General features: G+C 36.4%; 3 protein-coding genes across 10 annotated transcripts in view; 2 read left to right on the top strand and 1 right to left on the bottom strand.

Moving 5' to 3' along the window:
* rimbp2a (RIMS binding protein 2a) overlaps window positions 1-30,834 on the top strand; it is a 66,662-nt gene extending 35,828 nt beyond the window's left edge. For 2 of the 6 annotated variants that reach the window (XM_051093366.1, XM_051093371.1), the window contains 20 exons: window positions 958-1,080; window positions 4,150-4,254; window positions 7,709-7,759; window positions 8,240-8,260; window positions 9,956-10,133; window positions 11,524-11,672; window positions 12,427-12,506; window positions 12,610-12,719; window positions 14,025-14,825; window positions 17,087-17,238; window positions 17,624-18,523; window positions 20,245-20,373; window positions 20,497-20,643; window positions 20,734-20,857; window positions 23,783-23,952; window positions 24,037-24,205; window positions 24,999-25,096; window positions 25,205-25,276; window positions 25,356-25,505; window positions 27,694-30,834. In XM_051093366.1, the coding sequence (XP_050949323.1) occupies window positions 958-1,080; window positions 4,150-4,254; window positions 7,709-7,759; window positions 8,240-8,260; window positions 9,956-10,133; window positions 11,524-11,672; window positions 12,427-12,506; window positions 12,610-12,719; window positions 14,025-14,825; window positions 17,087-17,238; window positions 17,624-18,523; window positions 20,245-20,373; window positions 20,497-20,643; window positions 20,734-20,857; window positions 23,783-23,952; window positions 24,037-24,205; window positions 24,999-25,096; window positions 25,205-25,276; window positions 25,356-25,505; window positions 27,694-27,882 (3,918 nt within the window). In that variant the 3' untranslated portion in view covers window positions 27,883-30,834. The remainder of the gene's footprint in view (window positions 1-957; window positions 1,081-4,149; window positions 4,255-7,708; window positions 7,760-8,239; window positions 8,261-9,955; window positions 10,134-11,523; window positions 11,673-12,426; window positions 12,507-12,609; window positions 12,720-14,024; window positions 14,826-17,086; window positions 17,239-17,623; window positions 18,524-20,244; window positions 20,374-20,496; window positions 20,644-20,733; window positions 20,858-23,782; window positions 23,953-24,036; window positions 24,206-24,998; window positions 25,097-25,204; window positions 25,277-25,355; window positions 25,506-27,693) is intronic. The other 4 variants (XM_051093367.1, XM_051093369.1, XM_051093370.1 and 1 more) reach the window with 4 other exon arrangements.
* A 6,217-nt stretch (window positions 30,835-37,051) lies between these two features.
* On the top strand, window positions 37,052-67,808 carry si:dkey-1d7.3 (transmembrane protein 132D). Its single transcript, XM_051093443.1, has 9 exons — window positions 37,052-37,395; window positions 40,801-41,674; window positions 49,986-50,132; window positions 54,960-55,134; window positions 58,218-58,361; window positions 60,054-60,259; window positions 62,043-62,313; window positions 62,507-62,698; window positions 65,751-67,808. The coding sequence occupies exons 1-9, from the start codon at window positions 37,353-37,355 to the stop codon at window positions 67,170-67,172; spliced, it is 3,474 nt and encodes a 1,157-aa protein (XP_050949400.1). The 5' UTR covers window positions 37,052-37,352; the 3' UTR covers window positions 67,173-67,808.
* A 39,406-nt stretch (window positions 67,809-107,214) lies between these two features.
* On the bottom strand, window positions 107,215-266,946 carry si:dkey-112m2.1 (transmembrane protein 132C). Of its 3 annotated transcripts, none has more exons than XM_051092553.1 (9): window positions 266,029-266,946; window positions 220,963-221,869; window positions 177,302-177,445; window positions 147,914-148,100; window positions 129,714-129,857; window positions 120,339-120,547; window positions 112,084-112,351; window positions 110,256-110,447; window positions 107,215-108,400 (listed from the first exon to the last, which is right to left on the bottom strand). In XM_051092553.1, exons 1-9 carry the CDS (start codon window positions 266,075-266,077, stop codon window positions 107,282-107,284), a joined length of 3,219 nt encoding a protein of 1,072 aa, XP_050948510.1. In that variant the 5' UTR covers window positions 266,078-266,946; the 3' UTR covers window positions 107,215-107,281. The 3 variants fall into 3 exon arrangements, with proteins under 3 accessions (XP_050948510.1, XP_050948512.1, XP_050948511.1); XM_051092555.1 differs by lacking the exon at window positions 266,029-266,946 and adding an exon at window positions 254,262-254,403; XM_051092554.1 differs by lacking the exon at window positions 266,029-266,946 and adding an exon at window positions 221,958-222,070.
* Window positions 266,947-288,358: the final 21,412 nt, after the last annotated feature.

Raw genomic sequence — 288,358 nt, 5'->3', positions numbered from 1 at the left:
GTCTCTTTCTGAATAATCCACAGGCGGCTCCTCTCCTCTAACAGCAAAAAGGGCCATCTGTCACAACCCCAGACAAGTGTCTGAGATAAAATGTCTTCTGTTTAATCAGGTAGTGCTGCCCGCTTCCATTCCCATTCCCTCAGTGATCAAAGGCTCATTTCCCAGCATTCAGCGGTGCTAACAAGGCCGAGGAGAGTAGGTAAATAACCCCAAGTGGGACGGGTCAGTTTGTCACATGCGTCGGCACCAGGCGCAATCTCATATACCGATCTTAGATCGATACAAGATGCGAATCAACCTCCCCAGCCGGAACGGATGAAATGTGTGCTAATAAATGAGAGAGAGTATGGGCGTGTGCCAGAATGATGCCGCCACAAGTGTGTGATATATTGAGTGGTAAATTTTGATTGGTGGATGGATTCCTGTTTGGCTGCATCCTGAGTTGACCCTCTTCTGCAGTCATCAGGTGATTGGTTGTGTTTCTCTGAGCTCTGCCAGTGTTGTGAGTCAGTGTAAAAGACTTTTTTGAACACTGAATCTTTATTTTTAGAGCTGTTGCCTTAGATACAAATCACCTGAATTTTTATTATATACAGTAGCTTAGAGTGTGGCGGAGTTATGTTTCAAGCCTTATAAAGAATCACTGCACCTTTTATGAGAGTGAAAAATAACTACTGAAATAATCTTTCAAAATGATTAATTCTGTTTCGTAAAAATTCTGCTTAGACTCACACTCACTGTACAATATGCTCTCACGGTCCATTGTAAGCACCACTGCAGACTCAGCCATTTTCGTCTCTTTGTTGTGGTCATAATTAAATGTCCAACATCTGAAGTCTGGCCAAGGTTCTTCTATTAACTCTGCTTTTCATTGTTTAAGTGACAGTTATATAAGTTTAGATGGATTTTTGTGACTTAAGATGGTTTATATATCCTCATTTTGTTTCCAACTCTTAGGTAAAGTCAGACTATGATCAGCTCAGAAAGGCTTTTGGTTGTGTGAGTCAAGAGAGAGACTCGGCCAGACAGGAGAAGGCTCAGCTCCAAGACAAACTGGAGAACCTTGAGCAGGTCCTAAAGGTAAGATCATTTTTGGATATTGGATAAATAGCAGTTTGATTATCAGTTCAAATCCAACTAGCGTTCAAGAACATATTGTGAATATGCATCTCAAACTTTAATCTTAAAGGAGAAGTTCACTTCCAGAACAAAAATTTACAGATAATGTACTCCCCCCCCTTGTCATCCAAGATTTTCATGTCTTTCTTTCTTCAGTCGTAAAGAAATTATGTTTTCTGAGGAAAACATTTCTGCATTTTTCTCCATATAGTGGACTTCTGTGGTGCCCGGAGTTTGAACTTCCAAAATGCAGTTTAAATGCAGCTTCAAACAATCCCAAATGCAGTTGTAAATGACCCCAGCCGAGGAAGGAGGGTCTTATCTAGCGAAACGATTGGTTATTTTCATTAAAAAAAAATACAATTTAAATACTTTTTAACCTCAAATGCTTGTCTTGTCTTGCTCTGCCTGGACTGTGTATTCTGGTTCAAGACAGTCAGGGTATGTTGAAAAACTCCCATCGTATTTTCTCCCTCAACTTCAAGAATCATTTCAGATTTGCAAAGTGAACATGCAAAGAAGATCAAACACCCTAAAACAAAAAAGGTAAAACAGTGATGTAGGATGATTTTGAAGTTGAGGGAGAACATGAGTTGGGAGTTTTTTGACATACTGTATTAAACCGGAAAAAACAGAGTACAGGCAGAGCAAGACAAGATGAGCGTTCGATATTAAAAAGTATAGAAATTGTATTTTTTAAATGAAAATAACCAATCGCTTTGCTAGATAAGACCCTTCTTCCTTTGCTGGGATCGTTTACAACCGTATTTGGGATCGTTTGAAGCCGCATTTAAACTGCATTTTGAAAGTTCAAACTCAGGGCACCACTGAAGTCCACTATATGAAGAAAAATCCTGAAATATCTTCCTCAAAAAAACATAATTTCTTTACAACTGAAGAAAGAAAGACATGAATATCTTGGATGACAAGGGGGTGAGTACATTCTCTGTCATTTTTTTCTGGAAGTGAACTTCTCCTTTAAGAAACCAGTCATTTAGAAGGAGTTTTGAGAACTGAGACAGCCTTGTGAAATATTGCAAACCGACTGTTTATTATATCGTCAACTCTTTTTTTCCCTATGGCAACTTTTCTGATATCTAATAAACTATCTATTGTTTAATATCACATTTCTTAATGATAGCATCTTGATTTTAAAGGAAAAACTGATACCTGCTGAGATAATGATGTTTCATTTATCTGACTTGTTTCTGCCAGCGTCATGATGCTGACTCATTGTTCAATGAAAAGTGTTCCTGCACTTGTCACTTTATCGACTGTTTGTGTCATGTGTCTCGGGAGGAAAAAAGCTCTTATAACAAGAAATTGACGGCTCATCTTTGAAATGAGAAATATGTATTTATCTCTCCTACCTTTCTCATTATTGACTATGTGATAAATGATTACAGAAGAGATGAGATGAGACTTAGAAGTAGAAATAGTATAGCAACGAGCAGAAAACAAGAGGTTTTCTGTCAAATTTCAGGAGTCTTTTTGATGTTGTTTGAAGATGTCTTCTGCTTCTCACAAATGCGTAATTGTTCCAGATAGCATTGCAGCAGCTGAACGGAAGTAAAAGACGTTCTTTAAAAGAAAAAGAGAGCTTTTGGAATTTCTGTCTGAAATGTTTCATTTGAACTCATCTATTTTAAATCCTAAATTCTTAAAGGGATAGTTCACCCAAAAATGAAAAATTCTGTAATTTACTGTCCCTCAGTGAAAGTTTTTTTTTTTAAATAAAATGCCCCACTGTTTTTGTGTGGGCAGAAACATTGTTCAAAATGTCTTTTACTGTATGTTTAACAGAAGAAAATAATGGTTTGAAATGACATGAATTTATATTGATGTAGCTATGTTTAGCTTATGCTTTTATATGCTATTATGTAGCTAATGAATTACAAGATTCACACAAAACCAGTCATAAATAGCACGGGTATATTTGTAGCAATAGCCAACAATACATTGTATGTATTAATTTTTCTTTAATGCAAAAAATTAATAGGATATTAAGCAAAGATAATTTTCCTTGATGATTTTTTTTTACAATTTAAATATATTAAAGCTTATTTTTTGATTAGTAATATGCAATGCTAAGAACTTCATTTGGACAACTTTGAAGGCGATTTTCTCAATATTTTATTTTTTTGCACCCTCAGATTTCAGATTTTCAAATAGTTGTATCTCAGCCAAATATTGTCCTAACAATCTATACATCAATGAAAAGCTTATTTATTCAGCTTTCAGGTGATATATAAATCTCAATTTAAAAAAAATGGACCCTTATGACTGGTTTTGTGGTCCAGGGTCACATTTGTAAAAAATAAATAAATAAATAATAAATAAAATAAAATAAAAACTGTAGTTGTTCCTGTCCTCTGAAGCTCTTCAGCTGCTTCTATTTTAATCAATATGCAAAGCATTGAGTGTATAGCCACGTGAGTGTGTGAGGTGTGTGTGCGTGTTTAAAACCCTACCGAAGTCAGCAAAGAAAAGAAAGAGGCTTTAACTCTCTTGAAGGGGATGGAGATAAGGACAGTGAGAGAAATGGGGAGAAAAAATGAATCGTAGACCTTATAAGCTTTAGCTTTTAAGCCTCACAACAAATCTGATATGCTTCAGTCCTTCTCCTGTCCAGTTTAACTGAATCTTGAATAAAGGAGACGGAAACTTGAACCCAAACAGTTTGTTAGACGTTGTTTTTTGTTTTTATTCATCAGTTTTTATAATGCTGTTCTCAGTTTTCAGTATTTCGCAGAACACATTGTATTTACCAAGTGCTTCTCCATCAATGGCTGTTAGTGTCATCACTCACTCTCACTATATCAGTTAATGTGTCTGTTAAAGCGGCTGTCTGGTTATTCATGATGCTTTTTCCCAGATCTTTGTCCACAGCCTAAAAAACAGCAGCTTAGAACAGTGATCAGTGGTTTGTTTTATAATGTATCTTTAAGAAAGCAGGTGTTTCTACAGCATGTCAAATGTGTCCTAATTTGAATTTCCTTTGTTTTCTGTTTCTTTTTTTCTTTTTTTCAGCATATGCGAGAGGCTGCAGATCGGCGGCAGCAACTGGAGGCAGAGCATGAGCAGGCCTTGGCTTTCCTTAACTCCAGACAGCAGGAGATCAACCTTCTGCAGAAGGTAAGAACCTCAGTGAATCTCAAACATGCCTGCACACATACAGTATCTCACAAAAGTGAGTACACCCCTCACATTTCAGCAATCATTTTAGTATGTCTTCTCAAGGGACAATACTATAGAAATGAAACTTGGATATATTTTAGAGTAGTCAATGTGCAGCTTGTATAGCAGTGTATAGTTACTGTACCCTGAAAATAACTCAACATACAGCCATTATTGTCAAAATAGCCGGCAACAAAAGTGAGTACACCCTAAGTGATAACAGCACTATGTCATTTAACCATTTAAATTTAAGTCCTATTCATCGTGTTTATGTTTTTGTCTGCTTGACAGGACCATACAAAGTTGTGTATCTTGTATTAGAGCAGTTAAAATTTGGTGCTGCTTTGAGTACAATTCTCTTATACTGACTGGGTGTTCAACAAGGCACCTCATGGCAAAGAACTCTCTGAAGATTTGAGAATTAGAATTGTTGCTCTCCACAAAGATGGCCTAGGCTATAAGAGGTTTAGTAACGACCTGAAACTGACTTACAGTACTGTGGCCAGAGTCATACAGAGGTTTTCCAAGATGGGTTCCAATCGGAATAGGCCTCGCAAAAGTTTAGATCAACGAAGCTGAGTGCTCGTTCTGTGCATCAGGTGCAACCCTGGCTTCAAAAAACAGATGCATGAGTGCTGCCAGCATTGCTCCGCTTGTCAGTGCTCGGACCATATGCTGCACACTGCAACAAGTCGGTTTGCATTGGCGTCATCCGAGAAGGAAGCCTCTTCTGAAGCTGGCTTACAAGAAAGCCCGCAAAAAGTTTGCTGAAGACAATCTGTCCAAGAGCATGAATTACTGGAACCATGTCCTATGGTCTGATGAGACTAAGATAAACTTGTTTGGCTCAGATGGTGTCCAGGATGTGTGGTGATGTCCTGGTGAGGAGTACCAAGAAAATTATGTCCCTCCTACAGTCAAGCATGGTGGTAGCATCATGGTCTGGGGCTGCATGAGTGCTGCTGGTACTGGGGAGCTGTGGTTCATTGAGGGAAACATGGATTTCATTATGTACTGTACATTTCTGAAGCAGAACATGATGCCTTCCCTTCAGAAACTGGGCCGAACGGCAGTTTTCCAACATGAGAATGACCCCAAACACAGCACCAAGATGACAATTGCCTTGCTGAGGAAGGTGCAGGTGAAGGTGATCTGACCTGAACCCTATTGAGCACCTATGGGGCATCCTCAAGCAGAAGGTGGAGAAGCACCATGTGTCTAACATTCAGCAGCTCCATGATGTCATTATAGAGGATTTGAAGAGGATCCCAGCAACAACATGTGCAGCTCTGGTGAATACCATGCACAGAATGATTAAGGCAGTGCTAGATAACAATGGTGCTATTGACACTTTGGACACAGTTTTGACAAGTTCACTTAGGGTGTACTCACATTTGTTGCCAGCTGTTTTGACAATAATGGCTGTATGTTGAGTTATTTTTAGGGGACAGTAAATATGCACTGCTATACAAGCTGCACATTGACTACTCTATAATATATCCAAGTTTTATTTCAGTATTGTCCCTTGAGAAGATATACTAAAATGATTGCTGGAATGTGAGGGGTGTTCTCACTTTTGAGAGATACTGTATTTAGGTGTTTCTTTAAATACAGTAGCTGTATGAATGAATGAATGAGGCATTTATATAGTGCTTTAATGTCCTACACCCAAAGCACTGTACGTTCATATGGGGGGATCTCTCCTCAACTACCTCCTCAATGATGCGACGGCAGCCACAGTACAACGGGGCCAGTGCGCTCACCACACACCAGCTACAGGTGGAGAAGAGGAGAGTGACAGAGCCAATTAAATAAATAGGGATTATTAAGAGGCCATGACTGACAAGGTTCAGAAAAAGGAATTTGGCCAGGACACCAGGGATACTCCCTCCATACTCTTTACGAGAAGTGTCATGGGATTTTTAATTACCACAGAGAGTCAGGACCTCAGTTTAACGTCTCATCCAAAGGACAGATTGTCCCAGGGGTTGATTTTTATTTATTTATATAACAGATTGTGCCTTTGAAGGTTACATTAAAACTGTCTTGGAAACTTTATAACAGACGGACTTCATTTATGTTACTTTTGTCGCTAAATAGTGGGCGTTCTCACTACTGGTTGCCTTGACAGCGAATCAGGTTTCTTGTCTCTAAATACAAACATTTTGGAGGCAAAAGACTAAATATAATATAAATATAAATTAAATCTGTACATACAAACAAAAACGAATGAGAAGCAGAGCCTACTTTTTTCCATTGTGTATGTTTATGTATGGCTGAGAGAGGAGAAGGATCACATGAGCTCTACTGTCTTCTTTCCTATTGGCTGTCGCTCCTGAAAGTCGCTCTTTATTTGCATAAATTTGAGGGATTCTGAACTTTGTCGCCTCGCTGGACACGCCCCATCTGGTCGTTGTAGCTCGATGTCGCTCTTGTCACCGAAAATCGCCAGCTCTCCATTGAAATGAATGGGATCGTGTCGCTTTGTCACTGCATGTTGTTTGTAGTGTGAACAGCGTCTTTGCATTGACTTGCATGTAAATCACTCGCGCTTAACGCTTCATTCGCGTCTGGTGTGAACGCACCTTTAGATTTTAGAATAACTAAGAAAATGTAAACATTAGTAACTTACAATATTTCTATTAAATTGTTACCATGTTAAACAGAAATGAAGTAATATTGAAAACATTAGCCTGCTTTTAGCTTTGTATTGTTATTTTTTATATCATATCTAATGATCATAATATGCCATAATTTCTTTCCAGTCCTTCCGCAGAAGTTGACGTAAGGATAAGAAAATTTTCTTCTGACGTGACCGCAATAGATATTCTGGCATAGTAGGGCTGGATAAAATCAGTGGAGTCACATAATAGGATCATGGCTGCAGAACTGTTTGCTTTTCTTTGTGTCTGTGGCCTTTCAGGAAGAAGCAGCGACAGGCAAACAAAGCAATTAGAGCCGACAGCAGACACCGCATCAGTGCAGATCCCTAGGGAGGGGTTTGACAGAGCTTTTACCTCACCAACATACACGACACAGGCATATATGCACAAATGACTTGCTGATACAACTTGCACGGCAATCATAGCCTGTCTGTATCACCTCACAATTTCCTCTTTGAGTACAAACAAAGAGTTTTCGTTGTAATTGTACTCACTTATGAGTAACTGTGAACTGTGACTCACAGTTTTGCCCTTCAGATACTGAATTTTCCCAGTGGGATCAATAAATCTGTCTGAAATTAGATGAAGTAGCTTTGCCAACCAAATCTTGGCAAATCTTTTAGAATCAATGTGGAATTATAATGTCTTACTGACGTTGCAGTTACTTTCTGAGATTTGGGTTTGTCGGGTGTGAGTGAATGGATTTGCATTAGTACAGCTAAACTAAATATGCTATCTCTTATTTTCAGGTTCAGGCTGAAGCTGAAAAAGAACGTGAAGAAGTGGTGCATCTGCTAGAGGTAAAATGTAATCTACTTGCTTTCCTTCTGTCCTATGGCATCCTACTATGAAAAGCCTAATTTACACTCCTGGCTTGGTCAGCAGAGTGTGCCTTTGGTGCAAAAAGCACCTGTCTATCCAAATTATCTGATAAACCTAGAAGGGACCGATGCAACCTGTCTGGATCCCTCATGTGTTTGATAAAAGACCTCCGTGTCTGACAGTCGGTCCACACTGAGAAGCTTCTGCTTGTCACCTACTATCAGCTTGACTTTCGAGGAGAACTTATGTCCCCTATGGGGTGTTTCTTTATTTTTATGACCTTCATAATTTTTGCCTTTTCCCATCTTTAATATTGTTTTTTGATACCTTGCAATTTTGTTTCAAGCCGTTCAGTTGATCCTTTTTTCCATAGTTGAATATTTTGTTTGTTTTGTGATATTTTTCATCTCTGACCCGTCATTCTGATTTATATTTTTTATCCTTTTGTGTTTAAACAGAACCATATGGACAAAATGCAGGTACACACACTCACTCATTCAGAGATTTTTTTTTTTTAACTTTTCATACCAGTTTTTTTCTCATGAGAGGCATATGGAAACACAGGCTATGACACTTTTAAAAGAATAATTCACCCAGAAATAAACATTTTTGTCATCATTTACTCGTTCCAAATTCATTTTGATGAGTTTATTCATATTTTCTTCCATATAGGTAAATTGAGGCTTTCTAGCTTCAAATAGGACACAGAAAAATTATAAAAGCATCAAAAGTCAGTGTGACTTTTTTGAGACACAATGGCTTTGTGTGAAAACAGACAGAAATTTAAGTTTAAATTTATTATTAACTGATTACCTTCCAATATGAACAACATAAGGGATGAGTAAATAATGAAATAATTTTTTATTTTTGGGTGAGCTGTCCCTTTAAGATCATTGCATTATTGTGTGCCCTTTGAGTATCTCTGCTGCTACACTCATTTGTGTGGCTGTGAATTGTTGCTTCTAAAGAGTTTAACAAACAAAATGAAGTTTCCCTGTGACTGTGACAGGCTGTTGCATCAGGTCCTTTGTTGTTGGGATAAAACTAGGGCCTGGTGAAATTATGTGACTGTATCAGTATTAAGGTCTGGTTAGATAATACACTTAAACACACAAACACACACGCAGAGGTTATTTAAACCTCTAATGCCTTTGCCACTAAAAACATCTCTGTTTTTTTTTCAGTGTCTCATTTATGAAACAGTGTTGTAAAAACAGGGTTCTCAAGTTAAAACTAGGCAATGACTAATTTAAATTTTGTTTAAACAGAGATTTTGTATTTTGCAAATTTTGTATGCAGTCTATTTAAAAAGCCTAATTAATCCATGAAAACTGTTGAATCCCATACTGAATGTTGCTGAAAAGTGATAGCGTAGATTTACATTGTTAGAAAATATTTATATTTTGAATGAATGCTGTTCTTTTTAACTTGTTATTCATCAAAGAATCCTGAAAAAAGAATCACAGGTTCCAAAAAATATTTGGCAGCACAACTGCTTCCAACATTAATAATTCTAATAATAAATCAGCATATTAGAATGATTTCTGAAGGATCATGTGACACTTAAGACTGGGGTAACAGCTGATGAAAATTCAGCTTTGCATCACAGGAATAAATTATATTAAAAAGAAAAAAAGAGGTTCAATTTTTAAAAACTGCGACTCTGGTACTTTTTTTTTTTTTCTTCATTTCACTGCTCTGTCTCACATAAACACAAAAATGTGTCATGTGAATGGCCCCTTAGGATATCAGAATAAATTGGCTTCTAAAAAGGGGAAAAAACAATTCCGTTAACATGTTGTTATTGTCAAAGGCTGTGCATCCAATCAAACTTTACAGCATTTTTTTGCAAATTTATGTAATGCTGGGTCAAGGGTCTAATAACAGGGATTTTGTTAATAATACAGTATTTTGTCCAGTGTTTGTTCAATATCTCAGGTTGTTAAATCACATCACTGCTGTGTATGCATTTACAAAATTGTCAGTTTTCTTTTCAGCCATATCATGCTAATAATTTTGCACATTGCTGGTTCCTAAAGCAAAACCATTTTAGAGCTATTGCTACAGTTCGGTGTATTTCCTCTTTATTTTTAATTCCTATTTATGATATAAATGATTTGGTTTCATCGTTTGTGTATTTCTTTTTTGTATATTCCTTACCCATCCTCTCAAAGGTCAAGGTTCATGACTTAGAGCAGAAATGCCGGACACAGAGTGAGCAGTGCAATATTTTGTCGAAAGAGCTGGAGAAATATCACCTGGGGTCAGACGCAGAGGATACACTCAACACTGACTCACAGGAGAAAAACTTGTGCAACAGTTACAACAGCCTGCAGCGCCAGGCTGAAAAAAGTGAGTGAAGCATTTTTCAAACAGTTGGAGGTGTATTTTCTCCCACATGAATTACAGACATTTCAGAATGTTGTAAACAGTTGTTATAACACCTTTTTAGGTTTCTGTCATTCCTTAAAATGCTTCTAACTTAAGTAAAAATATCTTTTCACGTCACAGCCTTTTGGATTTGACTTTTTTTGCTTATTAGCCTATTTCATGCAGCACATTGCATTTATCTCATACATCAATGTACCATGGTAAAATCAAAGGTGCTGCAAAGATGATTACAATGTTTGAATACTGCCGACCATTAACCTGTAGTGCTATATTTATTAAATACTAAATAAATATATAATTTTTTAATTGCAGATTATTTTTAAGACATGTGTAGATAAGTAAAACATCCATTTTTAAGGAGAAGTCCACTTCCAGAACAAAAAATTGCAGATAATGTACTAACCCCCTTAACATCCAAGATGTTCATGTCTTTCTTTCTTCAGTTGTAAAGAAATTATGTTTTTTTGAGGAAAACATTTCAGGATTTTTCTCCATATAATGGACTGCTATGGTGCCCCGAGTTTGAACTTCCAAAATGCAGTTTAAATGTGGCTTCAAACGATCCCAAATGAGGGTGTAAACGATCCCAGCCGAGAAAGAAGGGTCTTATCTAGTGAAAAAATCGGTTATTTTCATTAAACAAATACAATTTAAATGCTTTTTAATGTCAAACACTCGTCTTGTCTTGCTCTGCCTGAACTCTGTGTATTCTGGTTCAAGACAGTTAGGGTATGCTGAAAAACTCCAATCATATTTTCTCCCTCAACTTCATAAATCATTTTAAAATCATCCTACATTGCTGCAGAAGTACTGACACAGTCTTTGCAAAGTGAACATGCAAAGAAGATGAGACACCCTTAAAAAAAAGTCCTGGTAGAGTAAGAAAAGACGATCGTTTGACATTAGAAAGTATATAAATTGTATTATTTTAATGAAAAAAAAAGAGATTGCTAGATAAGACCCTTCTTCCTCGGCTGGGATCGTCTACAACCGCATTTGGGATCGTTTGAAGCCACATTTAAACTGCATTTTGGAAATTCAAACTCGGGGCACCATAGAAGTCCACTATATGGAGAAAAAAGCTGAAATGTTTTCCTCAAAAAAACATAATTTCTTTAGGACTGAAGAAAGAAAGACATGAACATCTTGGATGACAAAGGGGTGAGTACAATATCTGTAAATCTTTGTTCTGGAAGTGTATTTCTCCTTTTAACACATGACTCTAATTCCTTTAATTTTAAATAAATCGATTTCCTATTTTTTCCCCCACAGCTTTAAATCCATTTGTTCAGATCCATCCTATTGTTCAATGATCAAAGTCATTGATTTCCATTGTAACTCATGCTTGCAGGTGATGAGAGATCTGACGGATCTCCACTGGTCTCAGAACTGCCCATAGTACAGCAACACAAGAGAGAAAAGCCAGAGCAGCTCTCAGTCAAACCCACCGTCCAAACCCAGAGTCGCTCCAGCAGCCCCATGCAAGCATCCCTCTCAGAGGTTTGTCATGCGTCACAGCTACACTGTGATCATTCAGTTAACCGGTTGCCACGAGCAGATAACAGTATCTGTTTATCTGTCTGCATTTTACTCAGGAGAAAAGAAATGTGCTCATTTCATGCTTTTATAATTGGTATCTCTCTCTATAATTAGATCCATAAATGACCTCATATCAGATTGTCTGATGCTTTAGGAAAGAAAGTCAGTTGTTTATGTGAAAACTCAATCCACTATTTGACTCAGAGCTTACAAGCCCGAAGTATGGAGTCAAAAAAATTATTTAATAATTAAAGGTGAAGTGTGTAACTGGTTTGTCTGAACTGTAAACCACTTTTATGTTGCTTTTTCCACTGTGTAAACACCATGACTAGATCAAAAAAGACATTTGAGGATCTCACCCAGCTTGACACAGCAAATTTGGTTCAACCAATGACAAAGACACTATTTTTGCAATTCAGATTGGTGGTGGTATCACCACCATAGAAATTACACACTTCACACTTACATTTTCAATGGCTATGAGATTGGCATCAGTGCAAATATGTAATAATCATCTCTGCTCTATGCATTTAATCATACATGAATCAAATCATCCATAAAGACATGCATGCACTGTGCACATTGGCAGCAGGACTGGAAATAAATGGATGTTATGTAATGATCCTCACACAAACCTTGGCATAGTACATTCATGTTAGGACGTTCAATGTGGAATTTAAAGATCCAGATCAAGTGGGATTTCCATTGTCTGTAGATGGACGATGAGGTGAACCCAGCTCCGAGGTCCAAGACAAAATACACAGGCCAGGTCCGCCTCTGCACTGCCCGATACAGGTAGTGAACTCTTGTATCATATATAAGCCTATGCATATATGTGTGTGCGTTTGTATTTCACTCCTTTGTTTCGTTTCCTCTCACTCTCTGATCTTTTGGTCAGTTATAATCCCTATGATGGCCCTAATGAGCATCCCGAAGCAGAGCTCCCTCTTGTGGCAGGGAAGTATTTGTACGTATATGGGGACATGGACGATGATGGATTTTATGAAGGTAATTGAGTTATGATATGAGAAGTGTAATTATTATTGGAGATTAAATTAAGAATCTACAATAAAAAAAGAAAAGATCTCCAATTGTCCAACATCAAAAAAAAAAATCCCAACACTTTATTTGCTAATGGACATAAATAATTGACATGGGGTGTGTGATATATATTGTTTGCGATATCATGAAAATTGTTACTTAAACGACATGCAATTTGACATTATGAAGTATATCGCAAAAAAAGAGATTCAAGATAAGGGGGCAAAAACGGTCCTGTATGACTTTTATGTGTCTTTTATATTTATATCATCTGATATAGTTAATATCACTCGAAAGAGTGACATTTTTCTCCAGATATCAGCATGGTTGCAAATGTGATATTAATTTTGATAAACAGATCAGTAAACAAGAAGTTAATATGAAGTAACTTACATTTTAGACACAACAGTTCTTGTTTTTGCTACGAAAATAGTTTCAAACAAAGCCACAGCAGAAAGGTTTTGAGTCTGAGCAACACACAACGGTGTTTCATTACTGAATCATTCAGCCATTTGAACGAATCAGTTGAATGAATGACTCAATGACTCACTCATGCAGTGCTTTGCTGCCACCTACTGGCAATTTTAGGTTTATATTTAAAGTATATTAAAGTAAAGTAAAAGTAAAAAAATCAAAACATTAATTAGTCATTTGTAAATGCAGGTTAAATGCAATCATGTCCTGCATTAATGTCTGTGTGAATGCATCTAAATGCCACTTCATATGCAGATTCAGTGCCACCTTTGCATTGCAAACACGAAGTTTGTTGATACTGATTTCTTTTAATTGGTAACAGCCCTATAGTGTCTTACTATTTGAATTTATTGATTAAATTTAGGAATTTGACACAAAAGATGATGCGTACATTTAATTAGGTTAAAAAAAACTGGCTTTATAAAGGTAAAAATGCCCATAAAAGGTAAAAATCAATTTAAACTTCTTGGAAAAGATGATTTATGTAACTGCTGCAAATTAACCACCAAATATTAAAAATATCAAAAGCTTTGGGATTCATCTGTCCATGGCAGATCTAAACCTGCCAAAGTACCAACACAACAACATGCTGAGCAAAATATAATCTAATTATCATTATCAGAGATATATTTGATATATTGATATATCATTTTTTTGTCACATAAGTAACAGTGTATTTAATCAGTAGGCATCACCATTACTATTAAAATGACATGCTTACAAAATGCATCACAATTACATTTTATGTAATGAGATCTGCTGCAGCTTATGAGATCTTTCTATTTCTGTTTGTTCCAGGAGAGCTATTGGATGGCCAGCGTGGCCTGGTTCCCTCTAATTTTGTGGAGTTTGTCCAGGACAAGGAAAAGCCAGCTATCGAAGGTGGGGAGGAGCAGGGCAGACTAGAGCAGAGCTGTCTGAGTTTAGCGACCATAGATGGAGGCGCTCCTCTGGACAGCCTTAGCAGCGACGCCCTCGGCCACTGCAGCAACGGGACAGGCACTCTGGATGGAGAGGAGCTGGGTGACGACATCGTGCCTTACCCCAGGAAGATCAACCTGATCAAACAGCTGGCGAGAAGTGTTATAGTGGCCTGGGAAGCACCTCTAGTGCCCCTAGGCTGGGGCAACATCAATGGATACAATATTTTAGTGGATGGGGAAGTACGTTCCTCTGTGCCATTTGGAGGCAGGACCAAACTGCTTCTCGAAAAGCTGGACCTGGCTGTCTGCACATACCGCGTGTCGGTACAGAGCGTGACGGACAGGGGGCTCTCCGATGAGTTGCGCTGCACCCTGCTGGTGGGCCGCAATGTTGTGGTGGCACCCACCGGCCTGCGCATGGATGATATTTTACGTGACTCAGCTGAACTTTCATGGCTGCCCAGTAATAGTAACTACGCCCATGTTGTGTACTTAGATGGTGTGGAGCATGCTGTGGTAAAGCCCTGCTCTTACAAACTGCGTTTTGTGAACCTGAAAGCCGCCACAGTGTACAAAGTAAAAGTGTTGGCCAAACCTCATCAGGTGCCCTGGCACATGCCCTTGGAACAGAGAGAGAAGAGAGAGGCTGGGGTGGAGTTCTGCACCCAAGCTGCAGGTGAGATTCTGTTCTAAAATTATTAAAGGGAACCCTGGGTATTAAGACCTGTATGGATTAATATAACATAAATCCTGTCTCTTACTGAAATATGTAGTAGAAAACACCTCATGAACTGGAACATAAACAGTCCAGGCAGAGTGGTGACAAGACGAGCATTTGGGATTAAAAAGGATTTAAATTGTATTATTTTTATTAAAATAACCGATCGTTACTCTAGATAAGACCCTTCTTTCTCGGCTGGGATCATTTACAACCGTATTTGGGATCGTTTGAAGCCGCGTTTAAACTGCATTTTGGAAGTTCAAAATCGGGGCACCATATCAGTCCATTATATGGAGAAAAATCCTGAAATGTTTTCCTCAAAAAACATAATTTCTTTATGACTGAAGAAAGAAAGACATGAACATCTCGGATGAGTACATTATATGTGAATCTTTGTTTTGGAAGTGGACTTCTCCTTTAGTACTCGGGGTTCCCTTTAAGAAACTGCACCAGTATTAAAGGGTTAGTTTACCCAAAAATTAAAATTAGCCCATTATTTACTTACCCTCCAGGCATCCTAGGTGATAACTTCCTTCTTTCAGATGAATCCAATCGGAGTCATGTTAAAAATTATCCTGGCACTCCCAAGCTCTATCATGGCAATGGGTGGGTGTTTCTCTTCAACAGTCCCAAAAAAATCAAATAAACGGCATCCATCCATAATAAAAAGTGCTTCACACAACTCCGGGGGTTGAATAAAGGTTGAATATGGAAAATATCCATAATTAAAACATAATAATCATTTGAATCTAGCTTGCACCAACTGTATGTGTATGGAAGGAGCTCCGGGCAGATGATGTATGACGTTGGTGTTGCGCATGCACTGGTGAAAAGTGACGAATGCGAACACGCCGTGGAGAAACCAAACCAAAAAAACGGTCATGAATTAGATGTACAAAACAACAATATGTAAAGAAAAATGTTAGAGGATTTCGATATAAACCAAGAAGGGACTCGTTTTTCAAAAGTAAGGAAACTTTGCTTCCTTTGCTCCTGTAAACAAACAGTGGTTTTCACGAGACTTACAGGCACATGCGCAATGCAGAAGTCCGATGTCATCCACCTGGAAGGGCTTCCGTGTACATCCATTTGGTGCAAGCTAGATTAAACTGATTATTACATTTTAAATATGGATATTTTTCTTAAAAAAACGCATCGATTCTCTACAGGAGGCCTTTATGGGCCCCGGAGCCATGTGAGGCACTTTTAATAATGGATGGATGCACTTTATTGGACTTGTTTTGGACTGTTGAAGAGAAACACCCACCTATTGACATTACATGACATTGGGAGAGCCAGAATAATTTTTAATATAAATCTGATTGCATTTGTCTGAAAGAAGGAAGTCTTATGTACCTATGATGCCTGGAGGCTGAGTAAATCATAGGCTAATTTTCATTTTTGGGTGAACTGTCTTTTAAACAATTTGATTCACTTCTGATTCATTTGACTGTATTTCTTAAAAGAACAAGGTTGCATCTGATTCACTTAAAATAAAAAGGTAATTTACAAATTGTTTACAAGTAGTTTACAAATTGGACTACAGTGGTTGTGTTGAATGCTGGTTTTTGCAGCCTGTGAGGATAACTCAAAAGAGGTCCATTATTTTTCATTTCATCACATTCAATACAGACTGTGAAAACACTTTCACAGGTAAAATGAATGCAGGAGTTGCTGATAACACTGATAAAGGGAATCATCTGACTTGGTACAAAAACATTAATTGTAAAAATTAAGAAAAAGGCCTAAACTGTACAGCCGAGTTAGTTCAGCAGAATGCAGTGATGGGAAAAGCTGAACAGATTTTCCCACAGTTGCTGAAAATGTATTTTGGGATTATGTGAATCAATGTCAGAATTGTTCAAATCTTAATTAATCAGAAAACCTGTATTTTTACCCACTCATCTCCTTTGAGATGCAAAGAAGACATAAAACGCTATTTTTGTTGTTCTGATTAGCACAACACTCCACTTAAAATAGTCAAAGGCAACAGAAATGGGTTTAGTGAGGCTAATTGGATTAATTAATTAGCTGAAATGCTCAGACGCTTGAAAGTAATGTTTGCCCTTATCCCATTATTCAGCTGTGAATCTGCTGGAATGACCATATTACTGTACACAAGTGAATGAATCCAGTGAACAACCCTTTCTTAACATCATATATAGAATGTCAGGTGTGTTACTGTAACTAACTGGTGGTTATCTGTCCTTCCCCAGGACCCCCTATGCCTCCTCAAGAAGTCCAGGTCCAGTGTGGACATGCTCCAGGGGTCCTCCAAGTCCGTTGGAAGCCTCCTCCAATGACACCCATGGGAACCTCCAATGGTGCAAATGTCATTGGTTACGCAGTGTGCACTAAGGGTCAGAGGGTAAGGAAGCACATGCATCAGCAGTCATATCTGGTGATGTTTATGTGACATAACAGTTCTTGACTGCATGAAGGCTAAACAAGAGTCATCACAAACTATTTATATCAAAAACTAATACTGATGCCCTCTGTTGGTGGAGTGGGGTGATTCTAAAAACTTTAAATTCAGTTTTCTGGTGATTTTAGGTGACGAAAGATTTTCACACTAAAGGTTTGTTACATTATTTTAAATAAATAATAAGGAGAATGATGATTGTAAATGCGTGGTCACATGCAGTTGCAAAAAAAGGTCCATTATCTTTGCTATTGAAAAGACAGAATTTCACCTGTAAAAATACAATGAAAATGTAATGTCATCTTAATGCTATACACTAATGCTGTTTCAGATCGCTGAGGTGTTGTATCCAATGGCAGACTATGTGGCAGTAGAACTGAATCGTCTCCAGTGCTTGGAGGCCCGTGAGGTTATTGTCAGGACTTTATCAGCACAAGGGGAATCTCAAGACTCCCATGTCGCCGTCATTCCAAACCACCTGCTGGTGCCTCTTCCTAAAGCCCTTCCCCCTTCTCACCACATGCAGTCGCCTCTCCCGCCCCAGCAGTCTCAACCAATGCCTCCTCACCCCCAAATCCGGGCCCTTCCCCCTCACCCTGGACCCCAACCACCTAGCCATCTCCAACCCCTCCCCGTTCACCCCAACCAGCCTCCATCTCATCTCCATCCCCACCGTATGCCCCATCCCACACAGCCCTCTCCACCCCACCTTCAGCCTTTACCACCACACCCCATCCCTCAACCCCAGCCCACCATCCCAATGCCTCAGCCTCAACCCCAGTCCATGCCCATGCCCCAACCCCAACCACAGCCACCAATGCCCATGCCTCAGCCCCAACAGCCCATGGCCCTGCCACCACCCCAGCCGGCCATCCCCATGCTCCAACCCCAACCAGCTATCCCGATGCCCCAGCCTCACATTCCTCAACTGCCCCTTCCCCCATCCCAAAGACCACTAAGTGCCAGAGAGCTGGAAACCAAAGAGCCAGGGCCAGGAATGCTTCATCATGGAGGGGGCCCACCTCAGCCATGGGAGCCTGGTTGCTCCCCATCAGGCATGCCCACAGGCCTGCCACATGGACACACCCTGGATGCCCCGGCCTGCCCGAACCGCCGCTCCCCGTCACCTCAAAGGATCCTCCCTCAGCCCAGGGGTACGCTCATTCCTGACACTGTGGCTAAGGCTATTGCCCGAGAGGCAGCCCAAAGAGTGGCTGCCGAGACTGGACGGGTAAGTCAAGTCAGCAAAAAGCATGTTATATAAAGTGGATGCAAATACTGAACCCTAGAATGCATGATCCAAAAATGTATGAATAACGGGGGTCAAAACGACCCATATCAAAGTCAGTGTTTTTATATATTTATATCTGAATTAATTTCTTCTTTTTCTTCATCTTCTTGTTTTCTTTATTTAATTTTTATTTAATTTTTAACATCTTTGTATATTGATTTATTTATTTTTTGACTTTAAAAAGGTAGTTCTCCCAAAAACAAAGCAACCATATCTCTTCACAAGACTTGGATTAAAGCATATGGATTCATTTTGCAATTAATTTATTTATGACCTTTTTGGATAGTCTGAGTTTTGTTTACCTGGACTTTCAATGGAGGGAAAAATGGAGCACACACCTTAATCTTAATCTTAATTTATTATTTATTATTATTATTTTTTAGAAGATTAACTTAAATCCTATGGATTTGGAACTGCATGAGGGTGATTAAATGAGACAGAATTTTCATTTTTGGGGTGAACTATTCTTTTAAGTGTAATAAAATTATTTAAGATTTTATACTTGTAGTAATAATAATTAGATCATATGCAAGTTTAAATGTTTCAGTAATGTTCATTTGTTATTTTCTGTCTATATATACAATAAAACAGAGTAATTAAATCTAACAAAGTATAACTAAAACGTGTTTAGGTGAGAATTTGCTGACATTTTATTTATAGATTATTTTATTTATAGATTATTTGACAGATCTATAAATAAATCTATAAATATTTTATTTTTAGATAATTTTGTGAGAAACTTTGTTATACATAAGCATTATTATTATTATTAAGCATATTATTATTATTATTATCAAAGACTTGGGGTAGTTTTTTTTAATAAATTACATTTTTTAGCCATTTTTGCTGAGGCTTACATACATACATTTATGAGAAATTCATTGAATAAAAATTTATCAAATAATTTTACTGAAAAAATAAGCAAATAATAACACCCTACCGGGTCAGTTTTGACACTTTATGCATTCTAGGGTTAAAGCGATAGTTCACCCAAAAATGAAAATTTGATGTTTATCTGCTTACCCCCAGGGCATCCAAGATGTAGGTGACTTTGTTTCTTCATCAGAACACAAACGAAGATTTTTTAACTCAAACCATTGCAGTCTGTCAGTCATATAATGGCGGTCAATGGGATCCACGGCTTTGAGAGTCAAAAAAAACATGCACAGTCAAAACCAAATTAAACCCTGCGGCTCGTGATGATACATTGAGGTGTTTAGACACTAAACAGTCGGTCTGTGCAAGAAACTGAAGTGTATTTATATCATTTTTTGCCTCTGATCTACCACAATGTCCAACTGTCCTGAGCGTGTTCACAACAGCCGGTTTTATCTGTGCATGTTTTTTTGACTCTCAGAGCCGTGGATCCCATTGACTGCCATTATATGACTGACAGATTGCAACGGTTTGAGATAAAAATCTTTGTTTGTGTACTACTGAAGAAACAAAGTCACCTACATCTTGGATGCCCTGGGGGTTAGCAGATAAACATCAAATTTTCATTTTTGGGTGAACTATCCCTTTAATATGTGCAAATGAAAGCTCTTTTAAAGAGTTAACGAACATACATACAGATAATTAGCTATCTTGTCAATACTTGACCTCAGCATAACTGTCAGATTTCTTTATTAAGACTTCTGAAAGCACTGTAATATATTTAGATGGAGAGGAGAAGCCAGGGCTTCCACTCTCAAAATTCAGATGAGGAAGAGGATGAGGAAAGCTATCAGGCCCGCAGAAGAGGAGCATCTGTGGATGACTTCCTCAGGGGCTCAGAGCTGGGCAGGCAGGTATGGCAGTTGAAGTGATTGCCTTACCATACAACAACAGGCGTAAGAGGCAAATGTCAGCGTTGAATGTTTAGGTTTGTTGCATTAGCTTGTGCATCTTCTCTCACAATCTACATTTCACAGTCTCATTACAGTCACAGCGAAGAGTATCATACGGAGAGCAGTCGAGGCTCGGATCTCTCGGACATCATGGAAGAAGACGAGGAGGAGTTGTATTCTGAAATGCAGCACGAAGAAGGCCGGCGACGAAACTCCCACAATGCACCCAAGGTATTTCAAAAAGGGAAAGACGTCTCACAATATCCCAGTGACTTCTTGGTTTGCATGGCTTTAACTAGTGTGGTTTCTTCCCGATTCAAGACCGGAGCCAGCACTCCATCTTCGAGTCAGCTGGATCGGGAATCATACCGGAAGCCATCTCACCGAGGTCCTCAACCTCAGCGCCGACCCCTCACGGTCCCATCCATTGGTCAGTGCTCTCCCAGTAAGAGACAGGAGTCTGAGACTTGCGTTCAAGGCCTGTCTGTCCTCCTGCTCCACATTTTCTCTGTTTGAACTGTTCATAAGCTTGTCAATGTGTGCCAGGTCACCTCTGTGTGTTTCAGCCATAACCATATCCTGTTGCTTTCAGTCATTATAACCCTCTCTGAATCGATTAAAATAGAGTAGTTAGGCGTCTCCAGCCTGGGCAGGTTGACGCAGAACAGCCTTCGCCTGGTATAACGACTCTCTGATTGGTGTTTCCCTCAGAGATAACCACAGAGAGTAACAGTGAAGGGAACCTCTCTCCCGTCAAGGAGGATGTTTACTATGGCAGTGTAGCGCGACACAGGACATGGTCCTCCCGAAGGCACGGGGGAAGCAGGCCTCCTTATGGTACGTGCTTTTAGAGTGAGGTCCGAGGAGAAAGACCATGGCCAAACGCATGAAACTGCACTGGACTGCACCGAGATGGAAGCTTGTGTTGGAAGCGGTGCTGTAAGATAGCCAATAGCGACATGTTTGCACAGAGAATGCTCCTCCCCCTTTGCACTGCCCCACCAATGGATGCCTGCCAAACCCCTCCTCTCTTTCAACCTGACCACAATCATACTTTTACTTTGGCCATGCATGACCGAATGGTGAAAGTTAAAGGGCGGCATCTCACGCCGAACGTATGCCACCGAATATGTGCGTAGGTAACGGGTTGACCAGGAAGAGAACGCAAACGCTTCCTTGGCATCGACTGCGAAGGCAGCTGTGTGGAATGCACATTGGGCATGTTGGAGTCACAAGCGAGCACAGCTTCGTAGATGCGGCAGGGACAAAAGGAAACAGGTGTAGTTTTATCCGGGGCTAATGTGCCCCATCTGATGGGTCTTTCTCGGATCCAGATCTCTGCATGGTTACAGTAGTTCAGACTGCGTGTGCTCCCCTCTTCTTCTTCTCTCTCTCTCTCTGTCTGTCTGTGTGTGCGCCTGTCAGGAGCTTCATGTTTGGCTTGCTGCTCATCTGTAATTGGCTGCCATATGGGTGTTTCACTCCCAATCACCACACACCCACACACACTGGCAAACACAAACAGTGACACACATCATAACCATCATATTAGTGTAAGAAATGTCTGTTTTCTTCAACCCACCCAAGATGTGTTTGGCAAATAAATGGATTGTGCAAGTATGGACGGGAATTTCACTCCATTGGACTGAATTGCATGTTTATTCATATTGTTTGTTGTTATATACAGAGATGAGTACATGTATGTTGTTAATTACTTGCTTTAGAATATTCTTTGGATGTTTGTTCGCCTACCTTCAAAAGTCTTGAATGCTTATACCCTAAAGATATGCGTATTGTATATTGTTTTGTATTCCAGGACAAGTGGACAGCCATATTTGGGTAGTTCACAACATCTAAATAACATCAAATAACGTTAAATTTCATTTTGCATAAATTTGCATTGCGCTACGGGTGTCCCGAGTTCGAATCCCAGCTCGAGGACCTTTCCCAGTCCCGCCCCCTTCTCTCTCTCCTACTTCGCTTCCTGTCAGTTATGATCTGTCCTATCGTAATAAAGGCAAAAAGGCCAAAAATTTAAAAAAAAGCATATTTATACACTGCAGTTCAAAAGCTGGGGATCAGTACGATTTTTAATGTTTTTAAAGAAGGCTTTTCTGCTCGTCAAGGCAGCATTTATTTGATTTAAAATACAGAAAAAAATGTAATATTGTAAAATATTATTTTGATTTAAAATAGTGGTTTTCTATTTTAATATACTTTAAAATAGAATTTATTTCTGTGATGCAAAGCTGAATTTTCGGCATCATTACTCCAGTCTTCAGTGACACATGATCCTTCAGAAATCATTTTAATATGTTGAATTATTATCAATGTTGGAAATGGTTTTGCTGCTTAATATTTTGTTGGAACCTTTCATACTTTTTTCGGGATTCTTTGATGAATAATCCTTAAAAAGAACAGCATTTATTCAAAAATGGAAATTTTCTAACAATATAAGTCTTTACTTTTTTTTTTTTAATCAATTTAAGACATCCTTGCTGAATAAAAGTTTTTTTTTCAAACAAAGAAAGAAAAAATATACTGATCCAAACTTTTAACGATAATGTATAATGTTACAATAAATTTATATTTGAAATAAATGCTGTCTTTTTAATGTTTTATTCATCAAAGAATCCTGAAAAAATATCACAGGTTCCAAAAAAAAAAAATTAAACAGCACAACAGTTACCAACATTGATAATAAATCAGCGTATTAGAATGATTACTTAGAAAATTCAGCTTTTTTCACAGAAATAAATAAGTATAAGTATATTAAAATCGAAAAAAAACATTAAAAAAAACTTACTGATCCCAAACGTTCCCGAACAGCAATTGTATACTTTTATTCAGCAAGGATGCATTAAATTGATCAAAAGTGACAGTGCTGTTCTTTTGAACTTTATTTCCAAAGAATCCTGAAAAATTATTTTTTTCACAGAAATCACAGTTTTCACAAAAATGTTAAGTAGCAGAACTACTGACATTGAAGACTAGAGTAATGGCTGCTGAAAATTCAACTTTGCCATCAAATGAATAAATAACATTTTAAACAATAAAATAAAATAGAAAGATCCCATTGTAATAATATTAAGCAATTTTACTGTTTTGATTGAATAAATGCATGGGAGACTTCTTTCAAAAATCTTTCCAACCTCAAACTTTTATATATATTTAATATTTTGACATTTTATCATCTAGTTATTAGAAGTAGCATTTATAATAAATATACAATAATTGTTAAAGAAAAAAAAAAAGTATCATATTACACTGCAGGACTTGGCTATCCAACTATCCATGAAAGGGGGTAACATGGTGATAATTAACCCTGTCTATTAGACATCTTGGTTTTTACCCATCTCTCTCGTTTTAGATGGATACCGGGACCGAAATCGGCGTTCTCCCCCTTACTACGATGAGTCTGAGCAGGAGGATCAGTTTCGAATCTTTGTGGCGCTCTTCGACTATGACCCTCTTTCCATGTCCCCTAACCCTGACGCAGCTGACGAGGAACTCCCTTTTAAAGAAGGACAGATAATCAAGGTCAGCACTACAGCTGGAGTTAATGATCTGTTGTTAAATGGCCCGCCTATTGTTTCAGCATCAACCTCTGTTTGTGTGTCTAAGGTGTATGGGGATAAGGATAATGATGGCTTTTATCGTGGGGAGATCCGGGGCAGGTGTGGACTTATTCCCTGTAACATGGTGTCGGAAATCCGCGCTGAGGATGATGAAACTATGGAGCAGCTCATGAAACAGGGATTCCTCCCTCTCAACACTCCTGTAGACAGAATAGGTAGGTGGTTTCCATGTCACAGATATCTAAACCTGTTATAATGTTACGAAATACTAAAACCAGGGTTGCCAGATTGAATGGACGATTTACAGTCCAAAAGCTCACCAAAAGCAGCCCACTCCATAAAAAATGGCTGAAACTTTAACCATTTCAAAATCATGTGATAGAATGTAATTGCAATGTCAAACAAGGTTGATAATAGGGATGCGCCGAAATTAAAATTCTGGGCTGAAACCAAAAATTCTGGGTGCAAAACCAACATTTTTAACTCCTTAAAACAAAATAAAAGTAACAAAATGATATAAAAATAATACATTTCCCAGGAAAATGGATCAAATCAGGTCAAATACATTAAAGAGACTTACCAAATATGGCTAAAATACTGTATTCATGCAGACACTATGTCAAAGTGGCAATCAAGAAATTAACCAATACCCTTAAAAAAACACATTCAGTATTATCAATGTCAACAGTCAAAATAAGCATGATGACTGATTGGATACAGTACATGCACACTTTTGTTTCATTTGTTGACCAATTAGCTGATACTGTTTAGATGTTTGGAAACTGCCAAACCCAAATCAGCCCAAATTTCGTCAAATTCAAAACTGCCTAGTTGGGTGGAAACCTGCCCAATCTGGCAACACTGTTACTGACCCCTAACTTTTGAACAGTAGCTTTGTGACTTTGTTAGAATACATGGCTACCAGGCGTGACTTTGCTAACTAGTCAAATCTCGTTTTGAACATAGCCTGTCTCTCTGACAGAAAAACTGATTCTCTGTTCCCAACAGAACAAAATAGGAGAGGTCGCCACCCAGTGGCTACAAGAAGAATGGTTGCCCTGTATGACTACGACCCCAGAGAGAGCTCTCCAAATGTGGATGTTGAGGTGTTAAACACACTCCCAGTCCCATATATGTATTTATGCACACCCAGGTTCTTAATTTGCTGAATATGCATGTCTGTGTAGTTGCTGATCATGTGCTTTCTGTGGCAGGCTGAACTGACATTCTGTGCTGGTGATATCATTGCTGTTTTTGGGGATATAGATGAAGACGGCTTCTATTATGTAAGTATCACTGTAGTGCTGACTGCTCACACTGTTTTATTCTGAGCCTGCAGCACTATTGTATTTTTTTGTGTTTCAGGGTGAGCTGAATGGACATCGGGGCTTGGTTCCATCCAACTTTCTCGAAGAAGTGCCTGATGATGTGGAGGTCTATTTGACGGACACTCCCTCCCACCACGGTCAGGACGAACCCAATACGGTACCGGCGCCGCGCCCAGAGACCAAACGGGTACACCATCGCCGTTCTCAGCGCTAGGCCCTGTGTCCATTCATCCTCCGTTTGAGTTTCGGTCCACTCGCCGTCTCTGTGTTTTCTTGTGCTTGTTTGTTTTTTCGTTATGTGACCGTGGTGGTGATTTCCAGTCCAACCTTTCTTGCTCTAGGAAAGGGAGAAGCAAAGCCCACTGCAAACAGAGCCTTTTTTGAGAGCATAGAGAGACAGGTACGAACGTGACTCTTATTAAGAAAGCCAATGCTCGTAGAGGGTCGCCAGAGGACTGTGGAAAAGGCCAAATTCCGTTCCTGCACCGGACTATGAATAAAGCATAAAGCATTTTTGCACTGAAACACAAAACCCTACTTAAGTGAAGCTGTTTGCATTAGTCAAAGTGCTTTGTGAAGTTCATAGGGTCTGTGGCTCGTGATTTGTGACCCTGATAAAAAGACTTGATTTGGAAACTCACGTAGTTGACGCATGCCTGTTTTTTCCAGAACAGACCTGTAGCTTTTATATAAAAGTAAACTACATTACCCCAAATGTTGTATTTCTTTGAGGAGGCTTTGTTTCTTTTTGTATATTGCACATTGTCAAAAAAATCTATTTTTCAGATCATATGAACTAGCAGAACATATATTACTCATCCCATCTCTTTCAGAGAGACTAAAATAATATCATTCATGATGTAATTACAATAAATTAAATAAATGAAAAACTGAAACAAATATGTATTTTTGCTAGTGGACGTTTAGTGAATACATATGTTTGTTTTTGTGTATGTGGTGTTGTTGTTTTTTTCTCCTCATAATTGATGTTTTTTCTTTTTTTATGATGTCGCTGCATTCTAATTTCCTTTTTTCCCCACCGGCTTTGCCAAAAAAGAAAAAAAGCTGAGGAATATTGTTCATTTCCCACCCTAGCAGACTTTTGTCTCGCTAGGTAAGTTGAGCAACTGGCGATACCAGTGATTAGTCTCATGCATGGGATTTTAAACACAGCCTTTATGCGGATTTTTAATGCATTTTTATGGATAAAATATATAATTGGGATTATACTGCCTTTATATGTAGCATGTAAGCATTAGTTGATATGATTATGAGTGGTCTGTTGTCGTCTAAAGATAAAGTTTTGGATTTATCTGCTTAAAGGAACAGTTCACCCCCAAATAAAAATTTGCTAAAAATTAGTTTCTTCACTGCAACATCACTTGCTCACCAGTGGATCTTTTGAAGTGAATGGGTGCCGTCAGAATCAGAGTCCAAACAGCTGATAAAACATAATAATACACAAGTAATACAATAACAACATTCTATAAATTAACGTCTTGTGATGCAAAAAGTTTTGTAATTAACAAATCCATCAAGACATTTCTAACATCAAACCATTCCTTTTGGCTAAAATACGAGTCCTCTATCCATAACATTTCTTTATTTAGTGAAAAAGTAATCTTGTCCGAATCAGGAGATAAATATGCACCATTTACAATTTACAGAAATTACAGCTTTTTATATTAATTGATGGACTGGAGTCATGTGGATTACTTGTGGATTATTTTGATGTTTTTATCAGCTGTTTGGACTCTCGTTCTGACGGTACCCATTCACTGCAATGGATCCACTGATGAGCAAGTGATATAATGCTACACTTTCCAAATCTGTTCCGGTGAAGAAACAAACTCCTCTACATCCTGAATAGCCTGCATATAATTTTTGGGCGAGCTATTTCTTTATTAATGTTTCCAAAACCAGTTTTCTGCTTAATATGCCAGTGCATTAGACTTGTATGGTATCTGCAGTTGGCTCCCGTGCTGTGTGCAGTCCTTGTGCTGTTTCTGTACGTAGATCTGTCTACTTCAGTGCTGTTTTACAATATAAAACCCCCTCACCCTTTGAGGTTTCTAACAATTCAAACAAATTAAATTAAGGAACATTTCAGATTTCTTATCTATATTAGCAGGCAAGAAGAAATGTAATAAAACATTTTGACTTAATTCAGGAGCCAACCCTATTATCTTCCTTTTCTCTAGAGTTCCAATCTGTAAGTAGTAATATCATTTTTGCTCTTACTTGCTTGATCATTTGTTTCAAACCTCAGAACATAAGCTGGACTGTTATGTGTGAGGAAGGCAGATAATAAGGCGAAAGATAGTCTTGCTGTATAATATCCCACAATTTTCCCTTCCCCGTGGATGTTTCATTAGGTGCCTGTGGAAAGTACAGTGCCAGCTCCGGCCCCTGGAAGACCCGCCTCTCCCACTGTGCGCCCTTTGCTTCCTGTTGGCCCAGTCAGGCCGCTGAGCCCTGCCAGGGGTCCACGAGACCTGGCGTCTAAAAAGAAAAAAGGACTGCTTTCTAAGGGGAAGAAACTGCTCAAAAAGTTCTCAAAGTAAAAGTATGAGATTGATTTTGAATTCACATGGCTGCAGCATACAGATTTCTCTCTAGAAGGGGAAACCGCAAATCCCCAGTGTTTCAGAAAAGTGTTTTTTCCTCACACACACAAAAAATATCTAAATGGCTTTAACATTAACATGCCAAGTACATATTATGAAATAGAGTTACTACCCAGATGAAAAGGAATGACATATATAAATATGTCACTCATGTGTCAGTGAGCTTGCTAATTGGCTGTCAGAATGAAAGCATCTATTCATACTGTGATGTAGAGGACAAAGAGACACTATTAATATTTAAGGAGTTCCATCCATTATAATTTCTATATTTCAAATCAAAGTGCTGGATTTTGAACGAAATATTTAATCTCATAGATTTTAAAGTTTGGTATAGCACTTGATGATAAAAACTGTTAAAAAGCACTTCAAATGTGGTCTGACGTTGTCAGTCAAATAGCAGTAAATGATAAAAACCTCCAGACCATAGTAAGTGCATTATACGGTGTCTACACTGCTCCGCACTGCAACAGCTTTGAAACCGGCGTGAGGCTGTCTACACTGGACGCGACAAAGCGACAGTTTAAAATCTTATTGTCAATAATACGTCATAAATAGAACGAGGCCTCTGTCTGGAATTTGTCGCGCAGCGTCGCATCCAGTGTAGACAGCATCACTGACTATAATGCAGGGGTGCCCAGCCCTGTTCCTGGAGATCTACCTTCCTGCAGAGTTTAGTTCCAACCCTGATCAAACACACCTGTCTGTAATTATCAAGTGCTCCTTCAGATCCTAATTAGTTGGTTCAGGTGCATTTGATCAGGGTTGGAGCTGACCTCTGCAGGAAGGTAGATCTCCAGGAACAGGGTTGAGCACCCCTGCTATAATGGGTTCTACTATATTTTGTCACGTCGCAGTGTAAAAACAAAAAGGACCACAATAAAAAAAAAAAAAACATATTTCCTTAGAAAGACGGGCAAGGTGCAAAATGGCATAACTGACCAACACAGTGTACGAGCAAATCCTTTTAAACATTGCTGTGGCCTTCATCTGAACTCAGTAAGTACAGTATATTACCTGCATCTGATGTCTCCATACATCAGTCTTTGCCAAGTACTCTCCCTCTTGCTTGCTCTAAGATCTCCCTCTCCTGTGTTTATCACGAGAATGACTCTGAAGTTATAAAAATACAATGGAAAGTTTCTGTGTTTGCCTTTCAATGCACAATCGTTTTGGTGAATGGCTAGTGTGTGGATGTGTGGGTGTGTGTGTGTCTTCCCTCTGCATCCATGTTCGTGCAACCCCTTAAAACTGAAAAAGGGACAAATGTTGTTCTAAACTTTTGTGATAACGTGATGTGCTGCTAATTACAAGTTGTTTCCTGTTCCTTTCTAAAGTCAATAAGGGTGGTGTCGTCTTCATAAGAAGAAATATTTAAGCAAAGATGGTGTCTTGGTGTCTCCTCAGATTTCACTGTCTAAGAGCTGGTTTACACAGAATGCATTTTTGCGATGGGTTTTCTATTTAAACATGCAAAAGACTGACATTTGACATCTATTCTAAAAGTAGTTTAGAACTGCGTTCTCTGACATTCCATTTTACACGTAAGAATGCGTTCTGTGTGAACAGATTTTCACCCAAAAATGAAATTCTGTCATTATTTAGGCTACCCAACATCACGTCATTTTAAAACTGTATGATTTTCCTTCTTCTGTTGAACGTAAGAAGTTATTTTAAGAAATCTCTCTCTCACCCGCTCTCTGTTTTGTCCATACAATGGAAAACTGTTCAAAACTGCTCAAAATAGGCTTATTTTCTTTTATGTTTTCGCGGAAGAAAGAAGTCATAGGACATGAGGGTGAAACTTTCATTTTTGGGTGAACAATCCTTTTAACACTGGTTTACACAAATGGGTCATGGCTGGTTATGAGAAACATCATCTATAGGCCTAAATGACATATCCATGCTGCCGTTATCATTGGCTGTTTTTCCCGAGGTCTTTGCTTGTTATGGTAGACTCAAACTCCTTGTGGTAGTCTCTTTGCTGAGGACCTTATAATACAGCTACCAAAATACAGGTTAAGTAAAAGCCTCAGGCAAAACTACCGTTGATAGCTCAGTTGTATTAAGCTATAATCTAGTAGTTTACACTAAGGGCAGAATCTCTTGCATTTACACAAAACATCTTGCCCCTGCAACTGGAAATGCGAGGTTGAGCCAGATTCTGGTGGCATCTTACAATAACGTGGCCAGTTGGATCTAGATTGCACTCTTGAATGGTTTGATCCAGGGTAAATACTGTGTGTGTTTGATTTTTTTTTTTTTTTTTTATTAATCTTTAAAAAAGATTATCCTAAAGGTATTCTATATTTAAGTATTTTAATTAAAAAATACAACATTCATTTTGGGGTGAATGGTGTTTATTTCTTGTAGAAGAAAACGTGGAAGGTTCTAATAATATATATATAAAAAAGGTTGGATAGCCAAAAAAGGAATGTATGAAATGTTCAGCTGCCTGTATAGCTTGCAACATCATTTTGCCAAAAGAAAAATAAATAAAAGAGATTACATATATTTTCATTTAACAGAAATTTCTCTATTATTATCATGAATCCCGAGTGTTCGTTTGTGACTGGATGTTACGTGTTCATTTCTCGGTTACTCTTTTGTACTCCATTTGTAGATAATTTATAAATGTTTATACTTAATTTACAGATTTTCAGAATTTTTTAGTGCTTTAAGATTTAATATTCAACAGTGTAAGTGTTCTCCATGGTGTCTTTAAGAAAAGAAGCTCAAGTCTGCAATTATGTGCTCGCTCTGTGAATTAAAGAGAAAAAAGTTGAACTTGTTGGTCTATATTTACTGATATGGACTATTGTGTGACTGTGCATGTGTAGAATTGTGTAAAATATACATTTTCTATGAAAATAAATGTGATATTTTTCAAGATCAGACGTGAAGTTTTCATGACAAATCGCACAGTGTCTCCCAACAGCAATTAGTATAGCAACAACCCAGTAGATGGCAGCAGTGACTTCAGTATCTCGTGCTTCTCAGGCATCACGGGGAAGGTGAGTGAATTAATATTTCTGTGTTGTGGATGAAGGGTGCACTTTTCTCAACTCTGTCAGCATGTTCCAAGAGCCGCATTTATCACATTTAATGATGGGTTCCAACGGGGCAGTAGAATTGGTGATTATTTGTAGATATTGTGACTGCTGTGTCTTATAATGATGCACTTAAAAAAGAATAGAACGGCACATTCTAAGATTCTAAGATCTAGTTTTTCAACTTCTGAGGTGTCGTCTTGCCATTTTGCATCAGGCAGGCGTTACTCACACTGTAGCGTTTAAATATTAAAAGGGTTTAATAAACAATATGGCGGGTTAAAGGAATAGTTCACCCAGAAATCTATCAGTCAAATGGAACACAAGTAGATAGTTAAAAAACAAACCAAAAAAAAAAAAAAAAAAAAACAAATACAACAGATCATAGTGACTTTGTGTTACCAAAACTGAAGTAAAACGTAAAATTGGATCTAAATGATATAAATACAGATAAAATAACATAGTACACTATATTTAGTCTATGTCTGTATTAGAAAAATGTAGTGTTGCATTGAATTTCACATGTGAAGTAACCAAATGTGACCCTGGACCACAAAACCAGTCATAAGGGTCAGTTTTAGAAATCCATGCATCTGAAAGCTGAATAAATAAGCTTTCAATTGATGTATTTGTTAGGATAGGACAATATTTGGCCGAGATACAACTATTTAAAAATCTAGAATGTGAAGGTGCAAAAAAATCGCCTTCAAAGTTGTCCAAATGAAGTTCTTAGGAATGCATATTACTAATTAAAATAATTACTAATAAATAATTAATATATTTAAGGTAGGACATTTACAAAATATCTTCTTGGAACATGATCTTTATTAAAACATGAAGTCGCAGTAATAACAAGAATGTCATGACAAATGTGATGAATTGGCAAGAGCTGTTTAATGCCAGCCAGGTTCCATTCTGGCATTTTACCTCATAGTGTGTTAAATGGCCTGTCACTGCAAACGCGTTAACTGTATTTTTTTCCTCACGGAAAAACAATGGAAATGTCATGAATTAAGGTATTAGTATACATAAATTGACTTTCACTGGAGCAAAGTATGAACTAATATTAATATATTAATTAATATATTTAAGGTAGGACATTTACAAAATATCTTCTTGGAACATGATCTTTATTTAATATCCTAATGAAAAAAATAAAATCCCATACAATATATTTCTTGGCTATTGCTAATATAAAAAACTAGTTTTGTGGTCCAGGGTTACAAATAAGAAGTTTTTCTGAACACAGATTTTATACTTAACTTTCAATTATTTTATTTTTGGTGAATTGAACTGTTGTTATATGGTAAGAGCTGGATAGCAATTCTTCAAAAATTTCTGCCTTTGTGTTTCATGGAAACATTACCACTTTGAGGTTTGGAAACAACATGAGGGTAAGAAAATAATGACAGAATTCTTATTTCCATTGAACTGAATTGTTATTATACGGGAAGAGCTGCATAACAATTCTTTGAAATGTTCTAATTTTGTGTTCCATGGGAAAAAATAACCACTTTGAGGTTTGGAAACACAAAGGTGAAAAAATAATGCCGGAACTCTCATTTTGGGTGAAGTTTTCCTTTAAAAAGGCCGCTGAGAGGAAAGGAAAGTGCTTGAGACTGCTGCAGAGGTTTCAGCGGAATAGGCTGTACCGAAATGCGAGAGGATGAAGTGCGGGCCAGCCCTGCCTGGAGAAAAAAAAGGAGGTGAGCGAGAAATGATTATGCTCGTATATCACCGCGCTAGGCTTCTCTTGCTCTTGGCTCGACTCTCCTTCCATTCAGGAGTGAGCTGTAATGATCCCGGGGGGCCCTGGGCCAATGGATGTTTAAAATTCTCTCTGGCTTTGACCTCTCGATCAACGCCTTCTTTTAACAAGGGCCCTGAGCGGGGACACGGACGCCCATTCATCTTCCTGCTGCTTTTCGTGAATATTTCAGAGGCTGTAAAGCAGCTCCTTTTCAGAGAGCAGTGTCTTACTGACCCCTGAATGACAGAGGTGTCTTCAATAGCAGGTAACTCAACGGATGGGTCAGGGTTGGACACAATGGCGCACATTTGTCATCGTCTTCATGAATATGTTTTGACTGAGACAGGAGAGTCTCCTTATATGAACCACAGTGTCCATGCTGGGACTCCCTATTAATACTAAATACTGCTACGCTGAAGCTTCGCTTGAGGCTTTGTCTGCAGTTAATGTCCACCACTTACTGCTATCACAGGCCCACTTTGAAGCAAGACGTCTGCCTCGTGCCACCTATGATCTGAGCGGGAATTTGCAAGGCTGACCTTTTACAAAACTAAAATAACTTTAAGCAAATTTATAGTAATTGAAGCGAATTGAGCGCACGACCCCTTTGCTTCCTGAGGGAAGGTGTAGAACGACATTGCAGGTTAGCAGTAACTTATCTCTCCATCCTGTAGGGAGCAGAGTGATATACATCCACGACACGCACCGCAGAGCGCATTCATTCATCACCTGCATAGAAATTCAGCTCACACTGAGCGAGAGCGCCTCTGTTCAACTTTATCCATAGATCAACGTCACAAAGACTTTGACTGAGGCTCCCAAACTCTCCCTTACTACTTTTCCAAAGGATTCCCACTGCTCCGATTGACGGACGCCTATGCCTTTGTTTGCTAAAAGTGACGCATTTGTTGTTTTATGACTTCAGCTTTGACTTTGCCCTCCAACTTGGATGATTTCTTTTAACAGTTATGAGTTTGTTAGCGTTGCATTGACACTGTAAGCATGTGCCATATTCTATAAAATTTTTATAAAAAGAGTTTTTTATCATACAGCATATTGGCGGTGACATTTCAGAATCTGATTTATGTGTGAAGGGTGATCTAATCATTTAGTGGCATGGTGAGATTGAGATACATGTGGTCATTGTGGTATATTTCATTCTCTAAGTAGGTTTACTGTCATTCTGTGTTACGGTAGCAACCTATCATCACATGTTCCTCTTCAAGAAAAAAAGCTCAAGTAAATTGTAATACAGCTGATGGCCTGTGTTCACATGAAACTAAATTCTTAATGGAATAGGTTATCAAAATAGGTCAGATGCACTGGCGGGACAGTTTACTGACCACCATTTCGTATTATTGCTACTAAGCTGTTGTTCACCTTTGAGTATTACAGTTCACCACTGTGGTCTGTCACACTGCTAACATCTGGACATCCGAGCAGATGGGACTGAAATGATAATGGTATGTAAACTGGGCCATGGGGGAAAATTCATTTTCAAAAGCACTTGTGTTTCTTTCCAGCAAAGGCATTGCAACTGCAGGGATCTGGCTGATTTGATTAAGATGAAATGCATTGCTGCATCTCGAGATTCATAAGCTAAACGCATAGTATCTATTGCATAAGTTTATCTATTGCACGAGGGCACTAAGTTTTACACCCAGCTTGCTCTTACAGTGTTTGGCATGAGCGGCCCTTTGATTTATTCTCTGCATTAAAGGTAGGTACTGTGTGTGTCCTTGCAGAGGAATTTGTGGCACTTATCAAAGAGCAGGACATAAAATCCTACTTCGTACTGGCGAAAGATGCCATCAAGCACTACGGAGCAGCAAAGGTACAGGTCATACTGTGTGTTCTGACTGACAGGAGATTGATGACTCTCCCCTTAGTGAGATCTTCTTTAGTCAGAAATCACAGAGAGTTTAGTAATTCACCCCGACTCTGAATATAAAGTGAAAAGCTAAAGTATATCTCTTGGGGAATATATAACCTAACATGTCATAATGATGCATTGACTTCTACTGAAGATATTTCAATATGTGACTAAAGCTATGTGAGAAATAGTTGTCACACTGCTAAGTTGTCTCAAGGCCTATATATCAGTGACTGTAAGTGTTTGAGACAAACATCCAATTTCTCACAGCAGTGGTTTTGTATGGTGAATTCAGAAAGCTAATACTCTTATAAGAGATAAACAAAGGACTTAAAGGGATAGTTCATCCAAAAATGAAAAATCTGTCATTATTTACTCACCCTCATGTCGTTTCTTTGTTCATGAACTTTGTTCATCTTCCGAACACAAATTAAGATAATTTTGATGAAGGCCTTTCTGACCCTGCAAAGACAGCAACAGAACTATCACGTTCAAGGCCCAGAAATGTAGTAAGGACATCATTAAAATAGTCCATATGACATCAGTGGTTTAACTGTCATATTACGAAGCTACGAGAATACTTTCTGTGCGCAAAGAAAACAAAAATAACAATTTTATTTAACAATTTCATCTATTCTGTGTCAGTCGACGTGCATTCACAAGAGTACCACAGAGCATTTTTTTTCTCATAAGGGCTTCGGTTCAATCTATAAAATGCTGTTCATGCTTTTCTTTGTCGTGTTATTGAAGTGGCCTGCCCTCCAAGTCCTTTTACACCCAGCAGGCAGCGGACATCAATATAATGTCAGGTTTATGTTGAATATGACATTGGACAGGATGAGAATAAAAATCAGGTTGACGTCAGTCTGATGTTTACATAACGCTGGATTTTGGTTACACATCCTAAAACATTAAAATATTAGTGTTATTGGACATCAAATTAACATTGACATTACATGTTGAATTGACATTTAAGTTTTTGTCGCAACCAAAATTTAACCAAATAGTGTGCCTGTTGGGTAGGTTGTATGACCTGATTGAGCAAACATTACAAAATGACAGGGCACGGCCAACCAATAGGCATTGTCCAACTTGCCTGCGCTAAATAATTAATCGGCAAAATTGTCAAGTGTATCCACTTTTTTCTTCAACGCGGAATTGTAAGCCTATGTGTGAGATTTCAGGTCCATTATCTGCCATAGGGAAATGAGGAGAACAATAACAGTGTGCAGTAAACGGTAAAACTGTTTGCACTACAAAGCAATGTGTTCATAATTAGGATAACACATTAAAATAACACAGCCAAAAAAAAAAAAGTCCTGAAATCGGGATTCGAACTCGGGACGCCCGTAGCGCAATGGCGCTATATGTTGGCGTCGGCATCCACACCAATCTACATCATCAAGCAAAATTAATTGTTTTGTTTAGCTAAAAAACAGCTAGATGCTGATGAGACCGGAAGCCAGACATATGAAATTTACAATTGGCTGCGCCCACTCTTACGGGAAGAAAAAGGTGTTTATTTAAAACGACCAAAATATACTTGTAAAACATGAAGTCGCAGTAATAACGAGAATGTCATGACAAACGTGATGAATTGGCGAGGGCTGTTTAATGCCAGCCAGGTTCCATTCTGGCAATTTACCTCATAGTGTGTTAAATGGCCTGTCACTGCAAACGCTGTATTTTTTCCTCACGGAAAACAATGGAAATGTCATGAATTAAGGTATTAGTATACATAAATTGACTTTCACTGGAGCAAAGTATGAACTAGCCACCCAAATTTTGCAAAAGAACAACACATCCTTTATTTAGACGGACAACTCAAAGCAAACTTTAAGTTTTTATGTCACGCCTGTCTTTTTTGTAAATGTACAGTTTTTTCTGTGTGTAGCTGAAGTGTGCTTACAGGCAAATTTGTTTTTGTTACGACAGTTTGTCCGTCAACAGGGGACGCTTGCGCGCTACACCGAGGCAGTACTCATCAGAAGCCACTGAGGTGTTTGTAAGTAATACAACTTAAGATGTAGTTTAACAACCCCGGACACAGTCACAAAGTTCAAGTCATAAAATACTATTTAAATATTTTTGTTTTACACCCCCCGGATTTTACACTTGGGTCATTTACAATTACGCAGCCTTATTACTATGCACCAATTGACTTTTTTTTAATTATTTACAGCCTGTAGGCTATTCCTGCATGTGTTTCCTACACATTGCAAAGACTATTTGGTTTAAATCGTCTGTCGCTTGTTTAAGGGTCATCTTTTAAGTTAATATCACTGATATTCTGGTTGTCTGTCCACATGACAGTGCAGAGCAGTGACAGGCGAAACTGAGGGGCTTCAGGACGACATAAAGCGCACATGTATTTCATTTGCTGAGGATTATGCTTGTGACATCTAATCGTTAAGACTCAGATGAACGTGAGGTCCAGAAACAGCAGCACGTGAATCAGGACAGCGATTAGTTTTAGCTTTCTTATGTATTTTTTGCTTATTTTGTGTATTTTGTTACTCGTAAGTGCTCAAGTTTGAGCCTGCTGTCTGCTATGACAACTGTTTTTACTTTTTATGTCATGTAAGGTCACCACGTTCACTTTCTTTGATTTGCAAATTTATTTTAAAGCTCACATTTTTTATTTTTTTCTTCATTTTGCTGTTTTTTTTTAAGGAATGCATTAGAGGAATAAATGAATTAAGGCTCCAGTTTGGACTTGTTTGTACAAACGAGCACAATGTTGCTGATGCTTATGGCGTTGTGTCTATCCTATGCAGAAGGTAAGAAATTCCTCTCATATCCGTCATTTCCTGCTGTTGGACATCTATGTAATTTCATATAAATTCTGTATAATGCAATATCTTAAGACAAATACCACAAAGTTATTTGCATATTTAAATTGAAACCTGAGTTGTGAACTTCATTGGAAATAATTTTTTGTAAGTGCACTTAAGCGAGATTCATTAATATAAATGTTTTTTTGGATTCATATGGCTATTAATATTGCTTTGCATAAAAAGTAAAGATAGATTTAATTGCAGTTTGCTTATATAATTACCTGCAGAATGCAAATAGCTGCTTAGTTAATATTCTAAGTTGCTTATTTAATTGTGGAATTAAAACTTCATCACAGTTGTTTTAAAGTCTATGCTACGGTTGTTAATAGTGAAACTGAGAAGAGGGGATTTTTCTCAGATTGTCTCAATTCTCACTGAACAAAACCCTACTTGGAAAGCTCCTAATTTGAAAATGATATGCTTTGGAGTTTTTAGTAATGCCAAAAGCAGCAATTTAAAAATTAGAGAGTCTGACAAATAGGCTTGTCATCAGTGCAGAGGCTCAGTCCTAGTTTGAGCTGTGCAAACTCAGTCACGTTTGGCCTAATGTTCTTAGACACTGCACAGACAGTAGTCCATTTTTCCCCTCAGGCTCAGCCATTAACCTACTTTGAAACATCACTTTCACACATGAGATTCCTAGTCTGAGATTCAAATATATTGTTTATCTGACTCCTATTGTATGTCTTTCTACGCAAGTCAGTAGGATGCCAGTAGGACAGATTATCATATTGATTAGCGTCCTGTTGATAGGCAAAGATAACCTGTGTAACAGACTGGAAATTAAACAAAAAACAAAATAGGTGTTTAAATGAACAGAAGTGAGGGATTTTCTATAATCCATACAGTGTTCTGTATAATAGAATTTCATTTCCTCCCAGTGATGTTCTCTAAAAATTATACGGGCTTATAATGCTTTAAAAAGCCTGTTGTGGACTCACTGCCTTAACCTTATTTACACATGGTCTTTTTTTAATTGGAAGTTGATCACCTTCAAGTGTTGTCTTGGGATTTGTGTGTACTCCACTTACAGTGGATGCATAAGGCTAAGAAACTATTCCAGGTACACATGTCAGGTGTGTAAGATCAAATGCAAGCAGATAAAACTGCCTTGCAAGCCCTTATTTTACATTTTATTTTATTTTGCACTTTGGCTTGTATATAAAATATTTTATAGTCTATTATGTTACATATTTTATTAATATAGTGTGTCGGATTTTCTTTCTTTTAAAGCATGAAACAACAATGGCTCTACTGCAAAATCGGGTCTCTTTGATTATGATCTGTGACAAATCAGATCAATTAAATAAAAAAAATAACCCTCTATAATGCAGACACAATATGTGCGTTATTTCAGTAAAATGTATTTTTAAAAATAAACATATATAATCAAGTTTTTCTTAAGCTGTAGTTGCCTCACTTGAAGGATTTTCGTTTAGGAATAGCAATCACATTCACGTATCAGTATGACACATAGACCAGCATTTGACAAACTCCTCCAAAAACGCACAGCATGTCAAGATCAACCTTCATCTTTTCAATGCTGCACTTTAGCAATCAGAACGCAATGTAGCCCTTGCAGCCTGTCAGAAGGTAAAGGTTAAAGCATCTCTCCCAGATGAGTGATTTGACAAGCTGCTTGTCTGGACACACGGTACACCTGATCAGAGTGATGTTGACTATTTTTGCCTCCCCCTGTGTTGCTTTATTCCAAATCATCCAGCACCAAGAGGGGAAATGTTGTGTTTTGTGCTACTGAAGTAGCAGAAAGATTTTGTGGGCTTGACATCTATGGAAATGTTTTCTGAAAAGATTATAGACTAGCACATTGGGGAGAGGTTCAAATGGCAACAGAATGATGGGTTTTTGCTGACAGGTTTAGACCAATCATTATTTGTATTTTTTTTTTACTCTGACTTTGAATGTAGAAAGAACGCCATCTAGCAAATGACTTCTCTGAAATACAACTCGGCAACAGCAAGAGCGCTGAGGTATAGCTGTCTAGAACATACAAAACATTTCTGATAGCATATTTACCAAGCATAATGTTCTGTGAAAGTAACCTCGCCTTTACAGTGTTTTGGAATGAAAGGTTGTATTAGTACCGATTCCTATAGAACAATCATTTACACCTGGTGGCTTGTGATTCAAAAATGCATTGGAGTTGGAGACAGGACTAAAATGCAAAAAATAAAATGTAACTAACCAGTTAATCATGCAGAATTTGGATAGCAAAACAGATGTGCTTTTAAGTGAGTAGAGACAACATCCGTTCTGTATTTTTTGCCTAAAAGATGTATCCAGTTAAACTGTATCCATTGTTTTGATTCAAGTTTATCTAAAACACATTCATGTGTGTAAGATAGCAAGTTATAAGAACATATAATCCAGACTACATTATATATGGCCTTAAATGCAGCAAAGAAAAATTCAGTGTTTTTATGCAATGCATTATTGGCTGTCAAGAGCATAAAATCAGTGAAAAAAGTTTTATATGATAAACAGTTGTGGTATTGGTGTTGGATTGCTACTTTATGTCCAATCAGGTTCCTGTGGAAGCCCGAATTAAAAAAAAAAAAAAGGTAATTGTGACTTTTTATCTCACAATTCTGACTTTTACTCTCATAATTGTTAGAAACTCACAATTAAGAGTTTCTTTTTTTTTTCAGAATTGAGTTTATATCTCACAATTCTGACTTTATAACACGCAAAGTCATTAAGTAAGAATTGTGACTTATTAACTTGCAATTCTGAGAAAATATCAGTCCTTTTTTCCCCTTATAAATGGATATTATAACTCGCAATTGCGAGTTTGTATCTCACAATTCTGAGAAAAAATTCAGATTTGCGCAAGCTATAGATATAAACTCTTAATTCTGACTTTTTTCTCAGAATTGAGTTTATATCTCACAATTCTGACTTTATAACTCAAAATTGCAAGTTTGTATCTCACAATTCTGAAAAAAAGGGTCAGAATTGAGAGACTTGAACTCACAATTCTGAGAATTCATTGCAAGTTTATCTCACAATTTTGACTTTACTGTATAACTCAAAATTAGTTTATATCTTAATTCTATATTCTTAATTTTATCTCAGTTTATATCTTAATTCTAAGAAAAAAGTCAGAATTGAGAGATGTGAACTTGCAATTGCAAGAAAAAAAAAGCCAAATAGGAGATACAAATTTGCAATTACTTTTTTTTATTCTTTATTTAGTGGCGGAAATGGGCTTCCAGAGGTCCCTGGAAAAAAAAAGCTAAAGAACCCTGTTTTTTTTTTTTTATGCACTAATGCACTCATACCTATACTCTGTTATGCTAATCTAATTTGATTTGTTGTGTCCTCAAGGAATGAAGGTTGTGGAGTTGTCGGATGACCCAAGATCCCTGTCCCCTCTTGCTGTTCTTCCAAGTGTAAACTATCAAATCATCAATGCAGACTACCTCCTCCTCAGAGACACCAGTCAGGACGTAATGGACAACTCCAGCCTGCGGGCACAAAGGCAGCCTTTCATCCTCACTGGACTCGGTGGCCAGCCAACCATCAATGTCAGCTATGGTCCCATGTCTTTGGAGCAGTCTATACCACTGCATATGATTCACACTGGCCCCAGGATCCGACCGTTTATACTGGCCCGTCAAGTACGATCATCAACACCCGCCCTGTATGTGTTGTTTTACGCAACAGGTAATAGGGACGATATGAGTGAAAGCCCAATGCAAAACATCCCAGGGCAGAACGAAGGAGGGTACCTTTGTGTTACAGCGTACGCCTTCTGGGAATCTAGGGAGGTCAGGGACAGCTGCTCCATCTCAGCAGATGGTGGCTTCTGCTTGGTGCACCTAAAGCCGGAGCCAGCGTGGTTCAACCCTGGAGGTGGCAAGTCGAGCTGGGAGCAGAGAGGTGATCAAAGAGGAAATGTTGCTGAACTCTACTACCAGATCAAGACGAGTCCCAGCGGTCAGTGTGTCCCGCAAGAGAGCAAGATAAGAAGGGGACCACAGCATGGTGACCTGGGACGGCAGATCTATGGAACCTCTATGAAGAGGATTGGGACTGTAAACCTCCTGCGATCACCTCCTGGAAACCCCACATTTATGCGATTACGCCTCGGAGGAGCCGTCATCATCCAGACGTCCTCGAAACCACTGAAGACCACAGACACCGCCACTTTCTACGTGTTCCTGTCAAGCACATCACCAGTTGAACATTTCATACTCAGGTAGGTTGATTTCACGGTTTCTTATGTGCCAGTTTTGCTTAAAGGAATAGTTACTCAAAAATCACTTACTCACCTTCATGTCGTTCCAAAGCTGTATGAGTTTCTTTCTTCAGAACACAAAAAGATGTTTTGAAAAACTGTTTTTACCTGTACAGTAGAAGTCAGCGGGGTCCAAAAGTATATTTTCATTTATCCCTTTTAAAAGATTAGTTCACTTCCAGAATAAAAGTTTCCTGATAATTTACTTACCCCCCCATGTCATCCAAGATATTCATGTGTTTCTTTCTTCAGTTTAAAAGAAATTAAGTTTTCTGAAGAAAACATTCCAGGATTTTTCTCTATATAGTGGACTTCAATGGGAGCCAATGAGTTGAAGGTTCAAATTTCAGTTTCAGTGCAACTCCAAAAGGCTCTACACGTCTCTGCCGATAGCTTAGTGGGCAAGTGTGCCGACATACAGTGCCATTGCACTATGGGCGTCCCGCGTTTGAATCCCGGCTCGAGGACCTTTCCCTATCCCGCCCTTCTCTCTCTCCCTCTTCACTTCCTGTCTGCTCTCCAGTGTCAAATCATAATAAAAGGGAAAAACACCAAAAAAAAAAAAAAAATAAAAATCGAACCAAAAAAAAAAAGGTTTGATTCTAGCCTAAGTGTCTTATCTAGTGAAATGAAAATTTATATACTTTTTAACCACAAATGCTTGTCTTGCACTAGCTCTGTGACTTCACGCATTACATAATCACGTTGGAAAGGTCCTGCATGGTTAGTTTTTCATCTGTGTACTTTTAAAAAAATTGAACATCATTGTTTTACCTTTTTTTTTTTTTTGTAAAGGGCATTTGACGTTCTTTGCATGTTCGCTTTGTAAACACTGGATCGTTAACTTCTGCCTACATCATGTGTGACCTTTCCAACTTGACAACGTAATGCATGAAGTCAAACTAATGCAAGATGAGCATCTGTGGTTAAAAAGTACATCAGTTTTTATTTTTTTTAGAAAATGACCGATCGTTTAGTCGATAAGACTCTAATTGCTATGGCTGGGGTTGTGTAGAGCCATTTGAAGCTGCATTGAATCTGCAGTTTGGACCTTCAACTCATTGATCCCACTATATGGAGAAAAATCCTGGAATGTTTTCCTCAAAAACCTTAATTTCTTATCGACTGAAGAGCTAAAGACATGAAGATCTTTGATGACATCGGGGTGAGTAAATTATCAGGAAATATTTATTCAGGAAGTGAACTAATCCTTTAATGAGAGTGGATGCATTTTAGAGTAAATAAGATTGAAATATGGCATAAACAAGTGTCTGGTAGATCTAACCTGGCTGTCGGGCTATAATCATTTCACATGCTGCTATCTGGAAGTCTGCAAAAAATCTGTGCACATAATGCAGTGCTGAGAAATTGGATTTACTCTGTTCAGGATTATATGGTTTTCTCAGAAGGCACAACAAATGTCAACTGTTTTCCTGGAAGAGACTTTTGGTCAGGCCAAAATAAGATGAAGAGGAGGTGCGTTGGGGATTGAGATAACAGTGTCCCATTTGGAATAGAAGTGTGGCATGGAGCCAACAGATGTGTCAAACGCCCAAGAAGCTTAGTGCGAATTTAACAAGTATGCAACATTACAGTCATACCACTTCATAGCCGAGAGAACGTAACGGTCCCACTCAGTATACAGATTACCAAAATGTAATAACCTTGTGCCGGCTCAATTCACTTTTCCAACTGGAGGAGTTTCAAAGGCACTCTTCCATAAATGGCAAAATAATGGGGAAATTATTTGGCAGCATTCATTTCTTAACATTGCATTGTTTGTGCGGCTTCTCTCCCCATAAATAATGCATCAACTTAATGGAGCAAGAAAACAAATACCTAATAACTACTTGAGTCCTTTGGGCAGAAGTGAACGTATTACGGCGAAAGCTCTATCGTACAAAAACACACAGTGCAATCTGTTTTTTCTAAGTCTCAACCCACAACAATGGAGAAGAAACACATAAATGAGTAAAATTGGATTTATAGGCATGTTTTGGACCAAAGGTATTGTTCTTTTCTACATTGGCGAAGCTGTTCTTTTTCTTAGAAGTTTGTTTACGGTTGTTTTGAAGGCAAATGAAATTGTGGGACGAAAAAAAAAATGTCCATAAGAAATGATGAGGTATATTGTATTCTGACCCATATTATAAGCCAATAGCCAACAGCCAAAATCCCAGTGTAGTTTAATTTGATTTTTTTTTTGTCCATTCCCAAGAGTGTTTTGATTCTGGACAATATGGTTGCACTGATTTGAGACTTTGATTTGTGCCGATTATTTTGGAAAGTTGAGGAACTCCGCTTGTGATTTGAGATGTACATTTGACCAGCAGCTGAGCCGCAAATGCCACCTGAGCCCCCAATATCCACGCGGCCCTTCACACAGCTCTGATAGGGTTTACTTTGCCCCTGGCCCCAGCTCAAATGGACATTCGCTTTCAGTGTTAGCAGTAAAGTGAGGTGAAGGCTGGTATCCCAAAGAGATTGATTTTATCCAGGGAAAAATCTCTGCCCCACTTCACTACTCTCTCCAAGATTGAGTCCAGACCCCTGAGGTTATGATAGATAATCCACACACTGATTGAAAATTAGTGAAGTCTTTAACCCTTCAGAGATCTGATCTCTTTTGCCCAGAAAGTTATTTCAACTGAAGGCTGCCTGGACTACATAGACTAGCTCAGACACTCACTAGACATGACAAATTATGAACAACAAGCATGTTTTACTAAAAAGGTATAGTAATGATAATAATTTAAACAAAAATAACTTGTTTACATTTATTATACAATGCACAGAATATATATACATTTCAGAAGATCTGGCCAAGGTAAGGCTGCTCTCGGCAGGTTCATGAGCGCTGAATGCCTGCTGATGCTCGGAGCTCAAATCTCCAAAAACACTGAAGAAAATTTTAAATAGAAATCATTTTAATTGACAAACAACATATTTGAAGTCTAATGAAGTCTAATTTGAAGTCAAGTACATTCTCGCCTAAAAACTCTTAAAACGACATTCCGTGACTGTATTATTTTTTAAATTATAGTGGATTTGGGCTGATATTCGCTGTGAGAAATACCACAAGCATCCGATATCACTAGAATATCTCACACTTATCAGCCAATCAGATTCAAGAAACAGAAAGAACTGTTGTGTATATATATACACAGTTTGTACATACATACATATATATATATATATATATATATATATATATATGACCATGGACCACAAATCCAGTCTTAAGTAGCACGGGTATATTTGTAGCAATAGCCCAAAATACATTGTATGGGTCAAAATGATTGTTTTTTCTTTTATGCCAAAAATCATTAGGATATGTTCCATGAAGATATTTAGTAAATTTCCTACTGTAAATATATAAAAACTTGATTTTTGATTAGTAATATGCATCGATAAGAACTTAATTTGGACAACTTTAAAGGAGATTTTCTCAATATTTTGATTTTTTGATTTTCCTATCCTAAGAAATTATACATAATGAAAATCTTATTTATTCAGCTTTCAGATGATGTATAAATCTCAATTTAAATCTCAACCCTTATGACTGGTTTTGTGTGTGTGTGTGTATATATATATATATATATATATAGCAAACTATTGATCCAAGCATTAGTTAATAATTTATTATTGAACATTATTTCAAAATGAAAATTACTGTGAAATGGTTCTTTTGTTCTCTGCCTATTATTGTTCATTTAGCATGTTTTATTTTATATTTAATAATATATTAGATTATGTTTATTATATAATAGATACAGTATATTAAAGGTAAGACGTCGTACTATTTTGCTGCTTTACAGATTATTAATGTACATTTAATCAAAATATTAGGATAAAAATATTTAGTTTTATTGCATTGGCATGTTTGGACAAATTATGATCTGTTGAAGCATTATATATTATTTGTATTATGTATTTTATTTATTAATGAATAATATTAAGTGATTCTAATGGTTAACAGATCATGTATGTAGACATAAATGTTTTGTTTTATTCATGTATTTGAATACACACAAATAATTAATTTGTTAATTTTAAAGTTATGAATTCTGTTCTATTCTATTCTATTCTATTCTATTCTATTCTATTCTATTCTATTCTACTTCATCCTGCAGGCAGCACCATGCAGCCACATCAATATTCGTCCGTCTTTGATTTTGTGCCAGAGATTTATTCCATCAAGATCCTCATTATAGATTTGACTGAATTCTTTTGCCACTCATGCATACAGTGTTTCTTCCCCTGGCAGACCAAAACAGAACACACTCACAGATTCTCTCTCTCTCTTTCTCTGTATTGCAATTTCTTTTTTTCCTGTCTCTTATTTTCCTCTCACACTTTCATTGTTTCTCTTCATTTCCCTGGAATTAAAAATGTTTGGATTATCCAACTGAGGGCGTCATCTGTCTCTAAAAATTGCACGTCTGCTCTGAAGATGATGACGATACAAAATGGGTCAAGACAGACTCTGATCCCTCTCCCTTGAGTCCCAGGGGTTGACAGACAGACGCTATCCCAGAGATCTACATGCGACGTGAACTGATATCAGCCGTGATATCATGTCCTTCTTCTCAATTTCAGATAAAAGCCTATCACGTGTGTGTTTATCGCATCATGCCTCCTGGGAAATAATCATTAAAATGCACATCTGCAAGTGTCATTTAATGCACAGGCTCATTGTGTACATAGCTAATGATTCATTTGAAATCCGCTGCATGAAAATCTGTTGTTTTTGAGGCAGAATTGCAGTGTGTGGTGTGAAACGAAGAAAAAAAAAAGATGGATGAGGGGGTCGAGGAAAGATAATGCAGTGTGTCACAATGCTGTCAGCCGCGCTCATTCTACTTCTCCCACTGTGACCTGTTTCCTCTCTGGCCGCGCTTCCCAAGACGCTTGACTCCAGCACATGTCTGGGAGATTCTCACGTGGCAAGATTCCACGGTCTCTAAGTCCCATCAGTGGAGAGGAGGGACAGACGAACTATCTGGCTGGTGGATAAAGTCGAGAGATACGGAAGAAAAAAAAAGAAGAGAAAAGAAGCATTTGGCTCTGTCTTTAAACTGAATGGTGGACATGTGGTTGTGTTGGCCCAAGCCAAAGGAGACAGAGAGATTAAATTCTCCATACTCGCTCTACACCCTTGATAAATACAACATCGTTAAATGCCCAATCGCTCTTTCTCCGACAGAGATTGAGCCAAGATTTCAAACTGGCAAGTGAAACAGGGAATTGAGAGCCATGTTGACTGACCTCAACCCATGGTTAGCAGGTCCTACAAAACAGGACTTAAAAGCTGTCAATTATATCTCCATCTACTGCCATTAACGAGTTTGTACATGTTGTTTGTTTGTTTTTTATTTATTTATTTTTTATAAATGTGCCCCATGAGTCAGACTGAATGGAAAGAGCTGTCAGTACAGATGGGCTTGAGATGTGTTTGTTGATTTTCTGTCCATCAGATGACAGGTGAACACTTTCCACCTCAACCTTTCGAAGCACAGGTCGGCGTCTTTAACACACATGCCCTCTAGCAAACATTCAGTTAGTACTGGACATTGTATCATACATGGATGTTTACTGTGTGAGCGTGTGTGTGTTTTCCTTTCTGTAATGCCCAGAGGCAGACATAAGTACTGAGCTTGTGCTTACAATCTTAAATGTCTGTTAGCCTGTAATTAGTCTGTTTTCCATCCAGTTAGTGCTCTATCATGTTGGGAATAACGTTATACACCAAACCCAAAGTTTCACAGAGTTCTTACTGGAGCTCTTCATCACTGTATCGTGTGAGCCACTGAGCAAACCTTATGAATTAGAAAACTCTAATGCATATGAATCTGTATATGTAGATTATTCTATAATTGTGGGTACATCTCATGTCCATGAAGTATATTGTTAATGTATTTTCATCAATATAAAGCCCTGATGCTTAATTTTCTAGTACACGATTATATTTTCCCCAGTCACACTACTATATGTTGAAAAAGCCATATCTTTTGTTTAATAATGAAGTTCATATCACATACAACCCTGGTATTCAGCTGTCCGATTTCTTAAAGTTGCTCATTCTAATCTGCATTTAAGCATGAAAATGAAGAAACCTCAGACATAAATTAATTTCATAGTTTTGCCTTCAGTTAGATTAGGTTATCAAGACATTCGGGTGTGCGCTTCAAAAATAATAAGTGTTTATTGTGATATAACTTGGTTTATTGTGTCCGAAAAACCATTGTCGACTAAGTTACCACTAGAAAACCCCCTCTCGAAAAGGAATGTTTTGTCCCATTCTCACATAATTTGCACAGTATGATGGTAGTTCCTCTAGAACAGAGGTTTTCAAAGCGAGCACCCCCAACACTGCACATTTTGTAGGTCTCTCATATTTAACCCATTTCAGGTCTTGCTGTCTCTACTAATAGCTGATGAGTTGAATCAGGTATGATAGATGAAGGAGACACAGAAAACATGCAGTGTTGGGGGTGCTCGTAGGACTGGTTTGAAAATCACTGCTCTAGAAGCACATGGATGAAACACTAGAAGTTATGTTCTCTGTCTTTCCCCTAATATTGATAGCAAACCTGTGTCAGGAGTGGATTAATTGACTGTCAGCAGTGTTACACAAGTATTATTGCTGCAAATTTTGACAAGACAATTTAACTAAAATGTTTTGTTTATGAAAATATATTTCTAAACATACCATATGCTCAGTAGTTCTAGGCTTCCATGTTCAGTATAGGCCCAAAACACAAAAAATGTTACCTGTCAGAAGTTACCTGTCAATTGTGGACAGTAGCAAACATAGATGGTATTTTATGCACGTTCCTGCAGATCACCTTTATTTATATAGTACTTTATACAATATAGATTGTTTAAAAGCAGCTATGTACGGTCATGTTTGGATTTTTGGGAAACAGGAAAACTGTTTTCTTTACATTTCTTTACAATTCTAAATGTAACTTACCCCTAATTATAGAATGACCCATGTGACGACAGTGGTTAAAAGTATCATTTTTCAAATCGCGCAGGATGTGAAAACATAATATTCTGCAAGTAATTGTGTGAAAATTAGGCTTTAATTAATCAAAACTCTGTACTTGTAAATCATACTTTGTGTGAAAAGGAATGAAAGTTGTACTGCCTCTAGTAGGGCGGGGCGATAAATCGATAACGATAATTATCACGCGCTATCAATTTCCTTGATACACGATAACAAGAGTTCGATAGATCCGCATCCTAATTCATGCTATATCAAATGTGCATTTCTAAGAGACACATTTTTTATATTATTATTATTATTATTAATATTATCCAGTAACACAAACCTGTTTCTTGATTTGAAACAGTATTACTCATTAAAACATGCAAAACTAAGAAATATTTTTATTAAGATATTTATTTTAAGGAAAAATTACTGGAAAAAGTGTGTAAAATGGAAAAAAAAAAAAAAAAAAAGTAATGTTCTGACCATAAAGAATATTTTAAAGCCACATTTAACCATCTGGTTTTTACAACTTTCACATTGTAGCGAAAATCTGCCTTTAAACTTGAAAGAAATAAAAATTTGACATTTATTGTGATAATTATCTATATCAGCTGATATGAAAAAAGATTATTGTGATTTTGGCCATATCACCCAGCCCTAGCCTCTCAGTTTTGCAGAAATGTATATAGAGGCACATTTTTCCAATGAGCCTAGGTAGAATGACACCCTTTTTACCTTGTCAAAAACAGCTTTGTTCACAACGACCCGTTTCGGTGCTTGTCTCTTTAAATGATAATGAGCTACTGCTGACCCCACCCCTTTTTCTTTTAATCCGCTGTGTCCTCAGTGGCTGTGATGTCAGGAGAAAATGAAGACTCTTATGTTCACGTTTACATCCAACTACAAAACACCCACATCGTGTACAAGTCGTGCTTGAGCAGTTGTGGGCGGAGCCTGACGTCATGCTGCTTAGAAAATCTAAACGGCTTAATAACTGAGACTGTTTAGGTTTTTTGGGGATTAAAAAAAAAGAGTGAATGGATTTTTATCATTGTAGGATTATGCCAAGACAGAATTTTTGTCCATTGTTAATTGTACTCAATGTAAATCCTACTAGCACCAGCCAATGAGATTCCAACTGACCATTTCAGCCAGGTGTTGTCATTTTTGTGTGTAACATGCTTCAGGCGGTCAGTCAGCAGGCTGTAGGCGTATACCTGAGGCTAACACCTTTCCACTGATGTCATCTGTGTGTTTGTGTGTTCTGTCTCACAGAGCCACATCAAGAAAAGGCATGTCATTCAGCACAGCCAGACCCAGTGACGCCAACCTGTGGGACATCACTTTGGAACCTGGGAGAGGAAGTGACGCCCAAACCATTTCTGTGACCTGCCAAAAGAAAAGCACATTTACTAGCAAAAGGCAAGCCCTCGCTGCATCACTCTCATTGTTCATAGAAACCACTGAACCGCAGACTCTCCCTAGTTCACATTTCGAAGGCATTTCATTGCTAAAAAGCTTTTTCTGCCCTTGCACATCGCCAGATGTGGTCTGTTTCCTCTGAAACTGTGAGAATTCAGTGACAGATTGCAAAATTATTTTTTGACAGAGAAAAACAACCTTCTAATTTTTTCCCCCCCTCATTGTTCAGGTACTAACAGATGTTCAGACAACCTGTTCGCCTTTTTGCAGGATGGTATTTTGAATGAAAATTGAAGACCATCTTTTTCTGGTTAAAAAGGTGCAGGTTAACCGCATTTACCCTGTACAGACACTTATTAAGCACAGAGAAAAACTCGCCACTTTGCGACTTCATGATTAATGGCACAAATCAATTCCGTAATGTATTCAGGTATTCATGTGGAAAATGACTGAAAATAACTTCATAAAAGTGTGATATCTTTCCATCACCTTAGCTGCTAGTAAACACAGAAAACGTACAACTCCTCCGCTGTTATTAAGAAGAATGAGCTCTGAGTTCATATTACCTATGTGCATCTAAGCCGGGAAGCGACTGGCTTGGTTTTCATATAAAGAGTTTTGAGTGTTTCTGGATCCAATTCAAATGCGTCTCGAAAACTGTGAGCATCTTGTTAATAAGAGCCTCCATCTGGGTGTCATATTTCTCTTGGTCTCATTGGCTCTTGTTCAGTGTCCATGGCAATGGGTTGTCATTATTATTGCAGAGTATAGCATGTATCGTGTTCTGTACTATAATATAGTAGCATGTATACTGTATATACTATTATAGTTCTAGCAGCTTGTAAGAAACTGTACACTAATAATAATGTTTTTTTTTTCAATATAGATGTAGGGAGTAGATGATTCTAGATTTACAGGAAGCATAAGTAATATTGATTAATTCTTTCATTTGATTATTACATTTAAATTTTGGTCCATGTATTTAACACTTAGAGCTTAGAGTCGTGTGATTTCTGCAATGTGGAAAACACGGACGGAATTGTGGAATCCAGTCACAAAAATGGAATTTACTATATAACGCATAATGTCATGGAATTTGCACATTTTTCGATGAATAAATCAGAAGTAGGTCAGTACACTTAAATCAAAACTTGATACGGACTAGGGTCTGTGAATATTAAGTCACAAAAATACTATTTAAATATGAATCCTGCATGTTTTGCATGTCTCTAAATGAACTTTTGCTTACTACAGACATACTGAAGCACATGTGACACTTGTGGTTTTTTCAGCTTCTGCCACCTCAAAAATATATTACAGAAATATATTATATTATTATAAATAAAAAGTAAAACACAGAGTTTCTGAAGAAGAATAAAAAACTAATAAATAAAATAATAGCAAATTAATCTGTTATAAAATGAATTAATTAGAGATGCTGTTAATAATTAATAAAACCATAAAAATGGAATCCAGAAAATTAATGAAAAAACACAGAATTTGGTAAAAAAATAAAACTGAATTTGAGGAAAAAAATAAAATTATTTCATAGGGCCTTAAAAATTTTATTTTCATGGTGAAGTTTCATGATTTCATTGATTCATATTTCTTTTAATTTAACTATTAAAACAGAGTGTAGAAAAATTAAAACAGGAAAAAATGTTCAAAAATATTCAAAACGGAATTTTGGAAAAAGAACAAAACGGAATTTGGGAAAAAATCAAATGGATTTCATAGGGCCCTAGAAGCTGTAATTATTTGGTCAAAATACAGTGATAACAGTAATATTGTGAAATAGGATTATAATTTAAAATAACTGTAATTAAATTAAATTTCATACATATTTACAAATTTCATATTAATTTTCACACATTTCTTCATTATTCTATTCTTATATTATCAAGAAACATTTCTTATAATTATCAGTGTTAAAAAGTTATGCTGCATAGTGGGTTTTTTTTTTTTTTTTGCATGATACTTTTTTAGGATTCTTTGATGAAAAGATATCTCAGAAGAATTAAAAATGTCTTTACTGTCTCTTTTGATCAATTTAATGTATCGTTGCTGAATAAAACTTCTTTAAAAAAAAATCTTACTGAGCCCAAACTTTTAAATAGTAATGAAGCACAATTATTGATGACTCATCTTGCTCTTGAATATGTATCAGTTTTGTACAATCCAATGCCCTTTAAAAAAGGAAAAAAAAACATAATACCACTTGTCTGTGACTTAGCAACTAGCAAATCATGGTTTGTGGCTGAGATGCAAACTAAAGGGTATCGGCTATTTTTTAAAGGGACAAGCCTTTCGATATATCCTGCTTGAGCTTCTTGTCTCAATAGGAAATCATAACAGTTATTTCACTTGTTCACTGAATCTTGTTAAGACAGTGATTATATTGTCTTATATTGTGTGAATTGAATTTTTCAAACTAATAGCTCAACAATGGGAGCTGTCACCAGCTGCCATTAAGCAAGCGGTATCTGCTGACTACTTCTCTCTGCGCACTTCTTTCCATGTTTTACAGCGACGACCCACTTATCTTTAATCATCCTCAGTGCATCAGTGTGTTAGACCAGCTTAAAGACCAGCACGTTCCACAAGATTAGACCAGAGATCTTCACATTAACCAGTGAAAAGCCAAACTGAGAGGTTAATGCTGTGCTGGGAAACTTTATTCAGCATAGAGATGATGGGTCATGACTCATTTGACCTTTCACCCTTTATCCCATAACAATGACACTGAAAGCAAAAACAATTTAAGACAATATAGTATAAAGATTTGCAGAGTTTTGAATCAGATCCCTAAGGATCTGTCCACTCTGGGAAAACTTTTTGGATAGCACAGGCTCTTACTTTTCTGATGCTTTCAAAGCTTCCTTTTTACGTGAGAGCTTCAGCATGCCATACACAAATGCGTGAACCCTAAGAAGTTTGATTTTGCCTTTCTGTTAGCTATATAAAAGCACTTTATCAATGCAAAGCACGGTGTGAGCTGAATCATGTTCCTGCAGTGAACCTACTGATACACTCATTAGAATGCTGAGTGTTTTAATGCTGCTGAAGTGGATGAGAATCTCTGTCTCTCTTGCTTTCATTATTAAAGGAAAAGTCCACTTCCAAAACCAAGATTCACATATAATGTACTCACCCCCTTGTCAAGATGTTCATGTCTTTCTTTCTTCAGTCGTAAAGAAATTATGTTTTTTGAGGAAAACATTTTAGCATTTTTCTCTATATAATGGACTGATATGGTGCCCCGAATTTGAACTTCCAAAATGCAGTTTAAAGGAGAAGTTCACTTCCAGAACAACAATTTACAGATAATGTACTCACCCCCTTGTCATCCAAGATGTTCTGACTTTCTTTCTTCAGTCGTAAAGAATTGTGTTTTTTTTTTTTGAGGAAAACATGTCAGGATTTTTCTCCATATAATGGACTGCTATGGTGCCCCGAGTTTGAACTTCCAAAATGCAATTTAAATGTGGCTTCAAACGATCCCAAATGTGGTTGCAAACCATCCCAGCCGAGGAAGAAGGGTCTTATCTAGCGAAACAATGTTATTTTCATTAAAAATATATAGTTTAAATGCTTTTTAATCTCAAATGCTCGTCTTGTCTTGCTCTGCCTGAACTCTGTGTATTCTGACTCAAGACAGTTAGGGTATGTCGAAAAACTGACCGTATTTTCTCCCTCAACTTCAAAAATCTTTTCAAAGTCATCCTACATCGCTGCAGAAGTACCAACCCATGCTTTGCAAAGTGAACATGCAAAGAAGATCGAACACCCTCAACAAAAAAGGTAAAACAGTGTTATAGGACGATTTTGAAGTTAAGGGAGAAAATACGGTCTGAGTTTTTCGACATACCCTAACTGTCATGAGCTAAAATACACAGAGTTCAGGGAGAGTAAGACAAGACGAACGTTTGACATTAAAAAGTATATAAATTGTATTGTTTTCATGAAAATAACCGATCGTTTCGCTAGATAAGACCCTTCTTCCTCGGCTGGGATCGTTTACAACCACATTTGGGATCATTTGAAGCCGCATTTAAACTGCATTTTGGAAGTTCAAAATCGGGGCACCATATCAGTCCATAATATGGAGAAAAATCCATGTAATCCATTATGTTTTCCTCAAAAAACCTAATTTCTTTAAGACTGAAGAAAGAAAGACATGAACATCTTGGATGACAAGGGGGTGAGTACATTATTTGTAAATTGTTGTTCTGGAAGTGGAGTTTTCCTTTGACTGCGGCTTCAAACGATCCCAAATGCGGTTGTAAACGAAGAAGGATCTTATCTAGCATAACGATCGGTTATTTTAATAAAAATAATACAAATTATATGCTTTTTAATGGCATACGCGCGCCTTGTCTTACTCTGCCTGGACTGTTTTTGTTCCGGTTCATGTCAGTTAGGGCATGTCGAAAAACTCCCATCTCATGTTCTCCCTTAACTTCGAAATCGTCCTATATCGCTGTTTTACCCTTTTTGTTAAGGGTGTTTGAGCTTCTCTGAAGCCGCATTTAAACTGCATTTTGGAAGTTCAAAATCGAGGCACCGTATCAGTCCATTATATGGAGAAAAATGCTGAAATGTTTTCCTCAAAAAACACAATTTCTTTACAACTGAAGAAAGAAAGACATGAACATCTTGGTGAAGGGGGTGAGTACATTATATGTGAATCTGTTTTGGAAGTGGACCTCTCCTTTAAGATTCCACACTGTCCTCTTTGAGTCACTATTTCTCTTTTGACCCAAAAATGAATTTAAGTCACTTGTTGGAGAGATTGGGGTATGATTGTGTCTTGATGTTTTTTTACAGAGGTCTGCTGGAGGTCTTGCAGCTGGACTTTGAGACAGAGGAGCAGAGCGATCAGTTAGAGAGCCAGATGATCACATGGCGACTGGAGCTGCCTGGAAACATGATCCGGGATGAAGGAACGATGAGGATTTACACCATTCAGAGAGACTATGTGGGGATAGCACCACTGATCACGGTTGGCAATATTTCTTTGTGTTATGATCACATAGAACTATTATTTTTAAATGAAAGTCAGAAAAAATCTGTCATTACTTGCTTTCCTTTAGGAAAAGTTGGAATTTTGTCCCATGATATTCCCGAAAGAAACTAAATTAAAATTTCAAATTAATTAAATAATTTAAACTAGAATTTGTGGTGACATGAGGATAAATAAACGACAGATTTTTCATTCTTTTTTTTTGTTGAATGAACTATGCCTTTAACTTTTGTAAGGTTTTGTGAGGTCACGTTTTGTAAGGGCGTCTGTGAAGCGTGGACATTTCAAAATGAAATCACATTGGTGTGACAAGTATTTGTCATGCTTTGTGTAAAATCCTTTGACTATAAAGCTACAATGACAGCTTCTATACATGATTTATGTGTCTTTGTTCTGTCTGTGTGTTTTTGTGAGTGTGTATATGTGTGTTAATTGTCCAGAGGCGCAGTGCCACTTCTTTTGCCCCCTTTGATCTTTTCCTACCGTCCCCTACCATTGGTCAAACTACTTCAGAATTTACCCTGACATTCACTTTATGAGGACGCACACATAATTCCCAAAGCTATCCACATGCATCACTTTATTACAAGTTCAAGTTCACCATTAAAATATAATAATATAGCTTTTTATCATGTAGATGTTCGAGACAAATCAAACAAAAAGAGATTGTGACAATTCATTGATATCAAGTGTCTATTATAAAACTAGTTGCCAGATTTATTTACTGGAACGGTCTGTTTCACAGCGTGACCCTGACTCTGAAATAACATTGGTATAGGAGTGTGGGATTTTTTCCGGTAACTTTTCAAATCACAGTCAGCATCTGTTGTGTTGCATTTGGAGGATGCTCGTGGACATCTGTTGGGTCTAGAAGTTAAATCTACGCTCAAACCTAATCATCCTAGTGTGTTCGTCATCACAGCGGCACACTGTAAGATAATCATTAGGGTATTAAACTCAGACAGAGTGAGTCTGATCCACAATTGTTGCTATGACATTTTTGACCTGTTTAAGCTTTTACTCAACACCAAACTGAGATATCTCATAGGAGTTTATTAGATGATGCGAGTGCTTGTTCTTGGTATTAGCCTGTTTTGTTTACAGTGCGTCATATTTCATCCATATGTACATACATCTGTGCTAATTAGGGATGGGACACTGTGAGCTGTATTAGTGAAATAGACTAGTTTATTTGAGTTTTTAATTTTTTTTTAGTTTTGATATTTTTAGTCTGGAGACTTTAATTAGTGTGCTGTTTGTTTGCCCAGGCAGGTCTCAGAAAATTACAGCCATATAACTCCATAAATTAGTAAACACATTTTTTTAGGGAAACACTTGTATGTGATGTTAAACATTACTGATTGGTATGTAGTAGGGTTGTGTGATAATGACAAAAAATTATATCTTGATATTTTCTGGAATTTTGTTGATTTATTCATATTCTGTGCAGTGGTTAGTTTGCAGGAGTAACAGAAATTTACTTCTCCAGTAAGTTTAAATTGATTTCTGTATTTTATGGGCATTTTTACATTTGTAAGGCCAATTTTCTTCTAACCTAATGAAATGTCCACTACCAGTCAAAAGTTTTTGAACAGTAAGATTTGTTAAGTTTTTTTTAAAGAATTTTGTTCTGCTCACCAAGCCTGTATTTATTTGATCAAAATACAGCAAAAGCGGTAATATTTTTCCTCAGAAAAAAATATTTTTACAATTTAAAACAACTAACTTTTATTTGAATATATTTTAAAATGTAATTTTAATTAAAATTTTATTCCTGTGGTCAGTGCTATATTTTCAGCATCGTTAGTCCAGTCTCCAACATTTATAATGCTACAAAAATTTTCTATTTCACATGCTGTGCTTCTAAACTTCCTATTCAAAGAAACCTGAAACAAATCTACTCATCTGTTTTTAACATAATAATAATAATAAATATTTTTTGAGCAGCAAATCAGAATATTAGAATGATTTCTGAAGGATCATGTGACTGGAGTAATGATGCTAAAAATTCAACTTTGAAATCACAGGAATAAATTACATTTTAAAATATAAGTATGTTATAAGTAGCTGAAATAAGCACAAATGTCAGGGCATGTAAAAACAGCTAAAGGGCCCCAAAATTACCTCAGACCCCAGAGGGTTAAAATAGAAAACAATTATTTTAAATATTTTTAAATGTTACTGTTTTTGCTGTACTTTGGATCAAATAAATTCAGGCTTGGTGAGCAGAAGCGACGTCTTTAAAAACATTAAAAATCTCACTGTTCAAAAACTTTTGACTGGTAATATATGCATCATCTTTTGTGTCAAATTCTTAAATTTAATCAATGAATTCAAATAGTAAGACACTATAAGGCTGTTAACAATCAAATTAAATCAGTATCAACAAAATGTGTGTTTGCAGTGCAGAGGTGGCACAGAATCTGTATCTGAAGTGGCATTTAGATGCATTTACAAAGATAGTTAAATGCAGGACATGAATGCAGTTAACCTGTAATGCATAAATAATATTTTGATGTTCAATGGTGATATTTGAAATGATTTAGGGGGGAAAAAGGAGAAAATATACTTTAGATATAAACCGAAAATCACCAGTCAATGGCGTCAAATCACTACATGAGTGAGTCATTGAGTCATTCATTCAAACGGCTGATTGATTCACTAACGAAACACTGTTGTGACTAAAATGTAAGCCAAGCAAGTTTTTGTTTATTAAGCTGTTCATCAAATCAATATCATTGTTTCAGTATTTGCAATTGTGTTGATATTTAGATAAAAATGTCACTGTATCAGATGATATAAATATAAAAGACATATAAAAGTCATACGGGGGAATTGTTGCCTCTTATCTTGAATTTTGGGTGAATTCTGAATGTATTTTATTAGACTTAATCACACAGTGAAAGCGTGAAAACCTCATATATATAAGCCAGGTAGATCACAAATTCTTAGAAAAATTTAGCAGAATATGTCAAATACATTTAGAAGTGAGATTTTGTTTCCTTTTGTCTGGACATGTTAATTTTAGTGCTAAACGAATGTTGTATATTGTGCTTTTCCAGGATACGGAGCTCCTCAACACGGCCGTTCTGACTGGTAAGAGGGTTTCTGTGCCTGTGAAAGTTTTGGGAGTTGAGGCTGATGGCTCCATCACAGACATCACCAACTCATCTCGCTGCAGGTCTTCGGACCAGGATGTCCTGAAGGTAATGCATGTCAAGGTCAGGCCACTTTTGACAGCTTTGGCAATCTCACACTCTGTGTGCCTCCTATTAGCAGTCTTACTCTGCTTCTGAATGACTTGTCTATCAGAACTAGAAGAGAGAAGGGTCAGGGAATTCAGCTCAGATGACCACCACTTTTTTAGCTCTTCACTTGAGAAGAGAAAAACAGAGGAGGGAGACAGACGTTGACCCGCAAGGCCTCATTGAACTAGTGTTTTTTACCCAAAGCACACCTGTCTTTTCTTCCCCTGTGTATTATGAAGAGCTTGAGCCCTTTGTTATTGCTGGATTGGTCTCTGGGTCAAGTGAATTGCCTCAGGACCAAAATCTTATATGAGACACAGTACCAAAAGTAATCAAAAAATGTTTTCATATTATCATAAGGCCCAAGAATATGCAAAATGATAAGCATGACATTAGCTGAATAGGATAGTTTAACTAAATATCCCTTTTTGTGGTTTAATTTTCGCAGCAGCGAATAATTCACAGCACAAACCTATGTTTATCTTTTTTGCGTTGCGAACCAATATTTAATGTATTCTCTTTGACCTTGTGTGACTGAGTTTGAATGGACCTTTGATGTCAGTAACGAAAGATATAGAAATTATTTTCCCTTTCTTTTTACAAGTTGATAAGCCTACTTATTTTGCTATCTTAAATATGCACAGTTATATAATTTGATTATTTGAATTTTGCATCAACCCTGTCAGAACAGATCTCTCCACTGCACTAGCCCTCAATGAACTTGTTTGAACCCTCGATAACATTTTCTTTTTTTGCATGCTTATTATGAAGAATTCAGGCTCTTTTTATTCTTGCTGTATCATTCTCTGGAGTTTTTCCACCTAAAATACTGACACTTTCACTGCGAGTATCTGAAGATATAAAGATCTCCATTGCCCTCATGAGCTTGTTTTTTCCAGGCTAAGCCTTAAAACATAAATGGAGGGACTCGCTAACTTATTCAGTGGTAAATAACAAAGAAGGAATGACTGAACTACTGCACTCAAACATATGTGCTGTCATGTGTCCTTCTTACACATGCACCTTAACCCACCACATGAATAAAAAACATTACTTTGATTAAAAAAAAAGAAGGAAGTCCACTAGTGCAAGTCTCTATTTTTTTTGTCTCAAAAAGATTTTTATGGAACATAGTTCAGATCATGTGCTCTGTGGTTTATAAATTAGTCCTCAAAGTACTGGGGGTGAGTGAAACAGTGATGCAACAGTGGCCATAGATTTTTCTAATGAGACAGAACAATGTACAGTACACAGGGTTCATTACCTTACACCACAGTGACACTCATGTCACTGAATGTCAAAGAGAAAACATCTTTATCTTTTTAAATAAATAATCCAGTAATATAAGACTGTGCTAGTTCTGCAATAAAAAACTTCCAAAATGAGAGATTTATCACGAGACATCAGAGAAACTGTAGAGGATTTTTGATTAAAATTTTGATTCCACTGTTGAGAAACAGTGAATGCGGAAGATCTAGGGAGTTTTGTTACTTTGCTGTGGAACCGCAATGCTCAAAAACTGCATTGCACCGAGGAGTAAGATACCGCTTTCCTTCTAAATATCATGAATGATCTGTTGCAGTGTCTTTAAACCCATGCTACCTGTTAAACTACACTAAACTTGACTTAATATGCCCTTTTCATGCACAGGTGTCTGAGAGGTGTGATTCTGTGTATGTTAATGGCAAGGAGACACGTGGAAGAGTGAGGATGATGGTGAACTTCACCTATAGCTACCTGAGCACACAGCTGGAGGTGAGCGTATGGATGCCTCGAGTCCCCTTGCATATGGAGATTTCTGATCCAGAGCTCAGTCAGATTAAAGCCTGGAGAGTTCCTGTTACTGGGAACAAAAGGTAAGTGACAAGCATATTTCCAATGACACACTGCCCCAGGAAGCTTCATATGGTTGGATATGTTGGTGCTTTGATATCCATATAGCAGTTGTGGGTATAATTCAAATGTATAACAATATTATTTTGCTCTTTTAAAAAAATATATTGTAAATGGGGACACATTTTAGTAAGTAAACAGTATTTAAATCTACTGTATTAGATTTATGAGTGAGTGTACATTTTTTAAAATTAGTTTTTAGTTTTAGATGATATTTACTAGATATTATTTATTTGTATTGCAACAGTCAGTAGATTTGCTTTCATTTTGAATTCCTCAATTCAATTTGAGTACTCAGTTTTAATTTTGCCCGTTGAAATATTAGAAATCCATCGGCATTCCATGGACGAGAATCTATCAAATGCATTATTAGACCATTTTCCAAGGCTAAGGCATGGTATATTAAACCCATTTAAAATCATAATAAAATATAATGCTATTGTGAATTCAACATACGATTTAATGTAAAAAATATATGCAATCCAGGTGTAACATTTAGGTATCATTTACTTGTGTAGAGCATCTCAAACTCAATCTCTGCATATTGTTGTAAGTTTGGGTTTATTATAACATTCATCTGGGAATGCAACGTGTGCCATTTCATCAGATTTGTATGGTAAATCATAAAATCTATAAACCTACGCAAACAGGAGAATACGTCAATATCTTTCTCAATATGCTAACTGTTCATCCTGATTTAAAAAAAAAACGTTTACACGTTTTGATGTCCACATATTCAAGAAATTACAGTGGCTGTAGCATTTCTGTTGTATAGAAATATTATAGATTAAGTGGACATTTAAATGTTTAGTCAATGTTAAACAAGAATTAGATTAAATTACACATAATAAATATAGACAGTACCCACATATATTATGTAAACAAAAATGTTAATTTTGGATGCGATTAATCGTTTGACAGCACTAAAATAAACGTGGTTTATTTTCTTCAATTTGAAAATTTTGATGTTTTTAATTATTAACATTTATTTAATTGCCTATCTTTGGTTGTTAATAATGATTTTTAAGTACACAGTTTATGTTGTGATTAATTCTTGATTTTTTTCAAATTTTTTCTTTTCTTTTTATTTTAGTCCCTCAAACTAGCTCAGAGCTTCTATATTTGATGTTCCACCTCATATAAACTTTTTCCACTGTAAAACCGCTCCAAATCATTCTTGATAAAAGAGATTTCCCGACAGTCTTTTATGTCTTTGCAGAAACTTTATATTTAAGGTGGAGATGAGAGATTATTATAAATAAACAATGACTCTTATTATAAATATACAAGTGTGATTTATTTTCTTAAATTTGACAAATATTAAAATGTGTTTGAATTATTAACACCATTGGAATGGTTTTAATAATGTTATAATGCATAATTAAAATAGTTCTGAAATTTCGAAATTTGTATTCCACTGTGATTTTTTTTTTTATTATTTATTTATTTTTTCTCATTTTATTTTTATTTTTGGTTCCTCCTTGCTCAGAACTTTATTATTTGATGTTCCACCTCATACAGACTTTTTCCACTTTAAAACCACTCCAAAGCATTCTTGTTAGAATAGAGAATGTGTTCCACAGAGATATCCCGGCAGTTTTTTATGACATTGCAGAGACTTTCATTATAAAGTAGAGATGAGAGATTGCTGAGCCTAGTCAAATAGCAGATAGCAGGAAAAAAAATATATTGAGAACAGGGGAGTAAGGAAAAGAGTTGTTCATCTTCTCTCCGCATGTTTCTCAGAGTGAGCTGGGACACAGAGGAAGAGGATGAGAGGAAGGGCCGAGGCTGCATGCTGCAGTATCAGCACAGTTTGATTCGAGTGCACACGGTCTTCACTGCAGAATCGTCAGATCCAAGCAGCCCATCTCCTGCGTACTTCCTTGGCTCTGATTGGCAGGTAGATGTGACACGGCTGGTGCGTTACTTTCTGAGAGTTGGGGATACAAGCGTCGCTCGCCTGCAGGCAGGCACCGTGCTGACAGGCAAGGCTGTGGGAGTCACCACCGTGCAGGTAATGGTGATAATGACAGAGCCACCTGCAGCTGTCAGCTTTGTCACGATTCTCATTATTCATTAAGACAACAAAGTTTAGTGCGGGTTTAGTTAATATACAGACAGCGCATAGATGGATTGCTTGTTTTTTTTTAATTGCAAGACAAATAAATTAGAAATGATGCCATGCTGGGTTTGTTTCTGTTGTTCAGGTGATGTCTCCGTTGTCGAACTCGATTCTGGCTGAGAGGATGGTCCGGGTTCTGGATGATAAAGTCAGTATTACAGAGCTGGGCGTGCAGCTGGTCTCTGGCCTTTCCCTGAACCTGCAGCTCAGCCCAGGAAGCAACAGGGCCATCGTTGCCAAGACAACCGCACAGGAGATCATACACTACCCCAAGCAGGTAATTCATGTAACTACATGGGCTGTCAGTCTAATTAATCGAATTATAAGCTAATTAATCATTTATATAAGCTAATTAGGAGATAAGGGAAAATCCCCCCAAAAGATAATTCAAAGACATGACATTAATTGTGGTTGACATGTAAAAATTAAATAGAACAAGTGGATTTAAATGTCAACGTGTTGTTTTTTTTTCCATATCATTGAACATCATTGAACTAGCATACAGGAGCAAAGCTTAGATTCATGCATTATTGCCTGTGCATTGTATTTTTCGCTATGAGCAGTGTTTTTGAAACACTGTCTGAAATTTGAAACATTTCAACAACACAAAACTGTGGTAAAAAATGTAACTTTTTTGTGTTTTTTAAACATTTCTAATGATGAAACGAAATAAAAATTAATGTTGCATTAAAAATCTTACTATATTTAGTATCTTTAATTTAATATATTTTTTAAATCTAATATTTAATGCTTATAAAATTATATTAATGCTTTTAATCATTAATAAATAATTGTTTTTGTTTTTTTTTTTGCTTTTTTAAAGTTTTGAATATGTAAAAAAAATAAAAATGTTAAATGATAAAAGGTACTACATTAACATTGCATTAACATTACATTAAGGCCCATATTACCTGCCAAAGAAATACGTCTTCAGATAAGTTGATAAAATTTAATGTTTATAAAGTGAATTTAATGCTTTTAATCAGTAATGAATACATTTTTTATTTGTTTTATATTGTGTGTATATATTATTGCCTGTGCATTGCATTTTTTGCTATGAGCAGTGTTTTTGAAACACTGTCTGAAATTTGAAACATTCAACAACACAAAACTGTGGTAAAAAATGCAACTTTTTTGCATTTTTTAAACATTTCTAATGATGGAAGGAAATAAAAATTAATGTTGCATTAACATTGAATTGAGACCCATATAACCTGCTAAAGAAATACGTCATCCATTTCATTTAATACTTGTAAATCTAATATTTATTTTAATGCTTATAAAATGAATTTAATGCTTTTAATTATTAATAAATGAAAATTCTGTTTTTGAGTACACCAAAAAAAGTAAACATTAAATATTTAATTGAATGCTTATAAAATGTTTTTATTGCTTTTAATCTACAAAATAAAAAAATATTCTTTTAAATTTGTTTACATTTTTGAATCACTCAAAAAGTAATTTTTTTTTAATGAAGGGTACTAAATTAACGTTGCATTAACATTAAATTAAGATGCATTTTACCTACTAAAGAAATACATTGTTGATTTAGTATCTTTAATGTAATACTTTTAAATCTAATGTTTAATTTATTTTAAACATTAATAGATAAATTCTTTTTTGCTCTTTTTTTTTTTATAATTTTTGAATATGCCAAAAAGTAAACATTTTATAATGATGAAAGGTAAATTAATGTTGTATTAGCATTAAATTGAGACCCATATTACTAAAAAAAATAAAAATACAGTACATTATCCAGTAAGTTGATTTAGTATCTTTAATTTAATATACTTTTTAAATCTAATATTTAATGCTTATAAAATGATATTAATGCTTGTAATCATTAATAAATAATTTTTTTGCTTTTTTTAATTTTTGAATATGTAAAAAAAAAAAACATTTTAAATAATAAAATGTACTAAATTAACATTGCATTAACATTACCTGCCAAAGAAATACGTCTTCAAGTAAGTTGATTAAATTTAATGTTTATAAACTGAATTTAATGCTTTTAATCAGTAATGAATACATTTTTTATTTGTTTTATTTTTGAATATATATATATATATATATATATATATAACATTAAGTTGCGACCCATATTCTCTGAAGAAATACGTCATCCATTAAGTTGATTTAGTATCTTTAATTTAATACTTTAAAATCCAGTATTTAATTTAAAGCTTATAAAATAAATTTAATGTGTTTAATAATTAATAAATAAAAACTTTTTTGCTCTTTTTTTTTTTTTTTTTTTTTTTTGAACATATCAAAACAAAAATATTTTTTTAATGATGAAAGGTACTAACATTAAAGTGAGACCCATATTACCTACTAAAGAAATACATCATCCATTAAGTTGATTTAGTATCTTTAATTTAATACTTCTACATCTACTTCTACAATAATGCTTTAAGTCATTAATAAATAAAATTTTTTGATGAAAAGTACTTAATTAACATTGCAGTAACATTGAATTGAGGCTCATATTACCTACTAAAGAAACACGTCATCCATTAAGTTAATGTAGTATTTTTAATTTAATACTTTTTAAGTATAATGTTTAATTTAATACTTATAAAATGAATTTAATGCTTTTTCATTAATAAATAAGAAAATATATATTTTTGAAATTTTTTAATGATTAAAAATACTAAATTAATGTTGCATTTACATTGAATTGGCATTCATATTAGCTACTAAAGAAATGCATCATCCATCCAAGTTGTTTAAAAGTATCTTTAGCGGTTGGTACCATTAATCACTATCTACGAGAAGCACTGACCATAACGCATAAGGAACAAGAGTGCAATTAGTACAACTATGCTCTAAATTTCTTCATATAGCTGCTTGTTCCAGTGCCAGGTCTGAGTGGCATAACATGATCCAATCAATATCAAGCTATTAGTACTCAGCGAGAGGCCTCATTCGTCTCTTGATGGGCTTTGCAAGCAGAACTCCTAAGGCAATGCATAATGTATTTCACCCCAGAATATAGGACAGCCTGTGGTGCCGTTTGCTTGTACTGTATTCACAAGCAGCTCTGGGTTATTGTGCCACAGCTTGTTATGGTACAAACTCTACACTGTGCCCTCTGGTGGTTAAGCAAATGGATTTTGAACACAAACACATAAATATTGATCCATTCGGATAAATGGAGCTCCATGGGTTTTTAAGCCCATCACTTGAGAGCTACTTAATATGAAATTAACATGGCCAAGATGCAGTTCTGGCTGTTATGCTAAAAGGATTTTTATGCTTTAAACTTGGATGAGCCTGATATAGTTGCATATAATGTTTAAGTAAATATTTATAACTCTATACAACAGGAGGCGGTGGTTGGCTGCTGGCTGAAGTTCAGCGATGGCTCCCAGACTCCTCTTGACCTGTACGATCCTAGTGGTTACTCCCTCACCATTTCATCACTGGATCCAAAGGTAGCATCTGTGCAGAAGATCCTGGGGTCAGTCTTTGTTGTGGTCGCTGAAGCCGAGGGACAGGGCTTACTGCTCAGAGCGGAGTTAGCTATCTGTGAGGCCTGTCAGAAATCCAAACGCAAGAGCAAGTTGGCTGTGGGTGGAGGCATGGTGAAGGTGAAATTCCCACCGGATGAACAGCTTGCAGGGACTAGCAAAAAAGAAAGTGAAAGAGCCAACGATGGTGAGGATGGAGACCGAGTGTCCAAATATATACTTACATCCCCTTTAAACACCCTTCTACAAGAGAGCACCACAAATGCAATTAAAACGGCAACCAGATCTTCAAGTCTTCAAGAAGCAATAGGAGGTGGCGTATCTACAATCAAGTCAGTAAACACTATGGATAAAACTCTTATTACTAAACCTGTCGCAGACAGAGCACTTGTTACCTTAGGCCCTAGAATTCCAATAAAGAATGGATATGGAAACTTGCTTGAGAGCTCCAACTTCCCATTTCCACCGGAAGAGCCCAAGCGAGAACCACCGCTAGTGGAGAGCGATCTGATACAGATGTTCAGCGTCTTCACAGACATTGAGATCTGCATCTATGCGTTGGTAGGACTCTCTTGCTTGGCCATCATCGCCGTCTTGCTTCACTGTGCCACAAACAGTGCAAGATCTCGCAGCAAGAAGTCTCCGGTTCAGTGCCAGGGTCAAACCGAGCACAGGCATCACTGGGTACGTCTAGGCACAGCTGCAGAGCAAAACAGAGCTGTGCCAATTGCGACTACCTCCAAGCAGGAGATGCAAGCAGCTGTGGAGATGCCAAGAGCCGTTCAGATGCAAAACAGCAGAGGCCCGGAGACGATCCAGCCGAGGGAGATCCCAACCATTCCAGTTGAGGAGAGAACTGCCACTCTGGGACGAAGAACCAACACGCTTCCTCCAAGGCGGGATCCGATGCCTCCGTTGCCTCCAATGGCGTTCAGATCAGCCACCCTGCTGGCAAGGCCCGTTCGTAGCGAACCTCTACATTCTCCTACAAGCAAAAGGAATCAAGTGCAGTTTACAACCTTCACTACTTTGGATATCAAACATCTGGCTGCTCTCAAGAAGAGCGGACAGAGCTTTAGCTGGGCCGGCCAACCAGTTGGAGGTTGTCAAGCTGGCAGTATGAGCCAGGGAGGGTTAAATGGTAAAGCCGAAAGAGTCAATCACGTACATTTTTGTAGTCCACTGGAAGTGTTTGGTCAGACGCCGGACTCCACAGAGTCCAAAGGGTTTCTTCCAGAAGGTCCATGGCCTGTGGCTACACCAGTGTCAAAAGTGTAATGCAGGCAAGAATTTCTGTGTGAATTGTCCACAGATCCATTCCTATGTAAACTGTTGCACTAAACTGAATTTGAGAGTTTAAAAAGACATGTTTTTATGGACATTTTAACACAAAAATGTCTGTTTGTGCATTCCTGAAATTCACTTCCAGAATGAAAATTTCCTGACTATTTTCTCACCCCCATGTCATGCAAGATGTTCATGTCTTTCTTTCTTCAGTTGAAAAGAAGTTAAGGTTTTTGAGGAAAACATTCCAGGATTTTTCTCTATATTGTGGACTTCAATGGAAGGGTCTTATCTCACAAAATGATTGGTTATTTTCTTAGAAAAATACAAATTTATATACTTTTTAACTCTAAATGCTTATCTTGCACTAGCTCGACTTTACACATTACGTGATCATTCTTTTCTCCTGAAGGAAGAAAGACATGAACATCTTGGATGACATGGGGGTGAGTAAATTATCAGGACATTTTCATTCTGGAAGTGAACTTCTCTAAATTAGCTGTAAATTTTTCTGCAACCTTTTTCAAAGTTTTTACTTTTCCTGCTTTTGTATATTTGTATTATTATTATTATTATTATTATTATTATTAAAATCAGTAGAAACAGATCACAAGTATTTAAAAAATATATTTAAAGCCACTAATAATTTATTAAGAAACTTGTATAATGTGTTTTATAATGAATCCCTTATTGTGATTTTAAACAAGCAAATACATGTAATTTAATTAAAGATTTAAATAAATGTATAAAAATGAAAAGGTATAAAATATATTCACTAATACAAATAGAAATTATTTAATTGTTTGTTAATATTAAAGTTAACATTAAATAATAAATCACATTTCTTTTTATGAACTATAACTACACTGCAAATCATAACCCCAGTTTTCAATGTTAACCATTTTTATGAATTTATCAAATAAATCATCTGATTGTGTACATTTCTATTGTTGTAGTAGTCCTTAATGACACATCGTTTTGTGCCGATTGTATCTCATCCTCTATTTATGTTACCCAAAAATAAAAATTTGCCAGTGATTTACTCACCCTCAAGGCATCCTAGGTGTATATGACTTCCTTCTATCAGATGAATGCAATCAGAGTTAATATTATAAATTGTTTTGGCCCTTCCAAGCTTTATAAAGGCACTGGGTGGGTGTTTCTTTTCAACAGTCCAAAACAAGTCCAATAAAATGCATCCATCAATAATAAAAAGTGCCTCACACGGCTCCGGATGGTGAATAAAGGCCTCCTGTAGTTAATCAATGCGTTTCTGTAAGAAAAATATCCATATTTAAAACATAACATAACCACTTTTCTCTAGCTTGCGTTAACTGTTGTACATGGGAGCAGTTCTGGGCAGATGACGTAAGACGTCAGCATTGTACACGCAATGCTAAGAAGTGACGAACGCAGACGTGCAGTAGAGAGAGCAAAAAAAAAAAAAACAACAGTCACAAATTAGAAGTACAAACCGAAGACTTGTAAATAAAAATATCAGAGGATTTTGATATAAGCCAAGAGGAGACTGATTTTCCTTCTCTAAAGTAAGGAAACTTTGCTTCCTTTGCTCCTGTAAACAAACGTAAGGCATTTTTTATTATGGATGGATGCACTTTATTGGACTTGTTTTGGACTGATGAAGAGAAACACCCGTTCAGTGCCGTTATAAAGCTTTGAAGGCCCAGAATAATTTTTAATATAATAAGGAAGTCATATACACCTAGGATGCCTTGAGGGTGAGTAAATCATGGACTAATTTTCATTTTTGGGTGAACTATATCTTTAACACTGATGCATAGTTGCTCTAGTTTCTCTTATTATTAATAAGTGTATTCATCCATTTTATCACTGCAGCAGTACAGCTACTTATTATGCTCCACATGCCTCCTGATTGTTTCCTGGTTCGAAGGCCTTTATCTAGTCTTTGACCTGTGATATGGTTCAGCTCATCAGTGACAGCTCGGAGTGAAAAGAGAAATCTCTCCTGCAAACAAACCTCTCTGTTTTATTGTGATACCACCAGCCCTAGCTTTGCAATGACTGCCATCACCCTCCACCTCCAAAAAAACAGCTATCTCTCTGAGTGAGCACTGCCTTAAATCTTGAAATTGCGTTCCCCTCGTTGCATGTGGAGAAATAGGTTGGACCAGGCAAGATAATCTGATGTGTCGCACCTCAGGACTGTTGCAGATTTGCAGGGAGGGATTCATCTCCAAAAAAAAGTCACAAGTTTCTTCCATAGTAGTGAAAAGTGATGTTGGCATTTCTGGAGTATTTTTTTTTTTTTTTTTGAATTTCATTTCACAACATTATTTGCATTTAACATTTATTCTAGTATAAAGCAAGCCAAAATAAATAGATTTACTATAGGAGTGGTTTTACCACAAAAAATGGGTAGCAGTTTTCCTACTTAGTATATGTTGGGTCTTTTCATCTCATGAAAATATACTTTTATGTTTGGTTTTAAATCAAACATGAAATGCATTAGACTTTCTTTCCAAAAAAGGGGGAAAAATGTCATGCACCAGTTCTGCTGACCATCTAGTTCCTAACTACTTATGAATCTTAGAATATTCTGTGAAATTCTGAGGAACAAGCATAGCACAGAGAAATACATATTCGCGTGTAGGATGTTTTAAATAACAGCTACGTCTGTGCTATCATTACAACAGTCACCTAATCCAGAGCGTCGGATATTCTATTGACAGATTTACAGGATTGAGGTCATTGTGTTTCTGGATTAACATGCATTAGTTGATCTCCCCCTTCTCTGCCCACATTTAACTATATGGGCCAAACACAGTGAATCTGCTTTTAACTCCTCTGACTTCATGCTTGTATTTAATTCTGGTCAAACGCAGTGTGTTTAGCCAGCGTGTCTTCACTTTTTCAAGTACATGAAGTTTATTTATTTGAGAGAATCTGTTAGAACCACATTTTTTTTATTTACCTAGCTGAATTTAATTGTAGATATAATGTATTACAAAACCAAAGATAGAAATGCCTTTTCAGTGTTAGCGGAAGGCTTCACCACTGCACGAAAAGACCATGACCACGAAAGAATAAACATTCCAGCCTCGCTTCACACTTCTTCAGTGTGCTGGAACCATCACTGACGATCTGATGAACAAGTGCAAAAGCACTGAGAGTGGAGGACTTGGCATTCTCTTAGGAGCTGTAACTGATGAAAGCAGGCGCAATGGCAAGCTTCCACAAGTTGATGAGGGAGGATAGCAATAGTGAGGCAGCACTGAATGACAGTTATCAGTTGTTGAAAAGAAAATGGGATGTAGAAAAGAAAGGTTAATACTGTGCAACAAAGACATTTTCAGTCTTTTCATTTGCTCATTAACAAAGTCTGTAGTAGAGGTATTATAATGAAAAACAACTTACTAATATTTCATCAAGTTTTGAGATTAAATGGTAAATTTAGTTGAAGCAATCAGTCCAAATTTCAACTTTTTTTCAATAATCATTTTTAAAGGAGAAGTCCACTTCCAGAATAAAAATTTACAGATAATGTACTCACCCCTTGTCATCCAAGATGTTCGTGTGTCTCTTTCTTCAGTCGTAAAGAAATTATGTTTTTTGAGGAAAACATTTCAGGATTTTCCTCCATATAATGGACTGATATGGTGCCTCAATTTTGAACTTCCAAAATGCAGTTTAAATGCAGCCTCAAATGATCCCAAATGTGCTTGTAATCAGTCCCAGCCGAGGAAGAAGGGTCTTATCCAGCGAAACGATTGGTTATTTTCATTTTCAAAAAATACATTCTAAATACTTTTTAATCTCAAACGCTCGTCTTGCCTTTCTCTCCTTGAACTCTGTGTATTCTGGTTTAAGACAATCGTATTTTCTCCCTCAACTTCAAAAATCATTTCAAAATCATCCTACATCGCTGCAGAAGTTCCAACCCAGTCTTTGCAAAGTGAACATGCAAAGAAGATCAAACACTATTAACAAAAAAGGTAAAACAGTGAACATGAGATACCCTAACTGTCATGAACCGGAAAAAAGACAGAGTTCAGGCAGAGTAAGACAAGACAAGCATTTGACATTTAAAAGTATATAAATTGTATTATTTTTATGAAAGTAACCGATCATTTCACTAGATAAGACCCTTCTTCCTCGGCTGGGATCGTTTACAACCGCATTTGGGTTCGTTTGAAGCCATATTTAAACTGCATTTTGGAAGTTCAAATCTGGGGCACTATAGAAGTCCACTATGTGGAGAAAAATGCTGAAATGTAAGGAAAAGGAAAGACATGAACATCTTGGATGACAAGGGGAGAGTACATTATCTGTAAATTCTTGTTCTGGAAGTGGACTTCTCTTTTAAAAGTGCATTTCCCAGTGAATAATTACACTACCCAAGATACTGCATAGAAATCACCATCAATCAGAGATTGATGCAACACTGTAAAAAGAAATAGTTGTTTCAACTTAAAATAATTTGTCACCCTGATGCCTTAAAAGTTTTAGTGTAATCAACTGAAATATTCCAGTTGTCACTTAAATAAACATTAAATTTTTAAAATTTCAAGTTGACTAACCTAACATTTTTAAGGCTGCGGGGTAACAGATTATATTAAGTTGAAACAACTTTTTTTAAAGTTTTTTTTACAGTGAAGCAAATAACGCCTTTAAATCAATGGTTTTATATTTAGCCACTTTTAAATAAAGTCATTTGCAGTGTATCACAGGATTCTAGTTCTCGATATCAGCCACGATGCTGCCGGGCTCCTGCTCTAGCAGGAACTGTTTGACCTTGGGCCAGTCTTGTACCTTTGACTATTTGTCTGATTTTCAAATGCTGTTCTGCTTTGAATCAAAGTTTACACTTGTGTGATTCACCTCGTGGCTGGTTGGTTTGGTTTATGACTCATCAACAATTAAACAAAGACTTCTTTAGATCCCTATAGAGGGTTATCGTATCCCTATAGAGGGTTTGCACTTAGTCACGGTTTGGTCAGTTACCCGGATACGCAGCCATACTGGAGATACTCGGATGTAAACAACAGCATGGATTGCACTGTTAATATACTGAATACGTTGTTCTGCTAATTTATGCTGTCTAAACCATGGATAAACGTGTGAAAGCTGCTAAATTATATAGAGAAGCACTTAGTAAGCAGGAAAGGCTGTGATATTTTGACAAATCAAAGTTAATAGGTAGTAACGATACATACGAGCAGTATTAATTCAGATATTAGCCTAATATTTCACCTACTGGAAATAATAAGAACAAACACGAATGTTGTCAAGATTCTTGTCCTGGAAATCTTGGTTCAGTTTGGCCAACCACAAACACTTTTTGTTCCTCAGACAGTTTTTTGCACTCTTTTCCTTGATTTGTTATAACTTTTGTCAGTCTATAGTACTCCAAATGTTTTCCCGGTTGGACCAATTAGTACAGCCCAAAACATGACAATAATTAACCATTTTTAGCAGCAATAATCAGCAAAATTTGACTTTAGAATTCTTAAGTATTAATATTACTGTAACGTTTCAGCATTCATTGTTTTTATACATTGTATTTATTTGTAAAGTGGGATAGAATCATTGTCTAAAATAATTGATGCCTAGTGTCAAAAGCATGGTGGTTTTTCAGAAGATATAGCCTGGGAAAAAGATCTGTAAGTGATCATATCTATACTGGTTGTATGATTTATCAGATTTGTCTTAAGTATTAGAATATTTAAAGAGAAGTCTGCTCTCTGTCCCGGTTTAAGCTATTTAGAGGCTGTTGAACTGGTTTGGCTTGAAAGATTTTTACAGTGTATGAAATGTATTCCCCAGAGCTACTGACAAACTCTGCGAAGAGCATTTAAAGTTCAACAAATCTCACTTGAAAGTACAGATGAAGCATTTCTGTGCTTTTTGAAAAGAATATGAAGTCAGCCTGTATTCACTTAGCCCCACACGTATTTAATCTAATTCTGTTTGCTGAGTCATCGGGTTGTGGTTTTTTAAGATTGTGCTTAGTGTTTTTGGGAGGCTGTTAGAAAGCTCTCAAATTTAAGCAGCAGCAATTTCAAAACAGAATTTGCAAATCTTTAAAAGATTAAAAGCAAAGGGCTGGTTATCTACAGTAAAGCTTTTACAGTAACGCCACAGGAGGGCTGATGGCACCCAATTCTCTGTAATTGCCAGAATGCGCTTTCAGCTCTTTGAGCAGCGCCGCAAAATTGTATCTAATTTGTCGAGGAACACATTACTGTTTTGCTCTAGTAGTCAAACATAATGCTGAAGTGAATCAATAAAAGGTAGAACTGTAGTAACATGTCAAATTCAGTATGAAAAGCCACACTTTTAGATGGAACTGCAAAATAAGGGCTGTCTGAAGTGTCATTCATGCATACATTAAAGCACTTCCTTAGTATTCTGACTCGGTTGAACTCATTTCTGCAATTGTCTGATTCGAGGCAATGTGGGAAATGTGGAATTAGCTTGTGTCTTGGGCTGTTTTAATTTGATTTGACATAAGAGAGAGGTGGGTGGGGGTCTGAGGGATTAAGGCAGAGTAGCTCAGGGGGCTGTGAAAAGACGCAGACCTTAAAAAAAATGAATGAGCAAGGTGAAAGACTATCAAAAAGCTGGAAATTGTTGCTTTTGGTTCAGGAGGGAATATATTTGGACATATTTTCTGTAGCAGCTTGTGCAATTTGTTTGGAGCTCGTCTCTTGTTTTGCGTCTGGCAAGTGCTGCTGTTTATCGCTTTGATCTGTGACAGCCAGTTATTTCTCTTCTGTTTCTGAGCGCTGTCACCCGGAGTCAGGCTGCGGACCTACACATTCCTGTCTCAAACAAACATTAGGCCAGTTGTAAACACACAGCTCCCTCTCCTTCCCGCTGACACATAACTTCACACTTTTTGCATTACCCTTTTTTTTTCACACTGACTTCCGTGTGTCCTGTAAGTGAGAGCAGGGATAATTGAAACATTTTGATTTTTGCTCATTTATTAAGAAAACAATTAGACTAAAGCTTTGAAATTGTGCCTCAAACTGTCAGCAATCATTACTCAGTGTCAATTGAATTAACTGCCATTTTTGTATTATATTGTACTGTTCTCTAAGGTACAGCATTAAAAGTTTACTTTTGGCCAGTGGTGTATATTGATAATAAATCTATACTGAATGCCAGAAAAAGATTGCAAATTGATCAAATACAATGTCTGAATAGCACCTCGCTGCCATTTTTTACTAGCCTGCATGGCCTAAGTGACATTGTTGGAAATTGGAAATCAGTTCAGAGAAAGAGCACAGTACATTTTGATTAAAGATTATAAAGTCAACAGTTTATTTTTCCAAATAACATGCCCAGATGAACTGTTCACAGAAAGCCCAGGAACATGTATTAATAAAGTAAACAGGTCATGTTGACTGTAAAGGTGCTTAGCAACAATACATTCAGAATGAATTTCAGACATTCATGATGATAAAATTTATAATCTCAAATTATAAATCGCAGAAAAATATGTACTTCGCTGTACTAATACAGTGTTGTTAATATGTACTGTTGTTAATGTTTATTAAATATACTGCGTGTGTGTATATATAATTCATTTGGCTTCAGAAGTGAGTATTTTGGAGCGTGCGGGGGGAAGAAATAATGATATGACTACACAGATCAAACCAGGTATTAAAGAGCTGTCACATGAAACGGGAGCACCTGCTGCGAGAGGATGTTTGTGACAACAGGAGGCCCGCAGAAAAGGGACAGGAGGGGGTTTAGGTGTTGACAGGATCCAGTGTTGACACAAACACTTATAAAGAATTCAACTCTTTCAACTCGTGTTGTGCAATCGTTCTGTGCTGGTTGCAAAACATCTCCTGTATCACGCTAAATGTGCCGTGGCGGCAAATCTATCACAACCGGCAATGATTTAGCTTTCTATGGTGAACGGTACTGAACCTCAGTGTTACAAATGAGGGGGATTCTTTCGGGAGCCCCTTCTGTCATATTGTTGGAAACTTTTCACAACAGCATTTAAAAAATGTCTAAGATTTTAAGAATAAAGACATAGCTTTTAATGCTCATAATCGACTTTCATTCTATGAGAATAAAATCAGTTGTAACATTGCAACATCAGTTGTAATATGAATGAACATATATATATATATATATATATATACATACATAATACACACATATATATATATAGCTGTATAGTTCATTAAATATAAAGACAAATCTAATAGCAATTTTGTTATTATTATTATTCTTATTATTTTATCAAATATCAGTAGCATAAGAATTTATAAATGTAAAGTATTTCACAATAAACATTTAATTTTTTAACATCATTATTATTATATAACATCAATATTTTTAATATTATTGTTACTTAATCAAATTATAAAAATGAATAAAATAATAATAATAATAATAATAATAATATAAACAGTATTATTACTAACTATTATTACTAATTATTGTTATTGTAATTGTACTATATAATAATAATAATAATAATAAATATTACAAATTATTATTATATAAAAGTACTATTACAATACTAAAGTTATAGTGGGTTTTTTTTTTTCTTTTTTGTTGTATAGCTCAGCAGGCATAACAAATTGGGGAGACACATCTAATGGCGGCAATATTATTATTATTATTGATAGTAGTAGTAGTAGTAGTAGTAGTATTTATTATTATTAAATTATAACAAATAAGAAACATCAATAAAGAAATCACTATAATACTGAAATGTAAAGATTTAAAAAATAATAATTTTAATTTCAATAATAATAATAATAATAATTATTATTATTATTCTAAAAATAAAAAAAACAATGAAATATAGAGATATAAAGAATATACTGAAATGCAAAGTATTTAATAATAATAATAATAAAACTATTACAATTTATTCTTATTGTAATTGTACTGTTATTATATAATAATAATAATTATATAATAAATTATTTATTTATTATTATTATTTATTAAATTATTATTATTATTATTATTATTATTACACTACTATTTTTTTGCGGTATAGTTCATTGAAACAGGGAGACACATCTAATGACAGTGTTGTTTATTATTATTTTTATTATTGTTGTTGTTGTTATTTAATCAAATTATAAAAATTAATAAACATCAGTAAAGAAATCATTATAATACTGAAAGGTAAAGAATTTCATAAAAATAATTTTAATATTATTATTACTTAATCAAATTATAAAAATGAATAAAAATCTGTATATAATATTACTGAAATGTAAAATATTTACTACTACTACTACTACTAATAATAATAATGATAAATATAATTATAACATTATTAATATAAATTATTATGATGATTATATTTGTTTTTTGTTGTTTTTTTCTCTCTCTTTTTTTGCTGTACATTCAATGTACATTCAAGTACATTCAAATGTTAAACCATAAGGCTTTTACTCTGGTAGAAAACTGCAGGGAATGCTTTTTTAAATGCTTCTATTTTGTCGACAGTTACAAACTTGGGAAGATGTTTGCTGCATGTTGCATTTTCAAATGCACATTACAAGTGACTCAAACGCGCCTGCAGAGATGGAGTTCATGTGGAGCAGCATTTACTGTGAGTCACTGCAAGACACTGAAAACACTGTTATTATGAGCAACTCATCACAGTGCTTCACCCTGAAACAGTAGTTAATCAAATCAGTGAAATCACCAAACTGAGGCTTCTGCTCTACTTCAACTTTCATAAGAATTGTACCTCTGGCCCACCTAAGCTATTGATTTTTCCTTATAGTACACAACAGATTTTAGGAAGAGTGAACTATTGTTTTAGGGTGAGCGAGTGATGATGACGGTGCAGTTGTCTATAGACGTATACCTTTAGTTCAGACCCAGCATGGATGACCTCTTGTCTCCCGCATTAAAATGCTAGATAGCATGACACAAGCGTTCTCTGTCAATGCTGCTGCTGCCCTGTACGGCCGAGGCCACTCTCTGTCTGTGAAGCTGAGCAGATGATTTATGCCCCGTCTATTGCAATGCAATCGTTCACCGATTTTCCCATTAAGAGCTGTTTCCAGCACCACATGAAAAACGCATCCTCTCTCAGGTCTGTTTTTAGTGCTTAATGCTTAAGATTCCCTCATTTTCACAACATCAGAAACATCCCAATCCCATAATGGCTAAATCAATGGCTGTCACTTGCTTTATCTTTGAAATCCCATCGTCATCTCTGCCCTATGTCAAAGGTTTGGTGGGTTTGGCCTCGAGCGCGGCGCTCGATCACCAACTGTCTTTCAGTTATCATTCCTCCCGGCTACTCTACCGAGAGCACATTGGTTCTGCTGCACTGCAGGTCTGGTGTCAGCCGCTGATCAATGAGCTGCCAGTTAAATGCTGGTGACACAGTTGGCACGACCCTGGTCTTTCCAAAGACATTCATCATCTGTGTTTTACTGCATCGTTATATAAAGAGAGTATTCACCATGTGACTTACACATTCTGAATATGTAACTTATATGTGTCATTTTGTGCAGATGCAAGTTGTAATATGCGTACATATTTAAATCATATGTACAGAATATTATGCATTTACAGTTGAGGTCAAAATGTTACATACATCTTTTCACACTGAGGACAACAAAAGGTTTAAATGCTCACTGATGATCCAGAAGGAAAAACGATGCATTTAGAGCCGGGGGTGAAAACTTTTGAACATTTTTTATATTTTGCCTAAATATCATATATTTTCATTTAGTACTGCCCTTTAGATGCTACAGAAGATCCTTAAATGTTTCCCAGAAGACAAAATAAGTTAAATTTACCCTGATCTTCAAATTTCAAAAGTTTTCACCCCCCGGCTCTTAATGCATCGTGTTTCCTTCTGAAGCATCAGTGAGCATTTGAGCCTTGTGTAATAGGTGCAGATGAGTCCCTCAGATGTCCTCAGTGTGAAAAGACGGATCTCAAAATCATACAGTCATTGTTAGAAAGGGTTCAAATACACAGAAATGCTGAAAAAACAAAGAATTTGTGGGACCTGAAGGATTTTTCAGAAGAACAGCTGGCAGTTTAACTGTTCAGGACAAACAAGAACAACTATCACTAAACAAACAAACAAAAAAAGTATGTAAACTTTTGAAAAGGGTAATTCTTATAAATGTAACTGTTATTTGTGAGCTATATGGAAATGTCTTTTATGTGAACTAGAGGTCAGTACTAAATAAAAAACAACATGCATTTTGTATGATCCCTCTTATTTTGGTAAAATAATTAACATTTTGCAGATTCTGCAAGGTGTATGTAAACTTTTGACCTCAGCTGTAGGTGAGTTAATTAACCTGCTAGTATCGACTGTTCAGCTCACTCAGTGGGTCATTCCTCTAAATTATTCACTGTGATTACATTATTTGAAGCGTATTTTATTCAAATCATATTTTATTCTAGATTTGTCTTATTCAAAAAACATTGTTAGTGCACTGGTAATAGCTTGTGGTGTTATTTTTTTTGTCATCATTTCTCGTCTCCTCTTTGTGACGTCTGACCTAGAAACACATTTTGAATTCGCACTTAATGAAAAATAATATTATTATTGTTTCTACTCCAAAAAGTTGTCAAGATAATGACTAAATAGTGGCTGGGGAAAATGTTTTTTGAGGCATTGATTGGATTATTTTTTTGGATCATCAGTCATCAAAGCTTGGTAAATATTAGTCACAGACACAGAGATTTAGTTTTTACTCACCAAGCTGATAACTCACTAAAAACTCCCACAGATCATGTTTTCATACCATTTTAAGTATTTATTTTATATATATGTATATATATATATTCATTCATATAACAACTGATGTTGCAATGTTACAATAATTGATGTTACAGCTCCCTTGCCTCCTTCGAGGAAACACCCCTTGTCTGGTAATGTTGTTCACAAGCTGTTTAACTGACGTTTTTACAGGTGAAACTGATTATATGAGAGATATGATATGAGATCAGTATAATGTGTTTTCATGCCAGTAACAAAGAAGTTGCGGTTTCAACAGGCAGCTACAATTAAAAGAGAAGTCCACTTCCAGAACAACAATTCACAAATAATTTACTCACCCCCTTGTCATCCAAGATGTTCATGTTTTTCTGTCTTCAGTCGTGAAGAAATTATTGTATTTGAGGCAGGTGTTTCAGGATTTTTTCCCATATAATGGACTTCACTGGTGCCCTGATTTTGAACTTCCAAAATGTAGTTTAAACGCAGCTTCAAAGGGCTCTAAACGATCCCAGCCGAGGAAGAAGGGTCTTATCTAGCGAAACGATCAGTAATTTTTTTCGGAAAATATATATTTTTTTATACTTTTTAAGCACAAAAGCTGGTGTAGCACAGGCTCTGGGATGCGCGTTCACGACGCTACATACTATTGAATCAAGGCAGAACTACAGACCCAGTGTTTACAAAGTGAACATGCAAAGACTAAGAAAGTGCAAGTAAGTTTGTAAACGCAGTTTACAAACAAAAAGGTACAACGATGTCCTTCTCTCAAGTTGTAGGAGAAAATAAGATGGAGTTTTTCACCATACTTAGTACACAGACGATGAACACATGATTTGTAGTAGTGATGGGAAGTTCAGATCATTTTACCGAGTCGGACCTTTGAGTCTCGTTCAGCAAAATGAACTTTTTTCAAGTAATTTCGTTCATTTTAGCAAAATATAATTAAAATGTTATGTGTTACTTCTCTAACATATCTACTGCTTACACAAACGTTAATCACACTACAAACAAGACAAAACTATAATGCTATAAGAAACAGAAAAGATTAATTCATTGTTTACCTGGGTCTTTAGTCTATGATTAACTCACCTCACTTCTTATCTGACAAGTTTTTGGGTTTGAGTCGTTCGTTCATCACGTGACAGCCCCATAAAATGATCGCACAACTTGAAACAGGTGAACTAATTCCAGTACAGAACCTAATAGGATGTTGCGCATGTGCGACTGAACGAATCACTCCCTGAGACGACTTGTTCTTCCCGAGTCACATTAACGATTCGTTCAAAATGAAAAAATTGTTCAAGAACGACCCATTACTAATTCGTAGCATCGTGGACGTGCATCCCAGAGCCTGTGCTACACAAGCTTTTGTGCTTAAAAAATATAAAATTTTTATTTTTCAAAAAAAAATGATGATCGTTTCGGTATTCAAAAGACTCTTCTTCCTCGGCTGGGATCATTTAGAGCCCTTTGAAGCTGCATTTAAACTGCATTTTGGACGTTTAAAATCGGGGCACCAATGAAGTCCATTATACAGAGAAAAATCCTGAAATGGTTTCCTCAAAAACCATAATTTCTTTACGACTGAAAACAGAAAGACATGAACATCTTGGATGACAAGAGGGTGAGTAAATTATTTGTAAATTGTTGTTCTGGAAGTGGAGTTCCCCTTTAAGAGCATCAAAAGACCATATATTGTATGGCTTTTTAAAAAAAAAAAGTTGCCTAAATTTGACTTCATTATATAAAAAATAACAAAACATTTACAATTATTGTTTATAAATGTACTTCTACACAAAAAGCTTATTTGCAAATGAAAAAAGTGCTGTCAGATATTTTGTTAATCATTGTCATAATGTGCAAATAAAAACCCATTAGTATATAATTTTTTTTTTTTTTCAGTAATTTCATTGAGGAGATTGACTATTGTTGGTACATTACCATCTAATTGAGGACTCTTCACTACCACAAGACACAATTGTTTGACCTTGATGCACTTTTCTCCCTCATGAGATAATGATTGGGACGGTATTCAAAACGTGCACTCAAAAATCCGCCTAAAAAGTAAGAATTGCCTGTTGTGCAGTTTTTGATCGATGCATCAAGATACAACTACCTCATTAGCATGCCATTATAAGAACGGTGTCCCTTTTTCAGGAAGCTATACATCAAGTGTGTATGCCATATGTTTGCTGTATATCCGTTTTTGTACAGTGCCTTGAAAATCCATTTCATTCCCAGTTATTCTCTTGATAGCACTCCAAGTAAAGAAGTTCGGTGGTCTTCTTTGGCAGGCATATGTGAAATGTGAAAATGAGACAGCTTGATGGCAATCAGTCTGAAGTGTTTGGTAGAAAATAAGCTGGACAGCGTGGCTGACGAGATGGATGTGGCATGTATAGGCATTGGTGGAAAGGCGATGAGAATCAATGAGGCACCAGGGCTGGAAGCTCACACACTTGGTTCTCATTACAGGCTGCAGTGCGACAGAGCCAGGAGCCGTCAGGAATCATACAGGATTGTGCTGGCTGATCAAGGGGGCCGTGCGCTGTGTTGGCCGCAGCGGGGGGTCTGCCGACTTGAGGCGTCTGAAGTTATGACACCCACTGGGGACACACAGACAGGTGTCTAACTGTCGCAGGAAGTTTGTGCGACAGCACTGGAAGATGGGGATGTCTTTGCACTTGAGGAGCCAGCGACGGAGTGTGAATAATGAAAGCGTTACAATGCCGTGGGTGAAATCTGTTTGTCTTCAAGACACTTCTAGGGCTTTTGAAGAAGTTTGAATGTCATTATGTAATGAGCATAATTTAAATGGCAAAATTTCAAGGTGACTGACTGCATCAGGCTGAACGAAGGCCTTCGCATCTTTATTAGTCCTCATGCAGCCACTTAAGATTCCTACACGGTTATGCAGAAACCATTTAAATGCATTGAATACGATAGCTGCAAGATGAAATGACTCAGCTCTGAATGCGTCACATGACGGTCAATCAAATGTCACAGCAATCCTCGCCATCTGAGAACCAGCATATGTTTTTACTAATGACACAGGATGTACTTTTCACCTACATTTGGCCCTGGCTTCTTCATGCAAATAGGCCAATTTCTGAATTTCAAAAGCATGCTAGTGGCCTCACGCTGTCTTTTTCCATTTCTCTCATCTTTTTTATCTTTTCAAGTCCCTTTCACCATCTTGTGCGTCTCTGTGCCTCCTCTCTCTCTCTTTATGGACGCCCAATCGTGATTTGTTCAGAAGTAGTTCAGACCATTAACTCATTTGAAATTCATCCTCTTTCCTTTTCACACTAACAAATTACCATGAATGGAAAATTATACACCCAAATGCAACAGGCAAAATAGCGTGGCTACAACAATCAGCCTGCTGCTCAGTTATTTTGGTGGAGTCTGGGGAGTTTGTCTGGAGAGTGTCATGAAATATTGTGAATATGGATGCAGAAACAGAGTGGATGGAACAGTTGGAGTATTTCAAATATCAGTGATGCTCAGTGATGGTGATGGTCATATTTACAAGACAAAACCTGTTTTTGAAATAATTATAGTTTTATGCCAGTAATAACATAGAGGAGCTGAATTATTTTTAGCCTAAACAAACATGCACAACTGACAGCTTTAGCCATTATGGCGCGTCTTGGAGTTATGTAAGTTTTAAGATGCCATGTCAAGTAAACATGTCTCAACTTTTTGACAGCACAGCAGATCAGTCAGGTTTAAAGCATTAGACTAGTCAGTACAGTCTGGTGGCAGGATAAACATATTTATATATACTACCAGTCAAAAGTTTTTTAATAGTAAGATTTTTTAATGTTTTTTTAAAAAGTCTCTTCTGCTCAGCCTGCTTTCATTTGATCAAACATATAGCAAAAACAGTAAACTTCTGAAATTTTGAAACTTTTCTATTTGAATATATTTTAAAATGTAATTTATTCCTGGAATTTCAAAGCTGAATTTTTAGCATCATTACTCCTTTCACACGGTCCTTCATAAATCTTATTAATCCTCTAATTCTCAAAACACATTTATTATGTAGAAAACAGCTGAGTAGAATTTTTTCAGGTTTCTCTGATGAATAGAAAGTTCAGAATAGCAGCATTTATTTGGCTTTTGAATGGTATAGTGTAAAATCTTACAAAATGTTACAAAATCTTTTTATTTCAGACAAACACTGATCTTTGAATCTTTCTATTCACTGAAGAATCTGGAAAAAATGTAAACTGTTTTAAATATTGATAATAATAATAATAAATGGTTCTTGAACAGCAAATCAGCATATTAGAATGATTTCTGAAGGTCTCATGTGACAGAAGATTGGAGTAATGATGCTAAAAATGTAATGACATTTTAAAGTATATTCAAATAGAAAGCAGTTATTTTAAATAGTAAAAATATTTCACAATATTACTGCTTATGGTGTATTTTGGTTCAAAAAAGTGCAGGCTTGGTGAGCAGAAGAGAATTCTTTAAAAGCATTAAAAATCGTACTGTTAAAAAAAGATTTGACTGGTAGTGTATGGACAACCATAAATTGTAAATATTATCAACAAGTAAGATTTTTTTTGTAATGAGTACTTTTATTAAAAAAGACATGAGGATGAAAATTCAGCTTTTCCATCACAGGAATAAATTATATTGTAATAGATATTTAAAAATAATTAAATAATTATTTAATAAAATGTGTATTTTAATATTTATTAAATAATGATTTAATAATGTCTTTAATAAAAAACATAATATTTAGTTAATATTTTTAATATTTCATATATATATGAAGCATGCATACTGTTGGTGCAATGGTGGTAAATATCCCAGAGGTTTAACAATTTGCTGACAACCAATCCCATTGCTGCTTTTGAGCGCAGCATATAAAGGTCAGTTGCTTAAATTATCCCTGATGGTGTTGCTGAGCTGCTTTTATGCTCTGGCATTCATAATGTTTATAGTCAGAAAGTTATTATGATGTAATCTTTAATAAATTCATTACATGCAATTTTTATATCATTCATTTGTAAGTTGCTTTGAACAAAACAGCTAAATGAATAAATGTAAATCTAAACACCACAGGCATTCCTTACACACTGCCAGGCAATAACACAATAACACCTTCAGTTCTCTCATGAGCAATATGGCATTTGCTCCATTAAATGTTACAGCATATATTCCACAGTCAAAGTTTATGGGGTGTAAGCTAGCCTATATCCTAAAGCAAGCGCAGACAGAAACTGCTCTGTATGTCGCTGTTGTCGTCCCGCTCTGAGACCTTCCCTATTCGGTGGACCAGTGTCTCCAAAGGCCTAAAGGTCTTACCTGCAGGTAGGGCTTGCTGATGATTAGCATTAGAACCCAAACCCTCCTCCCTCGGCGTGCATCTGCCCTGGCTTCATTACCACCCACCTTTGTAGTAGGAACTTCCACCAGCTCATGCATGCAGGCATCCCGCTGGGGAGCAGCAGCTTAAATGATCTGGATGCATGGTAATTAGGTTATTTTCTCCACTGTCAAACATGAGAGTGGCTGACAGGGAGCATAAAGGCAAGAAAACAAACAAGCACACACACACGCACACATAGGCTGTCAAACCTCAAAGGTATGCTTACAAATTAGTTGCATTTCAGAGGTAAATACTTTGGAGAACCTCACTGAGTGCACAGGAGAATTGAGTTGTGTCTAAGGAGTCTTTTTTGCATAAGAGGAAGTTAGGCTTGCAAATTGAACTGGCTCCAAGACAAAAAAAAAGTTGTTTTGAATATTTCCATATATTTTTGGCCTCAACTGAGTAAATAACTTAGAGTACTCTCCTACGTTATGTTTCTATATTCTGACATTGATGTACAACACTGAAACAGAACATTAAGTTTGTGGATTAAAGTATTTGGATAAAAGTAGTTTCTGCTTATGTTTGATAGAATTTTGAGTAAATATTGTGTTCATTTAATTTCAGCAATTATATATTATAATATTCAGCATGGTCCAAATATTGAAAATGTAGGGTTTTTCTTTTCATTTTAACCAGACAACATAGTGCAAATACACTTTCTCACAGAGAAAAAACAGGTGAGTTAAAATGAGCAATTACAATCACATTGTAAGATACTAAAACACAATTATGAGAAATATAAATAAAAAAGAACCATTAAAATTGAGCACCAACATTAACTGATAATAACTGAGCACCAAATTAGCAAGCTAGAAAGATTTCTATAGACTGACACTGAAGAATGGCTGCTGGCCATCACATTTACCATCACGGGAACAAGTTAAAAATGAGCAATTAAAATCACATTGTAAAATATTAAAACCCAATTATAAAAGATTTTAAGTCAAAAAATTTTTTACTCGGAGGCAGAAACTGGATTCTTTAATAAAATTGTAAAGTAAAAAAAAAAGATTTATATCACTGTTCTAATAATCAAACTTTGGTTTTATATAAATTCATGGAGTTCACATAGATCGAGTTCTGCTGTCATTAAAGGCACAGTATGTAATTTTCGCCACCAGAGGGCACAAATTTAAAACAAACAATGAGAGACTGCTAATGAGAGACAAGCGTGTCACAAAGCTCAAAAGCAGCTGTGCTTTTATTATGCCTCAGCTGACCACTTCTGCTCTTTCCGGTCATGTGTATGTGGGGTAAAGCAGCGCTGTTTTATCGTACTAGATATATTTGTGTGTTTAAAGTTCTGTTATAATGCTACTCTGTAGGTCTTCTTATTTGATGAATTAGATCTGACTGCAGCTGCATCACAAACGGTAAGTAAATGGTTTCATAATACTTTGTCTGGAAATTACCGTTTTATTTTGATTATGTTGTCAAAACACTCCCATGCAGTAGCGAGGGGGTTTTGATACCGTTTCCTGCTTAGTGACATTAGTCACTCATAACAGCGGCCGATTACTGATAAGCCTTAAAGGACCCGCCCCTTAAAAACAGGTTGTTTTAGACCAGGGGTCACCAAACTTGTTCCTGGAGGGCCGGTGTCCTGCAGAGTTTGCCTCCAACTTTCCACAACACACCTGCCTGGAAGTTTTAAGTATACCTAGTAAGACCTTGATTAGCTGGTTTAGGTGTGTTTGATTAGGGTTGGAGCTAAACTCTGCAGGGACCCTAAAGTTTACAGTCTCTCAAAGAATGGCTCTTCACCCCATGGAAGAGAGAGGCGGGGTGAGCAAAGCTCATTAGCATTTAAAGGGACATACACCGAAACAGATCACTGTGAACAGAGCTGTTTTTGACAAGGTAAAACGAGTGTTGTTTTAAACTACCATTGAGAAATTTAAACCAAAGTATGATATTGACCAGGGATAGGCAACGTCTGTCCTGGAGTGCTGATGTCCTGCAAAGTTAAGTTCCAACCCTGAAAAAAAAACCTCACCTCAACCTAATTTTGACATGGTACAATGGGTGTTTTTTACACTACCACTGAGAAATTTTAACCAAAGTATGTTATAGACATCTCATCAAGACCCTAAAGAATCATACCAACTTGAAAATGGGCATCCAATGACCCCTTTAGGTATTGTACCTTTAAATGTGTTCATACCAAATCTGGCAACTGGTAATGTTTTTTTTTTTTTTTTTTAATTAATTAAAAACATAATTAAAAATAATTAACAACTAAACTTTCATTAACATTTCTATGCTACAGTAGTAATTGGAAAAAATCATACTGAATTATACAAAATGCATTATAGAACCATTTCAGATGGCGCAGCCACTATGCGCTCTTAATATTCTCATCTTCTTCAGTTACAATAACCCATATCAGTGGACACTAATTCAGATGCATTCTGTGCAATTGGATACAACCGAGCTCTTGTTAGAGATTTTGTTTTGTCTCTCTCCCATTTGTGCAGTGCCTGGAACAGCAGCATCAAGCTTTCCAAAGGGGTCATTCAGACTCCGAGGGTCTCCTACCGCAAAAGCCGGATTAGCTCTGACCTAATGAGTTGCGCAGGGCAGAGAGCTCCCGTCTGCTCCTCTAATCCACAGCCAAGGGAGTGCCACTGCAACCGGCCCAGTAAGCACCACCCGACGGCAGCTCTCAAACACAGCTTGAATACCTGTATACCTCATTATATGCCCAGCCTAACGTCTTTGTTTATTTCTGCGAGGCTATTATGGAAAATGCCACTGAAAATGTGTGACATTTACTAAATTTGTTTTCTTCCGCAGTGATACTGTTAGAGCACAAAAGGCTAAAGACAAAGTTTTAAAATAATCCCTCGGAGGAATGTAGCATTAGAGGAGTAATACTTCTGATATCAGCATTTGCATCTTATATGATATGAATACCAAAGAACTCGTAGCGGAGTCGCGTTTGATGTGTGATCTGAGCTCTTTCCGCTAACCGGCGTTTCAAAATGCGAGTGCATTTGATGCCACCGAGAGCAAAGAGCGGCGTTTAGTCCTCGGCAGAGTTGACCTTCTGTACCCTCCGCACGCAACAATGCCCTGCCGGGGCAGCAAAATACATTAATATTCTTTGTAGGGAAACAAAGCCAATCTACAGTGAATCCATCACACTGTTTTTAAAGACCAGCGCTACTCTTTGTTTCGAATGCCGCGGCAGGGTGCGGGCTAAGGCCGGGTCACCCCCTGCCTCGCCCTCTGTCCGATACAGTCTGGAGCGTACTAGCCATCAACTCTGTGCTTCACCGCACACACAAACATCCTCAAAAAATACCCATCTCCCTTCCTCCCTCATCCCACACATTTCAGTGCAGCATTTGCTTGGGACACGGAGACGTGACTGGGTTGTGAATGACGGAGGCGTCCGATGTCCTGAAACTGCCTGAGAAACAAATGAGTGACTTGTTCGCCGTTATATTGATCACGAGCGTCTGCTCATCCCTCATTGTAATAAAGCGAAGGGTCAAATGGTTTATTTGTTAATTCGAGGCGACAAGACGAATCATCTTCTGTTGATTCATGAGATGATAATCATTTTTAAAATCACCCGGCGAGCTCATCATTTCTGATCATTTTTTCCTCACGCGGTACTCGCGGCCTGCTCATTTTATTCTGCTTGAAGCCTGCAAATTGCATATCTAATTGAGTCTTACTCGGCTTTCCAGACAACAGAGGCTTTTTGCAGACAGTCGAGGAGCGAGGCTGCAATCGCAAAGAGTCAAAATGGTGCGAAAATAAGAACAACTAATTTCACTCATCCAGCTTTAGTTAAAAATCCACTCACGCAACAGCGCTTGGTCTCAGTTAAGGGACCATCTGCCATTTTTTACCTTGTCTGAGTCGATTGGTAATTGCATGCTGCTTACGTCTGTCCCTGCACTGCTGGTGACCCCAGCCCCCCCACCCTAAGCACAGCCTGGACGGTCCTGCGCCACACTGATGATGATGGTGATGATGATGGCCCACTCCCCCATGATTAAACGGCGTGAACATCTGCACATGCTTGCAATGTTAACAGCTGTGCCCTTCTCTCCTCTCGTACCCGGTTCTCCTTCTCCACCCTACAAGGCTGCTCGCATCCAACCAGTCTTACTGTTAACAAAAGAGAAAAACTAAAAATGGTTTTCAGTAACTAAAATAAAGCTGTATTTATAGACATTTTAAATATTTATAATTTAAAAAGCACATGACTAAAAATTAAACTAAATTAATATATAAATCTATACTATTTATATGTTAATTATATTTTAATGTGTATATATTAAAAATACTGTAATAACAATAACAGTGTTTAGTATCTGTGATATTATATTTTTAATTTATATTTTTAATCAGTTTTTATTTTTATATTTTCTGTTTTCATAAATGATTTTAGTTTTTGCATTTTTTGTGTTTTTGTCATTTTCAGTAGTTAAACAACAGACTAAAACTGAAATAGAAATTAATAAAAAATACACATAACTAAAAAACTGAAATAATTGAAATAAAGCTTAAACAAACTAAAATAAATAAAAGATTATAATAAAAATAAAATAAACATAAACTAACTGAAAAATGTTTAAGTACTAAAATTAACATAAATTAAAACTATATTTATTAAATTATTTAAAATCATAAACACAAAATGAGTAAAAAAATGAAATAAAATATAAATCTATACTATTTATATATTAATTATATTTTAATTTGTATATATTAAAATACTATAATAACAAATATTAATAATAATGATTTATTATTTAATACATTTTAATTAATTAAAATTATATATATATATATATATATATATATGTGTGTGTGTGTGTGTGTGTGTGTGTGTGTGTGTGTGTGTGTATGTTTTTGTAATTTTCAGTAGTTAACAAACAACTAACAACAAACTAAAACTTAAATAGAAATGAATTAAAACTACATATAACAAACAAACAAACAAACAAAACGGAAATAAAGCTGAAATAAAATAAAAATAAACAATAGATTATAAAATAATAATAATAATATAACTGGAAAAAAGTTTAAGTACTAAGATTAAAATAAATTAAAGCAATAGAAATTATTAAAAAAAAAAAAAAATCTATACTATTTATATAGTACTTATTTTTTAGTTTGTATATATTAAAAATGCTATAATAACAACAACTCAGCAGCAGACCAGTGTTATTTTAGTACCAGTGATGTACTATTATAATATTTTAAATTACCATTTATAATTAATTTAAATTCATTATATATATATATATATATATATATATATAGATAGATAGATAGATAGATAGATAGATAGATAGATATATGGAGATAAAAATATGAAAAATATATATATTTTCATAAATTAATTTTCAGTAATTTTTTCAGTAAAATGTTTCAGTAATTTTAAATTACTTCAATCAGTTTTTATTTTTATATTTTCTGTTTCTGCTTTTGCAATTTTTGGGTTTTTGTCATTTTCAGTAGTTAACAAACAACAAGCTAAAATTGGAAAATGCTTAAAAAAATAACTATATATAGAAGAAAAATATTAGAAAATATTAAAAGAAAAATATTAAACATTAAAGAAATATTTAAGAAAAAAAATATTAAAATAAAATGAATTGGAAAGTAGCAGAAATATATATTTTTTCATAAATTAATTTTAGTTTTTGAATACCTGTATACCTCATTATATACCCGGCCTAATGTCTTTCTTTATTTCTAGGAGGCTATTATGAAAAAAAAAATGATTACAAATATTAATAATAAAATAAAACTACAAAACATTACAACAACAACAAAAAACAGCTAAAACAGCTGAAAGTTATATATTTTTCAGCTAGTTGCCAAAGCAACATTTTATTTTCATATTTTTATCTCCATTCTAATTTTAATTTTTTTGTATTGTAATTTTTTGTAGTTCAACTAGCTACAATTATTTTCTTACAAAAAAATATTTAAGTTTTAGTTTTAGTAAAACCCTGCCACAAAGGATGATAGTCTATGCACTCCTTCAAATGCACACAAAGCTTTAGTTAACCTGACTGATTTTCCTCCTGTACACCACTGTGTACATACAGTGTATATATATATATAAGGAGAGAGTAGAAAAATCCCAGGATAGAGGGATTGACACACAAATCCTCTGCGAGATTTAAAAAGATAAAACTTTGTCGGGGGTTAAGCCGGGACTTCCTCGCTCTCGTGCAGATGCTGGATTCCCACTGTAGAGGATTAGGGGCAGAATGCACACCAATACGGCGAGAGACCTGCAGAAATGATAGAGGGACTTGTAGCAAGGCTGCTGTAGCTCAGAGTTAATGGTGGGAAGAGAGGAGGAGGAGGAGGAATAAGGCGCACGCAGCTGTCACTGTGGCCGCTTTCGTCTCCGGGGCTGGATGGACTTTTCATATGCTGCTGGGATCTCGATCTCTTTATGGGTGTCATATTGCTCCTCACTGTGTATATGTGTTTGTAAGAGGGAGAGGGGGATGGAGAAATCTGTGAGGGTGATGAATGTCAGAGAGTTTGTTGTAGGAGTTAACACTGCTGGTATTAGCAGAAAAGTTTGTGTATGTGTGTGAGTGACAGAATGACATAGTGTTTCACCGCTGTGCGAGCTTGTGAATATGTGCATGACAATTAAAGTGTAGCAGGGACGGTGAGAGATATGGATCTAAATGCATATAACAACACAAGAATATGAAAATGGGGCAAATAAATACTGAAACTCAGCAACAAACAGCCTATATATCTAGGTGCTATTAAAGGGACAGAAACAAGAAAAATTCTGCATCCTAAATTGCTTGCTTGTTCACTGTTCCCTATAATGAATGCTAAAAGGTGAATGTAATGACTGAAAATAGCTGCATCTAAATTGCTGTACTATATTGTAATATGGACTGAATTCTATGAAGAACTATCTATATACTAACTATCTATATATATATAGATGCAAAAGTGCCATCTGAAATTTTCTTCTAAAATGACCATTATTATCAGGCTCCGATATTTATGTTCAGTTATTTCACTTTAATGGCATAGAAAAGGACCAATACATTGCAATTCGAGTAAAATTACTGAACCTAAATATAGGGGCAAAATTACTGAACCTAAATATAGGAAACTGATAACAATGCTCATTTTAGAAGAAAATTTCAGATGGCACTTACACTGTAAAAAACAATTTTTTGAGTCAACTTAAAATAATTTGTAACCTGGCTGCCTTAAAATTTTAAGTTCAGTTAACTCAAAAAAAGTTTATTCAACTTGAAATGTTAAATTATACTAAGTGACAACTTAGTTGAATCAACTTAAAATTTTAAGGCAGCTGGGTTACTTACCCATCTGTTAAGCTTAGCAAACACAAATATCTAATTTGTTACTTAGTACAACTTAACATTTCAAGTTGACTAAACTTATTTCAGTTGACTGAACTTAAAAATTTAAGGCAGCAGGGTAACAAATTATTTTAAGCGGACTCAACAAATTGTAATAATATTTTTAATAATTTTGATTATATATAATTTAATATTATTCATTTAATTACATAATTTATCATAATATGCAGCACCATTACATTTTTTTTATATATATATATATATATATATATATATATATATATATATACAGTGGGTACAGAAAGTATTCAGTCCCCCTTAAATTTTTCACTCTTTGTTATATTGCAGCCATTTGCTAAAGTCATTTAAGTTCATTTTTTTCTCTTTAGGCAGTTCCTTTGACCTCTGACATGCACCGTGAGCTGTAAGGTCTTATATAGACAGGTGTGTGGCTTTCCTAATCAAGTCCAATCAGTATAATCAAACACAGCTGGACTCAAATTAATGTGTAGAACCATCTCAAGGATGATCAGAAGAAATGGACAACACCATTTTTTCCCCCATTAGTGTACACACAGCACCCCATATTGACAGAAAAACACAGAATTGTTGACATTTTTGCAGATTTATTAAAAAAGAAAAACTGAAATATCACATGGTCCTAAGTATTCAGACCCTTTGCTCAGTATTTAGTAGAAGCACCTTTTTGATCTAATACAGCCATGAGTCTTTTTAGGAAAGATGCAACAAGTTTTTCACACCTGGATTTGGGGATCCTCTGCCATTCCTCCTTGCAGATCCTCTCCAGTTCTGTCAGGTTGGATGGTAAACATTGTTGGACAGCCATTTTTAGGTCTCTCCAGAGATGTTCAATTGGGTTTAAGTCAGGGCTCTGGCTGGGCCATTCAAGAACAGTCACGGAGTTGTTGTGAAGCCACTCCTTTGTTATTTTAGCTGTGTGCTTAGGGTCATTGTCTTGTTGGAAGGTAAACCTTCGGCCCAGTCTGAGGTCCTGAGCACTCTGGAGAAGGTTTTCGTCCAGGATATCCCTGTACTTGGCCGCATTCATCTTTCCCTTGATTGCAACCAGTCGTCCTGTCCCTGCAGCTGAAAAACACCCCCACAGCATGATGCTGCCACCACCATGCTTCACTGTTGGGACTGTATTGGACAGGTGATGAGCAGTGCCTGGTTTTCTCCACACATACCGCTTAGAATTGAGGCCAAAAAGTTCTATCTTGGTCTCATCAGACCAGAGAATCTTATTTCTCACCATCTTGGAGTCCTTCAGGTGTTTTTTAGCAAACTCCATGCGGGCTTTCATGTGTCTTGCACTGAGGAGAGGCTTCCGTCGGGCCACTCTGCCATAAAGCCCCGACTGGTGGCGGGCTGCAGTGATGGTTGACTTTCTACAACTTTCTCCCATCTCCCGACTGCATCTCTGGAGCTCAGCCACAGTGATCTTTGGGTTCTTCTTTACCTCTCTCACCAAGGCTCTTCTCCCCCGATAGCTCAGTTTGGCCAGACGGCCAGCTCTAGGAAGGGTTCTGGTCGTCCCAAACGTCTTCCATTTAAGGATTATGGAGGCCACTGTGCTCTTAGGAACCTTAAGTGCAGAAGAAATTTTTTTGTAACCTTGGCCAGATCTGTGCCTTGCCACAATTCTGTCTCTGAGCTCTTCAGGCAGTTCCTTTGACCTCATGATTCTCATTTGCTCTGACATGCACTGTGAGCTGTAAGGTCTTATATAGACAGGTGTGTGGCTTTCCTAATCAAGTCCAGTCAGTATAATCAAACACAGCTGGACTCAAATGAAGGTGTAGAACCATCTCAAGGATGATCAGAAGAAATGGACAGCACCTGAGTTAAATATCTGAGTGTCACAGCAAAGGGTCTGAATACTTAGGACCATGTGATATTTCAGTTTTTCTTTTTTAATAAATCTGCAAAAATGTCAACAATTCTGAGTTCTTCTGTCAATATGGGGTGCTGTGTGTACATTAATGAGGAAAAAAAATGAACTTAAATGATTTTAGCAAATGGCTGCAATATAACAAAGAGTGAAAAATTTAAGGGGATCTGAATACTTTCCGTACTCACTGTATATATACACACACAGTGCCCTCCATAAGTATTGGAACAGTAAAGACAAAATTGCTCTGTTTGCTGTGGAGTCAAGAAATCTGTAAATATGATTAAAAGATGAATATGAGACAAAACTACAAAATGTCACATTTTATTATTGTGTTTCAACACATAAATGTGTTACCTGCTAAGAACATCAGCACTTTTAGAGTTCATCCCACTATCTGATGTGAGCATAAGTATTGGAACAGTTGCCTCACAGGTCTTTCTGAGTTATCAGCTGTGTCCTGTTGCATAATTTGTTCAGATATTAAAAACAGGGACTGTGTCGTATCAGTTATATCCATTGTTTCTGCATTCTGAGACTTGCATTCGATGATGACATGCACAAACCAGGATAAAGACAAGCGAGCTGATTCTGAGAGAAAAGCAAGCAATTTGGATGTTAAGAGAAAAGGGGAAGTCAATTAGAGCTATAGAAATAAAACTAAGGGCATGGAGAAATCAAGAGGTTGGAGACCACCGGAGACATCAGCAGCCAACTATGACCTGATCAGCTGAGAAAAACAACAGGAGCTGATGACAGGCAAATCATAAAAGCTGTGAAAATGAACCCTAAAATACATGTCTGTAAAATCACCAGCAAACTCCAGAAAGCTGGGGATGCTGGACTACTGTCCACAGGAGACGTTGACATAGAATTACTGAAGCTACACAGCAAGATTCAAATCTCTGAACAGCACCAAAATAGAAAGGCAAGATGAGAGTTTGCAAAAGCCAGTAGAGTTTTGGAACAGAGTTTTATGGACAGATGAGACAAAGATCATGGCTCTCTCAATTTTCATGATGACTTAATGTATGATGGCAGCAGCAGAATGAATTTGGAAGGGTACAAAACCATCTTGGCTACCAATTTTCAGGAGAATGCCACTAGACTCATCAGAAAGCGCTTTACATTGCATCATTGAACCCTGCCGGTTCAGTAGGAGTTTATCAGGTCAAAAAATGTAAAGTCAGAATACCCAAATCAATCTCCAGATTTAAATCTGACTGAACATGAATTTCACCAGCTGAAGAGGAGACTAAAGGCAGAAACACCCCAAAACAAGCAACAGTTGGAATTGGCTGCATTAAAGGTTGGGAAAAGCTTTTTAGAGGATGAAACCAAGAATCTGGTGATCTCTATGGGTCGCAGTCTCACTGCTCTGATTGCACACAAAGGATCTGCAACAAAAAATAGCTTTTAGTCTTTTACAAGTTAAACTAAAAGTGCTGTGCTTTTTATTTGGTAAAACATGTATGCGTTGAAACAGCTAAGAAACTCTGACATTCTGGAGTTTTTTTCATCAAAGTTGTATTGTTTTGGTTTAAGGACAACTTTGATGAAATGTTTTGATCCACTTCAAATGTTGACTTCTGTATATATACAGTGGGTACGGAAAGTATTCAGACCCCCTTAAATTTTTCACTCTTTGTTATATTGCAGCCATTTGCTAAAATCATTTAAGTTCATTTTTTTTCCTCATTAATGTACACACAGCACCCCATATTGACAGAAAAACACAGAATTGTTGACATTTTTGCAGATTTATTAAAAAAGAAAAACTGAAATATCACATGGTCCTAAGTATTCAGACCCTTTGCTCAGTATTTAGTAGAAGCACCCTTTTGATCTAATACAGCCATGAGTCTTTTTGGGAAAGATGCAACAAGTTTTTCACACCTGGATTTGGGGATCCTCTGCCATTCCTCCTTGCAGATCCTCTCCAGTTCTGTCAGGTTGGATGGTAAACGTTGGTGGACAGCCATTTTTAGGTCTCTCCAGAGATGTTCAATTGGGTTTAAGTCAGGGCTCTGGCTGGGCCATTCAAGAAGCCACTCCTTCGTTATTTTAGCTGTGTGCTTAGGGGGTCTTAAAAATTTAAGGGGGTCTGAATACTTTCCGTACCCACTGTATATATATATATATATATTTATATAATTACAAAATTTATAATAAAATGCAGTACATACTATTTTTAAAATAATTTATATATATATAATTTGATAAAAATCATGTATATACAAATTATGCTCATATATATTTAATATTATTAATATTAATATTAGTATTAATATAAATATTAATATAATATAATATGCAGAACCATTACATTTTTCAATTTTATATATATAAATATATATATATTAACTCTTTAACTGTCACTCCCACTTTTGAACACAGACATAAAAATGCACTATCCAGACTTTTTATAATTCAAAAACATGTTGTAATATGATTTTGATGTACATTTTCCATGGTAATGTCTGATTTTAAAAAGCCATTCAAAGGATGGATTTTGAGATTTTAATATACATTTAATTTCTAAAGCGAGATGGGGAAAAAGGCAATGAAGAAAGTCTTTTGTGACAAAGGTCAGAACTCATGTTATGATGCAGATTTTTTTAAGTGGCACTCTCGACATATATTAATCTATTACTTTTCCTACATAATTTCTAACACAAAAATATGGTAAAATATCTATTTAGGAGTTTTAGACCTTTCCAGTGTTGTAGAGTTTGTAATGATTAGATTAGGATTTATTTGTAATATGGTGAAGTAAACTTAGGCATCCCACAGGGGGGACGGTGACAGTTAAAGGGTTAAATATTTCTATAATTGGATAAAAAACAAATATATATAATTTTACAAAATGTATCCTGGTTTCCACAAAAATTAATTAATTAACATAAATAATAATTATTAAATAAAGCATGTTTGAATGGTTTCTGAAAGATCATGCGATACTGAATATTGGAGCAATGGATGCTGGAAATTTAGCTTTGACATCACAGGAATAAATACATTTTAAAATATATTGTTACAGAAAACGTTTTACGTTGTAGTAATGTTTCACAATATTACCATTTTTACTGTAATAATAAAAATGTTGTATTATATATTATTTCTAAAACATACATTTATACAGTTTAATTACATTCCTAAGAAGATTATATCCTCCCAAAAACCAACAAATAAATACATAAAATATGATGTCAAATATGCATATATGATAATGTATTTTAAATTATCATAAATACATTGTCAGCTATAAATACTCAAATTAAACAACTGTTTTTTTTTTTTTTGTTGTTGTTGTTGTTGTTTTCCTAGCCTGCAACTAGTAGCTTTTCCCCCTCAAATTAATGGCAATAATTGGGAAGGCTAATGGATAACTTTCTCTGAAAGCCTGCTCACTGCAGAACCAATGGTTGGAGCTTGACATCAAGCTCTGCCTCTCTGCACATAATGGGTGGAGCTTGAAAGTCCAGCCACACACTTACACTTACCCTAACCATAACCCTATCCGTATACATAATTAGCTTCTGCTCCACACATCTGGCTCTGCTGTGAGCACCACTGGACAATTTGGACAAAACTACAAAAGGTCCTCATATAGTGTAGTATGTGTGTGCGTGTGCACGAGAGAGAGAGAGACTACTGAACATATTTTTATCTGTGAGCACATGCCACTTTATGTGTGATTTCGCTTAAAAACTGTCTTAAGAAGGGCTTTTTTTTCCTGAATAACAGCAATTATCTCATGCACAGCTTGACATGACAGCCATCGCTGACAACAAAACCTTGGCTAATGTTCTGATATTCTTGGAGGATGTGAAGACTTTTCAACATCTCTCTTTTCTCTGGGATCAAAACACTTTTGAACTCAGACTTCTTCAAGATCTGCAAAAGCAGCGACAACAAACTAGACTCTTACATTTTCTGAAAGAAATGTGAGCGATGCTTGTCCATGCACAACTCGCAGCTAAAATGGTAAGGGGTTCTTGGTTGCAGCCAGAGTGTTGCTATGTGTTTGCTAAACGGCTCATTTGATCAGGCCAGAAGTTTTACATCAGTTCAGCTGCAGCATATACGCCTCTTCTATTAATCTAACAGCATGCTGTGGACTTGACATGCTAAACTGAAATGCAATACAACAGAAGAACTGTAGAGATGGTTTGCATGCAAGGTTTGACCCTCAGATTTGCCCTCAAGAGAACCTGAAAGTTTGGTGGTTCGGGGAGCATTAATATCGAATTAAGATTCTCTTTATTCTCCAGTCCTGGAGTTTCAGACAGTCTGAATCAGACTTGCTTGGCTCTACAACAAAAAAGAAAAGAAAAAAAAAAAAACGACTTCTGTCTGATTTAGAGTAAGACTGAAGGGTTGTGGAAGAAAAAAAAAATCTTTTGACTGAGGTATCTTGAAAACTGATTAATTCAGAGCTGCCAGTGCATATCTGAGTCACGGTCTCTCTCATTATTCGTATTCATAAAACAGTGTTACGCAGCATATTTTAAGGCGAGACATGGTGCACAGAATCATGCAGGTTTGATTGAGTGCATATGAAAAAAAAATCCTTCATCTGTAGACTTTGAATCACAAGTCACGCTCATCTGTGAAAACAATGAGACTGTCATTCTCAAAGGCCTTGATGTTAATTCACTTCTATATGGGAAACTACTGGGGCATGTTGTCACAAAAGGTCAACATGTGTTCAACGAACGGTACGCCGGAAATTTTCAATAGCTTTTTTGTAACTGAGACTTCAAGGTATCTGTCTATACATAAACTGACTTGAAAAATAAACCCACTGTGAGAACAATTCACTGCAGTGAAAGCGAGACTCCCCTATATTTATACAAGCTTTGATGTACATACATCCAAGCATTATTCTTGGTTACAGCTGCTTGCTTGTCATCTACACTTGTACAAAGCAGCAGGAAGAGACAGCAGGGAAGTTGACCCTCGCTATTTACCGCGGTATCTGCTCCCAAGCTGACAACCGGCGGCACTTTGAGGAGCACTGACACGGAAACAAATAAATGTTTTTATTTGAGAGCGCCTATCATGAGCGCTGCTTCTAACAGCGGGACAGGTTGACTTTGGCAGAGTAATGGACCTGCCAGCCTTTTCCCTCGTGTTCCTGATGGCAACCTCTTTTAACCCTTACCTACAAACTCCATTTCCCGAAAAGCCGCTTTCATTTAGACCCCAGCACTGACACGAGAGGCAGACAGCAAGAAATAAGAGTGCGTTTTGAGTCGAGTGCTAATGGTTTCAGTTTTTACGGCTCCTCAAAGTGAGCTCCTTTGTGTTGCCAGAAGACGGTGATGTGATTTATTGGCCAGCCCTGAGGTACGGTTATGGAGCAGAGTAACAGTGACACAGATAATCGGATTTGTTAGTGTGGTCCATTAAATACCGAGCCACCTTCTTCTGCCACAGGCCTCTGCGTATAGGTGCGCTAACAATTTATGTTGCTTCAAAATAATTGCTCTGCAGACAGTGTGTACTGGAGACTTATTTCTTGCTCTGATAATTCGATTGCGGATGCACAGTGTGTTCAAACAGTCCTCCCACACTCAATATAAATATGTATGGTCTCTAGGCATTGAATTGAGAAATCATTGATTTAACAGTCTGCCAGGGGCCATACCACCCTGGCAGGAGGGCTTTCCTCGTATTCCCTATGTGATCCGCCGTGCATGTAAACTTTTCATTAAGTTTGCTTGCATTTGCTATTTGTCAATGCATAGTAGGATGTTTTCTTTTCATGTCTGTTGTGTTCTGTTGCATTTCAGAGCAGCAAATTCAGCCCAACAGCATGATGACGAGTGAGATATAAAACTGAGAGCAAAACCAAAACAGTAGAAAAACAGCAGTGGAGTTTCATTCCTAAAAGAATCAGTGTTTTGAATGAATCAGTCAGGGTCAGAAATGAACTTGTCCATTAAGTGGGAACTGATTTCTAGGGGCAATTTTTATGTTTTTTTTTTTTTTTTTTTTTTTTTTGTCTTTAATGTCAAAATTTGTCTTAAATTTACCCAATTTTTTAATCAATATTTTAATGGTTGTCAATAACAATAGACCGTTTAAAATTGTATCTAAATTAGACATGTAAAAAACAAGCTCATAGGGCCGCAATATTATGACAAAAATTATTATTGTAGATTATTGCTCTTTATATTGTAATAATGATTATTAAAATCAGTATAGAAAACAATATAAAACATTTTTGTTTCATTTCATCACATTCTGGCTTCATAGACACACATGTTGCTCCCTGACGTTAGACAATTCTAGCACAAGGTATGCAAAAACTCGTTATAATCACTTAAGATACGAAATTATTCTTTTATTTACATCATATCTGCACTGTGTTATTTATGATGAGGGAATGTGTGAGAGTGTGCAATCAACAACAGCTCTGGTGTTTTCAGCGCTGACTAATCTAAGCGCCTCTGAGTGGCCAATGCGTTCCTAAGTTCAACAGAAACACGTTTGATTGGCTATAAGTCTCAACTCTACACGAAACAGCATGTAAAAGCAATCTGATGCAGTGTGAGCAAATCTAAATGTAATTCCGCAAACTGACATTTTTTTAATTCATTTTCACATTTCATTTTAACTGCGACAGCCATAAGCTATAGTATGTTTAATTGTGCAGGGGAATTTTTTGCCCTTTTGTCTTGAATTCATGGGGCGTACTGGTTCATTTTGGTGGCATTTTGCCACAAGCCCTCGTTAATTTCAGACCTTGGAATCAGTTCAATGATTGAATGGTTCGATGACTCACTCATAAAGATATTAAACTTAGGGTGCTTCTCAAATGCATATCTAGACTGTCACGTAAGAACGTCTCAACTTAAAGGATCCTTGGTAGCCAGGCTTTGTTTCGTGGCCTTCTTTTGACCTGTATTGAGGGATGCACATTAGATGTATTATTTGCATCCTTCAATCACCTAGCCTTTTGACTTTACCAAAAATTAATTGTCACTGAGGTTGTTCAATTTTATTACGTCATACAAGACAACACTAGGATGCAGCCTTCCATTTAAGAAGCACCCTTATTTAGTTCCTGAACGAATCAGTGTTTTGAATGAATCGTTGAACGAATTATTCAAATGACTCACTCATATAGAGAATCACTTTTTGCCACCTGCTGATTCAACAATGTAATGTGCATAAAAATGTTTCTAAGAATAGACTAATGTCTGGAATGCCCCTCGGCCAATCAAATTCAAAGACTAGAACTCGAAATATGAAACCAATATTATTTTAAAGAAAGACAAGCACATTTTTCGAGCAAAATATTTCATAGCAAGACATTTGTTGGATGGGATTAAATGATAAAACTTACAGACCAAAATGAAGAGAATATTTGGACTGGTCTTAATGCGCTTATGCAAAAAACAACAAAAAAAATGAACTGACATTAAGATTGTTCAATTTTATCATGTCATGCGAGTCCACATTAGAACGCAGCCTTCCTTTTGAGAAGCACTCTTATTTCGTTTCTAAGTGAAACAGCGATTTGAATGAATCGGTTGAACGAATGATTCAAATGACTCACTCACAGTCACTGTTCGCCACCTACTCCTTTAATGATTTAACCTGCAGAACCGTTATGGACTACTAATACACTCACATCTGGAATACCCCTCAGCCAATTAAATTCAAGGACTAGAACTCAGAATATGAAACCAAAAAAAAAAAAAAAAAAAAAAAAAGACAAGGACATTTTTCAAGCAAAATATTTCATAGTAAAGCATCTGTTGGATGGGGTTAAATGATAAAACAGTATATTTGCAGTTTAAAATGAAAAGAATATTTGGATTAGCCTTAATGACACTGAGGTTGTTCAATTTAACAACACTAGGATGCAGCTTTCCATTTGAGATGCACCATTATTTCGTTCGGAATTGAATCAGCGTTTTGAATGAATCGGTTGAATGAATGATTCATAAAGACAGTCACTTTCACCACCTGCTGGTCTTAGCGATGTAACCTGCAGAGAAGTTATAGACCACTAATACACTAATGTCTGGAATAGCCCTCAGCCAATGAAATTCAAGGACTAAAAAAGACAAGCACACTTTTCAAAGAATATATCTTATAGCAAGACATTTCTTGGCTTGGATTGAATTATAAAACAGTACATTTACAGACCAAAAAGAAGAGAATATTTGGACTTGTCGTAATGCACATATGCAATAAAATGAGCTGAGTTTGTTTAACTGAGGTTGTTCAATTTGATTATGTCATGTAAGCCAACAGTACGAAGCAGCCTTCCATTTAAAAAAATGCATAAATCAGCATTTCGAATGAATCTGTTGAATGAATGATTCAAATGACTCACTCATAAAGACAGCCACTTATCCCCACCTGCTGATTTAACAATGTACAGAAAAAAAAGTTATGGAACACTAACACACTAACGTCTGGAAGGCCTCTCACCTAATCAAATTCAAAGACAAGCACTCAAAATATGAAACCAATACGATTTTAAAGAAAGACAAGCACATTTTCTAAGCAAAATATTTCAAGACATTTGTTGGTTGAGATTGAATTATAAAACAGTATATTTACAGACCAAAATAAAGAGAATATTTGTCCTCGTCTTAAAGCACTTATGAAAATCATATTTAAGAGTGGCTTAAGTGTACAAACACTTCTCTGGGCCTCTGCTTGTTGGTGTCTAAGCAGATAATGCAGCTTAATGACAGAAATTGTACTACTGCATGGCTGTGATTATCACATAATCCTTTTTCAGCATTCACACAATATCAAGCAAACGTCTTCGCGACATCCATATGAAGGAAATGCATTGTTAAAGCAACGCACTGGAACAACCATCCGGAAAAAAAACAACCATGATAAAAGCCATGTTCAATCTTCTCTGTAAGATCTCGCTGACAGAGATGGCTGCAGCTTTGGTTCAGCTTTAATAGTCAAATGGAGCAACATTCGGTGTGTAGACTCTCTCGTCTCCTGTATGCTTTACTTCTATCAGCTCCTTTACTATGGTCTGTCACGCTGTTACTAGAAGTCGAACAGTGAGAAGCTCCTCTTTGAACAGCAGATAAAAGCAGGCCAGAGACAGTTTGTTGTTATACACGTTAGACACGGAAAAACATCCAAAATATATAGAGCATGCGCTGCTGCGGCAGTTCTCGTAAAAGCCGACGTTGATGTCACAGTCCCAACGTAAGTGATAGCTCATAAATCGGCATTGACGGACATTTATGATGAGTCTCGAAAGGTTTATTGTATAGAACTGAGCAAGTGGGAAATGAAGGCTATACCATGTATTTTACATTGCTGTGTTCATATTTAGACAGCCTATAAATTTGTTTGCATGTCGGAAGCTTTGGCCGTCCGTCTTCATCTGCTGTGAGAGCAGTGCTGGCATTATACTGACAACTCTGTTGACATTTACAGCAACGCCAACGTTGTTAACTAGCAGAAGGCAAGATTACAGCAAGATGCTCTTCGCAAAAACTCAGCTAATGGGAGGTTGAGAGGTCTTGTTATTTTCCCTTTGTTTTATAAATCTAGAGAGCTCGAGAACGAAAAGAAAGAAACTTTTCATGCAGATAATAACCAGCCTATGACATTAGCCGTATTAATATAAACTCCTGACAGACACCAGCTAATGTCATGATTTAATTTAGAGTGTTCTCGCGTAATTCCTCCGAGACGCCGAGAACAGAGACCCAAATACCAAAATATCAGCTGAGATAAAAGGAAAAAACAGACCCAATTCCAGAAGCATCCCTCTGAGGGTTAAGTGTGCAGCCTCTCAATTTGGATCTCAAAAAGACTTGTCCCGCCGGGAACGATATTACGCGCGCGTGTGTGATTTCCACTAATGAACTTGTATTGTTTCAGTCGCCACCTTGGATAAAGTTGTGCGCCTTTGGAAAATCATTCACGGCTCTTTGTTGTGTTGACATGGTCGTCCTTTAATTTGTTTACGTTCTAGTTATCATAATGAAAGATAAATTAACAGGACTTGTCGGGAAATACCAATAAGCTATGAAGCATTCTCTGGAAATACACGTGTCAAAAATGTCTCCAAGTGGCAGGAGATGGATGGGGGCGGAGCCATGCTTCTTTATCACATGTGATTTAGAAGGTGTTAATTGTCAGATCACTGTCAGTTAAATGAATACACTCATTTAGCACGAAGGGTTGCATGGTAATGTCACATTAACATGGAGTAAAGCCTCACCGCGCTGATCATTAATTAGTCTGGCCTGTCTCAGAGGGGAGGGAGCAGCACCATCCAGCATTGGGATCCTGCCTGTATAGTTTACCACTAATGAGCCTTTAATGTGCAGGACCGAAGAAATGGACTATATCTCACAACCAGAGCTATTGTGTCTGCAATAACCTTTGAATTACATGGTGCTCAGATGCCGCAACAACACACTTCTCGTTAAAGCCTGTTGTTTACTGCAGTGCAATGGGGTAAAATTACAGTCTGCTCTGAGAACATTTATTATATGCAGCGAGGTTGAGTACTTGCACACTTATAGTATAGTTCAGCAGTTTCAAACACATAACCTTTATTTGGAGACTTGGGTCATGCGCCTGTCAAGGAGAATGACCATCAAAATCCATTCCCTGTTCCCTTTGAGGCAACTGGGGTTAGAATTCAGCGCCATCAACTGGTAAAAAGTGGAAAAGCAGGATGTGATGCTTTATTTATTATGCAAATAGAAAACCCAGTGATGTAATGCATAAATTAAAAAATGGTATTCATGTCATTTACGGCAATAGGCAGTGCTTTTTAGCTCACAAAAACAGACTGCAGTTAAATAAAATGAAACTAAATTCTTAGACGCTTTGCACTGAAAAAATAGTTTAAAATGCTACATAAACGGGAATGTACAAGTATGTATTCCAAGTCAACACCACACAGTCTTGAACATTGGATGAACCTCCTCATGAACAATTATTCTTCTGTGATCTTCAACATGTTTCTATTTCATAAAATACAAGACAAGCAGGGAACATCGGAGAGAATTAATTAGTGCAATTTATATTATACTTAGACTTAATACAGTCCTACAGTGCTTTGCAAAAGTATTCATACCCCTTAATTTTTTTCCCATTTTATGTTGCTGCCTTATGTTAAACTGTGTTAAATGACTTTTTCCCCCACATCAATCTACACTCCATGCACCATAATGACAAAGCAAAGACTACCATCTATTAAAAATAAAAAAACTGAAATAAGTACATTGCATAAGTATTCATACCCTTAACTCAGTACTTAGCTGAAGCATCTTTACAGCCTCAAGTCTTTTTGAGCATGATGCAACAAGATCTGCACATCAACATTTGACAATTATCTGCCTCACCTCTCAAGCTCTGTCAGCTTGGATGGGGTCTGGCAGACATTTTCAGGTCTGTATAGAAATGCTTGATTGGGTTTAAGCCCAGGCTCTGGCTGGGCCACTCAAAAACATTCACAGAGTTGTCTGCATGTCACTCTCGCTGCGTGCTTATTGTCATTATGTTGCCTGGTTTCCTTCAAACATGATACTTGGAATTGAGGTTCATCAGACCACAGAATCTTGTTCATCACAGTCTGAGGGTCATTTAGATGTTTTTGCAAATTCCAAGCGTGTTTTCATGTCTTTACTGAGGAGAGAACTCAGTAAATCTTGCCATACCACCATAAAGCCCAGATCAGTGGAGTGTTGCAGTGATGTTTGTCCTTCTGTAAGTTTCTCCCATCTGCATATATGATCATGGAGTTCAACTAGAGTGACCATCAGCTTCTTGGGCACCAGTCTAACCAAGGTGCTTCTGCATCAATTGCTCAGTTTGGCCAGGAGGCCAGCTCTAGTTAGAGTTGTGGTTGTTTCAAACTTCTTTAAGGGTAACAGAGACTACATGCTTCTGTGAACCTTCAATGCAGCAGAATTTTTCTGAACTCTTCCCCAGATGTGTGGCTTGATGCAATCCTGCCTCTGAGCTCTACAGGCTGTTTTTTTAACCTCAGGGCTTGGTTTTTGCTCTGATATGCCATTTCAGCTGTTAGACCTTTTATTAAGACATGCGTGCCCTTCCAAACCATACTCGTTCAATTGAATTTGCCACAGGTTTACTTCACTCAAAGTGTGGTGACATCTACAAGCAATATGAATGCAATATGAAATTTCAACTGTCCCAGATAAGGTTATGAATACTTATGCAATGGAATAATTTATGTTGTTTATTTTTCATAAATTTGCACAGATGTTAAAACCCTGTTTTTTGCTTTGTCATTATGGTGTATCCAGAGTGGATTGATCTGGGAAAGAATTAATTTAAAGCACTTTAACATAAGGCAGCAATATAAAATGTGAAATAAAAATGAAGGGGTAGGAATACTTTTGCAAGGCACTGTAAATAAGACATTTGGATAACCCAGCTGTTTTTTTTTTTTAAGTGGACATTAGATCTCATGCCAACGAACTTGGATGAGGAATTAGTCAGCACACACACTATCTTAGAGAGAATGCTTTAAGAAATAAATTGTGTTAAGGCTAATTGAGTATTGATTAAGTTCTTTAAAATGATTAGGAACGGTCAACTAATATAGATAGAGTGTTTGACTAATCAATTTATTCACATATAAACTGTTCTGTGATATTCTTACCAAAGTATGCACTCATCACATTACCTGAGGACTGCACCCGATCCTGTTAACTATAACCTAATCATTAGGCTAATCAGAAGAACAGTCATTTGGATAGGTTGGATATCTCTCGTCTATACTGCAATCACTGTAAGGGGAAAAAATAAGGAGAATGAAAAAAAAGCAAAGCAAAACAAAGAAATGAAAAAGAAAACAAAACGCTATAGCACACATACATAAGCAATTGGAGTGCATACCATCTATCATTCTAATACTGTAAACAACATATTATACAATATTGATAACACTACCTACAACAATACAATTTGCTCAACAGCTCTCAAAAAGACGTGGAGGGTCATTTTTCTGCCTGTTTTCCCAGAAGTCTTCCGTGGTATATACATGTTCATTCAAACCATTGGTGGAAAAAAGTTCCAAAATAGACATTTTTCGTCCTTGCTTTGAATTCACATGCTTTTACATATGGGAGTGAGTCTTTGGAGAAATACAGTAGACGCACGAACACGGACAGGAACAGAGATGTATAAAAATATGTAAAACCTTACAAAATGTGTTCTCACTCATGGTCAGAGCCAGTCAGTGTTCACTGTGTGGAAACGCTTCGGTTTCCAGCACGCAACTGATATGTTTAAATGTCAGCTCTTTGAGATATTCACCCACAAAAAGGTACCGACCAGGCTTCAGTGTGACAAAAAAGAAAAAAAAAAAAAGAAAACACAAATATATATTTTTAATATAGAAATGGAATATCCTCTTCTTTGAAAAAAGAAAATATAGACATCTCAATTGAAACATTTCTCATAATCCAATGTTCTCACATCCTCAGCGGTTTCACAACCATCTCTGTTTTCCTTCGTTCCTGATGATGAACCCTCATGACAGTTGCCATGGAAACAAGACCAGATGAATGGCTTGTCTTTTCATGGTGAGACGTGAGTTTGTCTGTGTGCAGAAGAGTCAGGACAACACCTCCCCCCCGTCCCCACCCCACCACCACCACCTCCTCCACCTTACCTAGAAGGCATATGGGTGAGCTACGCTTTTGTCTGAAAAATACATAAATAACTACAAGCCCACTATGCGATGTTCTTAGTAGCATTTTCGTTTAACCTTTCCATGTAATTCCGGAGCTCCTTGGAGTCCCCGAGCTCGATGTCTGGGCATACCCATTTGATGTCGTTCTGACCAATGAGAAGCGGGCTTATGGATGGGCAGCCATTGCTAGGCTTGCTATGACTAAAAGTGGTGAACTTGACCCGTTTCCTTTTGGTTGTGGGTGAGTTTATGGACTCGCTCTTGTGATCTCTCCCAGAGCACCCTGAGTCAGAGGCCGACCTGTGGACCTGGCCTTGAACGCTCTTCTGAGAGGAAAGGCCGTTGAGGAGCTGGCTACCTTCCTCCAGGCCCAGCCCGGAGTCCATGGTGCCGCCCAGCTCCTCTTGATCCAGACACAAACCAGCCTGGCTTTCCAAAAGCTCGGCGTCATGGCCTAACCAAACCCAGTCGTGGGCGTGAGCCATGGTTTCCTGGCCCTCAAGTGGGAGCTGCTTGTTGCGATACTTGAGGGCGTAGGAGACGCAATTGATTAGGAAAACCAGGATGGCCAAGCAGAAGACACCTAGCAGGGCGTACATGCCTATTTCCAGATCTGTAAGCCCTCGGCGAGATTGCAGGAGGTCATCCTCCGCATTACGTCCAGGTGGAAGATCTGCTTGAGCTGGGAATTCGGAGAAATCCACCGGAATATCGCCAGCTGAGAGTCTGTCGCCGCTTGCTTTTCCTGGAATGGAGGTTTTGATGGTGGTAGCTCCTCGGTTCATGATTCCAGCCTCCATGTCTGAGATCGAACCGCCGTAGTATGGGGCATTGGGCCTGTATCTCCTATCACTCGCGCTGTTTCCTGTTTCTTCATCACGGCCAAATTTCACATGGACGTTTGCGTTGCCTGCGGCCAGAATTGTGCGACGCTTGGTTTTCTGGCACGATTCGGGTCCGTACATTTCTAAACGGACCAACATGCCTTGACCTTCACCTTTAGCCACCACCACTGGCCACCTCCAGTTGGTGCTTTTCTTCACCGACACCACCTGGTCATCCAGCGATGTGGCCGTAAGGACAAAATGTGCAGGGTTGTAGAGGTCTAGAGGGGTCATGGAGCCATCGCTGAACTGAAGCCACGCGCTGACAAGGGACTCCTGAAAGGGAAACACGACATGAACAGATGCTCTCGGGTAATGCTAATTTCCTTGCATCGAGTATGCGTGATTCTTAACCCCATAGCAGGAGATTTCAAAAGCTTTAAAAGTCCCCAAAACCACATTTCAAAGAGAACAGACGCACTGATCGGTGGGAGATTCAACCAATCTGGCCGTTTTATGTCTATCAACATGGAGAAGAGAGGAAACCCCTGCCGATGCAAAGGATTTGTGAAATCAGACTAATCAGAAAGGGTTTTAAATGTGAGATGACTCAGAATAAGTGGGCAGCCCTGAGCAGCATGATCCACTAACAAACCGCAGCTCCTCATCAACATGCGGCCCATGTCAAATGACTTTGTCCATAATGACAGTGATTATAGTGATTGCACCTGCTCGTGGATAAAACAACCCTACTTTTCTGAGAAACGGACACGGAGGTATGCAAAACTGTGACCTGAGAGCAGAATACAATTTGCAATGTAAGTGCATGGGGATGAAATTTTCAATGAGATTTCACAGTGGATGAGGCTACCCTATACTATGGAAACCTGTTTCTGCCACTGAATAAAAATAAAAAATAAAAAAAGGTAATTGCGACTTGTTCTCACAGTTGTGTTTACATCTCGCAGCTCTGACTTTATTAAGTCAGAATTGTTAGATATAAACTCACAATTCTGAAAACATATCAGTCTTTTTTCCCTTGAAAATTGGACTTCATAACTCGCAATTTCAAGTTTATATCTCGCAATTCTGGGAATAAAGTCAGAACTGCAAGAAACAAATTCGCAAACTCGCAAAAAAAGTCAGAATTGCTTTTCTCGCAATTGTGAGTTTGTATCACAGTTATGAGGAAAAAAAGTCAGAATTGTGATGTAACTTGCAATTGCAAATTTATATCACAATTCTGAGGAAAAATGGCAGAATTGTGAGAAAAAATGTCAGGATTGCTTTTATCTTGCAATTCTATTTCTGGAAATGGTGAGCTTGTATCACTCAATTCTGACTTTATAACTAGCAATCATGAGTTTATATCTTACAATTCTGAGAAAAAAAGTCAGAACTGGGAGTTTATATCACAAAATTCGGACTTTATAACTTGCTATTGCGAGTTTATATCTCAATTCTGAGGAAAAAAGTCAGAATTGGGAGCTTATATAAAAAAATTTTGACAACTTGCAACTGTGAGTTTATATCTCACTATTCTAAAGAAAAAAGTCAAAATTGGGAGTTTATATCACAAAATTTTTACTTTATAACTCGCTATTACAAGTTTATATCTCAATTCTGAGGAAAAAAGTCAGAATTGGGAGTTTATATTACAAAATTTTGACTTTATAAGTCGCTATTGTGAGTTTATATCTCAATTCTGAGGAAAAAAGTCAGAATCGGAAGTTTATATCACAAAATTTTGACAATGGGCAATTGCGAGTGTATATCTCACTATTCTAAAGAAAAAAGTCAGAATTGGGAGTTTATATCTCACAGTTTGGAGGAAAACAGAATTGCAAGATAAAAAGCATTTTTTTTTATTCGGTGGAAGAAACAGGCTTCCATACTGTACACTACAAAAAATAAAAACTGACTGATGAGATAAAATATATATATATATATATATGATTGATAGTATCAATTAAACATTAATAAATTAATCACTGATAATAATAATAATAATAATAATCGTTTTATATTATATTACATTATTATAATAGAAGCAATTAACAATGCTGAAAAATATGTATTATTATAATTACTATTATTGTTATTATTATTAATAATAATCATAAATATTATTACTGAAACATATATATTTTTTCGTATATATCATTGATTGTAAACAGTTTAATTAGACTACCTGATTAGCACTGTGCATGGTCTCCTGGGTGGTAGCCGTGGCCACAATGGCCCTGTTGCTTCCTGGGCTGAGTTGAAGGTTCAAGGAAAGGCCAGAAACCAGCTGCACGCCCAGCTCTGTAATACTGACTTTATCATCCAGAACCCGGATCATCCTCTCAGCCAGAACAGAGTCTGACAACGGGGACATCACCTGGATAAAAACGCAGACAGATATACTTCTGTTACATAACACTGCAAAACAACTGCAAATTCTCTCCTAGCTTCTCATACAAACTTGGTGACATAAAAAAATGAGTAAGCTACATGCAATTTCAAAAATCTAAATGACAGCTGTCCGCCCTCAGCCATATGGCGATATATGACACACAGGGAAGGAAATGACTTCGATATAAAACGTGATGAGAAGACTTCCTATCTGGATCAATTAATGGCAAAGCAGCCACCTCCATATTTCCACATTCATTATGTTATAATGAAGTGTCAGAAGCCATTTACTTCCTATCTGTAAGTGGAACTTCTACTGTCAAGCCCGCACTTGCTTCTAACCATCATTTACACACAGTCTGGAAGTCCACAGGCAACAGTTTTTCACTCCAAAATGCAGCCATGTTAAGGTAAAGAAACAATTCGTATTCTGTTTTTATATTCCGCTCTTATTCTGAGCGCATCCTAATTTGCCATTTGAATTGAGAGATTTATTAATTAGACATAAAATAAGAATAAGCAACGGGAGCCTCGGGCATTACTCAATATTGCGTAAGATGCTGCCCCAGTGCTCCACTTTTTATAAATAGATCTATAAAACAGAAGTTAGTGCTTGCTATGCTACTTCAACAAATCTTTCTTCCAAATAGTCTACTTTGAAACCAATTCTTTCTCTGATTTTGAAACCACATGCATTTTACCTCTTCTAATTGCGAGTAATTAGTCATTCAATTTAGCTTTAATGAACTGCAAAAACAGGTGGGCCTCTTTTGAAATTTAATAGCAAGTTTGGTCTAATAGCAAGGTGGACGATTGGTAATTTGGCCGTGGTTAAGTGGTGGGTTTTTGATTTCAGAGATGTCGATCTATAAAGCAGCACTGGTTTTCAGACTCCACGTATTCCATCCCACCATTACTGGGCTTTTTATCTGATTTTAATTTTCAGCAAATGGATCAAATCGAAGCGCTCTCCACCTGTGGCTCCGGCGTAGACTTTTGCTGTCAGATAGCACTCTAATGGCACTTTCAGCTTGTCGAGAAGGTGTATTTATGTGCGAACATATAATGTGACATCTATAAGAAAAAAGTGTGATTTTCACTGACGACCCTTAATTAGTGAGTCTTAATAAAGAAGATTATCGTTTGTCATAGGAGCTGTGAGATGTGCAGACAGACAGCACACAAGCTGTGACAGAGCGGAGTGAGAGATGGTGTGCTGTCTAGCTTTCGTCTGACAGCGTACACGTGTCACATCACAACTCGGACTGATTCACCTCTCATCCGCACTGAGAAATAGACAAATGACAGCCCGGATTTTCCAAGAAAACAAGGACGTCCTCACATTTTATTCATGCAGTATAAACACAAGGGAACTGCGGCTTAGTCAGCTGTAACTGTCAGTTTTGTTCCTGACAAAATGGGCAGCTCTGCTTGTGGTGTGTTGAGAAAATTGCATAATATGCTCTAACAGATGAGTCATGGATAAAGTTTTAATAATGCTAAAAAAATCCATAGATTTAGTAGACTGTTTTAGTATTTATTTTCTGTGAATACATTTACACACGTTTTTTTTTTTTTATAGTACATCACGTCACTTTTAGACAATTTTTCATGTGTCTCACCTGAACTTTGGTGACACCAGTGTTCAGGCCGATCAGGACTTGTTCTTCTGACAGCTTGGCCACGCGGTTATCCGTCACCCTTAAAGAGTCTCTCACCAACTCTGTCACGTCCACCTGCCAATCACTGCCCAAGAGGAAGTCTGGCTGGCCTTGCCATTCCTCTGGCTCTGCTTCAAAGTGTGTGAGCACACGGACGGTGGTGCTCTGGTACTGTGGACCACAGCTACGATCCTTCTTGGCTCCGTCATCCCCGTCATCCTCTCCAGACCTGCAGTAAAAAGAGCAATCAATACCATGTGTTACATCCCATCCTGCTGTACCTGGTAAAATTTCATCTACACTGTAAAAAATAAAAAACACAATTTGTTGAGTCAGCTTAAAATAATTTGTTACCCTGCTGCCTTAAAATTTTAAATTCAGTTAACTAAAATAAGTTTAGTCACCTTGAAATGTTAAGTTGTACTAAGTAACAACTTAGATATTTGTGTTTGCTAAACTGGGTAAGTAACCCGGCTGCCTTAAAATTTTAAGTTGATTCAACTCAAATAAGTTGTCACTCAGTATAATTTAACATTTCAAGTTGAATAAACTTTTTCTGAGTTGACTGAACTTAAAATTTTAAGGCAGCCAGGTTACAAATTATTTTAAGTTAACTCAACAAATTGTTTTTTACAGTTTATTCTATTCTATTCTATTCTATTCTATTCTATTCTATTCTACAACAATCACACCATTTAAATTTAAAAAAGTTTATACATAAAACATATATAACAAAATAAACAGAACAAAATTAGTGTGAAAAATAATATTTTTAGGTAATATCAAATTAATTTTAACATTTTATTTTCAAAGATTCAAATTAATTTTTTGAAGCTTTATCTTTTGGATATATATGTGCATATACAAACTCAAATCAATGTGAAATTAGATGGTCAACAACAACGAAAAGTTTCAAACATCAAAAACAAGTTTCAAACAAGTTTCAAACTAATATTCTACTCTATTTTATTTAAAACTTTCAACCACATTGATATTATTATCTGACAAATATTCTGGTTGACACTCAGTTAACCAGTCAAATCAAGTAAAACACAAAAAAGGAACTGAAAAATTAAATGGTTTTCTATTCTATTCTATTCTATTCTATTCTAGAACAATCAAACATTCAAATTAATTTTTTGAACCTTTATTTTTTGTGTATATTCTTATTTACATACTCAACAAAATCAAAGTAAAAATTAGATGGTTGACCAAAAAAAAAAAAAAAAAAAAAAAAATCAAACAAAACATCAACCACATTGATATTATTATTTGACAAATAATCTGGTTGACACTCATATCAAAAAAAAAAAATGAACTGAAAAATTAAATAGTTGAAAAACATTTTTATTTTCCATTGTATTGTACTGTATTGTATTGTATTGTATTGTATTCTAGAACAATCAAACTTTTAATGTTAAATGTAATGTAACATTTAATGTCATATTTAATGAAATTAGATGTTGACAACAAAGAAAAGTTTCAAACATAAAATATTCTATTATATTCTATATATATATATATATATATATATATATATAAACAAAAATCAACCCACTAAAATTAAATAAGTTAATCTTGGACATTAATATTATCATCTGATGAATATTCTGGTTGACAATCAAATAAAGCAGAAAAGACTAAAAAAATCTTTATTTCTTGTGTGTATATATATGTAAGTTAACCTTTGACTTTAAACCACATTGATATTAATATTATTATATGATGAATATTCTGTTTGGCACTCAAAGCAGAAAAGACAAAAAAGAACTGTGAAAAATTAAATGGTTGAAAAACATTTTCTATTCTATTCAAGAACAATGAAACATTTAAAGTTAAACATGTTAATATATAAAACATAATAAAAAATAAATTGAACAAAATTTGTGTATCAATGTGAAATTAGATGGTTGACAACAAAGAAAATTTTCAAGCATAAAATATTCTATAGTTCATCTTAAACTTACACTTATACTTTTAACAGCTCCAAAATTATTTTCTAAGGAAGAATTTAGTTGAAAATTCAAGTAGAAATGACATAAGAACTGTAAAAAATATGCTGAAAACAAACAAAAAATTATATTCTGTTTTCAACCTACTGTACTATAAAATTGCTGCCCTAAAGATTTAAGTGAAAGCGTAAAAACAAAAACTTGCATGTACTTTGAATACTTTCTAAGAAAAAACAAAAACAAATGATAAATACAGAGCAGCAGCCTTGTATAACGGTGAGTCAGTTCAACAAGCAGTAAACGCAAACCCTATTCACATTACAGTGATGCATTTCCTCTCCTCACACAAACAGCCAAGCACCAGGTGAATGTGGTGGGGGTGGGGGGGAGCTCTGACTGTTCCATTATTTTTAATGAGTCGAAGTCATCCAAAATAAAAAACAACAGCAGTGGCAGGTTAACATGGTGGCTTTGACCAGAGGGGAGGCCACGCTCCTCTAGACTTTTACGCAACGACGCCTGACCGACAGTAGAAACAGCATGACATTTACAGAACACAGGTGTATAAACAGGGCAGGCGGCACTCAGCTGAGGAATGTCAGGTCACAGGAGGTCTCAGGAATAATGAGACTCAGTCTTACAACACAAATGCATGTTTTCCCCGCTCTCAAAACGCTACCCGAGACAGACGCAACCTCGGACCAAGGGCACATACGATACAGCAAGGGTGCAAATTTAAGACTCGTCAAGTGCCAAATGCGAGTAAACATGAGCTTTTGATAAATGCAACTTACCAGCTGGCCACTATCTTAAAGGAACAGCTCACCTATAAATAACAGTTCAGTCAAAATGTATTCCCTTGTGTAGTTCCAAACCGGCATGATGCACTTTCTCTTGTGGAACGCTGAAGATATTTTGATGAAGTCTAAAACTACACTGGACCCCACTGACTTTCACTGTATCGATTTTTTTTTAATATCTTTTTGTTCCACAGAAAAAAGTAAGTCATACAAGGTTTGGAGTGATGTGAGGGTGAGCATTTTTAGGTGAACTTCCAGAAAAAAAAATGTCCTGATAATTTACTCACCCCCCGTCTTTTTGAGGAAAACATTCCAGGATTTTTCTCTATATAGTGGACTTCAATGGTGGTCAACAGGTTGAAGGTTGAAACTGCAGTTTCAATGTAGCTTCAAAGGGCTCTACACAATCCCAGCCAAGGAATAAGAGTCTTATCTAGTGAAACGATCAGTCATTTTCTAAAAAACAAAAAAAGTATATGCTTTTTAAACACAAATGCTCATCTTGCACTAGCTCTGCAAATCGCATCTATGACTTCACACATTACATAATCATGTTGCGACAGTGTTAATTTTGACAGCAAATTTTGATTTAGTGTTAGTCATAAAATGCCTTTTAGTTTTAGTCATATTTTAGTCATTTGAATTGTTTTAGTTTTAGTCAACTAAATATAATATTTTAGTTGACCAAATCTACAGTAAATATAGTTGGCTAAAATATAATGGGTTTAGTTAGTTGAATGCATTTATTAAGCATTTCTCTAAAATTACCAAACTCATTGTATATGTTTGATATTAAGGTTTTATCATTATAGATACAGATTTAACTGTGACACGCAACGTGCCATTATATTAAAATGAAATAAAAACACTTCTCATAAGGAAATGAGAACATGGTATTCTTTTTAAACGCAAAACCAACGGTTATATAGGCTAATTATGCTACTAAAGAGATTCAGTCGAGAGCAGTGAGTGATTTTATGTCTTTCTTTTGTTGCTTGATTGACATCAATGCCACAGACAATAGCAGCTAAATTAGGCTGCTGTCCCATTAAAACCGAACGCACAGATGCAATGTACTGATACACGTCCCATATTCTCCCAACTGTTTACGTTCACCTAAGACATAACCGAGTGTGTTTATGTGAATACTCATCAAAACAGACAATTCAGCATCATTCTGTGTGTATTTCTCCATTCATGAGATGTGAAAGAGTACTCGTGTGCTGTGTGAGAGGTGCTGCTTTTGTGTCTGCGCTCAGAAAACCAGACTGAATTGAGTTCTCTTTTGCTTCGTCAAAATTCATCCACATGTCTGCTCTTCTCTTACTCACAGATATTGACATTTTTAACGTTTTATGAGACGTGCAGCAAATGTATGTTAGCTTATATCCTGCCGGATAGATCAATAGGCTGTGTTACAGTTCCAATCACGCATCTAATCTTCTAACCACGCAGCAGATTGCATTCTGAATGGGTCTCTTTCCAAATCGTCCCTCCCTAAAATCTGTGTCTCGTTTTTATTCGTTGCTGAAAATGTCAACAGATTTTCGTCATAGTTTTTGTCATTCAAAACGAGTTTTTGCTGGTGAAAAAATGTTGTTGACAAAAATTATTTGCATGTGGTTAGTTCTTCGTCTGTGTACTCTGGCTCAAGAAAAGGTAAGATAGGGCGAAAAAGTACATCTCATTTTCTCCTCCAGCTACAAAATTGTCCTACATCGTCGTTTCACCTTTTTTTGTAAAGGGCATTTGACCGCTCGCGTTGACATCACACGTGGCCCTTCCAACGTGACTATGTAATGCGTGAAGTCAAACTAGTGCAACACAAGCATTTGTGGTTTTAAAAGTACATACAGTTTTTTTTCTTTTTAGAAAATGACCGATTGTTTTACTAGACAAGACCCTTATTCGTCATTTGAAGCTGTATTGAAATTGCAATTTGGACCTTTAGCTCTCATTGTAGTCCACTATATGGAGAAAAATCTTGTTTTCCTCGAAAACCTTAATTTCTATTCGACTGAAAAAAGAAAGAAATTAACATCTTGGATAACGTGGGTGACTAAATTATCAGGAAATTTTTATGAACTGCAATACACACTATTAAAACTGACATACAAACCACCTACTAACAAAAACAATTGTGCATCTTTTAGGATCTTCAGCTTAACCCTCTGGGGTTGAAAAACACACCAGCGTGGTTTGTGGCAGTTAGAAAATATATTTCATATAATATATTTCATCTAGGATATCCAGGTACCAGTAAGAACCATAAATGGATCTTTCATTTTCACCGTGATACCATTAAAGAACCATGATGTCCCAAAGAACCTTTCAGTGAAAGGTTCTTCAAAGAAATGTGAAGACCTTTTGACCTTTTAACATTCAAAATAACTTTTTTCCACTACAAAAACCTTTTGTGAAATCCAGAACTGCAGAACTCAATGGGCCAGTTTTACTGAACAGGGCAAATTAGTGTTAAAGTGCAATTCCAAAACAGCGTCAAAGAGAGGGGAAAATTCTGTGTCTGATTTAAAAACAAAGCGCACATTAAACAACACAGATGCAGCCAGATCACTTCCATAATAACCAGTGCAATCTACCAAGAGCAGTGCAAATTACCACCTGCTTTAAGACATGCTTTTTTGGGCATTAAATAATGGTGCAAATACCAGTAATTTTACGAGCGCAAATGTTAGTAAAACGTGTTGCATGATTTATTTTATTACTTTCTTCACATACATTTTGCTTCTAAAAGGGAAACTCCTACAAATGCATTAAGGTCAGGCGCAATGATAACTGTGTCTACGCCTTATCAGCACTTATTCTTCATTACGTGTCTTTAGTAAATCCTGACATTACCATTTTAACGCCAAAAGACAGTTTAGTTAGTAAAACTGGCCCCATGTGGCAACATAATATGGAACATTCATCACTAAAGCCATCAAATGATTATATTAGGAACAAAATAATGACATAACAGATAATAGAGATTCAAACAAGACGCTGTGAGGCACATAATGGCTCATTTGTTACTAGTATCATTACAAAATAAGGAGATGGACCATAATGAGAATCAGTCTTTTCAAGTTGCCTTTCCAGCCCTTATTCAAGTAGATAGTTGTACTTGCATGTCTATTGCATGTAAACTTTCTGCAAAGGAAAGAGCTGCCCGGGGGTTGTAAAGATGGCCGCCACATGAACCTGCCTTAAAGGATTTTGCTAATATGCAAGAAAAAATGTTTGAATAATTCAATTGTCACAAAGACAAAAATATGTATTTTTAATTTAAAGAAAAATGTATAATACAGTTTCACTGCAAGTAACCCTGTTGAAAAAAAAACAGCATATGCTGGTTAAGTATGTTTGGAAGTATGGCTGCCGGTTTGAGCTAGTTTAAGATGGTCCTTAGCTGATCATGTGCTGCTCATGAGCTGGTCCTGAGTAGGAGCTAGTTGCTTAGGACCAGCACATGACCAGCTAAGGACCAGCTTAAACCAGCTCAAACAAGCAGATATTCTTTAAAACATTCCTAATCAGCATATGCTGTTTTTTCAACAGAGAAGAAATATTTATGACTTCTAAACTTACTCAATTCACACAATTCCAGGTGGACTGGTGCAAGAGGAGGTCCAGTCAGAGAATCTTCATGTTGAGTTAATGGAGAAGCGATTATTATGCAATCCACACATCTGCTTGCTGACAACTACACATTACTGATGACAACCAAACAACTTAAAGTATAACCACACTTATTCCTGAGACTCATCAGTGCCTCACAATTCCTCCACTGCTCATTCCATCTGTCACGCGTCATCCTGTTCTCACTTATCATGCATGAGTCAATCCGGCAGGATTGTTTCTGGTGGAAGAGTAATTAAAAATTATCTTGTGGATATCCGTAGCGTACGGCAGCATTAACCTGCGTGTTGTCTGCTGCTGGTGCGTCAGAGGCAGGTGTGCCTGAAAACGACCCTGCGGTAATTAAAAAGTCAGCGTCCGCATCCTCCCCTCACCTCCATCATGCGTTCCGGAGGGAGCTCCGCAACACGTCTGCCGTCACCCAAGAACGACAGAGCATGAAAATGGTAGAGGAAAGGGTTGATAAAGACAGGGCAGCCTAACACCGGAGAGCCAGAGCATCACCAGTGCTGTGCAGTACTGAAAGACTTACTACAGTAATGTATGAAATCTTTGCTTTTTTTTTAATCACCAGGAGAACCATATTGCATAACATGTGTGGGTTGTGCAAGATATTTTCTGCTCAGCTAAAGATTATAAAACTTGACAGAACATAGTTTCCAGGCTCTTTTCATCTCAATTATAATTTATAGAAGATTTTCATTTGCAGCTCCATAATTTGATTCTTTTTTTTGTTTTTTAAAAATGTAAATGGGTATTTTAATATACTACACAACTTCCATTTCTAAATGGACCACAAAATCAGTCATATTTTTTGAAATTGAGATTTATATATCATTTTTTGTATGGTTTGTTAGTATAGGACAACATTAGGCCAAAATACAACTATTTAAAAATCTGGAATCTGAGTGTGCAAAAAGAGTGTCCAAATGAAGTTCTTAGCAATGCATATTACTAATTAAAAATTAAGTATATATATATATATTTATGGAAGGAAATTTACATACAATTTTTGGCATAAAAGAAAAATGGATAGTTTTGACCTATGCAATGTATTGTTACTATTGGCTATTGCTACAAATATATCTGTGCAACATACAACTGGTTTTGTGGTCCAGGGTCACATATTTAGTCATAATTTACCCTCTAAAAAAGCTGTCACTTAGAATCAGGGGATTCAGGGATGCCAATACCCTAACTTTCTTGAACCAGAATGCACAGAGTTTAAGGAGAGCAAGGCAAGACGAGCGTATGAGATTAAAAAGTATTTAAATAGTTTTTTTTTTTTTTTTTTAATGAAAATAACCGATCGTTATGCTAGATAAGACCCTTCTTCCTCAGCTGGGATAATTTACAACTGCATTTGGGATCGTTTGAAGCCGCATTTAAACTGCATTTTGGAAGTTTAAAATCGGGGCACCATATCAGTCCATTATATGGAGAAAAATCCTGAAATGTTTTCCTCAAAAAGGATAATTTCTTTATGACTGAAGAAAGAAAGACATGAACATCTCAGATGACAAGGTGGTGAGTACATTATATGTGAATCTTTGTTTTGGAAGTGGACTTCTCCTTTAAAGTATCCCAATTCCGCGGGAAAACCGCAGACTTGGCAACACTGGCTATAGTATAGTATAATGAATAACAGCATCTTTTGTCACTAGTGTATAAATGTAGGTAGCTATGCATTCGTGTGTTAAACTATTTAACATCGGAAAGTTCTGGGGAAGGTTTTTCAAGTTACAGTATGCTTTGATAGTACAACAAACCCATATCTCGAAAATCAAGGTCAAATGTGGTTCTTTGAAACAAAACCATTGCTAACCTCTGGCTGGCAGCATCTACAGGAACCCTCCAGCTCCTTATCTGGCTTAGCTCCGGATCGGACATCTCGATCTGCAGGGGGAGTCGAGGCATCCACACGCTCACCTCCAGTTGAGCGCTGAGGTAACTGTAGGTGAAGTTCACCATCATCCTCACCCTCCCACGCGTCTCCTTGCCATTGACGTACACATAATCGCACCTTTCGGACACCTGAGAAGCAGGGATACAAATCAGACAGCAGACAAACAAAGCATTCAAGCAACACTGTATTCAAAGCAGCACTAAATTAAAGAAAATTGCAGCCCTGGCTGAGGTATCTGCCTACTTTTCGCTCCAATTTCCTGGCGACAATTTTAAATTTTGAAAGCGCAAAAAAACTAGGGCTTTTTTGTGCTAATCAGCGCAATATGTGAAAAACAGTCTGGCCTTTGTGTTTTTTTGGGCCGCTGTTATTCGCTTTCATTCTGTTCTTTAATGAGGAAGATGAGAGATTGGATGGGCTTTGACTGGCCTGTCCAAGTATTTATTTCTGACTACAGTCGATGGGGGAGTAGTTGCCGTTGATAATGAGAGTGTTTGGATGTCTATATTTCTCCGGCTTTAAAGAAGCTAAGCAGATGGAGGGATAGAAGAAAACAGAAAAAAGCTAAGTGGTCAAGCCCTCCTATTGCAGCAAGGTAATTCATTTGCAGAGCATCTATGCTGCCATTAGCCAACGCTTATAATACCTGGCGGAGAAAAACGCATCTCATCCAATCAACTTGAGGGCTTCTTTAAAAACAACAGATGTGGATATGGACCAATGGCATGGCTTGATTTCAGAGCAGCTGCCCATCAGCTCAACATCCAAGGGGGCTAGTTGTTTGTGAGATTTCCCTAATGCTGTGCCATTTACCTGAGCATCATACTTGTTACATCTCAATACCAGACTGGTATTTAGTAACTGCAATCAGTAGCCAAGTTCTCATTTGCTGAGTGCTTTTTTTTTTTTACATTAACCGTTTTAAAAACAGAAAACATATTTTGTAGTGAAGTTTTACACTGCTTCAGAGCTCTATGCTTCCTTTTCTTTTTAGGAGCAAGTTAAAGTTTTAGACCCACCTGCTAATCAATAATCCAAAAATCTGAACAAAAAAAAAAAATAAAAAATAGCCTTCCCATTACAAGGTGATATTTGACTCCTTAAAAGCGATTAACAGGGGAATTTTCTTTTTACCTTTGTAGTGGCATTTTTCTAACTTTATTAAAAGTTTTATTATTATTTTTTAAATGATTTTTACAAGCTTTTTCTAATTAAAACAACAGAATAAGAACAAGCAGAATAATAATAAGTTATTAATCAAATAAAATCAGTACTAATAAAATTAATTTGTACTACATACATGTATTTTCATATTTTAATGAGGCTCAGAGGTGGCATGAGTGCAATCAAATTCATAAATCCATGTTGAGATTAATGTTTTAAATATAAAATTTTGAATATAGAAATATTAAATGATTTAAATAACTGAAAAGACACTTTAAAATGAAATAAAACTGCCAGTAGGTGGCAGCAAGTCACTGATTTAATTACTGAATCATTCATTCATTTGATTCGTTCGAACGGCTGAATTATTCAGGAATAAAGCAAGTGATTGTCTTTATGAATGGGAAATTGAATCACTGACTCACTAAATTTGTTTAAAAATGCATGTTCTTTCATAAACAAAACACTGTTGTGCTTGAATGGAGGTGCGCAGTGGCTCAGATGTGACTCATTTCAAACTATTTTTGATGACAAAATAGAGCAAAATCAGGCAATAGTGTTATAGTCAGACAATGTAAGTCACTTAATAATAACTTCTTGTTGTATTAAATCAATATCTCACTTACAAACTCCCTTAAAAATTATTAAAAGCTGTCACTTATCTTAGTTCATCGCAATCTCTACACTGCACAATGAATCTCTTATTTACACTCTCTCTACACTTTTATGAAAGGATTTGTGAGATATGTCTGTGATACCTTACTCAATGTTGCAAAAACACACAGAAACCTTTGAAACTCCCCTCAGCGCAAACACAAATATGCTGATCTGGTCAGTCGCACTGCTGCTCCTAAATATTTTTTCATAGTCGCATGCAGTGGTTTTCATTTGCAAATGTGATTGAAATGGTCGCACTGTAGAGCCCTGTACTTTTCTATTTGTGACACTGAGGAAGTCAAAGTTGCATTCATATGAGCTGTGATTAACTTCAGTTTTCAGTATCATTATACAGTGTGCACTGAACCTTGTGAAATGAATAATAAGTTGTGATATGATAATGGCTACAACACAATTATACGTGTGAACTCAAAATCACATTGACTTGACTTTCATGACAGTATTGTAGAAAGGTGGATTTTAATAAGAAACGCAAAACATAAATTACTTAAATGACAAGTTCATTTAGGAAGGTCAGCATAGTAATCTGCATAGCAGAATGATTTCTGAAGGATCGTGTGAGACTGAAGACTGGAGTAGCGGCTATTGAAAACTTTTAAAGGTTATTAGAATATTTGATAATGCTACTGTTTTTACAGAATTGTTATAAAATAATTGCTGTCTTTGTGAGAGCATAAGATATTTCTTTCAAAAACAAAATCTTGAAAACTTTTGAGCGGTAGTATATATCACAGATAATTAGGTTGTTTACAAATTATTTAAAATGATCTTACACTGTTTTAAAAGAATAAAGTCTGTGTAATTGAGTCTGCAGTAATACGTAATGTTTAAAGAAAAATAAATAAATAATACAAAATCATTAGCACACTGAAAACTATAGCGATTTGAAGGGGAAACTAACTTGCCGACCAATTTAAGTGCTCAAATGCACTTACATTTTAATTGTAAACTTAATTCTTACATCTGCCACATGTGGGTTTTGGAGGCTACACTCTTAAAAATAAAGGTGCTTCACGATGCCATAGAAGAACCTTTTTTGTCTAAAGAACCTTAACCATATGAAGAACCTTTCTGTTTCACAAAAGAATGGTTCTTTGTGGAAACCAAGGGGCAACCTCCCGGTCTCCCTCTTGAAGCCAACACGGAAGTGACTAAAACTACAATTCATCGACTGGCCGCTAGAGACTGGCTGCAAAAGGGAGTCAATCCCATAGACTCCCTATGTTAAAATGCCCAACTTTACAGCAGAAAAAAATATGTTTACAGCCTGGTACAAAAAGTGGTTTTGGTCTATATAGCTAATTTTGCCCTTCATGTCAGCTGTGAGGGGGGTGAATTTTTTTTTATAACTCATCCGTTTAAATTATATTAAGCCTTAAAGTTCTGCATAATTTAGGGCGTGGTCACTTGAGTGACAGGTGGATTGCCACTGCTGTCACCACCGTCGTGCTAAGTGGGTGTGGTTTCAGCAACCAGCTCCTCCCCCGTCCCGCCTCTTTGCTCATTTTCGATTATCCAGGAGTGGCGTGCAGTGACGCGATTCCAAGATGGTGCCGTCCGACTCCCGCCCACTAAGAGCTTCAGAAATGCTCTTCAGAAACCTACGGGTGACATCACGGACACTACGTCCACGTTTTTTACAGTCTATGGTGGAAACAAAAATTGGTTCTTCTATGGCATCGCTTTAAGAACCTTTTAAAGCACCTTTATTTTTAAGAGTGTAGTGGATAAATTAATGGAGTAGCAATTAAAAAAAAACAATATTTGACTCATTGGTCCTTTCATTGTTAAAGGAGAAGTTCACTTCCAGAACAAAATTTATAGATAATTTACACACCCCTTTCGTCATCCAAGATGTTCATCTTCCTACATCGCTGTTTTATTCCTACATGCTGTATTCTTTGCATGTTCACTTTGTAAACACTGGGTCGGTACTTCTGCAGTGATGTATGATGATTTTGAAATTGGAGGAGAAAATGAGATGGGAGTTTTTTTGGAAGTTTAAACTCACGGGCATCACAGAAGTCCACTATACGGAGAGAAGCCCTGAAATGTTCTCCTCAAAAAACATAAATTCTTTACAACTGAAGAAAGAAAGACATGAACATCTTGGATGACAAAGGGGTGAGTGAATTATCTGTAAATTTTTGTTCTGGAAGGGAACTTCTCCTTTAAAACAGTGGGGACAAAATCAGTGACTAAAAGTAAATGACGCCTAGGCTTAATAAAGAACAACTGCGGTGAACTTAAATAGTACTATAATTCCCCACAGCAATTATATCTGTTAAACACCTGTTAAATCTGTTAAACTGTCTGGATCTGCCCATATAAATGACATAATAGACCAATTTGCAGTTTCACGTAGACAGTTGTATTCTTTACTTCCTCATTTACAGATTGTAAATCTTCCACAACAATCTAAGAGCCAGAGATCCTCAAGGTGCTCTGTTGACCCATGAAGGGTACTGGTTTGAGCTGGAGAACATTGGTTAATCTAACTTTACTGCAACATGCCCTTCCCATGAGCATCTATACACACCATAACCAGCCTGGCAGAGCATTAATCAGGAACATTAAGATCGCTGAAGAGAGGGACACTTACAGAGGACGTCAAGACCCCTGCGGGGAACTGGGGTGGGTACTTAATGTCCCATTCAACAGTCACACGGAGAGACTGGACTGTTCTGCATGACGCAAACGCTGTCCCTATCTGCCCGTCCGTCTCTGACGGAGGTAATTAGCAGAGCGCATCTTGAGCATCTCTAGACGCTCACCGCAAGGTGAACCCAATGTTTGGAGTAACTAGCAAAAAGCAGAGATGCTACAAACTATAAATGGCAGTTTAATGGCATGAAACAAAGCAGTGGGAAGAAAATTCTACATGGCTGTATTCACAGTATTGCTTTTCACAGTAACTTTAAACTGAGATAATAATCAAATGCATTAAAATGAAACAAACTGGGTAAAAAAATGAATAGAAATAAATTCTAAATATACACACTACCAGTCAAAAGTTTTTGAACAGTAAGATTTTTTTTTTAAAAAAAAAAAGCCTCTTCCGCTCACCAAGCCTGCATTTATTTAATCCAAAATACAGTAATATTGTGAAATATTTTTGCTATTTAAAATAAATGCTTTCTATTTGAATTTATTTTACAATATAATATATTCCTGTGATCAAAGCTAAATTTTCAGCATCATTACTCCAGTCTTCAGTCTCACATGATCCTTCAGAAATCATTTGAATATGCTAATTTACTGTTTAAGGAACGTTTATTATTATTATTATCAATATTTAAAACTACATTTTTTTCAGGATGTACAGAAAGATCCAAAAATTAGCATTTATCTGAAATAAAAAGCTTTTGTAACATTATACACTATACCATTCAAAAGCTTGGAATCAGTATAATTTTTATTGTAGAAACTTGTATTTAGCAAGGATGCTTTAAATTGATCAAAAGTGATGATAAAAGACATTAATAATGTTACAAAGGATTTCTATTTCAGATAAATGCTGAAAAACATTTACTCAGCTGTTTTCAACATACTAATAATCAGCAAATCAGAATATTAGAATGATTTCTGTAGCATCATGTGACTGGAGAAATGATACTAAAAATTCAGCTTTGAATTCACAGTAATAATTTACATTTTAAAATATATTCAAACAGAAAACAGTTATTTCAAATAGAGAAATATTTCAAACTTTTACTGTTTGGCTGTACTTTGGATTAAACAAATGCAGGCTTGGTGAGCAGAAGAGATTCTTCAGAAAAATATTAAAAATCTTAAAATATTAAAAACTTTAGACTAGTGATTTGTATCACTATTTTTAGTTTTAAAGGCGAGTGCGTTCAAATGAATCTGTGCATTGTTTTGATGGAACAGGTTAAAAAATTAATGCAATGATTCACTTAGGAAAATAATATCAAAATGGTTTACATTTTAGAACTACACAAAATTACAACTATTTTAAAATATAAATTTATAAAACATTAAAATGCCTTTGTGTGTCACAGTCCAACAAACAGTCAGACAGCTTCAGTGTTGTTTGCTCATTTTTCAAAAGTATTGTACTCCTGACAGTACTTCCGTACAATGACAAAACACATTAACTTGAACAGCTTAAATAACAGGTTGAATTTTAATCAAGTTTTTATGAATTTCAGTTATTATGAACATAACTGAGCCAAACCCATTTCTCACTGGACAGAGATTCAGTTTCAGTTTTGACTAAATGTGTAGCAGACTAAATGTGTGCCTTCGTAGTGCAGTCAAACTGCCTTTAATATAAATAACTTGTAACTTAACAAGCTTCAGTTTCAAAGTAGCTGAGTGTCCTCCCTGGACAGACACATTTGTGTGTATGAACACACACAAACAATCCTCCTGCAGTGTGGTAAAACAGTGTCATCTAAAAGAATCTGCTCCAGCTCTCCAACTTATGTATTATTTTCATACCTCTCCTGAATTCTGTCTCTATCCTTTTCTCTCTTTCCCGCTCTCATTACTCTCTCAGTCTGTCCATCTCCACTATCTGTCTGTGCAGAAGAACTTCTCATTTGCTGGATTGTCTAGACAGCATGAAATCAAAACATACCACAAAGAAATACTACACATCAAACACACTAACAGCTACATGCCTTTCCACTGGGTTTCATAATCTCTTCTGACACACATAATATTAACAGCTGCTAATTGAAAAGCCATTACGAAAAAAAAATTACACATTAAATTGGGCTGGGAACTGTAGCAGATAAAGGCTTTTCACACTTGAAACTGTTAACCTAGTTAACCTAATTGTAAACGATGGGTAAACATAGCTTTGGGATATCTTGTTTCTCATTTTACATTATTCATATACTGTATACACCTATAGTTTGTAATCAATTGTATGGAAAAGAGCAGCTTGAACATTCATCTAAATATTTTCATTTGTGTTCTACTTTAAAAATAAAGTCATACAGGTTTGGAACAACAGGGTGGTGAGTAAACATGAAATCTTGTTGATTTTTGGTTAATCTATCCCTTTAAAGTTGCTGTATGTAAATTTTTAACTGTAATAAAGCATAATAAAACCATAGTATGTTCGCAGATATTTAGAAAACATGCTCACACTTGTCTAACTGAAAAACAATGCTTTGAAATGTGCGTTCTGTGTCGGAATGTTTTTGTTTTGGTCTCCATGACTCCGCCCACTGCCAGTTTACCCAATAGGATTTTGACACCCCAGGTTGCCAGTTGGTGGAAAACACATGAAAGCCAGCCAACGAACTGAGTCACTGATTGCAGATTCTACCAAACCTAAAAAGCCTTGGCATCCATCTAAAAAGCTCCAGAGGAATATTAAAACACAGCCATATCATCTCATCAGCGTACAGAGTTATATTACCGACCTCATAGGGTCTCAAAAACCAGCTAGGTGACTTAGATCAGTAAATCGGTCATTGTTGAATGTGCCTTGGTCAAAAGAGAAGTCAAAAGGGGACCGTGCCTTTTCAGGTAATAGGTCCTTAACTATGTCAAAACATTTTTTTTTTTAGTCTGGCCTTTGAGGTAGGGAAAGTTTGATTTGGGAAAGCTTTACAAATGTTTGTTTTACTTGTGTGTAAGTTGTGTGTGGATTTTATTTTATTCATCATTTTGTGAAGCACTTTGGGCAACAACATTGCATTTAAATAATTAAATTAAGTTTAAGTTAAAGTTGAAGAGTAAGACTCAGCTGTGTGTTTCTGTTCAATCTGGAACAACGCTCTCCAACATTTTGAATTTGGACTGCAGTACCCATTTCAATGGCTAGCTGCCAATATTAAATATTGCACCTTTAACAAACTTATTTGCCTGTACAGTGGCATGTGAAAGTTTAGGAACCTCTTGCAGAATCTGTGAAAGTGTGAAAAATTTTAACAAAATAATAGAGATCATACAAAATGCATGTTATTTTTTATTTACTACTGTCCTGAGTAAGATATTTGGACATAAAATATGTCAACATATATTCCACAAGACAAAAAATTGCTGAAATTAAGAATAAAATTAATTAAATTAAAATTACCTCATACAAAATTTTGTGAACCCTTGGTTCTTAATACTGTGTGTGGTTGCCTGGATGATCTACAACTGCAAGCATGCATATGTCCAAATTTATATTATGATGTCAAAATATATATTTTTTTCCATTTTAGTACTCCCCTTTGGAAGCAACAGAAGATACTTGTTTCCCAGAAGACAAATTAAGTACAATTTACCTTGATCTTCAAATTCCAAAAGTTTTCACCCCCCAGCTCTTAATGCATTGTGTTTCTTTCTGGAGCATCAGTGAATGTTTGAACCTTTTTTAAATGTGTTTGAGTACTTCAGTGGTCCTCAGTGTGAAAAGATGGATTTAAAAAATAACATGCATTTTATGTGATCTCTCTTATTTTGTTAAAATTATTCATATTTTTACAGATTCTGCAAGGGGTTCCCAAACTTTCGCATGCCACTTTATATGAGTTAAATAACACTGACTGGATGAATACAGTTCACAATGGCAAATGAAACATTCAAAATTAATACAAATATGTGACTACCATTTGCCATATTCAACAATTTAATTTTCTGACACAGAAACGCTTGTACAAAGCTCATGCTTAATTAAAAAGGTAAACACTCTTTAGTTCACGATTAGCTGTTGCTAAATACCTCACCATAATATACTGGCAGCGCATTGTTTCACACTGTATCCTAACCTTGCTCTGATGCATGTTTTTAAAAGCTAAAGCTCTTTTGAAATCAACACTTTACCCAAGGTTAAATAATAACCAAGGTTAAACTGCAGTGTGTAGAGCATTATATTGATATATATGACAGATTATTAATATAGATGATACAAATGAATGCTATGCAATGTAGACAAAAATAATAGTGCATAGTGTCTTCAGATGCTGTGAATCGAGGGCACCAGTGCTTGTGTGAGTCTGTGTGTGTGTATGTGTGAGCTTTTGTGGGGAGGAAGGAGGGATTCCTCTCCAGAGGTCAGTGTTTCAGTGTGGGGTGTTCATCAGATAATTAAACCCGAAGGGAGTAAACACACACACATACACACACATTGTCATTTTCTCCCTCATAAAATGCTCTCATATTTTGTTCCCAAATGGCATATGGAAGTGGAAGGCACAAGCTTGTTCTGGAAAGACTGCATTTAACATCCCTTTGATTTTTCGCCTCTGGCTTGACAACTGAAAATACACATTACTTCAGAGTGGCTGAATGTATTGTGCTTTAAATCAAATCTAATATAGCCACCTTAATACACTATGTGTTCCCTCCAACAGTTCTTTTGTTGGTTGTTTTTTTCCTGCTTAGAAAATTACTTTAGGTTCTTTTAGCTTATGTTTCCTTTTGATGAAAACCATCTAAACTATAGAAGTGCTTTACAGTAAATCACACCACAGTGTTTTTGCCCACCTTAACCACGTCCTCGTCCGTCGTGCGACATTCCACCGACTCGGTTACATCGGTCACGGTCCCTTCGGTTCCAACGGTGACCACCTTCACCGGCATAGCAACAGTTTTCCCGGTGAGCACTGCGGTGTTAAGGATCTCGGTCTCCTGCACACAGAGGGCAGATCAATCAGACTGCGTTAACTCAGGATAATTCACTCGCAATTATTCACGATAATTCGTCATTCTGTCAGCTCCAGCTCTTCAGCGCCAACACTGAGTCGCGCTATTAACCCAGTGAGTCATATCATTCAATTAGAGTCATCAGCTCTGGAGAGTCTCAGAGTGAGATGGAGAGGTCTGTTTAGAGCCAAACAACACATCCTGTTTTTATGAAACTGATCCGCTCTCGGATAATATATATTAACATGAAAAACACACAAGGTTTACTATCAAGTCACTGCAAAACTAAAAAAAAAAAGGAGTAAAAAAAAAAGATTTTCACACATATTTGAAAGAAAATATAAATGCTTGCCCATGCAAATCTCTTCAGTGTGACACTAGGGAATTGTGCAATTTAAGACATTCAGGGTGGTTGCTTTCTGCCCCAAATCAAAAAATTAGTTATCAGATATGGACTCCTCAGGATTTGTTTTATTGTCAAACAAGCAAAAACAGCCCTTCTGATGAATTACTTTATAAAAATTCAAAAACAAAAATTCTGAATAACTACATTAAATTAAAATATAAAAACATAAACCCCCCAAAAATCTATATCTATCTATCTATCTATCTATCTATCTATCTATCTATCTATCTATCTATCTATCTATCTATCTATCTATCTCTCTATCTATCTATCTATCTATCTATCCATTTAAAAGATTTATAAAAAAAAAAAATATATATATATATTTTAATGAAAATGTAATGTAAGACAAAAAGCTAAAAACACAAAAAAACAGAAAAATTAACAGAAAAGTAAACAAAGAAAACTGAAAAATTAAACTAACAGATAAAAACAAATGTGTATGTGTGTGTGTATGTACATATATTTATATATACAGTATATACATATTTAATAAAGATGTAAAAATACATATCTTAAATAAAAAAATTAATTTTTACTTCAGTTTTAAAACCAACAGATAAAAACAAAAAACCCTGTGCGTGTTTTTTTTATATAAAATATTATATAAATATAAATTTTATTAAACTAACATGTCATTTTTATATCATTTTTACACACAAACAACATACTAATACGAATCCAGATCCCTAATCCTAAAAATGGGCAAAACAAATACTGTTGCTTGACTGAGGATTTATTTTTTAGATTTTTGCATATATTTTTATTTATATTACATATTACATTATATTCAGATATTTGTAAAACAAAACAAAAAAAATATATAGCTATTTTATATTTAAATATAGACAAACAACACACACACATAATACTAATCCAAAAGAAATAGTGATGTTTGACTGAGAAAACATCAGTAATATAGATAAAAAAGATGCTTATAGGTAACATCAATACCAGTGTGCGAAGTTCCTGAAATAGCTTTATATAGAGAACAATGTCAGGGAAAAACACTGTAGACACATCTTATTTTCACAGAAATATACCGTAATTATGGAGAAATGATGGCTACGGTAACCGTTTTCTGAGAATCCACTTCTCTTTGTGTATAATCTTATCTAAAACATGTCCGTGTGTTCAATTTACAGTTCAAACAAACCAAAGGCTGGATAATTAGATCTTTTAAGTCTGACTTGCGTTTCTCCTGCTGGCTGGAGCTGCGGGTGAGGAGCCGGCGCAAAACTGCCCTCATCATAAACCATGCGGCACTCTGAGACGGATAAACCGAAATAAAGGTTTTGCATAGGGTCTTTTCTTCTCTTTATGTCACAGCTCTCACCATTCTCCTTTAGAGAAAACAGATAACATTATTTAATCCTGAACTGTGGATAATGAAATTTCAAGCTTGTTAATAAGACTGAGGTCTTCTGTTCTTTTTTTTTCTTTTTTTTTTCTCCAGGCTGATCCCACTTCAGGCTTCACTTGGCAACTGATTCTTATTTCAATCATTTTCACTTTAATGCACCACAATCGTAAGGATAAACGAGCCACTTCCTTTCTTTCCCTTTATACGTTTAAGCCGATCATTATTTTCTATCTAACACGGCCTGCGCTGTCTACTTCTGAGGTAGAATTTGAATACGCCATTTCCCTTGATTTCAAAATTATGTAAATGTGCAATAGGAACGTAGTCTGAGCAGCGAGAGCTTGGTATTCAAACCTTACGCTCAGACATTTTGACAGGGAGTTATCGCCTGTGTTTGATTTGCTGTCAAAACATTAATTTATCAAGACCAGGAAAATGACTCTGATAAATATTCCACAGGACGGGATGGGTGAAGTGTTTACAATTCGCTCACCCTCTTTCACTCACTTCCCGCTCAGATGAATTCAAAGAACTCGGCGACACTGTTTGGCAGACAAGGTGCTTTCAAATGTCTTTCAATGTGTCCATTCACCGGCTGTTAAAACCGAACAATATAATATTCAGTCAAGCCTGAAGATTACGCAGTGAATTAAAAACAGAATTCAAGAGTAAAGCAGGCAAAGCGGTGGAAAACCTCTCATTGTGATGCCACAGACTCTGATGGGCGGCTTTACTTGACTGTAAAAAAAACAAAGCTGAGGTGAGTTCAGTTCAGCGAGGGAGGACAGTTTTAAACCACACAGGTCAAATCCATTGACCCCTGAGAAATGCATACGTGCCTCCACCTTCTAACTCGCATGGCAAAAGCACAAAAAAAAGGTAGTGGAACTTTCCTGCTCAGGATATATCAACAAAAAAGTGCTATATTTTAAAATTATATCTGAAGATTCTAATGCTTTGATAAAGCAGGAAAAAGTATTTATTCACCTTAAAAATGACGGGTATGTGAATGTTTGCAGAGTTATGGAAGGATTTCAAAGTAATATAGACCAGATTCTCCAAATTCAGAAATACACATACAGTAGAAACCAATCTTAATCCAGTTCCAGTCGTATAAAAGTCCCATAAGTTCCATCATTACCTCAGGCTTGCAGAGAAAATGTCATGTTAAAACATCACCAAACTAAATAAAATCAAATAAATTTATATATAAATAACATCAATTTACAAACTTATAACAATTATTAAAAATTAGAAATATTTTCACGCATTTTATATATTTTTTTCTAAAAGGTATATTAGAAATTACAAATATATATTAGAATTTGAAAAAATTAAATATATATACTTTTATATAAAACTTTTATTAATATATTACATTACTATATATATATATATATATGAAAAAATATTAGAAATTCTATTTGTATTTTTTTTTACATATTTTCTATGTGTAATTTTCCATAAATATACATCACATAATTACACATTTCTAACAATTAAATTTTAGAAATAAAAAATGTAAATGATATATATATATATATATATATATATATATATATATATATATATATAACAAATTATAAATATATAAAAATATATAATTTCACATTTTTAACAATTATTAGACATTTTGAGAAAAAAATACAATAATTACAAATTTCAAACAATTATTAGAAATTTGCATATATATTATAATTATAATATATATAATTAGAAATGATCATATTTATATATTTTTGATTTCTTTCTAAAAAGTATATTTGAAATTTGAATACAATATAAATATGAAAAAATATTAGAAATTATCAACAATTATATTTTATATGTAATTTTTTATTACCTAGTTTTCTATTAAATGTGTAATTTTCCATAAATATAGATCACATAATTAAACATTTCTAACAATTAATTATTAGAAATTTAAAATTAATTATAATATATATAATTATAAATAATTATATTTAGATATTTTTTTATATCTTTTCCTAAAATGTATATATATATATATATATATATTAATTGTAACAATATTTCACAATATTACTGTTTTCAGTGTATTCTGATCTATGTGAGCTTTGGACACTTCTTTCAAAAACATTAAAAAATCTTAATTATTGCAAATTATTATGAAATATATATAAAATAGTTAAGTATTAATTGCATTATACATAAAATCTAATTCCATGGTGCTTCGGTGCATTAGTGAGTTTGGGGATTGCAAAACTACATTAACATTCAGCACAATTCAGAGAACAGTCTTTTCACGCATTTGGCATTGGCTCGAAAATTAAGGAAGATTCACTCTGACAGCAGGACTGATGTGGGTGGCATTAGAACCAGCAAAACTAATATGCCACTAGTTTATGTCCACCTACACTCGCTGTCCGTCCCCCAAACCATGATGCTCCAGTTGTTGAAAAACCCAATCCTCCTCCTTCCCCCAACTCCATCTCTGAAACTCCTATGAGCGGCAGTTCCAGAGGGAGGGTGTTAAATCCAAGCATAATGTGTTATTCATGCAGCCTCGTCATCCGCTGCTACCCGGTGGTCGGTAAACATCGTTCCCTGGACTGCTGAGTGATTAGTGTTAGCTATGCGTGGATGCTGGGTTTGAAGAACAGGCTGTACGGCCTCCCAGAGACCATCTCTGCAGGAGGGCAGTGCTTCTACAACACGCACTTACCTTTAAATGGTTCCACACTATCTTGAGTGAGAGAAAAGCGAAGGAGGTAAATCGATAAAAAGCCATTACACTTTTGGCGAGACCAAAGAGTTATCGGAGGTCGGGGAATGTAGGGTTAATATCAGCACAAGTGATTGGTTGAATTTGTGGTGAACCTACACCGGCTCACACGGGGTCTAACGCTCAAGGACAGGCAGCAGCGAATGCATCGGCACCCCGTGTGGATCCTCGCGGCCGATGCCGCAGCCATGCTATTACAGGGACATCGATCGGCGGCTGTATTTCTTTTCAAGACCGCGGGTCCTCCCCGCTCTTCAGCAGCAATGGCTGAGGCCTTTTTGCCTCCCCGAGTCTTACTGACAAAGCCTCTGATAAAATGGCACAACAGTGCAGACAAACAGGGAGCAAAAAGGAAGATGGCTATTGATTTCAGTAATAGCGCAGAGAGATGAAGCGAACGCTTAGCTGTCGTTGAACGCATTACAGCCACTGGGTCAGCCGAACGCCTCTCAGTGGCCGCTACAATGAGGATAATCACAGTTTTGTATTACTGTTTCCACATCAACCCATAATCCAAGGCCTCTCCACCTCACTGCTTGGTTAAATGAGCGCTCCTTTGAGGAATTATGAGCCCTGTTATGAACATCGGACAAGCATAAATCTGGAATTCTCAGCTACCATTCCTTTGCTGCATTATTCATGATATTACATACACTGTAAAAAATAAAAAACAAAATCTGTGAGTCAACTTAAAATAATGTGTTAATAAATAAGTTTAGTCAACTTGAAATGTTAAGTTGTACTAAGTGACAACTTAGATATCTGAGTTGACTTTACAAAAAAAAATGTGTTTGGTAAACTTAAAAGCTGGACTTATTACACTGTAAAAAAAAAACAAAAAAACAATATTTTGAGTCAACTTAAAATAATTTGTTACCCTGCTGCCTTAAAATTTTAAGTTCGGTCAACACAAATAAGCTTAGTCAACTTGAAATGTTAAGCTGTACTAAGTGACAACTTAGGTATTTGAGTTGACTTTACAAAAAATTTGTTTGTTAAACTTAAAAGCTGGACTTGTTACACTGTTAAAAAATAAATAAATATTTTGAGTCAACTTAAAATAATGTGTTACCCTGCTGCCTTCAAATTTTAAGTTCAGTCAACTCAAATAAGTTTAGTCAACTTGAAATGTTAAGTTGTACTAAGTGACAACTTAGATATTTGAGTTGACTTTACAAAAAAAATTTGGTTGGTTAAACTTAAAATTTTAAGTTGAATGAACTCAAATATCTAAGTTGTCACTTAGTACAACTTAATATTTCAATTTGACTAAACCTTTTTGAGTTGACTGAACTTAAAATTTGAAGGCAGCTGGGTAACATATTTTTTTTAAGTTGACTCTACAAACTGTTTTTTACAGTGTAGATATGTTCATATAGACAGTCAAGTCGATACTGTACCTGGATCAAGATCCTTTGTTAGTCCTGGAACAATATTACAAGCCAAACACATTCTCTGAAGTTTAGATACTGACAGCAGTAGTGATTCATAAGAATGCTGTTCAAGTTCTAACCCAGATCAAATTCTGACGACAGCATGACAGGAAGGTTGTTCCAGGAACATGTCCTCCTTGAATCATGCCAAGCACATAGGGAGCAGCAGTGGTGAACATACTGCAACTCAATTAGAGTACCTTTCCACTGCACCTATAAGACAATCTCTACTGCTTGGTAACTGGGAGACCAACAGATGCTGTTTTTATGACCAGTAACAATTATTTTTATGTCTATGTTTGTTTTTTTTATGTGTGTGCAGAACTGATTGTCAATTATTGTTTAATTTTTGTTTTTTAATTACATAATACAATAAAATATTAGTCTACAACAATAACCAGGTGGATTATTCAATATATATATAAAAAATGCTGTTGTTGTTATTATTATTTTAATATTTATAACATTATTTTAATCATATTTTGCATAATTCATACAACTACTTTATATGATTTACTATTATTATTATTATTATGTATAATAACTGCCCAGTTTTCATGTTTGTTTACCTTTCCTTTAATTTGTCATTTTAGTAAATACTACTAAAGTAAATACTACTACTACTAAATATATTTTATATACATATATATATATATATATATATATATATATTTATATAATATAAATTGTTGTAATATTATTTTTTCACTATATAACAAATTATTATTTTTTTTTTATAATTTATACTACTATTACTATTTTCATGATTTATTATGATTCATTTTAATATTAGTAATATTAATATTAAAATAATTGACCAATGATTTTTGTTTACCATTAAACATAAACAGAACTGATTCTTAATTCAGTTTTTAGTTACATAAAAGTACATGCCGTTACTACAACTACTACTACTACTAAAATCAATATTTTAAATATAATATTTTCTTTAATTTTTACTTTGTTACATAAAAGTAAATACTAATAATATTAAAAATAATAAATAAAAATAAAATAAAAAAATAAATTATATTATACTTTTTATTTTTTATGTAATATATATTTTATAATATTAATGTTTTACAATACAATATAATAATAATTTAATTGTTTTATGATTTACACTACTACTACTATTTTTATTTTATTCTCTACTAGATTTTTTTTTTACCATTAAGCATAAAAAACCTGATTCTTAATTCTTAAATTTTTACTCTGTTACATAAAAGTAAATGCTACTACTACTACTGCTACTACTACTACTACTACTACTAATAATAACATTAATATTTTATATATATTTTCTTGTTTTTACTGTTACATAAAATTAAATATTAACAATATAAAAAATAAAAATAAAATTATTTAATTTTTTAATATTTATTTTTCTATATTAATTTTTTTAAATAATTTATTGTTTTATAATTTATACTACAACTACTACTACTACTACTACTATTTTTGTATGATGTGTTATTATTAATTTTGATATTCTTCTCATTATTATAATAAATGACCAGTTTTCAAATTTTGGTTTTACCATTAAGCATAAACGGAACTGATTTTTAATTCTTTAATTTTTACTTTGTTACATAAAAGTAAATGCTTCTACTACGACTACTACTACTACTACTACTACTAATAATAATAATAACAACATCAATATTTTATATATAATATTTTTAAAAATTTTTACTTAATTAATTGTTACATAAAATTAAACACTAACAATAGTAAAAATTATAAATAAAAATAAATAATAAAATAATAAAAAATGACATTACATATAAAAATGTTTAATTTAGGGTTTTTTTTTTTTTTAATTTACGTAAATAATTAAACTGAATAAAAGGTTAGCTTTTTTTTTTTTTTTTCTTTTTTTTTTTGAAGGGAGGCAATTCAATATCACCAGACTCGATACTGAAGAACCAATAAACAATTCTCTCAAACCAATTATCTGTCTATTGCAACCTGCAGCCCTCAAGGGTTTTTGGGTTAATGTTCAAACAGCACAGCCAAAAGAACTTTGATGAACTCTCTCACCACTCTTTCAAATTAACACCTGCTAGAAAACTCCAGCACCTTTTAATAACTGCAAAAAAACGACACGGCTTAGATGCAATCGCCATCTAACATGGCCTCCCTCATTTCCTCCATCTCTGGGGCAGTGAAATGTGGAAGTACAGATTCCATATGCCCTGTGTAGTGTGAGGGGATAATGAATACATAGGCTGTTTCAGATGATTGTGATAAGGCGGCAGCGGTCGTGCGCACAGCCGCGGTGGAGAGAAAGTGAGATGCTGGTAGTAATGAGGGAGCGTGCGGTGAGGACCATCGATCCCCACGGCTCCGTGGCAGGGCGCAGGTTTACCGAGGCCAGCCGCCGCACACAATAACACGCTTCTGTCTGCATCTTAATCTCTCAGCAGTCACAAATCAACTTGCATTTCTTTCAGGCAACTGCACTCATTTTTTCTCTCTCTCCTTTTCGTTTTCGCTTTCTGTTCTTGCGTGTGTGCCACACAGTCCTGTGCTGCAGGGGGTTTTAAAGAAACATTTGCATCAACACTAAATAAAGCAGTAATACAGAAAAAGCTTAAGTACTGGGGTACAGTGAGCACTCTGCCAAACAGTGTAGCTTAATGGAGTTCTTTCAAAGACATTCTCATAATAAATTGTCTAGATCACAGTGGAAAAGGATAAAATCCTGGTCTTCTTTTTTTTTCTGCCTTAGATAAAAGGTTGTTGGTCTCAGATAAAGATCAGAACTGTCAAAATGCATTCTAAAGATCAGACTACCATGCTGAAAAGAACAGCTGAGCTAGTTTTTGCTGGTTTAGTTACTGGAACAGTCTTAATGGACAGGCAGATACAGTATCTAGTTTGTAGACATCCAAAAAGACTGTAGTTTACACTTTACAACAAGGTGTCATTTGTTAACATTAGTTAATGTATTGACTAAAACAATGAACAATCCATTACAGCGTTTGTTCATCTTTGTTAACGTTATTTAAAGGAGAAGTCCACTTCCAGAACAACAATTCACAAATAATTTACTCACCCCCTTGTCATCCAAGATGTTCATGTCTTTCTGTCTTCAGTCGTGAAGAATGTTTTTTCAGGAAAGCATTTCAGGATTTTTCTCCATATAATGGACTTCATTGGTGCCCTGATTTTGAACTTCCAAAATGTAGTTTAAATGCAGCTTCAAAGGGCTCTAAATGATCCCAGCCGAGGAAGAAGGGTCTTATCTAGCGAAACGATCTGTCATTTTTTTCGGAAAATAAAAATTAGTATACTTTTTAAGCACAAAAGCTTGTGTAGCACAGGCTCTGGGATGCGCGTTCACGACGCTACGTACTATTGAATCATGTCGAAAGGTCAAGCCAAATGTAGGCGGAACTACAGACCTGGTGTTTACAAAGTGAACGCGCAAAGACTAAGAAAGTGCAAGTAAGTTTGCAAACGGCGTTTACAAACAAAAAGGTACAATGATGTCCTCCTCTTAAGTTATAGGAGAAAATAAGAGTTTTTCGCCATACTCAGTACACAGACGATGAATTTACATGTGATTCATAGTAGTAATGGGAAGTCTGGATCATTTTACCGACTCTGACCTTTGAGTCTCGTTCAGCAAAATGAACAAATCTTTTTGAGTCATTTCGTTCATTTTAGCAAAATATAATTAAAATGTTACGTGTTACTTCCCTAACACATCTAGTGCTTACACAAACAATCATACTACAAACAAGACAAAACTATAATGCTATAAGAAACAGAAAAGATGAATTCATTGTTTACCTGGGTCTTTAGTCTATAGTTAGCTCACCTCACCTCTTAAGTTTTCGAGTTTGAGTCGTTCGTTTATCATGTGACAGCCCCATAAGATGAACTCGAAAAACCTCAAGACTCGAAACAGGTGAACTAATTCCAGTACAGAACCTAATAGGATGTTGCACATGCGTGACTGAACAAATCACTCCCCGAGACGACTCATTCTTCCCGAGTCACATTAAAGATTTGTTCAAAATGAAAGAATCGTTCAAGAACGACCCATTACTAATTTGTAGCATAGTGGACGTGCATCCCAGAGCCTGTGCTACACAAGCTTTTGTGCTTAAAAAGTATAAAAATTTTTTTTTTTTTTTTTTTTTTTAAAAATGACCGATCGTTTAGAGCCCTTTGAAGCTGCATTTAAACTGCATTTTGGAAGTTCAAAATCAGGGCACCAATGAAGTCCATTATATGGAGAAAAATCCTGAAATGTTTTCCTCAAAAACCATAATTTCTTTACGACTGAAGACAGAAATACATGAACATCTTGGATGACAAGGGGGTGAGTAAATTATTTGTAAATTGTTGTTCTGGAAGTGGACTTCATTAAATGTCTGCTAAAAGTCAATTTTGTCAATGTTTAGCTTACAGATGACCTTAAAGCTAGCATAAATGAATAAAATATGAACATAACATTTTTCAGTCTTTCATGTCTTTTCAGTAGGGATAAATAATTATTTTTAAGTTACAACTGATACAACCAAAATTAAAATTAATTTAGATATTTAAAAATTAAAACTAGTTAAAAATAAATTTTAAAAAATTAACATCAGTCATTTTAAAGGCTAGAAGTGAATGTAGGCATTACAACATTATAATGTACAGTAAGATAAAGAATGTTAATTTTGAGATTTGCTAAATATAACACTGAACACTGTTATTAAGCCTCAGTGTTTTCACAGGGGATTGTTCTCAAAAATGCCAGTCAATGTTAATAATACAAAAAAAAAGAAAAAAAAAATCATTTCGGTATATTTTTACCAAATCTTGGATTCAAACTTCTCGTCTTTTCTTTTAATTATCATTACTTTTTGGAACTGATTGAGCTCAGTTGGCCTCATCTCAACAAGATCTCATTGATCTGAGCTTGTGCGCCTTTTTGAGTAAAATATTTCTAAAACGATCCACAAATAATGATTTTTTTTCTCACTTTTGCATAAGCTCAGAGCCTATTATCATTCAGTTCCAAAAAGAAATAAAAAACGTGCGCAAGATAAAAGAAAATAAGTAGAGGCTGAACAAGAACGAATTCAAGATTTGCTGATAATTTAGCATAACGGGCAATTTTATGAGCAATTTTCCAAAGGTCAGTCATTTTTGACTGGTAACGCCAAATTAAGTAAAGGATTTTCAGCATAGCACAAGCGTTAAAATATTAGCGATGAACTTCAAAGGATTAGTTCACTCCAGGATTAAAATTTCCTGATAATTTACTCATTACAATGTCATCCAAGATGTTCATGTTTTTCTTTCTTCAGTTCGAAAAGAAATGAAGGTTTTTGAGGAAAACATTTCAGGATTTTTCTCCATGCAGTAGTGCACTTCAATGGGAGCCAATGGGTTGAAGGTCCAATTTGCAATGCAGCTTCAGGAACAAGGGTCTTGTCTAGCGAATCAATCAGTCATTTTCTTAAAAAAATAAAAAAATAAAATAATAATAATACAATTTTATATGCTTTTTAACCACAAATGCTTTTGTAAGATGCAAAGCAGGCAGTGGAATATGAAAAACATGCTAGAAGATGTGATTGTACTTCTTTTACCTTGAGCAGCGCATTTTTAAAATGCCGTTTCATGCATTAGACACTTCAAGAGACAGCGGCGAGTGCAGCAGTCAAATGGGCCACTCACATGTTGCATCTTTTGCACGCTCAAGTTTGTTATTTTAAATGTAGACATGCGGTATGCCCGCTAATAATGGAAGTGTCGCGGTTGTGACGTGCACACAGGTGCATCCGTGCCGTATCGAGATAAAAACATTTAAACTTTTCAGAAACCCGCAAGTGCACCGCGGGTCATGTGACAAGAACCAACCAATCAGTTTCATCCTTTCCTGTAACAACATTGAAAGCTCAGCCAAGATGGAGGAACACCTGATCATAGCTGTACAGGGATAACCATTTTTAAATAAATTTAGTAGCAGAGCTACTGCAAAGGATTTTTTACTGCTGGAAATCCATTTATCCTTCATCTTCATGGAGAGCGCAGGTCATAGTTGCTTAGCTCAGGCAGACGCCATGGGAGCACAAGTTACAGAGCGCTTAAACGCATCCATGTTTACATAGAAAAATCAATGCAATCGAATGAAAAAATCTGTGGAGAACTACTACTGTATGACTGATATTTCATGTTTGCATCATGGTGACAGGCTGAAAGTTCATTGATTTTCAAAACATTTATAGTTATTAATAGTCTACTGGTGTTATACCTTCAGTCATTATGAGTTTGAATAACCTTGACTTTTGAGAAAAAAAAGTAATTTTCCTTGTATTATTTCTGAACATAAAATATATAAAAGACAAGTTTGTACAAGATGTAGTTGTAGTTCAAACTTGTAGTGGAAAGATATTTAACAAGTAATTTACATCATGTTGACAACTTAGAATAGAATTTCCTTTAACTAGAGGGTTAATAAAGAATGGTCCAGCCCCATAAACAGTGTTTACAAAGCGAACATGCAAAGAAAGTCAAACGCCTTTTACAAAAAAAAGGAAAAACTACAAACTTCAAAATGACATTTTTAAACTGAAGTACACAGACGAAGAACTAACCATGCATGACCTTTCCAATGTGATTACGTGATGTGTGAAGTCGTGGACGCGCATTGCCGAGCTAGTGCAAGATGAGCATTTGTGGTTAAAATGTATAGAAACCAAACGTTTTGCTAGACAAGACCCTTATTCCTTGGCTGGGATCATGATCATTTTGAAGCTGGACTGAAGCTGCAATTTGGACCTTCAACCTGCTGATCTCCATTAAAGTCCACTACATGGAGAAAAATCCTGGGATTTCTTTTCAGTTGAGGAAAAAGAAAGACATGAACATCTTGGATGATAAGGGGGTGAGTAAATTATCATGAAATTTTAATTTAGGAGTGAACTAATCCTTTAAGTGAACACTGAATGACAGCAAATGCAGAACTAGATGAAATGAGCACGCACAATTAAATGTCTGAGTGCATGTCTTATTATTAGCGAGGAAGAACCCCGAGCAGCCAGTTCTCAATGTAAATTTGATGAGAAGTTCAAAAATGTTTTATGATTTATTATGATTTATGGCCTACGGCCTGTGGAGAACACAAAGGAAAAGGTATTACCATGTCCTGTAGGTGGTTTACAGAGGACACTGTTCAAACAGACTTGAAGGAAGACAAACAGCAGGTCACTGTCGCTCAGAGAACAGAGAAACCCACAAGCTCCGAAGAAAATCCTGACACACGCCAAAACTCAAGACTAAGGCCAAGAGGCTACAGAGAACCAAACAAAACAAATCCTGGAAGGAAAAAAATCAGAAGAGGGGTTTGAAGGGAGATGCCTCTGACTTGGCAATTTGTTTGATTTTCCTTTTCTCTGAACAAACTCTCAGAGCGCTGCAAGAAGACAGGGTGGCAAACAAGAATGAGAGCGCTTTCAATAGTCAACAGAAAACAAGCTCAGCAGGGACCGAAATTTGCCTTCGAGAGGGCTGAACGGCCAATTACAAGGAGCTTAAGTAAACTTGATTCAAAAGTTGTGAGGTATAGAACCAGAGAGCGAGGAAGAAAGACAAACACACACATTATAAAGAGAGAGACGGAGAGAGAGAAAGCGAACGCGCACGCTGATGCATCCTAATGAGGCAGAACAGATTTCCTGCATTTTGAGAGTATCATGCACTGCCAAATCCTATTAGGGCATCTCCTCATTCAAAAAGTTGAAAGTGATGTGATTACATTGATCCCCTCCTGCTGTGTAACACAACAATCTGCTCTCCCAGCATTCCGAGAGCTCAAGACAAATGCGCTCCGTCAGAGACCCAGACAACACAAGTGATTGGTGGCTGCTGTCTTGTTGTCTGCGGCCGTGATCGTTGTGTGAAATGCACTGGTGGGCCGAACGGGCTGGAGCCGGAGGTGTCGAACTCAGGCTGTTAGGGCATCCGGGCTCATTTTCGCAATGTTATTACATCATTCTCCGCCCTCGTCGCTACTGTATGACTGGCTGTGTTTACCGTAATGGGCCGAGACAGCACAGCTCACAAACGCGACGGCTGATGGCGCTTGTTTGGCCACTGAGTGGGGAACGGGGCCGCCACGGCTGTCCTCTCTAATGAGGCCGAAGAGACAGCTGGCAGGCCGGAATTAGCTGGTGTCCGCGAGAGGGGAAAAAGCTAATTCTAATGGAGCAGAAGCCTCCGATGGGACAGATTGGAGTCTCTTGCCTTTGTTATCGTATGCCATTGTTCCTGTCACACCAATCTGCGTAGTTCCTCTACATTAGACAGGTAGAGAGAAGGGGGAGCGGATGGCCGCGCTCGGGGTGATTAAAGCTGCCCGCTGATTCTGCTGCCGGCTTAACGAAGTCTTGATTAAGTTTAACAAGGTGCGGTGATGGCAATGTCATCGTTATGGACAAGGGGAAAACCCGCCATAGGCTGTGTGAGAGAACGCTGCACTGTAAAACGCAATTAAGACAGGCTGCAAAAAAGGCAAGGTGATATAATTCAAGATGCTATGCAAAAAAGAACCAAATTTACTCTGCGTGTGAGTGTTTGCATGTGAAGGTCGTGAGAGAGGAAGGTGAAACGCTTTAGCTAACGAGGGGGAGCATTCACATTTCAGCGGTTTGTGTGGTTGCAGGAAATTCACAAACCTTTTCACATCAAAATGAAATCATCTTCATCCTACCGCCCTATTGAAAAGAAGCCAATGAAGAGCAGACGTGTAGCCCACCTCTAATCAAACACCATTTTTCTCCTCGCCTCAGTCTCTTACTTTATTTAAAAGATCAAACTCGCACTCAAAACTATTTTTTCTCATTTTGTTGTATGAAGACTGCACTGGAATCACAGGCTCCCCTACATTTGTTTCAAAAATGCAGGAATGTGTACATAATCTATATACTGATCATTATCATTGTTGGTGCATTTCAGTAGTTTAGCGAAGGAAAGTGTATATAATACCACACAGCAGTGTTATGGTGTTTGTGATCTGTTTTAATCTACATGTGCATAGGATTAAAGGATAAATGGGCTGTTCCACTGAAGTATGTCTATAGAAGCTACCTGTGGCGCTGATTTTTATATATATATATATATACACACACATACACACACACACTGTAATGCTTGTAATATACATGGTTTAAACATTTCCACACATGCTTGCATCACAAAAAAAAAAAAAAAAACATCTTCATCCTGTTCAAAAGTTTTCACCCCCCAGCTCAGTGAATGTTTTAACCTTTATTAATAGTTGTGTTTGGGTCCGACAGTTGTTCTCAGTGTGAAAATATAGATCTCAAAATCATACAGTCACTGCTGGAAAGGGTTCAAATATGCAAAAGATGCTGGAAAACCAAAGAATCTGCAGGACCTGGAGGATTTCTCTGAAGAACAGTGCTCAGTTTAACTGAACAACATGAAAAACCATCACAAAACAAAACAAAAAAACAGTCATAGATCATCCAGGTAGCCACACACTATATTAAGAACCAAGGGTCCCAAACTTTTGAAGGGGATTATTTTAATAATTTCAAAAAACATAGATTAGCCTCAGCTGAATTACTAGTTGGTCAGACTAGTATTTAAGACACTGTCTTAACATAGAGGCAAAGTTTATGCATCTGGCCCCTGATCAGATTTATATATATATATATATATATATACACACATACACACATACACACACACACTGTAATGCTTGTAATATACATGGTTTAAACATTTCCACACATGCTTGCATCACAAAAATACAGTTTTGTACTAGTTGCAATATTAACACTATATAGAGGAAAAAAAATTGTGCCAAAATTCAAAAATCTTTTGAAGACGTCTCTTTAACCATAGCAAAAGTAAGTTTCTGGCTAAAGTAAATTTTGTTTTAATTTAAAATGAGACAAATCTGCTGTTATTTTAATCTCCAATATGTTATTTAGCAGTTTAGTTCTTTGATGCTTCACTAACTAGCAGAAGACACTAACCAGTTTTAAATTTCAGTTGTGCAAATGGGAAACGTATAACACTACGTAACTCGCATTACTTGTAATTAGTGCTGTCAAATTGATTAATTGCGATTAATTGCATCCAAAATAAAAGTTTGTTTACATAAAATAGGTTTGTACTGTTTATTTATTATGAATATATTAATACACCCACATAGATGTATATATTTAGGAAATACATGTAACATATTTATATTTACATATAAATAATATATAAATGTATACACGTAAATATTTCTTAAATAAAAATACACACACACGTACACACATATTTACAGTAAATATACACAGTGGCATGCAGAAGTTTGGAAACCTCTTGCAGAATCTGTGAAAATGTGAATAATTTTAACAAAATCATTAACAAGACATTATACAATCATACAAAATGCACATTATTTTTAGTACTGTCCTGTACACAAGTATTAAAAAAGGTTCAAACATTCACTGATGCTCCAGAAGGAAACACAAAAAAACAAAACATCTTCATCCTGTTCAAAAGTTTTCACCCCCCAGCTCAGTGAATGTTTTAACCTTTATTAATAGTTGTGTTTGGGTCCGACAGTTGTTCTCAATGTGAAAATATAGATCTCAAAATCATACAGTCACTGCTGGAAAGGGTTCAAATATGCAAAAGATGCTGGAAAACCAAAGAATCTGCAGGACCTGGATGATTTCTCTGAAGAACAGTGCTCAGTTTAACTGAACAACATGAAAAACCATCACAAAACAAAACAAAAAAACAGTCATAGATCATCCAGGTAGCCACACACAGTATTAAGAACCAAGGGTCCCAAACTTTTGAAGGGGGTTATTTTAATAATTTCAGCTTTTTTTTTTTTTTTTTTTTTGTCTTGTGGACTATATGTAAACATCTTTTACATAAAATGTCTTACTAAGGACTAGGGCTGCACGATTAATCGCACGATTAATCGAGCTTGTCAGTGATTTACGGCTCTGTGTATTAATTGCCGCTCCAGCTGAACGCACGTGATGGAGCTTTACTACTAATCAAAGTACCGGCTTCACTGACTAAGCGCGCCTCACAATATCGTGCGATTAATCGTGCAGCCCTACTCAGGACAGTGCTAATTAAAAAAATAACATGCATTTTGTATGATCTCTTATTTTTTTAAAATTATTCACATTTTCACAGATTCTGCAAGGGGTTCCCAAACTTTCGCATACCGCTGTGCAAATAAATAAACGCAGTACAAATACATATATTATGTAAACACAAACTTTTATTTTGGATGCGATTAATCGCGATTAATCGATTTGACAGCATTGTTTGTAATGTGTTCCCCCAACACTGGTTACAATGTACTCTACTATTATTAAAACTATGCTATTCCATGACATTAGTGATGTAATGTACATTAATGTACATTAATGTAAAACATACTTTGATGAATTTTAATGATAAACACATGAAACGGGTGAATAAAGTTCAGAAATGATTATTTCAAGAAATGTATAGCATTCTGTCTATTTGTCTTGAGCTGTGTGTGGAGAGAGAGGAGTGTTGTGTGCATCTGAATAAAATAGCTACATATATATACTAATTTCTCAGAAAAAAAACTTTTTTCTTTTTTTTCTGCATAGTTATATTCATAAGATATATATTGTATATATATCTTAGTACATACTTTGTCTCTGATAAATAGCATTGTGCCTCCCCACTCATGAATAGCACCCAGCCATCATAGAGCCCAGTCACCATGTAGCTTGAAATAACCTTTATTATCTTACATTTAACCTTATTTGTTTGAGGCCCCTCACAGTTTCCTCTCATTTTAAATGAATTACTTTTGGTCCTGACCCAGTTGCCAGTTTTAAAGCAAACTGCATGCTCAATTAACCAAATTACAGCTAATTAAAGTGCTAGTCATACTATTGCTTCAGAAGACTCATCAACATTTCCTGTGTGATTCATCTTGTATTAAGCCTGAAAGCAGCAATAATTTATATCATATGCAAACAGCAACAATAAAAAGAAGACAATACAACAGCAACGCATGTTTGGACTTGTTGAGAATGATTTGACGAAGACTCAACTCACCATAGCCAATGGCACGATTCCCCCGAGGTCATGTGGTGCCAGACGGATGAGCGTCTGGATCTCATCTGAAAGAGTTCGGGAGATGGGGTACTCGATCTGCCATGTCACCGAGCGACTTCCCAGGGGATCCAACAACCCGTTGACCTCTAGATCCACCTGAAGGACTTTCTGGAAACCAGCCTCCACCCTAACATGGGAACAAGTAAAAAGTAACATTAAAACTAAACTAAAAGCATATGCATGTAAAACTCATGGGTGTCTTGTGTTTATTTGTTGTTATGTGGCTACTGGCCAGTGTGTGCTGCCAACGGATAAAGGGGCAGTCAAGCGGCCATTTATCGACCCTTTTGTTCTTGTACACCTGGTGTGTGTAGGATGTAGGCTGCGACGTATGCGGGTGTGAGTGTGTGGCGGTTTACTCTCATTATTTCAGTTCAACAAAAACATCCCAGCAGCAACTGAAAAAAAAAAAAAAAAAAAGACAGCAAAAAAGCAATTTACTTTTGGTCCAGCGCCACAGCATTTTCAAAAAAGATTTCCAAAGCAGAGCATAACATTGTCTCCACTGATTGCGATGCAAACAAAGCTGAAAAACAATGAATAAAACCAAAGCCATTTGATTTGCCCAGGCCTGGGTTTGATCAGCCTGGCTGCTCCGGCCTCACAGTACTTAGTTAAAACAAAACGGCATATGAAAAATTCCTAATATCAAAGTACAAATGTGGAATATGGAACTGCAATTGAATTCACACCTGGAACACAGAAACAAAACTATATTCTTTTCCTCAGAATGCTTTTTTTCTCAGAATCATAACAGTATGGTACAAGGTCCTTCTTAAAAAAACTCACACACCCATGAAAAAAGTAAGGTCACCCGCATTATTCTCAACGCTGTCATTCAACACTTTGGAAAAATAATTAGAATTTGCTCTTTGGTTGACATCACACACAAATTTCAGAAAAAAATGTTAGTTTTTTTTTTTTTTTTTTTTTTTAACAAACAGTTGCGTCAGAGTTAACAAGACTGCAGTTTCCCCATGTGGAACCTGTTTCCATGAGTGCTGTTTTGTCCTGCAGTTTGAAGGTGTGAAATATCACAAATTAGACTTGAATGCTAGAATATCTGACCAAATGAACAGCCAATCCTCAGTAAATCAGAATAGACAAGATGGATACTATTTTTTTTTTTTTTGGGTGACAGGCTAACTGTTGTTATGATTACAATATACTACTTCAGACCCTAAATCAGCTGTAACAGTCCCGACCTCCATTGTTTCAAAGCGGAGAAGGGATGTATATTAGACAAGAATATCTCAGACTGAGTGATTGAGGTGTTGTGTTGCTGGAGGTAATAATGAACATAGTGGTCGTCATTTACTCCCGACATCTGAGCTGCTGAAGATGCAGTGGACTATGTTTGTTTGTGAAGAGAATGCGCCTCCCGATCTACATAAATGCGTATATGTTCGTTATCTCATTCGTTATCCAGCTTCACCTACAGCACAAGTGAGTATAAGGATTTTATTATGAATCTCAGCAATCAACTTTCCTAATAACGTGCTGGTTAGCAAGTTTTGCAGCCAAGTGCGCTAAATGCGGCTAAAGTAAACAGGCTCGTCACTCCACAGAGAGAAGAGAGGGGCGGGGAGAGCAGAGCTTATTTGTATTTAAAAGAACAATCCCTCAGAATGGGATGATTTTTGCAGAGCTCATTTTGACAAGGTAAATGGTTTTACACTACCACTGAGAATTTTCAACTAAAGTATATTATAGATTTTTCATTAAGACCCTAAAGAATCATATCAACTTGTGGAAAATGGGCATCCGATGACCCCTTTAATAATGTGCTAGTTAGCAAGTTTCACGGCTAAATGCGTCTAAAGCAAACAGACTGGCTCGTCACCCCACAGAAGAAAGGGGCGGGGTGAGCAGAGCTCATTAGCATTTAAAGGAACATGCAGCAGAATGGCTCACTCTGAACAGGGCTGATTCTAACAAGGTAAAAAGGTGTTTTTTACACTACCACTGACAAATTTTAACCCAAGTATGTTATAGATTTCTCATTAAGACCCTAAAGAATCATATCAGCTTGTGGAAAATGGGTATCCAATGACCCCTTTAAATGCTGCTTACGTTACATAGCAGGCCTAGATATTGACTGAAATCATTTTTAAAATCTTCCAAAATTGCTAAAAATAACATATTGGGATTTATTATTGGTCTGATTTTATTACTCACTAGTCTGATTTTGATTGGTCTTTACAACTCTGGCTGCAGAATCTGAGAATATCTCTTTTAGAAGCAGAGAGAAATGCTACCCCTTTTCCGTTAACAAAATAAAACAAGAAATGCAGTCTCCACCAAAAGAATCTTCAAGAAAAAAACAAAGCATCTCCCACCTGTCTTTGTCCTCTAATCACCAGCAGTTCTAATAACTTTCATTCCAAAAAGCCCCGGTTTCTCTGATTTCAATGTCATGGAAACAGAGACGGCAGGATATCTTTAATAAGCAAATCTGGGATGATCATATCAGTTTTCACACGTTCTAATCTGTGACTTTACATAATAAAAGCGACCACACACTGCCAGTCTCTGCCAGATTGCACATGCTGTAAGTTAATTTGATTTGTAGATTCCTTAAAGAGACATTATCTGTAAGGAGCAGAAAAGTGAACTCAAGACAAGAAAAAGCTTGTTAAAAAATCCTTAAAGGAATCAATTTGTTCCAAACCTGTATAAGTTTCTTCCTTCTGTAGACAACAAAAGAAGCCACTAGGCAGGATGTTCATGCTTCTTTTGTATACAATGACAGTGCAAATGACAAATATACATCAAAAAAGTAGGCTACTTTACTTTGTCCGCACAACTTGTGCATTAAATTCAGAGTCATCTGAAGACAGGCATTAACAAAATTAAAGTGATAGTTCAGCAAAAAATTAAAGTCCTGTGACTAATTAGTCACCCACATGCTGTTCCAAATCCGTAAGACCTTTTTTCATCTTCAGAACATAAAAGATATTTTTGATGAAATCCGACAGCTTTCTGACCCTGCATAAACAGCAACGCAACTACTACATTCAAGCCCCAGAAAGGAAGTAAGGACACTGTTAAAATAGTCCATGTGACATCGTAATGTTAGGAAGCTACGCGAATACCTTTTGTGTCTAAAGAAAACAAAACATTTCTTCGCTTCCGTCGAGCATTAAAAGGTTGGTCATCATTCAATTTCACCGTATGGAAAAGAGCAGCGTGAACATCCTGCGAAACTTCTGCTTTCGTTTTTTACAGAAGAAAGAAATCTATATGGATTTGGAGCGACATGAGGAAGAATAAATGATATCCGTTTTCATTTTCAGGTGAACTATTCCTTTAGCAACTAGATATACCCTATGATGTATGGATCCATAAGGAAATTTCAGCAACTACTGCAAAACAAAAGGTCTTGTAATGCTGTGAATTACTCTTACCAACAGACTTGGTTAAGCACTTTTCCTGAACACAAAAAAGGGCCAAAAAAGCCTATTTAAAGTAAGTGGCATTTTGTTGTGCTAATGTGGTGTTGGTGAATAGAGATGGGCAGCTAAAAGGCTCTGGTTTTAGAGAGGTATTCTGGGAGAAACACAGCTGACAGCTTTGTTGCACTTAAAAATAAATGCATCCGCCTTGTAAACACTGGCTTTCCACAACCTCACTGAATGCTCTGAAGAGCCCTGTTAGCTCAAACACTTTAATGGGTCATTGTCAGTTTTCTCATTCAAAGCTGAGAAACTCTTACTAGCACAGCATTAACACCACTACGATGGCTCAAATGTATGGTTAGGATGTGTCCAGCAGAGGGCGAAGTGCAGTATCTCTTCCCTTTCTGACAAGATCAAAAGCTAATGCTGATTGATTAAAATCCTTTTGCTTGCAGATGGAATTTAGGAATCTCTCTGCATTTTTGTCTCTGATTTTGTGGGATTATCTGCGGAATGGATTTAAAAATGGTTAAACGTGTTAAACCAAGCATGCTGGGAGCAGATGTAGCCAAAATGCTCAAGAAACAAACACAATGGGAGGGGAATTTAATGAATGACGAGCGTTCCAGCAAAAACGACAGAACTTTTGGTGGGATTCTGTGTGTTTGACTTAGTTTAGTGTGCATTCTGTTTATACCCTGTATTAAGTGAGTTTTCTGCTCTCCACAGCCCACTTTGACAATGTTACGCTATGCAGCAGAGGTTATAAGGGCAGCAAATATGAAAATCATCTCAGTCACAGAGAGCGAAAAAGTGAAGCCTGAATACACATTTTCAAACCACAAAAAGAGTACTTTGTGAAAACAGGAATGTAAAGTGGAACGTCTCTGCGAGAGTTTCTCTGTGAAGTCTTTGAGAGTCTCGACAGGTGCTCAAGTGCTCATCGCTAGGATGAATGGATTGTTATGTCAAAATGTATAAAAATGCAGAGAAAGCCAGAGGAGAGCTATTCGCTGAGATAGACTCGCATATGCCTGTTGGAGGGAGTGAAATTCTGCCGAAACGTATAGGTCTGACGACAAAGGGCTTGACTACAGGAGGTGGAGAATTAATATTTAAAGTGGAGTAGGTGAAATTTCAATCTTTCAAAAAGGTTCTTCGACTGAATTTCCCAAAACAGAGGCTCTTCAAAGAGACAGCGCGCCTCCCTCATTTTACACAACCATGTGAAAATGGTGTGAGAGAAAAGGAAAAAAGGGTAGAAAATGGAAATGGCTTTCATTGTGGAGACTCTAGGGTGGATATATTCATGCACAGTGGTGATCTGCTTAGCACTGACAACAATGATACATCAAACGAATGGAATCAATTTGACTACAAAGCCGCTGTGGTTGGCAACTCACGGCTCGGGGAAATAAAAGTCAAAGCCAGGGAAGTAATGGCAGTTGGCGCGTCAGCTTTGAGTAAAGCTGTGGTGGAATTTCATTTCACAGGTTGCGGAAGACGCTGAGTGAAAGAGCCGCGCTGAAGGCGAGCCCTTGCTAGACGCCTCTTCCACTCGTTTCCCTCTCAAAGGCAACACTGGGCACTCGGGACCCCCAATGGGCTAAGCATGAAACTCAATCACAGTGCTGGCATGGGGGCCCTGACCTGCATCGTGCTCACTAAAGAAGTTTATGGTCTAAAGATGGAGTTCAGATGGTCAGAACAAAGGAGCGGGAAAAGCAGAGGATCAGCAATGACTACTGATTAAAGTTAATATTGAGCCTGAATTTGCGTGCTGAGGGAAACAGTGGCGCTTTTATAAAGTATTAGGCTGCTATAATAAAGAACCAGTTTTCAAAGATTAGAAGTTTCGTTGTATCAGCTCTTAAAGGTATTTGAGAGTTTTGTATATACAGCAGACAAAAGTAACTGAGATATCCAAGAAACTAACAATGGTCTCTATGACCAACGTAGGATTGCGGTGTATCTGGGAAACAAACCCTGATCTTTTAAGTTAAATTAAAGGAGAAGTTCACTTCCAGAACAAAAATTTACAGATAATGTACTCACCCCGTTGTCATCCAAGATCCATGTCTCTCTGTAATCGTAAAGAAATTATGCTTTTTGAGGAAAACATTTCAGGATTTCTCTTCATATAGTGGACTTCTATGGTGCCGTGAGTTTGAACGTCCAAAATGCAGTTTCAATGCAGTTCAAAGACTCTATGTTTATTTGTGTGCACTCAGAATAACAACGAAACGTTGTGCTTTTGTAAAATAATGAAAGCAAACTTCGAAACTCTGTGTATACTTGCCTTACAGACATGAAAAACAAAGGCTATCTATAGAGTGAAACGTCTTCTTTTAAATGAACCAATTTAAATAGAAATCAAATATTTTCATATTATATAATCCGTATGAAACATGTAGCCACATCCACTACTGTGGAAACAACAAGTCAGTGTTGCCGACTTCATCTCTTAAGCCGAAAACAAAGAAAGCAGTTTAACAAGAAATTATTAAAATGTTAATGCAGCCTCCTTGTGTTTTTTTCCTGAAACATTCATAACTGTATCTGCCTGTGCACTGTGGCAAGCTTTTTTTGCATGCACTTGAGCACTTATTAGGCTATGCAGGCAATTAAAGACTCATTATTATGATTTATATGGTTTACTAATAAACATGCGACTAATAGTCGACAAGTTTTTAAAATGAATGACTACTAGTCAAACGGAAAATTCTTTAGTCGAGCGCAGCAATACAAATTTGGCTGGGTGGTTAACAACAGATTTTTCTGTAGTGTGACAAACACATATTCAATTTTGTGAACAGGTCCTTAAATGCACAAATCCTTTAAGTGGATAGCCTTTTTAAGTAAACGGGGCTGTTTTTAGAAGATCATAAGCCAAAATAGATCAGAAACCAATTACACCAATGCTTTGTAAGATCAACTTGTGGTGCTTCTGGGAAATGCAGCCCAGATCTTTTAACTAAAAGGATGTTTAAAGTGAACATTTTCTTTTTTTGTCCCTTGTGAAAAACATTACTGCTTTGATTGCTTTTTCCTGAGTTTAAAGACTAATTATACCATAAGGTGACAGTATTTCAACACTGAAACCCCTAATTCATTTAAGTTGTAAATTCATAATTCACTCCAGAAATAGCTGGCATTGCATTCGGTTTACTACCGCCCTACTATCATCACAGCTCTGGATATTTCTGACACTGTTCAGAATAATAGCTTTAGTACTTGAGTGAGTGAGTGAGAGAGAGAAAATGACCAATAGTTCAATGTTTTATATAGGTGTTTTGATGTGATGCAAGAGCATATAGGCGTGTGTGCACATGGGTTTGTAAATAATAAATGACAAGTACCACAGCATTGTCTTAAGGACCTTAAGATATCATCCTACTTATATACGTCTGTTGTAATCCACAAAAGCAATTCTCAACAACCATCAGAGCAACAGAAAACTCTGCCAAGCAGACAAGTGCACATAACGCAAACAGCTCACAGAACTTTACTTTGAAGTGTTATTCTGCAGGAAAGTTATCAGGAGGATTCACACACAAAAAATATACTTTCACCATGAAAAGGCTAAAAAAGTACAAGCGCAGTGTGTGCGCTTTTCTCCGGATAAAAGACAGAAATTAAACAAGAATTTGTTTGGTAATTTAAATCTGCAGTGTTGGCAAGATCTAGGAAAATCTCCAGTCAGCAACCACTGAGGAGGCTGTTAAAATTTCTAATTGTGGTTTGGACCTGAAAAGTTACACAATGAGATATAAAGTGACTAGGAGGAGAATTCAGATGAATAAGAAAGATGCTAACTAACGACCATCCAAAATTAAAATTTTAACTAATATGGTAAGATGAAAGAATTAGTTTGTTGTTATAGCCAATAACAGATCACTGAAAGTCATAATTCAAAATAATAAAAAATTAAAAAGAAAAAAAAAAACACACACACACTAAAAGTAAATCATCACAACAAAATTTCAAGTTTTTAAACAGTAAGATTATTAATGTTTTTTTAAAGAAGCCATTCATTCATTTTTTTAAATATATTTTTACTATTTAAAATAACCGTTTTCTATTTGAATATATTTTGAAATGTAATTCATTCTTTTGATTTCAAAGCTAAATTACTCCAGTCACATGATCCTTCAGAAATCATCCTAGTACTAATCATTCTGATTTGTTGCTCAAACAACATTTATTATTATTATTATTATTATTATTATTATGTACAAAACAGCTGAGTAGAATTTTTTCTTTGATGAATAGAAACTTCAGAAGAACAGCATTTATCTGAATTAGGAATCTTTTGTAACATTATAAATGTCTTTATCATCACTTTTGATCAATCTAAAGCATCCTTGCTAAATAAAAGTATTAATTTCTAAAATTTCTTTCTGAAGGATCATGTGACAGGAGACTGGAGTGATGATGCTGAAAATTTAGCTTTGATCACATGAATAAATTGCATTTTAAAACATTTTCAAACAGAAAGAAGTTATTTTAAATAGTAAAAATATTTCACAATATTACTGTTTTTGTGGTTGTGCTTGGTGAGCAGAAGAGATTTTTTTTATAAAAAACATTAAAAATCTTACCGTTCAAAAACTTGACTGGTAGTGTATGAAAAATGAATATTTAGGATTACGTTTATGTTTTTTAAATTACTAATGTTTTAAAGATTAACTTGGATTCTCAATGGATTCTCCACAAACCACCTCCATAAACCACCAATAACTTTTCACGCATAAGATCCTTGAAATTATGGACGACCAGCATCTAATGCAAAACACCACCGACAAGTGACAGAAAAAAAACAGCCCACCTTGACTGTCTGCGACCCACGATCTCACAAACCTTGAGGCAGTGATGTAATATTCATCGCACTCTGCAGGTTGATTTGCTTGGTGTTGCTTCCGCAGGAACGCAAGAGGTTTAAGAAGAACGTGAAGCGGTTGGACCGGATGGAAGCTGAGGAAAATGGGTGCCCTTGGGTGAGACATCCAGCTGGGAACATCATTTAAATCCATTAGCTAGATATCATCAGCCTTTCCCACTCACTTAGTAGCTACGTTATCACCGCTGCAGACGTGAAGTGGAATGGGGAGCGCAGAGTGAAATGGATGCCTAAGACGTCGGTTCTTCACACTGAATTACCTGAACCAAACCTGGGTAGATGGGCGGCTTACAAAGCCTCCTCACCAAGCAGTATCACATGTGTCCCAGACTCAACTTTGAAGTACAAATAATCGTATATGTGCTAGACACAGCTGGAGTTCTGCTTGAAAAACCCTCACAGTAAAGAGGCAAGCAAGTGATGAGACACAAAAAGGAGCAACATTAATTAATAGTGGCTGAAGTACCTAAAAAAATAAATAAATAAAAAATGAAACTTCTGGAGAACGGCGTCTGCTGGTGTTTACGTGCAGGTACGTTTTTTTCTCAAAAGCCTTATTGATGAATTCAAAATCTGAAGCCATTCAGCACACATCTGCTGCCTCATGGGCATAGTAGCCTATACGACCACAGAAAACACAATAAACAAAAACACGGCCATATGAGGAATCATTTTCATTATGCTACAGTAATGGATCAGAACAGTCATTATTGCCACTAATTCATGCTCTGCATAAACCAATATAATTAAGTATGCGAATATGCGATCGCATGGGATCCGTGTAAGTGCTAAGCATGCATGCACAAAGCATGCTAATGTCGCCAGACTCGTGAGAGTCACACGCTAACACTTTCGCTCCTCCGCAGCACTTTGTTTGATTTAACTTGATTAACTTCCGTGCCATATGTTTCCTATTATTTTTTCACCATTAAGCTCTGTCACTCTCCTTCCAGTCATGAAACATGATATCATTGGCTTCTTTCAGAATGTGGGATGAATCCAAATGATTTAAGTTCTGTTTTCTGACTGATGAACTTCCCATCCCTCATATGCTGCGAGAACAAGACGTCAATCCGTAATTGGAAGCTCTCAAGCGTAACATACTCAGACTAATTAAAAGAACCAGAGCTAATGGCAAAACACACCATACTGTGCTCTCCCCAAACAGGCTGTCCCTGATACAAGCCATTACAAGGGCTACACACACATACAGACACCTAGACTCCAAGGATACCTTTGCTCCATATGCAGACATTGATTTTATTACTTATGCTGCTGGGTGTTTAGGCCCCTCTGGTCTGGTTACTGTTTGCAAAGTCTGGCTGATGGTATGACCCCAGTTGCATTCTCATAGATATATCAGGGGCATTTCCTCTGAGGCACAAGGAAGGCAGTGTCTCCTAAAAATACTGAATGAGAAAAAAAATATGACAAAATATGACATAGAAAAGCTTATAAATCACTGTTGCGTTTCCATTAACCAATATTATGCGACTAAAACATAATTTTTTCCTCTCATGATAAGTCACGGTGATGGATGTTTGTAGATTTACGTATGTTGCAGTCACCGTCAGTGTTGCCAAGTCTGCGTTTCTCCCGCAAAAGTGGGCTATTTTAACACTGTTGCCTTGGGTTGTTTTTCATGTCTGTGGGTTGTAGCGAACGCAATAACGTAATATTTAGCAATAGGAACGCTAATTTTACCAGGGGAACCCTGCCAAAAAATGTGTATTTTACCCCCCCGGAATGCAATTTTTACTGGGTGACCCACCACAAAACGCGATTGGGCTACATTTTGACGAAACCCAATTGGGTGGGTTTTGTTGTGAAAACCTGGCAACCCTGGCCACCGCACTAGCCATTCATTTTAATCATAGGAGACGTAGGCGTCTATCTTTACAGAAGAAGTGCGGAGAGACGCTTCTGGGATGCTTCTGAAACTGAAACGAGCTGCGGCGCACCTGGTACAAACACAAGCATTGGCTGGCTGCAATTAGCTCTCCAGACTTGAGCAGTGCAAATAAGAGGTTTTCCAAGCTTTAATGGCAAGGACTGTGTAGTCAGTGCTTGTTTAAGCGGCCACATATGAGTTGTTTTTTGACGTTATAGTATATTAAAGAATGATCATGTTACTTTTATGTACACAAGGTGACCTGTAAATGCGAAAAAAATGGATCGCCTGAAAAACCACCTCATGTGAGTGTAAAAAAAAGTTTGCGTTATATGGGAGTTTTTGCGAAACTGACGTTTCTACTAGGCGTATTTTAAATTCGCAATTTTGAGCAATTTGAAGGGTAACAGAAACACAGCTAGTAATACCAGAAGGTAAAATTATAGCCAGAGTCTGTGTCTCTCTTTCTCCCCTGAGCCCACTGAGTTTTAACAGTTTGTTGTGGGGTAACTGAGAATGAATGGGGAAAGAGAGAGGAGGCAATGCCTCCATCATGATATGATTGTATATGACTGGTTATGTTTGGCTGTGATTGCTTCATACGATAAATCCTGCCTCTTGTGTTCGTGCACATTCAGCATTTGCAAATCAGTCTGAATGAACAATATAATGGCGTTAATGTGACGACTGATTGAAAAGTAAGTTAACAACTCACTTACTAGGGGTGTAACGCATCACAAAATCCACGATTTGGTTCAATAAGACACAGTGGTGTCACGGTTCGGTACGTTTTCGATACAGCAAAAAGTAAGAAATGCCAGAGAAATTTCCTTTATTTTTGACTGGCAAGAAGTTGGTGAAAGATTTAGATTTTGAAATTGAATACAAAAGCACCTGCTTTAAAAATATTTTAGACTTTGGAAGGTCTTTTGACTTTTGCTGTGTATCTAAGACGATTTTGGAAGCTTTTTTAACATTCCTTTCTTATTTATTTGGTTTCACTGTGTTAGCTGATTTTTTGTGTTTTAGCTTATATTTAAGCTTGTTATTTGTTATTTTATATTAGGCCTATAGCATGTGTATTTGTTTTCGTTATGTTAATAAATTAAACATTCTAAGTTTATTATAAGTGAGATTGTCGTACGGTTGTTGTTGTCCACTCAATCAATTGATGCTGAACTGAGCTAATTCGAAAGTGAAAGTAAAATGCACACAGGCATTTACAAGCTGTATTTAAAAGCGGATAAAAGTGAGGAACAGAGGGAAAACTCTAACTCTAACTACCTCATCGTCACAACCTGAGAACATTATTTTTTACACACTTTAAGCTCTTTTATTATCAAAATGTAATAGGATTAGTCCAACAAATCGTTCTGTTTGTAATGCGTACCGAAAGCCTCAACCGGTTCAATACAAATACGTGTATCGTTACACCCCTAACATTTACATATAACCACATCAAAATACGACTTAAAATGGCCTGAAAACATGATGTGTGAGTTTTTAGTGAGCTTGGTGAAATTTAAAGTAAATCTCTGTGTCTGTGACCAGTATTTACAGAGCTTTCATGACTGATGATCTGAAATATAAAAAAACAGTTAAAAGATAAACCCACATATATAAAAAAATTAGCAGTGAAAAAACTATTTAATATATTGTTTATGCAATACACAGAATATATGGTTATTCAAACAGGACACATTCTCACATTCTGTCTGTTATTTCAATGGTATGTCTATGCATCAGAAAACGTCTTTGGCTGTTCCGTCACGTCTTGCTGCGTTGCAGTGTTTCACGACATGAGCACCACATCTTGAAGAGGCTGTGTCAAGTTAAAACTTATTAAATACAAGACTCTTGCATTCTGTTGTGTTCAATTGCACTACGTCCAGCTATTTTTGAATGCAAGACCGTGTCCTGTGTGAATATCTTCCTTACACATTCTACACTGCCTGCTCATGGTAAATGCGGCTTGGCATGTTGCCTGTCAGAAGGTGGTACTTCATGCTTGAATTACTCACATGGAAAATATCTCATTATGGAATTTACGTACAGGTCAAGACGCATGTCTAATTGCATTAATTACAAAAAAAAAAAGCCATATGCGTTCAAATGTAATTCCGACAACATCTGCTAACTGCCTCTGATTGTTACGTTACATAAAAATTCTATTCTAGCAAAGTCTATTTATATATTTATTCGTTTTTAAATGTTAACTTTTTCTTTTTTCCCTACATACCAATTTGCCTTGCATTCTGAACACTTCTCATGCCATACGAGACACTTCCAACATCACTTTGTCTCATGAGGTGTGACCTTCGAGGAATCATCAGCTGTTGGGGAAGAAAATGGTGCATTCTGACCCACTGCACCAAGCAGACATGCACACACCCTCTCACATTCAGATTGGGACTATTTTCTATTCCCTGATTAATGTGCTCATGCAAAGTCAAATGTAATTTGGTGGATGTGTCTTTTTACATATGCAGATTTCTGCAGCACAGCCACGCTGCAACACCGTATTCATAAGCTCATTAGGAATGTGTACGTAGAAGCAGCACGGCTTGTACAATTTAACCCAAATTGATGGATTGTTCTCGGGGTATGCTAATAGTGGCCAGAGGCATTGTTATGGAACGCAACACCCGTGCTTACGGGGCTGGAGGGTGTGTTCCTTTTTCTTCCCCGGAGAGGAAACAGACAGTCAATAGAGGATCCAGGGTGAGCAACAGCACCCCCAGCATAGAGAGAAAGACATTTTAATATATTACAGTGTGCATGTTTTATTACAGGAAATGAGCTCAGCCTGCCGACGAGGAGCACACAAGGCCATGTTTATTTTAAGAGCTGCGCAGAAGAGAACATCAAAAAACTTTCCCATATTTCAGTGCAAACATCATTACTATAATAGCATACAACATCTTTTTCAAGCCACGCTTAAATCCGAATATTGCATGCGTGGAGATATTTGCATAAATGCACGCCCACGACTTTGCCTTTGAGGCGTCGTGTCCTCCCCGTTTTAAGGGAAGAGCCCTGCTCTCATTTACACAAATCCACCAGCGCTGACATTCAATCAATGACAGGGTTTATGGTACAAGGCCACAGGACAGTAAATTAGGCTTAAATCAAACAGCCCAAAGTGCAATTCGGGCCAAGTCACAACTTCTTCATCCTGCAGATGAAGGAATTTTAATGACCAGTTGGAGGAAATGTCAGTAAAAAATTTAACTGTAAGAGCAATATCCTGAAAAGACATGTTTGATTGGAAGGCTGCCATAATCTGAGCAAAAAAAAAAAAAAATACTCCAAAGCAGTATGAGGAGGATAGTGACAAAACACAGCCGAAAAGTCACGTGAAAACAGGCGATGCCTCCATGTGCCACCAATCAATATAAATCTGCATCAAACAAGGAGTTCTATAATATGGAATGAATAGTGAACTAATTCAGACTAATTACAGATTTAACACTTAACCACTCATGAAAAATCATTTTTGGTCATATGTGAATCTAAATTAACTTGAAATTACTTATCTACTTATCTTAATTAATTATCAGTAATATTTATGATTAGTAAACAAAAATAAATAAGGTTGTGCATCATTCAGAGCTAAATTAAGAATATCTTTTTAATTTAAATTTAATTAATCAATTTCAACATTTAAATTGAGAAAACATACATTTAAAAAGTGAATGGAAATTAATTTATATGAAAGTTAAACCAGAAAAGCTTGTCAAGACAAATAATTAATGCTGGCTTAAAACCTTGTGTAAAAGTTTTGAAAAACACTTTATAAAGAAAAAATGACAAAAAGATAGAACATAGACAGGATGACAGACCGGATGATGGACAGAACGATACAAGGACAGAACGAAAGATAGGATGATAAAATGATAAAACGATAGACCGATAGACAGAGCAACAGACAGACAGACAGACAGATAGAATAAGATAGAAAAATAGATAGAACAATAGAGCGATAGACAGACAGACAGACAGATAGATAGAGAGATAGATGGATAGATGTATAGACATAGACGGATAGAAAGATACAATAAGATAAGAAAAATAGTGATAGAGTGATGATAGACAGATAGATAGATAGATAGATAGATAGATAGACAGACAGACAGGCAGACAGACTGATAGACAGACAGACAGACAGACAGATAGACAGATAGACAGATAGATAGATAGATAGATAGATAGATAGATAGATAGATAGATAGATAGAATAAGACAGAAAAATAGAAAAATAGAGCAACAGACAGACAGACAGACAGATAGATAGATAGATAGATAGATAGATAGATAGATAGATAGAAAAACAGAAAAATAGAGCGATAGACAGACAGACAGACAGACAGACAGACAGATAGATAGATAGATAGATAGATAGATAGATAGATAGATAGATAGATAGATAGATGGAAAGAACAAGATAAAAATAGATAGTACAATAGAGCGACAGACAGACAGACGGACAGACGGACAGACAGACGGACAGACAGATAGATAGAGAGAACAAGATAGAAATAGATAGTACAATAGAGCGACAGACAGACAGACGGACAGACAGACAGACAGACGGACGGACGGACGGACGGACAGACAGACAGACAGACAAATAGATAGATAGATAGAACAAGATAGAAAAATAGATAGAACAACAGAGCAATAGACAGACAGACAGACAGACAGACAGACAGACAGACAGATAGATAGATAGATAGATAGATAGATAGAACAAGATAGAAAAATAGATAGAACAATAGAGCGATAGACAGACAGATAGATAGATAGAATAAGATAGAAAAATAGATAGAACAATAGAGCGATAGAAAGATAGACAGACAGGCAGGCAGACTGATAGACAGATAGACAGATAGACAGATAGACAGGTAGATAGACAGGTAGATAGATAGATAGATAGATAGATAGATAGATAGATAGATAGATAGATAGATAGATAGATAGAACAAGATAAAAATAGATAGTACAATAGGGCAATAGACAGACAGACAGACAGACAGACAGACAGATAGACAGATAGATAGATAGATAGATAGATAGATAGAGATAGATAGATAGATAGATAGATAGATAGATAGATAGATAGATAGAATAAGATAGAAAAATAGAGCGATAGACAGACAGACAGACAGATAGATAGATAGACAGATAGATAGATAGATAGATAGATAGATAGATAGATAGATAGAACAAGATAAAAATAGATAGTACAATAGGGATAGATAGATAGACAGATAGATAGACAGATAGATAGATAGATAGATAGATAGAACAAGATAAAAATAGATAGTACAATAGGGCAATAGACAGACAGACAGACAGACAGATAGATAGATAGATAGATAGATAGATAGATAGATAGATAGATAGATAGATAGAATAAGATAGAAAAATAGAGCGATAGACAGACAGACAGACAGACAGACAGATAGATAGATAGATAGATAGATAGATAGATAGATAGATAGATAGAACAAGATAAAAATAGATAGTACAATAGGGCGATAGACAGACAGACAGACAGATAGATAGATAGATAGATAGATAGATAGATAGATAGATAGATAGATAGATAGATAGAAAAATAGATAGACAAACAGACAGATAGAATGACAGAATGATAGAATAAGAGAAAAATAGAACAACAGAGCATTAGCTGATAAATAGATAGACAGATAGATAGATAAATGAAAGACAGAATGATAGAATGATAGAACAATAGATACAACAAAAGAATAACAGAACTACAGAACAATAGATAGATAGATAGATAGATAGATAGATAGATAAAATATGTTAGACGTAACTAGGTTTTAATAAATAGCACGTAAATATAACTTCCAATATAAATATTGTAGTATTTGCTGCTTGTTCACAGTCCCAAGTGTGAGGTAAATTCCATTTAATATGCCTTCAACTCTGTGAAACTCTGTGAAAGTGTGTAAACACCAAACTGGAAAAACCTAAACCCAGAGAGGGAACACTGCCTCCATATTTCAAAAGTTCAACACGCATCACTGGTCAAGACAAGCTCTTCTGAACATTCTTACACGCACAAAACAAACTAATTACCAGTATGTACTTACATATTAATTCTCTGTAATCTGCCTTTTGTAACCATCCTTGCGTTATTTATACCCATACCTACACCAACTAATGCCGGGATGACAAGCACTCATCCTTACTAAAAAGGGGGATTTGTAAAGCATGGCAACATGCGCGCAATCATTGGATGGATTTAAAGCATCGATCACGCGTTATTTAATTTGTGTGAGTGGCGTATGAATCTTAAATGCCTTGCGTGGCCTTGAGCAGTTATGTAATCATAAACGAGCCGTAACGGTTGCCGGGCACAAGGCTTTGGAATAAATTAAAAACGGGGGAAAATGTATTTACAGGCTCTGTCATCATTAATGAAAAACAGAAAATGGCCCTCCCACCCCTTAACATAATGGAACGGTCTAAATCGCTTACTATGATTTATATTGGCTCCTCCAACCCCCAACCTCCACAAACCTCAATCGATACGGGGGATAACGGCGATTTCTCCGCTATCCTCTCCCTCTCTTCACAGGGATATTGGCCGCATCTGAAATCTCCTTCCCATCCTTGTTTCTAAACCAGCTCTCTCACTCCAGAGCGCCTGCCCCTCTCTAGCTTTATCGGGCAGAGAAACACCGGGGTTGGTTGCTGCTCTGCCAGCCGAGAGCCTGGAGACAGTAAAGAGGGTTGTCAGTGAGGCCGGGCTGGCCTCATGTGATAAGACGTAGTGTACAAATCCAGGGTGGCAATTTAATCCGAACCATCCTGCAGCACTTCATATCACTAACACCAACTACTGTAGAAGTGCCGCCGTCTCTGTATTCTATCATAAACACAGATACACACACAGGCCCCATTGGGAGAGAGAAATAAGACCCGTCTGTTCTTAAAGGGCATTCGACTTCAGATGCGCTCGGGGGACTTCGGGCTGCAGGAATTCAATGTCAACGGTGATGATCCCCTCCTAATAAAGAACTTTTTTATCAGAGTGAAACAATAACAACACACATTGCCAATTTAGTAAGTCGAGAATCCTACTGATATGAAGCATGTGTGTTTACTACTAAGCCATGGTTACATCTGCTGTATATTGAGGCCTCCCCCCACCCCCCAAAAAAAAAAAAAAAAAAAAAAAAAAAAAAAAAAAAAAAGGTCAAGGTCAAGGTCAAGGTCAAGGTCAAGGCGTGGCAGCCTTTAAAATAAATAAATAAATAAAACCACATTTTTGTTTGCAACAAAAATACGAATTTTTAAAGAAATTATTATTTTTTTTTAAAGGACGAATTAAATTCATCAAAAGTGGCATAAGTAAAGTCTTTTATACAAAAAAATCTGTTTATTGTTTATTGTTTCCACAGAAATATTAAGAAACAAGATAATAAGAAATGTTTTTAAGCACCAAATCAACATGTTAGAATGATTTCTGACTGTTAAAAATGTAGCTTTGCTATCAAAAAACAAATAAATTACATTAAAATATATTAAAATAGAAACAGAGTTATTTTAAATTGTAATAAAGTTTCACAATATTGCTGTTTTTACTAAATTTGTGATCAATTAATAAATAAATCTTTCAAACTGGAGTTGATTACAAAAACATACAAAAAACATTGTTAATAATATAATATAATTTACACTATAAGTCAAACGTTTTTGAATAGTAAGACTTTTAATGTGTTTTTTTTTTTTTTTTTTTTAACGGAGACTCCTCAGCTGACCAAGCCTGCATTTATTTGATCCCTAGTACAGCAAAAACATTACAATTTTGAAATATGTATATTATTTAAAATAACTGTTCTCTATTTGCTTATATTTTAACATTTAATTTACTCATGTGATTTCTAAGATGAATTTTAAGCATCATTACTCCAGCTGCATGATCTTTCAGAAATCATTCTAATATTCTGATTTGCTGCTCAAAAAACATTTATTATTATTATTATGTTGAAAACAGCTGAGTAGAATTTTTTCAGGTTTCCTTTGATGAATAGAAAGTTCAGAAGAAGCATTTATCTGAAATAATTCACTTTCATCATTTCAGATCAATGTAAAGCATCCTTGCTAAATAAAAGTGTTAATTAATAGTATTAACATACTGACTCCAAGCTTTTGAATGGTATAGTGTATAATGTTACAAAAGCTTCTTATTTCAGATAAATGCTGATCTTTGGATCTTTCCATTTATCAAAGAACCCTGAAAAAAATGTACCCAACTGTTTTAAATATTGATAATAATAATAATAATAATAATAATAATAATAAATGTTTCTTGAACAGCAAACCAGCATATTAGAATGATTTCTGAAGGCTCATGTGACTGGAGTAATGATGCTAAAAAATCAGCTTTGAAATCAAAGGAATAAATTACATTATAAAATATATTCAAATAGAAAACAGTTCTTTTAAATAGTAAAAATTTCAAAATGTTAGTTTTTGCTGTACTTTGGATCAAACAAATGCAGGCTTGATGAACAGAAAAAAAAAACCATTAAAAATCTTGCTGTTCAAAAACTTTTGACTGATAATACACTATTACATAATACAATATAATATAAGAAATTCTATATTTGGAAACCTGAGGTTTAAGTTCTGAAAACCACAGTGTTTTCATAGTAGCTCCATGACCCATTTAACTCAAAAGATCAATCAAATTGTGATTCAACATGATATTCCCTCTTTAAAACACCTCCCATATTAGGTAACACGGATGAAAACTGTACTGAGCAATGTTCAGAGCTGTCTCTAGGAGCCAGAAGTTTCCCTGAAGACTACAACTGTCAAGAATCTAGAAAAAGACATGTCAAAGGATGTCAAACTGCACAACAGAGATGTGCTGTAAACTAACAAAAAATTCACTAAACGTTTTTCTATACTGTATCAAAGACAAGCATGACATTGTATGAATCTTGATTCATTCCGGTTTCTCAAATCATTTGATTCTGTTCACCGATTCAGTAGGTTACATCTAAACTAAACTGTCTCCTGGTAAAATCAAACACTAGCTAAACAGTTCTGCTTGAATAGCTTTCTGCAGGTGTTATAAACCTACTTGACTTCAAGCGAATGATTTGCTGACCTAAAAGAATCATTCAAAAACACTATTTTTTTTTTGAACGAAACGCAGCTATATCAGAAACAATTTATACTTGTCCTCGTTGCCCTTTGTGTGCTGGGGGTTTCTGACAGCGCAATGAGAGAGTTTGTTACAAGCAGATACTAACAGAGCTCAATAGTGCACTGACCTGTGGGGTGATGCCTCTGACAAAGAGCCAGCAACATAAGAGACTGTGTGTGTGTGTGTGCGTGCACGCATGAGGAGAGAGGAACTTCACTAGTGTCCTTGGCACATTAATGAGGTAGAAAGACAGAGGGTGAGAGCCGAGGTCACATCAGGGTCAACTCTGGATCAGCGGCCCGATTAAGCGGTCCAGACACACCGCTTTTAATGAAATCAACCGGAGAAGAGGCCAGCGGCAACCAGAGGAGCTGCTTTGGAAATCACCACACAGCCTTATATTTATTCAGAAACTGTTTAGCGTGATTGGCTTTGTATGAAGAAGCCTGATTCTTTCATTAAAATACCCTTGCCTTGTGAATGGCTGATGGGTGCGTGTTTGTTCCCGAGTACGTTTTTCTTTCACTGTCCCTCATCAAGAATTCAGCGGGTTCGAGATTTCTTATCTAAACAGAGGCAGGCGTCTGACAGATGGATGCTGACAAGCATGTTTCGAATTTAAATCCAACACCTCAGGGGAAAGGGTGTAGTTTGCATTCAAGCCAAACTATGTTTGATGTCTTTAAGGTGTTGAACATCTTCTCTGTGAGTGAAGTGCATGGGCAATCAATTACATTTGGCTGCAGCAGGGAAGGAAAGCAAGTTTGTATAAACAGGAGGAGAAGAAGAAGAAGATAATGAAGAACTTTACACAAGGTGTAAATGTTTGGGTGGTTAGCATAGTTTAACTATAACTTTTACTTGCTGCAAAAAAGCATCTTTATTCACTGATGGCCAATAAAAATTAGCAGTGTATTCTGATGCAATAAATCAAATAATGATATTAATCATACATAAATATAGATGTTTTCATCATAGTTTTAGCTTAATGTTCAATAATGTCATATTAATTCATCTTAGTCAATTTTACTCAAAGATGGAATGTAATTTTAATTGACGAGAAAGTGTGAAATTAAACCAAACATTCAACTGTTTTAAATATTAGTTTAAAAGTATAAACATTTAACATAAATATGAAATTCTTTATGCTTAAATTGTTCATTTTCTGTATTTTAGTGTGTTGTCATGGAAAGATGCATGACTTGACACATTAATATATGGATATATGGTTAATATATTGATCTTGCACACACACAAGCTTTCAAAAGTATTTTCTTTTAAGATAGATCAATACTTTTATTAATCAAAAGTTATTTTAAATTGATCAAACTGACAGTAAAGATATTTGTTATGTTGCAAAATATTTCTATTACAAATAAATGCTGTTCTTCTGAGCTTTCTATTCATCAAAAATTCCTGGAAAAAAAACTGGATCATGATTTCCACAGAATTGCAAAATATAACCTTGGAATTGTGAGAAAAAAATTAGAGTTGCAAGATACAATTTGGAATTGCGAGATATAAACTCGGAACTGCAAGAAAAAAGTCAGAATTGCGAGATTTAAAGTCAGAGTTGCGAGTTACAAACTCGGAATTGCTAGGAAAAAAAAATCTGAAACGCAGGATATCAACTCAGAACTGCGAGAAAAAAGTCAGAATTGCGAGATATAAACTCAGAATTGTGAGAAGAAAGTCAGAATTGCAAGATATAAACTCGGAATTGTGAGGAAAAAATCAGAATTGCGGGATATAAACTCAGAATTGCGAGATATAAACTCAGAATTGTAAGATATAAACACGGAATTGCGAGAAAAAGTAAGAATTGCAAGATATAAAGTCCGAATTGTGAGAAAAAAACTCAGAATTGCAAGAAAAAAAAGTCAGAATTGCGAGGGATAAACTCAGAATTGCGAGAAAAAAAAGAATTGTGAGATATAAACTCAGAATTGTGAGAAAAAATTCAGAATTGTAAGATATAAACACGGAATTGCAAGATATAGACATGGATTTGTGAGAAAAAAATAAAGCTGCAAGATATAAATTTGCAATTGCGAGAAAAAAAGTCCGAATTTCAAGATATAAACTCAGAATTGTGAGAAAAGTCAGAATTGCGAGATATAAATTTCGGAATGGCGAGAAAAAAAAAGAAAGTTGCTCGATACAAACTCAGAATTGCAAGATGTAAACTCGGAATTGCGAGATATAAACTAGGAATTGCGAGAAAAAAAAATAAAGTTGCGAGATACAAACTTGTAATTGCGAGATACAAACTCGCAATTGTGAGAAAAAATTAGAAATTGCAATTCTGACTTTATTTCTCTCAATTGAGAGTTTACATCCCACTATTCTGACTTTACAACTCACAATTCCGAGTTTGTATCTCAGTCAGAATTGTGAGATAAAAATGCAATTTTTTTTTTTTATTCAGTGGCAGGAACGGGCTTTGATATCAAATAGAGAAGTTATAAATTGTTATTGTTATAATAATTTCAAATATTACTGTTTTTACTATTTATCATCAAATAAATGTAGGTTTGATGAGAATAAGAGAAACACTTTATAGACAAAAAAAAACCTAACCTACCCCAAAATTTGAACATTAGCGTATATTTGAATAATCTCATATGTATCTCAGCAGCAGTGGAGCAACTGTCGCTGAGATTAATGGGACTGCTAACATACAGCCTTCCTCCACAACCTTTATAAGAAAAAAGCAAAGGAGAAATCATTAAAAGTTGTGCAGGAACAGACATTAAAACAGGCCTGACCTGTCAACCATGCTTTGATGAGAGCGTAGTACATCCGACAAGGAAAGAAAGCAAGAGTGAGAGTGGGGAGCGTCAGTCTGTTCACCTGAGACTCCACCTCTCCATCGATCCAGCGGCAGGCTGAGAGAAGAAAGGACAAACTCAAAACAAAAGACAAGATGGCTCAATCTAATCCCCGCTGTGGCGCTCCAATGAAAAGAATAAATAAGTTGATGAAAGAGTATCGTGTTCGTTTTTATGCTGGGAATCATCCCTGGTTCTCCGCGCCACTGACGGTATGGGGGATTACAACGTGCCCCATTGAGCAGAGTCCCAACCCCAGGATTAGACGGCTTGCTGTGCCGCTTCAAGCACCTCGATAAGTGGCGTTCCCACTGCTAAATCAATACCAGCACAAAACAGCGAGCGACGCGGCCAGACACGGCACTCAAGGCCCAATTACAGCCTCTTTACCCATGGAAACATGAGCCAACGAACTGAACATCAGCTTTGAAGACTAGAGTACTTTGGGGTAAGAAACAAAATTCGACACGTTCTTCATTGGCAAAGAGGGCCTTTTATAAGACATTTGGTTGAGTTTTGCCGTATCGTCCTAGTAGGGTGAGTAGAGCTTGTTACTTTTTGGATAGGGCAGGGCTGCGGATTCTGCATGAGGAATTCATTGGAAGCACATCTGCTCCTTCCAGGAGTAACTGATCCTCTCATTTCACACACCGTTTGAGAGGAATATGAAAAAGAAAAATTTCCTCCTCAGTCAAGCCGAGTGAGAGAGACAGAAGATGTGCAAAAAAAAAAAAAAAAAAAAAAAACCAAAAGAGAGAGAACAAAAAATAAATAAATAAACTGGCTAAATGCGCTGGTACACTGGTCCTAGCTATTTTAAAGAGATAGTTCACCCAAAAATTTAAATTCTGTTATTAATTACTCACCCTCATGACGTTCCAAACCCATGAGAGCTTTGTTCATCTTCAGGACACAACTTAAGATGGTTTTGAAGAAATCCAAGAGCTTTCTGACCCTGCACAAACAGCAACGCAACTACCACGTTCAAGACCCAGAAAAGTAGTAAGGACATTGTTAAAATAGTCCATGTGACATCTGTGGTTCAATCGTCATTTATGAAGCTACGAGAATACATTTTGTGCATGAAGAAAACAAAATACTGACTTTGATGTATAACAACTTTGACACAGCAACTGGATGTGCTGCAATATTCATTAATTAAAAGATAAATTAAAAATAATGTTTTATGCCTTCATTTAATAACCAGAAAAATGTAAATACACAACACAGAATTTCTGAGTAAAAAAAAGGCTTTTGTAAGAATAAATAAAAGCAGTTTTTATGCATTCAAACACATTAAAAAAGGTTAATAAACATGCTAAAACACATTTTTTGAAAAAATAAATAAATAAATAAATAAAACATTTCATAGGGCCCTAACCATGTAATTTTTGTTCAACTCATAAGTTTCATGATTTCAATTAATTAGACATACTTTTTGATTAATAAAATTTAACTGAACCATTAAAAATGAGTCCAGAAAAATTAAAAGAAAACAAAAAAAAAACGGAATCCAGAAAAATTAAAGCGGAAAAAAAAATGGAATTTGGGAAAAAATAAACCAGATTTCATAGGGCTCTTAAAAGTCGCTACTTTTGTTTTCTTTGCGAAAAAAATGTATTCTTGTAGCTTCATAAAATTATGCTTGAACCACAGATGTCACATGGACAATTTTAACAATGTCATTACTACCCTTCTGGGCCTTGGACATGTCAGTTGCGTTGCTGTCTATGCAGGGTCAGAAAACTCTCATATTACATAAAAAAAAATCTTAATTTGTGTTCCAAAGATGAACTAAAGGTCATTGCACACTGAGTTCGAAATTTTTGACCTTAAGGTCTTACAGGTTTGGAATAGCATGAGGGTGAATAATTAATGACAGAATTATAATTTCTGGGTGAACCATCCCTTTAAGATTGAAGAACATATTAAAAAAGGTTAATAAAGTTTGATTTCAAAATTACTGAAACATACACATCACTGGCGTCTCTGGCACCCCAAACATAAAAAACACGCAGATCATCAACAGAATACGAGCGTTAAAGAAAGCAAGAATATGGCAAGTGCAGCCGTAACAGCTCAGATCTGTAGCTCCTCTGCTTTGATTTGACATTGTACACACTCAAACACTGCAGTGCTGCTTTGCCTGACAGAGACATCTTGAGGACTTGTAATATTCCCTGAAGAAACTGACATCATTTCTTTCTTCTGCTTTCTTCTTAATCATTTTCTGCTTCAGACGACTATCAACTTCACATCTTTATCTGAGACACGCTCCAGTATAATTGCTCTCATATGAGTCATCAGAGGCTCTGGTAGTTTGTCATGCCCGGCGCCGCAAGTGTTCAAACGCAAAATGGCTAATTCTACCATTTGTCCTGTAGCGCTTTAATTAAGCAGCCCAAAATACTGGTTTACCACCACTTCAATTATCACCTACACAGTGACTGATTGCAAATTCTTACAACTAAATCATAACAAGAACTTTAAATTCTCATTAAACTGGAGAACAGTGGAGTCATTTCAAACTTATTTGGTGTCTACCCAAAACTAATATTAAGGTTCTTCATTCGTAAGTCGCTTTGAATAAACGCGTCTGCTAAACTAAGGAATGTAAAACACCTTTCATCAGGGAGGCAGTGCTTCCTCAAAATATTGGATGAGAAAAAAATAGTTCAAACATACACTTGTTTTTCTAAAGAAACACTGTCCAACAATGACGCCAGCAGGTCTGCGTCTCTCTCGTCTCCCCTGAGCCTATTGAGTTTTTAACAGACCCACTAAAGCGTGCACACTGTAAAAAAATTTCACCAGCTTCAACTTAAAAATTTAAGTTCAGCAGCTGCCTTAAAATTTTAAGTTAAATCTTAAAACTACAAGTTATTTGAGCTCATTACAATAAAATGAGTTAAAATGACTTGTAGTTTTAAGTTGATTTAACTTGCGAGTTGAAATGACTTGTAGTTTTAAGTTGATTTAACTTGCGAGTTGAAATGACTTGTAGTTTTAAGTTGATTCAACCTAAAAATTTAACGCAGCCGTTAAACTTTTTAAGTTTTAAAAAAAGTTTAAAGTTTTTAAGTTGAAACCGGTGACTTTTTACAGTGCAGTGAGTTTGGTGGGCGATGAGGCGATATGATTGGATATGACTGGTTGTATTCGGCTCTGATTGGTTCATGCGATAAATCCCGCCTCTTGCGTTCTGCATTCCCGAATAAGTCTGAATGAACAGTATAATGGCGTTAATGGCTAGACTAATTTTAAAAAGTAAGTAAAACATGAAAACATGATCTGTGGGAGTTTCTATTGAGTAATAGTATAAATTTGGTGAAATTTAAAGTAAATCTCTGTGTCTGTGACCAATATTTACCGAGCTTTGATGACTGACGTCATCAAAAGAGTTAACTATTAAAAACAACAGCTGAACATAATTTTATTATTTTGGAATAAATGTAAAATGCTTAAAAACACTAACTTCAACAAGGCAAGTTCACTCGGTTTTGCAGCTGAGCTACTTTCTTCTTAACTTTGTAGAGGAAACATTAGTTCAGACACACATTATTATGCAGAAAAGTTATAAAATCAACCTTTGTCAGAGAGGAAAAAGGTACAAAGTGTAAGATCTCATTAGTGATGTAGTGAAGACAACGAGAAATCAAAGGGAATGTATAATAACTCATTACCAATCTGCCCCCTGTGGACTGGAGCTAGCACCTTTCTCACAATCATCTCCTGACCTCTAAAGTAAAAGAACAGATGAGAAACATCCATCGGGAAAGCAACCTCACCTCCCATATACTCTTTGTGAGCCAGTTTTGTAAGCCTTTAACTTTGCAACCCAGGGAGCATAAAATAAGAAAAGATGCTGGTTTTAAAGAAATATTCAGACTGTTTTTCTTCCAAGAAGTAACTTTAATTTCAATTTTGGTGGATGCTTTTTTAAATTCCAGCGGTCGAAAGGAGTTGGGTAAGTGCTTTTGAAGCAGTTGTAAACTACAGCTCCCTTGTGCACGAATCATAAAACTTTAAAAGCCCCTGTAAACCCAAAATGTAATTTTTTCAGTTGCCTGGGACAAAAATTACAATTAGGTAAAGCATGTCAGAGTAACAAGAATATCTTCTTGAAACACCCACACGTTAGGTGGAATAGGAATTTCAATGAGCGAGCATAATCAAATAACTGTACGTTATTGGAATATGATTTATATAAAACTCTACAGGCGAGGAAAGAAAATTCTGTTAATGTTCATCATTTTTCTCTTTAGGCTGAAAATGAGTGCATGAAAGCTCAGGGCTCACGGCTCTGTCGATACCGCTTACCACCCCACACTGTGTGGCCATTATATGAACTGACACATTTGAAAGTAATGTATTTGCAGACTGATAGGGAAAAAAGCAAAACGAGAGACGATTTGAATCAGATTTAAATAACAGAGATGTTTTATATCCCTGTCGCATTTGAGCACTGAAAACTGAGGTTTTTTTTTTAATCAGGGGTTGGAATGGGGCGTGTTTGTCAGATTCATTTGCATATGCAAATGGCACAAAAGAGCGGTACTGGAAGAGGTGAGGGACCTATAAGGGCTGAGAGCACAGCTGTCAGTCAATGACTTTCTAATCTCTCTGCGTGGAGAAATGCAGAGGGAGTATAATATAATAATTTTCAGGCAGAAAACGCAATCTGACACCACTTTCGAAAAGGAAAAATACAGGCTGAAAATCTAACCCAAGCATATGAATAAAAACACATCACAGAAACACTGATAAAACCACCAAACACTAAATGATCTAGGCTTAATATCAGTGCCAGGGAAGAATAAATATAAAACTATTCTATCATATATTAATTTATTTTTGCATCTCTATTTTCTATCTCGCTTAAAGAAGCAGCTGAAAAATGAAAAAAATCTCTCATAATTTACTGTCATTCATATTTTTTAATGAAACCTGATAGATTTCTGTCCTGCCATTGAAAGTTCATTATAATAAAACTTGCATGAAGTTTGTAAAAACAAATCCATATGAACCGATGGGTTTAATTCAAATCTTCAGCAGATGTTATCACTTTATATGATGAACTGATTTCATTTTGGCTTTTACTCACATATAAACATTGATCAACACACATGCATAGAGTACATCAAATATGGTCAGCGGAAACTGAATTGCATATGACGCAGGAAAACCCAAATGGCTCTCGCATGTCAAAAATGCACTTTTGAGATGCGTTTACCATCATGTGGCCCAGGACCACAAAACCAGTCATAAGGGTCCATTTTTTTTATTTTTATTTATACATCTCCTGAAACCTGAATAAATAAGCTTTCCGTTGGTTATTAGGGTTGGTTGTTAGAATAGGACAATATAAAGAAAATCGTCTTTAAAGTTGTCCAAATCAAGTGCTTAGCAATGCATATTACTAATCAAAAATTAAGGTTTGATATATTTAAAAGAAAACCGATCATTTTGACCCATACAATGTATTTTTGGCTACTGAATATACAATCAGAAACTTAGAAACAAATCATATACAAGCAGAAACTTAGTTTTCACAGCAACCCTTCAAAATAAAAGTTTGGTTTAACTTGAAGAAACTGTAACAGAAATATATTACTTAAAGGAGAAGTCCAGTTCCCAAACAAAGATTCACATATAATGTACTCACCCTTTTGTCATCCAAGATGCTCATGTCTTTCTTTCTTCAGTCGTAAAGGAATTATGTTTTTTGAGGAAAACATTTCAGCATTTTTCTCCATATAATGGACTGGCATGGTGCCCTGATTTTGAACTTCCAAAAGGCAGTTTTGTATTTTCTCCCTCAACTTCAAAAATCATTTCAAAATCATCCTACATCACTGCAGAAGTACAGACCCAGTCTTTAGAAAGTGAACATGCAAAGATCAAACACCCTTAACAAAAAAGGTAAAACAGCGATAAAGGATGATTTCGAAGTTCAGGGAAAACGTTAGATGGGAGTTTTTTGACATACCTTAACTGTCATGAACCGGAACAAAAACAGTCCAGGCAGAGTAAGACAAGATGAGTGTATGGCATTAAAAAGTATATAAACTGTATTATTTTTATTAAAATAACCGATCGTCATGCTAGATAAGACGCTTCTTTCTCGGCTGGGATCATTTACAACCGCATTTGAGATCTTTTGAAGCCGCATTTAAACTGCATTTTGGAAGTTCAAAATCGGGGCACCATATCAGTCCATTACATGGAGAAAAATGCTAAAATGTTTTCCTCAAAAATAAACAAATTTCTTTACGACTGAAGAAAGAAAGACATAAACATCTTGGATGACAAGGGGGTGAGTAAATTATTTGTAAATTGTTGTTATGGAAGTGGACTTCTCCTTTTTATGTAATGATAGTAGTACTACTACTACTAATGAAATTACTATTACAACATTATTTTTAAGGAATATTTACCAGATTTTTAATTAAAAATTAATGAAAAACACAGAATTTGGAAAAAATAAGAATAAAATAAAATTGTGTTAAACTTAGTAAATCACTGTTAAATTGTTAGAAAAAATTTAAATGGAAAAGAAATGGAATTTGGAAAAAAATTAAGTAAAAATAAATGGAATTTGGAATTACAGTAGCTATAAAGTTAGTTAGCTTTTCACAGGAAAAGTAGCATGTTTGAAATCATTTGAAGTACTCCAGCGCTTCTGAGAAATGTAGTCAAGCAACCTCCCAGCACTTCATAATATGGTGCAGTACTCTGAAAAAAACATCCTGTCAATACCAGAGGGCCCGTATATGAAACGAGCAGAAGATTTTAGAAGAACAGTCATTAGGCTGACATGCTTAAATTTGAGGGCTAAAGGCCAAAGGGCTGTATGGTGCAGGTCACTGTAGAACAGTATATGAGCATGCTTTTGGATCTTTGTTGGCCCAAACTTTACAAAGAGAACAGAACTGTGAATAAGTGAGAAAAAACTTTGCAGTTTGCAGTGTTTTTGCCTTAAGCTTCGATCTTAAACTTTGAACTTCTAGGTCAAGTAACCAGCAGCCTTCTGATGATGAACGCCCTTGATACCAGCAGTCTCTAGATCCAGAATAAAAGCATTAAAAGAATGGACAGGTTGAAAAGTTACTGACCTTTTCCCAAAGCTGGCTTCCTTCCTGCGACAGTGCAGAGTGACCACTCTGTGTCCCTCGCTCCTGACGTCTTGACTAACCGTCCACTGAACCGGGTTGCTGGCCCTTGCTCCCAGAAACGCAACACCATCCTTCAACTTGACCCTGTTGGAAACATCAAAATGACTATGTAGTATGTAATGTATTTTGTTTTAGTTTTTTTAATTAAAGAAAAATGAAAGATCACCATTATACTTTGATGTAAAAAATGTATTCCTCTTGAATACTCGATGATTAACAAAAAGTATTTCATGTTCTTGAACAGATTGCAGTTGTTTGCCTCATGCATTATACAGACAAGCAGAGACTACCCAACAGCTCATGTAATACATTGTAGAGTACGGATGATCTTGTATAACCTCAAAATCAGTTTAAGAATTATTTTGAGGTCATTTTGTTCTGCTTTCTTCACATATAATCATAACTGCACATGTTACAAAAGATCTCTGTTTGGAATATTTTTTAAAGTCTATTAAATTGATTAGCACTGACACATGTATAATTACTTTAAAGGGATAGTTCACCCCCCAAAATTTCTGTCATCATTTATTCACTCTTATGGAACACAAAAGGTGAAATTTTGAATAATTTACTTGTCGCCCGCAATTACAATGAATGGGGACTGGAGATTTCAAAATTCAAAAAAGGACACAAAAGCACCATAATTGCAGTCCATACAAATTGTGAGCTACTGTATATTCAAAATCGTCTGAAGTAATCTGATAGCTTTGTTTGACTACAGAAATCGAAATTATTGTGACATTCACTGATTATCTTCATCTCCAATGGACTGTTATCCACTGCTTAGGGACTGAGTTGAACAAATCACTGTGAACCAAATAAACTGAATGACTGAAATGATCCAACTTGAATATTCCATTCATAAATCAGACTGCAAAACTGACAAACTGACTGTAAACTTTTGTAAACATTTTTTGTTCTTTTTAACCAAACCTATAATGTGAATTTAGAAGACTTGAAATATAGCATACAAGGTGTATGGAGCAGTTTTACGATACTTACATGGTGCTATGTCATGATTCCTTGATTCAATTAGAATACTCGAAACATCAATCACATTTTGTCCAGTGTTGCCAAGTCAAGAATTGGGCTACTTTAACACTGTTGATGCAGGTTGTTATTCATGTCTGCGGGTTGAAGCGCCCCCAAGAACGTGATATTTAGCCCCTGGAATGCAATTTTTACTGGAGGAACCCTGCTGAAAAATGTCTATTTTACTGCCAGAAGTGATTTTTACCAGGAAACCCCCTCAAAACGCAACTGAAGCAGTTTCTGCAATTGGGCGGGTTTCGTTGTGAAAACCTGGCAACCCTGAGTTGGCCATGTCGAGTAACTGGAAGTGGCACATTCCACGGACGGCAATTCATGAAACACATTATGAGACTGTTTTCCAAGGCTGCATGATATATTAAAGGGGTCACTGAATGTAAAACTCACTTTTACATGTTGTTTGAACATAAATGCGTGTTGTCAGTGTGTGTACACAACCACCCTATTATGATAAAAAATCCACCCAGTGGATTTTTCAAATAAGGCCATTCTTAGCTTCCATCACACCAACCAACGCCGCTCCCACGATAGCTGATTGACATCTTAGACCCACCCTAAATTAGCTGAGTGATCTGTAAACAGTCCGACTCCGACCGTCATTGTTTTGATTCCGGTGCAGAGGAAGACAAAAATGTCTCAGATTAAGCAAGGTGTTCTGTCGTCGGATGTAATAATGAACATAGTAGTCGTCATTTACTCCCGACATCTGAGCCACTGAAGACGCAGAGGATTAATGTTACTTTAATTTTTGAAGGAAATTTGCCCCGGCGATCTACATAAATGCGTCTATGTTCGCACTAATCATTTGTAATCCAGCTTCACCTATAGCAGAAGTGAGTATAAGGTTTTTTAATGCATCTTTGCGAATTGCCATTCTTGATAAAGTGCTAGTTAGCAAGTTTTAAAGTAAAGTAAACATTATGACTCATCACTCCACAGAAGAGAGAGGGGTGGGGTGAGCAGAGCTCATTAGCTTTTGAAGGCAAATGCACTAAAACGGCTCGCTTTTGAAAATGATTTTGACCAGGTACATTACCACTTAAAAATTTTTAACCAAAGTATGTTATAGACTTTTTATTAAGACCCTAAAGAATCATATCAACTTTTGGAAAATTGGCATCTGATGACCCCTTTAAACCCACCTAAAAATCATAATAAAGCATAATGCTATTGTGAATTCACAAACGCTACAATTCAGTTACATAAATATATGCAATGTCTTTTTAAAGCCACAGCAAATGCTGCTTCACAAGAACTGATATCATTTATAGTACATGTGTGGACCGTCTCAAACTCCATCTCTGCATACTGTTGTGAGTTTGGGTTTATTATAACGTTCATCTGGGAACACAACGTGCGCCGTTTTATCAAATTTGTAAGGAAAATAATTTATAAACCTATGCAAACGCAGAAGAATACATCAATATCTTTCTCAGTATGCTAACTGTTTAGTGCGATTTCAAAATAAAAGTTTAAACTCTCCCTTAGTTTACAAGTCTTGATGTCCACATGTTCAATAAATTACAGTGGCTGTAGCATTTCCGTCGTAAAGATTATTAAAGACTAAGTGGACATTTAAATTAAATGTTGTTTAGTCAATATTAAACAAGGATTAGATTGAGCTGTAAAGTGTAAAAACAATTTTCAGGCCGTTGGCGCCCTCTGCAGTCATTTGTTATAATGTGTAATGTACATCAGCTCTATTGTTTACAATACATTATGTATTTTAACAGTTTTGTTCAATAACCATATGATTACTTGCTTTTGATACTTTATTTAAACTAATTATTATTGCCTCATGCTATTATATATGTATTGTAAGTAATTTTAAAGGCTATTGTTTGCTTACATCTATTTTTATTACCTAAAAAAAATATTATAATTATCCGATTACTCAATTAATCATCAGAATAATACTTGATCACCAAAATAATCATCAGTGACAGCCCTACATGGTGCCAATTATCATGTATTATATTAGTGAAACCGGTCAGGATATTCTTTAAAATATCTTCTTTTGCGTTCCATGAAAAAATGGTCATACAGGTTTGAAACGACATGAGAGCGAGTGCAAAAATGAAACGGCACAGTGTTTTCTTGTTCAGGTCCCACGTTGTTCAGAACATCCAGTACCTGCACTCACCCAATCAAAGACAGGATGCTGAAGACGGGCTGCAGTGCAATTCAAATGCAGAAAATAATGGAATTGATGTTATCGCTAAGACCCAGACCAAATGCAATTAGAAACAGTCCTGACGATTGCTTTTTTTCTCTTTTCATATCTTGTTTTGCTTTGTTTTTTTTTTTTTTTTTTTCCTTCTTTTTTTTTCTCCACATTCGCATCTACAATAAACTAACTAATGGCACATAAAGCCAAGTGTTGCAATAATATACTAACCCAAACACAATTTAGGACCGCATACCATGTGCTATAAAAGCTCCACTGGTGGCAACAAAATTGCCTGCACAGAAAAATGCTAAGAATGCACTTGGAGGATAGTTTGAATAAACAACGTGAGAGAAAAAAAAACTCAAATTCCCTGAGGAAGAAAAATAAATTTTAAAAGAAAAAATTAAACCACTGACTTTCTTGCTTTCCTCATTGCTTTTTAAGCACACTTTAAAGTCAGAGATCATGTGGTTCTTTTTATAAATGTGACTCATGTTTTTTATCTACCAATCAAGGATATCACACATATTTTACATATTAAAAAAAAAACCTTAATAAAAAACTTGATACTGAAAGGTCACTCTGTGCCTCAAACGGCAGTGCCTACTTTTAGAAATACACCACTTCTGAAACATTTAGTTTGTAGTGCTGAATACTGCACATAACCGAATGCTACCTTGAATACATTACGCCCTAGCGCGAGAGTCTGAAGCACATGTACCTTCCATAGTCTCAGTAGCTTTTCATATATTCCAGCTGCTAACATACTCGTAACAAAACATTTATAAATGCCCTGGTGTCCCTGGATCATTCAGGTTGCTTCTACTGTGAAGCAGTTTTATCACTGTGGGTTCATTCTGAACATCATGCGGCGTTTGGGTCATATCTACTTGTTTACAGCTGCTACACACTCTCTTAAATACAGAAACACACATTCACATTCATAAAATCAGTGTTTTTTGTTTTTAAATTCAAAAGAGATATATTGAGTGGAAGGATAAAGCGCTGTTTCTAGGAAAAGACTTGCTTCACTTTGGTTGAAATACATGAAAATTCACTGAATTGCACATTACTGTTAACAGCCATTTAGATTTTTAATAGAAGAACTAATAGAAGCCCTGCTTTACAAATAAGAGAGCAAAAAGCCATTTAAACAGATATTTCAGCAGATTTTCTACTCTTTAATGCACATTAACTGAACTAGGCTATATAACAACTCACCATATATACCTGTAAATAGTTTTTTTTTTTTTTTTGCACATTTTGAGCTTAAACAGCATATTTTATGATGCTGCTGTTGTGAAATTTGATCAATTTTAAATAAATGCAGTTTTTTTTGACATTTTACATTTAGTTCAATAAAATTAAGTAGCACAAATGTTTTTGATACTGATAATAATAAAATGTTTCTTGAGCACCAAATCAGCATATTAGAATGATTTCTGAAGACTAATCTGACAGTGGACCAGAGTAATGGCTGCTGAAAATTCAGCTTTGCCATAACAGGAATGAATTACGCTTTAAAACATATTCAAATCGAAAACAGGTATTTAAAATTGTAATACTATTTCACAGTATTACTGTTCTTACTATAACCAGCTTTGGAGAGCCTTTCTCCATTCAAGTAGATAAAAGCTGTTCTATCATAACCAGAAATGGACTCATTTGACCACCCATTTGCCCTTTAAAAAAAAAAAAAAAAAAAAAGTCCCTTGCTTTTAAAGGAGAACTCCACTTCCAGAACAACAATTTACAAATAATTTACTCACCCTCTAGTCATCCAAGATGTTCAAGTCTTTCTGTCTTCAGTTGTGAAGAAATTGTAGTTTTTGAGAAAAACATTTCAGGATTTTACTCCTTATAATGGACTTCACTGGTGCCCCGATTTTGAACTTCCAAAATGTAGCTTTAAAGGGCTCTAAACGATCCCAGCCGAGGAAGATGGGTCTTATCTAGCTAAACGATCAGTCTTTTTTTTTTAATAAAAATTTGTATACTTTTTAAGCACAAAAGCTTGTGTAGCACAGGTTCTGGGATGCACGTCCACGACACTACGAATCACGTCTAAGCTCATCATCTGTGTACTCCGGCTCAAAAAGGTAGAGTATGGTGAATCTCATTTTCTCCTACAACTTTAGAATCGTCTAACATCGTTGTACTTTTTTGTTTGTAAGCAGCGTTTGACTTACTTGCAGTTCCTTGGTCTTTGTGCGTTCGCTTTGTAAACACCGGGTCTGTAGTTCTGCCTACGTTCCACGTGATCTTTCAGTGTGATTCAATAGTACATAGTGTCGTGGAACTAGTGCTACACGAGCTTTTGTGCTTAAAAAGTACATAAATGTTTATTTTCCGAAATGACCGATCGTTTCGTTGTGCTTCTTCCTCGGCTGGGATTGTTTAGAGCCCTTTGAAGCGGCATTTAAACTATATTTTGGAAGTTCAAAATCGGGGCAACAATGAAGTCCATTATACGGAGAAAAATCCTGAAATGCTTTCCTCAAAAACCATAATTTCTTCACGACTTCAGACAGAAAGACATGAACATCTTGGATGATAAGGGGGTGAGTACATTTTTTGTAAATTGTTGTTCTAAAAAGGGAGTTCTCCTTTAAGAGTTTAAAAATGCCAATTGGAATTCATCTAATGATTTAACTCATATACTTATGGCTGTGTCTGGTTAAACTGGATTGCGGGTGGTTAATGAATAAGACGCAGGTGTTTGCTCTGAAATTTTATGCAGAAGAGGCTGTTTAGTCAATTCGCCCCTTTGTGTCCTATGTGATCTCTTCATGTAATACTTGACATTTACATAATGAAGATGATTTTGTTCTCTCAGTTTAACTGTTTTCTGATTGATCAAAATAAAAATCCAATATACTCAGCACAGAGACACCAATCTCTAATAGTTCATCTAAAAATCTACAAAAAGTGCAGTAGCAAGCAGCATGTGAAGGCGTTGAGGCTTAATTAGGGAATGGAAGATTTAAATGAGATTGGTTTGGCTAATATGATTTCTGGAGAGCAATAAAGGCTGCAAAGCAATTTAAAGAGAGATGTTCTTTCCCCTCACATCAGCACGTGGGTGCCAGCTCATTAATTCTAAAACAACCTGAGTATCAATTAAAGTAGTATTTACCAATGTGATAGGAGTGTCAGCGCTCGCGAGACGGCTGGAGAGGCTGGAAGCGGAGGACGGAGGGAGATGGATTGTAATATCAGACAGAGGAGATCTGTCGAAACCCTGACAGTCCGTCAACCCTGTGGCAGTTCTCCAAAATAACATGAGTAAATTCCCCCGATTCTCTGACATTATAAAAGTGAGGGATGCACACGCTCGGATGATTCCGGTATTCGTCACAAATCACATTCCGTGACAGTTGTCGGAGCGAGCGCTGTGTGTTTCTCCTGTGTACAGGCTGCACACAACCGGCCTGAACTCCCCTTGCAAATGTCCGTGATCTATACTGACCCGACTGAATTAAATCAAAGAATTGTTAAAGCGTAATCATTTTATCCTCCATGATGTCCAATGAGAACAATGAAGGAATATCTGACAGTGGAGAGAGAGGCGGCAGTACGTTAGGGATAAAAGTACAGTCAGTGTGTCTTTATCACTAAATAAATTGATTTTAATTGAAATTATTTTTATGCTCATTAAAAAAAAAATAGGGGCACAGTCAAAAACTTCAGGAGCACCTTCTGATCAGTATCAAAAAGTACACTTCCCATTACTAGGAGATATCTGACTACTTACAGCATGTCATCCTTTATGTCAAATTCGAGTATCTATATTTAGAAGCTTTTTAGCATTTCTAATTAAAACAATAGAATAAGAACAAGTAGAATAAAAAGAATAAGTTGCCAAATAAATTGAAAAACAAAAGTGGCTAGTAGACATATTTTCAGACGTTTAATGAGGCTCAGAGGTGGCATGAGTGCAATTACATTCATACAAAAAAATATTTTTGTTGATGAAATGAGCAAAATCAGGCAATAATCTTATAGTCAGACAATGTACGTAGCTTAATATTAATATTTGTTTTGAGTAGTGATTTGATTCTGATTAACATTGTGTTCAAGGAATTAAGAGATATGTCTGTGATACATTACTCAACACTGAAAAAAACACGTTGTAAATAGAAACCTTCAAAGCTCCCCTGAGTGCAAACACAAATATGCTGATCGAGTCAGCCGCACTGGTATTCCTAAATATTTTTTCATAGTCGCACGCAGTAGTTTCAGTTGCAAATTGTTTATTCACATAAACAAAGTAAGGAGAGATGACTGATAGGAATGACGGTGAATGATTTGCAGATCCTGAGCATCACTGACAAACATCTAATGTTGTAAAACGTGTGGTAAGTACTGCCGCTCCATAGTATATACAGAGTATGTGTGATTGCGAATTTTGAAAGTAAAAGTAAAAAGTAAGCGCACATTCAAAAGATTTCAGTGCACCGCATATTAACAGTGGCTCCCTGATGCCCGCACTTTATATACAGTATAATTACCCAATAATATAATTGTGAGAGAAAGTAACAAAATATATTCTTTTCCTCCCATCTCGTATTTATTCCCTTTAGGGGTTCCATAGTATTCTGCATTTTCTTTCCAAACATGGTATTTGGATTTGGTGGGAAGTCACGATACCGTTTCAACATTGTGATGTCTGTCAGCCATCAGTCATAGACGATATCATCGTCTATTGCCTCAACCCTAATTAGAATGCAACCAGAGATGCAACGTAATAATATCTCAGTATACATTTCTCTGTATTGATTTAATTCTGTACTAGGGGGTCTCGCTGGACTGAGTCAATAGTGAGCTTTTTGGCAAAACGCTTATCCCTAAAGCTGCACTATAAAAAACTACACAAGCAGTACAGTAGAAAGACGGATGAAGAGAGACGGCACTAAACACTGACTCAGATTCACCACCTGCATGAGTCTTTTCATCCCCTGAGCTGCATATAAACCCCCTGTGTGTGAGAGGAATCATTTATGATACATTACACAGACACAAACATACACACACACATTTGTTCCAGGCCAGCACAGATAGCCTGGGGTGACAATTACTCCAACACCACCAAATCGGCTTTTAATTGCTATAAAAGGCCGTATTAGCAAACAGTGTGTTAAGTAGTTCACAAAGGACCTGAAGAGAGAGGGGGAAATAAATGGAGGTGAGGGGAGAGGAAGACGGGATAATTAATCAAATTAAATTCATAGAAATGCTCGAGTGTTATTTGGCAGAAGATTGTATAGAACGGCGTACTGCGTTTTACTATTTAAAAGCAGTCAACTGTGCTGTCAGAATTGATTCAATGAATGCCAATCACATAACACTGTAACTGAATTAAATAAAAAAAAGTTTAAATGAGCAAACAGACATAGTTGTGTAACCAAATTCACAATTTCACCCAATCCTTGGGTAATAATCTGCTAGAAAACAACCATATTCTTCTTTAATGGGCGTTTTGCTGCAATGTTAATGACAGGATGTTAAGGACTGATATGACGCATAAGTGCATTAATGTAGCCTGCAACAGGGAAGGAAATTAAAAAGAAGCCTATATAAAGATTTCCAGTCTGATGGCAGACAGGGGGTGAACGGTCTGACTGTACGGAAAGGAGGGGAAGCAGGTCTCATCTTCAGCTCCTGTCTAAGACTGACAGACAGGCTCTTGAGCGCTCGCCAGTACCAATGGGGACTGGCTGGTCTCCCAGTGTGCCAGACTGGGCACAATGTACCAGGCTCTCCCCCGCAGCTGCATATGTGACATTGGTTCGATTACACAGATTCCTGCCATTCAAGCTTTGAGCCATTACCTGCCAGTGAGCCGGGCGTACTTTACAAGAAAGGCCAATACTCATTCCCAACAGGTGCTGGAGCCTTAGATCTTCCCGAGCTATGATGAGACATCCGCGCACGTCAAAGGAAGAATGATATCAGAGGAGTAAAATGTCAAGCCTTGCATTTGAAAGAGGTTCAGAGTGGGTTTTCCACTTAAACTGGCTTTCTCCTTACACTGTATCTGCGGACAGGGTTGTTATCAGTGTTTACAATCCAATAAAAAAGACAACAAGCTAAAGACAGTGAGCTTGCCCTAAAACGAGGCAGGAAACATCAACATTTGGACAGTAAGTACTAGTCATTCACTGAAAGCAGAGAAGCAGATCAGTCTGTAACATTTTGTGCATCTTTTGACAGAAATATTCGGCTCAATGTAACAAGCACAGTATAAAGGGAAAGAGAAATAATAAAGAACACTTTTTGAGCTATTTAATACCAGATTTTATTAAAGGAGTTCCAGAACAAACAACTGACAGATAATTTACTCACCCCCTTGTCATCCAAGATGTTTGTGTCTTTCTTTCTTCAGTCGATAAGAATATATATTTCTTGAGGAAAACATTTCGGGAATGTTCTCCATATCGTGGTCTTCAATGGTGTCCCCAAGTTTGAACTTCCAAAATGCAGTTTAAATGCAGCTTCAAATAGCTCTAAACAATCCCAGCCGAGGAAGAAGGTTTATATCTAGCGAAACAATTTGAAAATTTATATACTTTTTTTTGCCTCAAACACTCGTCTTGTTTTCTTCCCCAACTTCAAAATCGTCCTACATTGCTGCAGAAGTACCGACCCAGTGTTTACCAATTAAATGTGCAAAGAACATCAAACGCCCTATACAAAAAAGGTAAAACAGCAATGTAGGGTGATTTTGACGTTGAGGAAGAAAACGAGACGGGAGTTTTTCGACATACTCTAACTGTATTGACTCGGATTACACATTCTATGCATGCACATCGCAGAGACAAGACAAGATGAGCATTTGAGGTTAAAAAGTATATAAATTGTCAATTTGTTTTGAAAATGACAGATCGTTTCACTAGTTAAGACCCTTCTTCCTCGGCTGGGATCGTTTAGAGCCATTTGAAGCTGCATTTAAATTATATTTTGGAAGTTCAAACTTGGGGGCACCACTAAAGTCCACTATGTGGAGAAAAAAAAATTTTGTCAAGAAACATAATTTCTTATCGACTGAAGAAAGACATGAACATCTTGGATGACAAGGAGGTGAGTAAATTATCTGTACATTTTTGTTTTGGAAGTGAACTTCTTTAAATTCAAACCTACAGGAGCTTTCACTTTTTAGCCTGATGCTTGCATTAAAAAAAAATGCAGCTCGGGAGCATTACCAATTAAACAGACTTAAATTTTACATTTAGCCATTTGAAGTGACTTCTTATTTTGTTTTTTCTAAACAAAGCCATGACCTTGGTGTTGCTAGTGCAACAGGAACACTTTAGATTCAATAAGACACCTAGATAAAATAGTACAACTAATTTACAATGACAAAACCATGACATATACAGAAGCAGTAACATACAGAAGCAGTGAATAATTGAAATAAATTTAATTGGGAGAGAAAAATACAGAGCAAAAGATGAAAAGTGAGACACAGTGAAGGGGAAAAAAAACCTGAATAAGCCATTTTTTTAAACCCTCACAGCTATCTGATTAAACAAGGGATGTCAAATCAGCTCCTGGACAAAGCTGACCTTTAAAAGAGGTATTTGAAAGAGACACCATCTCACCAGCTTCACTATGATGGGAGTAAGATGCTCACATGGAGCGCTGAACTTTTTCCATTAACAATCCAGAAGACGATTCAAATTAGTAGCGCACACAAAAAAGGATAAACTGGTTGTTCCGTATTGATTAGTATTAATATCAATATTAATGTGCTGTATGGTAAATCTCACGACTGCAGCATGTACAGTTGAGGTCATAAGTTTACATACACTTTGTACAATCTGCAAAATGTTAGTTATTTTATCGAAAAATTTTATTTAGTACTGACCTGAATAAGATATTTCACATAAAAGATGTTTACAAATAGTCCACAAGAGAAAATAATTTATAAAAATTTACAAATATTACCCTGTTCAAAAGTTTACATACACTTGATTTTTAATACTGTGTTGCTACCTGAATGATTCACAGATGTTTATTTTTTGTTTGTTTGTTTAGTGATAGTTGTTCACAAGTCCCTTGTTTGTCCTGAACAGTTAAACTACCTGCTGTTCTTCAGAAAATCCTTCAGATTCCACAAATTCTTTGGTTTTTTAGCACTTATGTATATTTGAACCCTTTCCAACAATGACTTTATGATTTTGAGATACATCTTTTTACACTTTCGACAACTGAGAGAATCAAATGCAACTACTACAAAAGGTTTAAAAGCTCACGATGCCTCAGAAGGAAACACAATGCATTAATTAAGAGACAGGGGTGAAAACTTTTTGAATTTGAGGATCAGAGTAAATTTTACTTATTTTGTCCTCTGAGAAACATGTAAATATCTTCTGTAGCTTCTGAAGGGCAGTACTAAGTGAAAAAAACAAAACAAATATATTTAGGCAAAATAAGAAAAATGTGCACATTTGCATTCTGTTCAAAAGTTTTCACCCCCTGCTATTCACGCATTGCCTTTCCTTTTCCTTTTGTGAGCGTTTGAACCTTCTGTAATAGTTGCATAAGAGTCCCTCAGTGTGAAAAGAAAATCATACAGTCATTGTTGGAAAGGGTTCAAATACACAAAATGTTGAAAAACCAAAGAATCTGTGGGTTCCTCTGAAACCCTCCACCTCCCCACCTCCACCTTTATAGATCTGCTACAAGTTATTATATATGCTATTTGTGCAGCAGCAGTATAAATATTCACAGTGTCATATCTGCTTATTTATTGGCAGTAGCAAGTTCCTGTTCTTGCTTCACAGCAGCAATAATCTATAACAACAGCAATAACCAACAGCAGCAGCAATTCAGCAGCGATTTAACAGATATACACCAAGAAAAAAATACATTAATCTTGTCACATCCATTAACATGCTAAAACCTTCTGAGAGTTGTCATGACAGAAATATAATAATCACAATCAATCTGAGATTGAATCACTGAAAACTGTAATAAATTAGTTAATATTTTTAATTGAATCACAGCCCTAGATCAAACATATTATAAATGCGTATATGTATACACAAATATACTGTGTGTACAAATACTTTCCATTTATTCATAAATGAACTATATGAATGTAAATCTCTGTAAAGTCTACAGGCACAGGATGTGTGCATGAAAATTACCAAAGTACAAACTGCTCCTCCTGCACAGCAGGAATGAGATAGAGTACGTATTATGCATTTTAACACACTGTATATGTGGAGAAAAAAAGACTTTAAAGGTTGCATTTAAACAGGTGAAAGGATTTGGAGGAATTATACCAAAAAAGCTTCAATAGAGTAAAAATTTCATCCATTCGTTTCTAATTTCCCTCCGGCTCAGGCGGTGAGGTCCATGCAAACTAAACATTCTGCTCCCGTCTAAGTCCCGCCTGCCCACAGGTGAACATTTTCCAGTCTGTTCCAGGCCTAAATGACCTTCGTGCACCCTACAGCAAAACCGAATTACACAATAAAGAAATTGAGCAAGGCCAGGCAAATTGAAACAAAATGAACAATATCCAGCATTTGCCTGACTGAGATCCAGAAAGTTGGAGGCAATCAGAGCTGTGATAAGTGGACTTGGAGAGATGCACGGATAAGGAAGCTAATTTAATTAATGAGTCTAGTTCCCCTCTTTTCATTACCACCCTCGTTAAACGTATTGGGGCATGACAACATGGCAAATGGGAAATGAGATTAACGCTGTCAGATTCGTAGCCCTCGCCAGACTAAGCTAATCTCTATGCGAGCGTTTAGCGTTTCCTTGTCTTACACACGAACGTAATCTTGAAGGAACACACACAAGTGCAGTCTCTTTGCCTTTTTTCCTGCTCTGTGCTGAAATAATGAGGCGGCGATTAGCTGGGGTCTCTGCTGGGATGGAGGTGAGGCTAATATCTGGACCTGGAGCTCTGCTCCAACACCTCTGTAAAGCTCTGATAGAGACACATGCTGGGCTCAAGCCAAGCACATCCACTTTATCAGCACTCAGGCCCTCCCTGAAATACAGCTAGAAATACTAATTGAAGCAGACTGACATCCTATATAAATAATAGGGTCTAAAATAGGACAGAATGAAGAAATGCAATGAGTCTCATTCACTAATAATTGCATATCAAACGCCTAGAGTTTACACTACATCAGAGAGCACTGAGAATATACTCAATGAGGATGGCGTATCAGAAGGATTTAGACTCGCTGAATTCATACTTTCATTCAAAACCTTTATGCGTGCAGAAACGGTTCTAATGCAAATTTCTGCAGGGATTCAAAACAGGTGTGTACGCACATAAATTAGATCAAGCCGTTGTTCTAATGTTGAATTCAGATTATTTGAAATGAAGGAGCTCATAGCTGCAGATAGTAATTAGCCAAAATCAAGGTGGGAAATTAATTTTGTGCCATCAGCCACAGTGAATCTGTTGTGCTTGGCTTCCTGTCTACTTAATTTGAAAATGCTAAAAAGAAAATGAAAAAAAAAAAAAAAAGAATAAGAGAATGAGAACATAACAGGTGAAATAATGTTTTTATAAATAAATAAATAAATATTGTATTACTTGTTTTTTTAAATACTTAATATGTACATATATATGTATATATATAAAAACAAACTTTTAACAAACTATTAAAATATATGTAATTTTCTTTATTATACTATTTTCTTTCTTTTTTTTTTTACATTTATGAATATTTAAAGGGATAGACCACCCCAAAATGAAAATTCTGTCATTAATTACTCACCCTCATGTCAATTCAAACCCATAAAACTTTTGTTCATCTTCAGAATACAATTTAAGATATTTTTGATGAAATCCGAGAGCTGACCCTGCATAAACAGCAATCCAACTGACACGTTCAAGGCCCAAAATGGTAGTTAGAACATTGTTAAAATAGTCTATGTGACATCAGTGGTTCAAGCCTAATTTTATGAAGCTACGAGAACACTTTTGGTGCACAAAAAAAACCAAAAAAACAACTTTATTCAACAATTTCTTCTCTTCTAGGTCAGTCTTCAACACGCATTCACAAAAGTACCATGACGCATAAAGAAAATAAATAAAGTTGTTATTTTTGTTTTCTTTGCGCACAAAAAGTATTCTTGTATCTTCATGACATTACGGTTGAACCACTGTCACATGGACTATTTTAACAATGTCCTTACTACCTTTCTGGGCCTTGAACATGTCAGTTGCGTTGCTGTTAATGCAGGGTCAGAAAGCTCTGGGATTTCTTCAAAAATATCTTAATTTGTGTTGCAAAGATGAACAAATGTCTTACGGGTTTGGAACGATATGAGGGCGAGTAATTAATGACAGAATTTTCATTTTTGGGTGAACTATCCTTTTAAGTTGAATTATGGTTTAGTAACAAAAACATTTGCATACAGGTTTTACACCCAAATATGCCTATATGCATGGTTAGTGAATGAGCCTCAGCATTAATCCTTAAGAATGAGGAACACGGTCCTGTTGAGTATTCAAAGGAGGCTCTTAATTACCAGGCTTAAACGTATCACTGCTATGGTGCTTTGAAGCAGCAAGCCGGATGAGCGTAAACCTGATCGTACATGTGAAATGTAGTCCTTATCAGGCAACATCCTCAGCTATTTGCCCTAATGCTGTAATGAATGCAGTGTGATACAGCACCCTAATCCACAGGAAATAAGATTTGACCTCATATCGAATCTGTCTTGGGTGCCCGGCTACAAGAATAGTAGTTTGATAGCGCACATGGCTGGGATTCCCATCCATTATTACCCCGTTCATGTCGATAGAGATCTCTGGAATTGTAGCAGCGGTTCATTTTTGCTGCATCCTCTGGTCATCATTTGCTGGAAAAGTGGAGATGTCTATAGAACAGAGTGATTGAGCGACTCCCTGGTGTGACTGCTATTAGCAACTTCCCTGAGAGAGAAGCGCTGTCACCCGGCTCACCAAGCGCATCTGTGTTTACCATCAGACTAACTCAACCCCGCCATGCCTGGGGAACCAAGCTAATGGAGCCCATTAATGAGTCTGATGCAGCAAAGCACGGCGCTTCTTCTAATCAATGAGAGGAAAGTGCACTAGTGTTTCTCAGATTTGTCACAGAGACAGGGAGGAGAGGCTCTCTGAGCGCCGCTCAAGACAGATGGCAGAGCGGGAGTCTCACAAGTGGATGTACTACAACAACATGAGGCGAAGATAAAGGCAAAGTGCGTAAAGTGCAAGATGCCACAAAAAAACTGCAGTCTTATCTGGACAGGCTATCGCTTGCATCAAGATAACTGTAATACTAAGTTTTGACTTTTGAGGGGCAACTAATCAATAAAATTTGAACTAATTCTGAATATTTACAGTTGAAGTCAAAAGTTTACATATACCTTGCAGAATCTGCAAAATGTTAATTATTTTATCAAAATAAGAGGGATCGTACAAAATGCATGTTATTTTTATTTATTTATTTTTTATTTATTACTGATTTATTGCAGAAGGTTCAAATGCTCACTGATGCGCCAATGCATTAAGAGCTGGGGGTGAAAACTTTTTGAATTTGAAGATCAGGGTAAATTTAACTTATTTTGTCTTCTGGGAAACATGTTACTATCCTCTGTTTCTTCTGAAGGGCAGTACTAATTGAAAAAAATATGGTATTTAGGCAAAATAAGAAAAATGTGCACATCTTCATTCTGTTCAAAAGTTTTCACCCCCTGGTTCTTAAGGCATCATTTTTCCTTCTAAAGCATCAGTGAGCGTTTGAACCTTCTGTAATAGTAACATTTGAGTCTCTTAGTTGTCCTCAGTGTGAAAAGATGGATCTCAAATCGTACAGTCATTGCTGGAAAGGGTTAAAATACACAAAAATGCTGAATAAACAGAATTTGTGGAAACTTAAGGATTTTTCTGAAGAACAGCAGGCAGTTTAACTGTTCAGGACAAACAAGGGACTCATGAACAACTGTCACTAAACAAAAAAACAGCTGGAGATCACTGAGGTAACAACACAGTATTAAGAATCAAGAGTGTGAAAACATTTGAACAGGGTCTTTTTAAGAAAATTCAGGTATTATTTTCTCTTGTGGACTAAATGTAAATGTCTTTTATGTGAAATATCTTATTCAGGTCAGTACTAAATAAAAAAAATAACACGCATTTTGTATGATCCCTCTTATTTTGGTAAAACAGGTAACATTTTGCAGATTCTGCGAGGTGTATGTAAACTTTTGACTTCAACTGTATACTGAGAATTAATATTTATTATTTATATTACTAATAATGAATAATTATATACATCAAATATAAATATATTTAGATGAAATATTTGCTGTTAAACATTACATTTAGTTTGAAAACCATATTTTAATATAATTATCATCAACACATGATTATAATTACTAAAATAAAATAAAAAAAACACATTGTTACTTGAATTAAATTACACTATAAAAATAAATAAATAAATAAAATATTTCAGCTAGCTGCCAAAGCAACATTTTTCATTTAGCTTAAATTGATGTACTGAAGTTACTAAAACTGAAGTAAAAATAGACATTAAAAAAAACTTATTTCAAAAACAACAACATCAAATTACTAAAACTTTAACTTAAATTTAAATGGAAACAGAAAATATAAAAAACATAATAGTATCTCATTAAGTCTAAAATAAGACTAAAGAGTAACAGTAATTGAATTCCAAAAAAGTCTCTTAAAATATACAGGAAAAATTAAAAAGTTATTTTTAACCCGCCAAACGTCCTACCTGCACTGAAGAAAAAAAATGATATAAGATTATTAAAAAAACAAAACAAAATTGTAACTTGGTTTTTCAAGCAGACTGAAATAATTTCTTGCAAAAATGTACTTTGATAATCTTTGCTTTATTTACAACTTCAATTTTACAGTGAGGTTTGGCTTTATTATATTATCATTTATAAATCCATGCTGCTGCTTTTAAACAGCTTTATTTCAACGTTCCTGCACTCAATGTATAGCACACAATCATGCATTTCTTTTTCTTTTTATAGTATTCGTTCATGGACAAGACTGTTCAATAAAGAGAATAAAATTTCTATTTTACCCAGACAGTTAAAGAATAACTGAGACAGTCACAGTCCTCGACATCTAAAGCGTTACAAAACATGTCAACTTGTAGAGAAATCCTTCTCATTTCTCAAAAAAAAAAAAAAAAAACTATATATGTATACATATCTCTCTGAAGGACAGCAAGCTAGAGCTTCCTTCCACACTAATTACGAATACCAAACGGAATAATTGAATTTTCACTTTAACCTCATATGAATTATTTCACAGCCACGTCTAATTTCCTCTTTACGCGCTTATGTATTATTCCTCCGAATCTCTGCTCGGTGACTGTCCGATTGCCTCACGCACTAAAACGAACGTGGCTGCAAGGACATGAGCGTAACTTTGAACCTTGTGCTGATTAAAATCTTCTTTGACAATGACAGTTCAAGTGTGTTCGGCTCGGGCAGCTTAATGATTCTTCTCTGATCATAACCTTACCCGCACGGCCCTTATGGAGGAGAATCAGATTAACATAACTATATATAAAACTGCACTAGTCGCCACTCCTGGCGCTTCACAGCCGATAATGAGATACTATAAAATGCCCTGTAAATCCTGCGCCTTTGCGTTAAAGCCGGTTACTTAGGAGCATGCGAGATCCGTCTTTGGACGGATTGTGTGCCCTCTTGCTTATCAGAAATGGAATGAGTCAATTATATGAGCTGTCTGGTACAATCTGCATTGAATTTGACCATCTTCACGCCAGTTTTTAACTGGACAGTTGATGCAAAACTCAATCATTCATGCCTTACGCTGAATATGCAGTTTTTCCTGAATTTTTAAGATTTTTTTCTCCATGAAACAGCTCAAGAACAAGCTTGTCATTTTGTGTTTGAAGAAAAGTCATAGGATATATATGTAAGTTAACAAGCATTTCATTTATGTGACAAGACAATCCTTTCCCTTCTTTTCCTCCTTCCTTTTGAAGAAAGTCTGACAATCCCTCTGACAGTCTCAGCATTGACAAACAGAGCTCTGAGTTCAGAGACCAACAGAGATGGGGGAAAAAAAACAGTACAATGTCAAGTGAGCTAAAAATGTTGGAGATTTCAAATGAGATCCATCTACATACCGAGATCACAGTGCGCTTGAAACAGACCGCCACTGACTCCAAGACCAGAAAGAAGGAGAGGCGATGCAGGTGGCATGGCCTTCACAGCTGACTCATTTCCCTCATCCTCTCTTTACAGTTCATTCTAAACCCAGCCAACGGTTTTACAGAGAGTGGCCTCGGAGATGAGTTTCGATTAACCTTTCAATACAAAAGTAATCTCAGCTACCTATTCAGCCTTTTCAATTGCAATTTTTCTGTCTGTAAAATAATCAACAGTTGAAAGGGGGGAGGGTGGCTGCAAGTACACAAAATCGTGCCTGGCAATGTGATGCTGTTGTAGAGACGCTCAGGCTGAATATAGAGTGGATGGAGCAGGGAACAGACCGCGCTAAAGATGAGAACTACAACATGCCGTGTTGTCCGTCACTTATGGGTGCTTAGAGTTGTAAAACAAGACAGTGGTTTCTGCTGCTGGCATGAGGCATGATGCAGAGCTAAATGTTGGAGTGTTTTCACTGTCTCTCTGAGATACTCACCAAGCAATTCCAAAATCTACTTAGGCAGCATTTTAAGACATAATAGGTGTGTTCTCTTTGTTCTGAAAGGGTGGCGACACAAAATTGGCCAGGTTTCAAACCAGCAGTGCATTCATTGCATGTACTGTATATGGGTCTTTGACGTATAAGGATTTTCGGCCTTCCAAAAAAAATAGTAATATCTGTTGTAATTGTTCAAACATTAAAGAAGAAGTCCACGTCCAGAACAAAAAATTACAGATAATGTACTCACCCCCTTGTCATCCAAGCTGTTCATGTCTTTCTTTCTTCAGTCGTAAAGAAATTATGTTTTTTGAGGAAAACATTTCAGGATTTTTCTCCATATAATGGAGAGCCGGAATACACAGAGCTTAAGGAGAGCAAGACAAGACGAGCGCTTGACATTATAAAGTATTTAAATTGTATTTTTTTTTTAATGAAAATAACTGATCGTTTTGCTAGATAAGACCCTTCTTCCTCGGCTGGGATCATTTACAACCGCATTTGGGATCGTTTGAAGCCGCATTTAAACTGTATTTTGAAAGTTCAAACTTGGGGCACCGTAGCAGTCCATTATATGGAGAAAAATCCTGAAATGTTTTCCTCAAAAAACATAATTTCTTTACGACTGAAGAAAGAAAGACATGAACATCTTGGATGACAAGGGGGTAAGTACATTATCTGTACATTTTTGTTATGGAAGTGAACTTCTTCTTTAAGAATGCTGTGTACACATAATTTCATATTCAAATTTAAAATTAAGTGATTTTGGTGTTTTTTCATCTCAATGAATTGGCCATAGCGTTAAAAAATGTCATGTGGTGCGACCATGATTTATATTCAAAGTAATTCTTTTTTTAACATGCTTAACATTTTTTTTTAGATGTTCTCAGTAATTAAAGTGTTTAGAAAAAGTTTTTGCATTTATTTGGTAAATAATGAGTTTTATAATTTTAGAGTTGCCTTCTTAAATAAGTTAGCAGACTTATTTTTCCTGTAAATTGCATAAAACTGATAAAAAAAAAAGTTTTAAAAATACCATTTACTTAAGCCTGCTGTAGCAGTGGTCCATTTTTCAACCACAGAAATGAGATATTTTATTTTTATTTTCATACAGTTATTCCTATTATTGGTTGCACCACATGATGAGTGTTCGCTCCAAATTATTAAAAATGTATTAAAGCAATATTTGCCTCCTCCTTTCAGAACATTACCGATATTAACACAGACAGAGTTTTTCATAAGAAATGAATACTTTTATTCAGCAAGGACACATCAGATTGATCGGAACTGACACTAAATAATTTTACAGTGCTACAAAAGACTTCCATTTTTAAACTTTCTATATTTATCAAAGAGAAAATGATCACAGTTAATATCAAAAATATTAAACATGGATAAAAAGAAATGCATCTTGGGAACCAAGTCAGCATGTTAGAATGACTTCTAAAGTATCAGGTTTGCCAACACGTGAATAAATATTTTTTACAATAACTTATTAAAAAACTACTTTGAATCATAATATTTTATATCATTACTGTTTTACTGTATTTTTGATTAAATAAATGCAACCTTGGTAAGCATGGAGGTTTTTTTTTTTCCCAAAAACAACATTATTTAACATATACAGTATATAACTCAAAATGTTAGTATATAAAATGTATACAGTGGTGGCCAAAATTATTAGAACACTAGTATTTTCACCAGCTTAAAATGTTTTTTTTTAGTTATTTCTATCTTTTGCTGTGGTGTGTCAGTAGGAAATACCAATTTACAATTCCAAACATTCCTTTTGCCATTAACTGTAATAATCCAGTGAGATTTTTGCACAAAGGGTCTGACAACAGCTAGTGCTCCATACAGAGATCTGATCTCATCATCATCCAGTCTGCCTGGAAATACATGGAGAAACAGAACAAACTGAGGCATCTAAATCCAGAAGAACTGTGGCAATGTCTCCAAGATGCTTCAAGAAACCTATCTGCAAAGCTACAGTACTGTTAAAAGTTTTAGACACTTGTGTAAAAAAAATGCTGTAAAATAAGGATGCTGTCAAAAATAATGTCATAAATAGATTTTCTGTAGCAAAAAACTTCTAGTAACCAAATTAAATCAACATTTGGGGTGACAATCCTTAGCGCTTAAAGCAGCTTTTTCCCTAGGTGCACTTGCACATAGTTTTTCAGGTAGCTTTACAGGTAGGTCTTACAATTAACAGGTAGGATTATTACAATTAATGGCAAAATTAATGTTTGGAAATGTAAACTGATATGTGACCCTGGACCACAAAACCAGTCATAAGCGTTAATTTTTTTAAAATTGAGATTTATACATAATCTGAAAGCTAAATAAATAATTTTCCATTGATGTATGGTTTGTTAGGGCAATATTTGTCCGACATACTACTATTTGAACATCTGGAATTTGAGGGTGCAAAAAAATCTAAATATTGAGAAAATCTCTTTAAAAAGTTCTTAGCAATGTATATTACTAATCAAAAATTAAGTTTTGATATATTTATAGTAGGAAATGTACAAAATATCTTCATGGAACATGATCTTTACTTAATATCCTAATAATTTTTGGCATAAAAGAAAAATCATTTTGACCCATACAATGTATTTTTGGCTACTGCTACAAATATACCCATGCTACTTAAGATTGGTTTTGTGGTCCAGGGTCACATATTTCCTACTGACACACCACAGCAAAAGATGTAGAAAATAACTGACTTAAAACCATTATTTCTGGTGAATTTTGGCCACCACTGTATCTTAGACTATGTTGCTGCATGTGGATTGTTTTACGGTCATTTAGTGTGTTTTCTTAGTATGTCACCTACGTATGTAGTAGACAGAACAGAAATTCAGTACGTTTCGAAACACAGCATGTACTATCACAAGAACATAAACCCAACAGCAGATACACAACGTAGGCGTCTGACATTTCAAAACCGTCTCTAAGTCTTGTATTGACCTGTCTCAAGCTTTGCTGACAGATGCCAGCTGCATTTCTGACAAGTGTGTGGATGAGGGATTGGAAAATGCATTCCTCCAGTCAAACACATGCGCTGATGTTTTTATAGAGAAACTTTAGCTAAAATGGTTGGAACAGTCTAGCGGCCTTATTAATGGTGCATTAGAGCAGCCTGTGAAAAAGCAGAACTATCATGGCACAGACGATGACTGAGCAACGCTTTCTAAAGAGGTCACAGATATTGTCATGACAACGTCTGTTCGGTCCAGGTCACGCAACCTCCATTATAGTAACAGATGTGGACGGGCATCACATGTTGGCACAGATTTCTGTGTGAAAGTTGCAATTAAGTATGACAAAACAAAGATCTGCAAGATACACAACCCTGAAGTCACTGGCACAATACAAGCCAAAGAGAGAGGGAACAAAGGCCAGGGCAGCATCTGCTTGGGTAAATATGAAATCATGCTATTACCAAAATGGCACGAGATGCGTGGAAAGGTAATAAAATGTCGGTGTGGAAGGGAAAAAGTATGATAATTTCAGTGCTTTTTATTTTTTTATCAATACATTTTTCCATTACCGTACAAAATGAATCACAGACTTTTGCTAAGAATTGCATTTAGGACCTAGAAATGGCGTTAAGCCAACCTGCCTCATCTTTGTGTCATTTTTAACCTTTTTCTTCCTCTCCGAGGAATGAAATGACAGGAAATGTAAACAGTTTTAAAACAGAGGGTTTTTTCATGGCCATCCTGTAATTAAACTAGACCAGTGCAAAGAGAGTGGGAAGAGAGAGGAGCGGGGCCAAATTGCGCAGTGATAGAAGAAATAAATGAAATATGAAGACGACGACGAAAATTAAGAAATAGCGATTGAAAACCTTTCACGGCACAAACTACTGAACCGGCGCACAAAGAACTCAATGCCAAAATAGTGTCAAAAGCCTGTCTAACCTACCTGTGAGACCCCCATGATGCAATAATTCAGATTCCCTGCAACTTACACACTGCAGAACATCAGATGGGAATAAAAACTCAAGGACGATAGAAAATACAAGCATGTGGAACGGCAAAAAGTCCTCATGCAAAATCATTTTGTACAATATTAAGTATCACTGGACTCTAAAATAATAGAGAAAGCACATACCCAGCTCTAAAGTCTAAAATCGCCATACCAAAAGCGACAACTATAACTGTATAAGCATTCAGGGCTCTAAAGCATTTGCGACTGAAAACTACTGCGTGCGATTATGAAAAAATATTTAGGAGCACCATGTGGGAGTGACCCTATCAGCATATTTGTGTTTGCGCTGAGGGGAGCTTCAAAGGTTTCTGTGTTTTTGCAACGTTGAGTAATGACAGACATATCTCACAAATCCTTTCATAAACAAAGTGTAGAGAGATTGTAAATAAGAGATTTATCGTGCAATGTAAAGAACTTTGTTGATTATAATGGAACTTGAAGATGAGTGACAGCTTTTAATGGAGTTGGTAAATGAGATATTGATTTAATACAACAGTTAAATAAACAAAGAAGTTAATATTAAGTGACTTACATTGTCTGAATAAAACTACTGCTTGATTTTGCTCTATTTAGTCATCAAAAATAGTCTGAAACAAGTGACAACTGAGCCGCTGCGCATCTCCATTCAAACACAGCAGTGTTTCGTTTATGAATGAATGTCCGTTTTTAAACGAATCTAGTGAGTCAATGATTCAATTTCCCATTCATAAAAACAGTCACAGTCACACAGTCACCTGAATGATTCAGCCTTTCGAATGAATCAAATGACTGATATGATTCAGTAATTAAATCAGTGACTTGCCGCCACCTACTGGCAGATTTAATTTAATGTTTAAAGTATCTTTTTAGTTATTTAAATCCTGTATTATTTCTGTATTCAAAATTTTATTTTTAAAACATTAATATCAACATGAATTTAACCACCTCTGAGCCTCATTAAACATATTAAAATACACTTTTGTGTTCTTCTGTGCCACCTCTGTAGTACAAATTAATTTTTTAACACTGATTTCATTTGATTGGTAACTTACTCTTCTACTTGTTCTTATTGAAATTTTAAAAAGCTTAAAAATGTAATAAAAAAAAAATGGACATAAAAGAGGACATACTTTTAATAAAGTTGTGTGACATTACAAAGGTAAAAACAAAATTTCCCTGTAAATCACTTTGAGTTAAATATCACCTCTTAATGGGAAGGCTAATTTTTTTATCCAATTTTTTGATTATTGATTAGAAGCTCTTGAAATTTTGACTTTTTTAAGTTAGAAGCACAAGTGCGTAGAGCCCTGGCATCCACAACAACGCACAAGAAATTGTTAAACAAGCTGTCATTTTTGTTTTCTTTGTGAACAAAAAGTATTCTCGTAGCTTCATAACATTATGGTTGAACCACTGATGTCACATGGACTATTTTATTGATATCTTTACTAAATTCAGGGACTTGAACATGTCAGTTGCGTTGCTGTCTATGCAGGGTCAGAAAGCTCTCAAATTTCATTTTCTTAATTTGTTTTCCAAACATAAACTTAGGTCTAACAAATTTGGAACGACATGAGGGTGAGTATTTAACGACAGAATTTTCATTTTTGGGTGCACTATCTTTTTAAGAATGATAATGACAGGCAGAAACATATACAAATAAACAAAATGTGCATTAGTTTGTCTTCTTTGTAGGACAAGCAAACTAATATGTTTCCTTGCCAGCAGAAGAGAAAACATACAGCTTTTTCATGCTCTTACAGAAGTTGTGGGATGGATGCCCAGTAAATCATTTCAGAATTGAGGTCACAAGCAGGCAGGAAGTGGTGTGAGCTCTACTCTAATCAGTGCCACTTCAGGCCAATCCTTCATATATCGGCCACCTTTTGCGAACGTAAGTCTTTCCTGACCTGGGTTTGATGCCAAGCCGATCAAAAATTACAATTCATGTATGAGATTCTGGGTTAAGGTGGATCATCCTATAAAGATCCAATATTTAGATGGGTTTTGGAGAATTGAAGGGGATAATCACCAACAGCTACAGGAGAGATTACAGACTGACCAATGAGATAAGCAAACCAGCTAAATAGCCTACAGAGGCTCTGTTTGTGTGCCAACGGAGCACTCGTTTTATGAAGAAAAAGTTCATAAGATGTAAGATTAAACATGGTTTAGTTGTAAAGCATTTCAGCTTTTCAGAGTGCAAACAGCAATGCATTGTAGGAGATTACGGCAAATCTGATTACCATTATTTCACTTGTTTTGCTCACACAAAATTTTATTTGGAAAAAGACTTTAACCTTGACTTCCATCAGTAGTTCAGAGAGAAAAAAAAAACATGAAGGAAAAAAAGAGAGCATTTCCAAGCAAAGCCCAATTTACAGAACATCAACGCTAAGAAGATGCAAATGACAAATCAACAGACAGAGATATGCAAATGACGTTGATCTAAAGTCATTACCACCACAATTAGTCTCCGCAATCATCAAAATATTTCAATAAGGATGGTTACAACTCATTGACTATTCATTATGTTCTCTAATTAGATCATAAATTGTAAAGATATACGAGCACGAGCCTTTGACAGATACTTCTGGTGAAAAAAACAGTACAGCAGAATTATATGAGCATGTATTAATAAAAGTCAAAGAGCAAAACTTTGCAAGTGAATGTTTGTTGAGCAACATGTGCTCAGAAACTGGGATAGTTTACTTAAAAATGAAAATTCTGTCATTAATTACTCACCCTCATGTTGTTCCAAACCAGACCTTTGCTCATCTTCAGAACACAAATTAAGATATTTCTGATGAAATCCAAGAGCTTTCTAGCCCTGCACAGACAGCAACACAACCGACATGTTTAAGGCCCAGAAAGGTAGTAAGGACATTGTTAAAATAGTCTACAGTGGTTCAACCTTAATTTTATGAAGTTACTAGAATACTTCTTGTGCGTAAAGAAAACACTGGGGTGGTACCTTTTCAAAAGGTATACTTTTGTACCTATTAGGTTCTAATATGTAGACTTTAAGTACTAATATGTACCTTTAAGGTACCAAAACAGACCCTTTAGGTACAAACATGTACCTTTTGAAAAGGTACCATCCCAGTGACAGCTTTTGTACCTTTATTTCTTAAAGTGTAGTTGTGCTGCTGTCTATGCATGTTCAAAGCTCTCTGAAAAATACAGAACAAAATTTTACAGATAATATACTCACCCCATTGTCATCCAAGAAGTTCATGTCTTTCTTTCTTCAGTCGTAAAGAAATTATGTTTTTCGAGGAAAACATTTCAGGATTCCTCTTCATATAATGGACTTCTATGGTGCCCCTGAGTTTGAACTTCCAAAATGCAGTTTCAATGCAGCTACAAAGGTCTCTAAACGATCCCAGTCGAGGAAAAAGGGTCTCATAGCGAAAATTTTACAATTTATATACTTTTTAACCTCAAATGCTCATCTTGTCTAGGTCTGCGGTTCAAGTTAGGGTTTGTCGAAAATTTTTGTCCTCCAACTTCAAAATCGTCCTACATCGCTGTTTTACCTTTTTTTTGTAAAGAGCATTTGATCTTCTTTGCATGTTCACTTTGTAAACACTGGGTCGGTACTTCTGCAGAGTTTTAGGACGATTTTGAAGTTGGACGAGAAAATTAGATGGGAGTTTTTCGACATACCCTAACTGAAAAGAAAAAAAAAAAAAAAAAAAAAAAAAAAAAAAAACGCAGGAATCCTGAAATATTTTTCTCAAAAAACATTTTCTTTATGACTGAAGAAAGAGAGACATGAACATCACAGGGGATAAGTACACTATCTTTAAATTTTTGTTCTAGAACTACTCCTTTAATTTGTTTTCTGAAGATGAAACAAAGATCAGAATTTTCATTTTTGGGTGAACTATCCCTTTAATGCTCTATATTCACTGATATATAGAAATCACATACCACTGAAAGTATACTACAAACCCAGTGATCCATGGCACACAACACAAAGAGAAAACAAAGCAGCGATATCAGTCAAAATTCTGCAAAAAGAATTCATATGAAAAAGTGTTTTCAGCCAACCCAATTTAAGCCACTGCTGGCTGCTAATGATAAATTGCTTGGTATTCCAAGATCATTTGTACAACACCTACACAATCTGTCATTGTGTGTAGAGAGACACTGACAGACAGTTGTTTCAGTGTCGGGTGATTTTGTTACGTATCCTGACAATGGAGCGATGCCAAAAACACTTTAGCATGCCCTCAAAATAAATGCCTTCTAAACTTAACTAAACTGCCTGGAGTGTGTTTATTTCTTCTTATCTTTTCCTCAAGCACTTAAATTACAAGTTTAATTTCCTTCTGCTGACGGCTACAACTTTTTCCCAGTCTTTGCATACCTGTGATACTTAATAAAACCCAAAGCACACTCCATCTTTTAAAGCATAATTTGCTAATAATGCTCCTCAAGCTGTACAAAACAAACATCATTTGTACTCCAACAACAACAGGGAACTACTGGGTAAATGTATCTAAATGGTACGGGGCCAAAATGTCCCTTTCCCTTGATCTGATGAAATAAACACAGCGGTTGGTCGTGCATCCTGCTTATGGCAGTGGGGAATGATTTTTTGTAAATCCCTGGACACATATATTTGTTATATTCCATTTTATTATTTGTTAATGGCTCAGTGGTGCTGGGACTAAATCAATTTGAGCTGATCTTTAAAAGCCAGCGCATCAGTGAGCACATTAGCCTGATTTGCACTTCATTATGTGCACTGATGGGCAGTGCTGAACAATCACATCAGCAGGTGCAGAGTAGAGCGGAGGCAAACCCAGGCAGGTAGAGCAGCGAGAGTGTGTGCGTGTTCCTGTACGTGCTGCACGAGTAATTGCCTTTCTAGAAGAAGATGCAAAAGGTCCGCAGAGAGCTATAGCTGGTGTTCCACTGTTCTTTTCACCAGTAAAAGAGTAAACTAGGACTGCTTGAAAAACGCATTTTAAAAAATGTTTACTTTTCTGAAATGTGTCGTCCTATCTGCTTGCTTGCAATTCTTCGAGGATTGCTTTGGGATTTGCTATCTGGAGTTGTTGTGTTGCTTTTAGAGCCCTTGATGATTTGCCAAGCAAACTTTTACACAGAAAAACGCAGGAAAAAACTGCATTAAGTTTTATAGTTTCTACATCTCCATTCCTATAGAATTTCCTTAGTCAATTCCTGAATGTGTCTTTGCAAAATTCCGTTATGTATGCATACAGCGCTTTACATTGTGTAACTTAATTCTGTAACTTAACAAATTTGCTCCTTAAACTACAGATTGACAACAAGGCAGAGCAATAAAAATGTAACTGGGTTTGGATTAAGATTAATTAGCAGCATATATTTAACGTTGATAACTAGAAAGCATATTTTTGAGCTAAAAATACACTCAATAAATAATAATATGAGTGTTTATCCAATTTATGTCTTGCGTTCGAGTTCAAGTCATCTGGAAAATCTTATCATTTGAATCCTGTGGGAAAGATTATATTAATGCACATTAATAATTCATGCAAATTCGGCAGGTTATGTAAAATTTCTTAAATAATCTCTTAAATGAGCTGTGCACTTTGTAAAACTGTGAAAAACATTAGCATTTTCACACCATGGGCTCCCTCTGGAATTTGTAATGGGTTGTAATAATAAAAGGTCTGTGGTTAACATGACTTGAAAAGCATTTCTACAAAGCAAAAATAAATTAAATATACACCAGTCAAAAGTTTTTGAACAGTAAGGTTTTTAATGTTTTTTAAAGAATTCTCTTCTGCTCACCAAGCCTGCATTTATTGGATCCAGAATACAGCAAAAGCAGTAATATTTTGAAATATTTTTACTATTTAAAATAACTGCTTTCTATTTGAATATATTTTAAAATGTATTTTTATTCCTGTGATCAAAGCTACATTTTCAGCATCATTACTCCAGTCTTTCAGTGTCACATGATCCTTTAGAAATCATTCCAATTCGCTGAATTCGCTGTTCAAGAAACATTTTTATTCTTATCAACACTTAAAACAGTTTTTAGAATTATTTGATGAATAGAAAGATCCAAAGATCCACATTCATCTGAAATAAAAAGCTTTTGCAACATTAATAGACAGATAAATGCTGCTCTACTCAGCTGTTTTCAACATAATATTAATAATAATAATAATAATAAAAGCTTTTTTTAGCAGCAAATCAGAATATTAGAATGATTTCTGAAAGATCATGTGACAGGAGTAATGATGCTAAAAATTCAGCTTTGAAATCACAGAAATAAATTACATCTTAAAATATATTCAAATAGAAAACTGTTTTACTGTTATTTTAAACAGTAAAAATATATCAAAATTACTATTTTTGCTGTATTTTGAATTAAATAAATGCAGGCTTGGTGAGTTGAAGACACTTTAAAAAAAACATTAAAAATCTTTTGACTGGCAGTGTATATTACATTAAATAAAAAATAAATGATATTAAAATACTTTTTTTTTTTTAATATACATTTATCAATCACACAATTTAAAAACTCACATTTGGGGTATAAATACATATTATGTTGTAGAACAAACATAAAAGTTTCATTTAGTGATGATAGCCACAGACTTTATTTTACTCAAAAATCGAAAACAGCTTTTCTAAAAACCCATTCGAAATTCCCAGCCTCCTGGTTTGGCCTACAAACTGACACCATGACTAAACATCTCTATATCGAAAACTGCTCTATTGTACAGAAACAGCACGATTTACGTCAAACATAGGTAAAGAATTCATGTTTGGAGGTCACAATGGAAGCAAGCATGAGCGTTCGAACTGCTGCTATCTAAACAACCTTCAGCTTCAACATTTCCAGAAAACTCATCCCACAGTGACCACCTATAAAGTCCTATTATCGCATTAGACGAGTGCGAATGTGATGAGTCTGGGAGCGACTTTACGGATCTGTGTGGATCTACTTGCGAGCGCTGGAGGACAACACATCACCTCTCTGGTGGGTTACAGTTGGCTGATCTCTCTCCCCAGGGGCCGACCTCTACGCTGAGAAAGGCATTAGACGAAGGGCCGTGGGCAGCTGTGGGTTTTAACAAGGTAGCTGGCTTCATTTGAGCATGTGTTGCTTATTCGCAGCTGAAATGCTCTCAGCGCAGCTTATGTTTGACATATTTCCCCCTCTGCTACTGCATATTTACAGAGGCCATGGAAAACTCCTCAAGGGCATGACAGGAAATGTGGGAGAGTATATTTGTAGCCTTCAGCTTTTCTGTAATCCAGAGGTCTCTGCCCAACTTCACGCCCTTGGTATCAAAAAGACACATGGGTAAAACAGCTCCTCCAATATATCAAAAAATACTTGGGTATCACTTATAATACTCACACAGCATTAAAACTGCCCATGGATGTACGGATTCTATTAATATTTCTTTGGGCTCTGAAGTGCCTTAATATTAAAGTGCTTTTTCATGAAACATCAAACCGGAGCTCCTCTTAGTTTTTCATGTGCTACCGATCGCTGTTGTCTGTGGTAATATTTCAGGGAAAAAATATATATAACTTTTTTGAACTTTTCAGATCATCAGTCATCAAAGCCCGGTAAATACTGGTCACAGACGCTGAGATTTACTTTCAATTGCAGCAAGCCGATTACTTACTAAAAACTCCTACAAATCATGTTTTCATGCCATTTTAAGTCTTATTCTAATGTAACAATGTGGTTATATCTAAGTGTGTTAGTTGTTTACTTACTTTTATTAATTAGTCTTCAATTAACGCCATTATGTTGTTCATTCAGACTGATTTATCACATGCACCAACCACTGCCGAACACAACCAGTCATATCCAATCATATCACCTCCTCTAACGTGACTTACCCCATTCATTCTCAATTACCCCCCACCTAACTCAATGTTAAAACTCAATAGGCTCAGGGAAGGCAAGAGACGTGGACTCCCACTGTAACTTTATCTGCTGGTGTTGCTGTTGAACAATGTTTCTTTAGGAAAACAAGTGAATTATACACTTTTTAAAGTTTTATTTTTGTACTACGTTTGTTTCTCATCTAATATTTCGAGGAGGCACTACCTCCCTTGTCTCTTAGGAGGAAACACCCCTGATATTAATAAAATCAAATGGCAGAAAATTATGAGATTTCCATATACAAATATATCACCAGGCCCACTGTGACAAATTTCATATATTTGGAGGTTACAAGGGAAGCCAGCTTCAGAACACCTGCATATTGGTAAAAAAGCTCCTCAAATAAATCATGAACACTTCGGTATTACTCTTAAAATTGCCCATGGATGCATTACGGTTTCTTTTAATATTTTTGGGACTCAGTCTAAAGTGCCTTAATATTAAAGTGCTTTTTCATGAAACATCAAACCCCCAGCTCCTCTTATTTTTTTCATACGCTACTGCTCGCTATTGTCTGTGGGCCTATTTTAGTGAGGTCCAATTGGACCACATCTAATGGTCCAAAACAGTCGAGTCTGATGTGTGGCCCGTAGGTAAAAAGGCGTGATGAATCGCAGCACGCAAGCAGGATTAATCTTTCTCATTAACGGCAAGCTGTGAACTGGAGCTACGCATGACCGCACAGGAGGTGTAGAGGCTCTTTAAACATGGACGCCACTTGTTAAGGATCACATCGGCCGCATCTCATTTTACGGCCAGGAACCACCGATATCTAATGCTCTGTATCTAACATATTTATGAGGAAAATAGAGTCCGAGTTAAGGCTTTAGGGATATGAGTATTTTTTTAAAGCTTATTAAGAGTCCTAATTGGAAAAAGTTTGGCAAGGGGCCCTTTTTTTTGCACCACCCTTACAGCTGATATAGCTTTTTGCTTTGAAATATTTAAAATATTATGATAAAGAAAACACTGTATACAAAATCTACAAACAGAGCAGTGCAAACTAACAAAGGCAAGGGACGAAATCACTATAAGGCTGCACAACTACTGTATAGCATTTCACATGCTAAAAAAGATGTATGTAGGGCTGTCACTAATGATTATTTTTGGTAATTGAGTAATCATATTCTGGCGATTAATCATCAATTAATCAACGATTAATTCTGGCGATTAATCGTCAATTAATTAACGATTAATCTGCAAGAGGCGAAATCATCAATTATTCTGACGATTAATTAATGATTAATTGGCAAGATGTGAAATCACTATACAACTGCACAACTACCGTATAGCATTTCACACACTAAAAAGATGTATGTAGGGCTATCACTAATGATTATTTTGGTAATAGAGTAATCAGTCGAGTAATCTGAAGATTAATCGGCAAGAGCCGAAATCACTATACGACTGCACAACTACCATATAGAATTTCACACGCTAAAAATATGTATGTAAGGCTGTCACTAACAATTATTTTTGGTAATCAAATAATCAGTCGAATATTCTGACCATTAATCGAGTAATCTGATAATTATAATTATTTTTTGGTGGTAAAAAATATAAATAGAAGTGATCAATAGCCTTTAAAATTACTTGAAATACATAATAGCAATGAGTGTTGCTAGTTTGCTAATTTGAGTGTTGCTGGAATGCTAATTTTACCAGGTAAACCCTGCCAAAAAAGGAATGTTTTAAGGAATTTTTAATGGGGGACCCCCTCTCAAAACACAATTGGGCCACTTTTGGGCTAGTTTTGAGTAGTAACTGGGTGGGTTTTGTTGTGAAAACTTGCAACCCTGGTTTTAACACTTTATTGCGTGATCTAATCCTTCTTTAATACTTACTAAACAACATTTAATTTAAATGTCCAGTTAATCTTTAATATTTCACCATTTGTTTACAGCAGAAATGTTACAGCCACTGAAATTCTTGAATATGTAGACATCAAAACATGTAAACTCGAACTGATGGTTTGAGCTTTTGTTTTAAAATCACAATGAACAGTTAGCATATTGAGAAAGATACTGATGTCCTGTGTTTGTGTAGGTTTATAAATGATGTACCTTACAAACTGATGGAATGGCGCCTGTTGCATTCCCAGATGAACGTTATAATAAACCGAAACTCAGAAATATGCAGAGATGAGGTCTGAGATGCTCCACATATGTAAATGATAACAGTTTGTGTGGAGCAGCATTTACTGTGAACGGAGCCGCTCTGAGACGCACATACATAACCTACACATGCAAAAATATATTTATTAATTGATAGTATTTTTCGTAAATTCACAATACTTTATTATGATTTTATTAATGGGTTTAATATATCATGCAGCTGTGAAAAACGGTCTAATAATGCGCTTCATGGATTCTCGTCTGTGGAATGCGCCACTTCCGTTATTTTCCCGGTTTCTCGACACGGACAAATTGCAGTCGAGAATTTTTTAAATAGAGTACTCAGTAAAACTTTGAAACCGTGTAATGCAAATCACATTCAACCCTAAGTTTTGGCCAAGTTTGTGCTACTATCTGATTTGCATGATTCCTTACGGACTGGGTGCTAAAACAATCCAAACAACATGCAAATAAACAATGCTATCAGTAAATTCCCCAAAGACAGTCTGTCCTAGCTTTATCAATGTTCATTTTTCATTCTTAATCTGAAAACAGTAAAACACTGACAGGTTCCTGTTAGTAGATAGAGCTGACAGAGCAAGAATCCCAGGAGACATTCAGGAGGGAAAAAACAGGGACACAGTGAGAAGCAAAAATATATGTTTTTGTGCATGAAACACCACCTTGTTTCGTTCTTGGCTGTTCTTCACAGAGAATTATAGTTGGTGGTTGAGGTTGCAGAGATCAGCGGTCACACACAATGTTGGGTTTCTTGTTCTTTTACAAAAGTTGACTGATTTTTTTTTTTGTTCAAGCGAGTAGGGCTCACTGTAATCTGTTATGGCTATGTATCTAGGTCTTATTAATAGCTCTTTTTAACACTTGCAACCGCAGAGATTACACCATCATACGGTCATCAATGCATGTCCTGTTATCTGATGATTCTGGGATTACTGGACCTGACAAGAGATCCCCCCCACGAGCTGATCAAGGCTTAGCCACCCCACTACACACTCTTCCAGAAGCTTCTGAGGGCTTTGCTCCAAATCACATGCTTAAAGCGAGAGATAAAGGCCAAACCTCCCTACCAGGCTCACTGGTGTTGATGGCCAGAATGAGGTCATTCCCAAGCCTTGAAGCACACTTCACCGATCCCCATCTAGGGAAACATCTTTCACTATTAAAGTCTTCCAGTTGTTCTCCCCATCCAGCAGTGATCAAAAAGAGAAGTACAGGAGGCAGACAGGTGCTGTAACTCACTTTGTTTCAATGTCTGTAACTGAGTGGTTGCTTTTTTCTCTTTGCACACTAACCTTCAACTTTGACATGATATTCCGATATTTATCTGCTACAAATTAGTTTCGAAATCTTCAGAAAAAAAAAAAAAAAAAAAAAAAAAAAAAAAACAACAACTGTAAATCATTTTTCCAGCATTTTTGTTTATTTGAAACCTTTCCAATAATGACTGTATGATTATGAGATCCATATTTTCACATTAAGGACAACTGAGGGACTCAGGATATGCAACTATTACAGAAGGTTCAAACACTCACTGATGCTCCAGAAGAAAAAAATGATGCATTAAGAGCTGGGGAGTGAAAACTTTTGAAAGGAATGGAGATGTGTACATTTTTCTTATTTTGCCTAAATATCATGTTTTTTTTTTTCATTAAGTACTGCCCTTCAGAGGCTACAGAAGACACTTACATGTTTCTCAGAAAACAAAATAAGTTAAATTTACCCTGATCTTCAAACTCAAAAAGTTTTTACCCCCTGGCTTTTAATGCATTGTTTTTCCTTCTTGAGCATCAGTGAGCGTTTGAACCTTCTGTAATAGTTGAATAGTCCCTCAGTTGTCCTCAGTGTAAAAAGATGGTTTTCAAAATCATACAGTCATTGTTGGAAAGAGTTCAAACACACAAAAATGCTGGGGGAAAAAAATAATTTGTGGACCTGAATAATTTTTCTGAATAACAGCAGTCAGTTTAACTGCTCAGGACAAACAAGGGACTCCATCTAAACTTCTGAATGGGGTCATTTTTATAAATTCAACTATTATTTTCTCTTGTGGACTATATGTTAGAATCTTTTACGTGAAATACATTATTCTAGTCAGTACTAAATAAACAATAACATGCATTTTGTATGATCCCTCTTATTTTGGTAAGATATATAGGGGGAGTGTAAACTTTTGACCTCAACTGTATACACACGCACACACACTACATTTATTCACCAAAGACACATTCAACTGAAATAAAAACAAAAACATATAAACTGTAAGAATATTTCACAGTTTTACTGCTTTCATCGTATTTTTATCAAATCAGTGCAGACCAGGTGAGCAAACATTCAAAACATTTTAGCAACTCCAAACTTTTAATAAAAATAATAAAATATAATAAAAAATGCATTCAAAAGTTGCATCCAAAAGAAAACAGGCAACTTCATTCTGTTATTTACAACAAAGTTCAAGCTACTGTAGCAAACTTCTTATACCACTATAAATGGACAACAGTTTCTCTGTGGGAATAAGCCTGGCTCTTCAAGTAAGAAAACAAACGGCTTTACTCGACAGTGGCAGCCTGCTGTGAACTGTGGGGAGGAAAAGTGAGAAACATCTGAGCGCAGTGCTGACCACTCAATGTTACTCATTCTGATCATGGTTTAGCCTAACAAACTACCACACATCAGAAAGAAGCAAAAGCACTCGTTCCTCCCAGGACCCCCCGGGTCTGTGCAAAACAGGCGAAGTTAATAATAATTAAGGAAAAAGAATCATCCGGTGCCTTCAGTCAAATAATGACAGCCACCGTGCTGAAAGGTTGAGAAATTCATGGGTGGGGATGCATTAAAAATCATTACCAAGAAATGTGTGCACTAAGATTATTCGCTGCGGGCAGCCGCTGATTGCTTTGTGGAGGGAGTCTGTGTGGCAAGCAAATCAAACCAGAGCTTGAGAGCGAAGAAGTTTCCCCTGTGCACAAATCACTAATTACTTATTAATGGCCAGATGAAGAGAGTCTGTGCCTTCAAAGTAAACACGTGCCAGCGACCCTGGAGGGGCAAAAGGAAATTGGGAGGAATCACTCTGTAAACTGTGATGGCAACTAATCAAGTTCTGTGGCTCTTGCAGGCTCCAATACGTTGGTGAAAAGGCCAATTCATAGCCCTAGCTCTAAGGGGACACTGAAAATAAATGCACAAAATAATCTGTGAGAGAGAGAGAGACAAACAGTGGATGAAAGAAACACCGTTTCACAAACATCAGGAAGAAACACGTATTTCATCCATACAATGAAGGCAAATGGGGACCAAGGAGAGCAGCAGTCACCACTGACGTTCATCATACAGAAAAGAGCAGCTTGTAAAACGACAGCACAATCAATCTGGACCATATCAGTTATTTACACTTTTTTAGAGTTAGATATCTATCACCTTTAGAGATTTTAAGCCATTTAAAAACACCTTTAACTGTTAAATGTAATCTTTAAAGAAGCATTTTTCAAATTTAAAATCCATTCTTCACTGTACTGTAATACTTGCTTGTAGCAAAGTAACATTTTAGTGTTTAGTGTAATAAATTTTTTATTTATTTAGCCAAAATAGCATAGATTTTTACTATCAGCCATAACAAAAATAATGATCTGTATCAGCCAGAAAATCTACATGGCTGCAATCCTAGCACGGACAATTTATGTGGAGGAGGAAATAAAAAAAGTCATATTTGTTTGAAACAACTAATGATGATAGAATATTCATATTTGGATGAACTGTCTCTTTAAGAATGAATGTATTATTTCAGAACAAGATTAATATATGCATAAATGTGCTCTACACCCACAGTAAGCCATAGTAAAGTGACTGGATTATTATTATTTGAGTACAAGTGTGAAAAATGCATGGTGGCCTTTAAATCAGCTTTTTAAATATAAATCTTTTGCTTATCCAAAAATGTGACCACTAGGCTATTAAGGTGAAGTGCAGTAACTATATTCAACATCATTCATTTATTTGACACACCTTCAAATTCAAGACAAGCAGATTCATGTTTATGGACTGTTGATCAACCTTTGGTCATTTATACTCATCAGAATGGTGTATATGCAAACTGGATGAGAAAAAATATCTCTGCTATAGCAAAATAAGCGATGGTCCCATAAGGAATGATTATTCATTTGCATGTATTAGCATATATTCCACTGGGACATGCAGAAACGTGTAAGATTGTTTAGTCAAAATTACAATACAGCAGGGGCTATTTATCTTTTGAGAGGTTGTTAATTCGTTCGTGAGGGAAGCGTGTTTCCATTTGCATTATGAATCAGGTGTAAATCCCATCTCAACATGTTACTGTTCATCTAAACCACTAATGAGGCAAAAAGCAAAGAAGTGCAAGCTCCAAATACACGACGCTGGCCTGAGAATTAAAATAATACATTTAAGTGCGTGTTCATCACCAATAAACATTTTAATCTTACAGTCATGAGTTCTATTCTCAGGAAAGGATTAAAAATAATGGATAGTGTAAATTTTAAGAAAGTAAGTTATACTGTAGGGCTGTCCTCGACTAAGGATTTTTCTGTTTTTTATAAGCATTAGTCTACTATTAAAGGAGAAGTCCACTTCCAGAACAAAAATTTACACATAATGTACTCACCCCCTTGTCATCCAAAATATTAATGTATTTCTTTTTTCAGTCATAAAGAAATCATGTTTTTTGAGGAAAACATTTCAGGATTTTTCTCCATATAATGGACTGCTATGGTGCCCCGAGTTTTAACTTCGAAAATGTAGTTTGAATGCAGCTTCAAACAATCTCAAATGCGGCTGTAAACAATCCCAGCCAAGGAAGAAGGGTCTTATCTAGCAAAATGATCGGTTATTTTAAAAAAATATACAATTTAATTATTTTTTAATCTTAAACGCTCGTCTTCTCTTGCTCTGCCTGAACTCTGTGTATTCTACAGTTAGGGTATGTCAAAAAACTCCTATCGTATTTTCTCCCTCAACTTCAAAAATAATTTCAAAATCATCCTACATCGCTGCAGAAGCACTGACCCAGTCTTTGCAAAGTGAACATGCAAAGAAGATCAAACACCCTTAACAAAAAAGGTAAAACAGCGATACAGGACGATTTTGAAGTTGAGGGAAAACATGAGATGGGAGTTTTTCAACATACCCTAACTGACATGAACCAGAAAAAAAGTTCAGACAGAGTAAGACAAGATGAGCATTTTACATTAAAAGTATATAAATTGTATTATTTTTATGAAAATGACTGATTGTTTCGCTAGATAAGACTCTTCTTCCTCAGCTGGGATTGCATTTGGGATCATTTAAAGCCGCATTTAAACTGCATTTTGGAAGTTCGAACTCATGGCACCGTAGAAGTCCACTATATGGAGAAAAATACTGAGTTTTCCTCAAAAAACTATTTTTTTACGACTGAAGAAAGAAAGACATGAACATCTTGGATGACAAGGGGGTGAGTACATTATCTGTAAATTTTTGTTCTGGAAGTGGACTTCTCCTAAAATCACATGTTTATTAATAAACCATATAAATCATAATAATGAGCCTTTAATTGCCTACATGGCCTAATAAGAGCTCAAAAGCACGCAAAAAAAAGCTTGCCACAACGCTCCGGCAGATGTAATAATTATGAATGTGTCAGGGAAAAACAGCAAGGAGACTGCATTAACGTTTAATAATTAATTGATAAACTAGTGCTTTCTTTAAGAGATGTAGTGATGTGCTTGTATGCATGTTTTATACGCTAACAAAATCTGAGAATATCTGTTTTCTCTTTCAATTATTTCATTTAAAAGTAGACACTTGTCTGTAAGACAAGTATACACAGAGTTTCTGAGTGACGCGCTCAAGTTCACAGAGAGCAAGAAGGCAGAAAGTGCATCCTGTTTGGTTTAATTATTATTTTACAAAAGTGCAATGTTTTGTTGTTATTGTGCACACAAATAAATGTAGAGTCTTTACAGGTTCGAAAGGTGTATTCCTTTTATCTGTATGACCAAAAATGACAGAGTATTTTAAGTGCAAGTGACCACACTGCTGCCTCCATCTGTATTGCAGTGAGTACGCTAATATTTAGTTTCAACACTTTAATAGTGCACATTTTTCTACGTTAACATTAGATTGAGCAGTCATGTAAAGTTGCTACTACATATATCTTTCAGATGAAAAGCCATATTTGAGGTAGATGAATGATAGCTGAGCGTTTGGATGTCTTGCTCGAGTTACTGTATTACCACATAGACCAGCCGTCAATGATCTATCTATCACAGACTGGGTGACTTCCTGTGGAATTTTTTTTCTGCAATTAAGCGACTAATAAAATTTTGGTAGACCAAGCCTCTTCTCATTGACTAACGGTTAGTCGACCATTAGGGGGCAGCTAAAAATCCTATTTAAAAATAATACCTTGTTTCGGAACATTTTTTTTCCAGGACCATCTGTGCGTTTTCTCTTAAAAGAGAAAGTGGAAAATGCAAAACACAAATGAAAAGGTTTACATTTATGGGTAAACTGCTGCTGCAAAATATTTAATTTATTTTTATTATAACATTTTATCATAGTTTTTCTTTGCACACAAAAAGTATTCTCGTAGCTTCATAACATATGTTGTCACATGGACTATTTTAACAATGTCCTTACTACCTTTCTGGGCCTTGAAGGTGTCAGTTGCATTGCTGTTTATGCAGGGTCAGAAAGCTTTTGGATGTCATCAAAAATATCCTAATTTGTGTTCCGAAGATGAACAAGGGACTTACGGGTTTGGAACAACATAAGGTTGAGCAATTAATAACAGAATTTTCATTTTTGGGTGAACTATCCCTTTGAATCTCAGTCTAACAGTTCACACAGTACGTGCTGTACATGGTGTTTTCATTTGCACATCATGCTGGAGGAAGTCTGGCGGTCAGATGTGATTCTCAGGAGCTATTCTGTTTTACCCTGATTGTGTTAGGCAGGGAAAAGCTGATCAGTGAGCATTTTTATCTCTAGGCTGATGATAAGATGAGGAGATCTGGCTTCAACAGCATCAGCGACACGACCAGTTTGAACCGTGTGCCGCTGCTCAACGTAACCTTCTCCCCTCCCCCTCAAGCACCTACACAACTACACAACACATCAACAGCCAGAGACCCTAGAGAAACAGCCCTATCAGCAGCGCTCAGCTGGTCACTATTTAAAAAAACTGCTTGGTTGGAACTCGGAGCACAGGCCAAGCCGAGAACAGAGCTGTGCCTATCTCCAGGGGTTGAGGGGACTTGGAGCCATCACAAAGACATTTAGGCATCAAGTAGTGGAAAGGCAAAAAGAAAGAAAAACAAACCCTTTTAAAGGATCTTATCACCAGTCTTTATAAACACAGGAGGAACTACAGAGAACAGTTTCCCACAGCATCACGTCACCCAAGACATCACAAATTTGCTTGCTATTGAGGACTAAACTTTTTCTTTCTGCATTAATTAAAACTGGCCTGATAACTCTATTAGAAACTGCTGTTTCTAATGTTAGAGCACCCTTGGAGAACATTTCCGAAAACAACGCATCTGCCAGGAGCTTCTTTATTTCCGTCTACATCAAAGGCAATTAATTTCGGAGCTTTTTATTTCTGCATGCTAAGCTTCGTTCATTGTTCCAGTAAACACCCACTATTCACAAATGAATCAGACTGGATCGTATTGAGATCGGAACACTTAAAGTCCGTTAATCACACGCGAGATGGTGGCCGAGCTTGGAAGCTAGTGCTAGCTGAGGTTGACAAATTTGCCCAGGCTGTTAGCGTTTAACTCAAAACATGTTTTAGATATCAGGCGTGAGAGAATACAAACAGGAATGAACATTAATTTCTCTCACGGTCATTTACTCACTTGCACAGAATGTCTTTAGTCGCTTCATCAAATCCGCTTGTTCTAATTAGAGCTCAACACTCAATGAATCAATAAAGAATTTCCTCACTTTTGCACACTGGGTTGCGCGGAAAATTAATTTCAAACAGGTCATCATCTGTAGTTCGCACAGCTCTTCCCTGAATAATTCATTTGTGTTTAGTTGCATCCTACTAATTAAGAGTTAAATCTACTAATTGAGAGTTAATTAGTAATTGTTTTTAAAAGGGTAATTTCATAAATTGCCTTTGGGCTATGTAGGTGTCGTGTAATAAATGTCAAGTTAAACTTTTAAGTTTGTTTTCCAAGAAAATCCAGTCGTTTTATCATGCCATCATTAAAGACCAAAGGTTTTAAACTCCTACATATTTTGATGATGTCAAAGATTGTGTGATTGACCCTTCACAAACAGCTTGATTGACAGGCGATCTGACCAATCATAATGCAGAATCTGCCACTTTGCCTGACAAACAAATCAGACAAGAGAGTAGATTAACTTCAGTGGACTTAAACTTGAAAAATGTTGTGTATTGACCGGTGTTGCCAAGTCTGCGGTTTTCCCACATAATTGGGCCACTTTAACACTGTTGCCACTGTTGTTTTTGATGTTTGCGGGTTGAAGCAACCCCAAAAACATGATATTGCAACCCCAAATCCCCCCGAACCCCCCCACCCCCCTCAAAAAAAACTGGGCCAGGGCTAGGTTTGAAAAGCAACTGGGTGGGTTTTGTTGTGAAAACCTGGCAATATGTGTTCTCATGTTCATTTTTTTTTAAGTCCTTAAGTCAAAAAAAAAAAAAAAAAAAGGACGATCTGTTCACGTGTCATTGATCTAATAAGGCATACAGTTATCTGTCATGACACATTAAAGAGCCGCAAAATGGTATTTATTGTTTGAAATTCTTAAAGAATTACAAAATTTAAAAACTAAGACCTTGTTTCATACCGGAAGTAACCTGCTCTGTCTTGTCTGTCGGCGTGCTGTCAGTTTCCTGTTTGCTCCGCAATGTATTTTTCACTGATGAGTAGCGTGAGAGTGGCACTGTTTGTTGGACGTAGCTAAAAGTAATTACGGAGGGCAGGTTTTTGATTTTGCAAAGGGTCAATTATGGTATTTTGATGTAAACAACATGGTAGAAACCAGTCAAATTAGACAGACTTTAACATGGGCAGGTTGCTTGACATGCCCTCATTCTTGAAAACCATGAGCACAGCTACATAAGGTACAAGGAAATACAATCCAGGCTACATTTAGGTTCCTATACTTTCCAAAAAATTAATTTCTAGACTTTTCCAGTCATTTGTGAAGATGACTGGTAAAGGCTTTCAAAATCATCTTCTAAAGAACACAGTTACTGTACAGAGAGTAATTTGTATTCAGACGAATGACTAGAAAAATGTAAGTAGACTATAGAAAATCCAATGACTTTTTCATGACCTTTTAAGATATTATTATTTTTTGCAAGACAGGCCTGGATATAACACTTTTGAAATAACCAGATATCTCATGACTGTGGGAACTCCGTATACACGGGATCACTTGCAGCCATGATAAATGTGGTTCGCGCCGACCACAGTGAATTTTGAGTGAATGATTTCATTAAATCCTCCAAATTCAAGTGCTACGCAGAAACTAAATTGTCAATTTATCTATGCAGCCCACCTTAGAAAGAGCATGCCCATTCAAAATGAGTTTTACTTTTGTATAAATAAATTTCATGACATTTGAAGTTAAAATATTAGCAGTGTTGCACATCGTTTTGGGGGGTGAATGGTTGGGGGCAAAAAATATATCATCACAAACATATCAATCAAAAATGGTTAGAGGGAACACGGATGCCCATTTTCCACAAGTTGGTATGATTCTTCAGGGTCTTCATGAAATGTCCGCAATATACTTTGGTTGAAATTCCTCAATGTTTGTGTAAAACAACAACCTTTCTATCTCATCAAAAACAGCTCTGTTCACTGCGACCTGTTTCAGTCTCTTTAAATGATAATGAGCTCCTGCTCACCCCGCCCCTCTCTTCTATTTTGTGTCCATTTGGTTACCATCAAAAACAAAACTAATCCACTGCATCCTCAGTGGCTCTGATGTCGGGAGAAAATTAAGACTCTTGTGTTCACTTTTACATACAACTACAAAACACATGCATTGCTTTCAAGACGTTGTCGTTACAGCTGCTCGAGCATGGAGAAAACATTGGACAGCGTACAACTGGCTGAGAGCAGAAATATGCTGAAACGGGATAGTCCATTAGCGGTTGTGGGCGGGGCCTGAGCAGTATGATGTCATAATGCTCTGAAAATCATTTTTGGCGATTGAAAAACAGGAGGGAATGGATTTTTATCATTGTAGGGTGGTTGTGTTCACATACTGGTAAGACAAATGTGACCTTGGACCACAAAACCAGTTATAAGGGTCAATTTTTTTTAAAGATTTATACATCTGAAAGCTGAATAAATAATCTTTCCATTGATGTGTGGTTTGTTAGGACAGGACAATAATTGTCTGAGATTCAACTACGGCAGGAAATGTACAAAATATCTTCATGGAACATGATCTTTAGTTAATATCCTAATAATTTTTGGCATAAAAGAAAAATCAATCATTCTGGCTGATACAATGTATTTTTGGCTATTGCTACAAATACACCCGTGCTAATTAAGACTGGTTTTGTGGTCCAAGGTCACAAATTTATAGGCAAACACCAAGGTCAGATCTGCTCTTCTCCATAAAATGAAACACACTGAATACTTAAACCAAGTATTACAAGAACTGGTCACTCACCTTAAAGTGAAGATCTCTACTGATGAAAGGGTTGAGACCGCTAGGAAGGCTGACACCGTCTCCCTCTGCCTGATGGGTCTGGAGGGAACCATCACCACAAAGTTACTGTCCAAACGCAGCTCAGACAGTGGCTGGAATAAGCGCACGCTGCCGATCCTGCGCATGGGTGTGGGCCCTGAGAAGTACCCAGCAGGGCCCAGTTGGCCAGTGCGGATGGAATTGGTCTTGCGGGAGTCCTCTGAGCTGCATTCCCCAGTGTCGGTGGATTGTAACATGTAATACAGCTCCACAGGAGTGCCTTCAACCAGCTCGGGAGATCTCTGTCGACCTGGTATGACACTAGGGGGACTGAACCAACTAGGCAAAGGTTCTAGTTCAGCCACGCACAGTCCGAGTTCGCCTTTCAGATGACAGGTGCCTCGTACCTCTTGGGTTTCGTGGAAGGCAAACATCCTGACGCACGGCAACTTGTCCACGGCACTGTAGTCGTCCCAGTCCCGGCCCACAACGTAGAAGAGAACCTGAACCTTCGGCCAACTCGGATGGATTCGCTCACTGATAATATAAGTCTGGACTTTCCAGTTAAAACTAAAGAGTGGAGAGGAAGTGGACGATGGTGAGGCGGATGAAGGGTTGTTAAAGAGTCCCGGGCCTAGGAGCTCCGTGGGCACAGGCTGTTCTACATACAGCGGTCCGTAACTGGCATTGACCGTCGGCGTCTTTCTGGCCTGTTGGATGAAGAAAAGTTCCGTACGAACCTGCAGGCTAGAGTTCCTCATGATGTCCTGGTTTGCCTCCTTCAGAAAGTATGCCGACTCTGCGTTGAGCACCTGGTATCGGACCGGAAGATACGTCGGGATGGCACCAAATCTCTGCAGTCCTTCCATCAGCCCCCGACTGTCGATGACTGACAAATAACAGAGAAGACAAAAAAAGACATCACTCATCCATCTATAAGACCTCTAAACCTGACCTAGCTACTTGCATGCTCTTACATGCTCTAAAGTAAGAGTCATTTGTCTCCCGGCCCATTCTGCAATCCCCATCTCCAGGCAACTGGACTCTTTATTGAATGCCTTCAACCAGCAGTTCACTGCAGATATTTGGGGTGATGGAAGGACCCAAGAGGCTCCATTGATTTTGCGTCACAGCGCTAGTCTGAGAGAAAGAGATGCTGGAGATTTGTGACAGCTGGTGGCAGACAAATGCAATTGGTGCTTAAGGCAGACACTACAGCACAGCAGGAAGACGCTTATATACCATTGTGCAACATGAAGTATTTCATGGTTTGTTTAAAGGTTTTTCCTGTGCAATATAGATTGAGTCTGGGGATGTGTTCTCCTGCAATTGCATACAGCGAGTTAACTTTGTTTTATTATTCTTTTAATGCAAATCACCCATAATAAATCAAATCATCTCATGAATATTGAGTTAATATAGTGGAATCAGTTGGTTTTGTTTCAGGGAGCCAGATATTGAGAAGAATAATGCAAAATGTCAGTGAAGAAAGGTGGAAGAAAAAGTTTACTCAAAGACTATTTTCCTGTGGGACTAAAACATTATTCTTTTTGGCAGCAATAAAAAAGAGAGAGAGCGAAAAAAGAAGTGAGAAAGATAAAGAGTAAAGACTGAGAAGAAAAAGAAATCAGAGAAATAAAGCACAAAGGATGCACTGAATGCTGTGCTACGCCAAACCGATTAACTTAAAGAATTAAACTTTCCTGATAATTTACTCACCCCTATGTCATCCAAGATGTTTCAGTCACTCTTTCTTCAGTCAAAAAGTACTTAAGGTTTTTGAGGAAAACATTCCAGAATTTTCTCCATATAGTGAATTTCAATGGGGACCAACAGGTTGAAGGTCCAAATTACAGTTTCAACGCAGCTTCAAAGGGCTTTACACAATCCCAGCTGAGGAATAAGGGTCTTATCTTGTGAAACGATTGGTCATTTTCTAAAAAGATAAAAACTTCTACACTTCTTAACCACAAATGCTTTACTTCATGCATTACCTAGTCATTTTGGAAAGGTCATGTGTGACGTAGGGGGAAGTAAAAAGCCTTTTACAAAAAAAGGTAAAATGATGCTGGACGTTTTTGAAGTTGGAGGAGAAAATGAGATGGAGTATTTCACTCTCTTTTCGAACTGGAGTACACAGACAAAGAACTAACCACGCATGACCTTTCTAAAGTTATCACGTAATGCGTGAAGGTGTGGATGTGCATCGCAGAGCTAGTGCAAGATGAGCATTTGTGGTTAAAAAGTATATACATTTGATTTTTTTTAAGAAACTGGCAGATCGTTTCGCTAGATAAGACCCTTATTACGCGGCTAGAATCGTGTAGTCCTTTGAAGCTATATTGAAACTGCAGTTTGGACCTTCAACCCGCTTATCCCCATTGAAGTCCAGTATATGGAGAAAAAACCTGGAATGCAGGGCTCCGGACTAACATTTGAGAGCAGTGGCATCAGCGCTACTAAGTTCTACAGATAATGGCGCCAGGAGCAGATTTGGTAGCAATGGGGGGTGGTGTGGGGGAGTATTAAAAATGTATATTATTGAACCATAAAACTACTATTGTTTTGCATTAATAAGTGGAGTTACTAATAATATTACATGTTCATTTCTTTTTTATGTTTATACAGATCTGACAGTAAAGCACTAAGCTTGAGTTGGGAAGCATAGAAAATTTACTTTTATTAACAACAGTAACGTGCAAAAATCGAATTTTTATATCAAAATTGTATACATTCTGCTCTTATTAAATGTACCGTTATTCTTCTGTCGTATTATATGGAACTGACCAAAAATAATTGTGTTTTTCAAGGCACTTACTTTTCTAACTTTTTTATACACACACACACACAAAAGAAAGAAAAAAAAAAGTAAAAAGAGTAAAACACATATTTCAAAATATGAAGCAAAAAGCAAAACAAAAATATCTATATTATCATCTGCCAGTGATAACTGCGATTTGATGTGTTTATTAATTTTACATAAGTGTTTGTACAAAGTATATTTTGGTCATCCCATTAAAAATAACATTCAAATTGGATCATTTTAGAGCTTTAAAGTGCTGGAAATAGTTGTGTGAAATGCTTAAAAGTCACTGAAAAAGTGCTTGAATTTCTCTCTCAAAAGGTTGTACAAACCCTAAAATGAATAATGTAATAACATTCGACTATTTCTGCAACAACAGGCATCATTAGTACTTCTGGTTTTCTGACGTACGTCAGTGCTGTTTATAACATAATTTTGGGCAGAATTTTAAGCATTCTCACTCTACCTTGCACAACCTTATTCATTCTGCGGCGAATTCAAACCCTGCTACCTGGATCTTGCAGCGCTTTGCAGTAACAGTGTCACAAAATCAACTTTGGTTCCCAAGTAAAGCTGTTTTGAGCTTGGACAAGTTTGTTTGCGTTCTGGTCCGAGCTGATAAATGGTCCACGCTGCGCATCTCAAACATAGCATGGTTTTGTAACACTTTTGTTTTGCTTGATGTTCCTCATATGCAGGGTTGCCAGGTTTTCACAACAAAACCCACCCAATTCCTACTTAAAACTAGTTCAAAAGTAGCCCAATCGTGCTACTTATCGGAACCGCTAAAAATCGCATTCCGGGGGGTAAAATACATGTCTTTTGGTGGGGTTTCCCCTGATAAAATTAGTATTCCAGGGGGTAAATATTACGTTACTGGGGTCGCGTCAAGACTTCGGACTTGGCAACACTGCTCACAAGAAACAGAAACGTCAGTTCTTATGAGAACAATGCGGTGGTCACACCAGTGTGACTGCTCACAAAATTTAGTTTTCCTCCAAAACCTTAATTTCTTTTCGACTGAAGAAACAAAGACATGAACATCTTGGATGACATGGGGTTGAGTAAATTATCAGGAAATTTTTATTCAGGAGTGATTTCTGATTACTTTCAAAAGTGCTACCTAACAAATTCATTAAACTGCAGACACTGTCTTTCTCTTGGATAGCAGAATATCACATCTAGTCATTTGGAAGGATCAGATGGGCATCTTCACATGAAAATGGCAGTAAACCAACAATACTTTGTTTCTCTCCCAAACGAAATGTTTAGCCAAAATATTATGTGGACCATGTGTACTGAAAATTACAGTGAAACTTCTAGTGAACCTTTCGAACTTACTGAAATCATGAAAGCAGCGCAATTTTTTTTTTTTTTTAAAAAAAGAGAGGCAACAACATAACAAATTAGGCCAACTACAATAATTATCAAGTTACAGCTGAGTATTATGAAATATATACATATTATACAGATATGGCAGTTATATACTGTACATAAATGGAAAGAAAGCAAGCTCCACAGGGCCGAAACAGTCTCTGTATCCTAGAGCAGAAGAAAGAGAGCTAACAAGAAAGAGACACACAAGTGTTTCATAAGCAGTCAGTGTCTGAACATACATGCCCCCCTTTGTCCTCAGAGCCAATTACAAGTGAGAGCGCAAGCTTGTAGTGACATATCTAATCACTTCACAGCAACGTTGCTCAAACCCACCTCAGTATACAAGAGCCAACCACACACACATAGATTATGCGAGTACAGAATTTGCGTGGAGAAATTAAAATCTCAGTGCTCTCAGCAGAGAAAACTAAAATATCTTGTAAATCCATTCATGAGTGAGCGATAAAAGAGAGAACGTGTTACACTGTTTCATCTCTGCTGGATCAGTCGAAGCGCTCCCTCTTTTTCTCTAAAATTAGCATATGTTCATTCTAAACTGTATTCAAGGCTTAATTAGCAGGTGAGCCAAGATAATTTGCTGGGGTTATAATGATATTGTGTGTGTACACAGCTTTTCGATACAGCTCGGAATATCTTATTTAAAACTGTCAAGACTGGTGCCTCGCTGAAAAACATCTATCTAACAGCCTCTATAACAAGTGGTTGAGCGGCCAGGTTTACAACAAAGGACCAGATTGTGATAGTGTGGCGATTTGAAGTGAATTCATACAATGAAAAAGTGTTACAAAAGACATTCAAGCTTCTGTCATCATTCTTTGATGAACAGACAGCCGTACAAATGCTCATTTCCTACTCGCAGTACATTCTGATTGATTGCATGACAGCTAATTTTACACTATAATTAAAAAATAAATAAAATTATTGGAGGAAAAAAACAGTGCTTCATTTAGTAATTCATTAGGATACAGAGCAGAAAATAATATTCCAGCATGAAAAGGGTTTATAACCTCTTCTGTTTTTAATGATTAATGTGTGGGAAGAGATCATTCTTCATTTGAGTTGGTATCTAATTTTCTAAAAGGCCTAGGGTTCTCTTTTACGGTTACATTATTCTTCATAAGCAGACTCCTGTTAGCAGAAGATATAAGAATTAAAGACTGACAAAAAAAAAAAGTTTTTTTTTTTTGGTAGCTTGATGGCTATTTTTAAAATAACTCTTCATCACTTTTTTGATTTGTCTGTATCAGTTAGTGGGAGTATGATGGCTTAGACGAAATACATGCTGACAGCGGCACATAAGCGTGTGGTAAGTGGCGATTCGGGAGCTGTTAACTAATTTAAGATATGCTCTACCATGAAAAACTGTCCCAACCTCAGATTCTGGCCTTCAGGGAAAAAGTTAACATAGTAAGGTTTTGGGGCATCATAATTGGATTGCCCTTGGGCCATTTTCTCAGCTGCCAATAGAAAAACGTGTATAATCTTACTGTAAGTGAAGTAGGAGTTGCATGGGATAGTAGCCAACTGCTGAGCTGATAGATAACATTAATAATGGTAATAGTACAGAGTGCCCACACTGCATACATTAAATGAGTAAGTAGGTAGCGTTCGATGTCTGATGTCTGGGGTTAAAGCCATCACTTGAAGGCAAGTAGGACACATCTTTCAATGAAAGCCACTTAAAGAAGAACAATCAGTAGCCAAAACATAGTCCACTGATCACAATTTTAGCTATGCAATTTGTAGTCTGTACCGGATTACATTTCAGAAGTAACTCTACATTGCACATAATTACATGCTGAGTTAGAACAAGACCGAGACGGGGAGGAAGACAGAAAAGGCACCAGCTATCTGGGCATCGAGCACACGCACTGATTGCATCAGTATTGTGGAGCAGGAATCACAGCATGTAAGCCTCGTCTAAGACGAGTCTGTCGAGCAAAAGGGAGAAAATTAAGCTGATTTCAAATGTTGGGAGATGTGAAGCAAGCAGAGGGGAAAATGAAAGATTCTGAGCCTATGGAGAAGATGCCACTGACAGACATATTGAAAAAAGCATAGCTTCTCTCACGTTAAAATAGAAAGTCTTTCCTCGCCGTCCATAAGGCTAAAGTAAGACATTTTGTTGATTTTAGAACCGGAGAAAATTGCTCCCACCACTTCAGAGCTATACTTGACATGGCTTGTAGATATGAAGTAAATTAACCTCAATTACTCTGTTGACATCAGCGCTATTGCTAGTTGCGATTAGGCTGCAATCGGCCTCGTTTGAGTTCCAAAAATAATAGCTGTTTAGTCATGAGGTCGGTTTTTAGGCCAACCCAGAGGGCTGATTCACTGTGGGTCCCATTGGGAATTTCAATTAGGTTTTTAGAATAGCGGAATTCAATTTATGAGTAAAACAAGGTCTAACATTACTTGAAGAGACTTTCATGTTCTACAAAATAAATTACACAGAGTCATACCTCAATCGTTACTTTGTAACCATTATGTGTAAAGTTGTTAAAAAGTTGCCACATAAGGTTGTCTTACTCGTCAAGCATATAAACTTCTTGTGGTAATGGACCTTTCTCACATATCGGGGTTTCTCATAGCGGAAGTCGTCATAGTTGGGTAAAATCTGAGAGCAGTGAATGGGAGAGTACCACAAATATATTTTTTACATTCCCATTTGCTCGAATAGCAAAAGAAAAACTACAAGATAGCGTTTTCACGACTTTCAATCAAAGGAAAAAAATTGAGCTAGACTGATATCGGCAGTCAGAAGAGAGAACAATGTCAAATTTACCGTCCCTCCTATAGACGCAGCATTAGAAACACCCTTGCATAGCACTAACTAATATTTTTGTAACTTGATGGAAAGGTGATATAATACAAAGTATAGTGTTATAAATGTATATGCATACAGGATTTATGATGATGATGACCGTATCATCACAGGCTTGTGAAAAGGGTCCATTGTACTCTTTCGGAACTTGACTTTGTAATTCACACTACTGTTTCTAATTTGCTGATCTGGTGCTCAAGAAACATTTCTTATTATTATCAGTGTTGAAAAGAGTTGTGGGGCTTAAATAAATAGTTCAGCTGAAACTGAAAATTCTTTCATTAATTACTCACCCTCATGCTGTTCCAAACCGTAAAACCTTTGTTCATCTTCAGAACACAAATTAAGATATTTTTGATAAATTCTGAGAGCTTTCTGACCGTGACAGCAACACAACTGACACGTTCAAGGCCCAGAAAGGTAGTAAGGACATTGTTAAAGTAGTCCATGTTTCATCAGCGATACTTTTTTTGCGCAAAGAAAAAAGGATTTAATTTAACAATTTCTTCTCTTTTCCACACGTTCACAAGAGTACCACAACTGATACAGGTGCTGTTGTAGATCTGATGTAGAATGTAGACACAGATGAATCGTTGTCATTTCAAAATGGGATTGAATGGGTGTCTGAATTGAGATTGCGATCTTTAAACGATTAATCGTGCAGCTCTAGTCTGTATATTCTGCTTCAAATAAGTAAGGCTGGGCAAAAAATTCCAAGTCATCCTTTACAAAGACTGTTTTATGTACAGCATGTGTCTTCTTCTGTTTGTAAACAAGGCACAGCGCATCAGAGTTCTACATCAGACTGACACGGAAGAGAAGAAATTGTTAAATAAAGTCATAATTTTGGTTTTCTTTGAGCACAAAAAAGTATTCTTGTAGCTTCATAAAATTACGGTTGAACCACTGATGTCACATGGACTATTTTAAAGATGTCCTTACTGCCTTTCTGGGCCTTGAACGTGTCAGTTGTGTTGCTGTCTATGCAGGGTCAGAAAGCTCTCACAATTCATCAAAAATGTCTTAATTTGTGTTCTGAAGAAGAATTAAGGTTTTGGAGGTTTGGAACAATGTGACAGAATTTTCATTTATGGGTGAACTATGTCTTTAATATTTTTGTGGAAACTGTAATACATTTTTTCCAGGGTTATTTGATTAAAATAGATCTTGTGTAACAATGTAAGTCTTCACTGTCACTTTTGATCAATTTTATGCATCCTTGCCAAATTAAAAATATTAATTAAAAAAATAGCTTAGATAGAGAAAAGGATCTTATTTTACTCAAAAATCAGAAGCTGTGAGTCTAAAAATATATTCTATATAAAAATATCCAAATGGATATTTCTCTTCCAAGTTTTAGATCTAAAAACTGAACAGCTCTATTGCTTTCTGGGAGATTCTATGAATCAATCTTCCCTCGTTTCCCCATTCAAAAATGATGCATGAAACATTACCATTTTCCATAATGATAATGAAGAAATTTTCAGAGACCCACTAATGGCAGGAAACTCTTGATCTGCATTTGTCATGCCTGGCTGCAGAAATATCTTCCACAATCTGCCCAACGTCACTTCATCAAAACATAAGCAATTGTGCACTAAGGCTTGCAGGAAACTTCTGCCCTGATGAGACAACTAAACAAACCTAAGAGGTCAAAAACATAAGCAGAGAGCGAAAGACACGATTAAGTCCAGAGTGGGCTTTTTATGATTACATTATTGCTGTCTATTGCTCATTGAGCTTGAGTGTACTGCCGTGAGGACTGGAAAAACTAAATTGACTCTGGAAGTCTGATGGCTCACTAGATTTGCCAAGGCAGGGGGAAAGAAGGAGAAAAATCCGCTGATTTGAGCACCTCAGAGTACCTGTTATACTAACCACAGCGACTCTGGGAGAGCTGGATTTTTTTTTTATTATGTCAAGGTAACAGGCTTTGAGGATTGGTTTGTCTGGTGAGATTTTTGGCCATTCTGACTCGCTCCCAATCAGTAGCGTTTGCAATCTCAGCTCGATTCTGCAGCCCTTGACTAACGGATTCAGTCTGATGCTGAGCCCAGCATCGATGAATTATGGGACAGTCACCCTGTCATACAGGACGACTTGGAGAATGATGTAATGATATGCAGGTACGTTCTCATTTAGAGTCATACCTCCGGGGATCACATCTCCTCGACAAATGAAAAATAAGCGAGAACAGAGGCTGGTGGGAGGAAGTCAAATGAAAATATGAGTGATGGCTCAGATTATTAGAATCCAAAGCCTTCAACAATAAAAAAAATGACAACCACAAACCAGCATGAAAATATATGAGCTTCTTTAATAAATTTGCATATTTGGTTATCGTTCACCCTGCAGTGCTTTTGTTTTTGCTTTTTAGGCAATTGTTGTCAGGGAAACAATCCGTTGACTATGACCAATTTGGCCAGTGTCGGCTAGGCTGGCTTCACTGATGTTATGATGGTGTTTCAGGGCTTTATTTTGTTTGGCCATTGGCAGCGAGACTTAGCAGGCTGGAGTCAAGAGCAAACATGATGAACACAGGGGAGAGCTGCTAAATATGATTATTTGATTTAAATAGAATAGATAAACAGAGTGTGCATGTGCTAAACATAAGTCATATATAAATATAGCTCCCAACAACATACAGTTTACCCTTAGTTTTAAAGCAGCGTATTTACTAGAGAAAATATTACTATTTGTGCCAACTGGGAACATCTCGACAGACCCCTTGAAATGGTTTGACGACTGCAATTTTCTTCCCTGACATATTTCTTATTGAAACAGAAGGCGGAACGTATTGAAGAGTCTGTTCTTTTTGTAAATATTCAATAGTCTTTAGTTTACAGCTGAGTAAAACTGTGATTTGCAACTTGCTTTTGCTAGTCAGTAAAACAGGTAGCAAGGAGATCTAAAATTCTCAAAGGCAGCGGTCACAGAAGATTCAGTCCCCCGCAGATTTCTGTCACCTTTGGACTCTTCTTACAGAGTGCAACAGTTGGGTTCTGGAAGTAAAAATTTAATTTTAACAATAACTCAAACTGTTAAAGAAGAAGTCCACTTCCAGAACAACAATTTACAGATAATGTACTCACCCCCTTGTCATTCAAGATGTTCATGTCTTTCTTTCTTCAGTCATAAAGAAGTTTCAGGATTTTTCTCCATATAATGGACTGCTATGGTGCCCCGAGTTTGAACTTCCAAAATGCAGTTTAAATCCCAAAATGCAGTTTAAATATTGTCTTGCTCTCCCTGAACTCATTGTATTCTGGCTCAAGACAGTTAGGGTATGTCAAAAAAACTCCCATCTCATGTTCGCCCTCAACTTCAAAAATCATTTCAATATCATCCTACATTGCTGCAGAAGTTCCAACCCAGTCTTTGCAAAGTGAACATGCAAAGAAGATCAAACACCCTTAACAAAAAAACAGCGACATAAGACGTTGAGTTGAGGGAGAACATGAGATGGGAGTTTTTCGACATACCCTAACTGTCATGAACCGGGAAAACAGAGGTCGGAAAGAGAAAGACAAGACGAGCGTTTGACATTAGCAAGTATAAAAATTTTATTATTTTTATGAAAATAACTGATCGTTTCTCTAGACCCTTCTTCCTCGGCTGGGATCATTTACAACCATTTGAAGCCGCATTTAAACTGCATTTTGAAAGTTCAAACTCGGGGCACCATATCAGTCCATTATATGGAGAAAAACCCTGAAATGTTTTCTTCAAAAAACATAATTTCTTTACAACTGAAGAAAGAAAGACATGAACATCTTGGATGACAAGGGCATGAGTACATTATCTGTAAATTGTTGTTCTGGAAGTGGACTTCCCCTTTAAAGTTAGACCCTCTATGAGCTATGAGGCTGCTAATGGAAGGTATATGCTCTTGTTGAAGCTGTCAATCTGCATAAATTTTCATTCGTTTTTAAATAATTGTGTTTAACTGCAGAATTCCTCACCAAAAACTACATTACCCACTGCATTACCCATGAATTAGTTAAATCTCCACCAATAAGAGTCGAAACAGCAAACCGTGCCACAAAAAAATCTTTAGCACTCACTCACTCCCATCATGCAATTTGAATTACTTAATAAAGTCAATCTCCCTACACTCTGAAAACACCATTTTCTCATTCACAATGCTTCATGGAATTCTAGCAGGGCAAGGCGATAAACAATATCACATCAAGATCGCCAAAAAGATGTATGTCAATAACAATGGACAGTTTTTATATGGATTATTGTAACAGTCTATCACACAGCAGAAATAAATGCAACAGCAGCTTTTCAGTGCATGCCACTAAAAAAGTGTGCATGTTCTAAATGTCTGCATTGTGTAAATGAATGGTGTGGTTTCGTCCGATACACAAATTCAAATTCAAACACATGGTGATTTCAGCATCTGCGTCTCAATATATGAGGACAGTCCACATGAACTTCATCTCCAGAGCTGCTTTAAGCACCAGATTAGCAGCTTTACACTGCTTTATTTGAGAAAAAAAAAAACAACAACAACAACAACAACAACAACAACAACAACAACAACAACAACAACAACAACTGTCAAACACACACTGAAACTAAAAAACAGCAACCTGGTTTTAATTGAAGAAATTATGAAAAAAACATTACCTTGTATACAAGTATTGTATACAAAAACAAATAATAACATTTTTCTTACTAATAATAAGAATATGAAGGAATATCAAAGGTATTTTTCATTAATTTATACAGTTCTGTTAAGCAGCTTAGAAATAACTTGCAATGTTGTAAATTCATTTTATTTAAAGTACTAAAAGTAGTAAAATTCCTCCAATTAAAACTGAAATAAAACTTTAATAGGAAGAAATGTTAAATAGGAAGAAAAATGACTGACAAAATGTAACATAACAAAAGCACATACCAAAATGACTAAATCTAAAATTAAAATGAAAACTGAAAACATAAAAATAAAAGCTTATTTAAATATTAATAAATACTGCAATAGTACAACTGCATACTGCACAAAAGGATAACCCGAAATGTCACCCAGAAAATATTTCGATAATGTGATATACTTTTTTGAACAGATAGAGGGAGAGGGAAGGGAAGAAAGATTATTTTACCTGACATAAAAAGTATATGTTAATAAGTATATTAACATATAGATGGCCTCAAAGCTAACACATATGGACTAATAGCTACAGAACTCCAATTTATATTTCATGAGGTTTTAAAGTTAAAATCCATTACACAGAAATCTGGCTACTAATTAATCAGACATGGTGTTCCATTTAAAATATATAAATAAATAAAAACACTTGTATAATGAAAGCTCGCCGCGGTGTTGGCCAGACTCCAGTTCGTGGGCATGAGCATGTGGCAAAGAGACTGAATCTCAAACAACACTGTTGCTGTTTTAACTGATGACAGGGTTTTGAATGCATTCAGAATGCACTGTAGATATTTAGTGCCAATAAAACCACAACTCTGATTTATGCATGGCAAGATGGCATTTAATTGCATTGAACATTTTTTGATCTCGATGAAGAAACCACATGGGTTTTAAAGTGTTCAATTGAAGATGCTTTAATCATGATCATCTTGACAGCCAAGTTCAATCCAAATTCAATCCATACTAAATTAATTCAGCGTTGGCAGTAACTAGTACACGTAACAACGACACAAACTTAACTACACTCTACAGTAGCGTGACTGAAGCACAGCTGGTTTCATAATAGTGCTGCTTTTCCAATATCCAGCTACTTCTTTCCAGTATAACGTGACAAAACACTAGATAATCACTATAAACCGAGCTTCAGGCTTTAGGGCTTCTGGATTGAAAAAGTGTTTGCCACAGCTCAAAGTTCAAAAACCTGGGTCACCCAAGCAGCAACTCAACAATACTGCAAATTGTTCGTATACAAAAGCATGACACATCTATTTTAGCTTGAAGCAAACTTGTTAATCCAGATGTCAAATATATAAAAAAGAACACAGAGGAACTTGTTCGCTAAGGAGGGGTTGGATTGCAGTGAATTGCATGGCTGGAAATTGGAAATGTGTATGAATACTGTATGTAGTGCTGTGGTTGGCTACTTCTCCAGCTCTAATGCCCACAAGTGGATCACTGCAGTGTTTAGTTAGACAAATGACAGACAAAGAGTGTAATAAAATTAGTTTGACTAGAGCAAACAGAGTTTATTGATGACTCTGAGGGTCTCAGGGCAATAACCACCACAAATATTCTCAGTAGTCAATAATTATGGGTTTTTAATGATGATTCTTAAACTTTCACATCTAGAGCCCATGTAAAAGGGTATGTTTGCACAGAAAATAATGGTAATGACTTTGTTTGGATATGTTTATTATATATAATCATTTCCCTCAATTAAGTAATTTATTAAAATGAGGCAACCAATTAATAAAAGCAACAAATTCTTTTTTGTGGCCACGATAAATATATTTTTGTCTGCAAGTTACTTGAGGGGCTCTATAGATTAGATACAGAAATGCAAAATTTAAAGAGACAGTTTACCCCAAAATAAAGCTTGTGTCATTATTTACTCATCTTCATGTCATTTCAAACCTGAATGACCACCTTCTATTGATCACAAGAGATATTTTGAACAATGTTTCAACTGCTCTTGTCTATATAATTAAAGGTAATGAGATCCAAAACAACACTGGACCTAACTCACTTTTTTTAAATATATACAGTCATGGCCAAAAATATCAGCACCCTTGTAATTCTGTCAGAAAATGCAACACTTCTCTCAGAAAATTGTTTCAATTGCAAATGTTTTGGTATTCACATGCTTATTGTTTTTGTTTGCATTGCAACAACACAAAAAAAAAAAAACAGAAGAAAAGTCAAACTTGATCAAATTTACACAGAACTCAAAAATGGACTGGATAAAATTATTGGCACCTTGTTAAATTTGTAAGAAATAATTGCTTTTCAAGCATGTGATGCTCCTGTAATTTGTATTTAAACACACCTGTTGCAAGTAACTGGTGTGGGCAATATAGTAATCACACTTGCAACCAGTTAAAATGTAAAAAAAAGTTGACTCAACCTTTGTGTTGTGTGTCACACTGAGCATGGAGAAAGAAAGAAGTGTCTGTGGATTTGAGAGAAAAAATTGTGGAAAAACATGGACAATCTCAAGGCTACATGTCCATCAACAGAGATCTTAATGTTCCTGTGTCCACTGTTCACAATATCATCAAGAGGTTTACAGCCCGTGGCACTGTAGCTAACCTTCCTGGACGTGGACGGATGAGCAAAACTAATGAAAAATTACAACAAAGGGTTGTTCAAATGGTGGATAAAAAACCTTGATTAACTTCCAAACAAATTGAAACTGATCTGCAGACACAGGGTACAACAGCGTCAGCTCGCACTATCCGTCCCCATCTGAATGAAAAGGGACGCCCTATGGTAGGAGACCCAGGAGGACACCACTGCTGACACAAAGGCATAAAAAAGCAAGACTGGAGTTTGCCAAAACTTATGTGTCAAAACCACAATCCTTCTGGGAGAATGTAATGTAGATAGATGAGACAAAAGTAGAGCTTTTCGGTAAAGGACATCATGACACTGTTTACAGAAATAGAAATGAGGCCTTCAAAGAAAACAACACAGTCCCTACAGTCAAACATGGTGGAGGTTCAAAGATGTTTTGAGGTTGCTTTGTTGCTTCTGGCACTGGATTCTTTGACTGTGTGAATGGCATCATGAAATCTGATGATTACCAAAGAATTTTGGGGAGCAACATAGTGGCCAGTGTCAAAAAGCTGCAACTCCACCAGAGGTCATGGATCTTCCAGCAGGACAATGACCAGAAACACACTTAAAAAAGCACTCAAAAATGGTTACAAACAAAGAGCTGGAGAGTTCTGAAATGGCCAGCAATGAGTCCAGATCTGAATCCCATAGAACACCTGTGGAGAGATCTCAAAACAGCAGTTGGGAGAAGGCATCCTTCAAATCTGAATGACCTGGAGCAGTTTGCAAAAGAAGAGTGGTCCAAAATTGCAGTAGAGAGGTGAAAGAAACTCATTCATGGTTACAGGAAGTGACTTATTTCAGTTATTTTTTCCAAAGGGGGTGCTACCAAATATTAAGTTAAGGGCGCCAATAATTTTGTCCACAGCATTTTTTTGGTCCTGTGTGGAATTGTATCACTTTTCTTCTCTGTTTTTTGTGTTGTTCCAATGCGAACAAAAAAATAAATAAATAAACATGAGAGTACCAAAACATTTGCACAACTGCAACAATTTTCTGAGAGAAGGGTTGCATTTTCTGACAGAATTGCAAGGATGCTGATATTTTTGGCCATGACTGTATATTGCACAGTTACTTGTAAAACAGCTTGATACAATTTCCTATTTTTATGTAAAGTCTATAAAATACAAATGATTTGATATAATACAAAATATTTTTTAAAAATTTTATATGTATATATGTAGTGCTGCACAATATATCGTAATTTAATCATGACCATGATTCCTGCTTTTCTTGATTTATTAAGCGTAATCACCCAGTTATTTATCCTGAAAATGTTACATTTTAATTTACCATTTGTGCAATCTTGTATTGGTAACAAGCTTCCACAATGGTTGCATTTGCCAGATCTCAAAAGGTTAAATTCCCCAATCAGAACTTTTCTCTCAAATCAATACATTTTCTGCCCAGTGGTTTACTTAATCTTTCCAACCTGGCAACCATGTGCACACATGCTCTGTCTGTTACGGAAAAAGCGTGATAAACTGAAAACACCAGCAAACATGTAATTTGGAGTTTAGAGATCTCTGTGGAGATATTCTGCTCAAATAAAAGTGTAATACAGCCAGTGTAACAGACCCCACTGACTTTCTTTCTTTCTTTTTTTATTATATCCTAGTTACTTGTAAAACTGCTTGATACAATTTCTATTTTCATGTAATATCTATAAAATACAAATAAAGATGCCAGATGTCAAGGGGTTAAATTCCCCAATCAGAACTTTCTCTTAAATCAATACTTTTTCCGCCCATTTAATCTTCCCAACCTGGCAACCATGTGCACACATGCTCTCTATGTTACACCAGCAAACATGTCATTTGGAGTTTAGTGATCTCTGTTGAGATATTCAGCTCAAATAAAAGTGTAATACAGCCAGTTCGTTTTTTTTTTCCAAGAGTTTGCGCTGTTTGCTCTGACTAAGTTGACTAAGTCCGACTAAATCTCTTGATTTGTGCTTTTGTGAAAGTGCAATAATTTTGATAACTATGAAATATAAGAAATCAGAAAGACAATAATTGTGATTAATAATCATGCTTATATTTTCTGAGCAAAATAACTGTGATTAACCACTTAACCATTATCGTGCAGCCCTACATGCATGTTTCAAAGAAAAGTAAAGTAAAAGCTAGTGGCTAAGTGCATCTGCTAAAATCTTGTCAAGAAAATCTGAGAACACAACAACAAAACAGCAATCTTCTTTAAACAGGTGTGAAATAAAATGCCTCTAATGCTAAATCACATCAAGAGCACTGTAACTACTTTGATTTACAACTTCTTCCCAACATTACAGAACAGATCATCAGAAACACATATGTTGTTGAGATGTACGCATCTGACTGAAAGGAGACGAAAAGCTCTGAACTCTCATCCACAGCACTGGTATGTCCTTAGGAGCCCAGCAAACACACTAAAAAGAAAAAGTACAGGGAGAGGGAAGAATACAAGGCCGAAATGAGATGAACTTCACGTCTCCAATGTGCATGGCTCCAAGTTCAGACACATGCTATCCTTTCAGACACTGCCACAGTGAAATGAGGCTCTCTTTGTTCCCTAGTAAAATGTCCCCCTGTTTTAACGCGGCATATAGCGATATCTATCAGCTCTCCCGGCCCCCTAAGACATTGTAAGTAACACTGAAAAAGTTGAGCCAGATAATTACCTCTCTGCCTCCGGTTTTTGCTGAGAAAAAGCTTTCCGTCGAGTTTCCCTTTTCTTTATTGCCAGTCATAAAGCACAGGGCCGCCTCATAAAATGTCTCTATATCACTGTGGCATTCTTCAAAAACCTGTTTTTCATGGGACATCAGTCCTTGAAATACCGGGGTACTGCACCGAAGGTCAATGGGCTGATCAGTGGCTGATAAATTTGCCCTAGAGATTAGCCAAGATGGCTTCCCTCCAGGACCGTGTTGTTTCTGAATGGCTCACGGAACTGAGGGGGAAAAAAAAAAAACACATTTTAACTGACCAAAACACAGCCTACAGTGGGTTTAAATTGGTGAGGAGTGTTTATGGTCACTGGTGTATAGAATTGTCAGAATGTGTTGATGCGCACTGCAATTGCAACGGATTATGGGAGGATTTATCTGTTTGGTACAAGGAAGTTTACCTCAGGGAAAGATTAGGAAAACATCACGGCACACTAACAGTGAGTTTTATTTGTCATACCCAGAGCCTGATGGGCTATTGGAACCTACAAGAATTTGACTTAAAATGCTTTTTCTATTTTAATGAGATCCTTTCATAAACGTATACTGAGTCAAATATCTGTTTAATGAAAGTGGCGGCTTCCGAAAGCATCAAATCCAACCATTAAAATCCACATGAAAAAGCTTGGGGGTAAAATTTGTTTATTTGACTTACACCCTTAAATGTTTGTTTAAAAAAAACACAGAAAAAACGCTTGGCAAATACAGTTGTTTTTCATTAACTCAAAGAGATCCAACAAAGAAGAGTCATATGTCAGCAACCCTGCAGGATATTTCAGCGAGAAAAAAACTTGCTCTACCGTTGTTTTATGCACAAGAAATCTCATTTCACCAAAGCTTTAGCTGCAGGAGTTGCCAACACCCCACACATTCAAATAAAAGTCAGCCAGGAACCTGGGGGATGTGTTTGGGAAGCAGTTAAACTTCATTGTCCACATCTCGACAACCACCAGGTCATGCAGAGTTGTTCTTAACAACGTTAGAAAAACAGACCAGTTTTTGCCATCATAAAGAAATAGTCCAGGCTAAAATGAAAACTATAGCATTAATTACTCATCCTCATGTCATTCCAATCCAGTAAGACCTTCATTCATCTTCAAAACACAAATTAAGATATGTTTGATGAAATCCGACAGCTTTCTAACCCTGCGACATGAATGGTTCAACTGTAATAAAGCTACAAGAATACTTCTTGTGAAGAAAGAAAACAACAACAACGACTTTATACAACAATTTGTTCATTTCCATGTCAACACATTTTGATGATAGTTCCACAGCGCATAGTTGCATTGCTGTCTATGCAGGATCAGAAAGCTCTCAGATTTCATCAAAAATTTCTTAATTTGTAAAGATGAACAAAAGTCTTACAGGTTTGTAACAACATGAGGGTGAGGAATTAATGACAGAATTTTCATTTTTGGATGAACTATCCCAGTATCAATATATTCTCCATTTCTTTGGCAGTTCATCTGTTCTAGCTTTTGCACTACACTGGTTTTCTCGGCATACATTACTACAGTATTAATGTTGTTGGCTTTTGTATGACAAACAGCTTTTGCTTGTCGTTACTGGTAAGTCGCTTTGGACTGTTCGTTGATTAAATGTAAAAGTTCATGCGCTTGTTCAATCAAAATGTTCAATCCCTAAACTTAATTTCTTAGTTCCAAGCAGGTAAAAAAAAAACAACAACAAGAAGATAACAGCAATTCTTTGGAGTCAGCTTTTCAGCTCTAATCAGGGGTGATGGAGTACTTTTCTTAATCAGTTATATAAGGAGTTGTCTTCTGGCGGGCGAGCAGGAAAGCACTGCATGTGACGGGGAAACCGAGGGAGGGCTGAGTGGGAACACAAGTGGTGCTACAATGGCACTACAAAGAGCGGCAAATGACTTCGAAATGGTTTTAAAATGACAGCCTGTTATCAGGTAATAGCTCAAGCCACAATAGGCTGCCTTTATTCCATTTCTGTCAGGAGCAGAGAGAAGGAAGGCTGCATAAGAACTAAAACCCTCCACCTCCTACACAGAACTGAAGACGAGAGCCGTGAACATAAATACAGAAGGAGAGGGCCACAGTTAAGACAACCAGTCAGGAGTCAAGCACACAACTGTCAATTATGGTCAGATAGGTTACATGTTACAAAGTGTTCTACCTTGCATTTGATTTTCCTGGTAAACATTATCTTACTGATGTGACTCAAAATACACAGCAGCTGGCCTTGGGTTTGTTATTAGATTATAGTGTGAGGTGAACTGGGTCAGTGACGTGACGCTTTAACTATGAATTTATTCAGAAGTATATAAAAAATGCTATTTATATATACAATGATTGAATACACTGCCCACTGTTCTTCAGTAAAAATCCTTCAGGTCCCACAGATTCTTTGGTTTTTCAGCATTTTTGTGTATTTGAGCCCTTTCCAACAATGACTGTATGATTTTGAGATCCACCTTTTCACACTGAGAACAACTGAGGGACTCATATGCAACTATTACACGCGGTTTAAACGCTCACTGACGCTTCAGAAGGAAAAACTATGCATTAAGAGCCGGGGAGTGAAAACTTTTGGAATATGAAGATCAGGGTAAATCTTATTTTGTCTTCTGGAAAACATGTAAATATCTTCTGTAGCTTCTGAAGGCCAGTACTAAATGAAAAAAAATATGATATTTAGGCAAAATAAAAATGTACACATTTCATTCTGTTCAAAAGTTTACACCCCCCGGCTCTTAATGCATCATTTTTTCTTCTGGAGCATCTGTAAGCATTTGAACCTTCTGTAATAGTTGCATATGAGTCCCTCAGTTGTCCTCAGTGTGAAAAGTTGGATCTCAAAATCATAGTCATTGTTGGAAAGAGTTCAAATTCACAAAAATGCTGAAAAACCAAAAGAATTTGTGAGGTCTGAAGGATTTTTTCTATAGAACAACGGGCAGTTTAACTGTTTAGGACAAACAAGGGACTCATGAACAACTATCAATAAACTAAAAAACACAGCTGTGGATCATTCAGGTAACAACACAGTATTAAGAATCAAGTGTATGTAAACTTTGGAACAGGGTCATTTTTATAAATTCAACTATTATTTTCTCCTGTGGACTTTATGTAAACGTCTTTTATGTGAAATATCTTATTCAGGTAGGTACTAAATAAAATGGATTTTGTAAGATCCCTCTTATTTTGGTAAAATAATCAACATTTTGCAGATTCTGCAAGGTGTATGTACTTTTGATCTCAACTGTATACACACTCCCCTAGATCACTGAATCCTGAATTTTCAAATGAATCAGCCAGCTGTATTTTAAATGTGCATTACAGATTTTACAGCTCAGGCTTACAGACCAGAACTGCCTAATATAGTACAGTAATAACTAAAACATGAAGATGGGTGGAGCAAGGGTCAAAGAAACCTTCAGAATATGTTGTGGAGCATGAAGTAGCAACCAGAATGTGATCACTGAAAATCATCTGGGACAATTCCTAGGCTTTTTACACAGAGGAAGGTGACGACTATTTGACCTTCAATGGAAATAGAGAGAGATTAACTGTTGGAGGTCTTGGAAAGGGGGAAGGAAGAATTCAGTTTTGTTGAGGTTGAGGTGATGAGTAGCTATCAAGCTGAAATGTCAAGTGACAAGTTGAGATCATTTCAGAGAGAACAGAGCAGGAGACAGAAAGTGGATACGAGATATAGACCGGAGTGTTGATGGCATGGCAGTGATGAGATAGACCATGTGATTTAATAATGGAAAAGTGGAGAACACATATCAAACTAATATGCCTCTGGTCATAGAGCGTTTTAGATGGAGGCTGAGAATTTTTAGGTTGAGTAGAATCTACTGTCTTTGAGCCAGTTTGTTTGCTGCCTTCAGTGGCTTCAATACACTGAGCTTTCTACCAACTGGTAACCTGGGGTGTCGAAATACTATTGGTTAAACTAGCAGTGGATGGAATCACAGATCAAAATACAACAGACATTCTGACACGGAATGTACATTTTCAAAGCAGAATAACTGGCCGTAGCACTGTTTTCAGAGAAACAAGTATTGTATGTGAACTTAGCGTGTTTCCTAAATCCTTGTGAATGTATTACAGTGTTTTAAAAGCTTTGGTACAGTCAGAAAATTACATACAGCACATTTAAGCCTCTACAGTCAATACAGAATGCAACAGCTTGCTGGTCTTGAGCCAACAAAAGAGTCTCTAAGTCACACACCTATTGGTCTCAGTACCTGCAGCTGACCACATCTGGCCCATTTTATTCAGTGCCTAAAATGAAAAACACCCATAACTATGCTTTTGAATGCTCTGTAAATAGAGTTAATGTAAACAGGCAGAGCAAAAACATCAGATTCGGCAAAAATTGAATCTAATTCGACCTTGTGTATATCAATTAAATAATTATATACATTATATACAAAAAATTAAATGACAACTCTCTATTATTTACTGTTGAAGCCAAAAGATTACATGTGTATTTGAACCCTTTCCAACAATGACGGAATGATTTTGAGATCCATCTTTTGACTCTCAGGACAACTTAGAGACTCATATGCATCTATTACAGAAGGTTAAAATGCTCACTGATGCTTAAGAAGAAAAAAAACGATGCATTAATTACCGGGGGTGAAAACTTTTGAAAGATGGCTCTCAAAACTATACAGTCACTGTTGGAAAGGGTTCAAATACACAAAAATGCTGAAAATCAAAGAATCTGTGGGACCTAAAGAACAGAACTCATGAACAACTATGATTCAGGTAAATTCAACTATTATTTTCCCTTGTAGACTATATGTAAACGTATTTTATGTGAAATATCTTATTCAGGTCAGTACTAAATATTAAATAACATGTATTTTGTATGATGATCTCTTATTTTGCTAAAATAATTAACATTTTGCAGATTCTGCAAGGTGTATGTAAACCTTTGACTTCAAGTGTATTTTTATATATTTATTTTTCCAATTAGTTGCTCAATAATTAGTTGTAAAAGCAATGCTGAAGTGGAAAATATTTGAAAGACTGCAAAACCAAACCAAGAATAAAAAACTGGACTGGACTATAAAATCGCAGCTCAAACTTGATACGGTGAACACTTAGTTGGTTACAGCATTAGTGCAAGTTGTTTCAGATAAAACTGTATGTTAAATGACAGCAGTGGTAAATGACTAAAGAGCAAAAACAATACAGAAAGGGGTCATTTTAATTTTGTTGTCTCTCTTTCCAGTGGCTATCAGCGGACAGTTTGCGCTCCTCCCCTGGCTCCAAACTGCGGGACTTGGGCTCAACTCATCCTTTAGAGGTCTGAAGAATTGGATCAATACCTAAGCCTCTTATCATCTCAACCCAAACACAACACGCAATTAATCTCTCTACTCAGATTTAATGAGCGGTTCTAAATAACACCTTGCAAAAAAGCTCTTTGTGTTTATGCTTACATCGATCTGACAAAAAGAGGTTTGGCTGCAACAAATCCATGCGAAAGTGTCAAATACTTTACATCCTAGATAATAGTTTTTATAGCTTCCTGAACTCCAAAGACATCATTTGATTTGATTTTTAAAAGGGTAGGTTAAAAAACTTTGACATTTAGCTGATTTTGCTTGTCGATGCACTGTGAAACTTTCTGGTACTTTCATGGCGGCTGCATCCGAAACTCAGCAAGACTCCACCAAAAACAGCAACACTACTTTTTATTCAAACAATGGATTTCTAGTTTCCCTTTCTCCTTTGTTCTCTGCTTGGTGGCCACACGTGCCATTCCAGAAGAGGTTCTAATACATCTCGGCCAACTGCTGGGTCCTCTCTTTCCATCCTCCAACAACTGACTCTGCTCTTTTCAGCCACCCAGCAGCCCTAGGAGGGATGTAATAGGTTTTTAAGGCGAGTGCTGCGGCTGGGGTTTGTTGTCACAAACGCAGTGTGAACAGCATGCAAATCTGCGTGTGAACCCTCCTCTACTAGAGTGAGCTGCAGGGCCTGTACAACAGAGGATTCGGAGGCGATGCCTTTGCATCAGCCTCCCCGGCACAAGGATGACAGCTCTGACTGATCCCGGTACTAATGCTAAGGACAAGTTGGGGTTGCTGTACCTCGATATAACACAACCACATACAGAGTGTACAGTAAGCATATGCAGTGAGCATACAGTGCTGGGGAGACAGCAGCAACGCAACTAACATTTTACAGCATTTTTTCCTGGTACACAGGTACACAGAAAGAAAAATGGAAACACGGATGGATAGCAACTGATAATACAAACAAATAATACTCAGCAATGTATGTATCTGTGAGTACATCTTATATAGTCCTCTTGATTAACAATGGGAGGAGTCCGTAATTAGTTCCTAGGCAGGGGTTTCTGGGAAATGCCCTGTAGAGGAGCTCAAGGGCACTCCAGATAGAGATTGTGACAGCGGCGTTCCAGTGTATGACGTAGGAGAACGTGGTGACAAACGTGGAACCGCAGAGGAGAGAGCAAAACAAAACACCAGTTACGAATTACAAGTACAAAATGTTGTTTGAATGTCCAATGTGATGCGATGCAACGCATACTCCATGTAATCCAGGTCAGTACAGTTAGGGTAGGTCAGAAAACTCCTATTTCATTTTCTCCTCCAACTTCAAAATAGTCCTACATCGCTATTTTTCTTTTTTTGTAACATCCTTCTTTGGATGTTCACTTTGTAAACACTGGGTCGGTATACTTCTGCAGCGATGTGAGACAATTATAAAGCTGGAGGAGAAAACGAGATGGGAGTTTTTCTACATACTGTAACTGTATTGATCTGGATTACACAGAGTATGCATGTGCATGGCAAAGCTAGACAAGATAAGCAAGAGAGGTTAAAAAGTATATATACATATTTTTTTTTTAGAAAATGGTCAATCATTTCGCTAGATAAGACCCTTATTCCTCGGCTGGGATCATTTAGAGCCCTTTGAAGCTGCATTTTAACTGCATTTTGGATGTTCAAACTCATGGGTACCATTGAAGTCCACTATATAGCGATAATTCCTGAAATGTTCTCCTCAGAAACATTATTTCTTTACGACTGAAGAAAGAAAGGTATGAACATCTTGGGTGACAACTGGGTGAGTGCATCATCTGTAAATTTTTGTTCTGGAAGTGAACTGCTCCTTTAACCCCCCGGAGCTGTGTGATGGATTGATGCACTTTTATGAGCTTCAAAATCTCAACCCCCATTCATTGCCATTATAAAGCTTGGAAGAACCAGTACATTTTTTAATAGAACTCAGATTGAATTCGTCTGAAAGAAAAAAGTAATATACACCTAGGATGGCTTGAGGGTAAGTAAATCATTGTGTAATTTTCATTTTTGTGTGAACTATTCCTTTAAATTTAATGTAGCTTCTACAACACTGTTAGCTTGCATGATTGATACACACATGCTTGTATGCTTGTTTCAAAAACATCTTACCAAGCCCAAAACATTTGAACGGTTGTGTATACATATACAAACTCACATATGCTCACATGCGGTCACTTACACAAACCACACTGTTTCCACAGATGGGGTGGCATAAATATGACATCCCACTCTGTATCTGTGTGGGTAGCTGCATGTCACATGCTTGCTCCTTAAATAAGTACACACAGGCAGTGAAGACCACAGCACCACTGCAGTGATCCACAGCACCATCAAACTGTGTTGCAGTAGCAGAGCTCCGCTGCCACACATCATCCACAAACAGCTAATATACACTGCACTACCTTTAGTGCCTCCTTACGAACAAACATACCTCTGGTCTTACTACTATGTGATATACACAGACAGAAAAGAAAAATCACAAATGTAAACTCAGCAATGAGATTAAATGGAGCCTCTCGGAGTACCCCAGCGTGCATCTGTCTGACACGGAAAGAGATTGTTAAATTAAGTTAAGTTTTTTATTCTTTGCGCACAAAACGTATTCTCGTAGCTTCATAAAAATTAACCACTGATGTCACATGAACTATTTTAACAATGTCCTTACTACCTTTCTGGGCCTTGAATGTTTTAGTTGCATCAAAAATATCTTATTTTGTGTTCTGAAGATAAACAAAGGTCTGGAACAACATGGGGGTGAGTAATTAATGACAGAATTTTCATTGTTGGGTGAACTATCCCTTTAAGGTTTCTTTATTACTATTTTTTCTTTTTTTTCACAAAAAAACCTGAAAAACAATGTATATACTGCAAAACATGAAAACTCCACTAAGCATTCTGTGCTATAAAAGAAGGACAAAATCTTCCTCTGAGTACACAGACATGGTTTTCTTGACCTCAGTTTGCAAGCTTTGAACAGAACTCTTCACAAACATATCCACAAATGTGAATTAACCAGTCCAGCTAAATCCACAGCCACCGTCACAGTTCCCCAGTCACCTCCAGTCATTATTTACAGGATGCCAGTGGAGTGAGCCAGAAGCCAAAGTCAACCATTTGCAAGTACCGTCTGCTTGGCTAATTGCGTACATCGTCTTTCATTTAGGGGTGATTGAAGCACAGGAATGGATCCAGCCGGCCCGATGGAGCTTCATCGCTGAAGTTACTCTGCCAGCATGGAGAGGCTCACAAGCCTCGAGAGCCAGCAGCTTTTGATTCGTAAGATGTTCTGAAGTTCTTCCTCGTGTGCTCGTTGGCTGATCTGAGACCATTAAAAATGAAAGAAGCCTGTTGCTATACCGGGGGCTCTGAGATTCTGGCCTGCATCGTGGAGTAGTTAAGCTAAATGATTCCTGTGTCAGAGAACCTAAAAAGTATCGTTCACAGATGTACTTCTAACTCACAGGTTCAGCCAAGAGGACGTTGTGGAGTGGTTGTCTGATAAAGGCCCTTCAGCTTAAAGATGGGACCCTTAAGGCTTGTGTGGGAGGTTATGCACAGGCCACCGTTATCAATAACACTTCAGGTCTTCAAGTGTGTATATGCATACATGCACAAACATATATGTGCGTAAAACCTGTGTGAACGTTTTCATATGGTAATTATGATTCATAGATAACTGCACAATATGCAAATAAATAACCAGCCAAAGTATTTGCACTGCCTCCCAGATTATGGGGAAAATGCTTACAACACAAAACTGAAAAAAAAACTACATGCAACACACATTTGCTGAATATTTTGCATGTTAGAGCCAGTGCAGTCTGGCAGATACTGACTGGTCATATGGTCACTTATCTGCATAAACAAACAAATTAATCTAACTAATGTATCAAAAGGATTAACTAAAAACAACATGACCAACTGTAGAATACAAATGACCCCACCAGTTCTATTCTACAGATCTACAGACTGCACAGACCTAACAGTGATTAAATAGTAATTATAAGAATAGCATGTATGTGCAACCATAGAGAGCACAATCATTATAGAAACACGATTATTATAATTGACCTTCATTATCAAGAAAATACTGCTGGGCACTTGGGAGCAAACCTAGGCGGAGGGAAATATAATGCCAACGGTAATAAACTTAAATTATTTTTACACTGTATAGTTCCTCATGCCTGACTTTGTCATGGACTGTTGGCTGGACGTCTGATGGCACAAAAATGGGAAAAACTTCATTAGTTTTGAGGTTGTTGTTACTCCTAGAGACGTGTGTCACGTTCTTTAATATTCTGCCTGGAAACGAAATTATGCCAAACCCACTCATGGAAGAAGAAAGCTGTCATGTTCACAACTGCGACAAAGAGTGCTTATCTGGATCAACTAAACACTGGATTTTCACATTTGTGGCATAGACAATTTAAAATACGTCCAAGAGATTTACACACTGGTCTGTTATTGTGGGGACATTTCCATGAATATGACGCGGTGCAAAACAAAACGTGATTGGTTGCTTTACCTGTCAGTCATATGGTCTGTTGGGCAGTCCTTGGCCATTCAAAGCGGCCAAGGTTCTCAAACCTCCTGTCGTCAGTCTGAAGGTCTAAGAAGGGTATAACTGCAGCCTGGAGATCTCCAAATGGGGGCGGGAACTTCAAAACGGGGTGGGAGCTCCAAAATAGGGCGTGGCTTCCTCCCATTGACAGACAGGCACATGACATGCATGTGCAAATTTTTCTAAAGGTTTTATTGGTTGTCAATCACAGTGTTGATTTCCTAGACTATGCTACAAACAATGCTAACCCCTAAACCGACCCCACACCTGACCCTAACCTTAACCAGTGAAATTGACTGCATGGTGGGATTGGCGCTGAATAGCGTGGTGGGTAAACAGTTAATAAAATTAAGCGATATAAGATCGCCGGGCCGTTCCGTAACTTCCCAAACGGACCTCACCAGACAATGGGACCTTTTTTAGTTACTGTCAGCGTCTCTATATCCTCCTACCCTGCGAATTTCAAGTCCCGGGATGGCCGGGAAGTTTTTATTTTAAAAACGTAAGTCAATAACAATTGGCTGAAGCCAGAGCCAATGGTGAAAGTCTTTGCACGAAGAGACCCCGCCCCATTTTGGAGGTTCTGCCCACTTTTAGAGTTCCCTCCCCCATTTGGAGATCTCCGGTCTGCAGTTATACATACTTAGAAGGTCCGGCTACGCGAGATTAGCTAGCTAGTGCTCTTACTCGCCTGCTGTGGACACAACCGCAATTGAACCCTTGACCCTTTTTCTTTCAAAGATTTCTTTTTCATGCGAGGAGCTGTTGTTTGTGAGGAGTGTAAATTTAGTTTTACTCATACAGTAGCCGCGATTCCAGCGGAGGAGAGGCGATGGTGAGTGCAGTACATTAATTTACCACGTTTAATTTAGACATGGCTATTGTTTGAAAGAGTAAGTTTAGGTTAATCAGCAGTATATATACAAGGACAGGTAAATATACTTCTGTTCTATCTAGGTTCAGAGTCCTCTTAACGACTATCTTGTTGTGGAAGGAAGAAGAAATGGAAGAGATGCTTTGGAAGTCTAAGTATGATCGTTATAACTGTGATAAGAGAGCACAGCTATTTACACATTATCCCCCTGGTTTCACAGACAGGGTTTAAGTTCTGTCTCATAATAAAAAGCATGTTCAAGCAGTCTTAACTGAAAATATCTTGTAATGACATTTTTTTTTAAATATGTTAGTGCCATTTTCTTGTCTTCAGATGCACACTTAAAGTTTTTAAGGCATTTTTAAAAAAGCTTAATTTAATTTAACTAAGGCCTAGTTCTGGATTAAGCTAAGCCCTGTCTGTGAAACTCTCTATGTCTCTATGTTCAAACATGGAAGAATATACAAGAACGAAACTATTTCCTTGTTCACATCAGACATGTACATACATTTAAATCACTTTATGCACAAAAAAAAGGTACACTTATGCCACCTTCACACCAAAGTTCAAGATCAGCTGTATGTTATAGGTTAACTGAGACCTGTTCTGAGGATGATCACTTTATTGACTGGCACACTGTACAATTAAATGTAAACCCTAAAGTCAGATGCCCTTATAAAGACTGTAACTTTAATGTTTGCTCTTCACAGAAAAGTTGTCAATGACAAGCCTGACATTACCCAGATGATAATTCAAAGGCCAGCTCTTTTTACAGTATACCAGGTATACCACGTTGTAATTACCACAATTAAAAGACTACCACTTGGAAAAAGCATTCATGTCCTTGTAGAACTCATAATTACCATCTGTAAACTGGAAATTTTCTGAGAGCTGTACCACCTGACCACTGTATCTCCAAATTAATTTAGCCATTGACAGTGTTGCCATAGAAAAGCACAATTCCAAGTCCAAGGACATGAACAGCTCAAAGTAGAACATCACAATGTTGTGAACATGGTGTGAACACAGCATATGACTTTAAGGACTTGATAATGTATTTGTCGTTCTGTTTCTTCCTCTGTTAGGATGCAGCTGACAAGACAGAACCCTTAGCGTTGATCAAGAAAGTCCACAGCTCACCTCAAATAGAGTGGGAATCGTCTTGGAAGAAAGCTTAGCAATGGATGAACTGACCAATCTCAGGCCTTCTATGTCCATTGTTTTCAGACTGATCTCCCTGCCTGCACCTGGTGATGATGAATAAATCACTATTTAGCTGATTTACCTGCTCTCGTTTGTCCTTGAGTCCGTGACACCTGGACTATCCTAAGTGTATGAAAAGCACTTTAATTTTTTATTCAGCAGGTAATGCTCAACCTCGGAAAAGGTGAGCTGGCACCTAAAATTCGGTACTGCTAATATTGTGAAATTAGTGTGAAAAACAACATGTAGTTTTGATGCTGTTTGTTGTGATTCTGAGAAAGACTGTTTATGTGCTTAACAGTAAGTTAATTTGTAAAACTAGCTTTTTTTTTTTCATGTTTTATGGGGAAATGTTTTCAGGATATGAAGCACGTATGTTTTGTTGTGTTTTCAAATTAACATCTGAAATTTAATTGAATTAAAATAAAACAGAAAACTGCATTAATGTTCCTTTATTTGTTTGCTTTTTTCTTAATTTTCTAGCTTAACAAATTGGAAAAATAAAACAATTGATATAGATTTAACTTGGAAATGCGCATATTTTAAGTTAAATTAACAATGTTCACATTACAATCAGTTTCCTCATGTTTTTTAAAGTAAATTCAACTTATCCAGGTTCAGAGTGTGTTCTACTTGTTAGCCTGGTGAGTTAAGAAACTAGTACAAAAACAGAGACGTGATTTTAAGGCCAACACAAGGTTCAGTTGAACATTTCAAACTCTTTGTCTGCAGTACCAAACCTCAGTACTCAAAGACATCAGAGTTACCTTCAAATGAGGAAACAAAAAAAACAGAAAGTTTTTGAGGGCCAGCAATTTTGACCAAAACAGTGATGTTTAAATAGCACTTTTCCATTGACACATTTGGACTGTGTCAATGGGTACAAACGGTACACTGTAAAAAGTTTTCACCAGTTTCACCTTAAAAAGTTTAGCAGCTGCCTTACAATTTTAAGTTAAATCAACTTAAAAGAACAAGTCATTTTAACTCATTTTACTGTAATGAGGTAAAATGACTTGTAGTTTTAAGTTGACTTAACTTAAAATTTTATGGCAGCTGCTGAACTTACGTTTTAAAGTTTTTACAACGTAAATATCTGAGCAATGTGGACACATTGGGGGCAATGTTCGACTAGCAACTTGTAAGATTTTTCCGCTGAAATATCGAGAGGTGGCTTGTTGCTAAGAACTTTACTATGACTGGCTTAATACCCACATTTAATTATTGAAACTTTATTTTAAGTTTTAGATTTTGGCTTAATAATTTCATTTTAAAAAAATGCTAAGGATGCAACATACATCGCGTTGTCTTATGAATTGATGTCCTTAAGTAAGTTTTGCTTAAGTTTATGGATTCACTAGCCTTAAGGTTCGTTAGCTGTTTTGTTTGCTTATTATAAACTTCTCAGATTAACCAGATAGACAGACGAAATAATAAAAATGAATATATGTGACCCTGGACCACAAAACAAGTCATAAGGGTCAATTTTTTGAAATTGAGATTTATACATCATCTGAAAGCTGAATAAATAAGCTTTCCACTGATGTATGGTAATGATAGGATAATATTTGGCTGAGACAACTTTTTGAAAATCTGGAATGTGAGGGTGCAAAACAATCTAAAATTGAGAAAATCGCCTTTAAAGTTGTCCAAATAAAGTTCTTAGCGATGCATATTACTAATCAAAAATTGAGTTTTGATATATTTACAGTAGGATATTTACAATATCTTCATGGAACACAATCTTTACTTAATATCCTAATGATTTTTGGCATAAAAGAAACATTGATAGTTTTTATCCTTAAGATTGGTTTTGTGGTCCAGGGTCAGTTTCTCAGTACAAAAAAGAACATTTATTCCAAGTATTTTTTTATGAACAGCATTTCTCTTTAGATGATGAGAATGAATTATGAAGATCTGTCCGACATACTTTTCGAATTCATAAACGCACAAAATCTAACTCGCTTATGAAAATGTTTCAGGCCTGACGTGAAAATAGCAAACAAAAGTTGAAAAAATCCTATTTTGTCAATTCAATAAAGTTTTCATAAAGACTTTGTTATATAACATGGTATGAGAAAAATATTTGGGTCATTCTATCTATTCAAATCTCTCTGACTTCTGTTACATCCGCAGTAGTGATTCATTCGGGGGAAGTTGAAAAATAAATATTCTAAGTCTGAAAAACAAACTCATGTTCACCTGTGCAGGTTGGATCGGCCCGTATCTTGAGCGAAAAGCAGTGCGATGTGTTCTGCCTGAAAGGAATTTCGCTGTACAGCCTTCCTGAAAGGTACACGATGCAGTAAAGGAAAACAGCCCTGTGGTTTCCATCCCTTCGGCTGACAGGAGAAGATAATGTATTTTAGATAGAGCTTATACACTGGACCGTGCCGCTGTCCATCAGTCGATCACTGCCTCGAGTCGATATCCCAGAGAGCCTGAGACATGTTTATTAAAGAGGTGGTGGGGGGGTAGAGTTTGCTGTATGCAGGGGGCTGAAATTGGCACGCTTGGAGACCTGGATGGATTCTACACAGTTAATTAAGATAAAACGATTCAATTCAGCAAAGATTGAGTTGCGATTGAGCCCAAGCTGCTCATGGTGGTTGCTCTGATTAGGAGCCAGAAAATGCATTTGCTGAGATTTTGATGCGAGACAATATTCCCGTTTTCAATTACACACACGAACAACCCCCTAACTACCAAAACTGACTCATTTGCATGATTGAAATATAATTACAGCAAGATGAAAAAATGCCTGTGTTTTGTTTGGTGCTACAATTGTGTTTAATTGTTTCTGCTGTTTGTTTTTGCTTTGTCTGCTTGCTTGTTTTTTCATCCAAATACCAGGGAACCCACTCGTACCAATCGATCTCAGGGTCAACGAATAAGGACAAGCTAATCTTGCACATGTGGGATATAAAAGTCCATCTGTTAACGACATTCTCATTGTAGTAGCACAAAAACTTACTTCTAACTATCAACCCTTAACTGTGCTGACAAGGCTTTTCACGGTATACTTTTTATCATTCCTGCAGAGGAAAATTGTAAGCCTGACGCAGGATTCTCCGTGGGAAAAATCGATGGCAAGAATAACACACACAAGCTGCGCAACAATAAGGAAACTAGATGTTCTCTGTCACCATGTCAGAAACCTCTAATGGCGTCTCACAGCTGTTCTTTCTCTCGTGTTGACAGCCGCTGCTTGGCACCATTAACAACTCACTGACGGGCCTCGCTACTCGCCAACCCGGTGATGATTTCACAAGAGCGTGAAAACTGTAATCAATGATAATAATGCTCAATCACTCGCTAAAGCCTTATTAACACCAGTCCCACACTATGTGACTCTACAATATTGAATTGCGTTTAGATTTATGCTCCCTGCGTCTGTAATTCTTGACAGCATTCAGTCATGACATTCCCTCCCACTTTGAGTCACAGTTTGCTGAGCTGCGTCCTTTCTGTCTTTCTCCCACCGCAGGGGCCACTGCATCCGGCCCTTGTCCCTCAGGGACTACCTTTCAGCTTCTCATCCCTCCTCATCCTCCCCTCTCGGGCTGTCTGATCCATTTCAGTGCCTTCAGTGGCCTTTTCACTGCTAACAGAGTCAGTGTAGATGTCTTCACAAAACAAAACAGACACACGTTCAATGTCTGCGCCGATTCTAAATGTCAACGGCATGCCAGCTATCACCATTTATCATCTAGAAGACATTGCACGGTTTACTTAATGTTTACCTCCCATCCATAGTTGTCAATTCTTCTGTAGTGCATTAAACAATCAACAATTGAAGATTATAGATCATCAATCTAAATATTTTCTCTATAAAAAGCACTGCAGTATTACAAACTGGTGCCAGGAATGCTTTTTAACAGCATAAGGAAAATGCAAGAAGTACTGTATGGGTGTAAAAACAGAAAGTGGTTTAAATCTATCTATCTATCTATCTATATATACAGCAGTCAACATTTAAAGTAAGTTGTCCTAAAACCAAAACAACACCTGTTCTTGTCTTAAAATAACTTTGATGAACTTTTTTGATCCACTTCTAATGTTGACTATATATATACACACACACAAAAGAAAACATCTTCTGAAAAATTCTAATAGCCCTATATGTTACACACTAGCTTGCTATGGTTCAATGATTGTATGAATGAACCATGGTATTTCGATATAAGTGAGGTGATTACATTACCATATTAATTTACATTGTACTCCGAACAAAAATATGGTAATGCCATAATTCATTTTGTGTGTGTGTAATGCTAATGTTTACATCGGAAAATGTTTTTACCTGCAGCGATTCAGTGAGGTGCAACTGTTGAAATACATAAATATCATCTTCATCGGCGATAGGACGCTTTTGCAGACTATTCTAAATGACTGAAGGTAAATATCCACATAATCCAGTCTTTTTTCTCTGTTGAAAAGTGTCCCGTTACCGTTTTACAGAGAAAGAAACCACACCAAACGATTCAGCGCGAGTAACTGTTTTGAACGATTCAGACTGAATCGCGAACCGATTCACGTCATTACGCCGAATCGTGGAACAGAACTGATTCAAAAGAGTGATTCATTTGCAGAATCGTACAATAAATATAAATACTTTGAAAATCGGCGGCACGTAAGAAATTGTGACGTATGGTTTCAACCAATCCTATCGCTAAGTAAGTTTATAGATTCACTACCCTTAAAGTACGTTAGCTACTTCGTTTGCTTATTATAATATTAACCAGGCAGACAGACGAGAGAATAAAAAAGATATACCAGGCCAAAGAACTTTTTTTTTTCAGTACAAAAAATAAATAAATAACATGATGCTTTACGAAAGACATTAATGAAATAATTATAATAATTATACTCTGTAGCCTGCATTCAAATATTTATACACAACCATTAAAAAACATTAAAAAGTTCATTTAAAACGTTTTTCACTCAAGTCTATTATGTTCACCAAGGTTGCATTTATTTGATCAAAATACAGTAAAACAGTAATACTGATAAAAAAAATATTTAAATTATTTTTTTATGAAATTTAAAATATAAATGTATGATCCTGTGATGGCAAAACTCAATGCTAAACAGCATTAAGTTTTCAGTGTCACATGATGCTGATTTGGTGCTCAAGTAACATTACACATTATTAACATCAAATTTGAAAACAGATGTATACTGCTTAATTTTTGTAGAGACCATAATACATATGAGGTGGGGGGGGGGTATGAACAGCATTTATTTGGCAGATTTTTGTAAAAGTTTTAAATGTCACCTTTGGCCAGTTTAATGTGTATTTTTTCTACCACAAAGTTTGAATGGCAGTTTATGACACATTTGTGTAAGGAAACAAAATGAAATCGCAAATGTTGTATTCCTCTAGGGGGCGCCTGACAGCTCAGAAAGCCAAATTCATTGATTCACAAATCAAATCTAATTATAGAGACTATAATTGCTGCTAAGATTTTTTACCCTGTGAATGAAATTCGGTTCTATAAATTCCTATTCCATCCAAACAATGTGATTGGTTCATGTAAGAAACGTAACTTCAGCAGGAAGGTCCGGAAGGATCGTTATTTACCTGAATAATGACACAAATTTACTAGCCATTGAATTGAAAACACCAAGTGCCTTATTGAAGAATATGTTTTATTTAGACTTACCATACCATCATGATCTGCCTAGCTGCTTTATCATTTCTAAGGCCATGACACTCTCAAAAGCCAGATGTGCTCAATTTTTTTCTCATTATATGTGATGGACTTTGCTATGCTGATTTTATGCCGGGCTGTTTAACGTAACAGCTGCCTCTATATCTTTAAACTGTTTCTTTAATATGTAGATTTTGTTGTTAATTGAACTTCAATATAAACAGCAGGTTTACACCCTGAGCACTGAGTAGGTGCTAAATAACATACATTTTTAGTAGTAGAACGCTTTTTTCTAGTCCACTCACATGCCTGGAGTCTAGATTTCATGTGGGCATTCATCATTTTAAATATATTTGTCAGAAATATTATTAATTTTGTTGTGTAAAACATTTTTAATAAGGAAAAAAAATTACTAAACAGCACCCAAGGTTAGCTTTATATCACACTAGAAAATTATAGCTGGTAGTCAAATATCTAATCTACTTTTCCACCTTGAAATTACAGAAAAAAATGCCAGTGGAGAATACCAAGAAGTAAAGGATAACTGCAACTTGATTAACATAGATGCCAAAACCATAATTTATAAGCTTATTAGATGCTGCCATCACATTAATCTCTGTACATTAAGAGGCTCATAACATGGATGGTCAGTCTGCACTAGATGAAAATTTCATTTGACAAACTTAACTTGAGGCAGAGATCAGATTAGCACATAAAAAGTTGTTGAGAAATAGACGACAATAGAACAAGAAGGAGTAATTATTCTTAAACGAGCAGAATATTTCAATTCAATACATCCTCTTGTAGCATAAAATGGTTCTTTTAGCTTTCCATTTATTCCAAATGGAATTTACTCTGTGTTTTTCTCACTTGCTTAGGTAGTAAGATCGTTGAATACAATTCAGCCTTTTTTCTGTGGCATGCTGAATGCTCCTCTTGTCAATGCTGAAATAAGTTTGACTGTTTTGTCAAACTAGCTGAGCTGTTTTGAGACCCTTAAACAGAATATATCTCATCATTCTTTCAGTTGTGATTTTCAATAAGGTAGAAGTCACAGCAAGTGAAAGGAATTGCACAGGAGCCTGAGTAGTCAAGGAATGTTGTAGTTTCTCTTTTTCTTTTGCTTTTGACTTCAACGCAGGAAAAACAAGCTAACTGTATAGCAATTAAGCCAAAAAGCCACTTCATGCTGCACAATCAAGGACAAGAGGCAATCACGCAAGGCAGGCTGTCCTCCACATCAGTTAGCATGCATAGAGACACGGCACCTTCTCTCCTCCGGCAACAACAAAACGTCCCGCCTTCCTCCTGAGGGGCCAAAGTACTGTGTTTATGGAGATTACATACAGTGGCGAAGAGAGCCCAATTACCCACAGCAAATGTACTGCGTGGAGCCAAAACCCACGGCAGCCCACAGCGAAACAAAGTGATTTTACAGCTCAATTTTAATCTGCAGGCTTTGGCCTGGTCTCTGGTTCCCCATGTGGGCCTTTTAAAATCTGATTTATCTTTACGCTTTAAAGCAGACCAGTGGCGGCACCAGCCCCGATGCTTAGTGATGCTTCTGAGGGTTCTCCAGCGATAGTGTAGGGTTTAATGAGGTGGTCTGAATACAGAGTTGGTGCGAAATGGAAATACTGTGGTGGAAATTTTCCCAGGGTGGATGAAAAGTTTGATGGATCAAACCTTAAAAGGCTCACGTGAGCCAGACTTGAAACCTACCCTTCGTAGCAATGCGAGAACGGGGGAAATAGTGCATAAATCAGTGTTTGTGAGAAGTTTATAGGAGCAAGGCTTCTAACCTTGCTTGCTCACTTTTCAGTTGTGTGACAGTAGTTGTTTTTGAATTAACTTAATTAGTTTGTGCTCTCTTAAAATTGTCTTTATTTGTTACTGAATTGTTTTACTTGGAAAGTTTAAAGCTGTAGTGAAAATTCTGTCATTAATTACTCACCTTCATGTCGTTAGAAACTTGTAAGGCTTTCATTCACCTTCATTCATCTCGGATTTCATCAAAAATATCTTAATTTGCATTCCGAAGATGAACGAAGGCCTTACAGGTTTGGAACGACAGGAGGGTGAGTAGTTAATGACAGAATTTTAATTTTTGTGTAAACTATGCCTTTAAGTAAATGAACGAGCTCAAAATAGTTTAACTGTGAGTAGCATGACAAGCTAAATCAGATTCCCCAACACTGAAACAAATTCCTGGTCGTATTGGAGTCTGAGGGCTATTTCGGAGTAGGGAATGACTTTGAAAAAGGAACCATGGTACACTAACCAGAAGGAACCAGAGGGGAGCAGCTGGGAAAGGTAATTGCCTAGTTGGTGCCATGTGAGATGAGTATGGAGGGTGTTGCTTTATCTGTGTGCTGTAATATAGGAGGAAAAGGTGGAGGAAGCACAGAAGTAGAGAAGCAATTCGCTTCCATTTAGATTTAGGCTGCCTGAACCCAAGTGAACCCTGCTTACCACTGTTAATTAAATCTGAGAGAGAGGTGAAGGGCAAAAAGGAGGGTCAGAGCAGGACGGTAGACGAAAGGAGGGGAAACTAGTGTGATCTTATCGAGGAGCACAGTCCGTTCTTTGGTAACGAATAATGTAAATGAAGCAGAGGTCAGCAAGTTTTCCCAACGAGTTCAGCCCTCCTGCTGGCATGAGCATTAACTTTACTATGGAAGCAGCGGGAGAGCGGGGATAATGGTGTAAAGATAATTGCTGGACTGTACTTACCCATGTCAAATCATAAATTCAGAGCTCGAGCTGCAGTTTCAAAACAAATGAGACTTTAAAAATGCAGAGTTTGTTAAACACACACACACACACTTGCACACAGTTTGAATAAAATTCACAGAATGTCGAGCGAAATGCATTTATTCCATATGGTGATCCTAACAGTAGGGGAGAGTGGGGTAAGATGAGCCATTTTTACTTATGTGGTCCTCAAGAGGGAAAATGAGGCTGAAGTACAATGAAAGTATCTAAAGTAATTTCAGGATGTTTTCTTGTCATTTTAAATTATCAGAAAATTACCTATGACAAAGGTTTTTAAAAATATGGCTTTTTATAAAAAAGTGTTCCTGTGCTCAATTTGCCCCAGGTTAGGGGTAAGTTGACCTGAGTCAGTACGTAAGATGAACCATCTGGGTGAAAACTGACCATCTGATTGAATCTGATTCAAACCCATGTGAAATTTTAAAGATAATTTACCTCTTTTAAAAACATAATAATCAAATTTCATTTTACAAACAGTCATATTTCTTTTCTTAAAGCTAACTTAAACTAAAACCAATTGAATGAAGGTTAATTTTAATCTTTAATTGTCTGCATATCTGAAACAATATGTTGAACACCAAAGTTTTAACCTTGCCAAAAAACAGACTAAGCAGAGAGATTGTTGAGTAATATTAAATAAAAACTGAAACTAATAAACTTTTGAGTCCAAAGATTCTTGGCATGGTAGCTTGTCTGCAATGCCGACCATACAATTAGGGACTACAGGTGGAAAGATATATTTAATTATAATGTGATAAAAAAAAAAACGTCCGGTTCTCAGAGAAGGATATGGCACACTTGTACACTGTCCCTATCAAATAAACGACAAATAATACGTATATTTATGATTGCATAATATCATATTAAAATATCAGTTTATACTTCAGAGATTTAACTTAACTTCAGTGACTAAAGTGTTGGCTCAACTTAACCCATAGCATTTGGCTCTCTTTGCCCCATAGCTGGCTAGTATTTAGCTAAATGATTTGCATGGTTTTATAAGTTGCTAAATCACCGATATGCATCATATATATTTTCAGACCTAGATAAATTTGCTTTCATGCAACAGCCATTACATATATGCTAAAATTTTACTTTGACAAGCCAAAAACAGGTTTTAACGTAAATGGGTGCCTTCTACTTCTCCCACCTCCTTTTCATAGTCTGGCAGAAATGATGTGTGATTCCAAAATACATGGTCACATGACAGTAAAAGTGGACAGTTGCTGGCTCAACTTACCCCACTCTCCCTTACATTTGAATAATATAACAAGTAAAATAAATGTAAGAATGCCTCGAATTGCCTAAAGCCTGTATATTTTTTTGTCGGGATTTGGTTTTATTCTATGATTAGCATGCAGGATGCAGTGTGGTATATAATTATTAGCTATTATATTTCACAGGTGTTGAAAAGAGTGCTGAGATGAAAAATGATCTGAAATTAAAGGTGGGCTCTGTACATTGAGCGTTTTATGAAATTGGAATGGACATAGAAATTGCATGAGAAGTGTCCAATATGCTTTGAAAAACTCTTGTCGCTATTACCATATGAAATGGACTGCAAAATTATCACCGTCAACAGCAACTGATGTCTCTAAAAGGGTCTAAACATTTTGTTCCTGAATTCAGTTTGCAGAAGATTATCCATTTTGGGGGTGAATGCCTTCTAAAATATATCCGCGCGATTGTAGAGAGAAAAATCTCAATTCTACAGCTGAAAATGGAGAAGCTTTAGGCACAATTCATTTCCCCAAGGCAACGTTGCTGAAAATTGGCAAATGGCTTTAGAACCCTGACAAAACGTACATTTTTTAAAACATGTTAGTTTTAGCAGATTCAATATTTTTGACATCTGAGGCCAGACATATAATTGCTTCAGAACTTTCTTCTTTTGAAATGTATCGTCTGATTGGGGAGATTTTTTTGATAAGCCTCTTACTGAGGATGAGAACTGCCTTTAAAAATATCTTTGCTTAATTCTCAAAGGAAAACTACATGCGTTTACATCTTATCTTGCAAAACATTTCAAGCTATGATCCATCACAGGTGAATATGTATGTTGACTTCTCACTCTGCTCTTGTCAGAGATTTAAATCTATCTATCTATCTACACATAAGACATAAACCTTAAAAAATGTTAAAAACTTTCAAAACAAGGCTTTGTCAAGTTAATATTCAAAGTCTGAAATCTTTTGCTTTTCTAGTTAAAAACGGCAGAATTTCTCTGAATTCCACTACATTTTAATTCCACTCCCATATATTCAGCATAGTAATAATGATGAGTGTTTTTTAATATACAGATAATGATGTCATATCCGTCCAATGGTATTTACTTAAGTGACTCATAGATTTCACATTCTGCATTGATGAACAATCATCTTCTCTAACATGAACCCTAAAGCACTCACTGCTTCACTCTCATGCTCAGTGCTTTTTGATTATTATTATTAATTTTTTAATATGCATAATTTGAGGGCACAATTCACTCCCTTCCAAATGCATTTGCTTGGGGCTGTCTGTCTAAGAAATTATGTACCCTTTGATTAAAGCTGCTGAGATGTTTGTCATCCCATCACAGTATGACGATCGCCAGGACCCTCACAGTGAAAGCAACAAGATACTTGGAAAAAGAAGCGAGAAGAGAAAGAGAATGGAGCTGTCTGGGGGAGATAGAGGTGTGATCTGATCCCTCACTCCTTCTGGCTGAGTTTGGAAAGAGAGCGAGATGGCGGGCGAGTTGTTTGACTAATGCTCTGTTAGCTAATGTGTCCAGACCACCCACTGAGCAGCACCCGTCTGTCTGGCTCTGATGTTGTCTTGTAGTAGTGATGTGTGCTAAGTTGCGTGAGCCCAAAACAGCCCCTATTCTGGGGCAGGCGCGTGCGATACTCCCACTGCTAACAGCAAGCTGGTGGGAGTCTGCTCAGGCTTTCATGATAATGTATGCATTTTTCTGCTGCTTTACACAGCCAGATGCAAGCCGTCATTTTTTTTTCATTCGCATGAGAGCAGATATTTTTTTGCAAGGTTGCCACAAATGTTCTCCTTGCTCAAACTGCACAAATTGGAAGTTAGGACCACAGATGAGCTCTGATGTAATATGATGCAAACTGTAAATTGTGCTCTGAAGAACACAAACATCTGTTGTTGCATCTCACAAGATTATAGTAGTAATGTCTTGTTTAGTACCACAGGAAAACCCAACATGAAAGTGAAATGGTTCACTATTGAAAATTACGGTGCACAGTTCTCTTCTGCAGCTCCCGCTGAACTCCTACCTAGGTGGCTTCCTTCTATGCAGCATTCTAACTAAAATGGAACCTGCCAAAATAGCATAGCTCTTCTACATTTATGAAATTTCATCAAAGACAAAAAAGGCCTATATTGTCAATATAGCAATGCATGCAGCACCGCTCACATAGAAGTTCCTAAGCAAGCAGTTTTCTGCTGACAAACCTGAACACAAGCGCAATCTGTGCGGGACACTGTTTCACCCTTATATGAAACTCCCATTCATGCAGCTTCCTATTAATATAATTGGATTTCATACAAGAAATTTTGGCAAGCAACAGTAAATGTGACAGCAGCTTTATACACCTTTATGTACATTGAACATTTCTTTCACTTTGTTTCTGTTGGGATTTTTTCACATAGCTTGCAGTGCATTGTGGGATTCCCTTCGTCGTGAAGAATCCATATATGTACACATATGTATACACAGTTCCTCTAAATAAAATGCTGGGTTAAAAAGAACCCAGGACTGGGTGAAATATGGACAAACAGAAAAATGTTTAACAATACAATGTTTATGCGAAACTTTATCCATATGGCTCAAAGTTCAAACGGTTGCTACAATTCTTACAGATATTACTGATTTTGATAATAAACATAAATCCACATCTGTATCCTAACTCAAGCTATCAACTATCAAATGTGTAGAGACAATTTTTTTGTAATATTTTTATTAATATTATCAGGCAACACAAACCTGTCTTGATTTGAAACAATTTTACTCGTTAGAACATGCACATACTAAAATTATATTTTTTTTATTAAGATCTTTATTTTGTTAAGGTAAAATGACTGGAAAAGTGTAAAGAATTAAAAAAACACATTTGTCAGTGTTTGTCATGTTCTGACCCTAAAGAATTGTTTAAAACCACTGTCTGGTTCGTACAGCTTTCACATTGGAGCAAAAATCTGCGGTTAAACTTGAAAGAAATAAAAATTTCACATTTATCATGATAATTATCGATACTGACTGATATTTTATATATTGTGATAATTTAACTCAAGTCCTAAACTCAACTATTATTTAAAACTTACTATATAGCTGATTTAAATGAACCCAAAATAGATTGTAAATTAAAAATCAGACACGTAATTACTAGTGGCATGAGCAATAATCAAAAGGTGAACATTTATTAATAAGCAATTTAAAAAATGTTTACTAATTAATTATAATTTATTCAACTTATTAGTAAACGTTCATTTATTGAACATATTAATAAATGCTAATTTCCAACCTTTTTTGGGTTCATTTTAAACTAGAAATCAAGTAATTTTGATGCTTTTCCAGACTTAAATTTCTAGACTTCTCAGTAGATTTTCATGTTCATAGAGCATTATTTGCATTTTTATATTTGGTATATTATACAAGTGACAGCACAGAGCCCCTAAAAAAAAAAAAAAAATTCCAGACATTTGCATGCAGCCATGAAGCTTTTTTTGGTGCCCTTGAGAAACTACTCACATGTGCATGAGAATTTTTTGCCTGCTTATGCATTACAATTTCTAGTTTTATATAACCTATTTCCTTTGTGCATCACTGCCATCTTACTATGAATAAAACAAGAGCATGGGTGCACATGAATTAATAGAAATCTACAAGCTCACAATTTGGCTTTCCTCATGGTAGTACCTCTAACATCAAGGTCTAACGTCTAATTTAACACATCCTCTGTGGCGGCAGAGGAACAATGGCACGGAAAGGGCTGATGGCATAATACAGCTGTGTGCAATGTCCTATTTGCCAAGTTTAAGGGTCTATAAAAAAAAACTGGTACTGTAAAAAATGTTCAATATTTGGCTTTCATTAGAGCAGTAAGTCATATTAAGGCCTTAGATCTTTTTAACGCACACTCTGTGATGGCCAGGAAACCACACCTCAAAATGGGCTGATGGCGCAATAGGTGACTCAGTGTGCATTGTCCAATATGGACCAATTAATGGTTTCTCATGCACACATAAAAATCTGTAGCCTTTATTTTTAATTTTCGCAAAGGTCATTGAGGCACTGTAATGCGGTGCTAAGAATATCATGAGAAGATACCAAAAATGCTTACAACCAGCATTTTGCATAATGAAAACGTTCACCTTGAATTCATTCAGTCATATTAGGCAATGACTAAACAGCTGCCATTAAAACACACTTTTTGTATGATATATTTATTTTTATTAAATTCTACATTTTCTATATGGTTATAGTATTACTTTTCCAAACCACGTAGGCACCCTGTTTAAATATTTGTTCCCGCATATGTCTAGGGCTCTGTACAATTCCATAATACACTGCGACAAGCTTATGGAAAAAAATCCATCCAAGATGGTGGAGAAAGCGAGAGAAATGTCTATTATAAATATACTTCATCCTAGTATAGTATAAGTCGAATGCTATTCATAATACCTTAAACTGCTCAAAAGTTACCATCTTATTTTGCTTGCAACACACACATACAGAAGAACGAAATGAGAGGTTGTCAAGTCTGTCAAGACTTTTCTCTAACAATATATCAACACAGACATTCACAGCAATGATTATTATATTTCAGCTAATCATTTTTGAGGTCTAAATCGCCATCCTCGAGCCGAGGTTGTCAGATTGACACTTATTTATTTGGACCGTGTTCAACAAAACACCGTCCCTGCGTTTATTTTTATTGATGTCGAGCAGGAAGCGCCATACGGTTGCTGGCAGCCACCCTGAATTATGAGGGAGGTGATTACAGCCCCTCTCTCGCTCTCTCCATAGCCAAAGATCAGTGAGACAGAGAAAGACAGCTCTTGTAATCACTCTTAATAGTCTTGTTGTTTGTGTGAGTGTGCGTGGTAATGATGCTGGCACTTCAGCATGGGCTCACAGGGGACCCACTATTGTTTCATCGTCTCACTGCCTTTCAAATGGCACCACAACAGGTGCCTCTGTGAGGTTCCTAGTCAGTTAATGCATTAAATTAAGGCTGGGGTCTTTTTTTGGCTTTCTCGATCATTGCTTAATCACACCGATGGATCTAATGACCATGAATTGATCTAAAGTGGACCAATCACTGTAATGTACTAGGATTCCACGGTTATGGCCTCGTCTCCATGTTATGATCCTCATAAAGTTTCTCATGATGGCTCAAAAGGGCTGTCTGCTAAATTAATGATGTGAATCCTCTTGTCTTGTTGTTTTATATACTTCTGTTTCATTGTGTGACCTGAACAAGACTGAGTGTATAACCATTTGAGTGATATAAGCATAGTCAGCGTTGTTGATATTAAGCCAGTTTGGCGTGCCAAACAAATCAAACCTAAAACAGAGAGGTTATGTGACACAGGAAATTTACACTCAATAGAATTAGCATGATTCATTCTCCAAGAAAAATGATTCACCCATATATTTTTGGAGAGAAGCAATGATGACGTCCAAGGAAATTCACGTTTCCTATTACTGAATGCAATAAACTATTTTCATGTGTGATTATATGTGACATTTTTCTGCCCTTTTGACCTGAATCATCTCTTCTAGAAGAGTAATGGAGTTCTGAAAGGTTCAGGAGGAGCGAGTTGATGCAAGTGTATAAAAACAGCTGCTTACCTCAACAGCACGGTGATTCGTATGGCATCTCAAATACATTTTTTTGTGTTAATTTATAACTAACTTCATAAATAAGTAGACCAGAAGAACACGCCAAGTCTGTCTACCTACATTATACTCAAAGATCATATGAACCATTGGTAGGAATGAACTAGTTTCCGTGAAAGAACTTTAGTTCAGATTAAAATTGCTTTCATTTACTCATTACCCTCATCTCATTCTAAACCTGCATGGGTTTCTTTGTGGAATTCAAAAGAAGATACTCTGAAGAACACTGACTTTGAAAAACGAAAAACAGTGTTCTGTGGAAAAATAAAGTCATAGTTTTAAAAGTCATGATTTTCAAATGCTTAAATCCTGAGGAATACTTAATGACAAGCTGTAATGTAAAAACAAATGTATGGCTCCCAGATTACAAAGCATTTGTAAGTGTTGTAAGCACATTCTTAATTTCTAAGCAGGGTTATTAGTTTAAATCACTCTTCTGGTTTAAAATCCATATAGCAGTTGTATATTCAGCACATTTAACCATGGTCATTCAGAACCCACCTTCAATTGCTTTACAACCAGTCATCAATTACATGTCAAGAGCACCTCTGGCAATCTGTAATCATATTGATTCACACACCATGAAGTAGCACCTTTTACACAATAATAACCACTATGTGATGAAGAACACGAGCTGGTGCATTCATTACCATACGCATAAGAATTTAGCATGGAAAGTGAAAGATCTAGCATGCAGGTCTTCACCTGTTACAGCCGCGCTCTGAAAGACTCACCTCTGCAAAGCATGAACAATATAAGCCCAGCTGGGCTGAAACGCAACATCTTCAGTTCCTCTGAAGTTGGTCGGGGATGGAGAAGGGAACGGGTCGGTGTTTTCCCACCGACAAATCTTCCTTAAGGTCTACAGGACGATAAACACAGCCTTCATCTCTTTACAAGCAAGAAACAGGGCAGCGGTTAGATGTTTCCCCCTCCAAGCATCTCAAAACGAGTCTCTCCCGCGGTGCAGTTACTAAACGTTGTCATCTTGACAGCCACGGTCTGTTTTATATGTCTTCTGAAGTGTCTAAGAACCACCTCAAACATTAGAAACACAAGAGTGACGTTCCTTGGAAAGTCGCAGATTTGTAGTTCCGCGCCACAAGTGTTTGTTAAAAGCAGTCTGGTAGTCGCAGACGTGTGTTCCGTCTAAACAAGCCTCAGTTCGCACAGCTGTGTGGAGAATCTCAGAGGAAAGTTGAACATCGCTCTTGAGGCTCTGCAACGTTTCATAATGATGCCAAATGCACTGTAATTCCAGAGGACGCGAGGGGTTGCAAATAAAGTGACTTTTAATACACAATATCTGTGAGTAAGAAACAATTACGAGCGTTTATGTAAATAAGTCCTTACTTAGTAAAAAAAAAATGCACGATTAAAACAGCAATATATAGCTATACCCCGGGCTTCCACAGTTATTAATACACTTTAAGAAATGAAACTGTAGTCCAGCCGTCGGTGTTGATCACCCGTCAGTTTTGATGGCGAAAAACAAGCCATAAACTTCAACAGTGTGAGGAAAGAAGTAATAAAAATCATTTGTACTGTGAAAATGCTCCTTTCTCTTATCCATGAAGTCCACAGTGAATATCCCTCGTGTTTTCGTCTGCTCTTTGGGTTCCGCAGCGACAAGCACAGTGAGTCATGATACTGGTGCTCTCCCTCTCTCTCTCTCTCTCTCTCTCTCTCTCTCTCTTTCTGACTGGCAAATGCTGCTAAACTGGGAGGGTGGTGGTGTAAGAATTTCAATTTAAACTTAAAAGTACTTTATTTCCATGATTGTTTTAAAGCATCAACATACAAGAGACAGAATTAAATCTAAAAAGCATAAATAATAACAGTGTAGCTTTGCTTACAATAAAATAAAGATTAGACAACTCCATTAGTATTGATGTGAATAGTTTGCTAGCGACGTGTACACCTGTTGTAAATGTGTCTATTGGCCATCGGCAGTAGATTAATCGATCAATATGTTTAAAAACGTGCGGGACGAAGGAACCTTGGTGCTAAAGATGTAAGGTATTATAAGTATATGTTACAAATGGAGCTATCTCATTGTAGTGAGTTTTTATGGTTATGTTATAATAAGAGCGATGGTGCTGGTTTTAATGTAGTTGTTGAGTGATTGGACCTTGGACTCTTGTACTGCATTTACCTCAACAAGCGCGACAGTGCCCTCTAGTGGTCAAACTTATGTCCTTGAGATTTTCCGCTGATACAAAGAGGATACATAGGATTTAGTATACAGCAAGTTCTAACAGAAATGTAAATTGCACTTAAGGTCGGTGAATACTGAAAAATGACATAGCCTATAGATAATCAACATACAGACTCGCACCCACATACACCAACATTACCTCAGTCATTACTATACTTTAATATTTTTTAAGGTAGGCACCATTGAAAACTTAAATATATTTGTCTTGCACAGTTGTTAAATGTCACCACATAGATCCGCTGTGCATAGAATAAAATTAATAGTGTGTCTTCGTCACTCAACTCGTTTCTCATCGCTGTTAGAGATTTTGAATAATGTTTCTCCCAGATGTGAGGGAAAGAGAGGATGGAGACAAAACAGCTTGCAAGTTTCTGCGTCTGAACAAAGCTCATGAATATTTAATGAGATAAACATTGAGACAGATTGTGATTGGTTGTCTTTTGCTAAAGAACTCAATCTGAGTAAGGCAAAATGCATGGCATTGAAATTTAATTTCTTATCTACCCTGTTTTCGTGAGAAGGAACATGGCCATCTGTACATTTTATGGGTCAGGATTCTGGTCTCATCCGCGTCCAGCTATTTTTAGCTGTACAAGACAGCTCGTTTTGCTGCTTGATATTGCAAATAGGTGTGTTTTACCATGTTTTTTAATGCATTATCTTAAATATGAACACATTGGTTTGTAGTGCAAACAGTTTTACGGTTTACTGTGCGCTGTTATTCTTCTCATCATTTCCCATCCACCTTTTTCTTGCCGTGAGAGTGGGCACGGGCCATTTGTAAATTTTATGGGTGTGGCTTCTGGTCTCATCCACGTCCAGCTATTTTTAGCTGTACAATACAGCTCGCTTTGCTGCTTGATATTGTAAATAGGTGCGTTTTACCATGTTTTTTTATGTATTATCTTAATTGTAAACACACTGATTTGTAGTGCAAACAGTTTTACGGTTTACAGCGCGCTGTTATTCTTCTCATCATTTCCCATCCACCTTTTTCTTGCCATGAGAGTGGACACAGGCCATTTGTAAATTTTATGGGTGTGGCTTCTGGTCTCATCCATGTCCAGCTATTTTTAGCTGTACAATACAGCTCGCTTTGCTGCTTGATATTGTAAATAGGTGCGTTTTGCCATGTTTTTTTTTTATGTATTATCTTAATTGTAAACACACTGATTTGTAGTGCAAACAGTTTTACGGTTTACAGCGCGCTGTTATTCTTCTCATCATTTCCCATCCACCTTTTTCTTGCCGTGAGAGTGGGCACGGGCCATTTGTAACTTTTATGGGTGTGGCTTCTGGTCTCATCCACGTCCAGCTATTTTTAGCTGTACAATACAGCTCGCTTTGCTGCTTGATATTGTAAATAGGTGCGTTTTACCATGTTTTTTATGTATTATCTTAACTATGAACACATTGGTTTGTAGTGCAAACAGGTTTACTGTTTACGGCACGCTATTATTCTTCTCAAAATTTCCATATCCACCTTTTTCTTGCCGTGAGAGTGGTTATTTTTTGCATTATTTCTCTGTAGCTGATAATGAACCGAAAGTCTCACCCATAGGCTTACTTTTGCATTGAAGAAAATGGTGGATACATTTCTGGCACCTGTTTCTATTCTAAAATTCACTTTTCAAACAGTGTGAAGCTTCTGCATTTGTACGAAGCTCATGAAGATTAAATGCAGTAAACACTGAAGCAGTTTGTAATTATTTGTGTTTTGATAAAGAACTCGCAGTAGCACTAAAAGCAAAGGCACAAAGAAGGCGTTTTCAATTTCCTATCCTAAAATTCACTTCAATTCAAATCAGTTACAGATAAAATGTATTGAAATCATTCTCATCTTAGAACCGAAGAGTCCATCAAACACAGTTTTCTTCCTACAGGTTGGAGGTTTAATGTGGCCCACTGCGGGGTTCTGGCTTTAACCTTGTACTTACTCACTCCATGCAGAATAGAGATATTGACAGCAAGAGTAGCTGATGACTCCCCTACTGCTCAAGTCAGCAATTACTGTCAGTTCACAGAGGGAAGATGAGTGTTGATTTGGGAAGAAAGAGGCATTTAAGAAGACCCACATGCACAGGCATCCAATTAGCAAACACATTAATTGCTTTGCCAAATTCTGGGCAGGGTATTGAAAGTTTTCCAACCACGCTCTCAAAGAGGCTTTTGTAATTAGCTGCAGTGAGACACCTGTAATAAACAGTGAAGTAGATAACACACCAAACCACTAACACTAACAGAATGTTTAGATAGAGTACTACTGCAAAGAAATTAAGTGAATATTGACCCCACTCACACTCTCTCCATTTGCACTCAGTGCCCTGTCTTCCCTGTCATTTCAGTGTATTCACCAGGTTGATTGCCATGACCCCGTCTCTTGCTGCTAATGTCAGGTGATTAACATTTATCAGTCTCTGGGCAAGACCTTTCTCCTGAGGAGACGTTTCAGCGGCCTGCTCTTTTCTAGCGTCCTCTGACAATGTTACTCTCATTACCGGTTTCAGCACATATAGGCAAAGTACATGTCAGTGATGGTTTAGCCTGTGATGCCTGCTGTAATTTATTATTCAAATTGGCAGCTGAATGTTCCCTTTCCACTCTAATAGGAGCTTCACACAGCTCATTCCGTTTTATGGGAGCAGTTTCTGTAATGCTAAAGCTAATATGAAAACACATTTGGCGCTGTTTACATTCTTCATACATGTTCCTGTTTGCATATGCTATTTAAAAATAAATTCTTAATGTATAAAATCAAGTTGCAACATATTTTTTAAAATTCATTTTGTCTTGCTGAATATTGTTACATAATCGTTCAATAGTTTGGGGTTGGTATGATTTTTTTTTATTGTTTTGGAAATTAGCATTCATCGGGTCAGAAAATAACAGTAATATTGTGAAATATTATTACAGTTTAAAATAACTCTTTTGTACACTACCAGTCAAAAGTTTTTGAACAGTAAGATTTTTGAGGTTTTTTAAAGAAGTCTCTTCTGCTCACCAAGCTTGCATTTATTTGATCCAAAGTACAGCAAAAACAGTATTTAAATTAACTATTTTCTATTAAATATATTTAAATGTGTAATTTATTCCTGTGATTTCAAAGCTAATTTTTAGCATCATTACTCCAGTCACATGGAGAAATCATTATAATATTCTCATTTGCTGCTCAAAAATATTATTATTATTATTATTATTATTATTATTATCATTATTATTATTATGTTGAAAACAGCTGAGTAGATTTTTTTCAGGTTTCTTTGATGAATAGAAGGTCCAGTAAGAACAGCTTTTATCTAAAATAGAAATCTTTTGTAACATTATAAATGTCTTTTTCATCACTTTTGATCAATTTTAAGCATCCTTGCTAAATAAAAGTATTAAGTTATATAAGTTATTATTATATTATTATATAAGTATTAATTTCTACAATCACTACAATCACTATTATATTCTATAATTCATTTCTATAAGTTTAATCACCCCCAACCCCACATATTGATGATGATAATAATAATAAAAATAATAATAATAAATGTGACTTGCGCTGCATTTAAAAATTGTACTGTTTTTGCTGTACTTTGGATCAAATAAATGCAGGCTTAGTGAACAGAAGAGACTTAAAAAAAAAAACATAAAAAATCTTACTGTTCAAAAACCTTTGACTGTATTTTAATACATTTTAGGAAGTAATGTATTGCTTTGATAATAAAGCTGAATTTTGAGCATCCATTACTCCAAGCTTCAGTGTCACATAAAACCCTAAAACTTTTTTTCAGGATTCTTTGATATAATTATTGATGTATATTATTCTTTGAATAAAGAGATTTTTCAATTTGGATCAATTTGAGGCATCCTTACTGAATAAAAGTATTGATTTCCAAATTTCACATTGATTTTAAAGTTAATTTTGATTACATTTTTATAATTCCTGTGAGGTCAAAGAACAATAAGACCAATTTATAACAAAATCACATGCTTTACTGAAGAAAAAGAAAGAAGTTAAAAAATGAAGCAAGCAATTAACTTACAGTGCAACATGTTTTTAGTGTATTTTTGTTAGTGTACTGCTTACCTTTTGTATTTTGTCATTTAATAATCTGTTTGTATGTTTATGTTTATGCTGTGTAAACAATGCTTTCTGTAACCCAGACCAGTTTTATTATTGAATGCAATTACATTAATCTTGTGATGATTGAAATAACCAATCCATTTTATATTATAATTATAACAGTTGTTTTTGTCATCAGCTTTTAGTAGCAGTCATCGGTCAAATTTCCCTTGGGTGTCTGTTAATTTTGATGGAACGATGCTCGAAGACTTAATTGAGATTTCTGTGTTGGCTAGGCCTTAAATCTGTTTATTTTATTAGTGTCATGTAAAAATAGATAACCTTGATGACAGAAGCTAATTAGTGTGGTCATTTATTCAAGGTTTAATACACAGATGACCGCCTAAAGACCCGTTTTTGTCTCAGAAGTTGTGCGAGCCAATTATTGTGATGCCTCTGGGAACAGTTTAAGACTCGAATTACAAGACACGTACCATAATAATTAATAGTTCAGGGCAGTTTATGTTCTGTTTATTACGCTGTATGTCAACAACCCTGACATCCATGGCTGGTAAAACATGCGCATTACTTGATGATTGTAAATATGAACAAAAAAATTTTTGGTCCCAAACAATCTTCTTAATTACATTATTTGCCTCCACTACACAGTTTAAAAATAAAGGTTTTCAGAGTAATATCACTGGCTACGTTCACACTGTCAGTTTTTGGGATTGACAGCCGTATTTACTTACAGGTGTGAGTCTCGAAATGTCCCATTCACACAGCAGCTATCAGTCGCTTTTCGAATACGGTCTGTATGAACGTGCAACGTGACCAAAGTAATATCAAAGATGACGACGTCCGTAAAACTGAAAGTATTACCGCTTTCTGACGACAAGAGTCCAATCGAGCCGCGAGTTTGTTCAGTCCCTTTTCCCTTCACACAGCACGTGTTCCAAGAATGCAGTTTGTGAGTCCTGAAAATTTACGGGTGTGAGTTCGGTTATACAATACGTTTGTCACACCCATAAATAACCATACTGTGTGCGAACATAACCATATTAAGGACTCAAATACGGTATTGACAACCTTATTCTGTTGCTGTGTGAACATGGCCATAGAATGCCATAGAAGAACCATTCTGGGTTCCCCAAAGAAGCATAAAATAATCTAAAGAACATTTTTTTCACTATAAAGAACCTTTTATGGAATATTAAGGTTCAATGGATGTTGAAGAACTTTAATTTTTTAAGAATTCTGAACACTGACCATTTTTCTATTTTATAACCTGGATGTAAAGTTAGTGATTAAATGACATTTTAATTGAGCCATTTGCCCAATCACACTAGACAGGAAAATTTGTATTGCATTTGACAGAACGAATATGGTCTCCTATTCTTTTCAGTTTCAGAGTTAGCACCAGTGCTTACTTTTTTATTGGGGTGTTAAAAGGTACGGGAGTGGATTACGGCTCTCCTATCTGAACTACTTGCACTGTGAGCCACAAAAGCTTTTCAGCCGCGAAGTATACAGTCCTTCTCAAAAGTAACCAAGATGGACACAAATAGATTGCATTGTGCCCTGTGTAGCCCTGGCCCACATTTTAAATCTGTCTTCTCTAACCTAATCAGTGACACTTAGGGTAGACAGCCAACATCGGCAAAACTATATCAGTCTGTGTCAGTCAGGTGCTTAAAAGGGTGGAATTGGAAAACCAAATGAAAAAAAGGAGTCTGTTGCATGATTCGAGGACATTTTTGGTGTAATTTTGCCATCAGGAAGCATTTAAAAGAATAGTTCACCCCAAAATTAAAATTCCGTCATCTTTTCTTCACCTTCATTTTGTTATGAATTTATGACTTTCTTTCTTCTGTGGATGTCAATGATATTTAGTTTTGTTTTAGACCGTATTGGCTTTGTACAGACAAAGAAAAGTTAAAAAAGTTTTAAACAATATGAGGCTGAACAAAAAATAGAATTTTCATATTCAGTGGAACTAACCTAAGACAAGATAAAGCTAAGTAGAAAGCAAATAGCAGACTTTATTTGTCTCAACAGTTTTTTTGAATGTTGTTTTTCATTTAGTTTTTTTAAATCAAAGCATGACATCTTACTAATTTCTTTCCCCAAGGTTAGCATGTCCTTTGTTGTATTCTTTCTAAATATTAATGCATCCTTGAAAACAACAAAAAAAAGGCACAAACTTCATTAGAACTATGTATACCAAATACGAAGCTTAGCGTAGACGAAGTGTTTACCCATTGGTCCTGGCCACTGTCAATGTGAAATATGAAAGTGCTTAACCCTTGTGAGCTGAGGGAACTGTGGGGAACCCAACGGGTGTTGAATTGCAGGGTTTGCATGTTTATAATGAGCAGAGAAAACTGCTGCGGAGCATAAAGAAGGAAGTCTATTGCACATTAAGCAGCTGAATGTTTTACAGAGGGTAATAAACTCCTGCCTGGCTAATCAAATTCACAGAGAAAATACCATCCTTCAAGTATTCAAGAGACCAAGTTTTTTTTTTTTTACTCTTTTTTTTCTTCAACAGCGTTTATTGAGTCATTGCAGCAACACAATTTACCTGATTACAGAATGCATCTTCATGCTCATTTTCAAAACAATTTAGCAAAGTTTAATAGATTACTCAAATTGCCCTGGTGTGCCATTCTGCTGAATTAGTTAATATAGGGATTCTGAAGCTTTATGTTCACATGCCCCCGCAGATTTTTAAGCCAAGTGGACTTTTAATGAAAAAAAAATAAAATAAAATGTAGAATTTGATATTTAAATATTTTGATATTTTATATTAAAAATGAATCTGTCATTGGTTACGATTTCTCGTGTCATTCTTAACTTATCTGTGGTGTTTTTAAGAATATTCTGCCTGCTTGCTTTTATATTATGAAAATGAATGGTGACTTGGGCTGTCAAGCTCCAAAATCACTAAAGAAAAGCAACATAAAACTAAGCTAAAAGTGGTCCATATGACTTGTGCGGTTTATTCCAAGTCTTCAACTATCACTTGTCTTCCTAAAACCTAGGGATATAGAAGATATATCATAGAGGGTTTGCACTTACGTCAAGGTTTGGTCAGTTACTCGGATGTGCGGCCATATTGGAGATACTCGGATGCAAACATGCATTGATTGCACGATTAATGTACTGAATACGTTGTTATGCTAATTTATGCTGTCTAAACCTAGGAAAAAAACGTGTGGAAGCTGTTAAATCATAGAGACAGACTTAGTAAGCAGGAAAGGGTGCAGTATTTTGACAAACTAAAATTAATAGGTGGTAAAGATACATACGAGCAGTATTATTTAAGATATTAGCCTAATATTTCACCCACCTGACTGGAAATTATAAGAACAAATATGAATGTTGTCAAGATTTTTGCCCTGGAAATCCTGGTTCAGTTTGGCCAACCACAAATGCCTTTTGTTCCTCAGACATTTTTTTGCACTCTTCTTGTTGATTTGTTAAAACTTTTGGCAGTCTATAGCCTAGTACTCCAAATGTTTTTCCCAGTCCGACTGATTAGTACAGGCCAAAACATCGGTGGCATTGTTTACGTTCAGTGCCGTCAATTTGGCCAACTGATGAGGCGTCTTGAAAACATTCTATAGGCAATTTCTATAATACATTTATGATGCTGGTCTAAGCTCCCATTTGCATTCATTCTTTAATTTATTCACCTTGTTCCTGAGTAACCGATGAGTGACAGATTCTAACTTACGTCTTCCGGGCTCCATAGAAATCCATGTTAAAACGAGGAGAAAAGATCCACTGAATTAATTAAACTGAAACTTATTTAATATAACTAGATATTAAAAATGTGCACAGGGCAACAGCAATAAGCTTTAAGGAGAAGTCCACTTCCAGAACAAAAATGTACAGAAAATTTACTCACCCTCATCCAAGATGGTCATGTCTTTTTTTCTTCAGTCGATAAGAAATTATGTTTCTTGAGGAAAACATTCCCGAATTTTTCTCCATATAGTGGACTTAAATGCTGCCTCCAAGTTTGAATTTCCAAAATGTAGTTTAAATGCAGCTTCAAATGACTCTAAACGATCCCAGACAAGGAAGAAGGGTCTTATCTAGTAAAACGATCGGTCATTTTCAAAACAAATTGACCATTTATATACTTCTTAACCTAAAACGCTCATCTTGTCTAAGTCTGCGCTAACTTTTTCCGGTTCAATACTGTCAATACAGTTAGGGTATGTCGAAAAACTCTCATTTCGTTTTCTTTCTCAACTTTAAAATCGCCCTGCATCGCTGCAGAAGTACCAACCCCAGTGTTTACAAAGTGAGCATGCAGAGAAGATCAAACGCCCTTTACAAAAAAAAAAAAAAACAAAAAAAAGTAAAACAGCGATGTAGGACGATTTTGACGTTGAAGAAGAAAACCAGATGGGAGTTTTTCAACACTGTATTGACCCCGATTGCAGAGACTAAGTATGCGCATCACAGAAACGAGTCAAGACAAGTGTTTGAGGTTAAAAAAAAAAATTGTCAATTTGTTTAAAAAATGACAGATCGTTTCGCTAGATAAGACCCTTCTTCCTCGGCTGGGATCGTTTAGAGACATTTAAAGCTGCATTTAAACTGCATTTTGGAAATTCAAACTTGGGAGCACCATTGAAGTCAGAAATATTTTCCTCAAGAAACATTCTTATCAACTAAAGAAAGAAAGACATAAACATCCTGAATGACAAGGGGGTGGGTAAATTATCTGTACATTGTTGCTCTGGAAATGGACTTCTCCTTTAAGGAATTCCTGTAAAGTACTTGTTTTGCCTACCACCGTGTTTATGCATTGTCTATCCAATGTGCTTTTATGTTTAACGTTATATTGTTGGCTAGGAAAATACGTTGATTTGACTAGAAACACCAGAGACGGAAATGTAAAGCATCATTCCAGTCATTCGAGACGTCCGCGTTCTGAAAAAAGGTGGATAGCAAAAAAAAAAAAAAAAGTGTTTGTTTTATTTTGTATTTCTTTCAGCTCATGGCTGCATGAGCATATTCTTTTATGCAAGAAGTACATATTCATCATGTCCCAAGAGGTGTGAGCACCAGCAATCATATCTGGCATCATGTTTACATGCACCAATAATGGCCTTATTGCTTTTAAAATGGTGAGGTAATCACTCCCATTGTTCAGATGTCCACTCAATGCATGATTTAATGTATCTTATTATTAATTTGCTTCATAAGCTTGCATGTAATTAAGCTTCTAATTCATCGCAGGGAACATCCCTTCCTCTGAAAGATAAGAGGAAGCCTTAGAGAAAATGATAATGCGCACTTCAGAATGGAGATTGCATGCAAATCTGTTTCAATAACAGTTCCATTTTATACTGGCCTGCTCTTTCAAGCATTTTTATTTATTTTATTCTTAAGTCTGCAGTCCGCATTAGTGTAAGACCAGTTTCACATATTGAAGTGCATGGTTAAAGGCCGTTCACACAGAGCATGTTTTTGCAATCCACTGTGCTGCATTTCAGCTGTTTTTCTAAGTAAGCATGCACTAGACAGACCTGTTTGAACATTGTGCTTGTGTCTCGTATTTTGCAGCACACAGCATAGCTTCTAAAAATGTGTTGCTCAAGTTTAAATGAAACATATCTCTAGACATTTTTTTTCATTCTACTGCCCTGCATCTCCTGTTTTTGACTGCAAAAACATGTTCTGTTTATTAACTACTCCGCATTTCCAAGGACCCTTTTCACATTTCCAGGGTTCCCAGAAGCAGAAGTGATCTTGTTTGGTATACTTTTATAAATGAAAACTACAACAAAAATATTTTTTGCATTTTCAGTTGGCCATTTATGACTCTGAAAAACAGGAAAAAATATTTAAAGATTGATTTTGTTGGCAAATTTGCCATCACTCCCTTAGGCTTCGTATAAGAAACACAAGGAATGGTTTTGCATTAAAAACATGAGATGTGAGCAGTGTAATTGGCAAAAAAAAAAAAAAAAAAAAAAAAGGTCTCCAGACATGTTATTTTAAAAATATAAATACTTCTAACCTGAGTGTTTTTAGAACATGTTTCATGGTCTTTTGCAGCTTTCCACGAAAGACAGAGTTTTAAAAATGTGGTGCTCAGTTTAAAAGAAGTTCAGTTTTTAATAAAACAGCATTACATTTTTTTTTTTTTAAGTCTTTATACTAGGGCTGTCAATAACAATTATTTTGGTAATTGGGGTATCTGTCAATTATTCTGACGATTAATCGAGTGATCGGTTAATTATAATTAATTTTTTCGTTGTAATAAAAATAGATTTAAGTAAACAATAACCTTAAAAATTACTTAAAATACATATATAATAGCAATGACTCAATAATAATTAGTTAAAACAAAGTATCAAAAGCAAGTAATCATATGTTTTTATTGAGCTAAACCGTTTAAATACATAATGTATTATAAACAAAAGAGCTAATGTACAATATGCATTATAACAAATGACTACAGAGGGTGCCAACAGCCTGAGTATTGTTTTTACACTTTACTGCACATTCTAATCCATGTTTAATATTGACTCAACAACATTTAATTAAAATGTCCACTAAATCTTTAATATTTTGCCATTTCTTTACGATAGAAACGCTACAGACACTGTAATTTCTTGAATATGTGGACATCAAAATTTGTAAACTCAGAGTGAAGGTTTAAACTTTTATTTTGAAAACGCGATGAACAGTTAGCATATGGAAAAATATAATTCGGTATTCTCCTGTGTTTGTGTAGGTTTATAAATATTTTTACCTTACAAATCAACGTGCAGAGATGGAGTTTGAGAGGCTCCACACATGTAAATGATAACAGTTTGTATAGCAGTATGACTCTATTACCCTTAACAGACATTTCTGAGATGCACGTATGTAACCCACACTCATGTAATAAACTCGCATTCTCAATGGTTGTGTAAAACAACACCCTTTTTACCTTGTCAAAATCAGCTCTGCAAAAATCATCTCATTCTAAGGGGTTGTTCCTTTAAATGCAAATAAGCTCTGCTTGCCCTGCCCCTCTTTTCTCCCTGTGGAGTGACAAGCCTGTTTACTTTTGCCCCATTTAGCCGCTAAACTACCTAACTACCACGTTATAAGTAAAGGCAATCGCAAAGATTCATTAAAAGAACCCTTATACTCACTTCTGCTGTGAGTGAAGCTGGATCACGAATGATTCAAGCGAACATAGATATGTGTAGATCAGGAGGTGCATTCCCTTCACAAACAAACGTAATCCACTTCAGCCGCTCAGATGTCGGGAGTAAATGACGACTACTATGTTCATTATTACATCCAGCAACACAACACCTCAATTGCTCAATCTAACTTACATCCCTGCTCCGGCATCGAAACAATGGAGGTTACTGGACTGTGACAGCTGGTTAATCTATCGTGGGAGTGGCCTCTGTCGGTGTGACACCGACAGACATCTGAGAATGGCGCGATTTGAAAAAGGGGATATTATTTTTACACATTAATTAAAAACCACTGCATGGATTTTTATCATTATAGGTTAGATTTGTACATACACAGCAAACACACATTAATATTCAAACAACATGAAAAAGTGAACTTTGCATCCGATGACCCCTTTAAAAATGGTTTAAATCACCAGGAAAAAAATGCTAGAGAAGAGGAAGATTAGCCAGTTCTAATATGAATGCAAAGCAAAGCTTTGCTTCAGGCTATCAGAATCACAAGGCCTGATCAATTAGAAAATAGCTTTTAATGAATTTGTTGAATGTGCAATTAATCCAAACAATCAAAGGATACATATGGGATTTAAACTCAACTGTTCACTATCCGTATCCTCATATAATCCTCTCTTGTAAAATCCTGTTAGGCCCATATCCAGACCTATCAAACTACTGAGTTAATATGAATTAATCCATGCCTGTGGCTCCGCTGTGCATTGGCAGTTTCAGCTTATAAATGTTAAACAGACAGGCGCAGTCTTTATATATTCTCTTCATCTCACACTCAATTAAGACAAACAAGTTAAGAGTTAAGAAGGCAGTTAAGATGTAATCAGGAGAGAAATGCTTTGATTGCAAAAATATAAATGTAACTGTCATTAACATATTCAGAAGTAAAACCTTTTGCCTCTGGAAAAAATGTAATTGCACAGTATTCCACTAGCTGAGCCTACATGATCTGATAATTTCTGGCTTCTATGTATAATTCTGACTACAATTCAGAAATTTATAGGAATATGTATTACTTTAGCTTTGAATGTCTTTGTTTTAATGTTTTCAGTGATGGACTTCAACTATATTGAATTTGCTATTTTTCATCAATATGTTTTCACGATCCTGGCGAACTGATGAATTGAAGAAAGAATAAAAATGAAATATGAAAACACAAAAGGAAGTTGGAAATGGTGAAATCTAGCATTTTTATGCAAGCTCATGCCCAGTTATTTTAGGTATGATGTATTAAGATATAAAGCTGGCATCAGACTTCACTGCTGTTTTCATTAAGATGTACATTTGTCTTCAGCTGCCTCATAAATCATGTCAGTATGCTTTGCTCAGTCTGATCATCTGGCAGGAATTTAAGCTGACATTTAGAGACAGAGTGAGCAAGCCTGTTATTTTAGAGGCAGCTCTCCACAATGAATTGCTGACATGATATAAGATAATTTAGCAGCATCCCATCATGCCATAATTCTGCCTGTGCCTGTTATAATTGCAGTAGAACCTTCTCTTAAAGACACAGTGAGCAGAAATTGAAGTCATTTGAGTTTTTGAAGTGTTTTAAACCTCTAATTACAGTCTATTGTTGCTGGAAAAGAGTGTGCAGGGTGTTTGTCTTCTTTTGTGTTTGGCAAAAGAAGAAACTCATACTGGTTTGAAACAGAGGGATGCAGAATTTAGATTTTTGGGTGAACTATGCCTTTAAGGGGTATCTCATTATAAAGAGGGGAGGAAGAATAGAGATTGAAAAAGATGGAGGGAATACATATATTTATAGTGTCTTTTTCGTATGTGCGGTGTAAAACAGAAAAGTGAGCGATTGAGAGTTAAAATGCGTTTAAAGCCCTGCAAATTCATTTTAGCAGCAGCTACCCATCTTCTCTGTGGTCTCTTGTGCCTGCTCTTTCCCTCTTTCCTTGCTCGGTGCCGGCAGTGAGAGTGGGCTGGAGCCATGAAATCCATCATTCCACTTCATCTGCAGCACTCTCCCTTTCTGATCAATGATAGCGCTAATAATAACTGCCACATAGTCACCTCCAGCTCGCTGTCGGTCCGGCACAGCTCCGGGCCTCCCTCTCCAGATTGCCCAGTCCGATTAAGAGCCCATTACAGGGGCTGTTTACTCATAATGTCCCTCAGGCCTGGCCCTGCTTTGTTTGCCTGTCTAGAGATCCAAAGGTGATGAGATGACCTTCTGTAACTGCAAAAGTTCATTCCCTCTCAGTCACTTTCTGTGGTTTTGTTTTTATTATTGACTTGTGGGAGATTCTGTCAAATGTAAATAAGAGGATTTTGTTAACCACTTCCAAATATGTTCGAATAAATAGCAATTTCATAAAATACTCCAAGTGGTTATCAAAAAGACTTCTCTAAAGTGGTTCTTAAAAGGTTCTTTACTTGTAGTAACACTGTGTCTACACTGGAAAACGCATGTCACATTATCATTCAGGCTGCATACGGTTTTAATTTAAGAGAACCATAATAAAATTGACTATTATTCCTTGGGGTGTAAAGATTCTGTAATTACTTTTTTTTTTACTTTGCAATTTAACAGTTACTTTTCTTAAAGGGGTCATCGGATGCCCATTTTCCACAAGTTGTTATAATTCTTTAGGGTCTTAAAGGGGTCATCGGATGCAAAGTTCACTTTTAAATGTTGTTTGAACATTAATGTGTGTTGGCAGTGTACGTACAAATCTACCCTATAATGATACAAATTCCTGCAGTGGTTTTTAATTCATCTGTAAAAATAATATTCCCTTTTTCAAATCGAGCCATTCTCAGATGCCTGTCGTTGTGGCGTCACACAGACAGAGGCCGCTCCCACGATAGTTGATTGACATGAGCGTTTTACCTCAGATCAGCTGTAATAGTCCGCCTGCTTTGTTTCGATGCCGGAGCAGGGATGTAAGTTAGACAAGAATATCTCCGATTGAGCGATTGAGGTGTTGTGTTGCTGGATGTAATAATGAACGTAGTGGTCGTCATTTACTCCCGACATCTGAGCCACTGAAGATGCAGTAGATTACATTTGTTTGTGAAGGGAATGCGCCTCCTGATCTACATATATCCGTCTATGTTCGCGTGAATCATTCGTGATCCAGCTTCACTTACAGCAGAAGTAAATACACTGTAAAAAACAAAAAACACAATTTGTTGAGTCAGCTTAAAAAAAATGGTTACCTTGCTGCCTTAAAAGTTTAAGTTCAGTCAGCTCAAATAAGTTTAGTCAACTTGAAATGTTAAGTTGTACTAAGTAACAGCTTAGATACTTGTGTTTGTTAAACTTAAAAGCTGGGTAAGTAATCCAGCTGCCTTAAAATTTTGAAAACTTAAAAGTTGAATCAACTCAAATATCTAAGTTGTCACTTAGCATAACTTAACATTTCAAGTTAAATAAACTTTTTTGTAGTTGACTGAACTTAAAATTTTAAGGCAGCCAGGTAACAAATTATTTTAAGTTGGCTGAACAAATTGTTTTTACCAGTGTATAAGGTTTTTTTTATGAATCTTTGCTATCGTCTCTCCTAATAATGTGCTAATTAGCAAGTTTAGCATCTAAACGCGGCTAAATGTGGCTAAAGTAAACAGGCTTGTCACATCACAGAGAGAAGAGAGGGGCGGGGCGAGCAGAGCTTATTTGCATTTAAAGCAGCCTCGACCAGAATGAGATGATTTTTGCAGAGCTGATTTTGACAAGGTAAAAAGGGTGTTGTTTTACACTACGATTGAGAATTTTTAACCAAAGTATATTATAGACTTTTCATTAAGACCCTAAAGAATCATATCAACTTGTGGAAAATGGGCATTCAATGACCCCTTTAATAAAAAGTCTCTAACATATTTTGGTTAAAATTTCTAAATGGTAGTGTAAAACAACACCCGTTTTACCTTGTCAAAAACAGCTCTGTTCAGAGCAAGCCGTTTTGGTGCATGACCCTTTAAATGCTACTGAGCTCTGCTCACCCCACCCCTCTCTTCAGTGGAGTGAGAGCAGTTCTCTGAGAGACTGTAAATTGCAAATCCAATTTGCAAAGATTCATAAAAAAACCATTATACTCACTTCTTCTGTAGGTGAAGCTGGATCACGAATGATTTGGCGGGTCACTTATTCAGGGCGGCTCTAATGTCAGACGGCCATGTCAATCAACAATCGTGGGAGCGGTTAACCAAGAATAAGAGAATAGCTGGATTTGAGAAAGTTATTTTTTATATATTATAAAAAAATTTATATATATATTTTTTATATTTTATAAAAAAAAAAACAGTGGGTGGATATTTATCATTATAGGGTGGATGTGTACACACACTGCCAACACATTTATGTTCAAACAATGAAAAGTTGTAATAACATGGCTGCGATATGTTGTTTACTGCTGCCTGGCAACCCAGGGTGACGAAACACTGTTGATTAAAAATAGTATTAAAATAGTAAGAAAATAGACTAAAACAAAACAGACATTCCGACACTGAATGCACATTTCCAAAGTAGAAAAACTGTCTGTAGGCTAGTATTGTTTTTTGGTGAACAATTTGAATGAATTATGATGTTTTTTATGCTTTGATACAGTCCAAAAATTAAAAAACCTTAAAAAGCAGGCCAATAGTGTAAACTCTAGAGGAGCCCAATGCACAGTGTTAATATGAAATTTTCCATATTAATTTTTTACACATTTTCCTGTATTTTAAATTACATTTTGTGTTGTGTTTAAGATTAACGTCAGTAACCTTAATGGAAAATGTCCTGCCAAAAAACTAGTTATTTTTTCTTTCCTTTGTAGTTGTGATTTGTTCAGTGTACTGATACCTTTAAACTTTATTTATCTTGCTTAGTCCCCTGAATTCTCTTGCACATCTGAAAATATCAATAATGCATGAAATGCTTAATTTGATGAAAGAGCAGTCAGCCGTATTTATCTACCCAATCATGGTTCACTGCAATAATCGCATCAAAATGTGATGACACAACAATCTGTTCTCAACAGCCATGACATTGAGTCAATGAAATGCATGTTTTACAACTGCTCGCTGAGATAACTGTTGGCGTATGATATTCAAATAGTTATGAGAAGGTAGGGGAAGGTTTTTACACCAACCAAGCAACAAATCAAATCAAGCAAAAGCACAACTAACATTTCATTTCCAAAGTAAAATAAATACAGAAATTAATATATCAGTTAACATTAAGAGTGAAATGAGATTCCTCATTTGTAGAGGTAGGAGACTGGTAATGTGGATCTAATAGGACAGAAGAGGTCTGGGACATAGCAGGCAGTCCATCTTCTCTTTCTAATGATTACTTTAGCTGAATGCTGTAATGGGGTCGGATGTCACAGTGTGTTTGATTTAGAGTCGTCGGCCCTTTGGCTGGTTGATGGCAGGACTGTCCGTTCAATGAAAACCAGCTTTAGATGAACATCCACATATGATGCTGGTGATATGAGCTCTGAACATCATGTCCTAAGGTGAAATTAACTTTTAATTAATGGTAAAAATGCAGATTGCTTTAGATTTAGATTATGTTTTACGTCTTATTATGCAAATAAAATGACTTAAAGGAATAGGCTAGCTCACCCAGAAATGGAAGTTTGCTGAAAACTGACTTAACCTAAGGCCATCCAAGATGTAGATGAGTTTGTTTCTTAATTAGAACAGATTCTGGCAAATTTAGCATTATATCACTTGCTCACTAATGGATCTTCTGCAGTGAATGGGAGCTGTCAGAATGAGAGTTCAAGCAGCTGATAAAAACATCACAATAATCCAGAAGTAACAGTCCACAAGACTCTAGTCTATCCAAGTCTTGTAAAATAAAAGTTGCATGTTTTATGTTGCCACCATTAGGGCAACAGTCCATAATTATTGTCCTCTCACATCAAAATGCACTGAAATAGTTCTTGGATTTATATGTTTAGAACTCTTGTTTGCTTGTTAACAGTGTTTGATCTGTGCATATTTCTCTAATTTAGACCACTTTTTCAATTTAGAAAGCAATATTACAGATAGAGGACAATTCTAACAGTTTGAAGCTAAAATGTCTTGATGTTTCTTACAAAAATATAAAAAAAACCTCAAAATTCATCTTGAATGGCCTGAGTAAATGTTAATTTTTTTGGGAGGCTATTACTTTAAAAAATCCATAATGAAGTGCTTTGACAGTTACAGATTTGAAAAACAAAAAGGCAGGAATAAAGACGTCTTTATTCTATGTTTACACTAGTGCATTTTCGTTTTAAAACGCATAACTTTTAACATGGAAGACAGCAAACGAACTGGCTAAGAGATCGCAAATTTTACCTAACCTAAAAAGCCTCGGCATCCATCTAAAAACATTAAAATGCGAAAAAATCAATTCATAAACTTACTTGTAAGGCTAGTTTTCTTCCATTGTCGATTGCACTCGTTTCTGTTGCGTGTCCTCAATCTGGCAACCGGCGTGAGTGTCACTTGGAGGTGGGAGAAACAGTATTTTGAATTTGAACCGCTAGCTGTCAATATTACATACAGCACCTTTTAAATATTATGCTAAACTACAGTATTATTTTGCGATACTGGCCAGCCAAATATCTAAAAAAATAAACGCACTGACATGAAGTATTGATTTGAATGGTTAAAGTCTTACCTGTCTTACCTGCTAAGAAGAAAATAGTCCATTACAATGTGCATAATAATTAGTCTATAGCGAACAGACGAACACTGCAACAATAAACATATTACGGTAATATTAAATCTGAAGTTCTCTGAGGTAATTTTCACTACATTCAATAACTTAGACACAAGATGCAGCTAGTTGTGTTTGTACAAAACAAGAGTGATCAAGTCTGCACAAAACATGAAAATAGCGCCACAATCTGAACGTTAATTCCACAACTGACCAATCAGAAGTGTGTTTTTCTAGGAGCAGTGTAATAAACCTATTTAGTTGCACTTGAGATTATAACTTTTCCAGTTGTTGACAGGAAACTGAAATTTTATTGCTTCGCTTTTTTGTCACTTTTTCAAAGACAATGGGAGAACCCAGGGCCATTTTTCAAGCTCTATCCAGATTATTTTAACAGCACCCCACCAGCTCTGATAACAGAATGAGAAAAGTAGATATATTTTGGTCTGTGCTCTCATTTAGGAGCCCTTTCTGTGAGTCACCTCACTGTTAACTCTCTGCGGGCATTCACTGCCAGTCAAAATCTGGCTCGTACATTTTATGCCAGCTACATTTAGACGGAATAGAGGAAAGGTCTTCTTTCTTTCCTGAGGGACTGATAACACCACACACTGAGTGGAGGAAATGCCTACAGCTTGACAGAATTGCCTTTTTGTATTTATTTTGTCATTTTAGAGCTTTCCATCCTCCATGCCATAAACACAGCACCACTTTATTTGTAAATAACTTACAATAATATGTGTGTTGCTTTACAGAAGTCCTGTTTGATTGGTTTTGTATTATAATACAATATATATTCACGAAACTGAGGTACTGAGAGTATTACATAAGCTAAAGTGGACTGCTTCTGCAAGCCACATTCATGGCCGTAACCAGCTATTCAACCTTTTTTTTTAACGCAGAAGTGAGCCTATGGGTACCCAGGTGAAAAAAACAGCATATGCTGGTAGGTATGTTTTGATGCTGGGATGCTGGGATGCTGGTTAGGTATGTTCTGGTGCTGGTTTAAGTTGGTCCTTTGCTAGTTTATTCTGGTCCTTTGCTGGTTTATGCTGGTTCTTGACCAGCAACATGACCAGCTAAGGACCAGCATAAACCAGCAAAGGACCAGCTTAAACCAGCACCAAAACATACCTAACCAGCATATGCTGTTTTTTTCACCAGGGTAAGACGTCATCACGTCATCAGTCGGCCATATTGGTGTGACTAAACGTAAACAGTGGGACTGAACCATATTTTGCTGATTACTGCTGCTGAAAATAATCAATTATTGTCATTTTTGGGCTGTACTAATCTGTCAGACCAGGAAAAACATTTGGAGTATAGACTGACAAAATGTGTCAAAATCAAGGAGAAAATTGCAAAAAACTGTCTGAGGAACAAAAGGCGTTTGTGGTTGGCCAAACGAAACCAGGATTTCCAGGAAAAGAATCGTGACAACATTCATGTTTATTCTTGTAATTTCCAGTCAGGTAAGTGAAATAATAGGCCAATATCTTAATTAATACGTCTCATATGTATCTTTACCACCTATTAACTTTAATTTGTCAAAATGTTGCTCCCTTTTCTGCTTACTAGGTCCTTCTCTACATGATTTAGCAGCTTCCACACATTTTTTCCGTGGTTTAGACAGCATAAATTAGCAGAACAACATATTTAGTTAACATATTTAACCGTGCAATCCATGCTGTTGTTTACATCTGAGTATCGCAACTATGGCAGCGCATCTGTGTGACTGACCAAATCATGACGTAGGTGCAAACTCTTGAATGATGAGAATAATAATGGGAATGGGAAATGACGAGAATAATAACAACATGGTAATATACATGGCAATGTTAATGTGTTTGGTTTAAAAATAAAAATTAAATCGCCATAAAATTGCTGCTCCAACTCAAAAAAGGGCGAGAAAAGGGTGGTCACCGAGGTACGTATTTTTAATGTTTAAAAATAAAATTTGTTCTCTGAATGGCTGATTTGTCATTAAAATCTTCATACGAGTGCCTGCAGTTTGCAAGACTGTTTAGCGTCCGTGGTATAAAAATGATTGCTGAGGGAAGTGTTGAGAGTGAGGGTGCAGCTTTCGTGTTGCCAGATCCAGCTATTTTAAGCGTCTTTGGACTTGTCTTTTGCACTTAATTTGATCCTTTATAAAGGTAATAAAGTTGGACGTTGCAGTTTAGAGTTAGCTAGATCTTTATATTATCTCATTTACAAAAGATTTGAACTAATTTCAGTTTATGTTTTGTTTTTCAGTTTTATTTGTTTTCGTATTAATATCTGGCAACACGGAATCGCCGGTATTCAAAAAAACCCCACGGACAGGATGTTGCTGACGATGACAGGACGCAAAAAACATGATATTATCTGTCAGAAACGTTATCAACGCTATGAAAAACATTAGTACAGTACACAGATCTGTAGAACAAAGGTTAAAGAATGAAACGAAATATGAAAACACTAGCCACGAAGAAGTTTACACGATTTAATTCAGTATAGTAGTTAAATTTTCACAAAGTCATGCTAAATTATGGTGACTAAAATGCTTATTTTCTGATTAATTTATACTTCTTGAGTTCATTGCTTGTTGAGCTCTTGGGAAATTATTATGAGAAAGAATTCAAACATGGAGTAAATGGTTATTTTCTCCCCATGCAAAGACTGACCTTGGATGTTCATTTTGATGAATGTGTTTTCAACACCATGATTTCAGGGTGTTATTTATCATGACATGATCAATGGCATTTCATCAATCCTGATCAAAAATCAATTTTTATGGTAAAAATAATTTCCCAGTTACGTAATTTGTATCCCTTTATATATATGATGGTGTCACATCTCCATCAGAAGAGAAGACATTTAAACTCAACATTTAAACTAGGAACTATTGTGATTAAAACAGTAGCCGTCA

Source organism: Labeo rohita, chromosome 21, assembly GCF_022985175.1.
Source record: "Labeo rohita strain BAU-BD-2019 chromosome 21, IGBB_LRoh.1.0, whole genome shotgun sequence".
NCBI lineage: Eukaryota > Metazoa > Chordata > Actinopteri > Cypriniformes > Cyprinidae > Labeo > Labeo rohita.
Note: the sequence above shows the minus strand (reverse complement) of the source record. Positions and strands in the feature narration are given on the sequence as shown.

Excerpts from the sequence above, each read along its gene's own strand:
- si:dkey-112m2.1 (XM_051092553.1), bottom strand. The coding sequence starts at position 266,077 with ATGTTGCGTTTCAGCCCAGCTGGGCTTATATTGTTCATGCTTTGCAGA. Across the intron at positions 177,446-220,962 it reads GTAGAGATCTTCACTTTAAG|GGTCAAGTTGAAGGATGGTG; the intron begins GTGAGTGACCAG and ends TGTTTCCAACAG. Across the intron at positions 148,101-177,301 it reads GAAGCCAGCTTTGGGAAAAG|GGTGGAGGCTGGTTTCCAGA; the intron begins GTCAGTAACTTT and ends TTCCCATGTTAG.
- si:dkey-1d7.3 (XM_051093443.1), top strand. The coding sequence starts at position 37,353 with ATGTTGCTGATGCTTATGGCGTTGTGTCTATCCTATGCAGAAG. Across the intron at positions 37,396-40,800 it reads GTGTCTATCCTATGCAGAAG|GAATGAAGGTTGTGGAGTTG; the intron begins GTAAGAAATTCC and ends TGTGTCCTCAAG. Across the intron at positions 55,135-58,217 it reads GGATAGCACCACTGATCACG|GATACGGAGCTCCTCAACAC; the intron begins GTTGGCAATATT and ends GTGCTTTTCCAG.